At 41.4% G+C, this 254,587-nt stretch overlaps 1 protein-coding gene, 1 long non-coding RNA gene, 2 other non-coding genes and 1 pseudogene across 15 annotated transcripts; 4 read left to right on the forward strand and 1 right to left on the reverse strand.

Moving 5' to 3' along the window:
* The first annotated feature begins 31,961 nt into the window (after positions 1–31,961).
* Positions 31,962–149,766, forward strand: LOC103724120 (TRAF-type zinc finger-like protein). Of its 12 annotated transcripts, XR_016400230.1 has the most exons (9): positions 31,963–32,254; positions 32,384–32,427; positions 35,827–35,962; positions 71,874–72,011; positions 72,102–72,223; positions 79,672–79,839; positions 79,935–80,024; positions 81,999–112,320; positions 148,994–149,766. XR_016400230.1 is itself a non-coding variant. In XM_089930114.1 (7 exons), the coding sequence occupies exons 2-6, from the start codon at positions 32,384–32,386 to the stop codon at positions 79,829–79,831; spliced, it is 600 nt and encodes a 199-aa protein (XP_089786240.1). In that variant the 5' UTR covers positions 31,963–32,254; the 3' UTR covers positions 79,832–79,839; positions 79,935–80,038. The 12 variants fall into 12 exon arrangements, 3 of the variants coding, with proteins under 3 accessions (XP_089786239.1, XP_089786240.1, XP_038989794.3); XR_016400232.1 differs by lacking the exon at positions 81,999–112,320; XR_016400231.1 differs by lacking the exon at positions 81,999–112,320 and having other exon boundaries at positions 79,672–80,024.
* On the forward strand, positions 67,669–67,777 carry LOC113461073 (small nucleolar RNA R71). The gene has a single exon (XR_003383075.3). It is a non-coding gene; the product is annotated as a small nucleolar RNA R71 (small nucleolar RNA).
* Positions 149,767–165,527: 15,761 nt separating the features above from the next.
* LOC149753781 (uncharacterized) lies at positions 165,528–186,957 on the reverse strand. The gene is made up of 2 exons (XR_016400233.1): positions 186,582–186,957; positions 165,528–165,693 (listed from the first exon to the last, which is right to left on the reverse strand). It is a non-coding gene; the product is annotated as an uncharacterized LOC149753781 (long non-coding RNA).
* On the forward strand, positions 176,311–176,417 carry LOC149753782 (small nucleolar RNA R71). Its single transcript, XR_016409284.1, has one exon. It is a non-coding gene; the product is annotated as a small nucleolar RNA R71 (small nucleolar RNA).
* LOC149753783 (uncharacterized) lies at positions 185,033–185,702 on the forward strand (annotated as a pseudogene).
* Positions 186,958–254,587: the final 67,630 nt, after the last annotated feature.

Below are 254,587 nucleotides of genomic sequence, written 5' to 3' on the forward strand. Positions count from 1 at the left end.
GCGGCAAGTATTGATCCAGCACTTCCATGATACTCCTTTTGCTGGACACAAGGGATTTTTCAGGACCTACAAGAGGCTAAGCCAGAGCTGTACGTGGGTAGGCATGAAGGCAACGGTCAGAGCAACCTGCGGGTCTACTTCAGCCTTTACCAATTTTTGATCAGGTTTGGGAGGATGTGTCGATGGACTTCATTGAGGGGCTGCCATTAGTTCGAGGGTACTCAGTGATCATGGTCGTTGTGGACCGCCTCAACAAGTATGCCCACTTTTCGGCGCTCGCACATCCGTTTTCTGCTCGACGGGTGGCAAAGGTCTACATACGGGACACTACCTTGCGGCGGTTAAAGTTCCACATAACGACTGCGCAGAACAAGATGAAGCAGTTGCATGATCGGAAGCACAAAGATCCAGTATACGAGGTGGGTGACTGGGTATACGTTAAGGCGCAGCCTTATCAACAATTGACACTGCGTCTATGGCGAACCAAAAGCTCTCTCATCGCTTCTACGGGCCCTTTCAAATCTTGGAGCGCATTGGACCCGTGGCGTATTGCTTGGACTTGCCGACTACATCGAGAGTTTCATCCGGTATTCCACGTGTCGCTTCTGAGGGCCCGGCTTGGACCCAAGACATCTGTTGGCCCGATCATGCATGAGCCACCGGAGGATGAGGTAGTGGAGCCGGTTCGAGTGCTGGCGAAGCTCAGAATACGAGTAGATGGATGACTGGAAATCCAGATACTAGTGGAGTGGCTGGGGAGAGTAGCAGACCAGGCCATATGGGAGTTTGAGACTGAGATACTTGATCATTTCCCTGCTTCCAACCTTGAGGACAAGGTTAAGGAAAGCGTGGTGGAGTGATGCGGTTGGATCCACTAGACCGCCTCGGACTGAATCATTTGGTTATTTTTGCTTTTGAGTCCTTGATGTTAATTTTATTTCAGCATAGCCTTGCTCGGGCTAGCCGACTTGGACTTTATTAGAGTCGCTTTGGGTTAGTTGTTTCTTGAATTCAATTAGATCAAGTCAAGTTAAGGGGTCAGGTAGCCACCTATAAATAGATGTGGTGAGCACCTATTTCAGGGGGAAAGAATTAATTGAAAGGCTTTTGCTCTAGCTCTCCTTCCTTCTCTCCTCTCTTCTTGCGACGCCTTCTTCCTCTCCCTAGGCCGCCGTCCAAGGCCGCCGCCCCCTCCTTCGTCCGGCTGCACCACCTCTGTCCTGAGAGGCCAGCCACCTTCTCCCTCTTCTTCCTCTCCTCCTTGATCCCTACCAGCCTCTACCAACAACTCCATTCCGTCAGATTATCAGCCCGTCCTCCCCTACGCAGTCATCAGTTGGAGGCTGATATCTCAAGATCCCACGACCTACCGTTGGAAAGCTAACGCGGAGAACTACAATATATCCAAAATTGAGATCGATCGGACGGGCGGATCTTTAAAAATCGCATCCGCAAGCAGGTCAGAACCATCCTTCCAGAAATCAAGAAGAGTCAAGAATCTTGAGATACGGATCGAATTCTATCGGATCGCATCAGCCACAAGTATCCTAGCGAAGGCCAGTGTGGAACCAAGGCAGCAAGGGGATCCAAACTACAATGGGGATAGGCAGGGCAGCAAGGGACCACAAACTAACCTAGCTGGGGTCTAGCATAAAGCCGAGGCAGCAAGAGATTGAAGCTCTCCTCAAATGACACTGAATGCCAAGAAATCACATGAGGAGGTTGGGGATTAAACAAAAGATTCTAAAATTCAGTGGTGTACCCAACACATCAAGGAATAGGAGGGAAAAGGTAGTAGTAAATGGGGGTTGAAACTGTCATGCCCTGTAACAGACGCCTTATACCTGTAGGGTGGACCATACCAGCATGCAAGGCTACAAATCAAGTCATCACAAAATAATAATAATAATTCTTAGATCCTCAAAAACTGTTTAAATCAAGATCAATTATTCTCATAATCAATTATTCCAAAGTGACATAAGTCAAAATATGTTAATTAATTCAAATCAAATAAAATATTCTAACTAAACTACTCTAAACTGGAACTCCAATAATTTTGAATATATTCAGAAGATCTAGTACACTCCTCCAAGTAATCATGATTTAGGATCTAAAAAATAGAGAAGAAAAATAATAAGCTACACTAGTCCAGTAAGTAATATAATACCAAAAAGTGGGGTCGAAGCATGCTACATAAATAAGTAATTAAAGAGCATGGTACTAACTGGAAATAAATCAATTTTCAAATAATACATATATCTCTTTTTAAATTTATTATTATTTTAATAAACTGATACTAGAAATTCAACATCAGGTTATGGCCACATAACCTAATGGTATGGGTCAAATACAGAATACAAAAAGTGTCAAACACAATTATTCTAATTACCGGTGGTTCGGCGTCGAAACTAGTTTCTCATATTATAAGTCAACAAGGCTAATAAATAATCCTCATTGGTAGGGTCAGATCATAGCCGTGCTAAGAATATATACATCTAAAACAAATTTCATAATGCCTAGTCATATTTTTCAAATTTCATAACATAACACATAATATAATTTTAAATAATTACTATCATAACAATAATATGCTTGGCCTATTAAACCAAGTATAAAAAAATATCATAATAAATTTAATAAACTAATTATCATTTTACTAAAAATTTAGAAAATACACTTTGAAGCATTATGTTACTTACCTCTTCTCGCTTCAAAACTCCCACTTCAGTTAGACGTGTCAGGATTGCTTATTTTAATATCAGTAACATGTCATTAATTTTATTATTATCTTAGAAGCCAAACAAAGTTAAAAATTAAGATACCATTGGGGATACAACCTCATGCCCAAATCAAGTTGGATGAAAGGCAATATCAATCAAGTAGTGGTACCCAACTACATGGGTCAGTCTGAACAAGGTGAGCTAAACTGGTCAAAATGAGACATAATTTAAGTGACTCAATTAAGATCAATGGTAACTATATCTATGGATACTTAACAGGGTTGGGGTACCAAGCCGATAATACCGCCGGGTGCTGGGGTGATTCAGAGCCTCCTAACCAGAGCCAACTTGGACCCGAACAACGACAAGAAAGGGCTTCATGCTTGATAAGGATAAAGAAGGATAGGGCTAATCGAGCAGTAAGGTCCAACAATCCGATCGATCCGATCAAGTTCATTCTATCCAATCAAAGATCAAATCAAAATACAAAAAACTTATAGCGATCGAGGATGGCTAGATCTAGTGGGATCCAACAACGACCAGGATGCCAGTAAAAGCCAAATAAAAGTCAACATCTTGAAGGGTCACAACTAAGCCAGTCCCATACCTCCTATTTGGGACAAACCTGGAACCCTCTACTAAGCCCCAGATCATGTACAGAGAGATAAATAGAGAGAGAAAGGATGGAAAAGAGAGAGAAACAAGAGAGAGTAAGGAAGCTTCTCTCTTGAACTAAGGAAGATGAAGGAAGTGGGTGGCAACGGGTGGTGTTCGGGGTCAGGGACCCATAACCGAACAATAGGTGACCAACAGTTACTAGCGGTCAACAACCCCAAAATGGATCAAAACAAGGGTTTTGATAAAGATCAAGGGCGACCAATTCTAATAATGTCCGGGTGACTGCACTCCTATACAAAAGTAGGGCTGATAATGAAAATAGAATCGTATATGATGATATATGAGGCCGGCTAAATGGCAATGCTCAACTTTTCAAATCAGTCAGCACAAAATATCTCAATCCATCTGATCAAGAAACATATATCCAATCGAGAAGAAGATAATAATATTGATTAGGGATTATCAATTACGGATCTAATGGTACGTGATAATAGTCGGTGTGAAGGAAGGGCAGGGTCAATTAAATAGCAAGATCCGAAGTTTCAGGTTGGTCCACTCTAATTAATCAAACTAGTTAACTCATAAAACAAAAGCCAGAGTATGGTACGGATGGCTTAGTAAGGACTAGTGATAATAGTATCCAGTGGTGCCCGATCGCCCAAATTAGTGAAAATAGTATCTTCCAAATAATCAGATCAAGGAATTATCAAGTACAATTAGGGTAACATGCCAGGTTGCTGATGGTGGGGGTCTAAAGAGGGCTAACAAATGATTGAGTGAAGGCTAGCATGATGGGTGGTCACAATAATACTAGTTTAGAATCCTCTGTTGGGGTCAACTTGGGCACTTCTCCACTGACCTTGACATAAATTGGTTAAGAGCAGAATCTGACTTGTGAGGCATTGCATTTCCTTCGCTATCTTCCGAGGTGACATCTCTAGAATAGCTTGAATCTTTTCAAAGTTGGCCGCTATCCCGCTCTTGGTTAACATAAATCCCAAGAATTTTTCTTAGGTGACTTCAAAAATGCACTTGCTTGGATTGAGCTTCATGCGGTATCTCCTCAGGGTTCAAAATGCATCATCCAAGTCGGCTATATATTGTTTGGTGCTTAGGCTTTCACCAAAATATCATCCATGTACAACTCCATATTTTGGCCAATCTCATCTTTGAAAATTCTATTAACTAGCCTCTAGTAGGTTGCTTCTATATTCTTCAGTCTAAATAGCATCATTTTGTAGTAGTATAGCCCTCTTTCTATGATGACGGTCATTTTCTCCTTGCCCGCTGGGTGCATTTTGATTTGGTTGTACCTCAAGAATCCCCTCTGAAACTAAAGAATTGATGCCCTAATGTGGTGTTGATCAACTGATCTATCCTCGATAGGCTGGCTTTGCTCAAGTCGGTGAAATCAATGCAGACTCTCCACTTTTAATTTTCCTTTTTAAACTAGAACTACATTATCGAGCCACTCGGAGTAATCGACTTCCTAGATGAACCCGGCCTTGAGGAGTTTGTGCACCTCCTCGTTGATTGCCTGCTACCTCTCGAGGGCAAAGCTCTTCTTCTTCTATCTAACTGGTTAGTGCATAAAGTCCACATTCAACCTATGCATTATAACAGAGGAATCAATACCTAGCATGTCAGTGGCAAACCAGGCAAATACATCGATATGAGCCCGAAGGAAGCGGACGAGCTAAGCTGTAGTCTCCTTGTCCAGAAATGCCTTGATTTGCACAATATAAGGTCCTTGACTGATTCTCCTCTTTGCTTCTTCTACTCGTCCCATGCATCTAGGCCCTCTATAGGTAGCGTCACTATAGGCCTTGCTTTCCCCTTGAGGGTGGCCACATAGCACTGTGGGGCCATGGCTTGGTCGCTTTGGACGTCTCCAATATTGTTCTCAATAGAAAACCACATCAGCAAATAGTAGGTAGATACCACAACTCTCATAGTGTTCAAGCCAAGTCGTCCCCAGATTCCATGGTATGCAGATAGGACCTTGAAGACTAGGAAGTTAGGTATAATTATTACTTATTAAGGCTTCTGGCCTGCTGTAACTAGGAGATTGATAATTTCCTTAATAGGTACTGGCTCTACAAAAACTCTGATAAGAGGGAAGTCAATTCTCTTTAGCTGATCCAACATAATATTCATGTTTTGGAAAACATTATAGAAGAGGATGTTGGTCAAGCTTCCATTGTCAACTACTATCCACCGGACTTCGTAGTTAGCAATGGTTAGGGAGATGACCACTGCATCATCATGTGGAGTTTGGACTGCCTTCAAGTCGGCAGCTGGAAGACCGCTCTAAAGCGATCCTGCCCATTGCTTCTGAGTTGTATTTTCAGTGGATTTTTGTCCTACGCTTCAAGCGAGGCTATCAAGCTCATTTGAGAAGGAGATCATTTCACCAGCCCTCGGCCTCTTTGGGGTTGTTTCTCCAGCTTGGGCTACCCAGGCATAAGCCATCAAAGCTGAGGAACTAGATCCTGTGGCTACAGGTTCTCTAGTAATTGTGGTGACTACCCTCGCAGTTGGTCAATTGTTATCTTGCCTCACAGGTTCACCTGACTGATCAGCATGTCCTCATCCTCACTAATCGTCAACATATCGATGAAAGTGTCCTTATCAGATGAGGGCATGGCCATGATCTTTGTGGAACTAGCAGTAACAACTCATGTCCCTCTTATTGGCATGAGCCTTCATCTTCAGGGCCAGCACAGGTAATCCTGATCGCAAACCTCCATCAGGATTTGAGCTTTTGGAGTATTGAGAGGGGTATATGAGGATGATAGTGGTATTTTGATGATTAATACAATGATTAAGAGTATGTTACAAGTTAATTTGATACATCATTAATAAGTCCGTCACTCTCGATACATTAGTATAATGAGATTAAGATGTATTTCAATGATTACTAATGAGATAAAATTTGCGATAGGAAAGGGATAGTGAATTCTAAATTCTAATTCGGCAAAGTTTCAAGTGAAACATACTCTTAAGTGGACAATAGTAATTTTCATTGTTTGGAGTATGTAGCACTACCATGACATATATTCAAAATTGTTTAAAGTTTATTTCATTGATTATATGGATGAATCTAACTTTAAGTTGCAGCAAAGTGTGGATTGAGTCGACCCCAAGATTGATTGAGTCAACCCAAGCAAAGGATGAGTCGACCCAATCCTCAAGCCTCAAGAAAACAGTTCTCTGGAAACCCTGAGAGGGTCGACCCAAATGAAATTTGAGTCGACCCAAACTTGAGTCGACCCTAAGTTAACATGAGTCGACCCAAAGGCAATGACATTCAAAAATAGGTTCTCTGGAAACCCTGAGAGGGTCGACCCAAGTGGAAGTTGAGTCGACCCAAGTGGAAGTTGAGTCGACCCAACTGAACCTTGAGTCGACCCAAAAAGTGTTGAGTCAACCCAAGTGAAGGAAGGCTGAAATACAAGGTTCTGTGGTTACTGAGAGGGTCGACCCCAATGATGCTTGAGTCGACCCAAGTGAAAGTTGGGTCGACCCAAGTACGGGCAGAAGCATAACGACTAGTTCTGCAGAAGTACTTTTTGACCTTCCAACAGTGAGTAACGGCTAGTTTTTGAATTCTAACCATTGGGGCTTGTCCAATGGATGAAAGAAACTATTTAAAGTGACATTATTCATCAGAGAAAGAATCCTTTTGCAAAATATCAAAGCTTACACAAGAAAGACAAGTGCCCTAATCTTCTTCATCCAAGTGCTCCATTCAAGAGTTAAAAAGGAAGTGGTTGAGCAGACTCCAAGAGATATCAAAAGCTCTATCCACCCTTGAAGAGTGAAGCATTCTTGACAAAGAAGAGAGAAGTCTCATCAAGCGATAACTATTCTCTAAACTCTTCTTTGTAGCTTATAATTGTTATATTTGCTCATCTAGGAGCTTCAACTTTCTTCTTTCTTTTATTAATCACCTTGTAAAGGTTTGTTGGTAAGCCCGCAAAACCAACGGTGTAGGTTTATTGGTGAACCCGTAAAACCAATTGTGAAGGTTCGGTTGGTGAACCCGTAAAACCAACAAAGGTTATTGGTGATCCCGGAAAACCAAAGTGTAAAGATTTTTGGATTGTGAGCCCGAAAAACAATCCAACTGTAATCCGAGGGATTATAGTGAATTCCCAAGGGGTCGCTTGGGGAGTGGACGTAGGTGCTTAGGAGAGCACCGAACCACTATACTTCTTGTGTGTTTGTATTGTGCATTGTTCTAATTTCACTCACTCATCAATCAACTAAAGTAAGATAGCAATAACTTTGAAAAACCAATTCACCCCCCCCCCCCTCTCTTGGCTTGTCACCTTGGGCAACAAGTGGTATCAGAGCGAGGTGCTCATATAGTATTTATTGATCTCACAATCAAGAGACAAAGATCATGACAACCCAAGTGGGATGTTCTATGAGTGAGGGACAATCCACAAATAGACCTCCTCTATTTAATGGCACTAATTACACATACTGAAAAGCTAGGATGAGGATATTCATTCAAGAAGCTCTAGACTATGAATTGTGGTATATTATAACTAGAGGACCTCACACACCCACAATTAGTATAGAGGGCACTATCATTCCCAAACCAGAAATGGATTGGAATGAGAATGATAGAAGACTAGCACAATTAAATGCTAAAGGAATAAATATACTTTACTGTTCACTAGATGTAAGTGAATTCAATAGAATATCTGCATGCATCTCCGCAAAAGAAATTTGGGATAAACTTGAGGTCACACATGAAGGAATTAATCAAGTTAAGGAGTCAAAAATAAACATATTAGTACATAAGTATGAGTTGTTTAAAATGGAATCCACTGAGTCCATAACTGAAATGTTTACTCGTTTCACAAAAATCATAAATGGGCTAAAGAGTCTAGGAAAGTCTTATACTAACTCTGAATTGGTGCGAAAAATTCTCAGGTCTCTACCAAGAGTTTGGGAGGCCAAGTTAACCGCAATTCAGGAAGCAAAGAACCTCAATACACTGCAATTGGAGGAACTTCTAGGATCACTCATGACCCATGAGTTGACCATGAGGCAAAATTTAGAAGATGAGGTCAAGAGAAGAAAGACCATTGGCCTAAAGTCTACCACTCCAAAATAAGAAACTGAATCGGAAGAATCTGATGATGATGATGAATTTGATGAAGAAGGAATGGCTATGCTTGGAAGAAAATTCAGAAAATTTATGAGAGGTAAGAAGAGATTTCATAAAAAGAAACCCTTCTTCGAAGGTAGCTCAAGCAAATAAAAGGATAAGGACAAAGAGAAAGAAAAGAAAACACCAATTTGTTATGAGTGTAACAAGCCCGGGCATTTCAAGATAGATTGCCCGGAATTAAAGTGGATGGCAAGAAAACTTAAGAAGAAGAACTTCATGGCTGAATGGAGTGAAAGTGAGGAGTCAAGTTCGGAAGAGGAAGATCATCAAGAGACGGCCCAAATCTGCCATATGGCCAATGACGATGAGGTAGATTCTGAACTTGAATGTGATTTTACTGTTGATGAATTACATGATGCATTTTTAGAATTCATGGAAGAACACAAAAAACTGATCAATAAAAATAAAGTTCTAAAAGAAGAAAATCAATCTCTTATCAAAGATAAGCTGAAACTATCTAATAACTATGAAACATTAAGTAGGAGACTCACAAATAAAACCAAGAATCTAATTGCTGAAAATGTCAAGTTAAAAGAAGATGCTGAAAAATATAAATCCTTAATAGACAAGTTTACACTTAGCTCAACCAAATTAAATATGATTCTTGATAGTCAAAAAGCTGTATATGATAAAACTGAATTAGGATATAAAACAAATAGGAAACAAAAATACTTAAAGAACATATTTGTAAAAGCTAAAAATGAAAATATAACTTGTCATTGCTGCAATAAATTAGGACATAAAGCATTTGAATGTAACTATAGAAAGTCTAGCAACAACAAACTGAGTAATAATCATAAGCTTAAATTCAAGAAAGTTTGGGTTCCAAAAGGAACATCAAGTACTAACCCTAAAGGACCCAACATAGTTTGAGTACCTAAAGCTTATTCTTGATCTTGATTGCAGGGGTGTCTTGCAGCTAATAAGGTGGATAAACGATGGTATCTAGATAGTGGCTGTTCAAGACACATGACAGGTGACGTAGAACAATTTGTCACCTTGGAATCTAAGAAGGGTGGAGTAGTAACCTATGGAGACAATGGAAAAGGATATATCATTGGAAATGGTAAAATTTTCATTACTCCATCTATCTTTATAGAAAATCTCTTATTAGTTAATGGTTTGAAACATAACTTACTTAGCATAAGTCAATTTTGTGATAAAGGGTTTAAAGTCACATTTGAAGCCTCAGTTTGCTTAATCACAAATTCTAAAGATAATAGCATCGTACTTATAGGTCAAAGGCAAAGAAATATTTGCATGGTAGACCTTCATGAATTAGGCAAAAAAAATGAATTATGTTTAATTACTAATGAAGAAAAGAAAAATGAAACAAGCTGGCTTTGGCATCGTAGACTAGGACATGCTAGTATGGACTTAATATCAAAACTAGTCAAGAAGGAATTAATAAAAGATGTGCCAAAACTGATCTTTGAAAAGGACAAAATCTATGGACCATGCTCATTAGGAAAGCAACAAAATCATCCTTCAAATCAAAGAATATAGTATCGACCACTAGGCCCTTTAAACTCATACATATGGATCTATTTGGACCCACTAGAACCGCGAGTCTAGGAGGAAAGAAGTATGGACTAGTTATAGTAGATGATTTTTCAAGATATACATGGGTTTCATTTCTTGCACATAAAAATGAAGCAATTTCAGCATTCTTGAAATACTATAAAAACATCATAAATGAAAAGAAGCTCACCTTAATAGCAATTCGAAGTGATCATGGAACTGAATTTGAAAATCAACACTTTGAAGAATTTTGTAATGAAAATGGTATCTCACATCAATTTTCAGCACCTAGAACGCCTCAACAAAATGGGGTTGTTGAACAGAAAAATAGGACCTTGGCAGAAATGGCACGCACAATGTTGTGCGAGTCAAATCTTCCAAAGTACTTTTGGGCTGAAGCTATAACCACTGCTTGCCATATTCTAAATCGAGTTTTAATACGACCAATAACCAAGAAAACTCCTTATGAACTTTGGAAGAATAAGAAACCAACTGCTAAGTATCTTAGAGTATTTGGATGTAGATGTTTCATTTTAAACAATGGTAAGGAGGATCTAAGTAAATTTGATGCCAAGTCAGATGAAGGTATCTTCTTAGGATACTCTACATCTAGCAGGGCATATAGAGTATTCAATAAAAGAACTCTTGTAGTTGAAGAGTCAGTTAATATCATTTTTGATGAGTCTGATAGTGAGTCTCTTAGGAGAGAAAGTATTCTTGATGATGATGCATGAATTATTGACTTTGAAAAATTGAATCTTAATGACGTGCCAAATCAAGAGATGGAAAATGATTGCGTGCCACCACAATCTCAAGACTTAGCAAAGGAATGGAGGTATGCATATGGACATCCTAAAGACTTAATCATTGGTGATCCATCTCAAGGGATAAGAACTCGATCCTCTCTTAAAAATTTAAATGATTATCTTGCTTTTGTTTCACGGTTAGAACCTAAGACTTATGAAGAAGCTGAAAAAAATACTAATTGGATAAATGTTATGCAAGAAGAATTAAATCAATTCAAAAGAAGTAATGTATGGACATTAACTGAGAGACCAAAGCATAACTCTGTAATTGGAACAAAATGGATCTTTAGAAATAAATTAGATGAAAATTGGGTAGTTATAAGAAATAAAGCTAGACTTGTAGCTAAGGGATACAATCAAGAAGAAGGGATAGATTTTGAGGAAACATTTGCTCCCGTAGCTAGATTAGAGGCTATTAGATTACTTCTAGCTTTTGCATGTTTCATGGATTTCAAATTGTATCAAATGGATGTAAAAAGTGCCTTCTTAAACGGTTTTATAGAGGAAGAAGTATATGTAGAGCAACCTCCTGGTTTTGAAAATCATGAATTGCCAAATCATGTGTTTAGACTACATAAGGCATTATATGGATTGAAGCAAGCACCTAGGGCTTGGTATGATCGACTAAGCAAATTTCTACTAAATAATGACTTCAGTAGAGGAAATATAGATAAAACACTTTTTCTCAAAAGAAAAGACAAAAATCTGCTAGTGGTACAAATATATGTAGATGACATAATCTTTGGTGCCACTAATGATAATCTTTGCAAAGAGTTTGCTAATTTAATGCATGGAGAATTCGAGATGAGTTTGATGGGAGAACTAAGTTTCTTTCTCGGATTACAAATCAAGCAAACCAAAGAAGGTATTTTCATTCATCAAACTAAGTATACAAAGAAAATATTAAAGAAGTTTGGGAATGAAAATCACAAAGGAATAGGCACCCCAATGAATCCCACTAGTAAGCTAGACAAAGATGAGAAAGGAAAAAGTATAGATATGAAGCTTTATAGAGGCTTAATTGGATCTTTGCTCTACCTTACTGCTAGTAGACCAGACATAGTGTTTAGTGTGGGAATATGTGCTAGATACCAATCAGATCCTAAGGAGTCACATTTAAGTGCTGTTAAAAGAATTCTTAGATATTTAAGAGGAACTACAAACATAGGATTATGGTACTCAAGAGACTCCTGTCTAGATTTGCTTGCCTACTCATATGCAGATTTTGCTGGATGCAAATTAGATAGGAAGAGCACTAGTGGAACATGTCAATTTTTAGGAAATAACTTAGTATCATGGTTTAGCAAAAAGCAGAATTCAATAGCACTGTCAACGGCTGAAGCTGAATATATAGCTGTCGGGAGTTGTTGTGCTCAAGTACTATGGCTTAAGCAACAACTAGAGGACTATGGAGTTAAACTAGATAACATTCCTATAAAGTGTGACAATACTAGTGCCATCAACCTTACTAAAAATCCGGTTCAGCACTCTAAAGCCAAACACATTGAAATAAGATATCATTTTATTAGAGATCATGTGTAAAATGGAAACATATGTATTGAGCATGTATATACTGAGAAACAATTAGCTGACATATTCACAAAATCTTTGAGTGAAGATAGATTTTGCATGCTTAGGAAGAAATTAGGCATATGTGATTCTTTTGATTGAGGAGATATAAAAAAGAGCAAGCTGTCTCATGATACTCTCCTTCCATTTCTAAAAACCCATGAAACATTAGTCAAACTAGTTATCTATAGATTCCTTACTCATGTATCATTGTCCCAGTAAGAATTTGTAAGGATTGGAAGTAAGAAAAATTTTTAAAAGGAAAAAGAAAGAAAAATTTCTGAACTAGGGTCGACCCAACCCAGAATGGGGTCGACCCAACGTTGAGTCGACCCAAGAAAAATCTAGGGTCGACCCAACGACGAGATCCCACTGTTAAAAGGGGGACCCGTGAGCAATCTAGGGCACTATTTTCACTTTGTCCTCTTCCAAAAACCCTATTTCCCACTCTCAAATCTCTTCCAATCATCTCCAAATAGTAGAAGGAAGCTTTCCCAAGCCGTTAGATCAAGATCTTGAAGAAATGGGACCCAAGAAAGCCGTAGCCAAGCGATCCGGGAGGGTTTCACGGACCACCCGTGTTGAAAGAGATGCTACAGAGCCTTCTACAGTGTCTCCACAAGGTGAGACACGTGTAGAGCCTCCTCCTCCTTCCTCCCCTTCAGTCCAACTTGCGAAATTTGCGGGAAGACCGGTTACCACGGGAAGAAGGATCCACTCCGAGTTTTTAGATCAAGAAGGGTTTCGGTTGGGTGATTGGATCCGAAGGCAAGGATGGGAGTATTTTTGCTCCCTAGATGTGGTGATCTACCCAGGATTGGTTCGTGAGTTCTATGCCTTCCTGAAAACTGGAATGGGAGGGCTTATATCTGAAGTCTGAGGAGTAAGGGTTAGGATTTCCGAAGAGAGTTTGAGTGAGTTGCTTCATCTCCCCTGCGAAGGTGCAACTCCAGAGAAGCCCGAAAATAAGTTGAGAGCCTTGCAGTTGATTCTTGAGAATGAAGACTTTGATTATTCAGAAAATGTAATAGCAAGCTCTCTTTCAGCTGAAATGAGATTGTTGCACAACTTCATAGGTCGGATTTTGTTTCCTAAAAGCAGAAGATTTGATCTCATTTCTGAGCGAGACCTGGTCGTCATGGAGCACATTATTCAGAGCATTTCCCTGAACCTCCCAGCTATGATACTCAGGCAGATGAGAAAGGTCATATGCAATTCGAGAGTCTCCCTGCCTTATGGTATGATACTCACCCTGATCTTTCGACAGCATGACATATCAGTAGAGGGAGAGATCTCCAGGCATCTACTATTCACTGACACATACACTGCACGATCCCTTATTCGCATGGGTTATGAGAAGGTGAACTGGCAATGGGTACGTGCAGGAGCTGGAATTCAGGGTGATGCACCAGAGATTGGAGACCCCATCCCTGAGGATGAGGAGCCTACGGATCATCCTACAGCACCTTCAGAGGCTGGACCTTCGTCATCTGTTCCTGCGGGATACACAGATGAGTTTTGGAGTAGGATGACTGAGCTTATGTCAACTCAGGCGAGGACTATCACTGATGGACTGACGAGCAGATTGGATATTATGACTGCTGAGATTAGCGATCTTAGAGAGCAGGTAGGAGCTCTACGGAGAGAGAGAGGTTCATGGACCATCTGTGCCCCAGGCAGCTGAGTCAGAGATTTCGGCACAGAGTCATCCAGCTCACCGAGCTCCACGCCAGACTCAGTCCCATCAGGCTCGACCTCCCCTCGCCACTTATGCTAGGAGGATGAGGACTAGATCACAGCCATTAGATACCCCCTAGGCTGATATTAGCATTATGATTAGAGCCTATGATATGTATCTAGTTCTCATATGTATTTTGTGTTGATCATGTACTTTGTACTTTGATTGAAGAATATTGTATTTATTTTGTTTTGGCTTTATTGTACTACAATGTTCCATTTTGATCAATGAAACTGAAATGTTTGTTAATTATTGTGTCTACTTATCTATTTCCATGCACCTATTTGATGATAACAAAAAGGGGGAGAAGCAAGGAAAGAGAAATAAGTTGACAAACAAGTTGAAAATTATAATAGGAAAGGGTATACATTTAAGGGGGAGCAATTTGTAACAATGAAAATGTTAAAGTCTAACATTTAAATAGAATTTCAGAATTTGGCACATAGAATTTCAGAATTTGGCACATACTTCTCATACCTCGATACATAATTTGAAATTCTTTCGGTATCTCAAATTTTTGAAGTGTCATCTTTAATCAAGTATAAAAAAAAGGGGGAGAAGATCAAAAGTTCAAATTGGCAACATTTGGATGAAATAGGGAAAGACTTCACTCTCATATTTGAAAAGCTGAAATTCAGCAACTTAAGCCCTTCTAAAACTAATTTTAAGATAAGTATCAATTTGATCATACTCAATATTTTATAATCATCAAAAAGGGAGAGATTGAGGATGATAGTGGTATTTTGATAATTAATACAATGATTAAGAGTATGTTACAAGTTAATTCGATACATCATTAATAAGTCCGTCACTCTCGATACATTAGTATAATGAGATTAAGATGTATTTCAATGATTATTAATGAGATAAAATTTGCGATAGGAAAGGGATAGTGAATTCTAAATTCTAATTCGGCAAAGTTTCAAGTGAAACATACTCTTAAGTGGACAATAGTAATTTTCATTGTTTGGAGTATGTAGCACTACCATGACATATATTCAAAATTGTTTAAAGTTTATTTCATTGATTATATGGATGAATCTAACTTTAAGTTGCAGCAAAGTGTGGATTGAGTCGACCCCAAGATTGATTGAGTCGACCCAAGCAAAGGATGAGTCGACCCAATCCTCAAGCCTCAAGAAAACAGTTCTCTAAAAACCCTGAGAGGAAGTTAACATGAGTCGACCCAAAGGCAATGACATTCAAAAATAGGTTCTCCGGAAATCCTGAGAGGGTCGACCCAAGTGGAAGTTGAGTCGACCCAACTGAACCTTGAGTCGACCCAAAAGGTGTTGAGTCGACCCAAGTGAAGGAAGGCTGAAATACAAGGTTCTGTGGTTACTGAGAGGGTCGACCCCAATGATGCTTGAGTCGACCCAAGTGAAAGTTGGGTCGACCCCAGTAAAAGTTGAGTCGACCCAAGCACGGGCAGAAGCATAACGGCTAGTTCTGCAGAAGTACTTTTTGACCTCCCAACAGTGAGTAACGGCTAGTTTTTGAATTCTAACCATTGGGGCTTGTCCAATGGATGAAAAAAACTATTTAAAGTGATACTATTCATCAGAGAAAGAATCCTTTTGTAAAATATCAAAGCTTACACAAGAAAGACAAGTGTCCTAATCTTCTTCATCCAAGTGCTCCATTCAAGAGTTAAAAAGGAAGTGGTTGAGCAGACTCCAAGAGATATCAAAAGCTCTATCCATCCTTGAAGAGTGAAGCATTCTTGACAAAGAAGAGAGAAGTCTCATCAAGCGATAACTATTCTCTAAACTCTTCTTTGTAGCTTATAATTGTTATATTTGCTCATCTAAGAGCTTCAACTTTCTTCTTTCTTTTATTAATCACCTTGTAAAGGTTTGTTGGTAAGCCTGCAAAACCAACGGTGTAGGTTTATTGGTGAACCCGTAAAACCAATTGTGAAGGTTCGTTGGTGAGCCCGTAAAACCAACAAAGGTTATTGGTGATCCCGGAAAACCAAAGTGTAAAGGTTTTTGGATTGTGAGCCCGGAAAACAATCCAACTGTAATCCAAGGGATTATAGTGAATTCCTAAGGGGTCGCTTGGGGAGTGGACGTACGTGCTTAGGAGAGCACCGAACCACTATACTTCTTGTGTGTTTGTATTGTGCATTGTTCTAATTTCACTTACTCATCAATCAACTAAAGTAAGATAGCAATAACTTAGAAAAACCAATTCACCCCCCCCTCCCCTCTTGGCTTGTTACCTTGGGCAACAGTATACCTCTCGAATCTTCGAGGTGGGCTCCTTAGCCTTGGTTTTCTCCTTGAGGTCTTTCTCCTCTCAGCTTTTCCTCTTCCTGTCGTTTCTTCCTTGAGCTTCTCCCTCCATGCAGCCATAGCCTCTTTGGCATTGTTGTATTTGTCTGCTTGGATAATAGGTGGCTAGGTCTTCACCTCTTTTCAAAGGATAAGCTGAAGCATGAGCTCTTCAGCTCGTTCATGATCGCTGCTCTTGTGATGGAGTGCTCCAGTTCATGAACCTCCAATGCCTCGACTTTGAAGTAGTTGATGTAATATTGGAGGAATTCGTCCTCCTCTTCTTGATAGCCATCAAATACACCGAGTTTTTTTTGTGCTCCCCGTTGCTGATAAAATGACCATCAAAGTGACTGCTGAGCTAATCAAAAAAGCTGATCGAGCTAGGTCGGAGTCTCGAGTACTATAGCCAAGCAACTTTCCTAAAAGCAGCAGAGAAAACTTGTGACATTATTGCATCGGTAGCTCTTTGCAGCAACATGAGAACCTTGATGCTCTCCAGAGGTTCATCAAGTCTGAGGTATCATCATAGTGCTTGAACTAAGATATTTTAAATCTCTTCGATAATGGCTCCTCCATAATAGACTTGCAATCGAGCCAAACCAAGTTGAGTAGCTAGAGGCTCAAACTCGACTTGATTTAAAATACTCAAGCTCAAAATTCGACTTGAGATCGATTGAGCCTTAATATTCTAGCTCGAACTAGACTCGATAAAAAAAAAGGAATACTCGAAATTGACTCGATTCGACTCAAATATCAACCGAGCCATACTCGAGCTTGAGTTCGAGTCGTAGTAATAATTAAAAACTATGGTTAAAATAAAATATAACATAATATTATATTTAAAATATCAAATTAATATTATATATTATAAATAAATTATAATATATATATATATATATATATATATATATATATATATATATATATATATATATATATATATATATATTCGACTAGTCTCACGAGCTCTTGAACTAAGTATTTTGCTACTTGAGCTCGAGTCGAAAAATTGTTCGAGCTACTCGAGCTCAACTCAAGCTTGCTAATTGTCTAGTTGAGTTGAGCTTGGATCTAGGTCTAAATCGAGCAGCTCACGAGCTGCTCGGCTCATTTGTGCTCCTACTCCCTTATTTTTCTAGTTAAGGAAGGCTTGTTGGTCATCTCCAAGTCATTGCCTGCTTCGACATTTCTCCCCCTGAGTGTTTCAATTTTGTTGTTCATTTTCTTGATCTTACTATTGAGGTTGGTCTCCCTCCTAGAGAGCCTTTAAAGTTGGTTTGGAGAGGAGTCATTAGGGCTGGAGCCCGTCTCAAAATGGGAGTTGGAATGGCTGCATCTTTGACCTCGCCTGAGATTCTTGGGGCATGCTTTGTGTTAGGCTATCGTGGTAGCTCGACTTGTTGGCTAGAGGATTGGCCGTTTTTGCTATTGCAGATTATGCACCATTGCTCTAGGGGACTCCACTTGTTGAAAAGCAAGCTGAAATGCTTGGCTTTGACAGTTCTTGAGGTCGGCTGAGGATCCTAGGGAGGTTGAGACTTTAGAATGTTGTGCTAGAAGCCATTGGACTCCAATTGGGCTTCCAGTTGAGCTTGGTTAGCGACTTCTTGGTGATGATTTCTCTTAAATTTCATGGCTTCGTATCTCTTTTAACTTCATTCCTATAAATGGTGCCAATTAGTTGCCACCAAAATCTGACTTGAGAGAACTAGCGAGCTGAAGGATGGCGATAGGTCCGCTGAGAGTGTGAATCCGACTTGCAAGTGATGGAATGATTAGCCTTAATGAATCATAAATCATACCTTAGTGAAAACAGTATTTTCCAAATAATCAGATCAAGGAATTATCAAGTACAATGAGGGTAACATGCCAGATTGCTGATGGTGGGGGTCTAAAGAGGGCTAACAAATGATTGAGTGAAGGCTTGCATGATGGGTGGTCACAATAATACTAGTTTAGGATCCTCTATTGGGGTCAACCTGGGCACTTCTCCACTGACCTTGACATAAATTGGTTAAGAGCAGAATCTGACTTGTGAGGCATTGCACTTCCTTCACTATCTTTCGAGGTGACATCTCTAGAGCTCGAATCTTTTCAAAGTTGGCTGCTATCCCGCTCTTAGTTAACATAAATCCCAAGAATTTTTCTTAGGTGACTTCAAAAATGCACTTGCTTGGATTGAGCTTCATGCGGTATCTCCTCAGGGTTCAAAATGCATCATCCAAGTCGGCTATATATTGTTTGGCGCTTAGGCTTTTCACCAAAATATCATCCATGTACAACTCCATATTTTGGCCAATCTCATCTTTGAAAATTCTATTAACTAGCCTCTAGTAGGTTGCTTCTATATTCTTCAGTCTAAATAGCATCATTTTGTAGTAGTATAGCCCTCTTTCTATGATGATGGTCATTTTTCCTTGCCCGCTGGGTGCATTTTGATTTAGTTGTACCTCAAGAATCCCCTCTGAAACTAAAGAATTGATGCCCTAATGTGGTGTTGACCAACTGATCTATCCTTGATAGGCTGGCTTTGCTCAAGTCGGTGAAATCAATGCAGACTCTTTACTTTTTATTTGCCTTTTTTAACTAGAACTGCATTACCGAGCCACTCGGCGTAATCCATTTCCTAGATGAACCCCGCCTTGAGGAGTTTGTGCACCTCCTCGTTGATTGCCTGCTACCTCTCGAGGGAAAGCTCTTCTTCTTCTTCTATCTAACTGGTTAGTGCTTAAAGTCCACATTCAACCTATGCATTATAACAGAGGAATCAATACCTAGCATGTCAGTGGTGAACCAAGCAAATACATCAGTATGAGCTCGAAGGAAGCTGATGAGCTAAGCTGTAGTCCCCTTGTCCAGAAATGCCTTGATTTGCACAATATAAGGTCCTTGACTGATTCTCCTCTTTGCTTCTTCTACTCGTCCCATGCGTCTAGGCCTTCTATAAGTAGCGTCACTATAGGCCTTGCTTTCCCCTTGAGGGTGGCCACATAGCACTGTTGGGCCATGGCTTGGTCGCTTTGGACGTCTCCAATATTGTTCTCAATAGAAAACCACATCAGCAGATAGTTGGTAGATACCACAACTCTCATAGTGTTCAAGCCAAGTCGTCCCCAGATTCCATGGTATGCAGATAGGACCTTGAAGACTTGGAAGTTAGGTATAATTATTACTTATTAAGGCTTCTGGCCTGCTGTAACTAGGAGATGGATAATTCCCTTGATAGGTACTGGCTCTACAAAAAATCTGATAAGAGGAAAGTCAATTCTCTTTAGCTGATCCAACATAATATTCATGTTTTGGAAAACATTATAGAAGAGGATGTTGGTCAAGCTTCCATTGTCAACTACTATCCACCGGACTTTGTAGTTAGCGATGGTTAGGGAGATGACCATTGCATCATTATGTGGAGTTTGAACTGCCTTCAAGTCGGCAGCTGGAAGACCGCTCTAAAGCGATCCTGCCCATTGCTTCTGAGTTGTATTTCAGTGGATTTTTGTCCTACACTTCAAGCGAGGCTATCAAGCTCATTTGAGAAGGAGATCATTTCACCAGCCCTCGGCCTCTTTGGGGCTGTTTCTCTAGCTTGGGCTACCCAGGCATAAGCCATCAAAGCTGAGGAACTAGATCCTTTGGCTACAGGTTCTCCAGTAATTGTGGTGACTACCCTCGCAGTTGGTCAATTGTTATCTTGCCTCACAGGTTCACCTGACTGATCAGCATGTCCTCATCCTCACTAATCGTCAACATATCGATGAAAATGTCCTCATCAGATGAGGGCATGGCCATGATCTTTGTGGAACTAGCAGTAACAACTCATGTCCCTCTTATTGGCATGAGCCTTCATATTTGATGAGAGCTCAAAAGTGCGATCTAAAAAAAATACTGCTAACATATTACGATAAAATTACTAAGTTAATATTATATTTTTGTTGGGCACAGGTTAGTATAAATTAAAGTTTAAATGCGCATTTGGTAGGGTTTGGAGGGATGCATCATGGCCCCAAACCATCCAGGTCCAATTCTGCCATGATCTGATCGAGCACATTTGCACCCAAACATCCGAGCCCGCGTGCGATCTCCCAGTGATCCTCGCGTTTCCTCCTTTCCGGATTAGCACCTGCACTCTTCCGGAATAGAGATTCCCACTCTCACTTCATCACAAAGAAAAAGAACTTTTTAAATCCCATGAAGAATAGCTGAAAAGACTATTCCTGAAAATACTATTCATGCTGAAATCACTGTTCATATGAACAGTGTTCCGAGATGACACTGTTCATATGAATAGTGTTCCGTGAAAACACTGCTCATATGAACAGTGTTATGGAAATTTTTTTTTGAGTTCACTGTTCTTCTTCCTTCCAGCGGCTCTTTCGCCAGTTCCAGCCGCGTCCAAGCTTCAGCACCACGTCCGTGATCAACTCCCTCCCATCGATCATGCGACCCGGATGATCGGCTCCTCCCAACTTATTCCTCCCATCCCACGGAGTTCTCCCGGTATCCCACGCTGCAATTAAGCATCTGTTTCAGCCCGTGAGCCGTGCAAAAACAAGTGAGGAGCAACGCACACAGCCGTCCGCGTGCAACCTCCCGGCATTCCTAGATCGACGTCCGCCCCATTCCTCTTCTTCCGCGATCCATCCCGACATCCGTGCAACTCCTTTCATTTCCAGCGCCCCAGCAAAGCCGTGAGAGTCTTTCCGGATTCCCTCCACATCCCAACGTCTTCCGTCCGTTCCAAGCCGCATCAATTTCCTAGCAGCCCAAGATGCCATCCGTAATCACAAACGTCTGCAATCAAGGAGCCACTCCAGCCCGTGATCCCAGCCATCTCCACGATAGATCCACGTCTTCCTCCAAGCAATCCCGCGTCCATGATCCCCCTCCCGGATTTCAGTCGTCCGCGTGCGATCGCCTCCTCCCAGCAATCAGATCCCCAAGACCAGCGTCCGTTACCCCTCCATCAGGGGATCCATCGCTGGCCAAACAAGGACGGGCGACCTATAAAAGGAGAGGAAAGGCTCTATTTTGAAGGGGGGGGGGAGGAACAGGGGAGAGCTCTGTTTCTTTTAGAGAAGAAAGAAAGAAAAAAAAAAGAAAAAAAAGAAAGGAAGAAGAGCCTTGTTTTTCAAATAATATTTTATGTTATTTTTTTGGGAGCTCCACCGAGGGAGAGAAACAATGCAATTGTTTATTTTTCTTCCTTTATTTTTATGTTTTATTCTGTAGAAGGAGGAAGCATTAGGCTTCCAATCTTCACTTTATTTTTGTACTTGTCCTTTTAATGCAATCCATAAATCTCTTTTTATGCAATCTATATTCTAAGTTTCAGTTGCTGCAATTTATTTTATGTGTACTGAAAATCTTATTTAAATATTTTTCCTTGCTGTTTGATCGCTACTCTGCATTAGACTTCGATTCCAAGTATCTGTCTTTTCGTTATTTTCAAATAGAAAACATTCTCTGGTAGACTAGAGAATCATTCAATATCCCCGACGTAATGTTTTTCTTTTATTATTCAAGAATCGGCTTTGAATCCGAGTGAACGTTTTAATTGTTATGCAACTCCAATCACCTCCCTGTGGATCGACCTCTTACGACCACTATTCTTCGAGTAGAACAGGTAAGAGTAAAATTAATTTAAACTTTGTTTGTCGGTTCTAACAACGATCTGTTTAGAATATTTTTAGGTAAAAGGAATCGGAAAACAATCTTCAGGGCCAGCGCAGGTAATCCTGATCGCAAACCTCCATCAGGATTTGAGCTTTTGGAGTATTGAGAGGGGTATACCTCTCGAATCTTCGAGGTGGGCTCCTTAACCTTGGTTTTCTCCTTGAGGTCTTTCTCCTCTCAGCTTTTCCTCTTCCTGTCGTTCCTTCCTTGAGCTTCTCCCTCCATGCAGCCATAGCCTCTTCGGCATTGTTGTATTTGTCTGCTTGGGATAATAGGTGGCTAGGTCTTCACCTCTTTTCAAAGGAGAAGCTGAAGCATGAGCTCTTCAGCTCATTCATGATCGCTGCTATTGTGATGGAGTGCTCCAGTTCATGAACCTCCAATGCCTCGACTTTGAAGTAGTTGATGTAATATTGGAGGAATTCGTCCTCCTCTTCTTGATAGCCATCAAATACACCGAGTTTTTTTTGTGCTCCCCGTTGCTGATAAAATGACCATCAAAGTGACTGCTGAGCTAATCAAAAAAGCTGATCGAGCTAGGTCGGAGTCTCGAGTACTATAGCCAAGCAACTTTCCTAAGAGCAGCAGAGAAAACTTGTGACATTATTGCATCGGTAGCTCTTTGCAGCAACATGAGAACCTTGATGCTCTCCAGAGGTTCATCAAGTCTGAGGTATCATCATAGTGCTTGAACTAAGATATTTTAAATCTCTTCGATAATGGCTCCTCCATAATAGGCTTGCAATCAAGCCAAACCAAGTTGAGTAGCTAGAGACTCAAACTCGACTTGATTTAAAATACTCAGGCTCAAAATTCGACTTGAGATCGATTGAGCCTTAATATTCTAGCTCGAGCTAGACTCGATAAAAAAAAAAGGAATACTCGAAATTGACTCGATTCGACTCAAATATCAACCGAGCCATACTCGGGCTTGAGTTCGAGTCGTAGTAATAATTAAAAACTATGGTTAAAATAAAATATAACATAATATTATATTTAAAATATCAAATTAATATTATATATTATAAATAAATTATAATATATATATATATCTATATATTCGACTAGTCTCACGAGCTCTTGAACTGAATATTTTGCTACTTGAGCTCGAGTCGAAAAATTGTTCGAACTACTCGAGCTCAACTCAAGCTTGCTAATAGTCTAGTTGAGTTGAGCTTGGACCTAGGTCTAAATCGAGCGGCTCACGAGCTGCTCGGCTCATTTGTGCTCCTACTCCATTATTTTTCTAGTTAAGGAGGGCTTGTTGGTCATCTCCAAGTCATTGCCTGCTTCGACATTTCTCCCCCTGAGTGTTTCAATTTTGTTGTTCATTTTCTTGATCTTACTATTGAGGTTGGTCTCCCTCCTGGAGAGCCTTTAAAGTTGGCTTGGAGAGGAGTCATTAGGGCTGTAGCTCATCTCCAAATGGGAGTTGGAATGGCTGCATCTTTGACCTCGCCCAAGATTCTTGGGGCATGCTTTGTGTCAGGCTATCGTGGTAGCTCGACTTGTTGGCTAGAGGATTGGCCGTTTTTGCTATTGCAGATTATGCACCATTGCTCTAGGGGACTCCACTCGTTGAAAAGCAAGCTGAAATGCTTGGCTTTGACAATTCTTGAGGTCGGCTGAGGATCCTAGGGAGGTTGAGACTTTAGAATGTTGCGCTAGAAGCCACTGGACTCCAATTGGGCTTGCAACTGAGCTTGTTTAGCGACTTCTTGGTGATGATTTCTCTTAAATTTCATGGCTTCGTATCTCTTTTAACTTCATTCCTATAAATGGTGCCAATTAGTTGCCACCAAAATCTGACTTGAGAGAACTAGCGAGCTGAAGGATGGCGATAGGTCCGCTGAGAGTGTGAGTCAGACTTGCAAGTGATGGAATGATTAACCTTAATGAATCATAAATCATACCTTGATCGCTATATCCATCTTGAAATGAACTCTGAGATGCATGCAATCTGATCCGCAGCCGCGATCAACCGAGATTGCTCTAATTTGGATAGAGATTAGCGAGAGATCTTCTCTAGAGAGAGCTCTTAATGCGTGTAATAGAGAAGGGGTCTAACAGGCTATTTATAGCCCTCTCCAGGGACCAAACGCCGTGATTAGTTGCACCCATGAAGAGTCACCCCCCATCAAGGCAACCTTTCACTGCCGTGCAATTACCTCAATGCCCTTGTGATTATCAAGATTTACAAATGACACTAGTCAAGATGTGGGTTCTAATTAAATGGGATCAGGGTTTAATTAAACGGAATCCAACATTCTCCCACTTGGACCATATTGACGCCATTTGTCAATGTGGGCCATAACTTGATGGGATCCCAACATTCTTCCACTAGGATCATATTAACAAGTGAAATATCCTTAGCACTTGAATTTTATAATCTTTATACACGTGTTCTTTCTATTCTGATATCAATTTGGGCAAACTTTATATTTGACTACTTTGAGAATAATAATACGAACCATGGCGGAAATAACACCTATTTGATTGGCGTATAACCTTCCATGATCACTATATTACTAAACCATCATAACCAAACCCTTACGAATGAACTTCTCATGAAATCCATTTTTTGGTCACAATTTCTGCTACCATAGTATGCATAAACCATATGAAGTCATTAAAGTAGAAAATACAATAAATGTGATTTACAACCATCTGAAATGTGCACAATAATACATCAATTAATTTATACAGAAAAGATCCATTTGACCGATATGCTTCTTATGCAATTTTGGGGCTATTGCTTTGGTCAAATAATCTGCCAACATAAGCACAGTGTTGATGTATTGAATGGAAACTTTATGGTCATCACATTTTTCCTTTATAACAAGATATTTCACCTCCATGTGCTTATTTCCATTGGATATCTTGTTATTCTTTATTGAGAAAACTGCAGCTAAATTATCACAATATAACTTTATAGGCCTTGAAATAGTGTCCACGATCTGTAGGCCTGTGATAAAGTTCCTCAACCAAATAGCCTGTGTAACTGCATCATAGCATGCTAATAACTCAGCTTCCATTGTTGAAGCGCTGTCATCTTTTGCTTCGAACTCTTCCACGAGACTGCACCACTAGCTAGTAGAAAGATATAACCTAATGTTGACTTTCTACTATTTGGACATCTCGCAAAGTCTGAGTCTGAGTATCCAACTATCTCCAAGAGATCGAATTTGTTGTATGTGAGCATATGATCTTGAGTCCCTTGAAGATATCTCAATACTTTCTTTGCAACTATCCAATGTTCCATTCCTGGATTAGCTTGAAATCTCCCCAGTAATCCCACAACATATGCTATATCAGGTCTGGTACAGACTTGAGCATACATTAAAGTTCCAATTAGTGAAGCATATGGAAATGCTTTCATATGCTCCCTTTCAATTTCATTCCTCGGAGATTGTGATTGGCTCAACTTTTCACCTTTAGTAATAGGCACTGGGCTTGATTTGGAATTTTCCATACCAAATCTCTCCAACATTTTCTTAATGTAGGCTTTTTGAGAGAGACAAACTTTTTCCTTAGATCTATCTCTTTGAACTTCAATGCCGATGACATATGAGGCTTCACCCATATCCTTCATATCAAAATTACTGGAGAGAAATTGCTTAATCTCCCTAAGCAATGCCAAATCACTACTAGCAAGTAAAATATTATCTACATATAGGACTAGAAAAATAAATCGACTCCCACTGATCTTAAGATAAATACATCTATCAACAACATTTTCTACAAAGCCAAATGTAGAAATGACGTTATTGAACTTAAGATACTACTGTCGGGATGATTGCTTGAGTCCATATATAAACTTATTTAGCTTGCAAACTTTTTGACTCTGACCTTCTAAAACAAAACCTTCAGGTTGTTTCATGTAAACTTCTTCCTCTAAATCTCCATTAAAAAATGCAGTTCTCACATCCATTTGGTGCAGCTCTAAGTCAAAATGAGCCACCAAAGCCATAATTATCCTTAAAGAGTCCTTATTTGAAACTGGAGAAAAGGTCTCATGATAATCAATACCCTTCTTTTGAGTAAATCCTTTGGCAACAAGTCTGGCCTTATGTCGCTCTACCTTGCCCTTGGAGTCTCTTTTGATTTTAAAAACCCATTTGCAGCGTACTGCAGTAGCTCTAGGAGGTAGTTCAACTAGATTCCAAACATTATTTTTAGCCATAGAATCTATCTCATCTTTCATAGCATCTAGCAATTTGGAGGAATTTACTGAATTTATGGCTTGTGAGAAATTTATTGGATCATCTATATTTTCGATGTCATAATCGCTTTCTTGAAGGTATACTATATAATCTGGTGGAATTGGAGATCTCCTTACCCTTAATGACCTTCTTAAAGTTGTTTCTTGATCCACTGGTTCTATAGGTGGAGGAGCAACATTCTCAGTGATAACTGGCACAGATTCAAGTGGAATATTAATAGTAGACTCATCCTCCTCCAAATCATTATTAATGATAGGTGGAGGAATCATTGGCTGCTTATTTGAATCTTGCACATCATACGGAGTTTGCTTTTTCTCAAAATTAATTTCTTGAGGTTTTATACTCCTACTGATTTGGTCATTTTTAAGGAATCTAGCATTTCTTGTCTCCACAATCCTCAAAGTATGATTAGGACCATAAAATCTGTATCCCTTGGACTTTTCTGGATAACCAATAAAATAACAAATAATGGTTCTAAAGTCCAACTTTTTCTCTTGTGGGTTGTACACCCTTGCCTCAGCTTGACACCCCCAAATGTATAGATATCTTAAGCTAGGTTTCCTACCTGTCCAAACTTCGTAGAGTGTTTTTGGGACAGCTTTAGTAGGAACCCTATTTAGGATATACACAGCGGTTTTTAAGGCATCACCCCACAGAGAAATTAAGAGAGTTGAGTGACTAATCATACTTCTTACCATCTTCATTAATGTTCGGTTTCTTTTTTCCGCAACTCCATTTTGATCAGGAGTACCAGGCATAGTGTATTGTGCAACTATACCTTGCTCTTGAAGAAATCGAGCAAATGGACCTAAATGTTGTCCAGTTTTAGTATACCTACCGTAGTATTCACCATCTCTATCTGATCTCACAACTTTAATCTTTTTATTAAGTTGTAACTCTACCTCTGTTTTGAAAAGCTTAAAGGCATTTAATGCCTCAGCCTTGTCATACAACAAGTAGAGATACCCATAACGTGAGTAATCATCAATAAAGGTGATAAAATACTTATAACCAGTAAAACATGGGGTCGAAAAGGGCCCACATATATCTGTATGTATGATATCCAATAAATTTGTGCTTCTTATGGCACCTTTCTTAAACTTGTTAGTCTGCTTTCCCTTGATGCAGTCTAAACAAGTTTCAAAATCACCATAGTCAAGAGTTGGTAAAATTCCATCATTTACTAATCTCTTGATTCTTTTTATGGAGATATGGCCTAATCTTCGGTGCCATAACATAGAGGAATTTTTATTTATCATGCTACGTTTTAATCCATAATGTTCTTTATTTTGCAGAGATAAAAGGGATAGCTCAAAGGATGTATCAATGTCTAATTTGAATAAACCATCCTCTAACAAGCAATTACCAACAATAATATTATTCAAGGAAAGGTTTACAAATGACCGTCCAAATGAAACGGTATATCCAAAGGAAGTAAGTGTAGAAACAGATATCAAGTTTCTTGAAAATCCAGGTACATAGAAGGTATTTTCTAGATACAAAATATGGCAAGTCTTTAAGGTCAATTTGAACGTTCCAACAGCTTCCACATGTGAACGCATCTTATTTCCCATCATGATGCTTCGTTCACTTTCCGTTGGAATTCTTTTGTTCAACAATCCCTGCAAAATTTTACATATATGGACAGTAGCACCAGAGTCAATCCACCATGTGTTATGAGGTACATCAATAAAATTTGATTTATAACACACTAAGGAAAGAAAAGTACCTTTCTTTTCGAGCCATTTCTTGTACTTGGTGCAGTCCTTTTTCAAATATCCCTGTTTCCTACAAAAGAAGCACTTTATTTGCTTTTTGTTAGTCATTTTAGCTGACACTTTCATTTTCTTTTTCTTGACAGGAATATGATGACTGGTACCGCCGACCTCTTTATGTTCTTTTCCTTTATGAGAGGTGAGATAAACACTCTCTTGCCTCTCTTGTTTTATTCTCTGCTCCTCATCAACACACATGGCTAGAAGTTGATTCATAGTCTATTTTTCTGTATGTGTGTTGTATGAGATCTTAAATGATGCATACTCCATAGGTAGAGAATTAAGAACAAAGTGTACAAGAAAAGTCTCCGACATGTCTACTTCCAATGATTTTAATTGGGCAGCGATGTCACATAATTCCATAATGTGCTCGCGTATGCCACCATTATCATTATACTTTAAGGAAGCAAACCTTGATATTAAGGTGCTGGCTAGGGCTTTCTTTGAACTCACAAATTGCTCTTCTACTACTGTTAAGAATTTTTTTGCAGTTTTGCAATCAGGAATTGAACCCTTTATCTTTTTGGAGATATGATTTTGTATGAGTAAAAGACTTAAGCGGTTTGACCGCTCCCATCTCTCATACAATTTTTTCTCCTCTGGCGTAGTTTCCTCCGTGGGGACAGGTGACATATCCTCACGAAGTGCCAGATCAATATCCATACACCCTAAAGTAAATGTCAGTCTTTCTTTCCATTCCAAGAAATTTGAACCATTAAGTATTGAGATGCATGATGTAGATTATGAAAAAACTGTTGGAAACAAAGCTGCAAAACATATGCTTACTATTAATATGCGTGCTATAATTATGCTAAAATCTTATCTAAATCACTAACCCATATTAGCAATTTAGTGAGTAAATCAAAATTAACTTTACATGATTTACCCCTTTACGATAAAACTAATGCATTAAGTATGATATTTAATGAACTTTATATATCTAATTCGAAAAATCTAAATAATAACAGCCAGATCAGGTCCAGATCGGTGGTGGAGCACTAGGCTCATTTAAGTACCAGCCTTTCTTAGGCACGTATGCCTTTTTGACAAGCTTTTCTTAGACACCGTTATTCAATGAATAAATTTCACTAGATATTGTTCAATATTAATGAAGAATTCAAGGCCTTTGGGCAACAAAATTTCATCATAAATATTATACTAATAACATTATTTTATCCCATTATTAACTTTGTATAATGACTTCCCTTTGGGGCTGGTTCATTATATATGATGTAACTATTCAATTTCATGAGATGGTGATAAAAGACTTTTTTTGATTAAATTAAAATAAAACATTCTAAAATTTATGGGATGCTTTGGCTCGTCACCACAAATATGCAAAAATTTAATCATTTTTTATGTTTTTTCCTACATAAGATGCTTTGGCTCGTCTCATACATATATCACCCTTTTATCATGAAAATATGAATAATATAAACAATTATGTATCATCATGAGAAAGCATCTAAATTGATCATTTATGTAATAAATTCATTACAGGGACCAATATGTAATAATCGATGTACTATTCTATAATAAATCCTAAGTGCAGGGATCATATAAATATATTTTAGGACCTTTCTGTAACTCAACTTTCTTCTGGGGACTGTATACAAATTAATGTAATGAAATTTGAGTACAGGGACCACATAAATATATTTAGAGCACCTTTCTGTATTTTAACTTTCGTCTGGGGACCGTATATGAATTTTTGAAGACCCTTTTTCAAAATAACATATTGTCGGGGTTTAACTGTAAAAAGGCCCAATTTAAGCCAAAAGGATTCGGGTTTCGGGTTGTGGGTCGAAACCCAATAACTCGAAACCTGTTAATCCCTTCACCCTTTATATATATATATATATATATATATATATATATATATATATATATATATATATATATATATATATATATATATATATATATATCTTTAATGGATTCGGATTTCGGGTTGGAACCCCAAACCCGAAACCCAATCCACTTACTTCATCTTCCCCAAACGAGGCTGATCGAAAGAAGAGGAGGAGACGGCCAAAACCGGTGATCTCCTGCCATCCTTTCGGTGGTGCAACCGCCGTCGCCGGCCGCACGGAGGCTGGGAACACGGCGGCAGGCCGCGGGGACGGCCGCAAGGTGGGGTCGGAGGCCGGTCGGCTGCGGGGTTTGGCCGCAGCCCGTGGTTGCGGGCCGCAGGGGCGTCGGCCGTAGGCCTTGCTGCGGGCGCCGTGGAAGGCGCGGTTGGCGCCGCTGGCAGCGGCCATGGTCGCTTAGCGGCGGGTCCCAGGACATGGCGGCCGAGTCCTCCTTTCCCCTTTTTTTTATTTCCTTTTCTCCACCTACGGTGGCCATGGAGGCCACGGGGAGTCGCAGCCGCTGCGGGCGCGCCGGGGCAGCGGGCCGCAGTGGCTGCCGGGGAGTCAGGCCTTGGACGGTGGCCCTGTTGGCCACCAGTTGGACAGGGAGGGCTCTCCCTTCCTTTTCTTAAACAACAGTCGAAGGAAGTGAACCGTTTAGTCCCACATCGCCTAAATGAAAATACTTCATTTCTTTAAGTAAGATGGGCAAAAACGTTCCATCCCGAGATAGGAGTTTAGTCCCACATCGGTCAGATAAAAATCTTTCCGATGTTTCAATAACATCGGGTTCTTTTATTAATTTGTCCAACAGATTAAATTAGTATTATTTATTTTGGAATCCATCCGCTTTGATACCATTGATGGAATAATTAACCTTAATGAATTATAAATCATACCTTTATATCCATCTTGAAATGAATTCTGAGATGCGTGTAATCTCATCCGCAGCCACGATCAACCGAAATTGCTCTAATCTGGATAGAAATTAGCGAGAGATTTTCTGGAAAGAGAGAGCTCTTAATGCGTGTAATAGAGAAGGGGTCTAACAGGCTATTTATAGCCCTTATAGCCCTCTCCAGGGACCAAACGCCGTGGTTAGTTGCACCCGTGAAGAGTCACCCCTATCAAGGCAACCTTTCACTACCGTGCAATTACCTCAATGCCCTTGTAATTATCAAGATTTACAAGTGACACTTGTCAAGATATGGGTTCTAATTAAACGAGATCAGGGTTTAATTAAACGGGATCCAACAGCAAGCACAAAGACAATCAAAGGTCGTCGGAATTGATCTGGCAAGAGATCCACCGATGCTTAAGTTTGGCAGAGCTTTGGTGGCACAGGGTAGAAGAAAGAAGATCTAAAGAGTGGAAAGTATGAGTTGTGAGATTTGTGAGATCAAATTAGATCCATACCTTGGTCCTCGACCCTGTTTATATAGAGATGAGGATGTGGTTTTGTTATGCTCCGGCTTTGAAATCAGCGGCCGAGCTACAATTGTTTACTCTTATTTGCACACCTTTACTGCCCGGAGCTGTAGCCGCTCCTTTAGATTTGCCGAGTTGTAGATAGACTTGCTATATGTTGCATTGTCATTGACAGACAGTAGATCTGAAGGGTAATGGCAACTCAACATCGAATCCGGGCCAGATCATTATTGAGTCCCCGAAGTGGAAGATGATAATAATATTGCTTGATGGTATTTTAGGCAATTATGATGGATGGCCAGAAAAAAGCTTTGCATCTTTATGAGTATTATAGATAATATATTTATAATTATAGGGTACTTTATTTGATCACAATGCTTCCTTTAAGAATGATTCATATTAGATATTACCTTGCATCTATATTTTGATTGATGATTACACTCACACAATATCAATTTGCGCCAGGTAAAATTAAGGATTCCCTGCTTGATTTCTCACCTGCCACGGCATGAAAAAGAGCACTGCCCCCCAGTGGATCCAGGACAGACGCACGGGGACACCAGCATCGGTAGGTCGGTGCAGGGCCCGAGTTCCAGTGTTCCGCAGGAAGCACTATCAATCAGCTAGCGTCCTGCCACACACTGGGGTCCCTGCGCTTTTCAATGCCCATCGTTCATCAATAAATTTGATTGTCTGAACTAGCTGGGCACGTTAAGCAGGATCAAGAAGAGGACCACGGAGAGACCCCGACAGACTTTTTATGCGACTCAGCTCAAAAAAATAAAAAAAAACTCCCGGCGAACAGCCGCTACGGAAGAATCCTTCCCGTCCTGGATTTGGAATCCTCGCTACCGTGATCTGAGGTATTTGTTCCCGTCTTTTATTTTAATTCTATCATTTCGATTCTCGGTACTCTTTTCTCAATCGTTTCCGAGTAGTGATTATTTTTTTAAAATCGTGCAATATGGTTTGATTTTCCCCGTACGCCTTAGATGGAGATTTCATCGGAACCGACCACATCCACCTGCAGCCACTGGTAATCTCTTCTTTTGGTATTATTTTGTTGCTTTGATTTTCTAAAAATATGTTTGCAATTCCACAATTTATGGTTGTTAGTGGTGTTTCCAGTTATCTTGTTTTGATCTATTGTTCTTTTTAACCGCTGGTTAGAATACAAAGGCGTTCTTAGCTTCCCATCTTCGAAGTTATGTATCTTCTCAGGAATTTGTTATATGGGAGGGTATCTTTGTGATTAGAAGGAGAAAAGTTGATTTGTCTTTTATTATAAACTTGTTGGCCTTAGGATCGAGGTGGGGATGGATGAAAGGTAATGGAGAGTCTTTGAGTTTAACTTTTACGAGGATGTTCAATTATGTGTCAAGGCAGGCTAGAATAGTTGGATTTATCCTTAATGCACCTTATTCTTGAACGTATAAGAAAGTTGGATTGAATTTGGAAAAAAACTAATCCTCAGGAAATCTAAAATTGACAGCAGCAGAAGAAACTAGTCCTTTCTTTATAAATATGGGTTTGGCTATAGAGAGCAACGCAGGGCAAAAATGCTCCATCGAAGGACGTTGTAGATACGAAAGGCATTAATCAACCTGATCTCAACTTTCTCCAGACTTGTGCCAACATTCTAAGTTATGCTAGCATATGGGTTCAGGGAGCCACTGTAACGTGTACACTGCTTATACCTGGTTAAGGGCTGTTAGCATGTTCTTTGTATTACTGTTAAAAAGAATAGAAAAGTCAGGTTCAACTTGACCATTCAAACTAAATAGTAAGGGCTGCTTTGGTATTGCTTCTGTTTTCTGTTTTTGTTTTAAAAAAATCCAAGAAGAAATTTGAGCTAGACTGAACAAGTATATATGATGAAACTCTTTTGTTTGTAAATTGTTTGTAAAACCTTTAGAGCTTTTGGCAACAAAGATTTATGACTTCCAAAAAAAATGAAAATAGGAGCAAGAGACTGGCAGAAGTTCCTTGCCAATGCCATCTCCAAATCAATCTTCGTGCAGTATTAAACAAAAGTACAAAAACAAGAACCAAACAACCCCTAAATTTGCTGAAATCTTGGTAAATATAATACTTAATTCTGAACTATAAGTTGTAGATAAGGAAAGGCAATCCTTTTTGTCCCAAATTATATGAAGTGACACTGTACCATTGAATATCATGTCATGTAGAAAACTTACAGTACTGTACCATTGATTATCATGTCATGCAGAGAACTTATATTACTGTATGATTCAAGCTTTGCCGTACCGGTCGATATCGTACCATACTGGGTGTACTATACTGAATTGGTACGTAGTCTCGTACCATACCAACACTCGGTACGCCTTACCATCTCGTACCGTATCGTGTACCAACGCTATAATAATATGGTACAGGTATGGGGTTCGGTACCGAGACAGCGAACATTGGTGCCGTTGATTATCATGTCATGTAGATTACTTATACTAATCATTCCATTTGAAACAATCTGAATTTTAGATGTTATTGATTATTGGACTAAAACAAAAATTATCAAAGCTTAGATATGACAATTGAATTGAAATTTTGTATATGATCATCACCTAGAAAAGTATATTTTTCTTGTTTTTTCAAAGTTTAATGGGGATTTATATGTTACCGTCCCTATGGTGCATCCTAAGATTTGCAAATTCCTTATATCGAATTTAGGAAACTAGCTAATGCTGAAAATCAGATTTCTGAAACTTAGATCAGCCCCAGTCTGTTAAATCATGAAGTATAATGGTGCGGACATCAGCCCCAGATCATCGATCAGACACGTGTACAGTCCCAGGCACAGGAGGGCAACCCACCCAGTGACACTTTGGCTGGAAGATAGATTATGAGAGAGAGAGAGAGTCTTTATGTTTTATTTGTTGGGTACTTTGGTCTTTTCCTTTAGGGATATTTTGGTGTTTTTTTTTTTAGTTTTTGTCTATATAAAGGCTTGTAAGACTTTGTTAAAAGGAGGAATGATTATTAGTTTTGAGAGCTTCCTCATATTTTCTTTTGTTGGTAGATTCCAATACCCTGTTGGTGGATTTTGCGGGTTTAGTTACCATTGTTCGGTGAATTTCGAACGACCTATTGGTGGATTCCTAGGGTTTGCATTGTTTGGGACATTGTTATCAAATTGGTATTAGAGCCGAAGTGTCTACTACTCATCATTTGATCATCCTTCGCCGCTTCGTCGAAGATCCTAGTTTATGGACGGTCCACCTCCACTCCCATTTTCTCATGTGTACTATGCACTTTCTTACTTGTTCTTTGCTTAAACACTCGCACTGCGAACGCCGGATCATATCGAAATTCGTAGCGCATCAAGCACAACAAGTTTCGAACTTGAAGAAGACTTCGACGCCCTCGCCAAGCCCAAGGAGAGATCATTGCTATCGCCGAGCCACACAAAGAGATCATCGTCGTCGAACGACAAGAAGAACTCGTCGTCACCGCCGAACCACAGCGAGATTCGACGGCCTTCTTCTCGGGTTCCTCCGTCATCACTGTCTGTTGTTCTTGCATCATCCAATAGACGCCAGAAGCCAAGTCCTTCATCGTTTTCATTGTCGCCGTCATCTTAGTTGCAAAAAAAAAGAAGGGCAAACAGAGAGCGCAAAAAAAAAAAAAAAAAGACTAACAGATTTCAGTTTTTTTCCCTTAATCTTCTCTCCAAATCTCGAAATCCATCACCACTTTTTCCCTTTTCTTCCCTCCATGTGTCCCACCACCCAAGGAAAGTGTAATTAGTTTTTCTAACAGATTACAACTCATTTAGAATTGAAATATGGCTAACAAATTTCAGATTTGGCCTTTTCCCCAAATATCTTTGAAACTAAATTTGCTCCTCAAATTCCAACTATCCATAATCTTCTCTCCAAATCTCGAAATCCATCACCACTTCTTTTCTTTTCTTCCCTCCATGTGTCCCACCACCCAAGGAAAGTGTAATTAGTTTTTTTAACAGATTACAGCTTATCTAGAATTTGAATTTGGTTAACAAATTTCAGATTTGGCCTTTTTTTCTCCAAATATCTTTGAAACTAAATTTTCTCCTCAAATTCTAACTATCCATAACAATCCAAGCAACCCAAATCCACATGATTTTTGTTGCGAGATTTTTTTTTCACTCAATTAGCGTAATTTTTTTTTCTTCTCCCACCGCTCCTCTGCTGCCGCTACCCACCTCGGCGCCGCCACCCACCTCGACGCCGCCACCTACCTCGCCGCTGCCACATCCACATGCATTGAGAGGGCTAATAGCATAGACAAGACAGCTTTTCACCTTTTCTAGTCATTAATTGATGATTTAGACAAATCAGTTGTTTATTAAATCCACACACACACTTACCTAACAACATAGTCATTTTATGTTTTAAATTATTCAGTGATGGCCTTAATTATTTCTCTATGCATGTAGTGAGAGAGATATTCTAACTCCAAACATGGAACTTCACTATGCGCATTGTTCTCGCAATCTTCAAAAGTGTGAGATTTGTGGAGATATGGTTCCAAAAAAGCATGCCAATGAACATTACTATGAAACTCATGCTCCGGTACGGTGCTGATCATATCCTACATGTTGATTTTAATAAAAATTGCGATATGTTCTTGACAATTGGTTTCTATTTTATCAACCAGATAGTCTTTCCATGTTTCCAGTGCATAACTTTAGTTACTTTATGTGAATTTTATATAGTTGATAGTTGTATCTTATACTGTCCATCAACTTTTTCAATAATTGGAAAGACATCATTTCTATTTTTTTGCTTTTATACAATTCTAGTTATAACAAGTATTGAGAAATGAGAATAATGTATTAAGAATATTTTTATCAAAAAATAATTGGTATTGATTATGAAAAACTTAATGCCATATTCAATATATTATCATTATAAGGCTTTGGCTGAGACAAAAATCCTCGATAAATAAAGTTTATATTTGATCTATGAAAGATGATCCCCAAACATAGTATATAGGCCTAACTAAGTGGTGTCTTACAACAACAGTATGTTGTGTCTAGAACCACCAAGAATATGGAATGGTCAAAAGTCCAAACATGTTTCTACGATCTCAATCTGTATTTACTTGAATGATGCTATAAATCTCCATCAAAATGAGTCATTTCATAATTGAATAAAAACCGTTCACGACGGGCGGGGACTCAACAATGCTTTCCTGCGGAATGAAAGGCCATCACCATGCCTGAGTGCAAAAGGATGACTATTGCCTATTGGTTTATTTGTGCAAGGAGGAATTCTAGTTTTATGATGTTTAGCAAACTCAGAAGACTCATCTACGATGCTAGACATTTCATGACCACTAGAGGAAACATAATACAAAATAGAAAAAGATGGACATGCTGAGTGAAAATGCTAGTTATCTAGAGCCTCTTTATGTTCTACATTGTTGAAGAACTACCATTAGGATCAAGAAGATATATGCCTCCTTTCTCATGTTCACCAATTATCTTCCTCATATGGACATCTTGAAACTCAGTGTGAGATGGATAAAATGTTATATTGCAGTTCAAGGAATTAGTCAATTGACTCACAAAAAGTAATAGCGAAGTTTAGACACATCAAAATTAGATGTCAATAACTTGGTGGTGGAAGTCTGGTCTTCTGTTTGACTTGATAGGTGTGAAAAATGAGCAGTTTGGTGTGTACCACTTGGAAAATATCATATTAAGGCCTTCTCGATCCAAGAGAGACTCAATCCAAACAAAAACTGCATGAACCTCTCAAATAAAGGGCCGAATGAGTAGTTCGGCAGTATATTAGGGTCAAATGCGCCAAACCGATATCAAATCAATCTTGAACAAAGTGGTACCTGTGTACTGCTCGAGTTAAAAGGTGGTTTCCCACCATTTGAAGTTGGAAATGAGAGGAAGGAAAAGGGAACAAGCTGTTATATCAACCAATTTGCAACCTTTTTTCGAACTAGAAATTCATTCTAATTAGGTGTTTTTATTTCCTATACTTGTTTTAAATTTCATCAATGATTCAATTCACTAATTCATGACTAATTGGCGGAACTAAGGTGAGCTCTATTAAATTATATGTAAATCTTATGTGAGCATTGGACCCTAGAGCATGAATCCTAGATCAAAAAATGAACATTTTTGGGGATTTTAAGGTTGATTGCCAAAAACCTACATTAAAATTCAGGTAAATTCGAGAATAACCTGAGCAATTAACTTTTGTTCAAGATGATTTTTGAATAAGTTGCTAAGAGGGCCCTATCTACAGTCCCACAAGAATTTGTTATCTCACTATCACATCAAACTAGCTTGTAGCCCATTCTGACTTCCAATCAGGTGATTGTGGGTTTTGAGTCTCACCTCATGTGCTAGAATTATGCAATCATGCATTTATTCCAAAGATGGGTTTGAATGTCTCTAGAGAGAAAAGAGATGCACAATTAATTTTGTGGATTAATCTTGTCAAGTCCACCCTAGGGGAGTTTTTCTCTTTTGATAATGTGGGCGTTTTGGATAATGTAGCTCATGGCTTCCAATAGGCTCAAGAGCATGGTTGGCCGTACGAATTGGTAGTGAACCGGGGTGGCTCTCCCTGTCGGTTCTAAATAGATGCCGAACCTAACTCCTTGGTTAGAAGGATCTCCAGCTCAATTAACTTGGTTCAATCCCCTCACCTGGCTCAATTAAACTCCCCCCTCAGTCGGGCTTGCGATCACTTGAGCACTCAAGACTGCTCGTGAACATTCTGCGAACCTTGCTCAGGAGTCTATTGGTACCAGGGCACCTTTGATTTAGAGACCTTAAGAAAATGCTAAAGAAAATTGAAAGGATAATATTATGTAATTTTATTGCAATTCCATCAATTTTACATGGAGCCAGGGGTAGATTGTAGGGTACAACAAGAAAGAAAGAGAACTATATTGGTTAAGGGTCAAAAATATGATACTAGAAATAGGAATTTAGTGTAAAGACGAAGTTTTAATATTTATTGAAGTTGCCTTATTTAGGAACTTGGAGGTTTGTTTCGGAATTTACCCTGGTTGGAGTTTAGGAGGTCTATCTTGTCCGATTACAGACTTGGAGGTCTTATCTCAATTTTACCTTTAACCAATTTAGATACTAAGAGGTATTTCATGAACTTATCTAGTTTAGATAAAGAGGTCTGTCTAGATTTTGCCCTTGCCTAGTTTAGAAATGTAGAGGCTTTTATTAATCATGTCTTTGACTAATTTAGATAAGCAGAGGTCTTTCCTGAACCCATCCAATTTGGATGCTCAAAGAGTTTTTTCTTGACTTCCCCTTGTCTAAGTTAGAGATGCAGGTGTCTTGTTTAACCTTTTGCCTTTGTCTAATTTTGAGACTTAGAGTTTTTATTTGAACTTATCTAGTTTAGAAACATCAAGGTCTATCTTTGTCATAAGAGAGAAGCCATTCTTGAAGGTAATATTCATGGAATGCCGTACCGGTCCGGTCCTAGACCGGTACCGAAACCACTAAAAAATCGGTATTTTCCGGTTTTTTAGCCGAACCGGCCGGCTCGGAGCCCGTACCGGCCGGTTTGCACCGGTACGATTTTTTTTTTTTAAAGAACCACAGCGCCTCGCGCTGTGGTTTTTGAAACCACCGGTACCGGCTGGTATGTACCGGACCGGACCGGTACCGTACCGGTCCGGCCGGCCACCGGTACGCCGACCGGTACCGGTACGGCGGACCTTGGTAATATTTATATCCTGAAGGTTTTAAACTTTTCTTGAAAAACCTAAAATTCAAACTTAATCAACTTCAATGAAAATTGGTCTAAATATCATAAACATTTAATATCCTTAATAAAATCCATATGATCAAAGAAAGTAACTAAAAACATACTATGCCCATAATGTCTATCAAAAATCTATTTACAACCTTAAGCATTACAACTTGTCATACATAATATAATACCATCAAAGGTACTAGCGTAGACATTGCCAACATCACTTCAATGATCATTAGATCAAAATGTCAATTTCCAAAATATCAAATCCATTTGTCAAATAAGTATCCTAGAGCTTTCACCAACCACTTTAAAAAATTGCATAATAAATAAAGTGAGCTATGAAGCTTAGTAAACTCTTATCGTGAACTTAAGGGTCTGTAGGAAAATAAATGATTTTAAAGTAGCGCACATGATCAAATTATCAATGCTCTACGTCGTCGCCTTCTTTGTCCTCACTATTGACCACTGCAAGGGCTGGGTCCTCGATTCCTATGACCATTGTATGCAATTACGACTGTTTGATCGCGATTGAGTGGTTGTGATTTTTTTATTTTTCAGAAAACATAAATGATGGGGTTCTTGTGGCATGGCCCATGGGCCTTCGGGTCGGGTTTGGCCCTTGATTTTTTAAAATTTTCAAGCCCAAGCCTGGTCGGAAGCCCGAGTAAACAACTCAGTCAAGGCTTGGGTAAGGGCGTAGCCTAGCCTAATCCGGCCCTTTTCCAACCCTAATTTTAGGATTTGGGCAGGCTCAGATGTATGTAGCCTTACCGCTACTTGTAGGAGGCTGTTTTTGTATTTTGAACCTGATGCGTAATGCTCAACACTTCAGCCGTAACAAGAAGAATCTAAGAAGAAGAAGAAGGATAAATAGAGCTCACCACCAAGAGCATAAAGGCTACGCCACCAACTCAAGGATAAAGGGCTCACTTGCCTCACCACAAGCCTAAACTTGATAAAGAAAACAAGATTTTGGGTAGAAAACTCAGTTTTCTGAAAAGTACCACAAGGGGTTGCTTAAAATCATTCAAATCTGCCCAAAATACAAAGATTAGGCCTCCATATATAGAGGAGCCTCAAAAACAACGGGATTATACATAAATGGCCTAGGAAATGCAAGGGAATTCAAAATTATGCTCAGCAAACAAGAGCATTTAATGCATCAACTTCCAAGGCAGCAAAATTCAGCAATACACCCCCCGGCTGCTTGGGCATGCATGTCTTCTTTTCCAAGGTCCTCATTAATGCTCCAACTCCCCAAGCCAAGTTAGGAGAGTGCAACTAATCTGATTATTACCGAACATAGGAACGTGTGCGTATGCAAGTAAATTCAGAACGAACAACACCTCGTTTTTTTTGGCTAGACTCGGGTTGGGTTCAATCATGTTGCTCAGCTCAATTTCATTGCCATTTGCTCCTGCATCAACCTCCCGGGGTTCTTTTGGATTTGCCCTCAAATCCTCAAGGAATTCATCCTCCAAGTATGGTGAAAGATCACCAACGTTGAAAGTTGCTGAAACGGACATCTCTCCGGGGATTTCCAACTTGTAAGCATTATCACCAATGCGTTCGAGGACTTTGAATGGTCCTTCTGAAGGGGGCATGAGCTTGCTTTTCCTTTTGGAGGGAAATCTTTCCTTGCGAAAGTGGAGCCAAACCAGATCACCGGGCTTGAAAATGGTCTTCTTACGATGTTTGTTAGCCCGTTGCTTGTATATCTCATTCACCTTCTCAATTTTGGCTCGAACCTGCTCATGTAACTTCTTCATTTCCTTAGCTCGTTCCTCAGCTTCAAAGCTAACACGGGACTGTATTGGCAGAGGAATAAGATCAATGGGGGAGAGAGGATTCAGCCCATAGTTCACCTCAAATGGAGTCTTCCCTGTTGAATAGCATGGTGATCGGTTGTATGCAAACTCAGCGTGAGCTAACTTCAAATCCCACTCCTTGAGAGACTTCTTGATCAAGGTACGAAGAAGGGTGGTGAGAGTACGATTGCTAACCTTAGTTTGACCATCCGTTTGCGGATGATAGGAAGTGCTGAATAGGAGGCGAGTACCAAGCATTCTCCACAATGTCTTCCAAAAATAGCTCACGAACTTAGTATCCCGATCTGAAACAATGGTCTTTGGAACTCCATGAAGACGAATGATCTCCTTGAAATAGAGTTCAGCAATGTGAGATGCATCATCGGTCTTGTGGCATGGAATACAGTGTGCCATTTTTGAAAAGCGATCAACAACAACCATGATTGTATATTTGCCTCGCTGTGTTCTTGGAAGAGCCACAATGAAATCCATGCTAACATCCTCCCATGGACGGCTTGGAACAGGGAGAGGAGTGTACATGCCGTGATGAAACTGAGATTTGGCACGATGACAGGTAGCACACCTAGAGATAATGGCTTGAACATCACCATTCATGCGTGGCCAATAGAAATGCTCAGATAAGATTTTCAACGTCTTGTTGATACCAAAATGACCAGCTAAACCTCCTCCATGAGCTTCCCGAATAAGAAGATCTCTAATTGAACCCTTGGGAATACACAGCTTGTTTCCCTTGAAAAGAAAACCTTCTTGAATGTTGTAAGAACTCGGTAAGGTGTTGTCCTCCCTACCAAAGTATGGAGAGAAATCAGTATCCTCATAGTACAACTCCTTGATGAAGCTAAATCCCAGCACCTTTGCCTCAAGAACAGCAAGCAATGAGTATCTCCTTGAAAGAGCATCAGCTACAACATTGCATTTTCCCGCCTTGTGTTTGGACACAAAGGAGAAAGATTGGAGGAACTCCACCCATTTAGCATGCCGTGAACTCAACTTGTGCTGACCATTGATGTACTTCAATGCCTCATGATCAGAATGTAGCACAAACTGCTTAGGCTTCAAATAGTGACTCCAATGATCAAGAGCACGAACAATAGCATAGAACTCCTTGTCGTAGGTGCTGTAATTGAGCCTTGCTCCATTGAGTTTCTCACTGAAATAAGCAATGGGACGCTTATTTTGAACAAGAATAGCTCCAATTCCAACTCCACTTGCATCACACTCAACTTTGAAGACTTGATCAAAATCTGGCAAGGCAAGAATAGGTGCGGTGCAAAGCTTTTGTTTGATAGCCTCAAAAGCTCGTTGGGCAGATTGAGTCCATGCAAATGAACCATTCTTCAAGCACTCAGTAATAGGGGCCATATGTGAGCTGAAATTGTGAATAAACCTTCGGTAGAAAGAGGCTAACCCATGGAAGCTTCTCACATCAGAAATGGACTTAGGAGTTGGCCATGTGCGAATAGCCTCCACCTTGGACTGATCAACTGAAATTCCATCCTTGGACACGACATAGCCAAGGAACACAATGCTTGATGAAAAGAACTCACACTTCTCCATCTTTGCATAAAGATGTTGCTTGCGCAGAACTGAAAACACTTGTTCAAGATGCTCCAAGTGCTCCTTCTCATTCTTTGAATAGATGAGGATATCATCAAAATACACCACCACGAACTTTCCAATGAAGGACCTTAGCACCTCATTCATTAGCCTCATGAAGGTACTTGGAGCATTTGATAACCCAAATGGCATCACCATCCACTCATAGAGGCCTCCTTTAGTCTTGAATGCTGTTTTCCACTCATCTCCATCTCGGATTCTGATTTGGTGATAGCCACTTCGCAAATCAACCTTGGAAAAGACTTGTGCACCATGAAGCTCGTCCAACATATCGTCAAGTCTAGGAATGGGGTACCTATATTTGACGGTAATGTTGTTGATAGCACGGCTGTCTACACATATTCTCATAGTGCCATCCTTCTTAGGAACAAGCAAAGCTGGAACTGAACAAGGACTCATGCTCTCTCAGACATAGCCTTTGGTAATCAACTCATCAACTTGTCTTTGCATCTCCTTTGTTTCTTGTGGGCTACACCTATAGGCAGCCTTGTTAGGCAACATAGCTCCCGGAATCAAGTCAATATGGTGCTCAATACCACGAATTGGAGGTAAACCTGTGGGCAAATCATTAGGAAAAACATCTCCAAAACGAGTTAGTAAGGGTTGTACCATGGGATTTAAGGTCATCTCCTCCTTGCTTGTAGTTTGCTCAACAACAAGCAAGACGAAAAAGGGTCTCCCTCTCTGAATTTTTCTCTCAACCCGTGTTTCACTCAAGAATAGCTCCTTCTCTCTTGTGTTTCCCTTCCCAGGCTGGGTTTTGTGTTTTGGTGGGGGCAATGGGGTAAAGGTGATTTTCTTGTGATTGGTAATGAGAGAATAAGTGTTTTGGTGACCATTATGTAAAACTCGTTTATCAAACTGCCATGGCCTCCCTAGTAGCAAATGACAAGCATCCATAGGTATAACATCACATAGGATCTCATCATGATAAATATTACCAATGGAAAAAGAGATAAGGGCCTGTTTTGTTACCGAAACTTCATTGCCTTTGTTCAGCCATTGGAGCTTGTAAGGATGTGGGTGTTCAAGCGTAGGAAGCTCAAGTTTGCCAACCATTAATGTTGAAGCTACGTTGGTGCAACTCCCACTGTCTATAATCAAATCACACACCTTGCCCTTGATGGTGCAACGAGTGTGAAAGATCTGCTCACGTTGCTCCTTGTTCTCCTTGGGTGATTCAAGAACATGAAGAACACTCTTAATCATTAAGGATTCACCATGATCAGCAGCTACAAGGGTTTCTTCCTCTTCATCTCCTTCATCATCACCATCATTATCTATCTCGTGATTAATCTCGTCTACCTCCCTCAAGGTCATGACTCTTTTGTTTGGACATTCAGCTTGAAAATGACCAAAACCATGACATTTAAAGCACTTCTTGCCATCAAACTTCTTGGGAACCTCTTGAGCAGCTTCTTTGGCTTTGTTTTTCTCCTTATCATATCTTGGTTGCTGCTCAGAAACTGAAGATGAACTTGCTCTAAACGGTTTAGAGATGGATTTCTTACTTGAAAACTGTTTTTCCACCTTTAGGGCAATCTTGACAACATCATCAAATGACCAATAAGGCTGTAAATCCACCTTTTCAGCATAGATGGAGTTCATACCACCAATGTACCTAGCAATGGTTTGCTCGGGCTCCTCATTCACTCCCGTACGCAGCTTGAGTTGTTCAAACTCCCGTGTGTACTCCGCCATGCTGAGAACTCCTTGCTTCAAATGTGTCATTTGAAGGTACAACTCTTGCTTGTAAGTGGATGGAAGAAAACGCTTGTCCATGAGCTTCTGCAGCTTAGCCCATGAGCGAATACTCCTTTTGCCTTCTTGCATTCTTTGGTGCTTCATGTGCTCATACCAAAGGGATGCATACTTCTTGAGCTTAAGTACAGCCATCTTGAAGCTCTTCTCATTGGAATATCCCTTAGCTTCCAAGACTCTCTTGATGGATTGCACCCATTCAAGATAATCTTCCGGGTTCAAGCTTCCATCGAACTCAGGTGGTTCAACCTTCACATCTCAGAAATCGTCACGTACATGGTTTCTTCTCCCACGCCTTGGGCTGCTATGGTCAGAATCACTACTCCCATCACTTCCTCTACCATTCCCACCCCTTAAAAGGGTAAGGATTTCTCCCATTTGCTGCTGGAGCGTAACAATTTGTCGATCTCTCCGCTCATTGTGAGCTTGTTCAAGAGTCAATCCTCTTGGAACTTCTTCCATTGCTGGGTTCTTTTGTGGACTGAATAATGTGTTTTGGGGCTGGAGGTTCTTTGTGGACTTAGAGGGAACGTTTTTCTGGGTAAATAGATAAAGAAATGCAAAGGAAACGAACTGAAAACAACCTGGCTCTGATACCAATCTGATGCGTAATGCTCAACACTTCAGCTCGTAACAAGAAGAATCTGAGAAGAAGGATAAATAGAGCTCACCACCAAGAGCATAAAGGCTACGCCACCAACTCAAGGATAAAGGGCTCACTTGCCTCACCACAAGCCTAAACTTGATAAAGAAAACAAGATTTTGGGTAGAAAACTCAGTTTTCTGAAAAGTACCACAAGGGGTTGCTTAAAATCATTCAAATCTGCCCAAAATACAAAGATTAGGCCTCCATATATAGAGGAGCCTCAAAAACAACGGGATTATACATAAATGGCCTAGGAAATGCAAGGGAATTCAAAACTATGCTCAGCAAACAAGAGCATTTAATGCATCAACTTCCAAGGCAGCAAAATTCAGCAATACACCCCCCGGCTGCTTGTGCATGCATGTCTTCTTTTCCAAGGTCCTCATTAATGCTCCAACTCCCCAAGCCAAGTTAGGAGAGTGCAACTAATCTGATTATTACCGAACATAGGAACGTGTGCGTATGCAAGTAAATTCAGAACGAACAACACCTCGTCTTTTTTGGCTAGACTCGGGTCGGGTTCAATCGTGTTGCTCAGCTCAATTTCATTGCCATTTGCTCCTGCATCAGAACCTGTGACACTTAGGTCATAATGGAGCAACCCTATTGTTGTGTCTGGGCCCACTTTCTCCATATTTTCTTACAAAGTTCAACTTATCGATGCCCCATAAATCCTTGCTGCAGATGAGATGACATTAAATTCTTCCCATTAAACTGGATGAGGCCACATAATCCTCACCAATGAACCGGTAAACCGGATGAGGCCACATAAAATCCTTCTTGTTGATGCGAGTGAGAGCATAAATCCTCGAGATCCATATATACTGCTTGACCAAGGGTCCATATAACCTTATCGATAATTCAAGTGAGATAGAAATACCACTTCGCGACTAGGGGCCCAAAGAAAGTCTCATTGATAATCTATATGGGGCCAAAATACCACCTAGTGACTAGGTGTCCAAAAAAAATTCCCATGGTAATTCGAATGAGGCCACATGCACCACCTTGTTGGCGGTCCAAAAGTCTTTCAAATGAGGCCGATATACCACCTGACTAGGGGCCTACAAAAGTCTTTCACTTTTATTTTATTTTTTGTTTACCAAACATCCCAAGTTTCTCAAAAACACTTATAATATGTTTCAATGGAAACAAATTGATGTTGATGTTCAGAAACAGGCTGAAATTCAAGGCATAACACATATGTTCAAATTCTAAAATACCAATTCAAATTCTCTTATAAACTTCCAATTAACATGGTACCAAATTGTCAAAGAAAGGAGCAGTCAAAAGTGTTTGAATTTTGGAACAAGTGCTAGATTTCAATTTTGAAACAGCTTTAAAACCAAAGCTGATTGGAAGTCCAAAATTTTAATAGGAACATTAGGTTTGTAAATAGTTTTGAGGCTAAAATTACTTGAAACAACTGAAATTTCGGACAGATACCCGACTTGGAAATTTCAAAGGAAATCCTAAGCTATGGAAATTAATCAGGGTGCTTTAGAGTTACAAAACTATAGCTTGGTTTGTGAATTGAGTTCAAGGTAGAAATACATAATACTTAAATTCAATATGGTTGATAGAAGTACTTATATGAAAGCAATAAAATAAATCAATCAAAACTTAATTAATGGCAAGGAGGGAGTTACTTACCTAATGAAGAAATTGAAACAAGCAACTCAAGCTTGAAAAAACAACTGAAGCTTCTCTTTATCATCATCGTCGTCAACAATATTTTCTTCTTCTTCTTTCCTTCCTCTTGACGAAGCCACCCTTCCTCCCTTCCCGTGACTTGCCCTCCTTGCCTCCATTTATAGGCAAGGAGAGGTGGTTCAGAAATAGATGTGGTCCACTTCACGAGGTTAGTTCCCCTACCTCCTTGGTATGTCTGTCACAAGTCGGGCCCACAAGGTGGAGCACTTGCTTAGGTTTGTTGGTCAAGAGTCCAAAGAGAAGGTGACTCAGCAGGTAGATTATGACAAGGATGGGCAAACAGAGACTTATTTACATGTAATATTGTGTAAGTAAATTTACATGTAAATGAGGAAGTACCCTACTATTTGGATTCATTAAAAATACTTTAAAATTCCAATTGCGCGAGAATAAAAAATTAGTTTATGAATGTTAGTTGAAAAGCCCAATTTTTGTCTGAGTCAAAATTTTAACTTCCAAATGTTGAGGTATTTCTCCAATCTCAAGGTTTCGTAAATCCTATTGTACCTAAACATCACTGAAACTCAAAGTCTGGTTAGAAAAGTCTTATAGTCTTCAAACATGTCACCTAAAATGATGCTTGATAGCAGTTAGCATATTTCACAGATTGGTTCATTTTCATTGGTTACACACACAGATTTATGTACTTGTTTCCAGTTATTTGTTGGATTATGGCACCCTTTCTTCCTGACTTGATTTCTTGGTCTCAAACCACTTTGAAGAACATGGTTATGCACTCATGCTTCCTAATGCCAGTAATTCATTCTTGCACTTTGAAATTCCTGGAATAAACTATTTCGAGACATATAGCTATGGATTCAATTTTGAAATTTAAAAATTCTGGGCTTGGTTAACCTGAGGGTTATAACCATGGGCTTATTCTTGAAATTTATAGCTTTGAGCCTAGGTCACCCCAAAGGATATGTCCATGAATCCATTTTTGAAATTTGTTCCTTTTGAGCTAGGCCATCCAGAGGGATATGGTCATAGAACCACTCATGGAATTTGAATCTTTCAGGCTAGGCAATCCCAAAGGATATGGCTATGCACCCTTCTTGACTTGATGGCTTGGGCTTTAGACCATCTGTAAGGACATGGTCATGGTCCAGTTTTCTGCCTTGGCATTTGAAACCAACTGGGCGTATGTTCTTGATTAGGCATCTTTGCTAAACCACACGGAATGATGTGATTTGGACCTAATTTGCCCAAGCCCTTGGATTTAGCCTAAAGTCTCCACACCCAAGACTTAAACCTAGACATTGGTGTGACGCATGGACAAGGCTCCATAAGAAGAAAGCTTTGGATATTGAGACTCAAACTTATACCCACACCCATCACATCAATTGGAGTCCATGTAACATAGATTTGGACCGATTGTTCACATCTTCTCATTTTTGGGCTGTGTCGAAATTATGCTAATTGAGTTAAGATCAGGTTATTTGTAGGTCCATTTAATAATTGGGTTTTGGCTGCATATGTAGCACATTTTGAACAAATTGAAGAAATATATATGAGACTATTTTTGGGTTTAGGCCATGAATAATTTAATGCTTGACGCATTTCAACATCATAAAAGTTTACATTGGGCGATACCTATATAGGCTATCTTTTGATAGATATAGATTGCATATTGGATGCTTTTAGTATGTAAATGAAGGGCTGTTTTAAAAGCCATATGGAGACTTCTGGTTACAGAACTGTATATGTTTGGCAACATATTCTACAAGTTTGGATCTCTAAATGCACGACATAAACTTGAAACAAAAGGCTGTAATGTGCTCTATTTTTGTTATGGACTTGGACTGCACAAAGAACATGACTTGGTTGCCTCTAGTAGTGGTTACTAGTGTGATACACAAATAGGCTGTTTATGGCAAGGTGTTACATCTTGGTATCAAGCCTGCAATGTGCTCTATTTCCTTATGGACTTGGACTGCACAAAGAACATGACTTGGTTGCCTCTAGTAGTGGTTACTAGTGTGATACACAAATAGGCTGTTTATGGCAAGGTTTTACATCTCGGTATCAAGCCTGTAGTATTAACACTGGTGACATATGGCATGGCACGGTATGCCCCTATGTTGACACATGGTACAAGTGCTAAGGCGGTGATATGTTGGCATAGCAACCATACCATGTCTTGATATAGTATTATATCAAGTCTTGATACCATATTTCCTATGGTACAATATCGTATGTCCAGTATCAACTGATACATGTCGGTATAGAAAAAGAATGGTTCATGGGCTGTTCATGTAGGCTACAAGTTTGGAATTTTTTAAGTACATGATGGTACAAGTTAAATTTTAGAATACTTTTGATGGCATTCTTTCAAACAAGGTAGGCCGTCTCGGTACCAGGACCCATACCGGTGCCACTCTGTTATTGTGTCGGTATGCTCGATACAGAGGCCGATTTGGTATACCGAGTGTCGGTACTGATGCGTTCGCAAAATTGCTCTCCCAAGTGCAGGAGAATTGCATAAGTAGTAAAACTCGAAAGTCCGAGGTCGATTCCTCAGGGAGCGGACTATGTTATTAGCGTAATTTCAGATGTGATTTGAAATGGTTTCTAGAAATTGAAAGTAGAGAATAATAAGTAATTAAATAAAGATCAATAAATGGAGATGGTTAGGGATCCGGAATCCCCTTGACTATATTGCATCCAAGAAATAAACTCTACGGTTCTTGACTTAAAGATTCAAAAGTAGAATAGATCTAATTATGGAATAAATTTCATGAATACATGAACTCAACTTCTAAGCATTCATCATGCTTATTACGTCTACGACAAATCAAATACTAAAGCAATCCATATATTAATAGACATAAACCATTTAAAAACTATCTACAAAATAAATATGCAAGAATCCAGAAAATATCAACAGATATAAATCATTTAGAATAAAAGTTCTGAGTTTACTTCAAAGAAGCAATAAAGCAAGGTTCATTCATCACCCTTCACCAAAGAAATCAGCCTTTTATTACAAACATCAGCCTCTCTTTTTTTCTTTTTTTCGGAAGCAGAGCATCCTCTGTTTCCGAGTTTTTTCCTCTTTTTTTTTCGAAAGAGAGATCCCCCTTCTAGCCGAGAGAGAGCTCCTGATATAGATAGCGAGCTCTATATCCCAGGATGGATCTCTTGATTGCATGGGATAACGTGGAGAGGAGAGTGAACGGACGCACGGGATGCTCCTTCCGTGCTGGCTGCTGAGTATCCCAGATGCTAGGATGGAAGGATGGAAACGCGTGATAGCTGGATGCGGAAGGCTGGGACACGGATGCTTAAGATGCATCGCAGAAGGCTGAGGACGCGGAAGGATGGTTTTACATCTCAGTATCAAGCCTGTAGTATTAACATTGGTCACGTATGGCATGGCACGGTATGCCCTTATGTTGACGCATGGTACAGGTGCTAAGGCGGTGATATGTCGGCATACCAACCATACCATGTCTTGATATAGTATCATATCGAGTCCTGATACCATGTTCCCTATGGTACAATATCGTACGTCCAATATCAACCGATACAGGTTGGTATAGAAAAAGCATGGTTCATGGGCTGTTCATATAAGCTACAAGTTTGAAATTTTTTAAGTACATGATGGTACAAGTTAAATTTTAGAATACTCTTGATGGCATTCTTTCAAACAAGGTAGGCCGTCTTGGTACCAGGACCCATACCGGTGCCACCCTGTTATTGTGTCGGTATGCTCGATACAGAGGCCGATTTGGTATACCGAGTGTCGGTACTGATGCGTTCGCAAAATTGCTTTCCCAAGTGCAGGAGAATTGCATAAGTAGTAAAACTCGAAAGTCCGAGGTCGATTCCTCAGGGAGCAGACTATGTTATTAGCGTAATTTCAGATGTGATTTGAAATATGTTGCCCAAGGTGACAAGCCAAGAGGGGGGGTGAATTGGTTTCTTTTAATTTTAACTATCTTACTTGTGATAAATGATGAGTTAGTGAACTTAAACAAATCACAATACAAACAACAAGAAGTATAGTGGTTCGGTGCTTTCCTTAGCACCTACGTCCACTCCCCAAGCGATCCCTTGGGAATTCACTATAATCCCGCGGATTACAGTTGGATTGTTTTCCGGGCTCATAATCCAAAAACCTTTACACTTTGGTTTTCCGGGTTCACCAAAAACCTATGTTGGTTTTACGGGCTCACCAACGAACCTATACAATTGGTTTTACGGGTTCACCAACAACCTATGTTGGTTTTACGGGCTTACCAAAAATCTATGTTGGTTTTACGGGCTCACCAACGAACCTTTACAATTGGTTTTCCGGGTTCACCAATCAACCTATTCCGTTGGTTTTGCGGGCTAACCACCCAACCTTTACAAGTAGTTTAATAAACAAAGGAAGAAGATTTAAACTCCTAGATGAGCAAATATAACAATATAATCTACAAAGAAGAGTTTAGAGAATATTTATCGCTTGATGTGACTTCTCTCTTCTTTGTCAAGGATGCTTCACTCTTCAAGGGTGGATGGAGCTCTTGATGACTCTTTGAATCTGCTCAACCACTTTCTTTTGATTCTTGAATGAAGCACTTGGATGAAGCTTGCCTTGCTAGGGTTCTCTCTTGAATGCACTTGATGTATTTTCCAAAGCTTGCTTCCTCTGATGAATACTCCCTCTTAAATACTTCTCCAACCTCCAAATAGTCCTTCCTGACCGTTGGATTGAAGAAACTAGCCGTTTATAGCCGTTGGGAGTCCAAAAAGCACTTCTGCACAACTAGCCGTTATGCTTCTGCCCGTGCTTGGGTCGGCTCAACCTGTCCTTGGGTCGATCCAACTTTCACTTGGGTCGACTCAAACATTCCTTGGGTCGACCCTCTCAGAATCCACAGAAACTTGAAATTCAGCCTTCCTTCACTTGGGTCGACCCAACCTTTCTTTGGGTCGACTCAAGGTTCAGTTGGGTCGACTCAACTTCTTCTTGGGTCGACCCTAACAGGGTTTCCAGAGAACCTTTTCTGTCTTCTGTTCTGTCTTGCCTTTGGGTCGACCCTCTCAGGGTTTGGGTCGACTCAAGCTTGGGTCGACTCAACTATATCTTGGGTCGACCCTCTCAGTAAATTCAGAGAACCATTTTCTGTCTTCTGTTTGAGGATCTTGATGTTTGGGTCGACTCATGCTTTCCTTGGGTCGACCTAACACACTGTTCATCTATGCCATTTTTGCAGAAGTGTGCCAAATGATTTCTTGATGTGCCGGGGTCGACCCAATCATCCTTTGGGTCGACTCAATCCACACTTTGCTGCATCTCAAGGTTAGATTCATTCAAATAAACAATGAAATGTATCTATATCAATTTATACAAATATACTGAGAGTAACAGACTTATAAATGAAGTATCGTTTTAACTTATAACATACTCTTGTTAAATGCTTGTTAATCATCAAAATAACACTATCATCCTCAATCTCCCCCTTTTTGATGATTACAAAATAAAGAGTATGAGCCTATTGATACTTGTCTTTAAAATCAGTTTTTGAAAGGGCTTAACTTGCTGAATTTCAGCTTTTCATATATAAGAGTGAAGTCTCCCCCTATATCATTCAAATGTTGCCAATTTGACTTTTTGAATTACTCCCCCTTTCATTTATAATTCATTAAAGATGAAACTCCAAAAATTTGAGATAAAACATGAGTTTCAGGTTATGTATCGAGGTGTGAAAGGTGCGTGCCAAATTCTGAAATTATATGTGCCAAATTCTGAAATTTGATATAAATTTTTGACTTGATCATTTTCATTGTTGCAAATTGCTCCCCCTTGGATGTATATGCTTTCCTATATGATTTTCAATTTGTTTTACAAATTATTTCTCTTTCTTTACTTCTCCTCTTATTACTCTATCTTTACTTCTCCTCTATTACTCTTTCTTTACTTCTTTCCCTTTTTGTTACTCTATTTACTCTATCTTTACTTCTCCCCTATTATTCTTTCTTTACTTCTCCCCCTTTTTGTTATCATCAAATAGGTACATGGGAAAAGACACAATAAATAACAAACATTCAAACTTCATTGATCAAAATAGGAACATTTTAGTACAATCATGCCAAAAACAAAAGCAAATACAATGTTCCTCAATCAAGGTTCAAAATATATGATCAACACAAAATACATATGAGAACTAGATACATATCCTAGGCTCTAAACAAGATCGTGAGACTCTCCCGGATCGCTTGGCTACGGCTCTCTTGGGTTCCATTTCTCCAAAATATTGAAGTAATCTACTGTTTGGAGATGATTGGAGAAGATTTGAGAGTGGGAAATAGGGTTTTCGGAAGAGGACAAAGGGTAAACAGTGCCCTAGATAGCTCACGGGTCCCCCTTTTAACAGTGGGGTCCCAACGTTGGGTCGACTCAAGAATTTTCTTGGGTCGACTCAACGTTGGGTCGACCCTATTCTGGGTTGGGTCGACCCAAGTTCAGAAATTTTTTCTTTCTCTTCCTTTTCGCTTCTAAAAAAAAATTTTTCTTGCTTCCAATCCTTACAAATTCTTTCTGGGACAATGATACATGAGTAAGGAATCTATAGATTACAAGTTTGACTCATGTTTCATGGGTTTTTAGAAATGGGAGGAATGTATCATGAGACTGCTTGCTCCCTTTTATATCTCTTCAATAAAAAGGATCACATATGCCTAATTCCCTCCTTAGCGTGCAGAATCTATCTTCACTCAAGGGTTTTGTGAATATGTCGGCTAATTATTTTTCAGTGCATATATGCTCAATACATATGTTTCCATTTTGCACATGATCCTTAATAAAATGATATCTTATTTCTATGTGTTTGGCTTTAGGAATGAGATATTTAGGATGTAAGCCAAAAGAGATCTCTAACTGTAGATTCCAAAGATATTTTTCAAATCAAGTGTAGATGGAATCTTTTTCAAGTTATTTCAAGAAGTATCAAGAATAATATTCAAAGAAGGCACGAATGAAAATTCAACACCTTTATATATATATATATATATTAAGTATATAGCAAGATGAGAGCAATCTAATTAATTTTCAGAGTATAGTATAAGAGCAAATAAAGATCAAACCTTATATACTCGAAAAACATAAGATTATGTTGAATCCTTAATTCTTAATGACTTCAAAGTTCTTTCATGATATAAAAGTATTGGGGCATAGATACCAAAACATGAATTTATGCAGTGTAGGATACATAAAATTCAAGGCTTTGAAAGTTCTTTTAGAGCTTTCTTAAAGACTTTCTTTTACTCCTTTAAAGATCATAGCATCAAAATCAATTAAAATGAATTGGCTCAGGATTGAAATACTAAAGTGCAAGCCAATAAGAACTCATAAGTAGATTCCAAGATAAATTTTCGAAACTAAGACAGATGGAATCCTTTTCAATTAATTTTCAGAAATAAATGATTTACCGATGAATACAGATAGAAATCCAACTTTCAAAAGATATTCAATGAAGCACAAAGTTTAATACCACTTTACATTTAGTATTCTTTGTCTCATCTTTAGATGCGAATTTATACGATTAAGTTCTATATGATCTCTCACTCTGAAATTTTCTTTCTCTCCCTTAATTAATCATTCCATTTGAGAGTTTAGAGTTTGAAGATAATTTTCAATAAAGAGATTGAGTATTTAAAGCTCCCCCTCAAAAGATGCATTTTCTTTCAAACCTTTTTTTTTGTTCTTCTATAATATCATATGTTTAGAACCATTTATTTGCAATCAAGATCATTGAAAAACACATCATTTAGACCAATTTCAGTACACTTATAAGATAAAAAATGATATGTTTCAGATGCGTATCGGAGCCAACAACCAAGTATCCAAAGTAATTCTATTTTTCTTAAACCGTAGTTTTCATCTAGAAATCATATTGAGTTATTCCCCAAAATGATGCAATCATTGAAGTATATAATGAAAGTTACAAAAAATGCAATGATAGAAGCATTTTTAAATTAAGTTTAAGCTTTTATCCTTAAGGTGTGTTTTCAAGTGATCGAAACTTCATTTGGCTTTTCACAAGCTTTTTATACTTTCATTTATCTTGTCATTCATTTCCTCATTTTTGAATTTCTTCCTTTAACCACTCAGTGAATATTCTAATCTTCATTTCTTTTGGTTTTACTTTTCTATGCTCTATACTCTATTTGCTCCCTATCCGGTGGAGTTGGAAGGGGCACGAGGTACTACTACTAGCCTCCCTCGTGTGCCGTCCCTAATATGCCCTACATCGAATAGTTGGGTCAAATAGTGCCGGGTACTACCACTAGCCTCCCCATTGGCACCATCCCTATGATGAGCAATATAGAAGGGTTAAAATGTTCACTTCAAACTTTTTCTGTAATTAATTACGGATTTTATCTCTTTCACAAGTCTCACAAATGTGCCGAATGTATTATGCTTGTTTTTCTTTTCCTTAAGATTGAAGTATTTGCCTTTACTTAGATTTTACTTCTCTTGAATAAGATCCATTTACTTTTCTTTATCTCTCTCTCTTTTTGTTATTCTCAAGTAATTTACATGAAAGAGCAGAATAAAGAAATAATCTTATGTATCATACAGATGTATATCATGCAAACAACATTTTCATTATGCTCAAGAATTCATAGCTTCTCACAAGTCAATTCAAATCAGCATTTTAAGCATATACTTGTGTATTTGATGGTTATGATATAGGCAAAGGAACATTTTAGTTTGAGCAAACCATGAATCAATTTCTAAAAGCATAAGTCAATTAATACATATATAGACATGATATCAAGAAATTAATAATTAAAGATTTTAACCATGCCACAATAAGATTTAAGTTATAGACTTTGCTCAGCTAATTTATGAGAGAGGTACCTAAAATTACCGATTCATTCTATATTCTTCAAGTCAAACTAGATTTCTTATGTGTGAACGTTTGGCTGAAGAAGGTCCTCTTTCTTGTTTGCATATGAATGTTTATTGTATCTTATGTGGAGGTGTCCTTCAAGTTGAAATCTCTCATTTTCTTGCTCAACGATCCTGCATTATTAACAAACTTCTTTTCTTTCTTGAAAGAAAGTCATTAGTTGCTTCAAGATACAAAACATTCATACAACATATTTCTTAACTAGATGACTCAACATAAGATATGACAATAATTGAATGTTGAGTCACTTTACTCAAGAGATTGCCTAAATATAAGCAAGCACATGTCACTTGAACTAAAGAGATAGTTTCATTAACCAAGATGGTTCAAGAACAAGCATGTGAGGCAATAGGAAGATTCATCAAGGTCAAATCAATTTCTTGTTTTCAGAATCAATTTAGCTTAGATTCTATTTGCTTAAGATAACTATCAATAAGACGTGCTAGCTAAGTTTTAATCAAATTATCTTAAACAGTTGTTTCTATCAAAATTCAGATTGTTACATAGAATCAAAATGATAAACTATATTCTCAATAAAAGATCTAGTTTTAATAAGAATAATATAAATTGATATTTCTACAACTAGTATCTTTTCATTGAATATTCTATATGCATTGCTTAAAGAGTAATATCCAAAGAAACACTTGTTTTATTAGATTTGGCATATATTTCATTCTTGAGAATATAATATGTATAACTGAAAAACATGAAGGTATGCACCATTTGATTTTCAGTTTTTCATGAGTTCACATGGGGTTTTCTTTAAAAATAGATTTAATAGAAATCTTATAATATGACAAGCTGTGATGATAGTATTAATCAACTGCTATCACAAAGCATTGTTCTTACACAACAAATGTTCTATTTTTATATTTTTATAACCCCTATATGTAATAGTATTCTTGGTGCAAAAACAATTGTATTCAATACCGTTTTCTGTGCAAACCTTATTAACAAATTGGTTTTCAAAACTGTGCCATGATACTTTCACAGTTTGCAAACCTTTTTCATTTGAAACCTTTTGTAAGTTTGTGCCAAAGCAGAAAATATTTCAATTTAAGTGCCAAGAATAAAACCAACGTTAGCTTTGAAAAATCATCCATAATTACAAAGTCAAGAAGCTTATCTCCTAGGCTCACTATCCTAGAGATCCAAATAAGTTCTTATGGAGAATTTTCAAAGACTAAGAGGTGGAAACAATGTTTTCAGATTTCGAAATGATTCTAGTTTGTTTTTTTAGATGACATGCACAGACTTTGACCTAGTAGAAATTAATTTAAGTAAGCCAATGACAAGGTCTTTTGAGATTAAGTACATACTAGTATGAATTGATTTTATATGCCAAAAGTGGTTTCTTTAATCTTGGTATTCATAGTGCATATATTTAAAGTCATACCAAGTATACATTCTCATGTCTATGATCAATAAAAGATAATACCATTGATAAAAACTCTCAATCAAGCATATAGAGAATTCATAGAGTTATTCTTAATAAATTGATTAATCATTTAGCAACTTATCCAGCAGTAAGTAAAGCATACTATAAAATGAAGTGATTTGATTATGTTTTTAAAAATATTACCTATATCACAAAATTGATTAATACCTGCAATTTATGTTTTAATTAGATACTAAGGCAAAGAGAATGATGAGATGCAAGGATTACTAATTTCATTATTCTTTTCATTTCAATTACTTTTCTTAAGTATATTTTAAGTTTCATTCTCTAATATATGTCTAGAGCACCCAATGTCTAAATTAACATCTTTTGTTGGAGCCTTGAGTGCTAGACACACCTATAGAAAATATTCAGATTTTCAACTTAGGAACCCAAGCTCTTTTGGGTCCTTGTAGGTTAGCTATTATTGTTCCTTTTGGAACCCATATTTTCTTAATAGCTATTTTGTCCATAGGCTTGCAGATTTTAGGATTATAAGGAATGCATTTCTGCATACTCTTATTAAATTTAACAAACATCGATTTAATATAAGTAGATGATGGATTTTTAATTTTCTGTTTTTGTTCATTAGGTTCATCAGATAAATTAGAATCCGTTTTATGATAGATAGTGGAGGATTTAACACATATGTCATTAAGGAATTTTTGTGTGTACCAAGATTGATATCCTAATCCAGCCTTTTCAAATTCAGCTCTTTGATTATTTATCATTAAGTTCAGTTTTTCAGAGCTGATAGTAAATTTTTCAACTATAGGCTTAAATTTGTTAACTTCTTTAGTTAGCCTTTCATTGTCTTCTGAAAGTAATTTATTATTTTTCTGAGTTATATCATAGCTTTCAGCAAGAGATAGATTTTTCTGATTTAGCTTTTTATTCTTTAAACTAAGCTTCTTATATTCTAAGTATAGATCAGAAAAAGCATCATGAAGTTCATCAAATGTAAAATCAGATTGAGTTTCAGCATGTATTTTATCTTGGAATGAGAAATCACTTTGTGTTCCAATACATACCTTATCTTCATGTGCCATAAAGCAAGGATTTTTAATTTCAGTTTGCTGCTCTACTTCTTCGGAGCTAGTTTCAAATTCACTAGAAATGTTAGTGCATTCATATTTAACTTCAAGCATACTCCATATTTCCTTAGCAGTCATGCAAAAAGATATGTTATTAAGTTCACTATTATCCAATGCACAATATAGAATATTCATGGCTTTTGCATTTTGCTGAGCCATTTTCTTATCATGATTAGCATTTGTATGTAGCCCATTGACTATGATACTCCATAAATCGTAGTCATGTGCTTGAATGAAAATGCGCATGCGTGCTTTCCAATGTGTGTAGTTTATACCATTAAATAGTGGAGGTCTATCAATTAATTGTCCCTCACTCATAGAACATCCCACTTGGGTTGTCATGATCTTTAACTCTTGATTGTGAGATCAATAATTACTATTGGAGCACCTTGCTCTGATACCACTTGTTGCCCAAGGTGACAAGCCAAGAGGGGGGGTGAATTGGTTTCTTTTAATTTTAACTATCTTACTTGTGATAAATGATGAGTTAGTGAACTTAAACAAATCACAATACAAACAACAAGAAGTATAGTGGTTCGGTGCTCTCCTTAGCATCTACGTCCACTCCCCAAGCGACCCCTTGGGAATTCACTATAATTCCGCGGATTACAGTTGGATTGTTTTCCGGGCTCACAATCCAAAAACCTTTACACTTTGGTTTTCCGGGTTCACCAAAAACCTATGTTGGTTTTACGGGCTCACCAACGAACCTATACAATTGGTTTTACGGGTTCACCAACAACCTACGTTGGTTTTACGGGCTTACCAACAACCTATGTTGGTTTTACGGGCTCACCAACGAACCTTTACAATTGGTTTTCCGGGTTCACCAATCAACCTATTCCGTTGGTTTTGCGGGCTAACCAACCAACCTTTACAAGTAGTTTAATAAATAAAGGAAGAAGATTTAAACTCCTAGATGAGCAAATATAACAATATAATCTACAAAAAAGAGTTTAGAGAATATTTATCGCTTGATGTGACTTCTCTCTTCTTTGTTAAGGATGCTTCACTCTTCAAGGGTGGATGGAGCTCTTGATGACTCTTTGAATCTGCTCAACCACTTTCTTTTGATTTTTGAATGAAGCACTTGGATGAAGCTTGCCTTGCTAGGGTTCTCTCTTGAATGCACTTGATGTATTTTCCAAAGCTTGCTTCCTCTGATGAATACTCCCTCTTAAATACTTCTCCAACCTCCAAATAGTCCTTCCTGACCGTTTGATTGAAGAAATTAGCCGTTTATAGCCGTTGGGAGTCCAAAAAGCACTTCTGCACAACTAGCCGTTATGCTTCTGCCCGTGCTTGGGTCGGCTCAACCTGTCCTTGGGTCGACCCAACTTTCACTTGGGTCGACTCAAACATTCCTTGGGTCGACCCTCTCAGAATCCACAGAAACTTGAAATTCAGCCTTCCTTCACTTGGGTCGACCCAACCTTTCTTTGGGTCGACTCAAGGTTCAGTTGGGTCGACTCAACTTCTTCTTGGGTCGACCCTAACAGGGTTTCCAGAGAACCTTTTCTGTCTTCTGTTCTGTCTTGCCTTTGGGTCGACCCTCTCAGGGTTTGGGTCGACTCAAGCTTGGGTCGACTCAACTATATCTTGGGTCGACCCTCTCAGTAAATCCAGAGAACCATTTTCTGTCTTCTGTTTGAGGATCTTGATGTTTGGGTCGACTCATGCTTTCCTTGGGTCGACCCAACACACTGTTCATCTGTGCCATTTTTGCAGAAGTGTGCCAAATGATTTCTTGATGTGCCGGGGTCGACCCAATCATCCTTTGGGTCGACTCAATCCACACTTTGCTGCATCTCAAGGTTAGATTCATTCAAATAAACAATGAAATGTATCTATATCAATTTATACAAATATACTGAGAGTAACAGACTTATAAATGAAGTATTGTTTTAACTTATAACATACTCTTGTTAAATGCTTGTTAATCATCAAAATAACACTATCATCCTCAAAATAGTTTCTAGAAATTGAAAGTAGAGAATAATAAGTAATTAAACAAGATCAAGAAATAGAGATGGTTAGGGATCTGGAATCCCCTTGACTATATTGCATCCAAGAAATAAACTCTACGGTTCTTAACTTAAAGATTCAAAAGTAGAATAGATCTAATTATGGAATAAATTTCATGAATATATGAACTCAACATCTAAGCATTCATCGTGCTTATTACGTCTACGACAAATCAAATACTAAAGCAATCCATATATCAATAGACAAACCATTTAAGAACTATCTACAAAATAAATATGCAAGAATTCAGAAAATATCAATAGATATAAATCATTTAGAATAAAAGTTCAGAGTTTACTTCAAAGAAACAATAAAGCAAGGTTCATCCATCACCGTTCACCAAAGAAATCAGCCTCTCATTACAAACATCAGCCTCTTTTTTTTTTCTTTCTTTCGGAAGCAGAGCATCCTCTGTTTCTGAGTTTTTTTCTCTGTTTTTTTTTCTCGAAAGAGAGATCCCTTTTCCAGCCGAGGGAGAGCTCATGATATAGATAGCGAGCTCTGTATCCCGCGATGGATCTCTTGATTGCATGGGATAACGTGGAGAGGAGAGTGAACGGACGCACGGGATGCTCCTTCCGTGCTGGCTGCTGAGTATCCTGGTCGCTGGGATGGAAGGATGGAAATGTGTGACAGCTGGGTGTGGAAGGCTGGGATGCGGACGCTTGGGATGCATCGCGGAAGGTTGAGGATGCAGAAGGATGGATTGCTAGGATTGGTTGGCTGAAACGCGGATACTGGGAGATTGCGGATGGAAGCTGATTGCGGAAGGATACGGGGCCTTTGGCATGCATCGCGAGAGGACTGGACGCGGAGGATCGCATTCGGACGGATGGGAATGGAAGGACGCAGAGGATCGCAAATTCGGAAGCTGCTGAAACACTAGGATGTAGAGAACGGATGCGGATGCTAGGAGAAGTTGGGACGTGGGGCCTAGGAGATCTGATTGCAGATCTGCTTGGGGTGCATCGCAGAATACTCTCTTGTTTTTCTCTGCCTTCGTGGATGGCTGGGTGGAAGCTAGGACGCGGACGGACGCGGATCCGGAAGAATAGGAACGGAAGGACATGGAGGGTGCTGAAGATGGAAAGAAAGGATGGACGCGGGGATGCGCGGAAGAAGCGGATGGATGCGTGGGATGCTGAGAACGCTGTTGTGAACCTCACGGACCGTTGGATCCTCTCGGATGATGAATCTAGGCCCTTGGCTGCTGTTCCATGCAACTGAACTTAGTCTGCTAATGCAGTTAACAATTGTGAACTCCTGTGGCCTTCCTATTGTCATAAGTGCATGTGCGGGGATCTAATAATGATCAGTCGAAGTATACACATGTTCCTTGCCTTAACAGTTGCATGAACTTAATATAAAAATACATGTGCATTTGCTCGAAAAGATAATATCATAAATCGATTTTTTTTTTTTGGAATACGAAGTATTTCCAGCCCCCCAACTTGAACATTGCATGGTCCTTAATATAATGGATACAAGGAAACAATATATGAGAGACAAATAATATTAGGGAGTAGAGTATTATCTGGAGCTGTTGATAACCAGAAAAGATAGACCTACAAAATAAAAAAATGAAAAATACAAGAAAAAATAATCCTAACTAATATACGTGTACCTTGGCTGTCATGGCCGGTCATAAGAAGGCTCCTCCAAGGAAAAGGAATCCTCTTCATCTACAAAATTCTTAAGAAAAGGTTTTAACCTGTGTCCATTCACCTTAAAAATCTTACCATTCCGTGGATTCTCAATCTCAACTGTCCCATGTGGAAAAACAGTATTTATAATGAAAGAACTTGTCCATCTTAATCGTAACTTGCCAGAAAACAGATGTAAGTGAGAATCGTATACAAGAACTTTTTGCAAAGGTTCGAAAGACTTTTTCAAAATTGATTTATCATGTAAAATCTTTATCCGTTCTTTGCAAATTTTAGCATTATCATAGGCATCCCTGCGAATTTCATTGAGCTCGTTCAATTGCAACTTTCTGGCTAGACCGGCATCTTGCAATTCAAAATTCAATTTTCTAATCGCCTAATATGATTTGTGCTCTATTTCTACAGGTAGATGACACGCTTTTCCGTAGACTAGCCGGTAGGAAGACATGCCAAGAATGATTTTGTATGCTGTACGGTAAGCCCACAATGCATATGAAAGTTTCAAGAATCAATTTTTTCATGATGGATTCACCGTTTTCTCTAAAATACGCTTGATCTCTCTATTGGCTAACTCTACTTGGCCACTAGTTTGCGGATGATACGGGATAGCAACTCTGTGAGTGACACTATACTTTTCAATAAGGTCTTCAAAAATTTATTACAAAAGTGCTTTCCACCATCACTAATTATGACCTTAGGCATCCCAAATCGTGAAAAAATATTTTTTTTCAAAAACTTTAGGACAGGTTTGTGATCATTGGTCCTACAAGCGATGGCTTGTACCCATTTGGACACATAATCAATGCCAACCAAAATGTACTCGTATCCAAAAGACGGTGGGAATGGGCCCATGAAATCGATGTCCCAATAGTTGAAAATATCGATAACAGTAGTAGGTTGAAGAGGCATCATTTGCCTAGGAGTTGGACTTCCAATACATTGATATGGATCGCATGTCCTGCAGAACTCGTGGGCATCTTTGAACATAGTAGGCCAATAGAAACCACATTGCAAGACCTTTGCAGCGGTTTTCTTGGAGGCAAAGTGTCCACCACAAGCATCAGTGTGGCAGAGAGTATGCTTTGTATATTATGATTCGGTATGCATCATCTAAAGATTTGATCATTGCAATATTTAAACAAATAAGGTTCGTCATAGTAATAATTCCTCACTTCGCGTAAGAAATTTTTTCTATCTGTTGATCCCTAATGCTCCGGAATCCTGTTCGTAACAAGAAAATTTATATGTCAGTGTACCATGGCATAGTAGAAAGTGCAAACAACTGCTCTTCAGAAAATGAGTCCTTGATGGAAAACTGTAGCACCGAATCATGAAAAACTAGCCATGATAAATGGTCAGCGACCACATTCTCTACTCCTTTTTTATCTTTGATAGTGATGCCAAATTCTTAGAATAGAAATATCCATCGTATTAAGCGTGGTTTGGCCTCTTTCTTATCCAGCAAATATTTTAGTGCTGCATGGTCCGTGAAGATAACAATAGGACCGCCAAGGATATAAGGTCCTATTTGGGGGAGCTTTTGGAGGGCCAAAAGTACTTTCTGATCCTCCAAAAGTACTTTTAGATAAAAAATGGTGTTTGGTAAAATTTTCGGAAAGCTGTTTCAGCTTTTGCGGAAAGCTAAAAACAGCTTTTGGAGAGAAGCTCCAATTTGGAGCTTTCCGAAAACACTGTTTTCAGCTTTGTCGGGAAGTTGTTTTTTGAACCAAAATATCTTCATTTAAATCACACTTTTTTTTTCCAAAACCCTCATTCCGCCTCTTCCTCTCTCACCCATCCTCTCCCTCCCCCTCTCTATCTTCTTCTTCCTCTCAACGCCGTCGCCTCTGTTCCTTCTTCTTTTTTCTTTTTTTTGTTTTGGAAGCTCGTGGCTGCCTACGGTGGCAGCCACCATGCCGGCCACCACCTATGGCCGGCGTCCCTTCTATATTTCAATGAAATAAAATAATAAATAAATAAATAAAAATAAATATTAGTAATTAGTTAACCAATTTTATTACCTAGCTAGAAAATTTGTTAGAGAGATAAATAGTCATTAGAAGGATGAAAAATTAATTTACACTATAATTATAATATTTTATATATTTATTATTATATTATACTATAAATATAATATTATATTACATTATATCATAATACATTGATATGTTATGTTAAATAATTTAATATTATATTAAATTATTATTCTATAATACATAATGTTATAGTACTATATTATAATAATATTATATTACATTACATTAATTATACTATATCATATATTTATGTATTAATATATACTATATTTTATTATGCTCTGTTGTATAATACTGGTAATGTCCTTTATGGTCATTTTGTCATACAAAAGTACTTTCTCAGTTTATTTACCAAAGACATGTTAAAGTGCCACAGCACTTTAGAAATATAGTTACCAAACAGCAAATAGCTTTTTATAAACTCTCTGCTTCAGACAGCTCTACTTCCAACAGCTCTACTTCCAAAAGCTCTACTACTAACAGCTCCCTCAAACAGGGCCTAAGAACGAAATTTGTTTAATGCAAATACTATTGCAAGTAATTCCTTCTCGGTAGTGGTGTAATTCATTTGAGCATCGTTTAAGATTTTGCTCGCATAGTAAATGACATATGGCTTATTATTTTTACGCTGTCCTAGGACAGCTCCTACCGCATAGTTGCTAGCGTCGCACATGATCTCAAATCTGGTGGTTGCACGATGGGTGCGGCGATAAGCATAGATTTCAACTTGTCGAAGACAGAGATTAGTGAGCGGAAGTGATAGACCCAAGAAAAAGAGGAGGCGGAGGGCATACTCGAGAACACATCTTGACAGGTTTGAGTCCAATTGAACGGTGTATCAAGGGATAGGAGGTTGCACAATGGTCTAGCTATGATACTAAAGTCTTTGATGAACCTCCTATCGAATACGGCGTGATCCAAAAATGATCTAACATCTCTAACCGTCTTGGGTGCAGGTAGCTTGGCGATTAAATCGATCTTAGCTCTATCGACTTCTATGCCCTTCGATGAAACAATATGTCTTAAGACAATTTCCTTTGGTACCATGAAGTAACATTTCTCCCACTTCAGTATCAAATTCTTCTCCATACATCGAGCTAAGATCGCTTGTAAGTGTGACAAGCAATCATCGAATGAGTTGCCAAAAATGGAGAAGTCATCCATGAACACTTCCAAAAATTTCTCGTTCATGTCTTCAAAGATACCGAGCATCCATCTTTGGAATGTTGCAGGTGCATTGCACAACCCGAATAGCATCCGTCGGAAAGCAAATGTGCCAAAAGGACAAGTGAAGGTAGTCTTCTTTTGATCCTCTGGTGAAATCTCGATTTGGTAATATTCAGAATAGCCATCGAGAAAACAATAGAAATCGTATCTGGCCACTCTCTACAACACTTGGTCTAGGAAAGGTAGAGGGAAGTGATCATTCCTTGTGACCAAATTCAGCTTTCGGTAGTCGACACACATGCGCCAACCCGTCGAGACACGAGTTGGGACCAATTCACCTTGTTCGTTCTCAACTACCGTCAAATCCGACTTCTTAGGCACGACTTGAGTGGGGCTTACCCACTTACTGTTGGAAATTGGGTAAATAATACCCACATCAAGCAACTTGAGGACTTCCGTCTTAACCACATCTCTCATGGTAGGATTCAACCTGCGTTGCATTTGCCTCGTGGTTTTAGCATTGTCCTCCAAATATATCTGATTCTTGCAAATCAAGAGGCTAATCCCCTTTAAGTCGGCAATAGACCACCTTAGTGCTTCTTTATGATTCTTTAGAACAGCAAGTAATTTTTCTTCTTGGGCATGATCAAGCACAGACGAGATGATTACGGAAAAAGTATCCTCGGGTCTAAGAAAGGCATACTTGAGTTCCTTCGGTAAGGGTTTCAACTCGAGCTTAGGTGCTTGCTCATGGGATGGTACTATCTTCACCTCTTGAGGTGGCAGCTGCTCAAATTCTTCTACTTTTGATCTCCACCCATTGATCATCATGGCATTTGAACGGTCCACACTAGGTGTGACCAACAAATCATCACCATCGGTGTCATTAGAGCACCAATCAATTAAGTGATCGCCAGATGAGTCGTTAAATGCTGCAGCTTGCAAATACTCTTCCGCGATGGTTTCAACCTAATCAACCTCCTTACTCTCTTCGGAATCATTGGGTTGCTTGCACACATTAAAGATGTTCAGTTCCAAGGTCATGTTACCAAAGGAAAGCTTCATGACGCCATTCCTACAATTAATCAATGCATCAGAAGTTGCAAAAAATGGACGTCCTAAAATAACTGGAATCTGAGACTATGAGTTTGAAGCAGGATGTGTGTCCAATACGATAAAATCGATAAAAAAGTAGAAGTTGTCTACTTGGACCAACACATCCTTGATAATTCCTTTCCGAATCTTGACTGACCCGTCAGCTAATTGCAAAGTGACGGAGGTTGGCTTCAACTCACTTAAACCAAGTTGCTCATATACAGAATATGGTAACAAATTTACACTCGCCCCTAAATCTAACAATGCTCGCTCTATCCTAAAGTTGCCAATGATGCATGAGATGGTTGGGCAATCTGGATCCTTATATTTAGGAGAAATGTTGTGATGCAAAATAGCACTCATGTTTTCAGTCAAGAATGCCTTCTTCTTAACATTTCATCGATGCTTGACAGTATACAAGTCCTTCAAAAATTTGGCATATGAGGGCACTTGTTTGATTGCATCAAGAAGAGGTATGTTGATCTTGACTTGCTTAAAAAGCTCAAGAATTTCAGAATTTGGTTCGAGCTTTTGCAACGGTCTTAACCGTTGTGGAAAAGGTGGGGGATAAGGATATTTGACTTTCTCTGTAGAGGTTGGGACCTCAATTTCTTTTTTGTCCTTTTCATCAGTCTTAGGCAGATTAGAATTAGAAGCGACTTGCGGTCCCAACGAGATAGTCCGATCAATGACTTTCCCATGATGCAAAGTTATGATGCTCTTCACATGCTCTGGATGCGAACTAGGAGCCGTAACATTACTACCATGCACTTGTGGGTTAGGTTGGGGTTGAGCTGGAAGCTTACCCTTCTTCTGAGTACTTAAAATAGTAGTCAACATTGACAATTGATTTCTTATATCCTCAAAATTTCGAGTATTTTGAGCATTGATATCGGCTTGACCTTGTAGAAAAGATTGTATAGACTGCAAGATATCCTCGATACTCGGCTTTTGAGGGGGTGTTGGTGCATAAGTAGGACATGCAAGTAGAGGAGCAGGATCGTATGACGGATGAGGACGATCATTCCCACCTAAAATTTGGATGATTCTTCCAACTAAGGTTATAGGTATCTGAGAATGGATCATTATAAGGCTTATGGTAGGAGTTCATAGCGTTTGTCTGATCATGCAAGACTTCCTTGAATGTAGGTATGGTGGGGCAATCTGTGGTGGAATGACCAGACATGTCGCAAATCCCACAACATTCGTTTCTGAGCTCGATGGTCTTGACAGTCTCAACCTTCCTATGTTCAATTTTCTCTACCTTCCCAATGAGGGCTGCCATTTTAGCATGAAGATTATCCTCAGTTCTAAGGTTATAAAGGCCCCCATGTCCAGAGCTTGTAGGCTTGGGCAAAGGTTTATTATTTCTATCCCCGTTATCCCAAAGTTGGGCAGTCTCGGCAAGTAAATCAAAATATTCCCATGCCTTATCAGGTTGCTTTCCTAAAAATATACCATTGCACATGGTTTCTACAAACTATTTCATCTATGGAGACAAACCTTCATAGAAAAAGCTAATAGTTCTTCAAGTTTCGAACCCGTGATGAGGACATTAGAGAAGGAGGTCTTTAAATCTCTTCCAACATTCATAAAAGGTTTCATTATCTTTTTGTTGGAAATTGCTGATATGCCTTTTTAGAAAGTTGGTCCTTTGTGTGGGAAAGAATTTTTTCAAAAATTCTCTCTTCATCTCTTGCTAGGTTCCAATTGATTTAGGCCGCAAGGAGTTCAATCATGTTTTGGCCTTATCCTTCAGAGAAAAAGGGAACAACGTCAGCTTGAGGACATCCTCGGTGACGTTCGGCACCCTGAATGTGATGCTCAATTCTTCAAAATCCTTTAAATGAAGATAAGGACTCTCGGACTCTAACCCGTGAAACTTGGGCAGCAATTGAATTACCCCTGGTTTGATGTCAAAATATCCTACATTATCAGAAAAAATCATGCATGAAGGCTGACTAGTCCTAGTAGGTTGTAGGTATTGTCTCAAAGTCATAACAGGGAGTTCACGTTCTCGATCGTGGTGACTCCCCGCATCTTCATTTAAATTAGTCATTTCACAAGGTGTGAGACTCTGCGAAGGAATCTCAGGAATGTGTCCCAAAGGATTGTCAAAATTTGTACGACTTAATCAACCGGTGTCGTCCCTATTCCACTTTAGCATGCAAATTTTTTTTCTATTTTATTTATTTATTTATTTATTTTTATTTTTAAGAGCTGAAACTTACCTAAACTAAATCTCTAATTGGATCTGAAAATATACTAACAAATCAGACGCTCACAGGCAACGACGCCAAAAACTTGATGTGTTCGCAAAACTGCTCTTCGAAGTGCAGGAGAATCGCACAAGCAGTAAAACTCGGAAGTCCGAGGTCGATTCTTCAGAGAGCGGTCTAGGTGTTATTAACGTAATTTCAGATGTGATTTGAAATAGCTTCTAGAAATTGAAAGTAGAGAATAATAAATAATTAAACAAAGATCAATTAAATAGAGATGGTTAGGGATTCAAAATTCTCCTTGACTATATTGCATCCAAGAAATAAGCTCTACGGTTCTTGACTTAAAGATTCAAAAGTAGAATAGATCTAATCATGGAATAAATTTCATGAACACATAAACTCAACGTCTAAGCATTCATCGTGCTTATTACGTCTACGACAAACTAAATACTAAAGCAATCCATGTATCAATAGACATAAACCATTTAAGAACTATCTACAAAATAAATATGCAAGAATCCAAAAAATATCAATAGATATAAATCATATAGAATAAAAGTTCAGAGTTTACTTCAAAGAAGCAATAAAGCAAAGGTTCATCCATCACCCTTCATCAAAGAAATCAGCCTCTCATTACAAACATCAACCTCTCTTTTTATTCTTTAAATCGGAAGCAGAGCATCCTCTATTTCTGAGCTTTTCCCTCTGTTTTTTTTTCGAAAGAGAGATCCCCCTCCCAGCCGAGAGAGAGCTCTATATCCCACGATGGATCCCCTGATTGCACGGGATAACGTGGAGAGGAGAGTGAACGGACGCACGGGATGCTCCTTCCGTGCTGGCTGCCAAGTATCCTGGATGCTGGGATGGAAGGATGGAAATGCGTGAGAGCTGGATGCGGAAGGCTGGGACGCGGACGCTTGGAATGCATCGCGGAAGGCTGAGGATGCGGAAGGATGGATCGCTGGGATTGGTTGGCTGAAATGCGGACGCTGGGAGATTGTGGATAGAAGCTGATCGCGGAAGGACGTGGGACCTTTGGCATGCATCGCAGGAGGACTGGACGCGGAGGATCGCATGCGGACGGATGGGAGTGGAAGGACACAGAGGATCGCAAATCCGGAAGTTGTTGAAATGCTAGGACGCGGAGAACGGATACAGACGCTAATCCGTAAGCTGGAAAATCGGACGCGGAAGGCTGTGATGCATTGCGGGATGAAGCTGGGGCATGGGGCCTGGGAGATTTCATCGCGGATCCGCTTGGGGTGCATCACAGAATACTCTTCAATTTTTCTTTGCCTCCGCGGATGGCTAGGTGGAAGCTGGGACGCGGATGGACGTAGATCCGGAAAAATAGGAACGGAAGGACACGGAGGGTGCTGAAGATGGAAAGAAAGGATGGACATGGGGACGCGTGGGATGCTGAGAACGCTGCTGTGAACCCCATGGATCATTGGATCCTCTCGGATGATGAATCTAGGCCCTTGGTTGCTGTTCTATGCGGCTGAACTTAGTCTGCTATTGCTCCTTCTGGTGTGCAACTGGGGCTGACCCCATGCGCTTTGCTATTGGCCTGTGGTGATGCATCTTTTTGGACCCAATGCGCATTTTAGCTTTGATTTATGATAACCGGCTCCCAACAAAAATATAATATTAATTCAGCGATATTATCATCATCTTGTTAGCAATAATACTAATTTAAGTGGTATGTAGGTCGCACTTTTGTGCTCTCATTAGGTACACCCCCTATACCGCGTACCAATACTGAACCGGTATGGTACGGTACCCTCTGTACCGTCCGATTCGGCATGCTATGACATATCTTGCTGTCAAACTTGTGATAAGCATCCAATCAATCCATAATTGATGACTGAACTGTATAATCAGCACTCTAAGACATGCTACAAATAAATTTAATTGCTATTGTGATATTATACAAGTCATTAATTGATCACAAAAACAGATTTAAATTGAAAATAAAGCCTTTAGGAACACTAGTTGGGGTTCGAAATCTTAGGTTTGTTTTGCTTACCAAAAATCTCTTCCTTTTACCCCTTATCATTTATACTTAGTTTTCTTTTATTTGTTCTCTCGTCTCATTTTTCTTCTCCTAGGACTTTCTATCTTTGAAGGGATATTCGGAAGTAATGGGTAGTTAGACACAATGAAGATGTGTTCAAGGTTTGTTAGGGAGATGATTGGGGATAATGAGATAGTGGGGAATTATGGACTCATGGTAATGTGGATCTACTAGGTCTACTTTCAAAAGAGGTGTTGGGCTAACTTTAAGTCCATCCGAGAGCCACCTCTGTCCTTTTTTTTATTGCACCTCTAATAGGCTTACTCTTTGGCCCAAGTTTTTATATGGTCCTCATCCAACTCATCTAATTTTTTTTTTAACCTTTCTGCTTAAAATTTTAATGAGTTTATGGTTTTAAATCTTGTCAAACTTTATTTTTTTAAGAATATATATATATATTCGAAAAGTGCTCTCCATCCATAAGAATACAAAATAGGTGGGAGTGGTAATTAGTAAGCATGGTCTAATCTCATCTTGCTATTCTTCGAAGGTTTAAGGCTTTTAAAAAGATATACATTTTTATTTGTTCTCTCTCTATATTTTTAAATAGAGTAATATATAAGCCAATGAAAGCCTTTTGTGCTTTGAATGTTGTATGCTTCCATGCAAGAATGTGAATCTACTTGTTTTATGTACTTTCTTTTCTCTTTGATATTTGTTTCCTTTTTTTCGTTGTTACCCAATTTGTTTGCATTCGTGGCACTTTTGCACATCTTGGTTGTGCTAATGCCTGTTCGGAACAACTTTTCACTCACATTTAGTTAAGCTGAAAATGTACCTGATTTAGATGTTCATGCATAATTTGCCTAACAAGCAACTAACATTGTTAATGCTTTTCTTTTTAGCAACATGGTTGGAAGTGCTCCATTTTCACAATTAGTATTGTTGAGATCAAGATTCGCCGTCTGGGTACCGGACCCCATACCGGTACTATCTTATTACAATATTGGTACTCCTAGTACGGTACTTGGTTCAGCGTACCGAGTATCGGCACGCCTCCTGTACTATGTACCGGTTTAGTACAGTATGGTTGGTACGCACCGGTATTGACCGGTAAGGCAAACCATGGTTGAGATGGGTTACTTATCTTGAGACACACTATAGGCTAAGGTATATAATGCCTAGAAAATGATCATATTGTCCTAAATTTATATCCAACAATAGTATGTTTACTTATTTTGTGTTCTTCAATTACTTCAAAGTATGCTGCTTAATCAAGACTGACATTTTTGCATCAATTATATAAATTGTAATAAGAAAAAATGATATTAAGTTGGATCTAGCTTCCAATTAGTGTATTTTACGTCCTCCCAGTCCATGTAATCGTCTTTCAAATGCTTGCAGAATTTACACCATATATCATATTGATTACCGGTCTTTCACTTATGACAATAATGAACTTAATTATTTTCTGTTTGGTGGCTCTATATTTTTATGCAAGCAGGTAGTTTGCTCATTATGCAGTGAGACAGTGGAGCGTGAAGTCTGGTCTCTTCATAAAGGTGAACAATGCCCCCAGAGGATTGTTACATGTGAATATTGTGAGTTCCCGTTGCCTGCAGTTGATCTCTCAAAACATCAGGTAGCAATTGTTTATTATTGGGACAAAATGGTGTTGTTGAAAATATTTTGCAATCATGTCCTGATGCATTTGATTGGCTTGCAAATTCAGGAAATTTGTGGAAATCGGACAGAATATTGTCATATATGTAACAAGTATATTAGACTCCGTGAACAAATTGACCATGAAATCCAGTTTCATGGCAATTCGAATGGAACTGCAAAATCTTCCAGGTAGAGCTTTGACACGGTCTTTTTTAGTACTTGATGTCACATCTTTATTTTATAAACATCTCTTGTGTATAATTTTTATCTCTTCTACTTTTACGGCAATTTTTAGATAATGTTTCTCTGTCAGTAATGTTTGCGAACATTTTAAAGATGATTAAATGAATATTTATCAAGTATATTGAGTATCTATTTGCTGAGCTACAATTGTAGCTCCCTCAAAAGTTTAAAACTGCATTCATTTGAGTTCCTTTGTCATAAGGTCTCTAGCCCTAATTAATTGTTTGTTTCTATTTTGTCACAATCCCAACATAACCACTTCCTTTGGTCATGCATTAGCACATGAATAATTTGGTTGATTAGAAAAAGAATACAACATGATGAAAGGGATGTTGGGCCTATATTCAACTTTTACAGGAATAAACCATAGAACTAGAACTAAATGGGAACCTTGGAAGGCTAGCTGAGGCATCCCTGACTTTCTTAGGGATGAAAAGTTTTTCAAACTGCCATTAGGAAAATGTTGAAACTTGAGGCAAATGTGTTGAAGCAGTTATCTTATTAAATAGGGAATTTTGTAAAATTGACCTACTTTTATTTTCTTCCTGCAAATCTGGTCACTTTAATTTTTTTACTTTCATTCTTTTGCAAAATGGTGGAATTTTGAAGTTTTGGATGCTTTTGCTCCTAACCTCAGCAGATACACACCTGCTGTATGTTTAATTGGAGTTGAATGCACATGCCTTTTTACCAAGGACAACCAAACCATCCCGAATCATCTAGTTTGGGGCGGACCGACCCGAACCAGTCGGTTACCAGGATGAAACGACCCCTTGTTTCGATTCGGGGCTCTTTATAATTTGTTCGTTTGGTCTCCTCACAAGCTCATCTCTATTTTTGCCCTCTCTCGAAGCTTCTGGCTCTTCTCCTCACCATCCTCCTCTCTTGCCCTACCATCCTCTCTTCCAATGCTTCGACTACAACCGCCCAACCACTCATGATGATATTTTCGCTGCTTCACTCGCCGCTACCATCTTAGAACTAGGCCTCCTTGACGGTGATGCTCCTCCTATCCAGGGTTTGCTCGTTCATCCCCTCGAAGGCTCCCCTCATTGTCTGTTTGTTCCTGAAGGTCACGAATCCAAAGCCTTTCGACATCCTTGTCTTTCGATTGATGATGATCTGCACCAAAAAACAACCAAAAGCCACTAGATCTGAGATCAGGAATTACAAAAAGCTTGGATTTGAGGATCTTTCTATGTTGGATCGTGGGTTTAAGAACCCTGGGTTCGAGGATCTTGCCTCTCTCGAGGGAGGTGTCGTCCATAGCCCAGGCGAGCTAATCTACTTCCCCTCCCCCTCCTTTTTCCCTTGGTTCCTGTAAGTGTTGCTCATCGCCTGCTCGTTTTCCTAAAAGTCACGAATTCGAAGCCCCTTGACCTCTGTCTCTCGATCAATCAAGATGTGCACCAAAAAACAACAAAAAGCCATCAGATTTGAGAGCAAAAAACACAAAATCCTTGGATTTGAGGATCTTTCTAGGTTGGATTGAGGGACTGGGACCTTGGATTCAAGGATCTCTCTGATTGGCTGAAAGCCCTCTTGAGTGAGGCATTGTCCATGGCCTAGGCGAGCTGATCTCTCTCTCTCTCTCTCCCCTCCTCCTCCTCCTCCCTCTCCCCCTCTCCCTCACCCTCCCCTGGTTCCAATGTGCATTAGGTGGTATGGTACACTGGCATTATATCTAACTGATTGCTAAGTAGTATGATTCTTGGTATTAGTTCAGCAAATCTTGGTTTTTACAGTGTATGCACAATTTTTTTAGTAGATGTACATATATTTTATACTAAATACAAATACTTTTAGTACTGAATACCATATTGAGATGTATCCTATGGGGCTACGGGTAAAAGTGTCTCGAGAAATAGAAACCAGTTAAGAACTAGAAAACAAATTAAAAGTGGTCTAAATCTGTAAATCTGAAAAAATGCAAAAAGCTCATAATTTATGAAGTTGAAACATAACCGACTTGATGCATGTAAATTTTAGAGTCATCATTTTCGTTGTTTGGCACCAAATATGGGAAATTTGATTGTTAAAATTTGATTAGAGGCCTTGCTTGCTGCAAATTTTCCTTGTTAATTTGTTTCTCTTTGGAGGCTTTAGAGACTGCCTGACATATGATGGTGTTAAAAGATAAGAATTACAGGATTGGTAGATGAGGTGATGAACTAACTAAGCTTACATTGCCATTGTATTGCTATTCTAGTGAGGTACCTACTAGGGAGGCCAATCAAAGGAAACAAATTTGGGGGGAACGTGCGCGCATGGGGGAGAGAGAGAGGTGGGTGGTTGAATATGCTCCCTCTCCCTTATTGGGTTCTGTCTTTTTTTCCTCTCCACTAGCAACTTTTCAGGTTATCTGTTTTTGGAAGTAGACCTCCGATTTTCTTTTATGCATTCCATGCCATATAATTGGGAGCCTTGGAAGCTTAATAAAATGCTTTCATTCATCTGGGTACATGGTGGTGATTAGGGGTCACATGGTTCCAGGCCAACCCAATAACCAAACCGACCCAGCCTTACTTGGTTGACTTTGTTTGGATTTAATTATTGATGGTTCTGTTCTGGTCTCATTTTGAAAATCCTGATTAGACTGGTTTGTTTTCAGGCTTAGAGGATTTAGCTTGAAACAACCAACCTTATATGATATTATATGTATAAATATTGTAATATAATATTGTGGAATCATAGCTTGTGTTGACTTTTTATGAGTTTTCAAATTTTGGGTTTTTTTCGTTATTGTAACATGCTATCTCCACAATTTGTAGCTTTTTTCAAGATTTAATTATTGTCAAATAGAGTTTTTGGTGGTTTATATCGTTCAATACTTGTCTTTGATGGGGCCTTGAATAGAGCCAATAAATCATTATTTCATGGTCTGCCGTACCGGTCCGGCCTGGAACCGGTACCGGATCAGTATGAAATCCAGTACCGGTAGTTTATTGTTGAAGAACTGGTACGGGACTGGTTCGGACCGGTACGCCACCGGTTTCGTACCGGTACGGGACCGGTTTCGTACCGGTCCGGGCCGCCACCGGTATGCCGACTGGTACCGGTATGGCGGACCTTGCATTATTTATTGTTTTTCTGCTTTGGGTAACCTGAGAACCGACATGAACTAATCCGATATTGGTCAGGTTGGTTCAATTTGGTTCCCATATTCATTGGTTCAACTTTAGTTCAAAAATTAAGAAGTAATTGGGGATTGATTTTGTTTTGGGTTGACCACTTATTTGAACCAACCTGAACCATGTGCGACCTGGTGGTGACCAAGGATTAGAAAATCAATTGTGCTGATTCTGAACCAACACAATAGGAGTTGGTATACTATGGTTTTGACAAAACCAGGCCCAAACTGCCTGATGATTTGGTTGTGTTGACATGGTCTGTGCCAAAAATGGGCATGATACATGATATTTTAATCCTCAAGAACAGCAGTAAGTTGATTTTCCTAATGTCTGGACAATTATAAGCTGACTTCCAATTTGAGGAACAGTATTGTGCCAATTTTACAAACTCTTGACAGCTGTTAACTGAATTAGAAGTCATGGGCATAGCTGTTAGGATCTTATAGTGCATGGTTAGTTTGTAAAGTTTGGATCTAAATGACCTCTACCAATCCAGCTTGTTCCCCTAGATGAAGATCAATATTGAGTCATAAGATATAGAGCTAGACATCATGAATCTTTGCATCGTATATTTGAGATCCGGATCATTTTACTACACATTAAAGGAATTAGAACATCAATCTGTTGAGATCCATCTTTTTCTTTGACTTTTATATTAACTTATGCACCGCTTAGAAGTTTCCAAAACCTAAAATTAACAATTTCTGTAGGGTTGTTAATTCAAGAGAAAAGAAAAAGATTTTTAATTGTTTAGGAGATAAAACCTTAAATTAAATTTTCATCTCTCTTCCATTTTTAAAAAACCGATTTCTTTAAAAATTACATTCTTAGTTTGGTTCGTATTTGTTAGCATTGCATTACATTATTTTCATATTTGAGTGCTCATGGTTCTTTCGTCTTGTATTAACATCATTACCAGTGAGCAGATAGAGTTCCCTTTATGTTTGTCCTGTGTCATTACGAGCGTCATTTCACTTTGATAATGCAAAGTGGCGGTTCTATGAAGTTAGCCACCAATGACTTTGTTTGAAAAAGGGAACGAGCTAGAGTACTCTAACCATTCCTCAGAACTTGATTAAGGAAATAAAGACAAGCACAAGCAATGTTTTTGTTTTAAGTCTCGATGGGACAGGGTCATCTTGGCTGTCCTATCATATTTCAGTGAGAAAATGAGGCTAGGACTCTCAAATCTATCCACACAGGGAAAGAAAAGGAAATAGGAAAGAAAGGGAGGAAGGAAAGAAGAAGAACAAGGAAGGAAAGAAGGAAGAAGAAAAAGAAAGGAAGAAGAGAAAAATAAATTAAAGAAAGAAGGAAGAAAGGAAAGAAAGAAAAATGAAACAAACAAGAAAGAAACAAAAGAAAAAAGATGTGGAGAGAGATGGAGGGTACCTACTGGGTGCTTCACTAGGATAGCCACTGGGATGGGGCAGGACAGTGGGGCATCCTATTTTGTGGATAAACCAGGACTCCCTTGTCCCATAGGATTCAAAACCTTGAGTATAAGCATGGGATGAATTTTGAGGTTCTTTGTATAATTTGATGGAAAGGAGTGGTGCTAGATTTTGCATATGCAATAGTACCCTTTTTTGGCGGCAAAATTCGTCAATATGCCCCACAAAGAACATCATTCATCATGAAGGCAAACAATCACTTTGTGACTTCGTTCATTAAGAAGACAATGTGATGTTTGCACTTTATGAAAGCTAAGGTTTGTAAGGCAGATCCATATTCATGTTAGCCTAGAGTAGTTGACACAGTTGGAGTAGAAAATGTCACGCATGTGGCTCAAGGAGGATTTGAGTGTATTTTTTGTTTCTTGTATGTGAGGGGTTTAAATTTCATTTCAACAATGTTGCTTTTCTTATTAAATTTCATGTTTTATGATGAACAAGTGATTTAAGAATCCTTGCGGCTTAAAAAAAAAGAGAGAATTCCAAGCTTTAAGCTGCACAAAGGAGGCACTTAAGAGACAAGAAGAAAGGGTGCATGATTATAAGCGGATTATTTGCCCATGTGGTACTCACTTTTGGTGGATTAATTAAAGAACTAAAATCTCAAGTCAAGCTACGCCATATCGTACCAAACTGGGTGGTATGGGTGTACTGTATTGTATCAGTTCAGTACCAGTACATGGTATGGGGGATATATTGACACTCGGTATGCCAAACCGGCTTCTATACTGGGCATACCGGTATAGTGATAGAGTGGCACTGGTATAGAGATGGCGTACCTTGTCTCAAGTAGTGGTAACATTTTGATGTCTAGTGGCGTGGTAGGATTCTTGATATGGAGTACAAAAGGGGAAGAGAAAAAAAAAGTGTACAAGATAGGGTCCTTGCACCTTGATATGGGGGTGATACTAATGTCTTGATAAGCTTGAATTCAAGCATAATCGTCCTGATTCCAACCAATAATGGTGCCAGCATTGCATTGGCTTATGGTGGATATAGCACCTATGAACCAGTAGGCACCAGAATTCTACTCTTAGTTCAACCACATCTTCTCTATATATTTTTGACCACTGTTCTTTTATTGTTTTCTTTCCTTTCTTTACGAGGTTTTGAGATTAGTCTCACTTTAAGGAAGGGTTTAAAGGGAGGGAGGTAAAGGCTTTTGAGAAAGGGAATTGTCCTGTTCAGGGCCGGCCCGAGCGTTAGGCGACCGAGGCGGTCGCCTAAGGCCTCGGGCCAATGACCAAGGAAGCAAAGGCCCCGGGCCAATGACCAAAAGGAAGCAAAGGCCCCATATAAAACAGGAACAGGAGCTGGCTACGAGTCTTCCCCCTTGATGGAAGGGATGTGGAGAGAGTTTCCTGGCCTGCAGAGGGGCAATTTGGGAAGTTGGGGACAGTAGTTTTGTTTTGGGTGGAGAGAAAGAGAGAGGAGGGATTTGGTTGGCTTGATACACGTCTGAAGCCACTCGTATCTTTCATCCCTTCTCTTTTTTGGTTTTGGTCTTGGTTTTCCTTCCCTCACATTACTCCTGATCCAGCTGGGCCATCAGGAAGAAAGATAGGGGGATTGGAGATGGACTTCTTGGAGGGTGGAGATTCTTTTAATTTTCTCCTCTCGGTTTCTTCTCCCCTCTTGGTTGGTAGAGAGAGAAAAGGAGGGAGGTTGGAGATTGAATGGCTGCGGTGCGGTGAGGTTGCAGTTGCTGCTTGGGTACTCGCTTGAAGGGGAGATGGTGGGATGGGACTTTTATTAATTAGATGGAGTGAATTTCCCATAATGCCCCTACTTTCTCTTTTAGAGAGGTCCCTTTCTGGACAAATTCTTTCCATTACCTTGACCATGAAGTGCCATAGGATAACCTTTTCCTATTCTGCTCTTGCTTGACATGGTAAACATTACTGCCAAGCATCATCTCAGTTATTTAATCAGTTTTATGGGCTTTTCCTTAGTGTAATTACTTTTCCAAACCTCCATTTAAAAATTATATTAAACTGAAAAGACTTTTTATCGGTCTTTGTTGCATTCACGTATCTTCCTTGAAATAATGTGCTTGATAGCTATCTATTTTCATATCTTTTTTTAAAAATATTTTATATTTATTAAAAAAATTTATTATTAAAAAAAAAGGTCTCATTTACTGAATCCGCCTTAAGCCTCCAAATGTATTGGGCCGCCCCTGGTCCTGTTACAAAATTATACTATTAAAGCACAAAAAAATTCAGACCTTTCTATTTAATCTCCTTCCATGGAATTTCTCAGCATTGGACTGAATAATTGCCACTTTTTGTGTGTTGAAATGGCACATCACTAAAAGTTTGCAAACCTGAAATACATTTTCAATACTGTGACCAAAAATCTGCACAAAAATCAGATCTCTACTTTGGGAGTTTGCAATCAAACGCAAATTTGACCATTACAATCTGAAATTAAGTTTTGACTTGCATCAGGGCAATCACAAAGCATCAAGACTGTGCTGTCTAAAGCCCCTGCATTTGCCATACTTGAAAATTTATTCATATTCCCCTATATCCCACTGGTTATGAAAGGAATTACATTCTCAGGAACATCACTATTTTTCTGCCGTTACCACCATTTCATGTTACTTGCCTTTGAAAAGGTTGTCTGCATCACTCAGAAAGTCTGAATGCTTGTGTTGCATTAAAGTCCAAATGCTTGTGCTGCATTATCAGGTTTCCAGGAAGCACTTTAGTTTATGTTGTCTCACAACAAAATTGACTTTAAGGCCATAAGTTTACAGAATTTTTCTATATTTTAGTTTACTCATTAATTTTCACAAATTTTCAAGGGATAGGAGAACATCTGAGAGAGAAGAAGGTGCTCGGAGAAGGCAGGCCCGTGATTCATCACAAAGGCGTATTCTGTTTACTATTGCAGTAACAGGCATTGCAGTTCTAATTGGATCAATTTTCTTCCAAAGAAGAGCAGATCGTCATGAACAGCAGTAACCTTTCGAGTATACTCCTTACTGCTAAGAAATATTCTTAATTAATGGATGATTAAATGCACTTGAAACAGTATGCTTCAGTCTCATTTTTCATTTGTATACAGATATGTTAGAGATTTGTATGACAGTCTTCCCTGTGATTCTCATGACGCAAGATCCCACCAGTTGTAACTTCAGTATTTTCAAGGCTGCTGGTGAAACTTTTTTAGCCCTTTCCCTTTTTGTGTTCTTTTTTCTTCCCCTATTATTTCACTACATTTGACCTTGCTTCTCTCTGTGCTTGGGTACTAGCCATCTTATATCTCGGATGTGCTGCATAAGGCTTATATGAATATTTTATGGTGATCTTTTTTCTTTCAAGATAGACGTTTGAACATGAATTGAATACTCAATGACTCATCAGACTCATAGGCCTTTAAATTATATAAAATAAGTTAAATTTAAAGGATATAGTAAATTATAAAAAAGAAATAGGTAGGTAAAAAAATGAAAATTTAAAGCAATAGGGAATTTTAATTTCTTTTTATTGCGAGAATAAAATTTTAATTTTCTTGATAATGATTTAGAGAGCTAATGATTTGAGATGTCATCTTAAATACATGTTCAACTATTTAAATTGGTGGAGCATGTGGTTTCAATGATTAAACATAAGGTCAAAATAATATCCTCTTTCATAAACTAAGTTGGAAAGTTGGCCATTAATTGAAGCGATTTTGAGGGAAAAAAAGGTTGATATTACATTTTGCACTTTTGACCTTTGTTTCCCTTGTTACTGGATGTATAGGCCCTTGCCCTTTCATGATTGGACGGAAAAGCTCTAGTAGAAGCACTTGTGCGTTAGAAAGCCTTGTGAAGTATTCTCGTAGAACAACTGATTTGAATTCTGGAATCAGTTTTTTCGCAAATTTGTTCAACTGATCTTAAATGCTTGTACAACCCCTGTTATACGATTGTGCTAATGTACTAGAGGCAGAAATATTAGCATAACAGGTAAAAATTAAAGTCAACTCTTTTCTTTTTGAGACATTTTTCATTAACTAATACCTCTAAAATCAGCCCAGATGCTGTAATCGTATTCATAAAAGGGAGGGATAACCCGATACAATATTGTCACATACAAACATTCTCTCTTTTTTACGTGTGCGTTTTCTTTTTTTTTGTGTGTGTTTTTTTTTCTGATAAGTTATTAATCAGAAAATGAATTATTTCTTTTATGTAAAATTGCTATAATTTGGTAGATCCACGGTTGAGAAATTTAAGGAAGAGATACTAGTAAGGTTATATGTTGATTTTGTAAGTAGCTTGATATGATTGAACCACTGTTCCACTGAGAAGGGAGAAGCGGACCTAGACTGTTTGTTTGCTCTTTTTAGTAGAAGTGGTTCTTTTCTTCAGTCACCAAGTATTACAAATCATAGCAGACTCATAAGCTGCTCAAGTAGTTTATAAGATTTTCTTATGGACAAGTTAGGCATTTACTTTTAACAGAAAATATTGATGCCTGTAACAGCCAACAATAATAAGGTAACAAAGATTTTAATAATATAATGATGTTTATTAAACATTAGACATTTTCACAAAATTATCAGTTGGGAAAATGGATTGCTATCGCGTGCACCAAGTGTATGCAAATCTTTCTTGAAGCATACCGTAACAAACTCCTCCAGTTTAATTGTTGAATGGATGTTTGATTGCACATAGCAACAACAAAATGTTTTGTTGGTTGTAAATATTTTGAACCTTACAACAATAGAATTTATCTGACTTCAGCCGGAAAATGTGTTCATGCTCGGTTTATGAAGCATTTTATGAAGCATTTTATTGAACATGTGACAACAATGCATAAGCTATCTACCTAAACAAATCATAGAGGATGAATCATTCGGTCTAGCAAAATAATAATAATAATAATAATAATAATAATAAAAGGATAGAGTAATCACTAAATGTAGGAAGATACTTTGTGGAGCGCAGTAAATGCACAGCAAAAGATTCCCGGGGTCCGCTAATGGTGATTTGGCTATTTAATATTCAACGATGAGAGTTGTACATGAAATAGTTTATATGCTAAACATTGAAATGTTTTCTTTTTTCTTCCTGAAATCTACACTACTACATTACTATATTCTCATAATAACTGCTAATAGAGGGGAAAATGGATCGTCCAGTCCACAACCAAAAGGCCGCCCAATTTTGGCCCAGTAAATATCAACGACGATCGGCTGAATCTTCACTTCAACCCAGGGCCAGCTCGTCCTCGGAACTCCGCCGAAAGCTCCACCACCTTCAGACATTTGCCGGCTCCCCCGGCCAAGTTCGGGGCACCTCCAGACAATCGCTGATCCGCCCCGGCTAAGCTTGGGGCGCCGACCCCAGCAATACGCTCCGACCCTCGAGCTCGGGGCGCTCCTCCGAGCACATCTCGGAATCCGGAAAGCCGAGCTACTTTCAGCATCTGCCAAGCCGACCTCGTCAAACATATGACGCGACTGCTTAACGAGCTCGGCTTCGCCAACGACCACACCCATGTGCGGGCCTACGCCTACCTACGTGGCCGTACTTTACCACACTACCATGTCATGTCTCCATAACCGACCAACAGCAGTCAGACAACACCTTGACTACTCCAGCCATATCCTGCTGTGACTGCCAACACTCTACCGTTTTCAAGAATGGGTTGTACCGTACGTCACCAGCCAGCCTGAGCTGCGCGCCATCCGGCTCAGAGCCACGCCTCCTCATGATGAGGATTGACAGTATCTCCGCCACCTGAGCCTCTCCACCGAGGCTATAAATAGCTCGGTCAGGTAATTTCTAAGGGACCTTTGGCTGGACCAAATTTATCCATTCTAACTTGATCGTCGGAGGGTCCTCATCGGAAACACCGATGAGGCTTTGTGCAGGTCCGCGGCCGTCGCGCAGGAGGTGGCTCCCGTCTTCCTCTTTCCAGCACCGGCGGCTCCCTCAGCTCCACCGGTATGGTCACCCTCGGGCCAGATTCGAACTACAACACTTTTGGCGTTAGAGGAAGGGACTGAGTCATGATCATAGGGATAATGAGCCAAGGGGCCCCAAAGGCGTCGAGCAGCCGGGAGTCAGTGCCCGACTGCTCTCTCCAAGGTCCACCTCCTGCATCACATGTCCCTGCAGACCAAACCTCTCAAATCCAGCCAGAGCAGTTTTACCTGCTCGACCAGAAAGTCCAAACCCTGGTTGTGGTTATCCAGACCCTTCATCCGGCTGGAGTTTCGTCAACCACCGAACTCGACAAGAAGGTTGAAGAAGCGGGGCGACAAATCCAAATGCTTTGGGATCAGATCGCGGAACTCCGCGAGGAGTGGTATCGATCGAGGAGCAGGTCCCCTCAGAGGTCTGGGAGACATCTCTCCCATCGAAGTTTTGAGGAGTATACTCCTCTTACGTCTTCCCGAGCCGAGATCCTTACGGAAATTGAGGGTTTCGCCGAAGATGCGATCATCCAAGTCGCGGAAACGCTTAGGCAAGTACTGCCGCTTCCATAGGATTGCTATTAGCTCCGCGATAAGATCGAAGTGATCGTCCGCTAAGGCCATCTGAGCGAATTCGTCGGCGGGTCAACCAACAGAGCGGAGCTTGATGAGCAGACTTCGGGACCATCTAACGAACCCAACGATGGACGCCCCGGTGCAAGCACTACCAATACCCTGCCTATAAGTCTTACGTTGATGCTGCCCTGGCCCCAAGGGGCCGAGAAGAGGCCGCACTCACCGGCCCAAGGCTGGTGAACCCAGATGTAAATTACTCCCCCAAGGAAGGATCTTAGCCTCCTTCAGGTCAGGGTTTTCTCCCTTAGACCGTAATCTAATTAAGTTATCTTTCGGAATTCTCCCAAGGCATCTCTGAAGTACCCTAAGAAGCTCGGCGCATGCACGATAAGTGCGAGTAGGATGCCGACGACTTTATAAAATCGCCGCCGGAGCTTGCCTCGGGGCGCCCTGCAGGATTTAGCGAGGGCATGAGGGACTCACAACTGCAGGTGGCATCTACAAAGTCACCCTTTGAGCCTAGCTCGGGGTGCCCTGCGGCGTCAATGGGTAGTCGAGGAAGAGCACCCCCGTCCGCAAGATTCTATGAGTTCGCTCTTGATCTGAGTGGGGGGCATCTACAAAGTTACCCTTTGAGCCCGGCTCGAGGTGCCCTGCGGCTTCAACAGGGAGCCGAGGAAGAGCACCCCCTGTCTGCAGGATTCTACGAGTTCGACCCCGATCTGAGTGGGGGCATCTACAAAGTCATCCTTTGAGCTCGTCTCGGGGTGCCCTGCAGCGTCAACGGAGAGCCGAGGAAGAGCACCCTCGTCCGCAGGATTCTACGAGTTCGCCTCCGATCTGAGTGCATCTACAAAGTCACCCTTTGAGCCCAGCTCGGGGTGCCCTGCGGCGCCAACGGGGAGCCGAGGAAGAGCACCCCCGTCCGCAGGATTCTATGAGTTCGCCTCCGATCTGAGTGGGGGGCATCTACAAAGTTACCCTTTGAGCCCGGCTGGTGCCCTGCGGCGCCAACGGGGAGTCGAGGAAGAGCACCCCCGTCCGTAGGATTCTACGAGTTTGCCCCCGATCTGAGTGGGGGGCATCTATAAAGTCACCCTTTGAGCCCGGCTCGGGGTGCCCTGCAGCGCCAACGGGGAGCCGAGAAAGAGCACCCCCGTCCGCAGGATTCTACGAGTTCGCCCCCGATCTGAGTGGGGGGCATCTACAAAGTCACCCTTTGAGCCCGGCGCGGGGTGCCCTGCGGCGTCAATGGGGAGCCGAGGAAGAGCACTCCCGTCCGCAGGATTCTACAAGTTCGCCCCCGATCTGAGTCGGGGGCATCTACAAAGTCACCCTTTGAGCCCGGCTCGGGTTGCCCTGCGGCGTCAACGGGGAGAAGGAAGAGCACCCTCGTCCACAAGACACTCGGGTAGATGCTCATTCCCAAACTTATTATTTCCGAGGTAGCTTCGGCCCCTCGGGTGGATTTTTAAGTCTTGAGGTAGCTTCGGCCCCTCGAGTGGATTTCTACGCTCGGGTAGATGTTTATCCTCGAACTTATTATTTTCGAGGTGGCTTCGGCCCCTCGAGTGGATTTCTACACTCGGGTAGATGCTTACCCCCGAACTTATTATTTCCGAGGTGGCTTCGGCCCCTCGGGTGGATTTCTAAGTCTCGAGGTGGCTTAAGCCCATCGAGTGGATTTCTATGTTCGGGTAGATGCTTATCCCGAACTTATTATTCCCGAGGTGACTTCGGCCCCTCAGGTGGATTTCTAAGTCTCGAGATGGCTTCAGACCCTCGAGTGGATTTTTACGTTCGGGTAGATGCTTACTCCCGAACTTATTATTCCCGAGGTGGCTTATCCCCGAACTTATTATTCCCGAGGTGGCTTCGGCCCCTCGGGTGGATTTCTAAGTCTCGAGGTGGCTTCGGCCCTTCGAGTGGATTTCTACATTCGGGTAGATGCTTATTCCTGAACTTATTATTCCCGATATGACTTCGGCCCCTCGGGTGGATTTCTAAGTCTCGAGGTGGCTTCAGCCCCTCAAGTGGATTTCAACGCTAGGGTAGATGTTTATCCCCGAACTTATTATTTTTGAGGTGGCTTCGACCCCTCTGGTGGATTTCTAAGTCTCGAGTTGGCCTCGGCCCTCGAGTGGATTTCTAAGTCTCAAGGTGGCTTCGACCCCTCGAGTGGATTTCTACGCTCGGGTAGATGTTTATCCCCGAACTTATTATTTCCGAGGTAGCTTCGGCCCCTCTGATGGATTTCTAAGTCTCGAGTTGGCCTCGGCCCTCGAGCGGATTCCTGCTCATGGGAGGATTCTTGCCCCCGAACTCGCCTATGCTCCTGAATTAACAAGAGCCCCCCAGACGGGCTTCTATCGTTAAGATAATTTGCGATTGTTTGTCTTTCGCTCTCCTGGGCAAGGCTTAAAGCGGCCCGCGCTATTAAATGAAGAGCCACGAGCTCGCCTCACATGAGGTTTATTTTTAAATTAGGGGTATATCGAACCCGGAGATCCCTACAAGTACTAAGTGCAACCCCTGCTATGCGAGATGGCCCGGGTCTGGGTTACATAATTGGGATCTTAATATCCGAGCATGAAGCGGAACAAACTCAAAACACTTGTTGAAAGAAAAGGGATTTTACTGACAGAAAAGGCCGAAGGCTGAATACAAGAGTACCCGACCTCATGGTCAGGAGAATTACAAAGGGCCTAAACGGCCAGCCTTACAAGAATAAGAATAAAAATCAATCGACATGGTCAATCTCCGCATTAGTGTCGGCTACGGCCTCCAGCTCAGTTGCAACCTCGGGAGCACCGTCCCCGCCTGCTTCGATGGCTTCAGCTCCAGCGCCGACGTTAGGAACGACTGATGATTCCACCCTATTGGCAGCTTCGGGGGCAATCTCTGGCCTGGCCTTGCCAGCATCCTCTTCCTCTTCAGCAGCCCCATCCAGGTTCGGTTCAAGGCCGCTGAGGTCGACTCTAGGGCAAAACTGCTAGACTTGGAGACGACAATTGTCAAAACCTTGGACCATGGCAGCAGCAGCCCCTTCCGCCACTTCGGCGATATACTCCTCCAACTGACGAAATTTTTTGACGGCCTCGCGGGCGGACGATTCCACCAGGCCCTCGAGCCGCCCAATCTTTAGCTCCCGCTCTTCCGCCTCGTCTCGAAGGCAGGCTAGAGCAGCCTCGAGCTCAGAAATACGGCTCGCCGAAGAGGAGCAAGCCTGGGAATGCTCAGCCTCCATGGCTTGGATCTGAGCCAGTTTATCCTTTATTACGGCCTCGGAAGCACGCACCTTCTTCTTGGTCTTCCGAAGCCGTTGTGCAGCGGCAGTAGCTCTCTCTTCGGCTTCATGCTGCTGCTGCTTGACGGCTGTCGCCTGATCCTTGGCTTCCTGCTGATGCTGCGTAGCGGACGCCGCTCGGCCTTCAACCTCTTGTCCTTGAGCTCAGCACGCTCCGTTCTTAACCAGAGCACCTTCAGCTCCTCCCGGTCGGTGAGCATGTTGCACATCAACACGTCGATCACATAAAGAGACTGGCACATAAAGAAAAGTGTCGGCAAAATTTAAACATCCACAAAAGAAACAAACAAGGGACGGAAGGATGACATTACTTACCCGTATGCTCGCCGAGTAGACATGGTGGATGAGGTCGCCAAGATCTTCCTCCATCAATGCGCGGTCGTGCGGAAGCATGATGCTGCGCACGAGCCCGCGAGCAATCTATTCAGATCCGAGGGCCGAATCGCCCTCAGGTGCACGTCGTGATGGTTCCCCGCCAGACTCGGGAAGCATTGGCTCAATCCTCGTGTCAATCCTAAAGGATGAATTTTGATGATTACAAAATACTTGAGATCATGTTGTGTACTAATAACATTGGTCTAATTGTGAAGATTTATAAGTCAAGAAAAATCAGAAGGAATGAAGCAATGCAAAATCATAAGTTCTTCACAAATATCTCATTGGACATGTTCTAAAAGGAAATGATCTTAATCTAGTCCATGGAGATCAGAGAAGAAGTCTAAAGTTTTCTGTTTGAAAGACTTGAGTTAACTTCTAAGCAAAAAGGACAAGTTTAAGTTGATTCTGATAAGTTTTATTCAAGGAACACAGTCAAAGAGTCGACCCCCGCAAAACATGAGTCGACCCTTGTGTAGTTTAAAGCAAACAGAAAGTTTTTACCGCCTGAGAAAAGCTTGAAGAGTCGACCCTTATTAAAAATGAGTCGACCCCCGAAATTGAAGAGTCGACCCTTGCGTTTGAAGAGTCGACCCTTGTTCAGTCTCAGCGCCGGCTGAAAAACTAAAGATGAGCCGACTCTTGTGTTTAAAGAAGCGACTCCTAATGAAGATGAGTCGACCCTTGTATTTGAAGAGGCGACTCCTGATTAAGATGAGCCGACCCTTAAGAATTAAGAGTCGACCCTTTGAGGATGACACAGCAAAAGCCTTTTCGACTATTTGAAGTGTCGATCCAGAATGAACATGAGTCGACCCCTAAGCTACATGAGTCGACCCTTGTACTGCTGGGACCATAACGGAAAGCTGTGAACGACTTTTGTCTTCTTCTGTAACAGAAAAAGATTCTCATCAGAACGGGAAGAAAGGAATTCAAATCCCACCGAAGAATTTGTCTATAAATACGAGGGAAGCTCAGAATGGAAACAAAGAGGAAAGGAAAAAGATTATATAAGAAAACAAAAAGGTTTCCACTGAGAAAAAGAGAGTAGAAAAGCTTAACAGTTCATCATCCTCACCGGCACTGAATCTAAAACTTTCTCCTGTGAGGAAATCAGTCGAAACTTCTCACTACATTGTGAAGAGCTGCTGTTCGGACATTGAACATCCTTCCACAGCCAACTTCTTCATCAGCTTCAGCTTTTATTTTCATTGATTTACTCATTATATTCTGAAGCTTTGAGTTTTTTTAGTTACAACAGTCTTTTAGTTGGATTAATTGTTGCTGTAACAGTTTCATTGATTAGAAACTTGTAAAGGCTCTTCCAAGCCTCGATTGGAAGTTGCTGAATAGGGAATATTCAGTAAGGAAAAAGTTTCTAGTTGGTTTATCTGAAAACCAACTGGGTTGTTTGTGAGCCCGGAAAAACAAACGGTGTAAAGTTTTTGGTTGGCTTGTCTGAAAACCAACTGGATTGTTCGTGGTCACAGAAAACAAAAGGTTTTCGGTTGGTTGCCTGGGAAAACCAACTGGGTTTTAATTGTGAGCCCGGAAAACAATCAGGCTGTAATCTGCTGGGTTATAGTGAAATCTCAAGCTAGGCTTGAGGAGCGGACGTAGGTGCTGGGAGTGCACCGAACCACTATAAATATTGGTGTTTGTGATTGTGCTTCTTCTCTTCCTTTCCTCTGCATATTCCTGACAGTTCTCATAACTTTATTCACTGTCATATTTGTGCATTCTTATTTCTGCTGCTAAATTTTTAAGATAAAAGTAACTCATACTCTCTTCACGTTTTAACTTTAACTATTTTTTAAAGAGACCCAATTCACCCCCCCTCTTGGGCTGCACCTCTGGGCAACAAGTGGTATCAGAGCCTGGTACTCACAGAAACTTTTTGATTTAACAATCAAGAGTTAAAGGTCATAGCAGCCACTATGGGAACCTCTGTTGCCGAAGGGCAATCTACTAATAGACCACCTTTTTTCAATGGTATAAATTTTACTTATTGGAAAACTCGTATGAGAATTTTTATTCAAGCACTTGAGTATGATTTATGGACTGTTATTATTAATGGACTTCACACGCCAACTAAAATTGTTGATGGCATCACCTCATTCAAACCTGAGACTGAATGGAATGACCATGATAAAAGAATGGCTCAGCTGAATGCAAAAGCCATGAATGTTCTTTACTGTTATTTAGATGCAAATGAGTTTAATCGTATATCTATTTGCATGACTGCTAAAGAAATCTGGGATAGGCTGGAAGTTACACATGAAGGCACTAACCAGGTCAAAAAATCTAAAATCAGTATGCTAGTGCATAAGTATGAATTATTTAGAATGGAAAACAGTGAATCTATAACTGAAATGTTTACTAGATTCACTGATATTATAAACGGCCTAAAAAGCCTTGGTAGATCTTATTCTAACAGTGATCTTGTTCGGAAAATTCTTAGGTATCTTCCTAGAGCATGGGAAGCAAAGGTCAATGCCATTCAAGAAGCAAAAGATCTCAACTCTCTCCTGCTGGAAGAACTGCTGGGTTTCTTAATGACTCATGAGCTCTTAATGAAATAGAACCTTGAGGAGGATGAACCCAAGAAGCACAGAACCATCGCTCTTAAATCCACTCTGCATGAGGATGAGAATGAGGACTCTGAATCTGAATCGATGAAGAAATGGCCCTGATTACAAGAAGGTTCAGAAAATTCTTTAGAAGAAATAGAGAAAATTTTAAGAAAAGACCTATAATCAAGGGAGAGCAAAACAAAGAAAATAAGGAGCAATATGTCTGTTATAAGTGCAAAAAGCCTGGACACTTCAGAACATACTGTCCTCTAGTAAAAAAGGCTCTGAAAAGGTTGAGGAAGAAAGCTATGCTGGCTACTTGGAGTGACAGTGATAAATCCAGCTCTGGAGAAGAGAAACAGCAACAAGAGGCTGCAAATCTATGTTTAATGGCACACGAAAGTGAGGTATACTTAAATACTGAATATGATTTCACTTTCGATGAACCTCAAAATACTTTTTCTGAGCTTATGATTGAATATAAAAAACTTAGTTTAAAGAATAAGGAGCTAAAGATTAAAATCCAAACGTTGGAAAAAGAAAATGCTCTGCTTCTGGATAATAAGAAGGAACTGCATGAAGAAAAACAGAAGTTAGCTAAAGAACTTGAAAAATTGAGACCTATAGTAGATAGATTCACCCTAAGCTTAGAGAAATTAAATCTAATCCTAGAAAGTCAGAAAGCAGTTTATGATAAAGCCGGTTTAGGATATAATACTTTGAAGAAACAGAAATCATTGAAAAACATATTTGTAAAGCCAACTCATGTTCAACCAAAATCTACATTGTTTAAATTAGATAAATAGAAACAAGAATACACTGCTTGCAATCCTAAAAGCCAAAAACTTATAAGCAATGTTTTAATTAAGAAAATATGGGTTCCAAAGGGAACCATCATTGCTAACATTCAAGGATCCAAGAAAGCTTGGGTACCAAAGATAAAGAATTGAATTTCTGTTTTTGCAGGTGTGCCTAGCATCCCAAGCATCAAACAGAAAATGGTACTTGGACAATGGATGCTCTAGACACATGACAGGGGATGAATCTCAATTCATGTCTCTCAAAAAGAAAGATGGAGGAATGGTTACCTTTGGTGATAATGGAAAAGGTAAAATCATTAGTGTTGGTAACATTCGGATTACTCCAACCACTTTTATTGAAAATGTTTTATTGGTAGATGGATTAAAACATAACTTGCTAAGTATTAGCCAATTCTGTGATAAAGGATATATTGTGACTTTTGAATCATCATTATGCTTGGTTTTTAGAATTAATAACAGTGGTATAATATTTACTGGACATAGACATGGGAATGTGTATTTGGTTGATTTAGATCAAATACTCATGAAGAACATGGACTGTTTAGTAGCAATGAAAACCAAAAATAGTGAAGCTAGCTGGTTATGGCATCAAAAATTAGCTCATGCAAGCATGGACTTAATTTCAAAACTTATTCGAAAAGAACTTGTTTTCGGCTTGCCTAAATTGTCATTTGAAAAAGATAAAATCTGCTCTGCATGCCAACTAGAAAAACAGATCAGAACCTTTTTCAAATTCAAAAATGTTGTCTCCACAAATAGACCTCTAGAACTCCTGCATATGAATTTATTTGGACCAACTAGAACTGCAAGTCTAGGTAGAAAGCATTATGGCTTGTTATTGTGGATGATTTTTCTAGGTATACATAGGTTTTATTCTTGGCACACAAAAGTAAAGCATTTTTAGCTTTCACTAAACTGTATAAAAAGATTTCAAATGAATATGGATTAAAAACTATCAAGATTAGAAGTGATCATGGAACAGAATTTGAAAATCACGATTTTGAAAATTTCTGCACTGAAAATGGTATTGATCATAATTTTTCTGCACCAAGAACACCACAACAAAATGGTGTTGTAGAGAGAAAGAATAGAACTCTTACTGAAATGGCAAGAACAATGTTATGTGAGAGTGACTTACCTAAGTATTTTTAGGCTGAAGCCATAAATACAGCTTGTCATGTTCTTAATAGAGTTACTATTAGGTCAATACTAAAGAAAACTCCATATGAACTTTTGATAAATAAGAAACCAAATCTTTCATACTTTCATGTTTTTGGTTGCATCTGTTTTGTTCTAAATAATGGTAAGGACAATTTGGGAAAATTTGATTCAAAATCAGATAAAGCTATTTTTCTTTGATACTCTTCATCAAGCAAAGCATATAGAATATTTAATAAGAGAACTCTAGTCGTATAAGAGTCAATACATGTTATCTTTGATGAATCTAATGATCCTTCTTCAAGGAAGGATGTAGATCTCAATGATGATGCAGAAGAACTAAATGAGCAAGTCAAAGATTTAACCCTAAAGGATGTCTCTGCATCTGAAAATTCAGAGCATGATGAAAATCAAGAAGAAGAAGATCAAATACTCAAAGGTAAAACTACTCTACCAAAAGAATGGAGGTATGCATATAGTCATCCTAAAGAACTAATAATTGGGGATCCTTCACAAGGAATTAAGACTAGATCCTCCATTAGAGATGTTTGTAATCATCTTGCATTTATTTCTCAAATAGAACCAAAATCTTTTGAAGAAGCTGAAAAAGATAGTAATTGGTTAATGGCAATGCAAGAAGAACTGAATCAATTTGAAAGAAACAATATTTGGAATTTAGTTAGAAGGACTAAAAATATTTCTGTAATTGGAACAAAATGGGTTTTCAGAAACAAATTAAATGAAGATGAAATTGTAATTAGAAATAAAGCTAGATTAGTTGCAAAAGGATATAATCAAGAAGAAGGAATTGATTTTGATGAAACTTTTGCACCTGTAGCTAGACTTGAAGCCATTAGGCTATTACTTGCATTTGCATGCTACATGGATTTTAAATTATTTCAGATGGATGTTAAAATTGCATTTCTAAATGATTTCATAACAGAAAAAGTTTATGTAGGACAGCCACCTGTATTTGAAAATGATAAACTTCCAAATCATGTCTTTAAATTGAACAAAGCACTTTATGGAACGGGCTTCCCAAAAAGCCAGCCCCGGCCCGGGCTTTAAAGCAAACTCCTAGAGCTTGGTATGATAGACTAAACAACTTTTTTATAAAGAGTAATTTTTCAAGAGGAAATGCTGATAAAACTCTGTTTATTAAAAAGAAAAATGCTGATATTCTGATTGTTCAAATATATGTTGATGATATTATATTTGATGCTACTAATGAAAGTTTATGTGAAGAATTTGCTAAGCTCATGCAAAATGAGTTCGAGATGAGTTTGATGGGTGAACTCAACTTCTTCCTTGGACTCCAAATTAAGCAAATAAGAGATGGAATCTTCATCTGCCAAAGCAAGTACACAAAGAAAATCTTAAAGAAGTTTGGTATGGAAGACTCAAAATCAATAGGTACTCCTATGAGCTTCTCTTGTAAATTAGAAAAAGATGAGCATGGTAAATCCTTTGATTCAAAGCTGTATACAGGAATAATTGGATCTTTACTTTATCTTACAGCAAGTAGACCTGATATAATGCATAGTATTTGTGTGTGTGCAAGATATCAAGTAAATCCTAAAGAATCACACTTAATCGCTGTTAAAAGAGTATTAAGATACTTAAAAGGAACACAACACTTAGGTTTGTGGTATTCTAAGGCATCTACAATTAACTTGATTGGATATTCAGATGCTGATTTTGCTGGTTGTAGATTAAACAGAAAAAGTACAAGTGGAACTTGTCAATTTCTTGGAACAAATTTAATTTCTTGGTTTAGCAAGAAACAAAATTCCGTAGCATTATCTACAGCTGAGGCTGAATATATTGCTGCAGGAAGTTGCTGTGCTCAAATTCTATGTATTAAGCAACAGCTTGAGAACTATAGCATAAAACAAAATAAAATTTCTATAAGCTGTGACAACACTAGTGCCATAAATTTGACTAAAAATTCCATACAACACTCAAGATCTAAACATATAAAAATTAGACATCATTTCATAAGAGATCATGTTCAAAATAGAGATATAAAAATGGAATTTATAAATACTGATAAACAAATTGCAGATATATCCACTAAACCTCTTAATGAAGAAGTATTTTATAAATTTAGAGGTGAATTATGCATTTGTGATCCATTCTGATAATTGATTTTGACTGATAATTTGCATATTTTGATTGACTATCATTGGTTAAATTTTAGTTGATTTGATCCATAGTTTGCAATTAAGTTTTAAATGTTATTCAAAAAGATTTTGTCTCTTGAACAGTCTGAGGAGACGACTCATGTAGTAAGGGACGACTCTTAAGTTAAAAGAGTCGACTCCTAACTCACAAGAGATGACTCTTAAGTTAAAAGAGTCGACTCTTAAGTTAAAAGAGTCGACTCTTAGTTCATGGAGATGACTTATGAGTTAGATGAGTCGACTAAAGAGGAAACTATTTTAAACGGATTCTAAAAGGCTTTCTCTTTCTCTCACTGAAACGTTGAACCTGAAACGTTTCGTACTCCTTAGAGCGCCTTCTTGTCTTCAAACTCTTCTTCAAACCCAAAACCTCCAAAAACCCTAGAAAATTTTTCTGAGGTTTTGATTGATCTTCCAATGGTGAGAATCAAGCAAGTAACATTTGGGCCTAAAAGGAAGAATACTACTCCACACATAGAGAGGAGAACTAAGGTTAGGGTAGAGAATCCACAAAGGGAGGTAACACCACCGCCTCAACCCGTTACGACTCCTCTGTCACCTCTGTCCTCAGTATCCAGACAAGGACCTCTCTCCATAAGAAATGTATCGATAGGAAGGAGAGTGGATTTCAAATTTCTGGAGAAAGAAAATTTTCCCTTAGGGCAAAATCTCAAGGATATGGGTTGGGATTACCTCCGCTCTCTGAATGTGCCAACCTACCTAGACCTGGTACAAGAATTCTACAACAATGTCAGATATGGACAATGACAAATCTCGTCCAAGGTAAAAGATGTCCCTATTTTAATTACTGAAGAAATTCTTAGAGATACCCTTCGGATTTTAAATGATGGAGAAAATAGAGGTCATCTAGAAAATAGGAATGAAGGGATTAGTACCATTCTGAATAGGGAAGTCACAGGAGATTGGACTGAGATCAGTGCCAATCAATTGAATGCAGAGATGCATCTGCTGCATCACATGATAAACAAGATGTTCTTCCCGAAGACAGGGAACTTTGATCATGTTTCAAAAAGGGATATACTGGTAATGCATCATATCGTACAAAGACTCCCACTGAACCTACCATGTTTGATGATTAGATATATGGAAGCTCAAGGACAGAGAAAAGGAGCTTCACTTCCTTATGGTATGGTCTTAACTCAAGTCCTCTATAACTTCAATGTAAATCTAAAAGGGAAAACCAAGAAAGAATTACTGTCTTCTGATATCTACAATGACAAATCATTGAAAAGAATGGGATTTGTCAAATTTGAGGGCAAATGGACTCATAAAGGAAAAGAATCTCAAGATGAAAGTGATCAAGACACTACTACACCACTAAAAGGCAAAAAAATTCCTACACAAGCATCTCCAACAGAGCCTCAGGTCAGTCAGCCTCCCCCAATACAAAGGCCATCAGATCCACCACTCACACTTGAAAAATGGCAGTTAAAAGCTATTGGGGACAACATCATTACAGCACTACTTAATTCTGGAGTCAGTTTTAGCAAAGTCCATCATCTCACTAACATGACTCAAGAAGTGAGAGCTGAACTGCAAGGTCTAAGGCAACTTGCAGCTAATCAGCAAAGAAGAATGGCAGCAATTGAAGAGAGACTTAGGATTCAAAGAAATTCTGTTCAAGGATCTATTCAAGAATTGAGAGAAGAACAAAGTCAGCTCACTGGCTCCATCACTGCATTAAATAGTAAAATTGACAAGCTGATGGAAGAGCCAAAGGAAGATCAGTCTGGACCTTCATCTTCAAAACCTTCAACCTAGACTGACCTTAGACTAAACGTAACCTAAGTTTAGACTGAAACCCATGTTTTCAAAATATAATCTTGTACTAAGCTGAGTTTCATGATTATTTGGCACACTTGTAAGCTGACAGATACCAAATGATACCAATTGTAATTCTCTAATTTATCAAATGTGTTGCCCAAGGAGACAACCCAAGAGGGGGGTGAATTGGGTTTTAATTAATTATTGACCAATTAAAAATAAGGTAAGTGATTAACTAAGCCTACTGCAAGTGAATTAGTTAGATTACTAAATGCAATGAGTGAAGAGAGAGAAAGAAACACAGTCCAATACAAACACAGAAGGTTTTATAGTGGTTCGGAGCCAACCTTTGCTCCTACGTCCACTCCCCAAGCCGCACTTGGGAGTTCACTATAATCCCTAGGATTATAGCCGGTTGTTTTGCAAGCTCACAACCTAACTTGTTGTTTTCACGAGGTAACAACGAACTCGGTCAGTTTTGATAGGCTCACCGACTAGAACCACTCGATTGTTTTTTCGAGTTCACAATCAAACCCAGTTGGTTTTTTTCGGTTCACCAACCACAACCTTACACCGTTGATTTTATCTTTGGCTCACCAACAAACCTTACAACCCTTGATTCAATCCCCTGATTGAATCAAGTATACAAAATAAGAGTTTATAGTTCACAAGAAGAAGCTTATAAAAAAGCAAATAAGAAACAATATAAACAAGGTTGGGTTAGAAGCCCTCAAATAGATTTGAGATGAGGAAGTGGGGCTTCTCGATTTCTGAGTCTCCTCTTGAGTGAGCCGAAGGATGGAGAACAGTAGGTAGAGTCTTGAATGCAAAGGAAGCCTGTAGGGTTTGAGTTGAATGCACTTCTTCCTTCTTTTGCTTGGATTCACTCGATTGAAGCTCTTGGTGGTTGAAAACCTTTAATGCTCAAATGGAATAACTCTCTTATTGTCTACTACTGTTCACTCTAGCTATTTAAGTGATTTCTTTTGAAAAATAGCCGTTAGAGAGTGATTTGGAGCCGTTCTGATCCGTCTGCACAATCTGACAATGTATCCGTTGGGATCGGAGTCGACTCACGCGATCTGGAGTCGACTCCTTTGTTACTGAAGTCGACTTGCGCTTTTCTGGAGACGACTCCCCCACTATTCTAGATTTGAATTAAAGTGCATGCCTCGTCCTGGGGTCAACTCGGACCAAACTGGAGTCGACTCGCCAACAACTGGAGACGACTCGGGCACTTAGGGGTCGGCTCATTCTTAGGGTTTCAGAAACCCAACTTTCTATTTTTCTTCCTCGAGTCGACTCGGGTTTACTTGGAGTCGGCTCGGCTGACTTGAGAGGCGACTCGAGATTTTTGGGAGACGTCTTAGTCTCAGAGATCGGAAAATTGATTCTCTATCTTTTGAGCTGTTCTGCCTCGAAGTCGACTCGAGCCTTATTGGAGTCGACTCGGCTAACTTGAGGGTCGACTCTGAAACACTCGGAGTCGACTCGTTCACAGGGTCTCCGAAACTGAGTCTCTGCCTTTCAGACTGCTTTCCTCTGAGAGTCGACTCGGACAAACTTGGAGTCGACTCACCAAGCGTCGGAGTCGACTCACAACCTTCTGGAGTCGACTCGGTAATAGGGTCTAAAATCCATCATTCTGTCTTTCTGTTTGTTATCCTTTGGAGTCGACTCGCCAAGCATCGGAGTCGACTCGAAACCTTTTAGAGTCGACTCGCTAACAGGATCTAAAATTCATCGTTCTGTCTTTCTATCTGTTACCAGTCGGAGTCGACTCGGAGAGTCCCGGAGTCGACTCGAGCTTGTGCCAAAAACTTTAAGTGTCCCGGAGTCGACTCGTAAAGTTCCGGAGTCGACTCGTGATGCAGATTTTGGTTCAAATTGAGTTTAATACTTGGCCAAAATACTTTGAACCAAAGCTCGAGGCACTTAAACAGAAATTCATAAAGATTTGTCTGAAACACTAGATTGAATTCATTAGAACAACATAAGACATACTCATAATGCTTTGTGCTCATCAAAATCAATTAGGGAATACTCAATCACTCCACAATCTCTCTCTTTTTGATGATGACAAAACATTGAATATTTGTAAAGCGAATTACTCATTCAAAAAATGATTCAAGGTAAAGCTTTGAAATGAATTCAAATGTTTAGTTATTTAGTGTATCCAAAATTGAAAGGTATGAGTCAGTAAATTCTGAAAATTAAAGCTCCTCCTTTCATTTGAAATTATATAAGCATTCAAATCATATAATCAATTGTTTGACTTATATGTCTTTAATGAATTTGTTTTCTTAGAATTTCAGATTCTCCACCTCAACATGTGCATTCAATTTTGTTTGAACTTTGTTCAAGTTTTCTAAATTTTCTTTTAATGTTGTAAACTTGAGCTTAGGTTCTTAATTATAGAAGGAAAAATCTGACGATTTGTTCTTGAATATGATTCAACTATTCTCCGAATATCTCTTGAATAGATTCTGAAGATTACTCCTTGAGGAGCCCCAACGAAGGAATAATGAACCTCGAGGTATCGAATCCACTAAGAACAAATTACATTTTGCTTAAAAAAATTTTCTTGTTTAGTGATTCCCTTTACTTGCAATTATATCATATTTTCTTCCCCTTTTTGTCATCGTAGCAAAAAGGTGAAGTATCAAAGAGTCAAAAACATACAAGAGGCATAGTTAATGAGACAAAAAGATATGCTTTTCATTCATTGTAAGCTTGAATACATAAAAGATGTTCAGAAAGTACATAGTACTCAAAACATAAAAGGCACAAAATACACAAGTTCTTAGAAAAGATTTTTCAATTCATTACAAGTATTACACAATTGAGTATAATGATTGAAAGTCCAAAAGGACTTCATATGATTTTCAAGAAAAATACAAGTCTAGGAAGGTGGACATCTAGAGGAAGAAGATGAAGCTCCCAAATTTCTTCGCTGACACTCCATAAGCAAACGAACTCCTTCAGAGATATTCCCCAGTTGCGCAATAATTTCTAAAGTAGTCCTAGCTTGGGTTTGGGTCAGTTGGGTTACGCTGTCGATGATTGTATCAAGCTCATCTATGACAGCGTTTGCTACCCTTTCACTCGTTGATTTAGGCTCAGCAGCTCTGATCTGACTGAATCTTGCATCTGCTTTGTAGCTTCCTGAATGTCTGAGAATCTCATGTATTGACCCTGAATAAGACTTCTCATACTAGATAACTCCTTCACTTCAGCAATCATCATAGAAACAGCTGCAGTGGAGGGGGTCAGATCAGTAGAGGGTGTGCTTGTAGTACTCTTTAGTTCTCTCAAAATGTCATCCCTCAGTTCTCTAAGCTGCTCACTACTAATCCTAACCTCAAGGGGCTGCTGAGGTGGTGGCACAGTGGATGATGGACTAGCAGTAGATGAAGGGCCAGCAGTGGATGGGAAGGTGGAGGGATCTGCGGAGATATTCGGTTCAGGTTCAGAAGTGGGAGAGTGAGGAGCAGTGGGGTCAGATGGTATGGTAGAGGAACTCTTTCTAACCCAAATACCCTCAACCTTGTGGAAACCCATTCGGTAGAGAGTCCCCTCGCCCATATGGTTAGTGTATCAAAGTGAACGAGAGGGTTCCCCCTCAAGGATAGGAACCTCTAACTCCCTAAGGATCAAGGTGAAGAGCATACCATAGGGAAGACTCAGTCTAGGTTTATCTAAAGGTTCACAAATATAATTGTAAATAAGTTTAGGGAAGTTGAGAGGGACGTCATGTAGAATGTTGAACATGATAGCTAGGTCTCTCTCGGAAATAAAGTCAAACCTACCCGTTTTAGGGAAGAGGGTGCGAGAGATGATACTCAGTAGGAGGCGCATCTCAGCGGAGAGCTGATTTGTGAAAACCTCCTCAATGGGGGACTGGGGTGCTCTCCTTAGAATGGTCGTAAGGGTCTTAGACCTATCAGTAGGGTGAGTGGAAGCTATACCCTCATGGGAGAGGTGGAAGACTCAGGCAATGAGGTCCTCGGAGATACAGACAAGGACGTTGGCTACCCTCCCTTGTAGACCGCCGCCACCCCGTGTGACGGTGCCATAGAATTTTCGGACTAACCCAGGGTATGATGGAAGATCAAGGGAACAAAAGAATTCTATACCTTGAGCCCTAAGACGATGCCCTAAGGTAAACCCTTCTCGGGAGAGGAAGTCAAAATCGACCTTCCTTCCGGTAGAGACAACTCTCCTGGCGCACGAGCGCGAGGAAACCGATCGAGGCGGGGAGGGAATCGGAGAAGGTGGTCTCACGGGTTCATTCCTCGCCTTGGATCGTCTCTCGGCGCCGCTCGCAACGAGAGGCCTCTTCCGGCGAGAAATAATGGCTTTCCTATGCATCTTTGACGTACTAGAGGAGGGAGAGACGTGACATAGGAGGGAAATCGAAGGAAAAAAAATGAAGAAAGAGAGCGGAGACGACCGGGGGAGATGACTCGAGGGTTTTGGAACAGTGGCAGCCGAAAAGAATGATTTGGGAAAAATCATTTCATTTAGGGTTAAAAGATAGATTTCCGACCTCGAGTCGACTCCTGAAAATTCGCGAGTCGACTCGCGCACGAGTCGACTCTCAGAATCATCTGAGTCGACTCGAACTCTGGCACATAACCAAAATCTCAGTTAATACCTTGCCAAAAGAGAGATATGGTAATCTTTAGAGCTTGAGAAATGATTTGATGATCATAGATGTGGAATACTATATCAAACGTAAATTAATGATCAAAATCAATGAATGAGAGAAAAGAATCAAAGAAATGGATCAATCACTCCTAATCCTCTTCTAAGAGTACAAAATCGATCTTCACTCAAGAGTTTTGTGAAGATATCAGCAAGTTGATCATAAGTGCAAACAAATTTAAGCATCACATCACCATTTAACACATGATCTCTTATGAAGTGATTTCTTATCTCAATGTATTTAGTTCTTAAGTGATGAATTGGATTTTTAGTTAGATTTATAGTACTTGTATTATCACAGTTTATGGGAATCTTATCTTGCTTAATGCCATAATCTTCAAGTTATTGCTTGATCTACAAAATTTGAGCACAACAACTTCCGGCAGCAACATATTCGGCCTCTGCCGTAGATAGTGCAACCGAGTTTTGTTTCTTGCTAAACCATGAGATTAAGTTTTCTCCTAAGAACTGACATGACCCGCTGGTGCTTTTTCTATCAAGTTTACAACCAGCAAAGTCAGATTCAGTGTACCCTATTAAGTCTATGTTTGATTCTTTAGAGTACCATAACCCTATATCTTTTGTTCCTATTAAATACTTAAAAATTCTTTAACTGCAATTAGGTGTGATTCCTTAGAATTAGATTGATATCTAGCACACATGCATACACTAAACATGATATCAGGTCTACTTATTGTAAGATATAATAATGATCCGATCATACCTCTATACAGCTTTTGATCTACTGACTTACCTGATTCATCTTTATCTAGTTTGCATGATGAGCTCATGGGGGTGCTAATTGACTTGTTCCATCCATATCAAACTTCTTTAGCATTTTCTTGATGTACTTTGCTTGATTGATGAAAATTCCTTCATTAGATTGTTTGATTTGAAGTCCGAGGAAGTAGTTCAACTCTTCCATCATGCTCATCTCAAATTCACTCTGCATTAGTTCAGCAAACTCTTCGCAAATACGATTGTTAGTAGCACCGAAAATAATATCATCTACATAAATCTGCACTATTAACATATCTTTGTTTTTCTTTTTCAAAAACAATGTTGTATCAACATTCCCTCTAAAAAATTCATGATCTAATAAAAATTTGCTAAGTCTTTCATACCATGCTCTAGGGGCTTGTTTTAGACCATAAAGTGCTTTATTTAATTTGTAAACATGGTTAGGGTATTGATGATTTTCAAAATCAGAAGGTTGTTCTACATAAACCTCCTCATTAATATACCCATTTAAGAAAGCACTCTTTACATCCATTTGAAATAATTTGAAATCTTTAAAATATGCAAATGCTAATAACAGTCTAATTGCTTCGAGACTAGCCACAGGAGCAAGGGTCTCATCAAATTCTATACCTTCTTCTTGATTATAGCCCTTTGCTACTAGTCTAGCCTTGTTCCTAATCACAACTCCATTTTCATCAAGCTTATTTTTGTACATCCATTTGGTTCCAATTGTTGAGTATTCAGAGGGTTTTTCAACTAAGTTCCATACTTTGTTTCTTGTAAATTGGTTTAGTTCCTCTTGCATAGCAGTTATCCAATTTACATCATTTTCAGCTTCTTCAATGTTTTTAGGTTCTAAATGTGATACAAATACAAGATGATTATTTAAGTTTCTAAGAGAGGCTCTAGTTTTAACAGGTTGAGATGGATCATCTAAGATTAACTCTTTAGGGTGACCGTGAGCATAGCTCCAAGCCTTTGTAAGCCCATGTTCAGCAATTACCTCTTGGCTTGTTGAAGTCTTTTCAATTTGCTTCAGTTCATCCTCTTGCAAGGTCATGTCATTCATCTTTTCTTCAAGTATCCCTGCATCATCATCAAAAGCTACTCCCTTGCTAGAGGAAGCACCATTAGTCTCATCAAAAATAACATGAATAGATTCTTCAATAACGAGTGTTCTTTTGTTGAAGACTCTATATGCCCTACTTGATGTAGAGTATCCACAAAAGATACCTTCATCAAATTGGAATCAAATTTACCTAAGTTATCTTTACCATTATTATGAATGAAACATCTACAACCAAAAATATGAAAGTAGTTTACTTTGGGTTTTCTATCTCTCCAAAGTTCATAAGGTGTTTTCTTTATGATTGGTCTCAACAAAACTCTATTTAGAATATAAGATGATGTGTTAATAGCTTCAGCCCAAAAGTACTTTGAGATATCAGTTTCACACAACATGGTCCTAGCCATTTCTTCTAGGATTCTATTCTTTCTTTCTACCACTCCATTTTGTTGTGGAGTCCTAGGTGCAGAAAAATTATGAGTTATCCCCTTTTTACTACAAAACTCTTCAAAGAGATGGTTTTCAAATTCTGTTCCATGATCACTCCTAATAGCTATAACTGAAGTATCTTTTACATTAGTTACTTCTTTATAGAATTTCTTAAACACTGAAAATGCTTCATCTTTATGAGCTAAAAATATGACCCACGTGTATCTAGAAAAATCATCTATTATGACAAAACCATATTTCTTTCCACCAAGGCTTGTGGTCCTAGTTGATCCAAATAGGTCCATATGAAGTAGCTCAAGAGGTCTAGTAGTAGAAACATAGTTTATAGACTTAAAAGAGCTTCTAGATTGTTTGCCAAATTGACATGCTCTACAAATTTTATTTTTCTCAAATTTCAGCTTTGGCAAACCAATCACAGAATCTCTTTTAATTAATTTAGACAGCGTATACATGCTTGCGTGACCTAATTTACGATGCCATAACCAACTTGGTTCATTGAGCTTAGTATCGTTAGCTACTAAGCAGCGGCTGTTTTTAGCAAGATCATCAAGATCTACTACATAAATATTGCCACGTCTTAGTCCTTTGATGCATAAAGATGACTTAAACAAAATATCAAAACCTCTATCACATAACTAACTAACGCTAAGTAAATTATGCTTGAGACCATCTACAAACCGAACATTATCAAAAAGGGATGAAGGTGTGATTTGTATTTTACCGATACCAATGATGTGACATTGGTTATTGTCTCCAAAAGTCACTGCACCTCCTTTCTTAGATTCTAGGATGAAGAATTGCTCCTTGTCATCCATCATGTGTCTTGAGCAGCCACTATCCAAGTACCAACAGTGTTTATTGAGCTTGGCTGCAAGACACTCCTACACAAGGAAATCATACAGTCTTAGGTACCCAAGTTTTCTTGGATCCTTCGAGGTTAGCTATGTTAGTTCCTTTTGGAACTCAAACCTTTTTAATATTTCTTTTAGCTTCTGTTTTTCTATAGTTGCATACATTAGCTTTATGTTCTATTCTACTACAACAAAAACATGTTACATCTTTAGCTTTACTTTTACCGGCTTTTACAAAGAAGTTTTTAAGAAATTTCTGTTTATTCTTAGGCTTATATCTTAAACCGGCTCTATTAAATACAGCTCTTTGACTATTAAAAATTATCTCTAGTTTTTCAGAGCTATAAGTAAACTTCTCAACAATAGGTTTATATTTTTTAAGTTCTTTTGTTAAGTTCAGTTTTTCTGTTTTTAGTAAGTTTAAATCTTTTGTAAAGTTATCTTTTAGAGTTTGATTGGTATTTTTCAAAACAAAGATTTTCTTTGTTAATCCTTCCTTTTCTTTAATTAAGGTTTTCATTTTTAGTTTCAGTATTTTATTGTTAATTTCAAGCTCTAGGTTTTCCTTAGTTCGATTTTCTTTGTTCTTAACTAGCTTTAATTCTTTGTTTCTAATGGTTAGTGCTCTATATTCATCCATTAACTCATTAAAAGCATCATATAATTCTTCAAAAGTAAAATCTAAATGGTTTTCAGTACTTACCTCATCCTCGTTGGCCATGAAGCAGAAATTGGCATTCTCCTCTTGTTCCTCTTTGGATGATGATGATGACTTATCGGAGTCAGTCTAGGTGGTGACAAGAGCTTTCTTCTTTTTGTGCTTGTTGACCTTCTTCAGCAAGGGACAGTCAGCTCTGAAATGACCGGGCTTCTTGCATTCATAGTATCTGATTCCCTCACTTTTCTTTTTCTTACCTTTATCCTTATTGAAGGAACCGAAGGAAATCTCTTCTTATGGAAGGGCTTCTTCCGATTGATGAATCTTCTGAATTTTCGCACAAGGAGAGCCTCTTCTTCATCTTCCTTATTGTCTTCTTCTTCACTACTGCTACTGCAAGAAAGATCTTTGTTAGAAGAGGTAGACTTGAGGGCAATTACCTTTTTCTTATGGGAGGATTCTTCTTCGCTGCGTTGTTTCATTGTGAGCTCATGCGTCATTAGGGATCCAAGAAGCTCCTTGAGTGGCAGCGTGTTCAAGTCTTTTGCTTCTTGGATTGCCGTGACCTTGGCTTCCCATGACCTTGGTAAAGAGCGAAGAATTTTCCTGACAAGATCACTGTTAGTATAACTTTTGCCAAGGCTTTTTAAACCATTGACAATACCAGTAAATCTGGTGAACATGCAAGTAATGGTTTCATTAGATTCCACTTTAAATAACTCATATTTATGAACTAGCATGTTGATTTTGGATTCTTTGACTTGATTTGTATCCTCGTGGGTAACCTCAAGCCTATCCCATATTTCTTTGGCAAAATTACAGGTGGAGATCCTATTGAATTCATTAGGGTCCAAGGCACAGTAAAGAACATTCATTGCTTTGGCATTTAGTTGTGCCTTCCTTCTATCGTTATCATCCCAATCTTTTTCAAGCTTGGGTATAGCAATGTTATCAATATAAATAGAAGAAATATATGGTCCATTAACTATGATGCTCCAAACATCATAATCTTGGACTTGAATAAATATCCTCATTCTAGCCTTCCAATAGGTATAGTTAGCTCCATTGAACAATGGAGGCCTATTGGTGGATTGCCCCTCGCTAAGGAAAGATCCAAAAGGGGCTGTCATCTTAATCTTTTACTCTTTTTAAAGATTGGAACACCAATCAATATGAGAGCACCTGCTCTGATACCACTTGTTGCCTAAGGAGACAACCCAAGAGGGGGGTGAATTGAGTTTTAATTAATTATTGACCAATTAAAAATAAGGTGAGTGATTAACTAAGCCTACTGCAAGTGAATTAGTTTGATCACTAGATGCAATGAGTGAAGAGAGAGAAAGAAACACGGTCCAATACAAACACAGAAGGTTTTATAGTGGTTCGGGGCCAACCCTTGCTCCTACGTCCACTTCCCAAGCCGCACTTGGGAGTTCACTATAATCCCTAGGATTACAATCGGTTGTTTTGCAAGCTCACAACCTAACTTGTTGTTTTCACGAGGTAACAACGAACTTGGTCGGTTTTGACAGGCTCACCGACTAGAACCACTCGATTGTTTTTTCAGGTTCACAATCAAACCTAGTTGGTTTTTTCCGGTTCACCAATCACAACCTTACACCGTTGGTTTTATCTTTGGCTCACCAACAAACCTTACAACCTTTGATTCAATCTCCTGATTGAATCAAGTATACAAAATAAGAGTTTATAGTTCACAAGAAGAAGCTTCTAAAAAAGCAAATAAGAAACAATATAAGCAAGATTGGGTTAGAAGCCCTCAAATAGATTTGAGATGAGGAAGTGGGGCTTCTCGATTTCTGAGTCTCCTCTTGAGTGAGCCGAAGGATGGAGAACAGTAGGCAGAGCCTTGAATGCAAAGGAAGCCTGTTGGGTTTGAGTTGAATGCATTTCTTCCTTTTTTTGCTTGGATTCACTTGATTGAAGCTCTTGGTGGTTGAAAACCTTTAATGCTCAAATGGAATAACTCTTTTGTTGTCTACTACTGTTCACTCTAGCTATTTAAGCGATTTCTTTTGAAAAATAGCCGTTAGAGAGTGATTTGGAGCCGTTCTGACCCGTCTGCACAATCTGACAATGTATCCGTTGGGATCGGAGTCGACTCACGCAATCTAGAGTCGACTCCTTTGTTATTAGAGTCGACTCGCGCTTTTCTAGAGACGACTCCCCCACTATTTCAGATTTGAATTAAAGTGCATGCCTCGTCCTGGGGTCGACTCGGACCAAACTGGAGTCGACTCGCCAACAGCTGGAGGTAACTCGGGCACTTAGGGGTCGACTCGTTCTTAGGGTTCCAGAAACTCAACTTTCTGTTTTTCTTTCTCGAGTTGACTCGGGTTTACTTGGAGTCGACTCGGCTGACTTGAGAGGCGACTCGAGATTTTTGGGAGACGTCTCATTCTCAGAGACCGGAAAATTGATTCTTTGTCTTTTGAGCTGTTCTGCCTCGGAGTCGACTCGGCTAACTTGAGGGTCGACTCTGAAACACTCGTAGTCGACTCGTTCACAGGATCTCCAAAACTGAGTCTCTGCCTTTCAGACTATTTTTCTCTGGGAGTCGACTTGGACAAACTTGGAGTCGACTCGCCAAGCGTTGGAGTCGACTCGCAACATTCTGGAGTCGACTCGGTAATAGGGTCTAAAATCTATCGTTCTGTCTTTCTGTCTGTTACCCTTTGGAGTCGATCCAGGACCATCTGGAATCGACTCGCCAAGCATCGGAGTCGACTCGCTAACAGGGTCTAAAATTTATCGTTCTGTCTTTCTGTCTGTTACCAGTCGGAGTCGACTCGGAGTGTTCCGGAGTCGACTCGAGCTTGTGCCAGAAACTTTAAGTGTCCCGGAGTCGACTCGTGATGCAGACTTTGGTTCAAATTGAGTTTAATACTTAGCCAAAATACTTTGAACCAAAGCTCGAGGCACTTAAACAGAAATTCATAAAGATTTGCCTGAAACACTAGATTGAATTCATTAGAACAACATAAGACATACTCATAATGCTTTGTGCCTATCAAAATCAATTAGGAAATACTCAATCACTCCACAAAATGTACTTTATGCAATAAATGATTACCTTTCTTGAAACATATGTCTTCATTGGTTTATATACTGCTATGATACATATTGCATCTAATACAAATCAAAATCTGTAATAGTATCAAAATTCTCAATGTTGGTATCAGATATTATTTTTAACTTCCTTCCTTTTGTTGATGACAAAAAAGGGAAGAAATATGAAAAGAATTCTAATCTGAGAAATGAGAAATATGAAAAGAATTCTAATCTAAGAAATGAGAAATATGAAAAGAATTCTAATCTGAGAAATGAGAAATATATGAAAAAGAATACAAATCTCTGCACTAAAGCTAATATATAGGGGGAGATTTAAATTATGATAAAGAACAAGAACTCTGCATAATTCGAATGTTTGTAATTGATAGGGGGAGACATTTCTCCTTAATCTGTTGAAATTATGCATATATCTCTGAATGTCATATTTGCTCTGAACTGCATTATAAAATTCTGATAATTGCAGTGAAATTTATTGCAATTTTTTTTTTTTTAACTTAATGGTTTTGTCATCATCAAAAAGGGAAAGATTGTCAATCCTAAAGAATGAATTTTGATGATTACAAAATACTTGAGATCATGTTGTGTACTAATGACATTGGTCTAATTGTGAAGATTTATAAGTCAAAAAAAATCAGAAGGAATGAAGCAATGCAAAATCATAAGTTCTTCGCAAATATCTCATTGGACATGTTCTAAAAGGAAATGATCTTAATCTAGTCTATGGAGATCAGAGAAGAAGTCTAAAGTTTTCTGTTTGAAAGACTTGAGTCAACTTCTAAGCAAAAAGGACAAGTTTAAGTTGATTCTGATAAGTTTTATTCAAGGAACACAATCAAAGAGTCGACCCCCGCAAAACATGAGTCGACCCTTGGGTAGTTTAAAGCAAACAGAAAGTTTTTACCGCCTGAAAAAAGCTTGAAGAGTCAACCCTTGTTAAAAATGAGTCGATTTCCAAAATTGAAGAGTCGACCCTTGCGTTTGAAGAGTCGACCCCTGCTCAGTCTCAGCACCGGCCGAAAAACTAAAGATGAGCCGACTCTTGTGTTTAAAGAAGCGACTCCTAATGAAGATTAGTCGACCCTTGTATTTGAAGAAGCGACTCCTGATTAAGATGAGCCGACCTTTAAGAATTAAGAGCCGACCCTTTGAGGATGACACAGCAAAAGCCTTCTCGACTATTTGAAGTGCCGATCCAGAATGAACATGAGTCGACCCCTGAGCTACAAGAGTCGACCCTTGTACTGCTGGGACCACAACGGAAAGCTGTGAACGACTTTTGTTTTCTTTTGTAACAGAAAAAGATTCTCATTAGAACGGAAAGAAAGGAATTCAAATCCCACCGAAGAATTTGTCTATAAATACGAGGGAACCTGAGAATGGAAACAAAGAGGAAAGGAAAAAGATTCTATAAGAAAACAAAAAGGTTTCCACTGAGAAAAAGAGAGAAGAAAAGCTTAACAGTTCATCATCCTCACCGGCACTGAATCTAAAACTTTCTCCTGTGAGGAAATCAGTCGAAGCTTCTCCCTGCATTGTGAAGAGCTGTTGTTCGGACATTGGAACATCCTTCCATAGCCAACTTCTTCATCGGCTTCAGCTTTTATTTTCATTGATTTACTCATTATATTCTGAAGCTTTGAGTTTTCTAGTTACAACATTCTTTTAGTTGGATTAATTGTTGCTGTAACAGTTTCATTGATTAGAAACTTGTAAAGGCTCTTCCAAGCCTCGATTGGAAGTTGCTGAATAGGGAATATTCAGCAAGGGAAAAGTTTCTGGTTGGTTTATCTGAAAACCAACTGGGTTGTTTGTGAGCTCGGAAAAACAAACAGTGTAAAATTTTTGGTTGGTTTGTCTGAAAACTAAATGGGTTGTTTGTGATCCCAAAAAATAAAAGGTTTTCGGTTGGTTGCCTGAAAAAACCAACTGGGTTTTGATTGAGCCCGGAAAAGAATCAGGCTGTAATCTGCTGGGTTATAGTGAAATCTCAAGCTAGGCTTGAGAAGTGGACGTAGGTGCTGGGAGTGCACCGAACCACTATAAATATTGGTGTTTGTGATTGTGTTTCTTCTCTTCCTTTCCTCTGCATATTTCTGACAGTTCTCATAACTTTATTCACTGTCATATTTGTGCATTCTTATTTCCACTGCTGAATTTTTAAGATAAAAGTAACTCATACTCTCTTCACGTTTTAACTTTAACTATTTTTTAAAGAGACCCAATTCAAACCCCCCCCCCCTCTTTGGCTGCACCTTTGGGCAACACCTCACCAAGGCCGGAGCTTCGGAGAAGGTCGCAGCCTCGGCGCATAACGAGACCATGGAGGGGACTGAGGTCCCGGGCCCACGCCTCAGCTCGGAATCCGGCCCGGGTGGCTGGATTATCACGGCGATCTTGGGGACTTGGTTGGTAGGTGCGACCATCGCTCGGATGGGAGGATCTTCCCCAGTCATCGACTGGGGTACCTCGGCCTCTTCTGTGGGCCCCCGGCTAGGTCCGACCAGAAAAGGGGTAGCAACCTCGGGCTCTTCCTACTCGGCCTCGAGGCTGGAAGTGACTCTTGCCTTCTTCGGCCTCCCCTCAAGACGGACCCCTTTGGGGGCGGCCCTCTTCCTCCTGTATGTGGCCATCAACGTCTTGGTGTTAAAAATCATCCCTGCGATATTTGAAGACAAAAAGTCTTGTCAGCATCCTCAACATAAAAAGGAAAGAAGGAAAAGTCAAATTACTCTTACTCGCGGGATGAGCCAGGCTCAAGCCAAGATTCACCAAGGCCTCCTCACTGAGCAGGTCGGGGAGACGAGGAGTCTCTTTCAGTCCGAGCAAACTATCTAAGGTTTTCTGCTCGGACTGCGACAACTGCGGGAGCCTATTATTCACCAAGGCCAATGGAAAGCTCTAGGTCGGATTAAATCCCCACGACCGTTCGGAGGAAATGTAGAAAAAATTATCCTTCCATCCATGGATGGAAGTGGGCAGGCCCCCAAACAACTTGCGACCTCCTCGAGGGGAGAAGTACCACCACCCTTTATCTACAGGGTTGCCTTTAATATAAAGCAACTCCTGAAGACATTTACTAAGGGGGAGAAGCAGTGTGCCAGGCAGAGGGTGAGAAAGCCGATGATTAGCCTCTATGAATTCGGGGCAAACTGCGCAAGCACCAGGCCATACGCCGTCAAAAGCTCACCCACAAACCCATGAAGAGGAAATCTCAGCCCTACTTGGAGTGTATCTACGTACACCCCGACCCAACCGTTGGGTGGGTTGGTGACTCGGCCTTCGAGATCCGGAAGTTCAAGCACGAACTCCGGAGGAATGAAGAATCGGGCTCGAACCGAGCCTAGATCCTCGTCGGTCATGAGCGAGCCCATTCCATATGGGCTCGGGCCCACCTCAAGTTCAACCTCTTCCATCTTGGAAGATGCTGGAGCTCGCAATGGACCTACATCGAACATCGATGCCCTCGTTGGAGAGTCCATTGCCCTGGTTTTAAGATTAAAGGAAAAAGGAGGAGGAAGACGAAAGACTCTCCGAGTGACCAAAAGAAGGGATAAAATGCCTACCCAAAAGCTCGTCGGAAAGAGGCGGACGGGCGAAGAAAGAGAATGACTTCCGGAAGAGGAAATCAACAGGTGGCGCAAAAGCTAGCCGAGAGCTCCCAAGAATGCCCGGAAGAAAGCTCCAACACCCCGGCAACGACGACTGAGGAAAGAAGATCAGGAACAGGGGGAGGGTCAAGCAACGACCCTATGACCCCTTCTTCAGGCCTTATATAGGCCTCTGCAGCGGCTCCGATCGGACAACCTAAATAATCATACGGCCTGGGATTCGCTATGTGGCGAGCTCTAAGACGACCTCAACAAATCTCTCCGAATCGCCTCACTAAATGCTGATCATTATGGAGGGCGCTCCAGAGCTCGAAATATTGATGATTGACCTCCCGCCTTCCACCGAATGATACGCTTTGGAGAACGGAGCATTAATGGCCGACTCCTCATGTTCCGCCAGACGAAACGCTTCGGGGAACGGAGAATTAATGGTTGAAACCCTTCTCGTCCCGATCCAACAACTCTCCAGAAAGGAACACCCACGTGGAACCCTGAAAAATTTCTATGGAAAATTCCATCCCAAAAAATTTAGTAGCTCGGATGTCCCAAGTCCGACGTCAAGCTCTCGGCCAAGATGTGCGCTGAAGCATATCCAGTTCGGTACGTGCCTCTTTTTGTTTATGTAACAGAAGCGCTGGACGATTAGGAGTCTGACTACTTCCATCGTCCGAGCTACCAGGTAGCTCGGCCTCGGAAGTGGGGGGCAAATGATAGAGGAAAAAATGGATCGTCCAGCCCGCAACTAAAAGACCGTCCAGTTTCGGCCCAGTAAACATCAACGACGATCGGTTGAATCTTCACTTTGGCCCAGGGCCAGCTTGTCCTTGGAACTCCGCCGAAAGCTCCACCACCTCCAGACATTCGTCGGTTCCTCTGACCAAGTTCGAGGTACCATCAGACAATCGCCGACCCGCCCCGGCTAAGCTCAGGGCGCCGACCCCAGCGATATGCTCCGACCCTCAAGCTCGGGGTGCTCCTCCGAGCACATTTCGGAATCCGGGAAGCCGAGCTACTCCCAGCCGACCTCGTCAAACGCATTACGCGACTACTTAACGAGCTCGATTTCACCAACGACCACACCCATGTGCAGGCCTACGCCCACCTACGTGGCTGTACTCCTCGACACTACCGTGTCATATCTCCATAACCGGCCAACAGCAGTCAAACGGTACTTTGACTACTCCGGCCATACCCTGCTGTGACTGTCAACACCCTACCGTTCTCAAGAACAGGCTATACCGTACGTCACCAGCCAGCCTGAGCTGCGCGCCATCCGGCTCAGAGCCACGCCCCCTCATGATGAGGACTGACAGTCCTCTACCACCTGGGCCTCTTCATCGAGGCTATAAATAGCTCGGTCATGTAATTTCTAAGGGATCTTTGGCTGGACTAAATTTACCCATTCTAACTTGATCGTCGGAGGACCCTCACTGGAAACACCGAGAGGCTTTGTGCAGGTCCGCGGCCGTTGTGCAGGAGGTGGCTCTCGTCTTCCCCTTTTCAGCACCAGCAGTTCCCTCGGCTTCACCAGCGTGGTCACCCCCGGGCCATATTCGAACCACAACAACTGCAATGGAATTTCAAACTCTATCGGTAAAGTTGCATTTATTTATTTTGACAACAAAATAAGAGTTTTCAAATAAATGCCCGTACAACATTTTATCTGGTGCCTAATAATAGTTCTATTCATCATTGGCACAGTTTGATTTATGGATTAAACTAAAAAATAATTGTTGTAAATGGCACAGCTGATTTTAGAATAAAATGGGATAAAATAGTGTTCTTTTTTCTTTTGGGTACAACAATGCAGCTCCGGTGTGGTTGCCAAGACATTATATTATGCTCATACCAAAAGATATTACACAATGCAATGAATACACTAAATTGACCAAAATCTCTTTGGTTTATTTATGCTATATATAAAAATAATGGTTTTAAAATCAAAAAATATTTTCTTCTGATCTAGTCAGTCAATATTTTGTATGGAGCCTGCCCTAACCCCCCGGCGACTCGCATATATTTAAAAAATACATTTATTATCTCATGGGCTTTTTTATTATTAACTATGATAAGTACAATTTTTGGACCTTTTTCATTAAGCTTCTGAATAAATTCAGTTATATCTTTCGCCCTAATTTAACTCTCAAACTGGACTCCTCAATAAAAATTGAACCCTATTACTCGGTTTTCTTTTCTCTTCTTTCCTCAAATATGCATTGCTCTAATTTGATTATAAAAAGGTCGTTTGGTACCAAGCATGTTAACCAGACGAAAAAAATTGATTATGAAAGGATTGCTTGGTGCCAAGCATGATAACCAGACAGAAATTCCTTTGATCAATCACACAACGCAATATAATGTAGGCTATTGACATGTCTCAAGGTAGGTAGCCTGATAGGCCCCTCGCTTGTAGTAGGTAGTATATGGTTTTTTGCTGACGTTCTGGTAGGTGCCTTCGAAGACCAGTGAGTTCATCTAATCATATGTGAAGATGGTGGGTCTGCGGGTGCCACTACTTAGTCCTTGTCTAAGGCTACGAATGGACCAAGTCGGACATGGGCATTGCCTAATTTTGGACTTGAATCTGACGTATTGGTTGATTGGGTCAAGTTGGGTCCTATTCATGAAAAATTTAGACTCAAAAAGTCACTTAGGGCTTGGTTCCAGGTCAAGCATAACCAAGATGGTACTCAAAATGTTCAACTCAAGGTTGGGTTTGCAATTCTGGTCAAGCATATAGCTATCCTTTTGTTACTATATAGTAATTGATAATCAAATAGAATCATTAAGACTGCTTTAGCAAGATTAAAGGAATTTCAAATTAAACATAGATTTTCATTTTTAGTTTGATCCAACAAAATGATCATTCTTAAGGTACAAGTTTGCAAATTACAATTTTATTTTTATACTTGAGAATATTGTATATAGAAATCCAAATAAACAAACAATAAGTTTTTAAGTATATTGAGAGTAGCAAAGGAGGTGGGGTTGTTCCTTCACCTCACTAACTATTTCCCTTCTTGTCCCGTCCAGGTGCCAAGTAGCCAGATGGCAAAAGGTCTAATAGGTGCATGAGAGTGTTGGGCATTAATACAACCGGAAAGAGGGTGATCGAGGGACTGTCATGCTCCGAATTCGGATCATGACAAGGCAGTGCTATTGCAAACCTTTGCCCACAATAACAAGCAGCCACTCAAAACTTCAAATCAATTATGAACAATTTCATTCACGAATGTAATCAAATGTTTCATCATTAAGGATTAATACAGAGCTTCTAAAAATATCAACATTTAATATTCCATTTTTTATAACCCTAAATGTTGCCCTAGGTGACAATCCAGGAGGGGGGGGGGGGGGGTGAATTGGTTTCTTCTAAATTTTGGTGTTTTAAAAGCTTTCTTAATTAAGTGCGGTGGTTGCTTTCTTAGATTATTTGAATGAGTTAAACTAGAACAACGATGGAAGATAATGCAAGAATAAATGTAACCACAAGCACAATACAAACACAACAATATATAGTGGTTCGGTGCTCTCCTTAGCACCTACGTCCACTCCCCAAGCGACCCCTTGGGAATTCACTATAATCTCGCGGATTACAGTTGGATTGTTTTTCGGGCTCACAATCCAAAAACCTTTGTTGGTTTTTCGGGCTCACCAACGAACCTATACACTTTGGTTTTCCGGGTTCACCAAAAACCTTTGTTGGTTTTACGGGCTCACCAACGAACCTATACACTTTGGTTTTCCGGGTTCACCAAAAACCTTTGTTGGTTTTACGGGCTCACCAACGAACCTTTACAAATAGTTTGATAAACAAAAAGGAAAGATTCAAACTCCTAAATGAGCAAATGAAACAATATTAACTACAAAGAAGAGTTAGAAAGTATTTATCGCTTTGAAGTGGCTTTGCTCTTCTTTGTCAAGGATGCTTCACTCTTCAAGGGAGGATGGAGCTCTTGATGACTCTTTGAATCTGGTCAACCCCTTTCTTTGATTCTTGAATGAAGCACTTGAATGAAGAAGATTAGGGCACTTTTGTTTTCTTGTGTACTCTTTGATATCTCTTTCAAAAGTTGTTCTATCTGATGAATAGTGCCCCTTTAAATAGCTTCCCACATCCTTTGGACAAGCCCCAATGGTTAGATTTGAAAAACTAGCCGTTACTGACCTTGGGAAGGACAAAAAGTACATCTGCAGAACTAGCCGTTATGCTTCAGCCCGTGTTTGGGTCGGCTCAACCTGTCCTTGGGTCGACCCAACATTCACTTGGGTCGACTCAAACATTCCTTGGGTCGACCCTCTCAGAAAACACAGAAACTTGAAATTTCAGCCTTCCTTCCCATGGGTCGACCCAACCATTCTTTGGGTCGACTCAAAGTTCACTTGGGTCGACTCAACTTCTTCTTGGGTCGACCCTCTCAGTAATTCCAGAGAACCATTTTCTGTCTGCCTTTCTGTCTTGCCTTTGGGTCGACCCTCTCAGGGTTTGGGTCGACTCAAGCTTGGGTCGACTCAACCACTGTTTGGGTCGACCCTCTCAGTAAATCCAGAGAACATATTTCTTTCATGTTTTGAGGTTCTTGAAGTTTGGATCGACTCATGCTTACCTTGGGTCGACCCAACTCACTGTTCATCTGTGCCAATTTTGCAGAAGTGTGCCAAATGACTTCTTGATGTGCCGAGGTCGACCCAATCAACCTTTGGGTCGACTCAATCTACACTTTGCTGCATCTCAAGGTTAGATTCATTCAAATGAACAAAGACATGTATCTATATCAATTCATACAAATATACTGAGAGTAATGAACTTATAAATGAAGTATCAATTTAACTTATAATATACTCTAGATAATTGCTTGTTAATCATCAAAATAACACTATCATCCTCAATCTCCCCCTTTTTGATGATTACAAAATAAAGAGTATAAGCCTATTGATACTTGTCTTTAAAAATAGTTTATAAAAGGGTTTAAATTGCTGAATTTCAGCTTTTCATATATAAGAGTGAAATCTCCCCCTATATTATTTAAATGTTGCCAATTTGACTCTTTGAATTGCTCCCCCTTTCATTTATAATTCATTAGCGATGAAACTTCAAAAATTTGAGATAAAATATGAGTTTCAGGTTATGTATCGGGGTGCCAGAGGTGCGTGCCAAATTCTGAATTTATATGTGCCAAATTCTGAAATTTGATAGAAATTTTTGATTTAATCAATTTCATTGTTACAAATTGCTCCCCCTTAGATGTATAAGCTTTCTTATATGATTTTTAATTTGTTTGCCCAATTATTTCTCTTTTCTTGCATAAATTCTTATTTCTTTTTCTCTACTTCTCCTTTCTTTAACTTTCTTTACTTTTGCTCTTATTATTCTTTCTTTACTTACTCTAAAGATATCTTTACTTCTCCCCTTTTTGTTGCTTTATCTAATCTACACAAAATCTTTACTTCTCACCTAAGATCTTTACTTCTCCTCGAATAAATACTCTTTCTTTACTTCCTAAAATAAATAAATACTCTTTCTTTACTTCTCCCCCTTTTTGTTATCATCAAAAAGATACATGGGAAAGATGCAATAAACAACAAACTTCAAACTTCATTGATCAAAATAGGAACATTTTCATACATTCATGTCCAAAAACAAAAAAACAGATACAATGTTCCTTAATCAAGATTTAAAGATACATGATAAAAGCAAGATACATATGAGAATTAGATATCTAGCCTAGGCTCTAAACATAGATGCTAAGATCAGCCTAGGGAGACTCTAACGGCTGGGATCTAGTCCTCATCCTCCTAGTGTACATGGCGAGGGGAGGTCGAGCCTGGTGAGACTGTGTCTGGCGTGGAGCACGACGAGCTGGATGACTCTGTGCCGAAATCTCTGACTCAGCAGCCTGTGGCACAGATGGTCCATGGGTCTCTCTCTCTCCGGAGTGCTCCTATCTGCTGCCTCAGATCACTGATCTCAGCAGACATGACATCCAACCGGGCGTCCAATCGGCTCGTCAGCCCGTCAGTGATAGTCCTCGCCTGAGCTGACATGAGCTCAGTCATCCTGCTCCAGAACTCATCCGTATCTGTCGGAGGAACGGATGACGATGGTCCAGCCTCTGAGGGTGCAGTAGGATGATCCATATGCTCCTCATCCTCATCCTCTGGTGCATCTCCCTCTGGCGCCTCACCCTGAATGCCTGCTCCAGTGTGAATCCACTGCCCGTTCACTTTCTCATATCCCATGCGTATAAGTGTCCGTGCAGTGTATGTATCAGTATGATGCAGACTCTTGGATGCCTCCTCCTCGAGAGGTAAACCGTGCTGACGGAAAATCAAGGTGAGTATCATACCATAAGGTAGTGATACCCTGTTGCTGCACATTACCTTCCTCATCTGTCTCAGTATCATAGCCGGAAGATTTAGGGGAATCCCCCGAATCATACACTCCATCACAGCTAGATCTCGCTCTATGATGAGATCGAATCTCCCGGTCTTTGGAAATAAAATCCTATTGATCATATTGAGCAGTAATCTCATTTCAGCGGAAAGAGAACTAGCTATTACCTTCGTGGAAAAGTCGAAGTTCTCATTTTCCATGATCAACTGTAGAGCTCTCATTTTGTTTTCTGGCTTTTCCGGAGTGGCTCCTATGCAGGGTAGATGAAGTAGCTCACTCAAGCTCTCCTCGGAAACTCGAATTCGAACCCCTCGAACTTCCGAAACAAGCCCTTCCATACCAGTTTTGAGGAAGGCATAGAACTCTTGTACCAATCCGGGGTAGATAACCACATCTAGGGAGCAAAGATACTCCCAACCTTGCCTTTGGATCCATTCCCAAATCCGAAACCCTTCTTGATTGAAGAACTCGGAATGGATCCTTCTCCCCGTTGTAACCGGCCTCCCCGCAAATCTTGCAAGTATCACTGAGGGGGAAGGAGGAGGAGGGCCCTCCGCACGTGCCTCACATCGTGGAGACACGGGAGATGGCTCGGTAGGTTGCCTTTCCTCCCGTTGGATCCGTGTCACTCTTCCGGATCTCTTGGCTACGGCTCTTTTGGGTCTCATTTCTCTAAGATCTCAAGGAAATCTACTGTTTGGAGATGATTGGAGAAGATTTGAGAGTGGGAAAAAGGTTTTTCGGAAGAAGACAAAGGGCAAACAGTGCCCTAGAAATGCTCTCGGGTCCCCTTTTAACAGTGGGGTCCCGACGTTGGGTCGACTCAACGTTGGGTCGACCCTATTCTGGGTTGGGTCGACCCAAGTGCAGACTTTTTCTTTTCTCTTCCTTTTTGCTTCTAAAAAGTTTTCCTTGCTTCCAGTCCTTATAAACTCTTTATGGGACAATCATACATGAGTAAGGAATCTATGGATAACAAATTTGACTCATGTTTCATGGGATTTTTGAAATTAGAGGAGTGTATCATGAGACTTCTAGCTCCCTTTTATATTTCTTCAATAAAAAGGATCACATATGCCTAATTCCCTCCTTAGCATGCAGAATCTATCTTCACTCAATGGTTTCGTAAATATGTCGGCTAATTGTTTTTCCGTGCATATATGCTCAATACATACATTTCCATTTTGCACATGATCCCTAATAAAATGGTACCTTATTTCTATGTGTTTGGCTTTGGAGTGCTGAACTGGATTTTTAGTAAGATTGATAGCACTAGTATTATCACACTTAATAGGAATATTATCTAGTTTAACTCCATAGTCCTCTAGTTGTTGCTTGAGCCATAATACTTGAGCACAACAACTACCAGCAGCTATGTATTCAGCTTCAGCTGTGGACAGTGCCACTGAATTCTGCTTTTTACTAAACCATGATACTAAGTAATTTCCTAAGAATTGACATGTGTCACTTGTGCTCTTTCTATCTAATTTGCATCCGGCAAAATCAGCATCTGAATATGCAAGCAAATCTAGACAGGAGTCTCTCGAGTACCATAATCCTATATTGGTAGTTCCTCTTAAATATCTAAGGATTCTCTTAACAGCACTTAAATGTGACTCCTTAGGATCCGATTGGTATCTAGCACATATCCCTACACTAAATACAATGTCGGGTCTACTAGCAGTAAGATAGAGCAAGGATCCAATTAGTCCTCTATAGAGCTTAATATCAACACTCTTTCCTTTTTCATCTTTGTCTAGCTTACTAGTAGGATTCATTGGAGTGCCAATTCCCTTATGATTTTCATTCCCAAACTTCTTTAGTATTTTCTTTGTATACTTAGTTTGATGAATAAAAATGCCTTCTTTAGTTTGTTTGATTTGTAAACCTAGAAAGAAGCTTAGTTCTCCCATTAGACTCATTTCAAATTCTCCATGCATTAAATCAGCAAATTCTTTGCACAGAGTATCATTAGTGGCACCAAAGATTATGTCATCTACATATATTTGTACCACTAATAGATTTTTGTCCTTTCTTTTGAGAAATAGATTTTTATCTACATTTCCTCTACTAAAGTTATTATCAAGCAGAAATTTACTTAAACGATCATACCAAGCCCTAGGTGCTTGCTTTAATCCATATAATGCCTTATGTAGTTTAAACACATGATTTGGCAATTCATGATTCTCAAATCCTGGAGGTTGTTCTACATATACTTCCTCCTCAATAATACCATTTAAGAATGCACTCTTCACATCCATTTGATATAATTTGAAATCCATGAAACATGCAAATGCTAGAAGTAATCTAATAGCCTCTAATCTAGCTACAGGAGCAAATGTCTCATCAAAATCTATTCCTTCTTCTTGATTGTATCCCTTAGCTACAAGTCTAGCCTTATTTCTTATAACTAATACATTTTCATCTAATTTATTTCTAAATATCCATTTTGTTCCAATTACTGAATTATGCTTTGGTCTTTCAGTTAATGTCCATACATTACTTCTTTTGAATTGATTTAATTCTTCTTGCATGGCATTTATCCAATTAGTATCTTTTTCAGCTTCTTCATAAGTCTTAGGTTCTAATTGTGAAACAAAAGCAAGATAATCATTTAAATTTCTAAGAGATGATCGAGTTCTTACCCCTTGTGATGGATCACCAATGATTAAGTCTTTAGGGTGTCCATATGCATACCTCCATTCCTTTGGCAAATTTTGGGGTTGTGGTGGCACGCAATCATCTCCCTTATCTTGATTTGGCACGTCATCAATATTCAACTTTTCAAAGTCGATAATTCCTATATCATCATCAACAATATTTTCTTTCCTAGCAGACTCACTATCAGACTCATCAAATATAATATTGACTGACTCTTCTACTACTAAGGTTCTTTTATTGAATACTCTGTATGCCCTGCTAGATGTGGAGTATCCTAAAAAGATACCTTCATCTGACTTGGCATCAAATTTACTTAGATCCTCCTTGCCATTATTTAAGATGAAACATCTACATCCAAACACTTTAAAATATTTAGCAGTTGGTTTCTTATTCTTCCAGAGTTCATAAGGAGTTTTCTTGGTTATAGGTCGTATTAAAACTCGATTTAGAATATGGCAAGAAGTGTTTATAGCTTCAGCCCAAAAGTACTTTGGAAGATTTGACTCACACAACATTGTGCGTGCCATTTCTGCCAATGTCCTATTTTTCCTTTCAACAACCCCATTTTGTTAAGGCGTTCTAGGTGCTGAAAATTGATGTGATATTCCATTTTTAGTGCAAAATTCTTCAAAGTGTTGATTTTCAAATTCCGTACCATGATCACTTCGAATTGCTACTAAGGTGAGTTTCTTTTCATTTATGATATTATTATATAGTTTCAAAAATTCTGAGAATGCTTCATTCTTATGTGCCAAAAATGAAACCCATGTATACCTTGAGAAATCATCAACAATAACTAGTCCATATTTCTTCCCTCCTAGACTTGTAGTTCTAGTAGGTCCAAATAAATCCATGTGTATAAGTTCAAATGGTCTAGTTGTTGATACTACATTCTTCGATTTGAAAGATGATTTAGTTTGTTTTCCCAATGAACATGGTCCACATATTTTGTCCTTTTCAAAGATCAATTTTGGCACGTCTTTTATTAATTCCTTCTTAACTAGTTTTAATATTAATTCCATACTTGCATGTCCTAATCTTCGATGCCAAAGCCAACTAGTTTCATTTTTCTTTTCTTCATTAGTAATTAAGCATAATCCATTTTTCTTGCCTAACTCATGAAGGTCTACTAAGTAAATATTTCTTTGCCTTTGTCCTACAAGTACAATGCTATTATCTTTAGGATTAGTGATTATGCATACAGATGCTTCAAATGTAACTTTAAACCCTTTATCACAAAATTGACTTATGCTAAGAAGGTTATGTTTCAAACCCTTAACTAATAAGAGATTTTCTACAAAAATAGATGGAGCAATGAAAATTTTACCCTTTCCAATGATATGTCCTTTACCATTGTTTCTGTTGCTGGTGGTCCAAACCGAGAACGATTGGCACAGCGGTGTGAACGGGGTTCCGTTTGAGTTGCCTTGGTTGGTGTTGATCGCGCTCCACCTTCCACTGGGAAACCTGCAAGCAAGCCTCGCACCACCACTGGGGTAGTGGGGGCCCTCCGACGATCAAGTCAGAGGAGATTGGAGGAGAGGGAGAGATAATAGTAGCAAGTAAGAGAATGCTCTGGAAGTTCTTGCTTACCCTCCCCCTTCTCCCCCCAGCCGCATATATACCAGGCTGGGGGGCCCTTTTGGGGGGTTGGTCATCGTGTAGCACGATGGAGCTACCACTGACATGGCCGTTACAGGGCGTCGTGGGGCAGCGCTGGGTACGGCCATGACAGGGCGTAGTGGAGCTCCGCTTTGTACGGCTGTTACAGGGGATCGTGGAGCAGCGCCGGATACGACCGTTGCAGGGAGTAGTGGAGCAGAGGGCCGCGGCGTGCCTCTGGGAAATAGCCTGTCGTTGTCGAGAGATGTCCGACTCGGGGTCGGGCTGCGGAGACGAAGATGTCCGACTCGGGGTCGGATTGCTGGATCAAGGGGCAGCCGACTCGGGGTCGGGCTGCGGAGCCGAAGATGTCCGACTCGGGGTCGGATTGCTGGATCAAGGGGCAGCCGACTCGGGGTCGGGCTGCGGAGCTGAAGATGTCCGACTCGGGGTCGGATTGCTGGATCAAGGGGCTGCCGTAGTCTCCCTGGGCGCGCGTGCCGGTCACGTGGGGCATGGTGGCTAAGTTCCCCCGTAACAGTAGCCCCCCACTTCCGAGCCTGAAACCAGAAGGGGAACGGGTGAAGGGAGTGATGCTTCGAGATTGCCGCCATCCCTCGGAGAGGCGCGCGCGCTTCGAGCTCCCCGCCTTCTTTATGGCGTACGGCGGTTGTTGCTGACCTGGCAGTCTGAGGATTTCGGCGGACATCCCTCCTTAATGGCGTCGATTCGCCTTTGGGGCGCGAGCGACCCTTCGGCAGCCAGGCGTCCTCTGGCGTCACCGAGGCGTCACCCACCTTTCCGCCTATTTAACCGGGGGCCCTCCTCCGTCCGCCTTTCTCTTTACAGACATCTTCGAGTTTCTCCTTTGCGCTGCCGCCATTGCCGTCGGACTGTTCGCTTGCTCCTCCTTTGATGCTCTCGGAGCCGTTCTTCCTTTTCTTCCGGTGAGTTGCCCCATTCTTCAATTTAAGGCTCTCCATACTTTCTCCTTTTGTATTAGGGTACTCCAGTCGTTCCGGTCCTTTCCCCCTTCTTGACCCCGTCCTGACCGTAGATTCACTGGCCATTAGGGATGGGCGAAGTGAGAGCAGACCACATTAAGACGGAGCTGGTCGCTGAAGACCTAGATAGGTTCGTGGCTCGATACCACCTTTCCGAGGCCTGCAATGTTACGCTCCCGGGGCCTGAGGAGAGGATGTCCCATCCTCCTCCAGGGAAGGTCGCCATCAATGAGGGCATTCTTCAGGCTGGGTTTCGCTTTCCCCCCTCGGACTTAGTTGTGCAGGTGCTTCGGGGTTTAAGAGTGGCGCCGACGCAACTGGTGCCGAACTCATGGCGCGCCCTGACGGCCTTCCAGGTTCTCTGCCGCATGCACGAGGTTCCCGCCACCCTGAATGTCTTTTGGGAATGCTACGGCCTGAGCGGCCACCCCCAGGACAAAGGGTGGTGGTGCTTTGCGGCGCGGCGAGGGTGCGGCCTCGTCAAGGAGGCTCCTTCCTCCATTCACGGCTGGAAGGAGCGTTTCTTTTTCATTGACGTAGATCCCTCTTGGGGAATCAGGGCAACCTGGGAGACGCCGATGAAGTCCCCGATTGGCCTATCGAGGTTGTCGAGGAAGGAATCCGATGGCGTCGCCGTCTTGAAGGGGTTGGTTGCCGAGGGCCGGCTCCCCTCGGTGGCTTGCCTTATTTCCGAGGATACCTTGGTGAACGTTGGTCTGAGCTCGATCCCCACTGACCGTGAGCCCGCCACCCTTTCTTTTTTAGCTCTTTTCTCCTCTTTCGTCTCGTTCTTTCCTTCAGTTTCTCAACCTCCGACCACCTCGTCCTTTTTGCAGAGATCGACGACGTCATGCGGTCGGACAAGGCAACGGCTGTTGGTAGGACGTCCCTACTGGAAGCAGTCCGGAGGAAGAAACGAGCTCCTCCGAGCGGGGCCCCACCGGCGAAGAAGTCCCGCCGGCAGGCGACTCCGACGCCGACAGACGGGTCCGGACCCACCGATCAGGGGGACGCCGCGGGCGCGGACCGGGAGTTGACGCTGTATCAGCCCTCCGATGCCGAGACTACCGTTTCTCCGGAGGCATCACCCGGGCGCGGCCGAGATGGACGGGTCGGACGTGATCGGTCCCCAGCCCAGCCTTTGACTCGGTCGGCTCCGGATGATACGAGGAGGGACGCGCCGAGGCCCCGGCCGAGCGGGACCCTGTCAATTCCAGGGGCGGTCCCCGCCCCGAGCATGGTCAGCATGACTCTTCCCCAAGCGATGGGTAAGGGTAAGGCTGCAGAACCACCGTCCGACTCCGGAGAGAAGTCGGGGTCGGCCTTCACTTTCGCCGGCGCCCGAAACCTCATCGAGACGGTGCTGCTGGAGAAGGACCGCAGGCAGGTCCGGGAGATGAGGGTCCCTGACATTGGGGCTGCCAGCTGCGTCTGTCTCATGTCGGTGAGTGTTCTTTTGGTCGCTTTCATCATTTATAGGCTCTGTTGATCCCCGCCTGACGCCCTCGTTTTTCCTATCTCTTAGCTCGCCCAGTACATGATCCGCCTGGAGGAGTGCTACGAGGAACAGGCGAGGCTTCTGGCGAGGGCCGAGAGCTAACTGAAGGCAGTAGAGGAGGGAGGTCAGGCTGCGGCGGGGAGGACGACCAGGGACCTCGAGATGAGGCTCCAGGTGGCCGAAGAGCGGGCACTCGGCTTCGTCACCCTCGAGAAGCAACTGTTGGAGGCTCAGGAGCAACTCAAGGTTGCCTCGGGTCTCGAGGGCGAGATCAAGAAGGCGGAGGAGCGGGCCGAGAAGCAGTCCCGGAAGGCTGCCGACTACCGGGAGAGGTGGGAGAAGGCCCAGCGGTCAGCCGACAACGCCCGCAACCGAACCCGGTCTCTTGAAGCCAAGCTGGGCGAATTGGAGTCGGCCTTGGAGAAGTCCCGCGCGAGCGACCAGGAGCTTCAGTCGCGCCTGGAGGAGGCTGAGGCTGCTCGCATTGCTGCCGAGGCGAAGCATAAGGAGGCTCAGGCTGATCTGCTGAGGATCTCCTCCGAGGCGGACGACCGGATTGTGGCGAAGGTCTTGGAGGCGAAGGCTCAGATTATGGAGCGGGCAGAGGCGGCGCTGGCCGAGAAGAGTGCGGAGATCGGGCGTCAGGCGGTACAGGCTTATCGTCAGTTCGCCGAGTTCACCCGTGATATGTCGGAGGCGGTACAGGCCTATCGTCAGTCTGACGAGTTCGTCCGCGACATGTCGGACGCGGGGTCCGACTCCTTTGTCTTAGGCTTCGAGGAAGGCCTGGCAAGGGTGTCGGCTAAGTACCCCGAAATTGACCTGAGTGGGATCTCCCTTCTCGACTCCCCTCCGGCGCCATTGCCTGCTGCTTCTCCAACCGTCTCCCTACCCCCTGCGGACGTGGCCGGCGTTCCCGACCCGGGGGTTCCTCCAAGCTGACCTTCTGTATTTTCGTTCTTTTCTTTGTGTGTTGGCGTTTTGCCAAGTTGTATGGGTCTCGGCCCTGAAACAATGAAAGTTAATGCAAATAGAGTTTCTTCATTTCACTTTCGTCCTTCTTCTTTTTAACTCTTGGTAGCGTCTCGCTGACTCCCGACTCTTGAAATTCTTCTGGCGCTAAGCCAGGCATCCGAGGGTTAGGCCTCAGGAACTTCTTCCGGCGCTAAGCCAGGCATCCAAGGGTTCGGCCTCAGGAACTTCTTCCGGCGCTAAGCCAGGCATCCGAGGGTTAGGCCTCAGGAACTTCTTCCGGCGCTAAGCCAGGCATCCGAGGGTTAGGCCTCAGGAACTTCTTCCGGCGCTAAGCCAGGCATCCGAGGGTTAGGTCTCAGGAACTTCTTCCGGCGCTAAGCCAGGCATCCGAGGGTTAGGCCTCAGGAACTTCCGCTCGTTGGTCGGCCAAGGCTGGCGCAAGCCGAGGCGACCGGTCGGGGCTTCAGGCTAGTCTGCTCCCGGGACGATCATCGGGTTAGCCTGGCATCCGAGGGCCGTGCCTCGGGAGATTCCGCTCGTTGGTCGGCCAAGGCTGGCGCAAGCCGAGGCGACCGGTCGGGGCTTCAGGCTAGTCTGCTCCCGGGATGACCATCGGGTTAGCCTGGCATCCGAGGGCCGAGCCTCGGGAAATTCCGCTCGTTGGTCGGCCAAGGCTGGCGCAAGCCGAGGCGACCGGTCGGGGCTTCAGGCTAGTCTGCTCCCGGGATGATCATCGGGTTAGCCTGGCATCCGAGGGCCGAGCCTCGGGAAATTCCGCTCGTTGGTCGGCCAAGGCTGGCGCAAGCCGAGGCGACCGGTCGGGGCTTCAGGCTAGTCTGCTCCCGGGATGACCATCGGGTTAGCCTGGCATCCGAGGGCCGAGCCTCGGGAAATTCCGCTCGTTGGTCGGCCAAGGCTGGCGCAAGCCGAGGCGACCGGTCGGGGCTTCAGGCTAGTCTGCTCCCGGGATGATCATCGGGTTAGCCTGGCATCCGAGGGCCGAGCCTCGGGAAATTCCGCTCGTTGGTCGGCCAAGGCTGGCGCAAGCCGAGGCGACCGGTCGGGGCTTCAGGCTAGTCTGCTCCCGGGATGATCATCGGGTTAGCCTGGCATCCGAGGGCCGAGCCTCGGGAAATTCCGCTCGTTGGTCGGCCAAGGCTGGCGCAAGCCGAGGCGACCGGTCGGGGCTTCAGGCTAGTCTGCTCCCGGGATGATCATCGGGTTAGCCTGGCATCCGAGGGCCGAGCCTCGGGAAATTCCGTTCGCTGGTCGTGCGCCTGGCGCTTGCCGCCCGACGGGATTTCTCCGTGGCCAGCTGCGATCGTGTTTCTCCTCCTCTCCAAGCGTCGCCTGGGGAACACCAGATGAGCATTAAATGCTAATTGAGGGGTTACCTGGGAAATCGGATCGCCAGTTGCTGCTTGCGAGGAGTGTCAGTTAAGCGGCCGCGATACGCGCGTTCTTCGAGGCGGATGCGGCCTGGGCGCGAGCGGAGATATGTGGACCTAGGGGTACAGGCCACCCGGAGTGTCTTGCACAAAGAATGCGATTAAGGAGAATAACGCTTAGAAAATCGCGGGAAGATACTTCTCGAGAGCCGAATCGGCTCCGGATTCAATGCGCCCGCATTTATTGGAGCCACCCGCAGCGGAATGACCGGGGGGCCGCAGTTTGGCTATAAATATAGGTGCAGGTGCGATGGAGCCTGCCAAGCCGGTGCTGTTCAGGTTGCCATGGATCGTGGGCCTCCTCTCCGGCGCATGGTTGAGAGACCCCTATCGAAGGAACGGGAGGCGCGCCCTTCGCGACTTCCGCCAACTAGCCGTTTCATCTGGGATCAACAAGGAGGTTCTCCCCGGCGGAACTCCGCTCTAGGCGTTTCATCCGGGATCACGTCTCCCCTCCTTGAAGTTCGGCCTCCCGATTGAGCTCCGCACCAGGCGCTTGATCCGGGACCGCGCCTCCATATGCTCTTCTCCCTTGTATTCCTTCTCTCCCCTAACACTGGGGAGGACCGGAATATCCCTTGGAGGTGGCGTTCCCCTGGAGGCAGCGGGAGCTTCGTCTGCGGCGGCTCCTCATCTTTTTCGTGAGGCATGGATGGCGCCTCTGGGTAGGAGCAGTGTGGACTTCTCCTTCGTCCAGTTCTTCTTCATCCGCGCCGGCTCTTCGTCTACTTCGTGAGACGCCGATGGCGCCTCCGGTTGGAAGCACCCACTTCCGGCGGGATCGCAGCCGCTTCAGATGGAGGTTTCGGGATCCCAGATCTTCAGCTCCTCGGAGTCTCCACCTCTTCTTTACTTTCTTTACACCCTAATTCCCCTCTGGGAATTCCTTGTAATCACACGAGCACGCCATTGTAACCAGAAATTATTGAAATGAAAAGTGTTACACATTTTCAAACTGTCTTTCTGGCATTGTCGTTCTACTGGTAATACATCCGCAGGTTAGCGGAATTCCAGCTCCTTGGAATTTCTCGACCATCTAGGGCCTCCAACTGGTAGGAGCCAGGTCGGTTTACCCAGTGAACCCTATACGGGCCTTCCCAATTTGGCGCTAGCTTCCCACCTTCCGCAGGTTGAGATGCTTTAGCTCGCCTTAGCACCAGATCTCCGATTCTGAAAAGCTTCGATCGGACCTTGGAGTTGTAATATCGGGCTACCCTCCGCTGATACATCGCCATCCGAACCTGCGCCATTTCCCTCGCTTCTTCCAAGAGATCCAGGTTCCCTCGGAGTTGCTCCGAATTGGCCTTGGGTCGGTGCGCGGCCACCCGAGGTGAGGGGAGTCCGAGCTCCACGGGGTCAACGGCTTCCGTGCCATAGGTTAGGCTGAAAGGCGTCTCCCCGGTAGGGGTCCGATGCGTGGTCCGATACGCCCAAAGGACATTCTCGAGTTCTTCGACCCAAGCTTGCCCCGTCCGACCGATTCGCACTTTGATTCCTTGGAGGATTATCCGATTTGTGACCTCGGCCTCGCCGTTGGTTTGGGGATGCGACACAGATGTGAACCGATGCTCGATCCCGAACTCCTCGCAGAAGTCACGGAAATGCTTGTTGTCGAACTGTCGGCCATTATCCGAGATGAGGACTCGAGGTACCCCAAATCGGACAATGATGTTCTTCTTCACGAACTTCCGGACTTGCACCTCCGTGATAGTGGCCAGCGGCTCTGCCTCCACCCACTTGGTGAAGTAGTCGATTGCAACAATCAAAAATTTCCGCTGAGCTGAAGCGACGGAAAATGGTCCGAGGATATCCATTCCCCACTGGGCGCAGTGATTGGTGCCAAGGGGACAGAAGGGACTCTCTGGACGTTGGCGCGGCGCTGGCAGGCGTCGCATTTCCGTACATGATCCTTTGAGTCCTCCAACAAGGTAGGCCAATAATAGCCTTGCCTCATGATCTTGTGCGCCAAGGACCTAGCCCCCAAGTGTGATCCGCAAACGCCTTCGTGGACTTCGCCGAGGACGTAGGCCGCTTCCGAGGGGCGGAGGCACTTTAAGAGGGGGGCGGTGAACGAGGTCCGATACAGCCTCCCTTCATAGAGTACGTAGTGGGCGGACTTCATAACAAGTCGCCGAGCTTGATCTTCGTCTTCAGGGAGGATCCCTTCGGCGAGGTAGGCGACAAGCGGGTCCATCCAAGACGGCTCCGGATCAATCGCCATCACCGCTCCAGCCTCGCCGATGCTCGGGGTATCCAGGGTCTCCAGGTAGATCGCCCTCGACAAGTTGTGCGCGTCTGCGCTCACTAAGCGGGACAACCTGTCGGCCCTGGCATTTTCACTTCTTGGGACCTGCTGGATGTCGACACTGCCGAGGTCGGGAATGAGTGCTTGCACCTTCCGGACGTAATTCTGCATGGTCGGGTTCCGGGCCTCGAACTCCCCACGGACCTGCCCGACCACCAGCTGGGAGTCGGTGAAGACCTTCAGGCGCCGGATGCCGAGCTCCTTGGTGAGTTTGAGTCCCGTGACTAGGGCCTCGTACTCCGCCTCGTTGTTGGTCACTGGAAATTCGAACCTCAAGGCATACTCGGCTATCACTCCATCTGGACTGGTAAGGACCAGCCCGGCCCCTCCACCTTCGGGGTTCGACGACCCATCGATGTGAAGCGTCCAAATCGGGAGGTCGAGGATGGGTGTTTCCGGCGACCTAGGTTCCGCCTCCTGCACCGTGCACTCAGCGAGGAAATCCGCGAGCGCCTGGGCCTTGATGGCGGGTCGGGGCTGGTAGCGGATGTCGAACTCACCAAGTTCTATTGCCCACTTCACCAGCCGTCCCGCATTCTCTGGATTGCTGAGGATCTGCCGCAGCGGTTGATCGGTCAAGAGGGTGACAGAATGGGCCTGGAAATAGGGGCGAAGCCTCCTGGTCGCGGTCAGCAGCGCGAAGGCGATCTTTTCAGCCTTCGTATACCGCGTCTCGGCATCCCGTAGGACCCGGCTGATGTAGTACACAGGCTTCTGGAGCTTTGCCTCTTCCCGAACCAGTACCGCACTGACTGCAGTTGGGGAGACCGCCAGATAGAGGTAGAGCATCTCCCCTTCTTGCGGCTTGGACAGCAGGGGAGGAGACGCCAAGTATTCCTTGAGCTGGTCGAATGCTGCTTGACATTCGGCCGTCCAGCGGAAGTCTTTCGGGCGTTTCAACACCTTGAAGAAAGGTTGGCAGCGTTCGGCCGATTTTGCCACAAATCGTCCGAGCACGGCGACCCTCCCAGCGAGCTCCTGAACCTCCTTCACTTTGGTCGGAGGGGACATATCTTGGATGGCCTTGATTTTGTCCGGGTTGGCTTCGATCCCCCGCTGGTTGACAATGAAACCGAGGAACCTCCCGGCCGAAGCGCTAAAGGCGCACTTCGCTGGGTTCAGCTTCATGTGAAACTTCCGCAAGGTGGCGAAAGTCTCCTCCAGATCCGCGATGTGCTGGTCTGCATGGCGGCTCTTCACCAGCATATCGTCCACGTACACCTCCATGTTCCGGCCGATTTGCTCTTTGAAGATTTTGTTAACGAGGCGCTGGTAAGTGGCGCCAGCATTCTTCAGACCGAAGGGCATTACCTTGTAACAGTACAGCCCCCGGTCTGTTATAAAGGCAGTTTTCTCCTCGTCCTGTGGAGCCATCATTATCTGGTTGTAGCCGGATAAGGCGTCCATGAAAGATAGCAGCTGATATCCGGAAGTCGCGTCGACCAGTTGGTCTATCCGCGGAAGCGGAAAGCTATCCTTGGGGCATGCCTTGTTCAGGTCGGTGTAGTCGACGCACATCCTCCACTTTCCGCTCGCCTTCCGGACAAGTACGACATTTGCCAGCCATTCGGGGTAGCTGACCTCCCTTATGAATCCTGCCTCCAAGAGTTTGTCTACCTCCTGGTCGACCACTCGGATCCGATCCGGGGCACAGTGTCTCTTCTTCTGTTTTACCGGTCGGTGGGTCGGGTCGACATTGAGGGCGTGAGAAATGACCTCCGGGTCGATCCCAGGTACCTCGGCCGCCGACCAGGCAAACACATCGACATTGGCTCGGAGGAATTCCATCAACCGGGCCCGAGCTCCCAGGTCGAGATTGGCGCCGACCCGGATTGTCTTGTCCGGGTGACCTTCCTCGAGGGGAACTTCGATCACACCCTCGGCCGGCTCCCCGTGCCGCAAGGCCACCTCGTCTCTGGCGTCGAGGGACTCGACACTTAAGGCTTCTACGGGCTTCTTCCCTTTGAGAGTTGCTAGGAAACATTGCCTTGCGGTCGGTTGGTCACCTCGGACCTCTCCAATCCCGGCCGCCGTGGGGAACCGCATGAGCAAGTGGTACGTAGAGACCACCGCGCGAAGGGCGTTCAGTCCGGGTCGTCCGAGGATAGCGTTGTAGGCCGAGGGAACACGGACGACCAAGAACCCGAGCCGCACCGTGGCTTCTGCGGGTGCAACGCCCGCAGTCACAGGCAGCTCAACGACACCTTCGGCCGAGATAGCGTCACCAGTGAATCCTATGAGGGGGGTGGATGTTTTGTGCAACAATTGTCTGGACAAGCTCATCTTTTGGAAGGCCTCGTAAAACGCTGAGCTTCCACTATCCACAAGAACACGCCTTACATCATAGTTTGCCATAGTGAGGGAGATCACCATGGCGTCATCGTGGGGGGTCTGAACCCCCTTTACATCTTCATCACAAAAAGTGATTACATTACCGACCCTCTGCCTCTTTGCGACGGCTGCCCCTGACGCTTCAGTCGAGCCCCCTGCATTCCTCTCGGGCCGGGGGCAGCCCCCAGTGATAGTGTGGATCACGCCCGCGACGGGTCGATTCTGCTCCCGAGGCTCCTGAGGGGCCGGATCGGCCGGACGCGGGTCTGCGGGGGGACGTCAGTCGTTCACATATCGACCGAGACGCCCTCGGCGGATGAGAGCCTCGATCTCGTCCCGAAGCTGGAAGCAGTCTTCGGTGTCGTGGCCGTGGTCCCGGTGGTACTCACAGTACGCCCGAGAGGGCCTCCTCCCAGGAATCTTCTTCATCTGTCTCGGGACCGGGAGGTCCTCCCGCCCCTTGATTTCCATGAGGATCTGAGCCCGGGGAGTCAGGAGAGGAGTGTACCGGTTGAAACGTCGGGGCGGAGAACGAGGGCGTAGGGCGCCGTGGTTCCTCGCCGGCGACGGGCTCCTGCGCCGACGTTGAGGCGTCGGGCTCCTCCTCTGGCGTGCCTCTTTTCGCCTTTTCTTCCCGAGCTTTGGAGGGATCTCGGCGGCCTCCTTGCTCCGGTGGGCGGCCGCCTCCTCGGCGTCCGCATACTGGTTCGCCTGGGACAACAGCTCCGGGAAGCTCCGCGGCAGGCGTTTGTCCAGGGAGAAGGTGAGTCTGCCCTTTCGGAAGCCACGCTTCAGGGCTGAAAGAGCCACTTCCTGGCTCAGGTTCCGGACTTCCAGCGTAGCCTTGTTGAAGCGGGTAAGATAATCCCGCAAGCTTTCTCCCTCGTTTTGCCGGACATCAAAGAGGGAGTCGGAGACCAGTCGCCGCCGGCTACTGACGGCGAAATGGGTGATGAAGAGGCGAGTAAACTGGTCGAAGGACTGGATTGAGTTAGCCTCCAAGCCGGCGAACCACGCCCTTGCCGGGCCACGGAGGGTCGCCGGGAAGGCCTTGCAGAGGAGAGGATCTGATGCTCCGTGGAGGAGCATAAGGGTCCTGAAACTCTCGACGTGATCCCGCGGGTCCGCCGCCCCGTCATAAGGCTCGATCGCCGGCATTTTAAACCCCGGCGGATTCGGGGTCCGCAGGATCCTCGAGGCAAGCGCCGGCTGGGAGGAGATCTCCAAGTCGGCGAAGGGATCTTTGGAGTGGCCCTTCAGGACCTGGAGTTGTCGGTGGAGATCGTCCACCCGCCGGTCCAGGGAGCGCGACCGGTGGGTGGGAGACAAGGAGCACCGAGAGGGGGACCGACTGGAGCGCGGGTTCCTTGAGGACTGGGAGGTCTGGGAACGCGCCCGGGCCCGCCTCTCGTACCCCGCGCAGCTCCGATGGGAAGGTCCCAGCAGAATGGACCGTGCTCGAGAATCTTCCTCGCGCCGGTGCTCCTCCCCATGGGAGAGGAAGGAGCGCGGTTTGAGGAGGACAGGTGAGCGCTCAGGGAGCGGCGGCTCCTGGGCCCGCTGCGGCGCCCGAGACATCACACCCTGCAGGTTCTGCACTGCCTCCGCGAGGGTGCGAACCTGCTGGGCTAACTGGTCGAACTGAGCAGCTTCGACCATCTGAATGGGGGGTGGAACGGTGGAGTGTTGCTGAGAATGTGTTGGAGACGCAGCGGCCTCCCGGCCGGAGGCGCGAGAGGCCCCGCGACCGGAGGCATTGGAAGCTCCACGACCACCTCGCCGTGCCATTACGATCGCTCTGAGATTCGGGCCCTTCCTCTAGCGCCAACTGTTGCTGGTGGTCCAAACCGAGAACGATTGGCACAGCGGTGTGAACGGGGCTCCGTTTGAGTTGCCTTGGTTGGTGTTGATCGCGCTCCACCTTCCACTGGGAAACCTGCAAGCAAGCCTCGCACCACCACTGGGGTAGTGGGGGCCCTCCGACGATCAAGTCAGAGGAGATTGGAGGAGAGGGAGAGATAATAGTAGCAAGTAAGAGAATGCTCTGAAAGTTCTTGCTTACCCTCCCCCTTCTCCCCCCAGCCGCATATATACCAGGCTGGGGGGCCCTTTTGGGGGGTTGGTCATCGTGTAGCACGATGGAGCTACCACTGACATGGCCGTTACAGGGCGTCGTGGGGCAGCGCTGGGTACGGCCATGACAGGGCGTAGTGGAGCTCCGCTTTGTATGGCTGTTACAGGGGATCGTGGAGCAGCGCCGGATACGACCGTTGCAGGGAGTAGTGGAGCAGAGGGCCGCGGCGTGCCTCTGGGAAATAGCCTGTCGTTGTCGAGAGATGTCCGACTCGGGGTCGGGCTGCGGAGACGAAGATGTCCGACTCGGGGTCGGATTGCTGGATCAAGGGGTAGCCGACTCGGGGTCGGGCTGCGGAGCCGAAGATGTCCGACTCGGGGTCGGATTGCTGGATCAAGGGGCAGCCGACTCGGGGTCGGGCTGCGGAGCTGAAGATGTCCGACTCGGGGTCGGATTGCTGGATCAAGGGGCTGCCGTAGTCTCCCTGGGCGCGCGTGCCGGTCACGTGGGGCATGGTGGCTAAGTTCCCCCGTAACAGTTTCCATAGGTTACTACTCCACCCTTCTTTGATTCCAAGGTGACAAATTGATCTTCGTCACCGGTCATGTGTCTTGAACAGCCGCTATCTAGATACCATCGTTTTTCCACTTTGTCAGCTGCAAGACACACCTGCAATCAAGATCAAGAAGAAACTTTAGGTACCCAAACTAAGTTGGGTCCTTTAGGGTTAGTACTCCATGTTCCTTTTGGAACCCAAACTTTCTTGAATTTAATCTTTTGATTATAACTTAATTTGTTTTGACTGGATTTTCTAAAGTTACATTCATATGCTCTATGTCCTAACTTATTGCAGCAATAACAAGTAATATTTTCACTTTTAGCTTTTACAAAAATGTTCTTTAAGAATTTTTGTTTCCTATTTGTTTTATATCCTAAACCGGCCTTATCATATACAGCTTTTTGGCTATCAAGAATCAAATTTAATTTGGTCGAACTAAGAGTAAATTTATCTACCAAAGTTTTATATTTTTCAGCCTCTTCTTTTAGCTTAATATTTTCAGCAATTAGATTCTTGGTTTCATTTGCAAGTTTCCTACTTAATGTTTCACAGTTATGAGACAGTTTTAGCTTATCTTTGACAAGAGATTGATTTTCTTCTTTTAAAGCTTTATTTTTATTAATTAGTTTCTTATGTTCTTCCATGAGTTCTAAGAAAGCATCATGTAATTCATCAACAGTAAAATCACACTCAAGTTCAGAATCTACCTCATCGTCATTGGCCATATGACACATTTGGGCCGTCTCTTGATGATCTTCCTCCTCCGAACTTGATTCCTCACTTTCACTCCAATCAGCCATGAAATTCTTCTTTTTCAACTTTCTTGCCATCCACTTCAAATCTGGGCAATCTATCTTATAATGCCCGGGTTTGTTACACTCATAGCAAATGGGAGTTTCTTTTTCCTTTTCTTTGTCCTTACCCTTTTCTTTGCTTGAGTTACCTTTAAGGAAGGTTTTCTTTTTATGGAACCTATTCTTACCTCTCATGAATTTTCTGAATCTTCTCCCAAGCACAGCCATCCCTTCTTCATCGATTTCTTCATCATCATCTGAATCTTCCGATTCAGTTAGTTGTTTAGGGGTGGTAGTCTTTAGGGCAATGGGCTTTCTTCTCTTGACCTTATCTTCTGAATTTTGCCTCATTGTCAACTCATGGGTCATGAGAGATCCTAGAAGCTCCTCTAACTGCAGTGTGTTGAGGTTCTTTGCTTCTTGAATAGCGGTTACCTTGGCCTCCCAATTTCTTGGTAGAGACCTGAGAATTTTTCGCACCAAATCAGAGTTAGAGTAAGATTTTCCTAAACTCTTAAGCCCATTTATAATGTCAGTAAAACGAGTAAACATATCAGTTATGGACTCAGTCGATTCCATTTTAAACAATTCATATTTGTGTACTAATATGTTTATCTTAGACTCCTTAACTTGATTGGTCCCTTCATGTGTGACCTCAAGTCTGTCCCAAATTTCTTTGGCGGTAGTGCAAGTAGATATTCTATTAAATTCATTTACATCTAATGAGCAGTAAAGTACATTTATAGCTTTTGCATTTAACTGTGCTAATCTTCTATCACTCTCATTCCAATCCATTTCTGGTTTGGGTATGATAGTGCCCTCTATGTTAAGTGTGGGTGTGTGAGGTCCTCTAGTGATGATTTGCCATAGTTCATAATCTGAAGCTTGAATGAATATCCTCATTCTAGCTTTCCAATATGTGTAGTTTGTGCCATTAAATAGAGGTGGTCTATTTGTGGATTGCCCCTCACTCATTGCACATCCCACTTGGGTTGTCATGATCTTTAACTTTTGATTGTGAGATCAATGAGTACTATTAGAGCACCTTGCTCTGATACCACTTGTTGCCCTAGGTGACAATCCAAGAGGGGGGGGGGGTGAATTGGTTTCTTCTAAATTTTGGTGTTTTAAAAGCTTTCTTAATTAAGTGCGGTGGTTGCTTTCTTAGATTATTTGAATGAGTTAAACTAGAACAACGATGGAAGATAATGCAAGAATAAATGTAACCACAAGCACAATACAAACACAACAATATATAGTGGTTCGGTGCTCTCCTTAGCACCTACGTCCACTCCCCAAGCGACCCCTTGGAAATTCACTATAATCTCGCGGATTACAGTTGGATTGTTTTCCGGGCTCACAATCCAAAAACCTTTGTTGGTTTTACGGGCTCACCAACGAACCTATACACTTTGGTTTTCCGGGTTCACCAAAAACTTTTGTTGGTTTTACGGGCTCACCAACGAACCTATACACTTTGGTTTTTCGGGTTCACCAAAAACCTTTGTTGGTTTTACGGGCTCACCAACGAACCTTTACAAATAGTTTGATAAACAAAAAGAAAAGATTCAAACTTCTAAATGAGCAAATGAAACAATATTAACTACAAAGAAGAGTTAGAAAGTATTTATCGCTTTGAAGTGGCTTTGCTCTTCTTTGTCAAGGATGCTTCACTCTTCAAGGGAGGATGGAGCTCTTGATGACTCTTTGAATCTGGTCAACCCCTTTCTTTGATTCTTGAATGAAGCACTTGAATGAAGAAGATTAGGGCACTTTTGTTTTCTTGTGTACTCTTTGATATCTCTTTCAAAAGTTGTTCTATCTGATGAATAGTGCCCCTTTAAATAGCTTCCCACATCCTTTGGACAAGCCCCAATGGTTAGATTTGAAAAACTAGCCGTTACTGACCTTGGGAAGGACAAAAAGTACATCTGCAGAACTAGCCGTTATGCTTCAGCCCGTGTTTGGGTCGGCTCAACCTGTCCTTGGGTCGACCCAACATTCACTTGGGTCGACTCAAACATTCCTTGGGTCGACCCTCTCAGAAAACACAGAAACTTGAAATTTCAGCCTTCCTTCCCATGGGTCGACCCAACCATTCTTTGGGTCGACTCAAAGTTCACTTGAGTCGACTCAACTTCTTCTTGGGTCGACCCTCTCAGTAATTCCAGAGAACCATTTTCTGTCTGCCTTTCTGTCTTGCCTTTGGGTCGACCCTCTCAGGGTTTGGGTCGACTCAAGCTTGGGTCGACTCAACCACTGTTTGGGTCGACCCTCTCAGTAAATCCAGAGAACATATTTCTTTCATGTTTTGAGGTTCTTGAAGTTTGGGTCGACTCATGCTTACCTTGGGTCGACCCAACTCACTGTTCATCTGTGCCAATTTTGCAGAAGTGTGCCAAATGACTTCTTGATGTGCCGAGGTCGACCCAATCAACCTTTGGGTCGACTCAATCTACACTTTGCTGCATCTCAAGGTTAGATTCATTCAAATGAACAAAGACATGTATCTATATCAATTCATACAAATATACTGAGAGTAATGAACTTATAAATGAAGTATCAATTTAACTTATAATATACTCTAGATAATTGCTTGTTAATCATCAAAATAACACTATCATCCTCACTAAAGCATGTCACGATTCTTGCTCCTAGCAATCCTATTTATCTGTAAGAATATAAATGAATGGGTGTGAGCTATAAAAGCTCAGTAAGTAACCATACATAATCTTATCAGATCAAGCATAATATTTTGCATGCCAGTGCATTATTTTAAGAAACTATCAGTTGTAACAAAATAAGTATTTCATATAACATATAATCAAACCAGTCATAAAACAATGCATATCCAATGATGCAAGTTCACAAATATGATTTTGCATCATAAAACCTTTGCTATTATTCCATACTTTGAAATTTATATTCTCAGATGGTAGTGTAACTATGGCCGCTCTTATTCTCACGGCAAAGCCTTTACCACTACAAGGTCTATCTTTTAATTACTATTACCCACTGACGGGGGTCATAAAACCAAGTTACTTTACCCACTGACGGGGGTCGTATGCCGAGTTACTATTACCCACTGGTGGAGGTTGTATATAACAATCTGAGAATTCTTAAAACATATCATGCTTCTCATAAATCTTATCTCACGGATACGTTGGAAAGTGAATAATGGCATCATAATGTACAAAGTTCATAATCATGTTGAAAACTTTAATTTTCGTGCAACTTCTATATCATCATAAATTTATGTACATAGCATGATAATCATGATGAATGTCATCTATTTAAAATCATGCAACATTTGCTAACACATGCTTGATCCTAATTTGCAAAAACATAAATAATCACATACAATTTCATAATCAAATAGTCACATGTATTTGATAAAAACATAAGATTATATCAGGGTCACTTACCTTAATCTGCTCACCAAGTCTTATGCTTAGATACTAATTCTCCAATACCTAGCCATATCATTAAATTACATATTACTTACACATTTAATTTCTATTTATTGATAATCTTAAAATCATTTACAGCCCATCTATAGGACTCAATTTTATTTTCGGGTCCATAGTCTAATTCAATTTCTGATTCAGGCTCATGGCCTAATTTTATTTTTGGTTCAGGTCTAATCTAACTTCTAGTTCGGATTTAATTTAATTTATGGTTCAGGTTTGGTTCACCTTCTGGTCTGGGTCTGATCCAATTTTTGGTTCTGGTCTAATCAATTTTCTAGCTCAGATTTGATTCAATTACTAGTTCAGGTCTGGTTCACCTTCTGGTTCGGGTCTGAACCAATTTCTAGTTCATGTCTAATCATTTTTTGGCTCAAATTTGATTCAATTACAGGTTCAGGTTTGATTCAGCTTCTAGTTCAGACCTGATTCAACCTCTAATTCAAGTCTGATCCAGCTTCTGGTTCAAGTCTGAGCCAATTCCACTTCTGGTTTAGACCTAATTGCTCTCTGGTTCAGGTCATGCCCATTTGCATTCAAGCCCGAAGTTTAGTTAGGTTCTTATCATGCCCTTAGCTTGATTCAGTTACTGGCCCCATTTGTACTCAGGCCCAGTAACATAATTAATTAATTTATAATTAAATCCTATTAGTCCTAGTTAATTTAAAGAAAAATTTATGCTCTTCAGGCCCAGTTAATTTTAGATTTAAGAATACTAAGCTCGGACCAGGGCTCGCCCAGCCTCAGGCCTTTAAAGCTCAGATCATTTGAAGCCAACACCGGGATCAGGCCGATACCAACCCAAAGATTTTTTTTTTTCTTTCTTCTTTTCTTTTCTTATTTTTCTTTTTTTTCTTTTCTTCTTTCCTTTTCCTTCCCGAACCCTCTTCTCTCTTCTTTCTTTTCTTCTTCTCTTCTCCTTTCTTCTTCCCTTCCCGATCTCTTCCTCTTCTCCTCTTCTCCCATGAAGCAAGGAGGTGAGCTTGGAAGGGGCCAGCCCGAATCCGGCGGCGTTGCAGCCGACCGGCAGCGCCTGCAGCGGCCACGGTCTGACCTGCAGCAGCCGCAGCCCGGCTAGTCACTCTCCTCCATCGGAGGTGGAGGAGATGGGAGCTCGGGGCACCCACCGAGAAGGAGGAACCAGCTGAAGCCGGTGGTGCCCGCATAACGTGCGGCCGACGCCCGCGGTCGGCCCGGTGGTGTCCATGGTGGCATCCACGGCCCCGAGCTGGCAGCGTCCACGGCCAGAGGATAGAGATCCTCTTCCTCTCCTTCTTCTCCGATTACCTTCGGCTGAGATCAAACCAGTTCCACCCATAGAAACCAGATTTTGCTCAAGCCCCCGAGGACCCTTCTATGAATCAGAAGGTAGGTATGCATTTTAGGATTTTTAGATCTAGGTTTTGATGGGAGGAAAAGCCATAATCGAGTGGAAGGGAAGGCTCTTCTAAAAGGATCTACAAAAGGCTCCATGCTGAAAATTAAAAAATTTTCAAAAATCCGTGGCGGCACCTATTCAGGTTGCCTATGTACCCCTTCAAAAAAGGGATCAAGCCATACGTAGTTCTTATATTTTGAAAATACAGCGAAAAGATCGAATTAAATATTTTAATTTCAGCATGCAAGAGAGATCATATCTCAAATACGAGGACTGTTTAAACAATTATGCAAAAAACAACTATGCATGATTAATATAAGATCTGAAAATGAACAACCCCAGTTAAGTTCTAAACTTAACTAAGTTAGATTCAACTAATCTCTGAATGTATTAATCAATCTCCGAATACCCATTGCATAAGTTCTGGAGATTACTCCGTGAGGAGCCCCTATAAAGGTTTGAACCTCGGGAGATTGCACCCTATCAAATACTAGTATACCATTACCTCCATATTCATACCTTTATGAAAAACAGAGACAAATGGATCTGATGCTCGAGCTTCACTGCCACACAATTGTCTGGCCTCTACGAATGATCCATGTGAAACTCCGGATTGATCTTGTTTCTGCGGGAGTGATAGCTAGCGCAGAACACTGTTTTTGGCTAGAGATCTTCCTTGTTCTTGAAGTCACCAACACTTGAAGTTTCAAGGAGGAAGAAGATGGAGGATTTTGAGGAGAAGAAGAAGATTTCACCACCTCTGAAAATAGCAAGGGATGCGCCACCAAAAACACTTCTCAAGGGACCCAAAAACTTAGGCCGAAATGGAATGCTTGCTGCCTTTTTTTTTTCTTGTGTCTTCGACATCCCCATGAAAGTCGCTTCTTATTGTCGCCCCATCTCCTCACTCCACTCCTCTTCACACGCCAACCATCAGATTTGTTGGAGGATTGTGTAGAGTTTGGTAGAGTTTGAATTCAAAATTCAAACTCAAAAGGAAATGGGTGAATGGAACGCATGACATGTGTCATGGCGCCATGAAGTGAGAGGATTTGATCTTATCCAAAAATTTTCATGATTTCATCTCTTCATGTCGCCCCATCAGATGAAGCTCCTTGATGTTTGCCACGTGTCCCCATGCGCCATTAGTTTGCATTTAAATTTTAATCTCATTAAGATTAGTTCAATCATGGCGCCATGCTTGACATAGTGACATGTGGACTTTGTGATCCGAACGATTCGGATCAAACCCAATCCAAATGGGTTAAGTCCCATCAATAAGGCAAACTCAATCTCCTTGGGTTGAACCTAATCCAATCAGGTCAAACCTTGATTAAGCACAATCCTTTTTGGGTTGAACCTAATCCAATTAGGTCATATCCTGATGAAGCCCAAATTGAATCCAATTCAATTTGGCTCTTTCCGATTCCAATTACTTAATCAAATTGAGTTCATTAGCAATCTAATTGTTAATTAATCCTCCAATAATTCATTAATTATTTTATAGCAATATTATACTTAGGATAATTTGTCAATCGAATTGACCAAATTACCCCTAGATGATTCTTAATCGTCCATCAGTCTTTATGATCAATGTAGAAAACTTCTATGCGTGTGACCCCATAGATTCGAACATAAGCTGGTAGCACAGGAACAACTTTCTGTACTAATCGATGTGACCATCTAGTAATGCTACCTGACATCCGGATAGGCCAAATATATGCGAAGCAATATTCTGGAATCCTGGACTATGGTTACCGTATAATTAATCCCTATGACTCCTAATGCCAGGATGACATCAAAGTTCTGTCAACTCTGTAAAAGTACATCCATTCTGTGATTCAATTTTAGAAATTCTGTGATTCCTCACAAGGATTACCTTAGCCAAGGTTTTACTAAATTGAATACAAAAGCATTATCTCCTGTCACCAAAAGGGGTCAATTCCATCTTGACTCACACACCGACTTCACAAGTACTTGACTACACGCAGTGACCTTCCATCTCTGAATTAGAAATTCAGCTGGTCCGATACCAAAGTACAGTGAGTTACTTGCTAATCACTATGGTGCTCTCAAGTCTGAGGGATATATATACCCATATCCACTCGGAACATCTCTCGATAGCAGAGCGTTCCGGAATGGTCACGTTCAGTGAAGTGTACTCCTATACTTCACCTGTGTGGCATATCAGTGTCTCTACACTCCTTGGTTAAGAGAACAACCAACATATATGGCATACAACGACCTAATCTTGATAATGCTGTTGTCCTAGTAACAGCACATCATTTGGTCGCGAACTATTTTAAGGACTCGTAGATAAATCCCCCTTTATCATAAAAGAGTCCTAAGGACTTCATCACATAACAAGAGTTCATCTGAAGATGTATAAATAAAATGATGAATAATGCCAAATAACATTTTATTAATTAATCAATTCATATACAAATTCAATCATCAACAGGCTGACAATTGACTCTTAGGATACAATTCCCAACATCTTCGGCATGGGCCGGTCATGGCCTTCGATTGACCAAGCCAATGTTGGATCACAGCCGCCCACGGGTGAGATCTTCCCCCTCCTTCCACTACATCTTATGTCTTCCCTTCTTCTTTTATTTCCATTTTGATTATTACACTAGATTGATTGAATGTAATTCATGAGCAAGGGTGATCAGAAATTTATCTAGCTCTGAGGAATTGCGAGGCTTTTCCGGTGAAGTGTTGTGTCTGCTCCGACAGCTCAGTGCGGTGACGAGCTAGGGGTGTCTCCTCCTCCTCCTGCACCGCCGCTCGCGATCCGTCTCCTTTGCAAAGAAGGAAGAGAGGGTAAGAGGTAGTGAGAGGGTGGTCGATGGAGTCCCTCACTAAGGAATCAATGGGCTTTTATAGCCCTCGATCCAGCTCGGAGGGGTGGTGATCATGGCTGTTAGGCGGTTATAACCGCCTTAACAACTGTCGATCTCCACTGCCATTCCTTCCGAATTTTTCAAATGGACTGTCGACTATGGTCCAGGTCGGTCCATCTAGCCTGGTGTTTACAGGGACAATACGAAAATAGCATAGATCCAGATGTCTTGACCTTCAAAGACTTTCACCATCATTGTACTACTATTCGAAAGAAATAGATTTAGATAGAGCTAGGGTAGCTTAGGCTAGAGTAGTAGTAATCTAACTTAACATCACTCCTAAGATAGAGTGCTATTGATAAATGAAGTTAAGCTAAGATAAAATAAGATGCATTGATATATTGGATGCCGAAAGATTTTCCTTCTTTTTGGGCTACTTTTCTCTATTTATAAATTAAGCTACTCAAAACCACCTATGTCTTGTCATTCACATTTAGCCTCCACTCCCCAAATGGTTTGGATACCATTAATAATTGTTGATCCAAAAGATTTGATTTTGATGATGCAAAATATTTGAGTAAAAGGTTTACTAATCAATTACTTGGAGTATACTTGAATATTTGCGGAAAGCCAAGAAAAAATCTTTCAGTAACTCTCAACATGGAGAAATGAGGTCTAATTACCTAAAGTTCTGCACAAAGAGATTCGACTCCAATAATATCTTGAAGTGTCTCTTCAATGCTCACATGCAATAATAGTGAATTTCAACAAGAGTTATCTCAAGAGTTCACTCCGGCACACTGATGTAGACTGATATGCATTCATAAGTTAACCCAAAAGAACATGAGCTGACCCTTGAATAGTCTTAGACAAAAGACAGAGAGCTATAAAATTCATTATATTGGCTAGTCAACTTATAAAGATCACAAGTCAACTCCAGTCAGACAAGAGTCGACCCAAAAGCAAATGAGTTGACCCCGAATGGCTACAAACAAAAGATAAAGAACAGCAAAAATTCAGTTTGTTGGAGAGTTGATCCATAAAGATAACGAGTCGACCCTTGTTAATAAACAAATCGACCCTTAAAATAAAGGAGTCGATCGCATAATGTCACAAATGAAAGATAAAGCGCAGAAAAAATAACATCTAGTTTGAGTCGACTCCTAAAAATTATGAATTGACTCTTGAGAGTTACAAGTCAACCCTTAAAAATGACGAATCAACTCGTCTGCATCTCACAATAGTAACGACTAGTTTTCTATAAATCAAAACAACTGTTTTTGCTTTACAAGGGCTTTTTTGACCTGTCTAACAACTAGAAGTGTCTCTCATCCATTCTTTAGTGGGATAAATGCAAGGGAATGCCAAAAGAAAGAAAAAGAAGTGAAATGACAAGGAAATAAATGAGGAAAAATTGAATAGCCAAAGAAAAAAAAGAAGTTTAAAAGGGAGAACATTCAAGTGCATTCATTAAGAGCTGAAAGATCACATCTTTCACTATTGAGAGAGTTGGTGAAGAGCATTCAAGTCTAATCAAGAGAAACCAATCAATTCAGAGCTTCATTTATGTTTGTGCACTTAAATTTTTGGAGTTGTGATTTATTTACTTTGTATTTATCTTATACTTTTCTGAGATAAGTTTCAGGATTTGAAACTTGGAGAAAGGTCCATCCAAATCTTGAATTAGATTGTATTGAGCCTGAGGAAAGGCTCGGGTGTGGTTTTGGTTAATGGCCAGCAAAAATCAACTGGGTTGATTATGAGTCCGGTCAAAACAATTAGAATGTAATCTTGGAGAGATGATAGTGGAAATTTCTAAGAAAAAATGTCTTGGAGAGTGGACGTAGGTGCAAGGTTGGTGCCGAGCCACTATAAATTTGTTGTGTTTATAGTCCATGACTTTTGTGGTTTGATCTCCTACATATTTACTTTTGCTAGTTACTCGTTGCAACTTACACATATTCATTAAGTTTTATTCCGCTCCATTTTACTTAAAGTTTTTTTGAGAAGCCTAATTTACCCCCCTTTTGGGCTGCATGGCTGGACAACAAGCGGTATCAGAGCTTTGATACTGAAGCCCTTCATTGACCTAACAGTCAAAGAATTATAGATCCATGGCGGCCCCAATTGGAACTTCTATGGCCGAAGGACAGTCAAAAAACAGACCTCTTTTTTTCAATGGCACACTTATTGGAAAGTACGCATGCAAATTTTTATTCAAACACTGGATTATGACAAATGGAATATTATAATTAATGGTCCTCACACACCTACAAAAGTCATTGATGGTGTGAAAGCTCTTCCCAAATCAGAAGGAGAATAGGATGAGTATGATGAGAAAATGGCACGACTAAATACTAAGGCCATGGATGTTTTATATTGCTCTTAGATGCTAATAAATTTAATTGTATTTCAACTTATATTTCTACTAAAGAGATTTGGATAGATTGGAAGTAACTCATAAAAGCACTAACCAAGTCAAAGAATCTAAAATTAATATGCTTGTATATAAATATGAATTATTTAAAATAGAATCAAATAAGCCCATCACTTAAATATTTACTTATTTTACTAGTATTATAAATGGTCTTAAAAGTCTTGGCAATTCTTGTTGACCCTAAAGGGTTTATTCTGATGATGCAAAATAATTGAGTAAAAGGATCACTAATCTATTGCCTTGAGTATGCTTGATTGATTTCAGAAAGCTAAGAAGAAAGCCTTTAGTAACTTTTTTTTCGGTACAACGGCTGCTCACCCCATTTTGATGTAGGTGCAGCCAGCAGAATCAAGGGCTACAGTTTGACACAAAGGCAAGGGGGTGCCCCCTGATGTGGCCAAAGGACCTCTCCGGAGTGCTGTGCAATATAGGAAGCAATCTAGTCTGCCATCTTGTTCGCCTTCTGATACATGTGCACAACCTGAAAGGCATTATAGTCTCTCAACATCAATCGAATGTCACATAGTAAGGGACTCCCATCCTCCGTCCATCTCTCTTCTTGTATCCAGTCAATCACCATGGCCGAGTCTCTCTCAAGGATGATACTCTCAGCCTCCAGCGTCCGTCTCACATAGGAGATGCCCTTCCATGCTGCCCTAAGCTCCGCCTCTATAACTGACAACCCATTGGTGCTCTCCCGCCTGCAGCGATCATTTATGAGTCATGACCTTTGATCACAAACCCCACACCAACCCTGTCGCCATCTTCAGGACCACTACCATCGAAGTTCACTTTTGGATAGCCGAGGGGTGGGGGCTCCCAAGAAATAAGAGAGAACCTAGGTGCTAATGCAGCCGAGCGGGGTCCCCAGATGTCCCTGGCCATCCTAGATGAATTTGTTGTAGTAGTCCTGATGATCTCCACCACCTAGATGCAAGCTCTCTTGACGACGCACCTCGGAGACTCCTGCCTGTCATCGAAAATCTGGGTGTTCCTATCCAACCATATATGGTACGCCATATAGGCCACTCGAATCCCCTACGCCCCCACCCTCTGGCTCCGCATAGTCTCCCTCAGCTAGTGTAGTAGGTCATCTGTAGATCAGGTGGACTGGAGCTAGAGAAGGCCACTGCATCCCCAGATCTATGCTGCCCACTCACACCCAAGCAACACGTGACTAATTGATTCCTCCACATCCGGGCACTAGGCACAACACAAAGTGATCCGACCACCTCTCCCCGCCAACATGCCCCTCATGGGAAGACAGCCCCATGCTACTTTCCATAGAAATAGGGCAACACGTGGATGAACCCCCAGCCTCCAAATCCACCTACCCTCCATCTACCTGACATCCTCTCCACCTATGGACTCCTGGACATCCGTGGTACGTACTCTGGACCTACCTGTAGCCGCCCAGACCAACCTGTCTGTCATCTCCACTGCGAGTAGCAGAATAGCCAGGATCAGCTCGGCCAACTTCGCCCCAACGACATCCCGAACCAGTGGCTCGTCCCACCTACTCCAACTCGGGACTATCAAATCACTAACTCGACGACCTTCCCGCCTTGAAGGATCGAAAAAGTTCAGCAAACCCAATTGTTCTCTAGGGCATCGATAGAGCGCTCATCACTAACAGCCCACCTGACCGCAGCCCTCACCATTAGTGCGTAAGAGCAAATCTCCCTCCATATAAAGGAGCACTGCCTCCTAACATGGAACTCCCTCATCACCATGGATACTCCATACTTAGCCCTCAGTAGGGCACTCCATAAGCAGTCGGGGTCCAGCATAAATCTGGTTGCATGTCGCATTGCTAGTACCTCTCGTCTTGTCACTAAAGACTGGATCCCTAAGCTGCCCTGACATACCGGCTGACAAACTGCCTTCCATGCCATCAGATTTATACCCTTTCTCTCTCCCTAGCTACCCCAAATGAAATTTCTGAATAACTGCTCCAATGACCTCAGAAGGGACACAGGCACTATAGTATTTGACAACAGAAATACTGATATAGCGCTAACGACCGAACGCACCAAGGTGATCCTGCCCATCATCGACAATGCTTCGGACTGCCACCCTTCCATTTTGCATCTGATACATAGCTCCACATCTGCACAGTCCCCCCTCCGTAGCCGACGGCCTGTAATAGGGATCTCCAAGTACCTCATGGTACCCTCCAGCTCCCCCACTCTTAGTATCTCCTTGATAGATGTCTTCACCTGTGGCTTAGTTTGGCGGCTAAAGCTAATCGCCAACTTAGCCAGGTTGACCCATTGGCCATGAAGTTCATTTATTTGATTTTGATGATAAAATATTTGAATAAAAAGTTCACTAATCGGTTGCTTGGAGTATACTTGAATGTTTGTAGAAATTCCAAAAGAAATCTTTCAGTAACTCTCAATATGAAGAAATGAAGTTTAATTTTCTAAAGCTCTACATAAAGAGATTCAATTCTAAAAATACGTAGAATTGTCTCTTGAATGCTCACCTGCAATAACAACAAATTTCAAATTAGGCTATCTCAAGAGTCGACCCATGAATTATAACAAATTGACCCCGACACATAGATACAGACTGATACGCTTTGCCGGCTGACCCATAAGAATAAAATTCGACCCCAGAATAGTCACAGACAAAAAAACAGAAAGCTGTAAAATTTATTAAATTGGCGAGTCGATCCATGAAGATCATGAGCCAACTCCAGTCAAATAAGAGTCGACACCATAAACAAATGAGTCGACCCTTGAATGGCCATAAACAAAAGACATAAAGTAGTAAAATTATGTTTATTAGAGAGTCGACCCACGAAGATAACAAGCCGACCTCTGTTTGTTGGACATATTCTGCCGCTGTGCGGGCCATACCTTGCGGGGTCCCTGAGCAGCACAGGGAGGGTCACTGTCAGCATGTCCTGCCGCCTGCCAACGGTGATGGCTTGGTTAGTAGGTGGGTTATACCCGAGGGTCCCTGAACCCATGGCGAGGCCAGGTCAGAGTCCGGGGTGGGCGAGGCCTGGTCGGGGTCGACTCGTGGCGCTGCCTTTGGTGGGGTTTAAGGAAATAGAGTTGCACCTTCACTAACACCGGTCGGTTTTGGTGTAATGGTAGCGCTTGATCCTGACAACTGGTATCAGAGCCAGAGGTTTCAAGTTCGAAACCCAGGCATCACGTTGGGGGGGGGGGATGTTGGACATATTCTGCCGCTGTGCGAGCCATACCTTGCGGGGTTCCTGAGCAGCACAGGAAGGGTCACTGTCAGCATGTCCTGCCGCATGCCAACGGCGATGGCTGAATTAGTAGGTGGGTTATACCCGAGGGTCCCTGAACCCATGGCGAGGCCAGGTCGGAGTCCGGGATGGGCGAGGCATGGTCGGAGTCGACTCGTGGCGCTGCCTTTGGTGGGGTTTAAGGAAATAGAGTTGCGCCTTCACTAACACCGATCGGTTTTGGTGCAATGGTAGCTCTTGATCCTGACAACACTGTTAATGAACAAGTCAATCCCTAAACCAAAAGCGGCGACCCTACAATGGTTACAAATGAAAGGCAAAGCTCAACAAAAATAACAGCCAGTTTGAGTTGACCCCTAAAGTTTACGAGTCAACTTCTAAAAATAATGAGTCGACCTCTGAAAACGATGAGTCAACCCGTCTATACCTGACAACAATAACGGCTAGTTTTTCCATAAATTAGAACGACTATTTTTAATTCACAATGGCTCTTTTGACCTATCTAACTACTAGAAGTGTCTCCCAACCATTTCTTTGTGGTATAAACGCATGAAAACTCCAAAAGAAAGAAAGAGAAGTGAATGAGAAGGAAATAAATGAGGAAAAATTTAATAGCTAAAGAAAAGAAAAGGAGTTCAAAAGGGAGAACATTCAACGGCATTCATTAAGAATTGAAAGATCACATCCTCCACTACTGAGAGAGTTGGTGAAGAGCATTCAAGTCTAATTAGGAGCCAACTAATTTAGGTCTTCATTATTTTTGCATACTTAAATTTTAGGAGCTGTGATTCGTTTATTTTATATTTGTCTTATACTTTGCTGAGGTAAGTTTCAGGATTTGAAACTTGGAAGAAGGTCCATCCAAATCTTGAATTGGATTGTATTAAGCTTGAAAAAAAAGCTCGAGTGTGGTTTTGGTTGATTATTAGTGAAATCAATTAGGTTAATTATGAGCCCGGTCAAACAATCGGATTGTAATTTTGGAGAGATTATAGTGAAAATTTTCAAAAAAATATATCTTGGGGAATAGATGTAGGTGCATGGTTAGCCCCAAATTATTATAAATTTGTTGTTTTTGTGGCACTTGATTTATGTGATTTGATCTCTTGTATATATACTTTTGTTAGTTACTCATTGCAATGCACACATATTAATCAAATTTTATTCTTATATATTTTATTTAATTTTTTTAATAGAAACGTAGTTTATCTCATTTTTAGACTGGATAGCTGGACAATAATAACCTCTTCTCATGTCCTATGTCTAGATAAGTGCCTCATCATCAACTATGAGAGGAGTTATATGCCACGCGACCACTAGCACCATGGCCTCTAAAGGGCTCCCATGCTACCATATGTCGCCTCCTTTTTGCGTTTCTAGCAACAGACATGTTGACCACAAGGCCCCGGAGATAGCGCCCTTTCAGCTATATTCACCTCCAACCTGATGGAGGACGAAGATGGCATGTGGGTCATCTCTTTCTTGGCCCATTTTTATTGCCAAGCGGCTCTGGTGATGTATCAGCCAACTCACTTGTCCTTTGCCTCCAACTGACCTTCGACAACATCAGTGCTACTGTGCTCGGAACGCCGGTGTTAATCTTGATCGTCCTGCCTTTGCTTTCTTTCGCGGTGGCGCTGGCTTTGATCGGCCTACTACCTGCATCTTTGGCAGCTTTTCGGGATCAAGCGGCAGCCGACCAAGCTGAGGCATCATCCTTGAAGTGGTCGGGGCCTCCTCGGGATTAGGGGCAGCAAGCCAGGCTGAGGGGAAGTAGCTGTTCTTCTCCTTTGGCACATAATCACCGGCGAACTTGAGAGGTCGCCCACTTGACGTTCAACTTAAAGCCAAAAATGGGGCCGCATCTGCAGATGACAAGGATGACACTGTTGTTGGATCCATTTGCCCATCCATGATGGAGCCCGAAGTGGCACGGCCTCCATAAGGCTCCGTTTGAAAACTTGAAATTGAGAAGAAAGAAATGGAATGGAAGGAAAAGTTAAAAATTTTGATGTTTGAAAGTTTTTTAGTGAAAGGAAAGGAAAAAAAAAGGAGGAAATAGGAGGGAAAATTTTGGTCTCCAATTCTCTCTTTTCTTTCCTCCCATAAGTGGGAGGATTTGGAGAGAAAGAAATTGGAACTTAATAAATTTTTTATAATCCCTATTTTACCCTCAACTTATAAGAATGCCCCTTTTATAATAAGAATATTTTAGTAAAAGTGTTAAAAAGGTATGTTTTCTTTTCTTTTCTCTCCAAACTCCGAAACAAGAGGAAAGAAAGTACTTTCTTTTTTCTTCTAAAACTTCCAAACAAGAGGAGAGGAAAGTCTATTCTATTTCATTCTTTTCTTTTCCCTTCTCATTAAAGTTTTTCTTTCTTTTCCTTTCCTTTCCTTTCATTTCATTAGGGTCAAGGCTTTAGCCATAACTCTAGCCATGGGCTTTGACGAAGAAGATAGGGTCAGCAAAAAGAATTAACCAAAATGGCCTCCATTCTTCTGATCTAGGAATGCGGCAAAATTGAACATGACATTAAAGGCCTTGATGATGCGGTGGATGATCATGTGATTATACACAATGGTGGGATAGTGGGTGGAGGCAATGCAAGTATGGATATTATACCAATGTTCCTGGCTTGGAAGTAACTGGCTGGGACGTCTGTGGAGGTGTTGGCTTAAACTACCATCAGGCATAACCCATACTAAGAGTAACACTTATTATTCCTATACATCGTCTTCGGACATTTGCCCTTGCTAATGTGTCATGTAGGTGTCAAGATCTGATGATGAGACTCATTGACATAGATTGAGATGATCTAAATGGTAACTGATGAGACTTCTTAGAAGACATGACTAATAAAAGGGCAAATGCTTATTTCCATGAACTGCAAATAATATATAGAAATAAGTTGATGAATAATATTTGACAATGAATGATTGAGACGAGGATCCCAAACATCCACTGGTGTACAATCATGAAGAAAGGCTTGAATAAATTGACTTGATTTATTGACTGAAGAGAAAATCGAGAGCTTGCCCATTAGGAGAGGTGTCCACATAAGATAATCCATTGAGAATATAAAAAGATGGGTGAGACTAAAAATTACGTTATTACATTGGTAAACATAAGAAGATTTTTAGTAAGTGAAGGAACATGTAAAATATTTTTAATATGTCATGGTTTTGGAGAATTTGAAATAATGGAAGAACAAATGTGTTGAGTATGAAAAATTGAATTCTTGTCGACTCTTACTTGATCTTTGCCATTTTACTCCTATTTGTTGAGAGATTGTGGCGCTCAGCTGTGATGCGATTGGTGAAAGCATCATATACAAAAAAAAATGTAGCATAAAGAGATCTACCATGCCCCAGAATTGATACAGTGCATGCAAAATTTTGATCCTAAATAATCATATAAAAGTAAAGAATATATCTTACATGGACAGTTGAATTTTGCATATTAGTGGGATAGATTCTATTTGCACTCCAAATTGATTTCGAGATACAACATCAAATCTTTTGTAACTGTGTTGAGCCTCGCCTGGATCTACTTTGATCACCAAAAGAAACTCGAGAGTTTCTTCAAACTCTTAACTGTCACACGAACCTAAGAGAGAATTCAAAAGATTTCAAGAAAGGAACAAAACCTACTTTCAGTGTCATGCCTCGAACCCATGATGCGGTTGGATCCACTAGACCGCCTCGGACTTAATCATTTGGTTATTTTTGCTTTTGAGTTCTTGATGTTAATTTTATTTCAGCATAGCCTTGCTCGGGCTAGCCGACTTGGCCTTTATTAGAGTCGCTTTGGGTTTAGTTGTTTCTTGAATTCAATTAGATCAAGTCAAGTTAAGGGGTCAGGTAGCCACCTATAAATAGAAGTGGTGAGCACCTATTTCAGCATGCAAAAATTAATTGAAAGGCTTTTGCCCTAGCTCTCTTCCCTTCTCTCTTCTCTTCTTGCGACGCCTTCCCCCTCTCCCTAGGCCGCCGTCCAAGGCCGCCGCCCCCTCCTTCATCCGGCTGCACCACCTCTGTCCCGAGAGGCCAGCCACCTTCTCCCTCTTCTTCCTCTCCTCCTTGATCCCTTCCAGCCTCTACAAACAACTCCATCCCGTCGGATTATCAGCCCGTCCTTCCCTACGCAGTCATCAGTCAGAGGCTGATATCTCAAGATCCCGATGTCTTCTCTAGACCCACGACCTACCGCTGGAAAGCTAACGCAGAGATCTACAATATATCCAAAATTGAGATCGATCTGACGGATGGATCTTCGGAAATTGTGTCTGCAATCAGGTCAGAACCACCCTTCCAGAAATCAAGAAGAGTCAAGAATCTTGAGATACGGATCAAATTCTATCGGATCGCATCAATTTGGTATCAGAGCAGTTCAATCCTTGGCCTTGGAAGATGGTGAACACCCGCTCTACAACCTCGAAGCAGCAAGAAGCGGCATCTTCAAGGGGCGTCGACCCACATCAAGAAGGCTCGCGATCACCCGCGGCCTCGGCGGACCTGAGACCCGATCTTGATTCCACCGACCGTCTCTTGGAGTTCTTGCGTAGGAATCAAACAACTATGCAGAAGAGCCAACAATAATTGATGGAGAATATGGATACCACGCAACACCATATCGAGATGATGTTGCAACTATTGCTAAATCAGCGGCAAGAAACTCCACCGAGGGGAGCTCCGCGTCGAACCCGGGTGGAATCTCCGGCCCCTACCCGTGGACGACCAGGACGGAGGGGACCCCCTCCTCGTGAGCCTCTCCTTCCCAACCCACCAGAGGAGATGCGGCTGGACCAAGGAGAAGATCGACCTAGACCTCGACCCGAGCTCATACCGATTGGCGCACGCGCTAGGGCTCGGGGGATGAGCCCGATTGGCATCGACGACGGGTCGGATATGGAGGATGATCCCATCCAGAATTTTCAGATGAGGAACCAGTGTGTGGGGGAGTACCCACGCCGAGGATATGAACGAGATCGGGACCGTAATGGAGATCGAGAGGGAGGAAATCGCGGACTGACTCTTAGGCTGAAATTTCCCAAGTTTAAAGATGGCGATCCTCTCGATTGGGTGTATCGGGCTGAGCGGTTCTTTCACTACCATGGCACAGCGGAGGACCAAAAGGTATTGATCTCATCTTTTCACCTAGAAGAGACCGCCCTGCGATGGTTTCAAACCGCCGACCGAGCTCGACCTTTCAACGGTTGGGAGGATTTTTCTGCAGCAATTTGTCGGCGTTTCGGCCCTACCGAGTATGATGACTTCCAGTCTATGCTATCAAGGGTCACCCAAAAGACTACTGTTAGAACCTTTCAAGAGGAGTTTGAGAGGATCAGCAACCGAGTGGTGGGGTGGAGCGACTCCGCGCTGAAAAGCATATACCTCGGAGGACTTCGTGTCGGCGACATTCAAGCCGAGGTGAGGACTTTGCGGCCACAATCTCTGGAGGATGCCTTTGCCTTGGCACTGATGGTAGAAGAGAAGATCAAGACCACTCGATCAGCGGCACGGGGCAGCTGGACCAACCTCCGGGCCGGCCAAACCGCAGGGGGCTCCATCGGCCAGCCAAGAGCGACGACGGCTGCAGCAGCTAACACAGGGCCGAGGACCCCTCTTCGCTTGTCAGGTGACGTCAAGAGGGTTGAGCGTCCACCCGGGAGGACCTTGACACCAGCACAAGTGGAGGAACGTCGAGCAAAAGGCCTATATTTTCGCTGCGACGAGAAATTTACACCGGGACACCGGTGTGCGCGGCCCGTCGGAGCGGTGATGTTGATCGACGGATTGGAGGACGAGGCCGTGGCTGAAGATGGTGATGAGGTTGCCGAGGATGAGCCCCAAGATTTAGAGGCCGAGGAAGAGGACGTGCCACCTCAGATTTCATTGCATGCCTACTCCGGATCGGCGACACCGAAAACGCTACGCGTGGACGGCATGATCAAAAGACGTGTGGTGCGTATCCTCATAGATACGGGCAGCACCCACAATTTTTTGGATGAAAGGCTCGTCAAACAGATCGGTCTCATAGCAGAGCCGACATTGGGCTTCGACGTGGCATTGGGTGACGGAGCCACGTTGAGGGCAGAGGGCATATGCCGAGGCATCACTTTGACGATCCAGGGCAGCCAATTCAAGCTCGATCTCTATCCGTTGGCATTACGAGGAGTGTTGGGAACCCGCCCATGCCGCAGAAAATTCAAAAAAATTCAAATGGCAGCGGAATCGGCATAAGCGGGATCGACGTTCATCGCATGAACGTGTTTCGAGAAACCGTTCGTAGATAAATAAGAATTAAAACTTTTAGAAACTTTAGGAAGATCAGATCTGCACCTTGTGCGGGTAGATGATCACCGCAAACTGATGATCGTGGTTTTTGGATGAAGGTTCGCTTGAAGCCGTTCAAGTGCCCGGCCTCTACGGGTATCCACACGAAGCAGGAACCGATCCAAGCTTTCTATCTCCCCGGGGTGCTAGCTCCCTTGCAGAGAAAACTTGGTGGCTGATGTCCTCCCTTTTAATCAACCCTTGATTGTACTTGGGAGGAGGAAGAAGAAGGAGCAACCATGGAAGAAGATCACCAAGCCTTGCAGCCCCTTTTTCCTTTGCCTGCGTTGGAAGAAGGAAAGGAGGAAGAGGATGCCGCCAAGACTCCTCTTGGCTTTTCCCTTTGCTTGCGGCTGAAACAAGAGGAGGAGAGGGGCTCACGGGTGGAGAAGGAAGAGGGCTTAAATTATTAGCCCTAGGGTGCCGCCCACATCCCCTTTTAAGCATGAAGGGCTCCTACAAGTTAGGAGCCCTTGATTGTTTTCCAAGAGGGGCGCCGGCCCCTCTTGTGTTGCCGCACCAACAAGGGAAAAGAGGAGGGGCGTGCGCCCCTCCCTCTTGGCTAACCCTAGTCCTCCTCTAAGGAGGATTAGGAGGTCTTCTAGTGGCTAAGTCCTAATCTAATTAGGCTTAGTCCAAGGTTCAACCAATTTGGGTTTTATACAAGTCCTAATCCAATTAGAACTTGAATGAACCATGAAATTAACTTGAACTCTTCAATTCTAACCCAATTAGGAGTCATCTTGATTCATTAGGTTGATGATTAATTAGGGCTTAGGAGATCCTAATCCAATTAAGACTTATTTAATTTTAGTCCTAATCCAATTAGGACTCTAATTTGAATCCGAAGTCCTAATCCGATTAGGACTCTAGGAATCCTACTCCAAGTAGGAATCCAATTTTAATTCAAAACTCCTAATCTAATTAGGATTGTAGGAATCCTACTCCAAGTAGGAATTTCAGTCCTACTCCAATTAGGATTTCCAGTCCTATTCCAATTAGGACTCTAGGAATCTTACTCGAAGTAGGATTTGTGTTTAAGTCCAATTAATTAATTCCATTGTTCCTTCTTCAACTTAATATCAATCGAATTGATTACTTGTGATTTCTAATCACGATTCAACCATCGGATCGGTTAATACTTCTAGTGTGTGTGACCCCATAGGTTCTATTCTGATTGGTAGTGAGATATATTGTGATCTCTATCACAATATCATTGAAAACTCCTTTCAATGGATTGGAACGATTCCAACTCTACTCATTAGGGTTAATCGATCATCGAGATAATCCCTGTGAGTCCCACCATCCACTAGTGACACCTAGCAGCATGTAGTGGCTACCCAGCAGAATAGAATGATGAACCTCTAGGTGCAGTTATCATGTGATACCGTCCTACTATCGTGGATCCCTATAGGACGGAGGTCATGGACAACTCGTCAAACCCCATCGCCTGTCACATGTCAAGATTTATTCGACTTAAGTTCGAGAGCGGAGAACTCTTTCTCCACTGTGCAATCTGCCCCGGCCGAGGTCTTACGAACTCAGTTTTATAAATCACATAGGATCTCTCCTTATCTATCAAGGTCGATAGATTCTTTATAGGTGCATACCCTACTCCTACAGTGAACTTAATGCAGCCAATCTACACCGCATGGACCCATATGGTTAGAGACTATGTATGTATGCAGTCAAACTACAATAACCTCACTGTGAGTAGCCGAAGCATCGCAGGTCAAAGGACCAGTCACACTACTGCAACATCAAGCAAGCCACTCACGAGTGGATAGACATCCAAGTGACTTCTTGTATTGGTCACGCTCAGTACCCTTGTTCTCTAATAAGCACCTGCACTATTACTTCAGTGTCCCTACACCGTGGACTCGAGTCTCGTCCATCCATAGGGAAAGTAATGTGTGCACTGATCTCATCGGATCGATCACCGTCCTCGTGATGATCCATCGATCAGGAGCGTTTAGAAATTAATCACTAATGATACATGGCTCAAATTCTCAACTCTTGAGAATATGCATCATCATCTTATTAATTCCTTGGACGATTCATAGACACAGTAATAATATGAATGAAAAAGATGCCTTTCATTTATTCAGTAATAATAAAGTCAAGTACAAATTATGTCCTAGAATTAATAATGTGTCAGCCAAAATTGGCTTCTAGGGCATACATCTAACAATCTCCCACTTGCACTAAAGCCAATTAGTCATATATCTTAGTCCCATCATCTCAAGGTGGGCTTCAGTCTTTTGTTGACTTAGCTGCTTAGTGAATGGGTCTGCCACGTTGTCCGCGGAGTCTACTCTCTGCACTTCGACATACTTCTTCTCAACATAGTCGCGTATGAGGTGTAAGCGCCGCTCTATGTGCTTGGACTTCTGATGAGACCTTGGCTCCTTAGCTAGAGCTATGGCGCCATTATTATCGCAGTAGAGTGTTATGGCATCTGATGTCATCACATCTAATTCTGCAATGAATTTCTTGAACCAGAAGCCTTCCTTAGCAGCTTTAGATGCGGCGATGTATTCAGCTTCCATAGTAGAGTCAGCAATGATCGGTTGTTTAGAACTCTTCCAATTCACCGTACCACCATTGCACAAGAACACATATCCAGATGTTGACTTTCTATCATCGACGTCAGTCATGAAGTCTGAATCTGTGTACCCTTCTACCTTTAACTCTGATGATCCTCCAAAGACCAAGAATAAATCTTTAGTTATTCTCAAGTACTTAAGAATATTCTTCACAGTTGTCCAGTGTTCTTCACCTGGATTCGACTGATATCTGCTTGTGACACTCACAGCTAGGGCTATATCAGGTCGTGTACATAGCATGGCATACATGAGGCTCCCTATTGCCGATGCATAAGGGATCTTGCTCATGCGTTGAATCTCTTCAGATGTGTTGGGGCACATCTTCTTGGAGAGATGAATTCCATGTCTTAGGGGTAAGAGACCCCTTTTGGAGTTTTCCATGCTGAACCTTTTCAGCACTTCCTCTATACACATTTTCTGTGATAGGCCAAGCATCCTTTTAGATCTATCTCTATAGACTTTTATTCCCAAAATATAGGATGCTTCCTCAAGGTCTTTCATGGAGAACTCTTTTGACAACCAAACCTTGACCGAGGTTAGCATGGGAATATCATTCCCTATCAGGAGGATGTCGTCCATGTATAGTACGAGAAATACGACAGCACTCCCACTAACCTTTTTGTAAACACACGGTTCCTCTTCATTTTTGATGAAATCAAACATTTTGATTGCGTCATCGAAACGAGTGTTCCAACTCCGAGATGCTTGCTTTAGTCCATAAATGGACCTTTGCAGCTTGCAGACCTTGTGATCTCCATTACTGGAAGTGAAACCCAAAGGCTGTTCCATATAGATATCTTCTTCAAGATATCCATTTAGGAAAGCAGTTTTCACATCCATCTGCCAGATTTCATAATCATGAAATGCTGCAATGGCAAGCAATGTTCGGATGGATTTCAGCATGGCTACAGGTGAAAAAGGTCTCCTGATAGTCAATGCCTTCGCGTTGACTATACCCTTTCGCCACCAGCCTTGCTTTATAGGTCTCTACCTTTCCATCCGAACCTATCTTTCTTTTGTAGATCCATTTACATCCAATAGGTACAATACCTTCTTGTGGATTTACTAAGGTCCAGACTTGGTTGGAACGCATGGAGTCTAACTCTGATTTCATGGCTTCCAACCATTTCTCGGAATCGATATCAGATATCGCCTCGTTGTAGGTTTTGGGATCCTGTATGTGATCCCTATCTCCCACTAGGAACATTTCCTCGGTATCCTCTTCTAGTATACCTAAGTATCTATCGGGAGGATGGGAGACCCTACTTGATCTGCGAGGTGGTTGAGGGACATCGTGTACTGGCTCTGTATTAATGGGTTCGATAGGATCCATGACTCGTTGCTTTTCAGAGACTTTCTCTTCAAGCTCAATTTTCCTCCCACTGCCTCTATCAAGGATAAACTGGTTTTCCAAGAAGATAGCATGACGGCTCACAAACACATTGTGCTCCTCTAAAACGTAAAAATTGTATCCTAATGACTCTTTAGGATATCCTATAAAATGAGCACTTATGGTCCTAGCCTCTAGTTTGTCCGCCTGTAATCTTTTGACGTGGGCCGGACATCCCCAAATCTTGAGATGACCAAGACTTGGTTTCTTACCATGCCATATCTCATACGGTATGGTAGGAACGGATTTAGAGGAAACTCTATTAAGTAGATATACTGCGGTAAGTAAGGCATTTCCTCAAAGAAACATCGGTAGATCAGTGAAGCTCATCATGGACCGGACCATATCCAATAGAGTCCGATTTCTCCTCTCTGACACCCCGTTGAGTTGAGGTGTACCCGGAGGAGTCCATTGTGAGACTATGCCATTGTCCTTGAGATAGTCCCGGAATTCTCCACTAAGGTATTCTCCTCCTCGATCTGATCGAAGAGCCTTAAGGGGTTTTCCAGTTTGTTTTTCTACTTCATTTTTGAACTCTTTGAACTTTTCGAAAGATTCAGATTTGTGTCTCATAAGATACACATACCCATACCGTGAATAATCATCGGTAAAGGTAATGAAGTACGAATAACGTCCCCTGGCTTGCACATCGAATGGGCCACACACATCTGAGTGTATCAGGGTAAGTATTTTAGTGGTCCTCTCCCCATGTCCTACAAAGGGCAATCTGGCCATTTTTTCTTGAAGACAGGACTCGCAAACTGGATATGACTCGGAAGTCAATGAGCCGAGAGGCCCATCTTTATCCATTTTATTCATTCTGTCCTCTCCAATATGGCCAAGCCTGAGGTGCCACAAATATTTTTAGTTTATCTCATCCCTGGATCTCTTGGATCCTTTGGCACTCACTTCTTGCTCAGACACATTTACAGATACATCCATATGCAAATGATAGAGACTGTCAATCATAAAACCACGTGCAACTATTTTATTTCTGAAATAAATAGAACAGCAGTCTTTGTCAAATGTAAAAACATGACCTTCTTGTGTTAGACATGAAACAGAAATCAAATTTCTGCTAGCAGCAGGTACATAATAGCAGGCTCTAAGTAATAAACTAAAACCAGATGGTAGTCGCAGATGGTAGGTGCCCACAGCCACAGCAGCAACTTTTGCCCCGTTGCCAACCCGAAGGGTTACCGCACCTTCCGCCAGCCTTCTACTTTCCTTTAGACCCTGCATGGTAGTGCACAGATGAGCACTAGAACCAGAATCTATAACCCAACTAGAAGTAGAAGAAACCGTTAAATTAGTTTCAATTATGAACAAGTCTATACCTTCTGAAGGTGTGTCACCTTTCTTGTTCTTCAGGCTCTCGAGGTATGAAGGACAGTTCCTCTTCCAGTGGCCGTCGACATTGCAGTGGAAACATTTTTCTTTGTCATTGGCCTTTTTCTTTTGAACTTCCTTCTTTGGCTTCTTGTCTTTCTTCTGCTTCTTCGCAGGCTTCTTTTTCTTCCAAGTAGACTTTCTCTTGGAACCAGAAGTCAACTCAGCAACAAGGACATTGCCCCTTGAACCTTTCAAGGCTCCCTCAGCAGTTACCAACATATTTATTAGTTCAGTCTTAGTGCATTCGATCTTATTCATGTGGTAGTTTACTATAAACTGTCCAAATGAATCAGGAAGGGATTGAAGGATCAGATCTACTTGCAATTCCTTGTGCATGTTCATACCGAGCTTCTCAAGCTCCTCTAGGTCCTTGATCATAGTCAGACCGTGACCATGGACAGACTGCCCCTCGCGCATCTTTGCTTTGAAGAGCCTCTTGGATACTTCAAAACGAGCTGTGCGACTCTGCTCACCATACAACTCTTGCAGGTGTGTTAGTATGTCCCTAGCAGTCTTCATATTTTCATGCTGGCATTGTAGTTCATTGGATATGGATGCCATGATATAGCACTTGACTCTGATGTCATCATCCGTCCACTTTTGATGCGTCACACGCTGATCATCAGTAGGACGTGCTGGTAGTCTAGGGATATCATTTTCGAGTATGTAGCCCAGTTTCTCACAGTTCAAAATAATTTTGAGGTTTCTTAGCCAGTCCTTGTAATTGGTTCCAGTCAATTTGTTGGTCTCAAGAATACGGGTCAAAGGGTTTGAGGCTGACATTATGATCTGCAGAGAGTAAAGATTCTAGTTAGACTTTTGTACTTGATCCTTAATCTGTTCTAAGGTCTTTTAGAACAAATGTATCTCCCACTATTTTCTCGAATTCCTCACACTCCCCTGGTAGAAAAACGGAAATCCTATACGACTAGGGTTTCTAGTGGGTACTGCGGTCTCACCGATTTACATGCCACCTCACCTAACAGTTATTGGTGACACATAAACAGATGAGTGTACAACTCTTGTACAATGCTTCTCAAGCATGTTGCAGTGCTTCTTGGTCTCTAAGCCATGAAGACCTCACCTAACAGTTATTGGTCCCATTTCTTAGTTAAGTCAGACCCACCGTATAACCGTAGGAATAAAGTCGTCATTGGGTCCTCACCTAACAGTTATTGGTGCCCAACCCCATCTTTACCCTACAACATCTCATGTCTATAGAGAGGTCCAGCCCCCCGATGCAACTTGACCACTGTATCCAGCCGAGACAAATCAACATCAGAAAGACCTTAGCAGCTCTACTACAGTGGAAGACCTATTGACTTAATATTGGTTAATCAGGTCTTAGTGTTTGCAACTTGAGCTCTTCATAAGAGGTAATCGAACAATTGGCCAGGTAAGCAGGTGGGAGGCTCCCCTTACTCAGAGAATAAGGTCCTAATTAAGTAACCACCTTTCATGCTTTCCTAGACACCAATTAGATCAATTAATCTAATATGACTTGCTCATGTCGGTTCACTCTCGACTTGATTGAGAAGGTTTTAGTTTAGGTCTCATTGGGTTTGCTACATCACATGTAAACCTATCTACCCGACTCTCATTCACATCACATGCAAACGGCACATTGCAGGCAGTTATAATATCGCAGCATTAAGTAAAACTAAACTTTAAATAGGTGATGATCATGGATTCTAATTAGGTCATATTACAAGCACATGCATGTCAATCGATCAACTGGTCTTCAACTCTTGAATTGGTTCCAAGCCTCCTTGATTCGATCCTTGACCAACTCTTGATCCAATCGCCATCAACCGCTTAGACCCCTGTTCATCTCATGCCTTGTCTTCAACTTGATCGTTGACGTACATCACATCACAGAAATACAACCAGATGTAAAATAAAAATAATAATAAATTACATCTTCTTTTAGGAGGCACGCAGGCCTCTCAAAACATCAAATAAGATGCATGCAAGCATCTGAAAAATTACATGACATTGCAGATCACATCGCAGGTCTTTACATTTAGTACCAAAAGGGTTTGAATCCTATGATCATCACCAAATGCAGCAATTATAATTTTCAGATCTGATAATTAATTGATTATGTTATGACATAGGTTGCTGATCATGCTAATCATGATTCTAAACTTTGTAATCTCATTAACAATGCAATTAGAATCATCATCTTATCACATAAAAATCAGCATGCAAAAATTCAGCAACCCTGAAAAATCTGCATGCAGAAATTTTCAGCACACATAATCCTTCAATTTTCAGATCTAATATGCCTTTAGATAATTAATACTTACCTTAATCTACGAAGCCTAGGCTCTGATACCACTGTTGGGAACCCGCCCATGCCGCAGAAAATTCAAAAAAATTCAGATGGCAGCGGAATCGGCATAAGCGGGATCGACGTTCATCGCATGAGCGTATTTCAAGAAACCGTTCGTAGATAGATAAGAATTAAAACTTTTAGAAACTTTAGGAAGATCAGATCTTCACCTTGTGCGGGTAGATGATCACCGCAAACTGATGATCGTGGTTTTTGGATGAAGGTTCGCTTGAAGCCGTTCAAGTGCCCGGCCTCTACGGGTATCCACACGAAGCAGGAACCGATCCAAGCTTTCTATCTCCTCGGGGTGCTAGCTCCCTTGCAGAGAAAACTTGGTGGCTGATGTCCTCCCTTTTAATCAACCCTTGATTGTACTTGGGAGGAGGAAGAAGAAGGAGCAACCATGGAAGAAGATCACCAAGCCTTGCAGCCCCTTTTTCCTTTGCCTGCGTTGGAAGAAGGAAAGGAGGAAGAGGATGCTGCCAAGACTCCTTTTGGCTTTTCCCTTTGCTTGCGGCTGAAACAAGAGGAGGAGAGGGGGCTCACGGGTGGAGAAGGAAGTGGGCTTAAATTATTAGCCCTAGGGTGCCGCCCACATCCCCTTTTAAGCATGAAGGGCTCCTACAAGTTAGGAGCCTTTGATTGTTTTCCAAGAGGGGCGCCGGCCCCTCTTGTGTTGCCGCACCAACAAGGGAAAAGAGGAGGGGCGTGCGCCCCTCCCTCTTGGCTAACCCTAGTCCTCCTCTAAGGAGGATTAGGAGGTCTTCTAGTGGCTAAGTCCTAATCTAATTAGGCTTAGTCCAAGGTTCAACCAATTTGGGTTTTATACAAGTCCTAATCCAATTAGAACTTGAATGAACCATGACTTAACTTGAACTCTTCAATCCTAATCCAATTAGGAGTCATCTTGATTCATTAGGTTGATGATTAATTAGGGCTTAGGAGATCCTAATCCAATTAGGACTTATTTAATTTTAGTCCTAATCCAATTAGGACTCTAATTTGAATCCGAAGTCCTAATCCGATTAGGACTCTAGGAATCCTACTCCAAGTAGGAATCCAATTTTAATTCAAAACTCCTAATCTAATTAGGATTGTAGGAATCCTACTCCAAGTAGGAATCCCAGTTCTACTCCAATTAGGACTCCCAGTCCTAATCCAATTAGAACTCTAGGAATCTTACTCGAAGTAGGATTTGTGTTTAAGTCCAATTAATTAATTTCATTGTTCCTTCTTCAACTTAATATCAATCGAATTGATTACTTATGATTTCTAATCACGATTCAACCATCGGATCGGTTAACACTTCTAGTGTGTGTGACCCCATAGGTTCTATTCTGATTGGTAGTGAGATATATTGTGATCTCTATCACAATATCATTGAAAACTCCTTTCAATGGATTGGAACGATTCCAACTCTACTCATTAGGGTTAATCGATCATCGAGATAATCCCTGTGAGTCCCACCATCCACCAGTGATACCTAGCAGCATGTAGTGGCTACCCAGCAGAATAGAATGATGAACCTCTAGGTGCAGTTATCATGTGATACAGTCCTACTATCGTGGATCCCTACAGGACGGAGGTCATGGACAACTCGTCAAACCCCATCGCCTGTCATATGTTAAGATTTATTTGACTTAAGTTCGAGAGCGGAGAACTCTTTCTCCACTGGCAATCTGCCCCAGCCGAGGTCTTACGAACTCAGTTTTATAAATCATATAGGATCTCTCCTTATCTATCAAGGTCGATAGATTCCTTATAGGTGCATACCCTACTCCTACAGTGAACTTACTGTAGCCAATCTACACTGCATGGACCCATATGGCTAGAGACCATGTATGTGTGCAGTCAAACTACAATAACCTCACTGTGAGTAGCCGAAGCATCGCAGGTCAAAGAACCAGTCACACTACTGCAACATCAAGCAAGTCACTGACGAGTGGATAGACATCCAAGTGACTTCTTGTATTGGTCACGCTCAGTACCCTTGTTCTCTAACAAGCACCTGCACTATTACTTCAGTGTCCCTACACCGTGGACTCGAGTCTCGTCCATCTATAGGAAAAGTAATGTGTGCACTGATCTCATCGGATCGATCACCGTCCTCGTGATGATCCATCGATCAGGAGCGTTTAGAAATTAATCACTAATGATACATGGCTCAAATTCTCAACTCTTGAGAATATGCATCATCATCTTATTAATTTCTTGGACGATTCATAGACACAGTAATAATATGAATGAAAAAGATGCCTTTCATTTTTATTCAATAATAATAAAGTCAAGTACAAATTATGTCCTAGAATTAATAATGTGTCAGCCAAAATTGGCTTCTAGGGCATACATCTAACAAGGAGCTGATTTGGTCCTTGGTACGCAGTGGCTGCAGAGGCTGTTGGGAATTATGTCCTAAATCCAATCAATTGTTGATTGTAAATGTATTTGAATCAATTATAAATAACATGGTATTTATTCATCACCAGAATATCTTCACAAACTCCGATGTGATGAAGTCCTTAGGACTGCTTTGTGTAATGAAATATGATTTTGTCACACAGGTCCTTAAAAGTTCATGACCGTATGATATACTATTAATAGGACGATAGTATTATCGGGCGTAGGTCATTATGTATCATATTTGTTGGTTGTCTTCCAAACCAAAGAGTATAGAGATACTAGTATAGTATACAGGTGAATGGTAGTGTACGTTCACTGAACGTGACCAATTGACGGACTCTCTCTTATCAAGAGTTGTTCCGAGTGGATATGGGTATATGTATCCTTTAGACCTAAGATTGCAACCGGTGGCTTGCAAGCAACTCACTGTACTTTGGTGCCGGACTACCTGGATTTCTAATCCAGCGACGGAAGGTTTCTGGGTCCAGTCAAATACTTGTGGTAGTCAGTTGCAAATCAAGATGGGATTGACCTCCCTTAGGAATAAGGGTGAATGCCTTATGTTTTCAATTAAGTAGTACCCTGGCCAGAAAAAGTCAAATCTCTATCACTTGACTTATTGAATTGAAACATATTTCCGGATGGATCGTTTCAGGGTAGACAGACTCTGAATCCACCCTGGGCATTTTCTGGTCAAGAGGATGAATTATGCGGTAACCATGGTCCATAGGTTCTAGAATGTTGCTTTGCATCTATTCGGCCTATCCGGTCGTCGGGTCCCATTGCTAGATGGTTACTTCGATTAGTGCAGGAAGTGTTCTTGTACTACCGGCTTAGGCTCGAACCTGTGAGGTCACATGCTTAGAAGTTTCTGGATTGATCAAATAGCTGATTGATGATTGAGAATCGTCTAGAGGTAAAATAGTCAATGTGATTGATTGATTGCCCTAAGCAATTGTTGCTTGGAAAAGTTAATTGGTGATTGGACCACTGATTAGACTCAATTTGCCCCCAACCAAATTAGATTTGGCTTGAGTCAAATCGGACTTGGACTTCTTGCCCATGTGGGACCCACATACTGTATGTGGGACCCACGTCCTGCCTATGTGGGACCCACATACTGTATGTGGGACCCACGTCCTGCATATGTGGGACCCACATACTGTATGTGGGACCCACGCCTGCTTAAGGTGGGACCTGCATACTGTATGTGGGACCCACATCCCGATCGCCCTCCAGGCCACGTCATCCTTTTGCATGAGTGACACGTGGCGGAGCAGGACACCTCTTTTGCTTGCATGTGTGACATGTGGCGGGCCTGGACACCTCACACTCCTCCTGATGTCATCCATGACCTCATCTGCCTCATGAGGTCATGCATGACATCGCCCTCCAGGCCACCTCACCCCTTTGCATGCGTGACACGTGGCGGAGCAGGACACATCTTTTTCTTGCATGTGTGACATGTGTCCTGGCAGGACACCTCACAGGACACCTCATAGGGACACCTCACCTTCTTCTTGGCCTATAAATAGGCCACCCCTCTTCCTTCTTCTCTACACAAAAAAAAAAAGGATCAAGAGCACCAGAGAAAGAGAGTGAGAGGAGAGAGTAGCTTTGAAGGTGAAAGCCCAAGAAGGAGTTCTTGAGCTGTGAAGGTCCATCTTCTTCCTTCTCCATTTCAGCCAACCTTCTGCCTCCCTGCGAGCTAGCACTCCCCGGGAAGTTGATCATTCCGGAGCTTCGCGTGGACGAGTCATCGAGGCCGGACGCTTGTGCGGCTGCGAAGCATCCTTGAAGGAACCCCCTTCTAAAGGTAAGAGACCTGATCTCTTTTACGGTTGAGATATGATCTCAATCTTCAAATCACAAGAAGTTGTGATTTATGCATATTTATTCGAATCACACAATCCTCGGGATCTGAGGGCTTTGTGATATTTGGTGTCAAAGCAAAGGATTAGTGGAGACTATCCGATTCCCGGAAACTCTCACGCGTGACCGTGTGACGAAGCGTGGCTCTCCACCCGGGGGCTCATATGATGAGTGCTTTGATAGGCACGTGCGGGTGTCACCCTATGTATTGGGACTGAGCCCATGCCACATGTGATGTGCAGTTGAAGATTGTCTTCGACTGGTATCAGAGTTAAAATATGTAAAATATCAAGCATGTTATGGGTTAAAATGTTTAACCCGTTCTTTCCGCATAAAATTTTCTGAAATTCATGCTTAGCCCTCTGCACGCATACTATCAGTGGTATCAGAGCTCGTCCAGGTTCTTTGTGATATCAAATATCTATGCAAAATGTGATCTTTTACATATGATGTAAACTGATTATATTATTTTATGATGTTATTCATATGATGAATAGACATGTTTGTATGCATGTGGAAACCATTTAACTTGAACATTAAAAGGGGTTTTAATGATTCAAAGTTGTAATGCATGCAAAACCAAGATAAGACATGAATAATGCAATACACTTAATTGTGAATTAAGTATTGATGTAGATCTTAGATTTTAAATGTGATTTAAACATCTAAGACATTGCATAAATCATGGGGATAATGGGTTATCTAATCAAATCTGGTTGGGTTAGACCCAATGGTCAAAATCAAAATATAGAACAATAACTGGTCAAATCTAATTTAAAATGTTTACTTCGGATTCGATCAAGGTAACTCTTGATCTTTGCAATAGTTGTAGTTGATCAAGTTCATGTCTCTTGATAAGACCAAATGGATGTTGATTTGGGCTCCGCGGTTGAGCACTGAGTTTTGATATTGATTGAATTGAAATTGATGAACCAGTTGGTGTCTAAGGCAACTGTTATCAGTAGATTTTTAATTGGGAGCTACTTGCTGGGTTTCGGTCCAGTCAAGTTAATGGCATACCCTTCTGCTGATCTCACTTACCTGGCCATCTTGGTGAATCTCTTTTGATCAGATCTCTGATTGACTCTAATTGACCCATGCCTGTAAGAAAATCGGTCGGACCGATTTAGGTGCACTGACTCAAACCTGTTCTTATTAACCTCTGATTTGAAGAAGTCAGTGGGAGGATCAAGGTTAGTCAGCTTTTCGTGTTTCATACAAATCCTCTAAATTATCAAGTTCTTAAAAATGGTGCGGTTAATGGAAGATGACCGTGTCATAGCCTCCCATTGCGTTGAAATGATAATGAGTCCAATATGTTTATGATCATTGGAGGCGATACACGCCTGGTGCTCATCGGCTATTGGGATTGTTACTCAATTAATGTTGAATCGGTTGCATCCATTAAATAGGTGGTCAGGTGAGCCGAGACACACTCGGGCTTGGTCATCTATTAATGTGATAAACTTATTGCAGCAAGTTGATGGTTGAACCTGACCAGGTTTTTCAGTGGAGGTGACACACACCTGCTGAAGTGGCCTGTGGCAAAAGGATAATACTGGGAGTTGTTTGGTGAAGCAATTGGTTATGAACCTACCCTTAGAAACATATGGGTTAGCCGAGACACACTCAGGCCCATCTGTAGTCTATGTGGATTCCGGTACCCACTAAAGAATTAGGAGTAATTCTTCGGATTAAAGTAGAGGCTATTGATTCGTACAAAATGGTGGGAGGATCTTTGGACTAAAATCCAAATTTCTTGATTATATTGATTCATTTACTGATTAGGCTTTGTTGTCATTCTTTGCAGAAATGGCCACTCAATTGTCACTTAGGTCATTGTTAGATAATGATAAGTTGACCGGTCCCAACTTTTCAATCTGGCTTAGAAAGCTTAAGATCGTCCTAGAACACGAGAGGACCATGTATATAATTACTAATCCGGCACCTGAATTGCCTCCTGCTAATGCACGGGTAGCAGCCCGTGACGCTTACCAGAAATGGACGAGTGATCGGATCACTGTCCGGTTGCTACGATTTTAATCTTGCTCTTTTTTAAAAGAGAAATTAAACGTAGGATATCCCAAGTATAGGGTGTAGCAAAGTAATATTCTCGGTGAGTCCGAGATCGAATCCACAGGGATTTGACAGTGAACAAAAAACTAAAGGCTAAATAATATTAGAATTAACAAGAATATAACTAAGGCATCAGGATTCAGCCTAGCACTTCATCATGCTTTTCTTAAAATCATCATAATAAAATAGATTTAGTTTTATGGGCAGCTTTACAGTAATTCTATTTTAAACTACAGGGATCTCTAAGCATCTGTTATACCCGAGGAAAATAACAAATCAAAAAAATATATGAGTTTGGAATAATTTCTATAGATTTACTGCACCATAAATCAAATCAAAAACATTAAAACCCCATTGATGATTAATTGAAATACATGAATAAAATGCTAGGCTTTTCCTTAGCCTTAGCTAAAAGATATTTAGCTACTCATATGAGATGGAAGCAATTTTATAAAAAAGATTAGCAACGAATAAGTTAAAATAAACATAAACCCTTTTTCCTTTTTATTCAGAAACAGAGCACTCTGTTTCTTGCTTCTTCCCTTTCTTCCACCGGATGACCTCTCCTCCTCCCAAGCCCGACTGCTTCCTCCCCTCCGTGGCTTCTTCTCCTCCACCGGAATGGCCTCCCTGGATCTTCCGTCGCACGCTGGCCTCCTCTTCTTCTGTCGGATCCTTTGGTCTCCACCGGAATGGAAGACCCCCGATCCCTTGGCCGGCTGGGAAAATCGGAAGAAGAGGTGCAGATGTGCTTCGGTGCTTCCCTCCTGCCTCCTCCGGCTTGTTCCGTGGATCAACCCCCTTGCTCCGTGTCCTCCTCTTGCCTCCACCGGATGCCGCTCAGACTTGGATGGATCCAGCCGGCTGGTAAGATCCTCTCTTTTCTTCCCCCCTCCCGTCGGCTGGTTCTACCTCCACCAGATGGCCCTTGCTCCTCTCTCTTGAGTTCCTTTTATAGACACCTTCAGCAGTGTGGCTGGGAAGACCGAAGGATGCGTTGTGGACGCTTAGGAACTGGGAGCGAAAGAGACATGGCTTGGGACTCCTCGGCTGGGAACGTTGCAGAATTTGAGCAACTGTAGACATTGATGTTAGATTTGAATGCAAGACTTCGTGGCTTGGAAATGATCCGTGGTTGCTTGAGATACGGGATGAAGGAAGTCGAATCGCTAAGGATTTGTCTGCTGGAACGCGTGGATGAGCTGGGAGGAAACAGGGGAAACGTCTTGGTTTCATGCTGCCATGGACGTTCACGGATGCGTGCTCGAGCGGATGGGGGATTGCTGAAGTGGAATGCAAACGGTTTGGCTTCTTTCCTTTGCTGCCGTTGATGTTTTGAGTATAGATGAATGATGGGAAGAAAGGAATGCAGCTGAATATTCTTGAAACAGGGGAATCCGAAACCATGAATGAGATGTGGCTTGAATTGAAGAGCCGGTTTGGCTTAGGTCCCTTGGGTTTGATTTAGGTTCCATGGGTTTGATTTAGGTTCCATGGAGGAGATGCCATGATGCTTGGAAAGCCACATGGATGGTTTTGATGATGCTAGGAAGCTCCACGATGGGGGCATTTGTGCTAGCTGAAACATGTGGTTACAGTGATATGGATTGCATGCGGATGACGGGCGACATGAGGCTCAGATGAGACGCTAAGGATTTGTTGAGCTCGAACTACCGGGCATTGGGCTAAAATCCAGCATTATAGGGTCTTTTGAATTACATGCACTCAGACACAGATAAAGCATTAATTAATTAATTTTATTAATAAAGATTAGCTATAATACTCATTAAGATAATATGAAAATTTTACTTTTGTACTCTCATCACACCCCCCAACTAGCTTATTGCTAGTCTCTAGCAATTTAGTGTGAAAATGATAAAATGAGGGTGCAAAAGTATTGTTTATTTTATTAATATATATATATATATCAATATGCATGAATTAAAATAAAGACTCACTTTCGTAGAGCATTACGATTGCACTTAGCACGTGCAACAAGCCGTTAAACCCCTAGGTTACCCTAGTGGACGAGTGTTGTCTCGTGAGGGTTTGCAGTGATGTTACCCACAAACATCATTTTTAAGTTAGAAGATACTTTAAAACATAGCAACTCTTAAGGCAAATGTAAATGTGACGTCTCAGAATACCTATACCTCCACCACAATTGGGTACCCTTTGAGTTCTAGGTGCACTACTCAAATTCACAAGTATTAACTACCATTTGTTAGCTCCCGATCCACAAAATTTTCCGAATATCACATGTTATTTATCCAGAATGGTTCGCATATAAAAATGAAGCTATCAATCCCAACTAGACATCCCAGGTACACAGAGTTCTAAAACAATGGAGTCAAACCAGTCATCCACACATCACTTGGGTTAAGTTTAACTAACTTACTCATGTTTAATTTATTTTTATTTTTTATTTTTTATTTTTATATTTTTTTTCACATAGTGACTACAACAGTCCAACTCCATTAGGCTCTAGTAAGGTCCATGTAACGAGCTTTGGGTCAATGACTCTTGATCCAGTTGGCTCAAGGCATTAGGTGAAACACCCCTCGGACTTAATTACTCGAACCAGACTACGCCACGAGGCCAGACTAGTCACTTATTTCAGTCATTTTCACCTTTTTACGCGAACACTCGCTGCTTTGTAGGCAAGAGGCCCGGTTACTCAATGAAGACAAACTGTATTATTTCTCTCTCTTTTTATATATATATATATATATATATATATATATACACATATGTAACGTGACTGTATTGTGACTATAGGTCAACCAAGGTCAGAACATAAGGCACCCAGGTGATTTAGCCGGGAATTTCAAACTCTATCTTTATGTGAAAACCAAAACATGGACTTTAAGACAAGGACACTCGTACTTCTTTTGCGAATAAGGTCAACAAATAAATAGGTAACACAAGTGAACTCCTGAGGCTTTCCTATTATCATTGAATACTTGTGTGGGGATCTAATAATAGGTCTCTGATAAGTCATAATATGCTCCTTGCCTTAATAGCTGCATATGTTTATTTCTTTGAAAAATATAGTGGTAATTAAATGCAACAAAATATATGTTTGTTATTATTATTACTATTATTATTATATTTTTGTATTATTATATATATATATATTTTTTTATTTTTTTTATTATTATTTTTTTTTATTTTTTTTTTGAAATTTGAAATATATGACAATTGGTATGATATATAAAAAAAATATAGCAATCTCTCCCCCCAACTTAAATTCAACATTGTCCCCAATGTTTCAACATGAATGCATTAAATATGATAGTATGAAGGATAATAAGGCTGAAGGTTAGAATTTACCTGATAGAATGACTGCACACTGTTGTTGCTCACCAATTGTCATATGAAAGAAAGAAAAATTATGTACAAACAAAGGATCTCTAGCAGATATAGAGATCAATCCTGATAAACAGGATCTCCCAGATTGGTCGATTCAATTTCTGGGGTAAAGTTGTCCAAAAATAACTTCAAACGTTGGCCATTTACTTTAAAAATATTACCGGTGTTTGGATTCTCTATCTCAACGGTTCCATACGGATAAACAGTTTTAACTATAAATGGGCCAGTCCACCTAGATCTCAATTTTTCTGGAAATAAATGAAGTCTTGAATTATACAATAGAACTTTCTGGGAAGGCTCAAATATTTTTCTCATAATATTTCTATCATGAAAGACTTTCATTTTATTCTTATAAATTCGAGCATTCTCATATGCTTCATTCCTGATTTCCTCTAGTTCATTAAGTTGAAGTTTGCGTAGTGAACTAGCCTTATCCATATCAAAATTAAATCTCTTAATAGCCCAGTATGCCCTATGCTCCAATTCCACAGGCAAGTGACACGGTTTACCAAAAATAAGACGGTACGGAGACATTCCAATTGGACTTTTAAAAGCAGTACGATAAGCCCAAAGTGCATCAGTTAAACGCAAAGACCAGTCTTTGCGATTTGGGTTAACCGTTTTTTCCAGAATATTCTTAATTGATCGATTGGATACTTCAACTTATCCACTTGTCTGTGGATGATAAGGGGTGGCGACTTTATGGGTGATCCCATATTTTCGCATTAAAGCCTCAAAAGGCTTATTACAGAAGTGTGAACCCCCATCACTGATGATGGCTCGAGGCATTCCAAATCTGGAAAGAATGTTTTTCTTTAAAAATTTTAGAACAGTTTTGTAGTCATTATGTTTGCAAGGAATTGCCTCAATCCATTTGGAGACATAATCCACAGCTACTAAGATGTACAAATTTCCGAATGAAGGAGGAAATGGGCCCATAAAATCTATTCCCCAACAATCAAATATTTCGATAATTAAAATTGGGTTGAGAGGCATCATATTCCTACGAGTTATCCCACCTAACTTTTGACAACGCTCGCAAGCTTTGCAAAAGTTATGGGAATCTTTAAACAAGGTGGGCCAATAGAAACTGCACTGTAAAATTTTTGCAGCCGTTTTCTTACCAGAGAAATGACCACCGCAAGCTTCAGAATGACAAAAGGAAATGACACTAATAAATTCGTCATTAGGTACACATCTCTTAATAATTTGGTCTGGGCAGTATTTGAAAAGATAAGGATCATCCCAGAAAAATTTTTTTATTTCAGTCAAAAATTTTCTTTTGTCTTGTTTATTCCAATGACTTGGTAGTTCACCTGTGACTAAAAAATTTGCAATGTCTGCAAACCAGGGTGAAGATGTGATCTCAAACAGTTGCTCATCAGGGAAAGTGTCTTTTATGGGTGAATTGTCTAAGGAATCTAAAAGAGTCAGACGGGACAAGTGATCAGCTACTACATTTTCTACCCCCTTTTTATCTCTTATTTCTAGAAAAAATTCTTGGAGCAGAAGGATCCACCTAAGCAAACGCGCCTTAGCATCCTTTTTTGAAAGAAGGTACTTAAGGGCAGCGTGGTCAGTGTAGATAATGATTTTGGATCCAATCAAGTAAGACCTAAATTTGTCTAGTGCAAATACTACGGCAAGTAGTTCATTTTCCGTAGTGGTGTAATTCTTTTGTGCACTATTTAAAGTCTTACTTGCATAGTAGATAACATAAGGCTTTCTTTCTTTTCTTTGCCCTAGAACTACCCCAACTGCATATTCACTGGCATCACACATAATTTCAAAAGGAAGTGACCAGTCAGGTGGTTGCATGATGGGAGCAGAGGTCAGCAAGCTTTTGAGTTTATCAAAAGCTTTTTGACATTCTTCAGACCATACAAATTGGGTTTCCTTTTGAAGGAGATTACATAAGGGTTTAGATATTGAGCTAAAATCTTTACTGAATCTCCTATAAAATCCTGCATGACCCAAAAATGAGCGTATATCTTTGATAGTTTTTGGGTTGGGTAAGTTAGCAATTAAGTCAATTTTAGCCTTGTCTACTTCAATTCCTTCAGATGAAATGACATGCCCGAGAACAATTCCCCTAGTTACCATGAAATGGCACTTTTTCCAGTTTAAGATTAGATTCTTCTCCTCACACCGAATGAAGACTAGTCTTAAATGGTCCACACAATTTTCAAAAGATGAGCCAAAAACTGAAAAATCATCCATGAAGACTTCCAAAAAGCGCTCAACCATGTCGGAGAAAATACTGAGCATGCATCTTTGGAAGGTTGCAGGAGCATTACATAATCCAAAAGGCATTCTCTTGTAAGCAAATGTGCCAAAAGGACATGTAAAAGTGGTCTTTTCCTGATCTTCAGGATCAATTGCAATTTGGTTGTAACCTGAATAGCCATCTAGAAAGCAATAATATTTATGACCTGCTAACCTTTCTAAAATTTGATCAATAAAAGGTAGAGGAAAATGATCCTTCCTAGTGACAGAATTAAGTTTCCTATAGTCAATGCATACACGCCAACTAGTGGGGACCCTAGTTGGAACTAATTCATTGTTAGCATTTTTGACTACAGTAACACCAGATTTTTTCGGGACCACTTGGGTTGGACTTACCCATTTACTATCTGAAATTGGCTAGATCATACCCGCATCCAGAAGTTTCAGAACTTCTGCTCTAACCACATCCTTCATGTTTGGGTTTAATCGACGTTGAGGTTGACGAGAAGGTTTGGCATCAGCTTCTAAGTGGATTCTATGAGTGCAAATTGAGGGACTAATTCCCTTGATATCAGCAATTGTCCACCCTATTGCTCCCTTATGCTCTTTGAGAATTTCCAATAATTTTAGTTCTTGACTTTGTTCGAGTTGGGATGATATGATCACAGGAAAAGTCTCTTCTTGACCAAGGTATGCGTACTTGAGCTCAAATGGCAAAGGCTTTAGCTCAAGTTTAGGTGCTTGAACACTAGATGGTAGAGGACTATTGTTGCGTGTGGGCAATTCTTCAAAACGAGATTTCCACCTATCTGTATCCAACAAAGGAGCTGAATCTAATATAGCACTGATTTCTCTAAGTTTTGGTTGATATCTGTATTTCCGAAATGAGTTAGGCATGTTTCTAAAGGATCAGAAGAAAGAGATGGGACAAGAGCATCCTCTACAATGGAGTCGATCAGATTAACTCCATGAATTTCATCATTTTTGTTATCATTATCGGGTTGTTTACAAATGTTAAATATATTAAAATCATAGTCATATTCCCGAATGACATTTTTATTATTCCATTTCGACAGTTAATCAAAGCATTGGAAGTAGCTAGAAATGGGCGGCCTAGAATGACAGGTATTGGAGTGGTACAGTTCATGACAGGCTGGGTATCTAATACTATGAAGTCGACTGGAAAGTAGAATTTATCAATTTGGACAAGTACATCCTCGACTATTTCTCTTGGTATCTTTATAGATCGATCGGCAAGTTGGAGAGTAACCTTGGTGGGTTTTAATTCACCAAGTCCTAACTGTTCATAAACTGAATAAGGCAGTAAGTTAACACTTGCATCTAAATCAAGAAGGGCTCGTTGTATCCTGAAGTTTCCTATGATACAAGATATGGTAGGACAACCAGGATCTTTATACTTAGGTGGGGTGTTGTGTTTGAGAATAGCACTCACCTGTTCAGTTAGAAAAGCTTTCTTTTGTACATAAAGCTTTCGCTTTATGGTACAAAGATCTTTTAAAAATTTGGCATAAGATGGGATCTGCTTAATGGCATCTAATAGAGGAATATTAATCTTTACTTGTTTAAAGATATCCAAAATTTCTTGATCAGGTACTCCTTTTTTAGCTGCAAGCAAACGCTGAGGGAATGGAGCATCTATTTTATGATGAGGTATTGGATCATCTTGTTCAGTATTATTTTCATCCCTTTTCTCAATGGATTTTTCAGGTCTGTCATCCTTCGTTGGAATTTCTTTGTTAATTATTTTTCCGCTCCGAAGGGTTGTGACAGACTTAACTTGCTCAAATTTAGGTTGGGATGAACTTGCTTCATGGACCTCATGTTGACCCTTTGGGTTAGATTGAGGTTGGGCTGGAAATGTCCCTCTTTCCCTAACATTAAGTTGAGCCTCAATTCTACCTATAGAATTTTTAAGTTCTTGGAGTGATTGCATTGTATTCTGATTTATTTGAGTCTGCCCTTGCATGAAGGTTTGCAAAGTATCTTCAAGGAATTTCCTATGTGGTGGCACATAAGGAGTAGGAACAGAATTCCCTTGAGATTCATTGGCAGTGGGTCCATGTCTCCAGCTAAAATTAGGATGGTTTCGCCAACTAGGATTATATATTTCTGGAAATGGTCTTTTATAAGTATTGGTGAAATTTGCTTGATCATGCAACACTTCTTGAAAAGCAGGGATTGTAGGACAATCCTTGGTTACATGTGCATTACTCTCGCAAATTCCACATATACTTTCAACAATAGTTTGTGCTTTTCCTATATTGGCTTTGCTTAATTCCATGGCTTCAACCTTCCTAGTCAAATTAGCAATTTTTACATTGACATCATTATCATCTTTAATAAGATATATTCCTCCTTTTGCATTAGGTGCTATTTTTGATTTTTCATTTTTATCTGTTGTATCCCAAGCTTGTGCATTTTCTGCTAAAAGATCAAAATAATCCCAGGCTTCATTTGGTTCCTTACTCATGAATTCACCATTACACATCATTTCTACAAATTGTCTCATATTGGAGGACAAACCATCATAAAAGAAACTAATGACCCTCCAAATTTCATATCCATGATGTGGGCAAGCAAGTAGAAGGTCCTTGAATCTTTCCCAACAATGAAAAAATGTTTCTCCATCTTTTTGTGCAAAGTTCATGATATTTCTTCTAAGTGTGTTTGTTTTATGTGTTAGGAAGAATTTCTTTAAAAATTCTCTTGTCATTTCTTGCCAAGTAGCTATGGTCCTAGGCCTTAAGGAGTGTAACCATGATTTAGCTTTTTCTTTTAAAGAAAAAGGAAATAACTTAAGCTTAACTACCTCTTCAGTGACATCATTGAAATGAAGTGTTGAACATACTTCATCAAATTCTTTAAGATGCAAATAGGGACTTTCAGAATCAAGTCCGTGAAACTTTGGGAGTAATTGGATTATTCCTGGTTTCATGTCAAAAACTCCCGCAGCAGTAGGAATGACCATACAAGATGGGGTACTGGTCCTAGTGGGTTGTAGATAATCATGAAGCGTTCTAGTAGGTAAATCATCTTGAAATTCATTATCTCCCTGATTACTACCATTATCTTCCATTTGATTATTTGAATTTTGAATAATTAAATTTTTATCTTTTGATTCAACTCGAAATAATCTATTCGTTTTATCTCTCTCCCACAACAGCATATACTAAATTTTTTTTAAATTTTATTATTATTTTTTTTATTATTATTATTATTTTTATTTATTATTATTATTATTTTTTTTTTTTTTTACACAAACACCCTAATACAGTAAAACAAAAGTTTAATTAGAACATGCATCACTCAACAATTTCTAAGGTTTTCCTAAAAATTCTAGACAGCTCCTAACTGGGTTGAAGAGGACACCTAAGCCTCCAATCCGGTCTATTAACCTTAGTCGACCAGGTAAGCTCCCAGGTAAGTGGAGGGGTCACGATGCATGTAGCAAAGGTCCCACTTAAAACCCACTTTCCTCGAACAGAAACTGTCTCCCTTTAATCACTTAAAGGGACAAAGCTTGCCTAGACATCGACCAGATAACAGAGCGAAATTGGTGCAACTTTCGGTGGTCTTCGTCCTATTGAGCTCGAATATCCTTAGGAGCCAACGTCTAGTTGATTTTAATTAGGCTTAGGATATTTATGCACTTGGATGATTTTTGGGCTAAGGACGAGTGATGAAATTCCGACCTTATCTTTTTAATGGGTTCAGCCCTTAGATTATTTTATGCAAATGCTTTATACTATATGCAACAATCAAGAAGATTTTTATCACTTTATGTCATGACATTAAATTGCAGTTGAATAGTTGATCAAGCAAACTAGCTAAATTTTTTTTCTTCTTTTTATTTATTTATTTATTTTTTTTTAACAAGAATAAAATTCTAATCTAGGAAAAATAGGACTAGTATGAACAAAACAGGAAAATTAATTTAAATACTCACGGCCGGAGTTCGTTCACTCCGGAAATCCAAAAATGTGATCTTAATCTTCCTCGTTATTGGTCCTGCTTGTGTCACCCTTGAATTTGAAAAGATTTGAAATTTCAACTGTGTTAAAAATAAAGAAAAATTGAAGAACTAGAAATAAAGAATTGAAAATTTCAGCCTTGTTCTCGTTCGCACGTTGCAAATCCCCGGCAACGGCGCCAAAAACTTGCTACGATTTTAATCTTGCTCTTTTTTAAAAGAGAAATTAAACGTAGGATATCTCAAGTATAGGGTGTAGCAAAGTAATATTCTCGGTGAGTCCGAGATCGAATCCACAGGGATTTGACAATGAACAAAAAACTAAAGGCTAAATAATATTAGAATTAACAAGAATATAACTAAGGCATCAGGATTCAGCCTAGCACTTCATCATGCTTTTCTTAAAATCATCATAATAAAATAGATTTAGTTTTATGGGCAGCTTTACAATAATTCTATTTTAAACTACAGGGATCTCTAAGCATCTGTTATACCCGAGGAAAATAACAAATCAAAAAAATATATGAGTTTGGAATAATTTCTATAGATTTACTGCACCATAAATCAAATCAAAAACATTAAAAACCCATTGATGATTAATTGAAATACATGAATAAAATGCTAGGCTTTTCCTTAGCCTTAGCTAAAAGATATTTAGCTACTCATATGAGATGGAAGCAATTTTATAAAAAAGATTAGCAACGAATAAGTTAAAATAAACATAAACCCTTTTTCCTTTTTATTCAGAAACAGAGCACTCTGTTTCTTGCTTCTTCCCTTTCTTCCACCGGATGACCTCTCCTCCTCCCAAGCCCGACTGCTTCCTCCCCTCCGTGGCTTCTTCTCCTCCACCGGAATGGCCTCCCTGGATCTTCCGTCGCACGCTGGCCTCCTCTTCTTCTGTCGGATCCTTTGGTCTCCACCGGAATGGAAGACCCTCGATCCCTTGGCCGGCTGGGAAAATCGAAAGAAGAGGTGCAGATGTGCTTCGGTGCTTCCCTCCTGCCTCCTCCGGCTTGTTCCGTGGATCAACCCCCTTGCTCCGTGTCCTCCTCTTGCCTCCACCGGATGCCGCTCAGACTTGGATGGATCCGGCCGGCTGGTAAGATCCTCTCTTTTCTTCCCCCCTCCCGTCGGCTGGTTCTACCTCCACCAGATGGCCCTTGCTCCTCTCTCTTGAGTTCCTTTTATAGACACCTTCAGCAGTGTGGCTGGGAAGACCGAAGGATGCGTTGTGGACGCTTAGGAACTGGGAGCGAAAGAGACATGGCTTGGGACTCCTCGGCTGGGAACGTTGCAGAATTTGAGCAACTGTAGACATTGATGTTAGATTTGAATGCAAGACTTCGTGGCTTGGAAACGATCCGTGGTTGCTTGAGATACGGGATGAAAGAAGTCGAATCGCTAAGGATTTGTCTGCTGGAACGCGTGGATGAGCTGGGAGGAAACAGGGGAAACGTCTTGGTTTCATGCTGCCATGGACGTTCACGGATGCGTGCTCGAGCGGATGGGGGATTGCTGAAGTGGAATGCAAACGGTTTGGCTTCTTTCCTTTGCTGCCGTTGATGTTTTGAGTATAGATGAATGATGGGAAGAAAGGAATGCAGCTGAATATTCTTGAAACAGGGGAATCCGAAACCATGAATGAGATGTGGCTTGAATTGAAGAGCCGGTTTGGCTTAGGTCCCTTGGGTTTGATTTAGGTTCCATGGGTTTGATTTAGGTTCCATGGAGGAGATGCCATGATGCTTGGAAAGCCACATGGATGGTTTTGATGATGCTAGGAAGCTCCACGATGCGGGCATTTGTGCTAGCTGAAACATGTGGTTACAGTGATATGGATTGCATGCGGATGACGGGCGACGTGAGGCTCAGATGAGACGCTAAGGATTTGTTGAGCTCGAACTACCGGGCATTGGGCTAAAATCCAGCATTATAGGGTCTTTTGAATTACATGCACTCAGACACAGATAAAGCATTAATTAATTAATTTTATTAATAAAGATTAGCTATAATACTAATTAAGATAATATGAAAATTTCACTTTTGTACTCTCATCACCGGTGCATTATGCTAGCGGCAATGAGCGACGAATTCTCGCGGAGATTCGAGAGTGCTCAGCCGAACGAGATCATTCAAGTGTTGAATGAATCGTTTGGCGTCCCTGATGACGATAAAAGGTATAGTACCAGTTGCTGTATCTTCAACGCCAAACTCAGGGAAGGGGCCTCTGTTACGGACCATGTACTGTACATGATCGAGTTGATAGAGCGCCTGAGCAAACTCGGCTTTTTCCTGCATGAACAATTGGGAAAGGACGCGATTTTGAATTCCCTGCCTGATTCCTACCGACCATTCCTCACTCATTATAGAATGACAAAGCCTGTACTCAACTTCCATGGTCTTTTGGGGTTGTTGCAGAACTTTGAGAAGGATAACCAGCTCAGGAAAGGGCCGGTTAATGTGGTTGGTGGTGGGGCAGGACGTCGTCCCTTTGGGAAAGGGAAAAACAAAAATAAAATTAAAAATAAAAATAAAAGGAAGAGAAAGGTGCTAAGTGTCGGGACATCTTGTCAGATGATAAGAAAGTGGGCTGACCCTAGAAAGGCGGTGTGCTACCACTGTCAGAAACTGGGACACTGGAAAAGGAACTGTCCTCTGTATGTAGCCACCCTTGATCCAAACAGGCCTAGGAGAAATGAGCAAACAGTTGCTGGGCAAGGTACTTATATGATAACTCCTTGTAATTTCTCCATATGTGATAAATTGATTTGGGTATTGGATACCGGAAGTCCTTATAATATTTGCAATTCATTACAGGGACTGCATGTCAATAAGAGATTTGAGGATAATGAGAGGTTCCTGAATGTTGGAGATGGAAGGACTGTTCCAGTTCTAGCATTGGGAGATCTTAAGTTAGTTTTCAATTCTCAAGTAATCGCCTTAAGTGACTGTCACTTTTGTCCGTCGTTCTTAATGAACATCATTTCTATAGGGCTTTTAGCCCAAAACGGTTATGAAATATCAATAAAGAATCGTTCTTGTAATATCATTATGAATGGTGTTATTATGGTTGATGGACAATTAATAAATGGCATTTACACAATATCACATCCTGTTAGTGTAATGTACACATCAAGTAAGCGACCCAGGATAGATAATGTCTCTGATACCTACCTATGGCATTGCCGGCTAGGACATATTAACAAGAACAGGATCAACAAGTTGGCCAAGTTGGGTATTCTGAATATTAATGATCTTGAATCATTTTCAACTTGTGAGTCTTGTCTTCTTGGTAAAATGACCAAATCACCCTTTACTGGAAAAGGTGAGAGAGTCATAGATATTCTAGAACTCGTACATACGGATGTATGTGGACCTATGAGTACAAGTGCCAGAGGAGGGTACAGCTATTTCATTATGTTTATAGACGACCTGTCTAGGTACGGGCATGTGTTTCTTATGAGGCATAAGTCCGAGTCTTTTGAAATGTTCAAATTATACCGTAATGAAGTAGAGAAACAAACTGGAAAGTATATTAAAATTCTTCGATCTGATCGAGGAGGGGAATATCTCTCCAGTGATTTCTTGACTTATCTGGAAGAGAATGGGATTCTGTCTCAGTGGACCGCTCCTGGAACACCTCAACATAACGGTGTATCTGAAAGGAGGAACATGACTCTGTTAGACATGGTCCGGTCCATGATGGGTTTCGCTAGCCTGCCTTTATCCTTTTGGGGATATGCTCTAGAATCTGCCTGCTATATCTTAAATAAGGTTCCTAGTAAATCTGTAATTAAAACACCACATGAGATGTGGACTGGGCGTAAGCCAGTGATCACTCACCTAAGAGTTTGGGGGTGTAAGGCCTATGTCAAACGTTTGAAAGCAGATAAGCTGGAATCCAAATCTGATAATTGTTTCTTCGTCGGATATCCAAAAGAAACCTTAGGGTATTACTTCTATAATACTGATACGCAAAAGTTGTTTGTCTGTAATAGGGCTGTTTTCCTTGAGAAGGAGTTCCTTGGTGAAGGAGCGAACAACTCTGATGTTGCACTTAAGGAAGTTCAACATATAGAAGAACCAGTACAGACTACAGAATCGGATTTGATTAGATCAGATCCAGAATCCATTATAGAAACATCCGTGAGGCGATCCGGTAGAGTACCGCATCAGCCGGACAGATACTATGGTTTTCTGGTCCAGGACGGCGAACCGGTTGGTCTCGATGAGAACACAGAGGATCCCGTCACATACATGGATGCTATGCAAAGGTCTGATTCTGAGAAATGGTTTAATGCCATGAAATCCGAATTGGAGTCCATTGAGGTCAATGATGTATGGACATTGGTTGACCCACCTGAAGGAATCAAACCCATTGGGTGTAAATGGATTTTCAAGAGGAAGAGAGGCGCAGACGGAAATGTGGAAACCTACAAAGCCCGTCTGGTTGCCAAGGAATTTCGCCAACGTTATGGCATAGACTATGACGAGACATTTTTTCCTGTGGCAATGCTGAAATCCATTCGGATCATGCTTGCGATAGCTGCACATCTGGACTTAGAGATTTGGCAGATGGATGTTAAAACCGCTTTTCTGAATGGAGATTTAGAGGAGCAGGTGTATATGATACAGCCTGAAGATTTTATTTCTGCAGATAAATCTAAGGTATGCAAGCTTCAGAAGTCCTTATACGGACTGAAGCAGGCTTCTCAGAATTGGAACATACGCTTTGATACGGTGATCAAGACGTATGGCTTCGTTAGGAACGGAGAGGAACCTTGCATATATAAGTGGGTAAATAGTTCAGTAGTGATGTTTCTTGTACTGTATGTGGATGATATTCTTTTAATAGGGAATGACATTCCTGCACTACAGGGAATAAAGATCTGGCTGTCATCACAGTTCTCCATGAAAGATCTGGGAGATGCATCCTACATCCTAGGGATGAAGATCTATAGGGATAGGTCTAAAAGGTTGCTTAGGTTATCCCAGTCCACGTACATAAATACTGTGCTGAAACGATTCAGCATGGAAAATTCCAAGAAAGGCTATCTTCCGATAGGTCATGGAATCACTCTTTCTAAAGGAGATTGCCCGACAACTCCCCAAGAAAGAGAGCGTATGAGTAGAATTCCATATGCCTCTGCTGTGGGATCTATTATGTATGCTATGACATGTACTAGACCAGATGTGGCGTATTCACTAGGAGTAGTGAGTAGGTACCAATCTGACCCAGGAGAGAGCCACTGGAAAGTTGTAAAGACTATCCTCAAGTATTTGAGAAATACTAAGGATAAGTGGCTTGTTTATGGAGATACTGAGTTGAGACTTGTCGGTTATACCGATTCAAGTTTTCAATCAGACCGAGATGATAGCAAGTCTGTGTCTGGTTATGTGTTTACCCTGTTAGGTGGGGCCGTGTGCTGGAAAAGTTCCAAGCAGCATACCGTGGCAGACTCTGTATGCGAGGCTGAATACATTGCTGCATCTGATGCCGCCAAAGAAGCTGTCTGGTTACGAAAGTTCATTGCTAAGCTCGGAGTTGCACCCTCCGCTGATGGACCAGTCCCACTATACTGTGATAGCACCGGGGCCATCGCTCAAGCTAAAGAACCAAAGGCACACCAACACACCAAGCACATTCTGTGCCGGTATCACCTTGTTCGTGAGATAGTAGAACGAGGTGACGTTGATCTTCCAAAGATTAACGGAAAGGATAACTTAGCCGACCCCTTCACTAAGGCCCTCAGTGTAAAGGAGTTTGACCATCATTACTTGAAGATGGGTATACGATACTGTACTGATTGGCTTTAGGTCAAGTGGGAGTTGTTGGGAATTATGTTCTAAATCCAATCAATTGTTGATTGTAAATGTATTTGAATCAATTATAAATAACATGGTATTTATTCATCACCAGAACATCTTCACAAACTCCGATGTGATGAAGTCCTTAGGACTGCTTTGTGTAATGAAATATGATTTTGTCACACAGGTCCTTAAAAGTTCAAGACCGTATGATATACTATTAATAGGACGATAGTATTATCGGGCGTAAGTCATTGTGTATCATATTTGTTGGTTGTCTTCCAAACCAAAGAGTATAGAGATACTAGTATGGTATACAGGTGAATGGTAGTGTACGTTCACTGAACGTGACCAATTGACGGACTCTCTCTTATCAAGAGTTGTTCCGAGTGGATATGGGTATATGTATCCTTTAGACCTAAGATTGCAACCGGTGGCTTGCAAGCAACTCACTGTACTTTGGTGCCAGACTACCTGGATTTCTAATCCAGCGACGGAAGGTTTCTAGGTCCAGTCAAGTACTTGTGGTAGTCAATTGCAAATCAAGATGGGATTGACCTCCCTTAGGAATAAGAGTGAATGCCTTGTGTTTTCAATTAAGTAGTACCCTGGCCAGGAAAAGTCAAATCTCTATCACTTGACTTATTGAATTGAAACATATTTCCGGATGGATCGTTTCAGGGTAGACAGACTCTGAACCCACCCTGGGCATTTTCTGGTCAAGAGGATGAATTATGCGGTAACCATGGTCCATAGGTTCTAGAATGTTGCTTTGCATCTATTCGGCCTATCCGGTCGTCGGGTCCCATTGCTAGATGGTTACTTCGATTAGTGCAGGAAGTGTTCTTGTACTACCGGCTTAGGCTCGAACCTGTGAGCACTACAGGAAAATGGTGATTTCCCGACGCTTTTTTCCCGACGCTAGGGAGAAGCGTCGGGAAATCCCCCTCCACCGCCGAACCTTGCCGACGCTTTTAAAAAGCGTCGGTAAAGCTTGGAAATCAACGACGCTTAAAAAGCGTCGTTAATGGTTGGGCCTACGACGACGCTTATAAGCATCGTCGGAGGCCAAATTCCCTCAAATATCAGCCTCCCATCGAGATGCCCTAGCTGTTATAACCCTCTCCTCTCCTCTCCTCCTCCATACGGCGCCGACAATCCACCGCCTCCCCCCCTCTCTCACCTCCATCTCGAACCCCAATCTGGAGGAAAGATGACTCCAGGTGAAGAGGAGGAAAAGTAGGAGGGAAGATGGTGAGGGGGAAGACGAAGATGAAGCTCTACGAGTTCGGCATCACCTCTCCCTTCTTTTCTAGCTCTTATAACCCTCTCGATCCTCTCCTCTCCTCCCTACAGCGCCGACAATCCATCGCGTTCAGATGACTCCAGGCAAGCGAGGAGGAGGAAAGATGACTCCAGGTTAGGGTTCTCTCTCGATCTGCCTTTCTCCCTCTTCCTCGGGCTTCCGAGGTTCCATACTTCATGACTGTAGCCAAATATTTAGGATTTCTAGGGTTTATACGTTTTCTTGGCCAAGAGACCATGGATCCAGAGACCGACGAGTACATCCGTGAATCCATTGAGAACTCGCTCGGCCTCCCAATCTCTGACAAGAACCTCCGCCTCAAGGTCCTTGCTTCCAAAGACGCCCGCCGCCGCCTCCAAGATCAGATCTTCGTCCTTGAGGAGCGCCTCAAGGAGGCCGAGAAGCGTGTAGAGCAATATAAGGTGCAGGTTCTTTGATCTTTTGCGGCTTCTTCTTGTTCCTGGGTTTCTAGGGTTTGGTTTTTTATGGGGAAGTTTTGATTTTGATGTGGGTAGGCAGAGGCGACCATGAATGCCCAGGGGTTGAGGAGGTGCATCGAGGAGTAGGAGATGGTGGCGTCGGGATATGCTGATTTGGTGAATCACTGCGCCAAATTGGAGAAGGAGTGCTCTCTGTATGAACGGGATCTTGAGAGAGCCATGGAGTCTTGCGATGAATTAGCCAAGGAGAATGACGAGCTTCAATTCCGGCTGCAGGACAACTCTTATGTAAGTATTAGATTCTATTTGTTTCTTTTTCTTTAATTCCTCTTCTTGCTTTCGATAAAGTCTAGAATTCCTGATTCCATTTCAGGGCATTTTTTCGCTGCTCAATCTGGTGGTCTTCCCTCTCGCCTACACTCGGTCCCCAGTGAAGAAAATAATTTTTTTTAATAATTGAAGGCTAAAGCCGACGCTTATAAGCATCGGCTTTGAAGCTTTTAGCGACGCTTTTAAGCATCGCTAGAAAGCGTCGCTAAAAACCTACCTTTCACAACGCTTTCCCAAAGCGTCGGGAAAAACTTTTTCCACGCAGGTATCACCAATGCTTTGGTGACGCTTTTAGAAGCGTCGGCTGAACTTTAGCCAACGCTTATAAGCGTCGCTAAAGGTCGAAAAATGCGTCGGGATAGGTTGGTTTTCCTGTAGTGGAGGTCACACGCTTAGAAGTTTCTGGAATGATCAAATAGCTGATTGACGATTGAGAATCGTCTAGAGGTAAAATAGTCAATGTGATTGATTGATTGCCCTAAGCAATTGTTGCTTGGAAAAGTTAATTGGTGATTGGACCACTGATTAGACTCAATTTGCCTCCAACCAAATTAGATTTGGCTTGAGTCAAATCGGACTTGGACTTCTTGCCCATGTGGGACCCACATACTGTATGTGGGACCCACGTCCTGCATATGTGGGACCCACATACTGTATGTGGGACCCACGCCTGCTTAAGGTGGGACCCGCATACTGTATGTGGGACCCACATCCCGATCGCCCTCCAGGCCACGTCATCCTTTTGCATGAGTGACACGTGGCGGAGCAGGACACCTCTTTTACTTGCATGTGTGACATGTGGCGGGCCTGGACACCTCACACTCCTCCTGATGTCATCCATGACCTCATCTGCCTCATGAGGTCATGCATGACATCGCCCTCCAGGCCACCTCACCCCTTTGCATGCGTGACACGTGGCGGAGCAGGACACATCTTTTTCTTGCATGTGTGACATGTGTCCTGGCAGGACACCTCACAGGACACCTCATAGGGACACCTCACCTTCTTCTTGGCCTATAAATAGGCCACCCATCTTCCTTCTTCTCTACACAAAAAAAAAAGGATCAAGAGCACCAGAGAAAGAGAGTGAGAGGAGAGAGTAGCTTTGAAGGTGAAAGCCCAAGAAGGAGTTCTTGAGCTGTGAAGGTCCATCTTCTTCCTTCTCCATTTCAGCCAACCTTCTGCCTCCCTGCGAGCTAGCACTTCCCAAGAAGTTGATCATTCCGGAGCATCGCGTGGACGAGTCATCGAGGCCGGACGCTTGTGCGGCTGCGAAGCATCCTTGAAGGAACCCCCTTCTAAAGGTAAGAGACCTGATCTCTTTTACGGTTGACATATGATCTCAATCTTCAAATCACAAGAAGTTGTGATTTATGCATATTTATTCGAATCACACAATCCTCAGGATCTAAGGGCTTTGTGATATTTGGTGTCAAAGCAAAGGATTAGTGGAGACTATCTGATTCCCGGGAACTCTCACGTGTGATCGTGTGACGAAGCGTGGCTCTCCACTCGGGGGCTCATATGATGAGTGCTTTGATAGGCACGTGCGGGTGTCACCCTATGTATTGGGACTGAGCCCGTGCCACATGTGATGTGCAGTTGAAGATTGTCTTCGACTGGTATCAGAGTTAAAATATCTAAAATATCAAGCATGTTATGGGTTAAAATGTTTAACCCGTTCTTTCCGCATAAAATTTTCTGAAATTCATGCTTAGCCCTCTGCACGCATACTATCAGAGGCTTGGCCCGGTTACATTCGACTTCACCGAGATGTGGATGACTTTCAGATGGAGCGGACGGCGAGTTAGATTGGATGGCATTCGGCCAAGCCCAAGGGCTGCACTTCAGCCCCTAGTCGGCTTGCCCGGATCCGGCGCGCATAGCTACTTGATGCAGCTCTTACCTATGTCGACGGAGACCACGACGGAGGCAGGTATACCTACTGATTTGGCTGCTCTAGGGGTTCGCAGATTTATTTGAGGAGCCTTATGGTCTTCCACCCGAGAGGGAGCACAATCATCACATAGAGATTGTACCGGGAGCAGAACCGGCGAATGTGAGGCCTTACCGCTACCCGCATGTTCAGAAGGAGGAGATCTCAAAGATGGTACGAGAGATGTTGGAGAGCGGCATCATTCAGCCCAGTAGAAGCTCATATTCGTCGCCGGTGCTGCTGGTACATAAGAAGGATGGGACGTGGCGATTCTGCGTCGACTACCGGGCACTTAACGCGATCACCGTTAAGGATCGGTATCCGATTCCAGTCATAGAGGAGCTGTTGGATGAGCTTGCTGGTGCGGACTACTTCAGCAAACTTGATCTCCGTGCCGGATACCACCAGATCCGTGTCAGGCCCGAAGATGTGCACAAGATGGCGTTTCGGACACACGATGGCCATTATGAGTTCTGGGTGATGCCGTTCGGCCTCACCAATGCACCAGCGACGTTTCAGGGGCTCATGAATGACATATTCAGACCATTACTACGACGGTATGTCCTTATATTCTTCGATACATACTGGTTTACAGTCGTTCATGGCAGGAGCACCTAGAGCACTTGGAGGAAGTGCTGAAAATTCTGCGCAGAAATCAATTGAAGGTAAAGCGATCCAAGTGCCTATGGGCCGAGCCGAAGGTCGAGTACCTAGGCCATGTCATCTCTGCTGCAGGTGTGGAGCCGGACCAAGCAAAGATACATTGCATGACCGAGTGGCCGCTATCATCAGTGATGGGGGGAAACATTTTTGCAATAGAATTTTTAAAGCCCTTGCTAGGAAGTACAACATCACCCACAAGGACGGTACACCATATCATCCACAAACGAGTGGACAAGTTGAGATTTCCAATAGAGAAATCAAGACCATCCTTGAAAAAACTGTCAACCCATCTCGAAAGGACTGGTCCCTTAGGTTAACAGATGCACTGTGGGCATATCGGACGGCTTACAAAATACCAATTGGAATGTCTCCATATAGAACTGTCTATGGCAAGGCCTGCCATTTACCTGTCGAGTTAGAGCACAAGGCCTATTGGGCGATTAAAAATTTAAATTTCGATCTTGACAAGGCGGGAGAACATAGGAAGCTTCAACTCAATGAGCTTGAAGAAATTAGAAACGATGCTTATGAGTGTGCCAAGAAGTACAAAGATCGCATGAAGATCATGCATGATAAAATGATCATTCGTAAAGAGTTTTACCAAGAACAAAAAGTTCTCTTATATAATTCTCGATTACATCTATTCCCTGAGAAACTTAAATCTCGCTGGACTGGGCCCATACACAGTAGAGAAAGTGCACCCGCATGGTGCAGTAGTAATATGCAATACCAAGGATGGTAGGTCCTTTCAAGTCAATGGACATCGTTTAAAACCATACCTTGAGTATCTGAGTCCAGAAGTCGAGGAGACACTTCTGACCGACCCTGTCTATTATGAGTAAATCAGAATTGTCTGGCTGAAGATAAAACTTAGCGCTCTTGGGAGGCAACCCAACATGTAAATATCTTCTATAAAAAAAATTTTCAATAAATTACTAACATGCAGATTTGGGGGATTTTGCCCTAACTTTCAATTTACCCACCCATATCAGGTACTTCTCCTCTGTCCTCTTACTGCTTTAAATTTTCTTTAACATTGAGGACAATGTTAGATTTAGGTTTGGGGGTATTTTTACGCATTTGAAATTTTATTTAAAAAAAAATTAGTTAAAATTTTTGAAAAAAAATAAATATACAACACACAAGGTATATAAAATCTAAGAGCCCAATGACTAGTTGGAAGTAGTTCAAAGTGAGTTCTTATTATTAAGTTCCTTTTAGTGAGTTGTATGCTAATTAGTGCTTTGAATTTCACAACACATCTGGCCTCCATTTTCTAAGGTATAGGTTCGACATTGTGTTGAGAATATGGTAGCAACCTCGAATCCTGATGAACCATCTTTTTCTGATCCAAAAAAAAAAAAAAACTATTTGGTGGATTTAGTCAGGTACATCGAAAAGGGCTACCTATTGTCAAAAGGTCAGCGGGTTTGTGATGAGGAACCCGAGCATAGGTCCGTAGGGGAGTCTTAATGCCCGACACCTCATGCCAACTGGTGTGAGAATTGTCAACTAATTGCTCGCTACATGGAGGAATCATCACAGGAGTAAAAGTGCACAATATATACATTATCATTTCTCTTTCATGCAAAAAAAAAACAAAAAAAACAAAAATTGAATAAAAAAATATGTATATTGACCTTAAGAAAGACAATAGTGTGAAAGCCGTCGTTGTAAAAATTCGAGTAAACTAGAATATTACAGATAAAGCCCATGAGGTATTAAAGTAAACATCCACAGCTCTCGAAATCCTGCAGATAAGATGATTTTGAATCAGCAAATAGGTCTTGTCCGACCAATTCTTGGAAACTACTAATATTAGCGATATTTTGGAGATCTGAAACCTTAACTGGTGCATAGTCTAGACTTCACTAAGCACTCAAGTATAAATAAGTATTACAACTCCCTAACGGAAAACTTAATGACTTCAACTTAAATTGCATACTAACCTAGAAATTGGGCTACTTAGTAATTAAAACCTTGTGTGCTTTTGAAATTCTTATCAGTTATTTACTTGAAATTAGACTTTCATTTCATAAATCAAATTTTATTTTGGGATTGAAGTTTGTGGGTAACTTCACTGCAAACCTTCACGAGACAACACTCGTCCACTTGGGTAACCTAGGGGTTTAACGGCTTGTTGCACGTGCTAAGTGCAATCGTAATGCTCTACGAAAGTGAGTATTTATCTTAGTTCATGTATATTTATATATATAATAAATAAAACTTTTGTACTCTCATTTTATCATTGTCGCACTAAATTGCTAGAATAGCAATAAGCTGGTTAGGGGGTGTGATGAGAGCACAAAAGTGCAATTGTCAGACCATTTTAATTAGCATTATAATTAATCATTAATAATAAAATTAACTAATTAATGTTGTATTTGTGTTTGAGTACAAGTAATCCAAGAGACCCAATAACATTGGGTTTGAGCCCAATGCCCGGCAGCCCGAGCTCAACAAATTCTCCAGCTGCCATGCAAGCATAAAATCCCGCGCCGTCCATCAGATCACCTTCCAAAACAGTCCCGCATAAAGGCCCCGCGATCGTTCCCATCACAGCCGTCCATCTTTTCAGCTCCAAGTCGTGATCGGATCAACCTCCCACTCCCGTGAAAGATCCCATTCTTCACGCGGCGGCTTCCCCGCGATCCCGTCTTTCGAATGCCAGCACCTCAGCCCGCGTATCACCCTTCCAGATTCGGCCATTCAAGACGTGACCCCGTGATCCACGACTCCTCCCAGCAAAGATCTCGGATGACTCCCCTCTTCCGTGATGCCATCAACGCCACAGCATCCCCATTACCTCCTCTTCCAGCCACAGCAACGGATTCCCAGCATCCACGCGCGCCTCCTTCCTTCTGCGACAGCATCCCGCGTCCGTCCTCCCCCTTGATCCCGCTTCCGTGATCCAAGCATCGCGTCCGGCACATCCAAAGAAGGAATCCTGAGCCGGAATCCCAGCATCCCTCCTCTTCCGCGATCGATCCCGCACCGCGTCTCCCTCTGCATTGCGATTCCAGCATCCCGGATGACACGCAGCCCGTCCAATTCAGCAGCCACGCGTCCGTGATCAACATCCCGGCCTCTTCCATTTTTAGCCATCAAGGAGCCCGTGAAGCCAGCCTTGATCTTCTTCAACCTTCCGCGCATCCCTCACGCGATCAGCGGTCGTCCTCTTCTTTCCCCATTTCAAAAATCCTCCCGAGATCTCGCACCCGTTCCATGCTCGGGTGATCTATAAAAAGGGGGAGGAAACAGAGTAGGGGGGAGGTGTGCTCGGTTGGGGTCGGTTCCAAAGAACAGAGGAGGGAGGAGAAGACGAGCGAGAGGGGAAAAGACTGTCGGTTTGGGAGAGAAGAGGGGTGCTCGGTGGAGTCCAAGAAACAGAGGAGGGAGGAGAGGTTCCCGGTTTGGTTTGGGAGAGAGGGCTCGGTTCGGTGGGGAGAGAAGAAGAAACAGAGCATTGCTCTGTTCTTGGGAAGAAGAAAGAAATAAAAAAATATATTTTATGTTGAAAGTCCACCGTGGGAGGGAAAGGGAGAGGAAATAAAGTTTCTTATTTTTATTTTTTTTACTTGTAGAAGAAAGAAGCATTAGGCTTCATCTTCAATCTTTTTACTTTTTGTAATTATTTCTTTTTATGAAATCAATTAATTTTCTTTCATGCAATCCATGTTCTAGGTTCAAGTTAATTTCTGTTTTTTTTTAATGCAATCTTTTAATTCTTCTTTGATGCAATACATTAAATTTTCTTTGATGCAATTTATGTTCTAGGCTTTTGATCTTCTTAGCACTTGTCTTCATCCATTTTAATTTATGAAACAATTTCCTTTGAATAGTTAAACATTTCATGAATTCATAAATACTCTTTGATTTCTAAGTACTTGTCTTTTTATTATTTTTAAATAAAAAAATATTCTCCGGTAAACTAGAGAATCCATCAACATCCTCAAAATAATATTTTTCTTTTATCATTCAAAAATCGATTTCAAATCCGAGTGAACGTTCTAATTTTTATGCAACTCCAATCGCCTCCCTGTGGATCGATCTCTTACAACCACTATTCTCCAAGTAGAAAGGGTAAGAGCAGAATTAAATTAAACTTTGTTTGTCGGCTCTAACAACGATCTGTTTAGCGTATTTTTAAGTAAACAGGAATTGGAAGAACAGAATTTTGGCGCCGTTGCCGGGGAGGCAAATCGAGAAGCAAGAACGATCACGAAGATCAAATCGAATTTTGGATGGCCGGAGTGAACGCACTCTGGTAGTAAGTTTTTATTAATTTTTCTTATTTTGATTATTTTTAGTTAGTAATTTCGTAGTTATTAAATTCTGAAATTTGAAATTCGAAATTAAAGTTTTCTAAAAAAAGTAAAAAAAAAATTTGAAAAAAATTTCAAAAAAAAAATTCAAGAATTCAAAATTTTAAATTCAAAATTTGAATTCTGTGATTCAAAATTTGAAATTTAAATTCTAAAAAAAAAGTAAAAAAGAAATAATTAAATTAAAAAAAATTCAAAAAATATTAATTTTGCTAGTAATTGATAGGGTGCAATCTCCCGAGGTGATCATACCTCTATTGGGGCTCCTCACGGAGTAGTCTCCAGAGCTTATTCAACGGGCATTCGGAGATTGACTGACGCATAAGGAGTAGTTATTAAATTCTGAAATTTGAAATTCGAAATTAAAGTTTTCTAAAAAAAGTAAAAAAAAAATTTTGAAAAAAATTTCAAAAAAAAATTCAAGAATTCAAAAATTTAAATTCAAAATTTGAATTCTGTGATTCGAAATTTGAAATTTAAATTCTAAAAAAAAAAGTAAAAAAGAAATAATTAAATTAAAAAAAATTCAAAAAAATATTATTTTTGCTAGTAATTGATAGGGTGCAATTTTCCGAGGTGATCATACCTCTATTGGGGCTCCTCACGGAGTAATCTCCAGAGCTTATTCAACGGGCATTCGGAGATTGACTGACGCATAAGGATTAGTTTTAGTTTACATTCAAGTTATTCCTATATAAAAATTAAAAAAAAACAACATAAAATTTAAAAAAAATAAGAAAAATAAAAAAATTTGCTTGCTCATTTAATCAGTACAACCTAATGACATTGTATAAACTTTAAAAAATCATTGATTATTTGCTGCATTTAGTATTAAGCATTTGAATAAAAGAATTTAAGGGCAAAACCCATTAAAAAGATAAGGTCGGAAAGTCATTACCTGTCCTTAGCCCAAAAATCACCATCTTGCATACTTATCCTAAGCCAAATTAAATTAGGGTTTTCAAGCTCAATTAGGCTCTTGGAAAGAAGCGGCTGAAAGCCACTCCAGTGAGAATTTAGTAATTGGTGATGTCTAGGAAAGTTTTACAATAGTGAGAACTGTTACGAGTATTGTCGTATCGGTGTATCCCTTCTGGCACTACCACACACCCCGGGACTTTCCTGGTCACTCGTTACTGGATTGCTTAACTGGTAAGCTCAAGCTTAATCTGAAAGGGAGATTAGGAGCTATCTAATCTAGAGAGAATTTCAGAAACTTTTTAACCTGATACATCTCTGTGCAACTAGATTTAAGAAGCTACTAAACCTCACTTAGTTCTAAGACTAATAGGGTCAAATTGTTGTGTGGTGTTGGTTGTGGTCATCTGTGTCTAGCCCTTCTCTTCTTTTAGGATTTCGTTCATTGTAGGAGTCAAATCTAATGAACTGTTGATAATGTATGCATGGTAGAAGGTCATTAAGGGATAAGTTAACCCCATTTGATCCTGAGATTGACAGAACTTTTCATCACAACTTGCGAGCTGTAAACCAACTGTCAATCTCTACAATGGGTGAACACATTAGAACTTTGAATGAGTTGTTCGCACCCGCATCCGCTAGTCCCCCTACTTGCATAGTATTACCAATTAATAATGCAGCCCAATTCGAGATTCGGGCTGCAACAATAAACATGTTACCCAAGTTTCATGGGTTCGAGAGTGAACAACCCTACATCCATCTAAACAAATTTTTGACAATCTGTCAGACGTTTAGAAATCAAAACTTAGATGAAGAGGGTATTAAATTAAGATTGTTTCCCATGACTTTAGAGGATCGTGCCGCTGCATGGCTGTATTCCCTTGCTTCAAATTCCATCACATCATGGGAACAACTATCTAGGAAGTTCATGGCTAAGTTCTATCCCATGGTAAAAAATGAAAAAATTAAGGATGCCATAAGAACTTTTAGAGAAAAATCTGAGGAGGAATTTTCCCAACTTTGGAAAAGATTCCATGATCTTTTGGTCAAGTGCCCGCACCATGGGCTTGACAAGGCTGATCTAGTACATTTCTTTTACAAAGGACTAACTCTGGCACATGGAAACATGATTGAGTCCATGCACAAGGGTAGGTTCATGGACCAAACCCCGGATCAAGCCTATGAATTTCTTGTTGACTTAGCCGAGAACGCCCAAAATTGGAGTAGCTATGGTGAGGAAGTAAATAGAGATGAGTTCGGGTCTAGAAAACCAGGTAATTATGAAATGAAAGCAGACCTAGAACTCAAAAATGTCATGTCCAATCTGGTGACTGGAATGAACAACTTAAGCAAAACGTTTGATGCTTTCACTGTTTCCACTAGCTCGAGTTCATACAAAGAGTTAAATCCCATCATGAAAGTGGATCACGAGTCACATAGTTTATGTATCTTGTGTAATAGTTCTGAGCATCTAGTGGAGTGTTGTCCTAGTTTACCCAACATTAAGGCTGAGCAGGCAAATGCTCTAAACTCATATAGTGCCTTCAAGAAGCCCACTCCCAATTCATTCAGCCCAGTCTACCACCCTGATAATAGGTTCCACCCAAATTTCTCATACAAACAGAATGAACCTATTCAGCATCAAGGTGGTCCACCAGGTTTTCAGAAGAATTTTCCCAGGATAGGTCCATCACAAATAAACCAATCATTGGCTCCACCTATTCCTACTTATAGTGCCCCTATTCCTCAGCAAACTACATCATTGGAAGCCATGATGGCTAACATGATGAAGTAGCAACAAGACTTCATCCAGCAGCAACAAGACTTCATCCATTAGCAACAACAGACCAACATGGCTCAAACCCAGACTAACCAATTCCATGCGCAAGCGATTGCAAAACTTGAGGTTAGTCTGAGCCAAATAGCCAACTCTCTAGGGGATAGGAAGAAAGGTGAATTGCCCAGTCAGCCAGTACCTAACCCTAGTAGACAACAGAATCAAGGGCCGAGAGGCCAGTTTCAGATTGATTCTAATGAAAACCCTACCCATGAAGTCCAGGCAATTACCACTTTACGGTCTGGCAAGTGGACAACAAAGTCCAACTTCCTGTGCAAGAAAAAGAAGAAAAGCATAAACCAAACCCCACCCAGAAAAAGGCACAAGAATAGGGAACACAAGGAATAGAGGAGAAACCAATAGAGACGTACACACCCAAGGCTCCCTTTCCTAGTAGACTACAAGACTCAAAGAAAAAATCTCAGTACAATGAAATCATGGAAGTCTTTAAAAATGTCCAAATAAATGTACCCTTCCTAGATGCCATCAGACAGATTCCCTCCTATACAAAATTCTTAAAAGACTTAACCACGGTGAAAAGAAAAACCAGTATTCCTAGGCAAGCTGTGATGGCGGCACAAGCCTCATCTCTTATTCAACAACAAATTGCCCCAAAATACAAGGACCCTGGTTGCCCCACTGTTGAAATTAAAATAGGAGAAACCATCATTCGAAGAGACCTCTTAGACTTAGGAGCAAGTGTAAACCTATTACCCTATTCTGTCTACACCGAACTAGGTTTGGAGGAATTAAAGCCCACAAACATTACTTTGTCATTAGCAGATAGGACTGTAAAGTATCCTAAGGAAATTATAGAGGATGTAATTGTAAAGGTAAATGAGTTTTACTATCCTGTGGATTTTGTAGTCCTCGAAACTGAACCAGTGAAAAATCCAGGTAGTCACATCCCGGTAATCCTTGGTAGACCATTTTTGGCCACTTCAAATGCTGTGATCAGTTGCCGAAATGGGATAATGACCTTAGCATTTGGAAACTTGACCGTCCAACTCAATGTCTTTCACAGTAGTAATCAACCATCTGAGATGGACGATTTAGAAGAAATTCACATGATTGAAAACATAATCAGCAAGTCCTTCGAGGAATCAAGTTATTCTGATCCACTAGAAAGATGTTTGGCCCAATTCAGTCAAGATTGTGAGGAAAGAGAGTCGAATCAGGAGGTTAATGCATTGCTAGATTCCATTCCTGTAATGGATACTAGCAGATGGGCTACTAAATTTGAATCATTACCTATACCTGAATCCCAGCTAGTACCTTCAAGTGTCAAACCTCCCCAGCTTGAACTTAAAGATCTGCCTAAAAACCTAAAATATGCATTTCTAGGGGACAACAACACCTTACCTGTTATTATTGCATCAAATTTAACTGAAGAACAGGAAGAGAAGTTGCTAAATATCCTTCAGAAAAATCAAGAAACGATCAGCTGGTCTATAGCTGATATTAAGGGGATTAGCCCTTCTATGGTCCAACATAAAATTCATCTAGAAGAGGATGCAAAAACCTCTAGAGAACCACAAAGGCGACTTAACTCGGTCATGAAGGATGTGGTTCTAGCTGAAATCATTAAACTCTTAGATGCAGGGATTATATACCCTATTTCTGATAGCCAGTGGGTGAGCCCAGTTCAAGTCGTACCCAAGAAATCTGGAATTACTGTGATCAAGAATGACCAAAATGAGTTAGTTCCAACTCGAATCCAAACTGGATGGCGAGTGTGCATCGACTACAGAAAGCTGAACGCCATGACCAGGAAAGACCACTTCCCACTACCCTTTATTGACCAAATGTTAGAACGTCTAGCTGGCCACTCTCATTACTGTTTTCTTGATGGTTATTCTAGATATAACCAAGTTCCAATTGCACGTGAGGATCAAGAGAAAACCACATTCACCTGTCCTTATGGCACTTTTGCCTATCGTCGCATGCCTTTTGGGTTATGCAATGCACCGGCTACATTCCAGCGGTGTATGATGAGCATTTTCTCCGACATGGTGGAGAAATTTTTAGAAGTTTTTATGGATGACTTTTCTGCATTCGGATCTAATTTTAATGAATGACTTCATCACTTGACCCTTGTTGTAGAACAATGCAAAGAGAAAAATTTAGTTCTTAACTGGGAAAAATGTCATTTTATGGTCCAATCAGGTATTGTTTTGGGACACATTGTGTCACAAATGGGAATCGAGGTGGATAAAGCCAAAGTAGAATTAATTGCCAAGTTACCACCTTCCAAAACTATTAGGGAAGTCAGATCCTTTTTAGGGCATGCGGGTTTTTACCGCCGCTTTATCAAGGATTTCAGTAAATTGTCGAAACCCTTATGCGATCTGTTGGCGAAAGATGCTATTTTTAATTTTTCGCCGATTTGTATAACTGCTTTCGAAAGACTGAAGTCTGAACTAACCTCAGCACCCATCATAAGGTCCCCGATTGGAATCTGCCATTTGAAATCATGTGTGATGCATCTGATTATGCAATAGGTGTCGTCCTAGGTCAGCGAGTGGGGAAGCTTCCCCATGTGATTCATTATGCGAGCAAAACTCTGAATGACGCCCAACTTAACTATTCTACCACTGAAAAAGAATTGTTGGCAGTTGTTTTTGCCCTAGATAAATTTTGCCCCTACCTGATAGGATCTAAGGTTCTTGTTTATTCCGATCATGCCGCCCTTAAGTACCTTCTCACAAAGAAGGATGCTAAGGCAAGGCTCATTCGTTGGATCCTATTGCTCCAGGAATTTGATCTCGAAATTCGAGACAAAAAGGGATCTGAAAATGTAGTAGCTGACCACTTGTCCAGACTGATTGTTGAGTCATCTGCAGAATCATTACCTGTATCCAAAACTTTTCCGGATGAACAACTAATGATGATTTCCCATACCAATGTTCCATGGTATGCTGACATAGTCAACTACCTCGTTACTGAACAAATGCCTAGCTCTTGGACCAAACAGGAGCAATTTCGCTTCCTAGCTCGTGTGAAGTGGTATTTTTGGGATGAACCAAACCTATTTAAATATTATCCTGATCAGATCATCCGACGGTGTATTCCTGAATACGAAGAAAGGAAAGTCCTTTCCTTTTGTCATGACCACGCTTGTGGTGGTCATTTCAGTGGTAAAAAGACGGCTGCAAAGGTTTTGCAGTGCGGATTCTATTGGCCCACACTATTTCATGACTCACACGAGTATTGCAAAGCATGTGACCGATGTCAAAGACTAGGAAAAATTTCAAGAAAAAATGAGATGCCCCTGAACCCAATCTTAATTGTAGAAATCTTTGATGTTTGGGCTATTGATTTTATGGGTCCTTTTCCTATGTCATTTGGGCACCAGTACATACTCCTAGCTGTTGACTATGTGTCCAAGTGGATTGAGGCTATCGCATGTAAGACCAATGATCACAAAGTAGTGATCAAGTTTCTTAAGGAGTCTGTCTTCGCTCGCTTTGGCACCCCTCGTGCTATCATCAGTGATGGGGGGAAACATTTTTGCAATAGAATTTTTAAAGCCCTTGCTAGGAAGTACAACATCACCCACAAGGTCGGTACACCATATCATCCATAAACGAGTGGACAAGTTGAGATTTCCAATAGAGAAATCAAGACCATCCTTGAAAAAACTATCAACCCATCTTGAAAGGACTGGTCCCTTAGGTTAACAGATGCACTGTGGGCATATCGGACGGCTTACAAAACACCAATTGGAATGTCTCCATATAGAACTGTCTATGGCAAGGCCTGCCATTTACCTGTCGAGTTAGAGCACAAGGCCTATTGGGCGATTAAAAATTTAAATTTCGATCTTGACAAGGGGGGAGAATATAGGAAGCTTCAACTCGATGAGCTTGAAAAAATTAGAAACGATGCTTATGAGTGTGCCAAGAAGTACAAAGATCGCATGAAGATCATGCATGATAAAATGATCATTCGTAAAGAGTTTTACCAAGGACAAAAAGTTCTCTTATATGATTCTTGATTACATCTATTTCCTGGGAAACTTAAATCTCGCTGGACTGGCCCATACACAGTAGAGAAAGTGCACCCGCATGGTGCAGTAGTAATTTGCAATACCAAGAATGGTAGGTCCTTTCAAGTCAATGGACATCGTTTAAAACCATACCTTAAGTATCTGAGTCCAGAAGTCAAGGAGACACTTCTGACCGACCCTGTCTATTATGAGTAAATCGGAATTGTCTGAAAAACTTAGCGCTCTTGGGAGGCAACCCATGTAAATATCTTCTATAAAAAAAAAATTCAATAAATTACTAACATGCAGGTTTGGGGGATTTTGCCCCAACTTTCAATTTACCCACCCATATCAGGTACTTCTCCTCTGTCCTCTTACTGTTTTAAATTTTCTTTAACATTGAGGACAATATTAGATTTAGGTTTGGGGGTATTTTTACGCATTTGAAATTTTATTTTTAAAAAAAAAATAGTTAAAATTTTTGAAAAAAAATAAATATACAACACACAAGGTATATAAAATCTAAGAGCCCAATAACTAGTTGGAAGTAGTGCAAAGTGAGTTCTTTTTATTAAGTTTCTTTTAGTGAGTTGTAAGCTAATTAGTGCTTTGAATTTCACAACACATCTGGCCTGCATTTTCTAAGGTATAGGTTCGACATTGTGTTGAGAATATGGTAGCAACCTCGAATCCTGATGAACCATCTTTTTCTGATCCAAAAAAAAAAACTATTTGGTGGATTTAGTCAGGTACATCGAAAAGGGCTACCTATTGTCAAAAGGTCAGCGGGTTTGTGATGAGGAACCCGAGCATAGGTCCGTAGGGGAGTCTTAATGCCCGACACCTCATGCCAACTGGTGTGAGAATTGTCGACTAATTGCTCGCTGCATGGAGGAATCATCACAGGAGTAAAAGTGCACAATATATACATTATCATTTCTCTTTCATGCAAAAAAAACAAAAAAAAACAAAAATTGAATAAAAAAAATATGTATATTGACCTTAAGAAAGACAATAGTGTGAAAGCCGTCGTTGTAAAAATTCGAGTAAACTGAAATATTACATATAAAGCCCATGAGGTATTAAAGTAAACATCCACAGCTCTCGAAATCCTGCAGATAAGATGATTTTGAATCAGCAAATAGGTCTTGTCCGACCAATTCTTGGAAACTACTAATATTAGCGATATTTTGGAGATCCGAAACCTTAGCTGGTGCATGGTCTAGACTTCACTAAGCACTCAAGTATAAATAAGTATTACGACTCCCTAACGGAAAACTTAATGACTTCAACTTAAATTGCATACTAACCTAGAAATTGGGTTACTTAGTAATTAAAATCTTGTGTGCTTTTGAAATTCTTATCAGTTATTTACTTGAAATTAGACTTTCATTTCATAAACCAAATTTTATTTTGGGATTGAAGTTTGTGGGTAACTTAACTGCAAACCCTCACGAGACAACACTCGTCCACTAGGGTAACCTAGGGGTTTAACGGCTTGTTGCACGTGCTAAGTGCAATCGTAATGCTCTACGAAAGTGAGTATTTATCCTAGTTCATGTATATTTATATATATAATAAATAAAACTTTTGCACTCTCATTTTATCATTGTCGCACTAAATTGCTAGAGACTAGCAATAAACTGGTTGGGGGGTGTGATGAGAGCACAAAAGTGCAATCGTCAGACCATTTTAATTAGCATTATAATTAATCATTAATAATAAAATTAACTAATTAATGTTGTATTTGTGTTTGAGTACAAGTAATCCAAGAGACCCAATAACATTGGGTTTGAGCCCAATGCCCGGCAGCCCGAGCTCAACAAATTCTCTAGCTGCCATGCAAGCATAAAATCCCACGCCGTCCATCAGATCACCTTCCAAAACAGTCTCGCATCAAGGCCCTGCGATCGTTCCCATCACAGTCTTTTCAGCTCCAAGTCGTGATCGGATCAACCTCCCACTCCCGTGAAAGATCCCATTCTTCATGCGGCGGCTTCCCCGCGATCCCGTCTTTCGAATGCCAGCACCTCAGCCCGCGTATCACCCTTTCGGATCCGACCATTCGAGACGTGACCCCGTGATCCACGACTCCTCCCAGCAAAGATCTCGGATGACTCCCCTCTTCCGTGATGCCATCAACGCCACAGCATCCCCATTTCCTCCTCTTCCGGCCACAGCAACGGATTCCCAGCATCCACGCGCGCCTCCTTCCTTCTACGACAGCATCCCGCTTCCGTGATCCAAGCATCGCGTCCGGCACATCCAAAGAAGGAAACTCGAGCCGGAATCCCAGCATCCCTCCTCTTCCGCGATCGATCTCGCACCGCGTCTCCCTCTGCATCGCGATTTCCAGCATCCCGGATGACACGCAGCCCGTCCAATTCAGCAGCCACGCGTCCGTGATCAACATCCCGGCCTCTTCCATTTTTAGCCATCAAGGAGCCCGTGAAGCCAGCCTTGATCTTCTTCAACCTTCCGCGCATCCCTCACGCGATCAGCGGCCGTCCTCTTCTTTCCCCATTTCAAAAATCCTCCCGAGATCTCGCACCCGTTCCATGCTCGGGTGATCTATAAAAAGGGGGAGGAAACAGAGTAGGGGGGAGGTGTGCTCGGTTGGGGTCGGTTCCAAAGAACAGAGGAGGGAGGAGAAGACGAGCGAGAGGGGAAAAGACTGTCGGTTTGGGAGAGAAGAGGGGTGCTCGGTGGAGTCCAAGAAACAGAGGAGGGAGGAGAGGTTCCCGGTTTGGTTTGGGAGAGAGGGCTCGGTTTGGTGGGGAGAGAAGAAGAAACAGAGCATTGCTCTATTCTTGGGAAGAAGAAAGAAATAAAAAAATATATTTTATGTTGAAAGTCCACCGTGGGAGGGAAAGGGAGAGGAAATAAAGTTTCTTATTTTTATTTTTTTTTTACTTGTAGAAGAAAGAAGCATTAGGCTTCATCTTCAATCTTTTTACTTTTTGTAATTATTTCTTTTTATGAAATCAATTAATTTTCTTTCATGCAATCCATGTTCTAGGTTCAAGTTAATTTCTGTTTTTTTTTTAATGTAATCTTTTAATTCTTCTTTGATGCAATACATTAAATTTTTTTTGATGCAATTTATGTTCTAGGCTTTTGATCTTCTTAGCACTTGTCTTCATCCATTTTAATTTATGAAAAAATTTTCCTTTGAATAGTTAAACATTTCATGAATTCATAAATACTCTTTGATTTCTAAGTACTTGTCTTTTTATTATTTTTAAATAAAAAAATATTCTCCGGTAGACTAGAGATTCCATCAACATCCTCAAAATAATGTTTTTCTTTTATCATTCAAAAATCGATTTCAAATCCGAGTGAACGTTCTAATTTTTATGCAACTCCAATCGCCTCCCTGTGGACCGACCTCTTACAACCACTATTCTCCAACTAGAAAGGGTAAGAGCAGAATTAAATTAAACTTTGTTTGTCGGTTCTAACAACGATCTATTTAGCGTATTTTTAAGTAAACAGGAATCGGACGAACAGAATTTTGGCGCCGTTGCCGGGGAGGCAAATCGAGAAGCAAGAACGATCACGAAGATCAAATCGAATTTTGGATGCCCGGAGTGAACGCACTCCGGTAGTAAGTTTTTATTAATTTTCCTTATTTTGATTATTTTTAGTTAGTAATTTCGTAGTTATTAAATTCTGAAATTTGAAATTCGAAATTAAAGTTTTCTAAAAAAAGTAAAAAAAAAAATTGAAAAAAATTTCAAAAAAAAATTCAAGAATTCAAAATTTTAAATTCAAAATTTGAATTCTGTTATTCGAAATTTGAAATTTAAATTCTAAAAAAAAGTAAAAAAGAAATAATTAAATTAAAAAAAATTCAAAAAAATATTATTTTTGCTAGTAATTGATAGGGTGCAATCCCTCAAGGTGATCATACCTCTATTGGGGCTCCTCACGGAGTAATCTCCAGAGCTTATTCAACAGGCATTCGGAGATTGACTGACGCATAAGGATTAGTTTTAGTTTACATTCAAGTTATTCCTATATAAAAATTAAAAAAAAACAACATAAAATTTAAAAAAATAAGAAAAATAAAAAAAATTGCTTGCTCATTTAATCAGTACAACCTAATGACATTGCATAAACTTTAAAAAATCATTGATTATTTGCTGCATTTAATATTAAGCATTTGCATAAAAGAATTTAAGGGCAAAACCCACTAAAAAGATAAGGTCGGGAAGTCATTACCTGTCCTTAGCCCAAAAATCACCATCTTGCATACTTATCCTAAGCCAAATTAAATTAAAATCAAATTAGACATTGGCCTTAGGGTTTTCGAGCTCAATTAGGCTCTTGGAAAGAAGCGGCTGAAAGCCACTCCAGTGAGAATTTAGTAATTGGTAATGTCTAGGAAAGTTTTACAATAGTGAGAACTGTTACGGGTATTGTGGTATCGGTGTATCCCTTCTAGCACCACCACACACCCCGGGACTTTCCTGGTTACTGGTTACTGGATTGCTTAACTGGTAAGCTCAAGCTTAATCTGAAAGGGAGATTAGGAGCTGTCTAATCTAGAGAGAATTTCAGAAACTTTTTAACCGATACATCTCTGTGCAACTAGATTTAAGAAGCTACTAAACCTCACTTAGTTCTAAGACTAATAGGGTCAAATTGTTGTGTGGTGTTGGTTGTGGTCATCTGTGTCTAGCCCTTCTCTTCTTTTAGGATTTCGTTCATTGTAGGAGTCAAATCTAATGAAGTGTTGATAATGTATGCATGGTAGAAGGTCATTAAGGGATAAGTTAACCCCATTTGATCCTGAGATTGACAGAACTTTTCATCACAACTTGCGAACTGTAAACCAACTGTCAATCTCTACAATGGGTGAACACATTAGAACTTTGAATGAGTTGTTCGCACCCGCATCCGCTAGTCTCCCTACTTGCATAGTATTACCAATTAATAATGCAGCCCAATTCGAGATTCGGGCTGCAACAATAAACATGTTACCCAAGTTTCATGGGTTCGAGAGTGAACAACCCTACATCCATCTAAACAAATTTTTGACAATCTGTCAGACGTTTAGAAATCAAAACTTAGATGAAGAAGGTATTAAATTAAGATTGTTTTCCATGACTTTAGAGGATCGTGCCGCTGCATGGCTGTATTCCCTCGTTTCAAATTCCATCACATCATAGGAACAACTATCTAGGAAGTTCATGGCTAAGTTCTATCCCATGGTAAAAAATGAAAAAATTAAGGATGCCATAAGAACTTTTAGAGGAAAATCGGAGGAGGAATTTTCCCAACTTTGGAAAAGATTCCATGATCTTTTGGTCAAGTGCCCGCACCATGGGCTTGACAAGGCTGATCTAGTACATTTCTTTTACAAAGGACTAACTCCGGCACATAGAAACATGATTGAGTCCATGCACAAGGGTAGGTTCATGGACCAAACCTCGGATCAAGCCTATGAATTTCTTGTTGACTTAGCCGAGAACGCCCAAAATTAGAGTAGCTATGGTGAGGAAGTAAATAGAGATGAGTTCGGGTCTAGAAAACCAGGTAATTATGAAATGAAAGCAGACCCAGAACTCAAAAATATCATGTCCAATCTGGTGACTGGAATGAACAACTTAAGCAAAAAGTTTGATGCTTTCACTGTTTCCACTAGCTCGAGTTCATACAAAGAGTTAAATCCCATCATGAAAGTGGATCACGAGTCACATAGTTTATGTATCTTGTGTAATAGTTCTGAGCATCTAGTGGAGTGTTGTCCTAGTTTACCCAACATTAAGGCTGAGCAGGCAAATGCTCTAAACTCATATAGTGCCTTCAAGAAGCCCACTCCCAATTCATTCAGCCCAGTCTACCACCCTGATAATAGGTTCCACCCAAATTTCTCATACAAGCAGAATGAACCTATTCAGCATCAAGGTGGTCCACCAGGTTTTCAGAAGAATTTTCCCAAGATAGGTCCATCACAAATAAACCAATCATTGGTTCCACCTATTCCTACTTATAGTGCCCCTATCCCTCAGCAAACTACATCATTGGAAGCCATGATGGCTAACATGATGAAGCAGCAACAAGACTTCATCCAGCAGCAACAAGACTTCATCCATTAGCAACAACAGACCAACATGGCTCAAACCCAGACTAACCAATTCCATGCGCAAGCGATTGCAAAACTTGAGGTTAGTCTGAGCCAAATAGCCAACTCTCTAGGGGATAGGAAGAAAGGTGAATTGCCTAGTCAGCCAGTACCTAACCCTAGTAGACAACAGAATCAAGGGCCGAGAGGCCAGTTTCAGATTGATTCTAATGGAAACCCTACCCATGAAGTCCAGGCAATTACCACTTTACGGTCTGGCAAGCAAGTGGACAACAAAGTCCAACTTCCTGTGCAAGAAAAAGAAGAAAAGCATAAACCAAACCCCACCCAGAAAAAGGCACAAGAATAGGGAACACAAGGAATAGAGGAGAAACCAATAGAGACGTACACACCCAAGGCTCCCTTTCCTAGTAGACTACAAGACTCAAAGAAAAAATCTCAGTATAATGAAATCATGGAAGTCTTTAAAAATGTCTAAATAAATGTACCCTTCCTAGATGCCATCAGACAGATTCCCTCCTATACAAAATTCTTAAAAGACTTAACCATGGTGAAAAGGAAAATCAGTATTCCTAGGCAAGCTGTGATGGCGGCACAAGCCTCATCTCTTATTCAACAACAAATTGCCCCAAAATACAAGGACCCTGGTTGCCCCACTGTTGAAATTAAAATAGGAGAAACCATCATTCGAAGAGCCCTCTTAGACTTAGGAGCAAGTGTAAACCTATTACCCTATTCTGTCTACACCGAACTAGGTTTGAGGGAATTAAAGCCCACAAACATTACTTTGTCATTAGCAGATAGGACTGTAAAGTATCCTAAGAAAATTATAGAGGATGTAATTGTAAAGGTAAATGAGTTTTACTGCCCTGTGGATTTTGTAGTCCTCGAAACTGAACCAGTGAAAAATCCAGGTAGTCACATCCCGGTAATCCTTGGTAGACCATTTTTGGCCACTTCAAATGCTGTGATCAGTTGCCGAAATGGGATAATGACCTTAGCATTTGGAAACTTGACCGTCCAACTCAATGTCTTTCACAGTAGTAATCAACCATCTGAGATGGACGATTTAGAAGAAATTCACATGATTGAAAACATAATCAGCAAGTCCTTCGAGGAATCAAGTTATTCTGATCCACTAGAAAGATGTTTGGCCCAATTCAGTCAAGATTGTGAGGAAAGAGAGTCGAATCAGGAGGTTAATGCATTGCTAGATTCCATTCCTGTAATGCATACTAGCAGATGGGCTACTAAATTTGAATCATTACCTATACCTGAATCCCAGCTAGTACCTTCAAGTGTCAAACCTCCCCAGCTTGAACTTAAAGATCTGCCTAAAAACCTAAAATATGCATTTCTAGGGGACAACAACACCTTACCTGTTATTGTTGCATCAAATTTAACTGAAGAACAGGAAGAGAAGTTGCTAAATATCCTTCAGAAAAATCAAGAAGCGATCGGCTGGTCTATAGCTGATATTAAGGGGATTAGCCCTTCTGTGGTCCAACATAAAATTCATCTAGAAGAGGATGCAAAAACCTCTAGAGAACCACAAAGGCGACTTAACCCGGTCATGAAGGATGTGGTTCTAGCTGAAATCATTAAACTCTTAGATGCAGGGATTATATACCCTATTTCTGATAGCTAGTGGGTGAGCCCAGTTCAAGTCGTACCCAAGAAATCTGAAATTACTGTGATCAAGAATGACCAAAATGAGTTAGTTCCAACTCGAATCCAAACTGGATGGCGAGTGTGCATCGACTACAGAAAGCTGAACGCCATGACCAGGAAAGACCACTTCCCACTACCCTTTATTGACCAAATGTTAGAACGTCTAGCTGGCCACTCTCATTACTGTTTTCTTGATGGTTATTCTGGATATAACCAAGTTCCAATTGCACGTGAGGATCAAGAGAAAACCACATTCACCTGTCCTTATGGCACTTTTGCCTATCGTCGCATGCCTTTTGGGTTGTGCAATGCACCGGCTACATTCCAGCGGTGTATGATGAGCATTTTCTCCGACATGGTGAAGAAATTTTTAGAAGTTTTTATGGGTGACTTTTCTGTATTCGGATCTAATTTTAATGAATGTCTTCATCACTTGACCCTTGTTGTAGAACAATGCAAAGAGAAAAATTTAGTTCTTAACTGGAAAAAATGTCATTTTATGGTCCAATCAGGTATTATTTTGGGACACATTGTGTCACAAAGGAGAATCGAGGTGGATAAAGCCAAAGTAGAATTAATTGCCAAGTTACCACCTCCCAAAACTATTAGGGAAGTCAGATCCTTTTTAGGGCATGCGGGTTTTTACCGCCGCTTTATCAAGGATTTCAGTAAATTGTCGAAACCCTTATGCGATCTGTTGGCGAAAGATGCTATTTTTAATTTTTCGCCGATTTGTATAACTGCTTTCGAAAGACTGAAGTCTGAACTAACCTCAGCACCCATCATAAGGTCCCCGATTGGAATCTGCCATTTGAAATCATGTGTGATGCATCTGATTATGCAATAGGTGCCGTCCTAGGTCAGCGAGTGGGGAAGCTTCCCCATGTGATTCATTATGCGAGCAAAACTCTGAATGATGCCCAACTTAACTATTCTACCACTAAAAAAGAATTGTTGGCAGTTGTTTTTGCCCTAGATAAATGCCGCCCTTAAGTACCTTCTCACAAAGAAGGATGCTAAGGCAAGGCTCATTCGTTGGATCCTATTGCTCCAGAAATTTGATCTCGAAATTTGAGACGAAAAGGGATCTGAAAATGTAGTAGCTGACCACTTGTCCAGATTGATTGTTGAGTCATCTGCAGAATCATTACCTGTATCCGAAACTTTTCCGGATGAACAACTAATGATGATTTTCCATACCAATGTTCCATGGTATGCTGACATAGTCAACTACCTCGTTACTGAACAAATGCCTAGCTCTTGGACCAAACAAGAGCAATTTCGCTTCCTAGCTCGTGTGAAGTGGTATTTTTGGGATGAACCATACCTATTTAAATATTGTCCTGATCAGATCATCCGACGGTGTATTCCTGAATACAAAGAAAGGAAAGTCCTTTCCTTTTGTCATGACCACACTTGTGGTGGTCATTTCAGTGGTAAAAAGACGGCTGCAAAGGTTTTGCAGTGCGGATTCTATTGGCCCACACTATTTCATGACTCACACGAGTATTGCAAAGCATGTGACCGATGTCAAAGACTAGGAAAAATTTCAAGAAAAAATGAGATGCCCCTGAACCCAATCTTAATTGTAGAAATCTTTGATGTTTGGGGCATTGATTTTATGGGTCCTTTTCCTATGTCATTTGGGCACCAGTACATACTCCTAGCTGTTGACTATGTGTCCAAGTGGATTGAGGCTATCGCATGTAAGACCAATGATCACAAAGTAGTGATCAAGTTTCTTAAGGAGTCTATCTTCGCTCGCTTTGGCACCCCTCATGCTATCATCAGTGATGGGGGGAAACATTTTTGCAATAGAATTTTTAAAGCCCTTGCTAGGAAGTACAACATCACCCACAAGGTCGGTACACCATATCATCCACAAACGAGTGGACAAGTTGAGATTTCCAATAGAAAAATCAAGACCATCCTTGAAAAAACTATCAACCCATCTCGAAAGGACTGGTCCCTTAGGTTAACAGATGCACTGTGGGCATATCGGACGGCTTACAAAACACCAATTGGAATGTCTCCATATAGAACTGTCTATGGCAAGGCCTGCCATTTACCTGTCGAGTTAGAGCACAAGGCCTATTGGGCGATTAAAAATTTAAATTTCGATCTTGACAAGACGGGAGAACATAGGAAGCTTCAACTCGATGAGCTTGAAGAAATTAGAAACGATGCTTATGAGTGTGCCAAGAAGTACAAAGATCACATGAAGATCATGCATGATAAAATGATCATTCGTAAAGAGTTTTACCAAGGACAAAAAGTTCTCTTATATGATTCTCGATTACATCTATTCCCTGGGAAACTTAAATCTCGCTGGACTGGCCCATACACAGTAGAGAAAGTGCACCCGCATGGTGCAGTAGTAATATGCAATACCAAGGATGGTAGGTCCTTTCAAGTCAATGGACATCGTTTAAAACCGTACCTTGAGTATCTGAGTCCAGAAGTCAAGGAGACACTTCTGACCGATCCTGTCTATTATGAGTAAATCGGAATTGTCTGGAAAACTTAGCGCTCTTTGGAGGCAACCCAACATGTAAATATCTTCTATAAAAAAAAATCAATAAATTACTAACATGCAGGTTTGGGGGATTTTGCCCCAACTTTCAATTTACCCACCCATATCAGGTACTTCTCCTCTGTCCTCTTACTGCTTTAAATTTTCTTTAACATTGAGGACAATGTTAGATTTAGGTTTGGAGGTATTTTTACGCATTTGAAATTTTATTTAAAAAAAAATTTAGTTAAAATTTTTGAAAAAAAAATAAATATACAACACACAAGGTATATAAAATCTAAGAGCCCAATGACTAGTTGGAAGTAGTGCAAAGTGAGTTCTTTTTATTAAGTTCCTTTTAGTAAGTTGTAAGCTAATTAGTGCTTTGAATTTCACAACACATCTGGCCTGCATTTTCTAAGGTATAGGTTCGACATTGTGTTGAGAATATGGTAGCAACCTCGAATCCTGATGAACCATCTTTTTCTGATCCAAAAAAAAAAACTATTTGGTGGATTTAGTCAGGTACATCGAAAAGGGCTACCTATTGTCAAAAGGTCAGCGGGTTTGTGATGAGGAACTCGAGCATAGGTCCGTAGGGGAGTCTTAATGCCCGACACCTCATGCCAACTGGTGTGAGAATTGTCGACTAATTGCTCGCTACATGGAGGAATCATCACAGGAGTAAAAGTGCACAATATATACATTATCATTTCTCTTTCATGCAAAAAAAAAAACAAAAAACAAAAATTGAATAAAAAAATATGTATATTGACCTTAAGAAAGACAATAGTGTGAAAGCCGTCGTTGTAAAAATTCGAGTAAACTGGAATATTACAGATAAAGCCCATGAGGTATTAAAGTAAACATCCACAGCTCTCGAAATCCTGCAGATAAGATGATTTTGAATAAGCAAATAGGTCTTGTCCGACCAATTCTTGGAAACTACTAATATTAGCGATATTTTGGAGATCCGAAACCTTAGCTGGTGCATGGTCTAGACTTCACTAAGCACTCAAGTATAAATAAGTATTACGACTCCCTAACGGAAAACTTAATGACTTCAACTTAAATTGCATACTAACCTAGAAATTGGGCTACTTAGTAATTAAAATCTTGTGTGCTTTTGAAATTCTTATCAGTTATTTACTTGAAATTAGACTTTCATTTCATAAACCAAATTTTATTTTGAGATTGAAGTTTGTGGGTAACTTCACTGCAAACCCTCACGAGACAACACTCGTCCACTTGGGTAACCTAGGGGTTTAATGGCTTGTTGCATGTGCTAAGTGCAATCGTAATGCTCTACGAAAGTGAGTATTTATCTTAGTTCATGTATATTTATATATATAATAAATAAAACTTTTGCAGTCTCATTTTATCATTGTCGCACTAAATTGCTAGAGACTAGCAATAAGCTGGTTGGGGGGTGTGATGAGAGCACAAAAGTGCAATCGTCAGACCATTTTAATTAGCATTATAATTAATCATTAATAATAAAATTAACTAATTAATGTTGTATTTGTGTTTGAGTACAAGTAATCCAAGAGACCCATTAACATTGGGTTTGAGCCCAATGCCCGGCAGCCCGAGCTCAACAAATTCTCTAGCTGCCATGCAAGCATAAAATCCCACGCCGTCCATCAGATCACCTTCCAAAACAGTCCCGCATCAAGGCCCTGCGATCGTTCCCATCACAGCCGTCCATCTTTTCAGCTCCAAGTCGTGATCGGATCAACCTCCCACTCCCGTGAAAGATCCCATTCTTCATGCGGCGGCTTCCCCGCGATCCCGTCTTTCGAATGCCAGCACCTCAGCCCGCGTATCACCCTTTCGGATCCGACCATTCGAGACGTGACCCCGTGATCCACGACTCCTCCCAGCAAAGATCTCGGATGACTCCCCTCTTCCGTGATTGCATCAACGCCACAGCATCCCCATTTCCTCCTCTTCCGGCCACAGCAACGGATTCCCAGCATCCACGCGCGCCTCCTTCCTTCCGCGATAGCATCCCGCGTCCGTCCTCCCCCTCGATCCCGCTTCCGTGATCCAAGCATCGCGTCCGGCACATCCAAAGAAGGAATCCCGAGCCGGAATCCCAGCATCCCTCCTCTTCCGCGATTGATCCCGCACCGCGTCTCCCTCTGCATCGTGATTTCCAGCATCCCGGATGACACGCAGCCCGTCCAATTCAGCAGCCACGCGTCCGTGATCAACATCCCGGCCTCTTCCATTTTTAGCCATCAAGGAGCCCGTGAAGCCAGCCTTGATCTTCTTCAACCTTCCGCGCATCCCTCACGCGATCAGCGGCCGTCCTCTTCTTTCCCCATTTCAAAAATCCTCCCGAGATCTCGCACCCGTTCCATGCTCGGGTGATCTATAAAAAGGGGGAGGAAACAGAGTAGGGGGGTGTTAGAAAACCCCGATCATGCCGCTGAAATTTAGAAAAATTCAGATGCAGCGGAAGAGGCATGCGCGGGATCAACCGTTCATCGCATGAACATTGTTCAAAAACCGTTCGTAGATAGATAAGGATTAAAAACTTTTAAAATCTTCAGAAGATCAGATCTTCACCTTGTGCGGGTAGATGATCACCGCAAACTGAAGTTCGTGGTTTTGAAAGAAGGTTCGCTTGAAGCCGCACACGCGTCCGGCCTCTACGGGTATCCACATGAAGCAGAGGACCAATCCAAACACTCTAATCTCCCCGGGGTGCTAGCTCCCTTGCAGAGATTTGTTTTTGATGGCTGATCACCTCCTTCTCAATCAACTCTTGAATGTCAGAGGGAGGATGAAGAAGAAGAAGACTCCAGGGAGAAGAATCAAAAGGCTAGTTGCAGCCTTTTGATTTCCCTGCGTTGGAACCAAGGATGAAGGCCAAGAGGAGGCACACGGCTCCTCTTCTTTTTCCTTTGCTGATGGCGGCTAAAAACCCAAGAGAAAAGGGTGGCTCACGGCTGGAAGGAGGGGGAAAAGAATTCACCTAGGGTTTGTTCCTTTACCTCCTTATAAAGACACATGAAGCTCCTACTCTTTAGGAGCTTTATGTTTTTCCTTTTGGAGCCAAGAAGAGGGACGCACGCCCCTCTTCTCTTCTCTTTGATTTCGGCCAAGGAGGAGGTTCTCCTCATCACGCATGCCCTACTTGATCCAATCAAGTGGGGCGTGGGGTCTAATGCAAGGTGGTCTAGTCCTCTTCCAAAGAGGATTAGGTGCACCTATTTGTTTTTCCTTCAATTCCTAATCCAATTAGGATTTGATTGAACCATGACTCAATTGAACCTTTCAATCCTAATCAAATTAGGAGTCATCATAATTCATTAAATTAATAATTAATTAGGACTTAAGAAATCCTAATCCAATTAGGACTTATTTAATTTTAGTCCTAATCCAATTAGGACTCTACTTTGAATCCGAAGTCCTAATCCAATTAGGACTTCTTAGGAATCCTATTCTAAGTAGGAATCCAAATTGAATTCAAAATCCTAATCTAATTTGGATTGTAGGAATCCTACTCCAAGTAGGACTCCCAGTCCTAGTCCAAGTAGGATTCCCAGTCCTAATCCAATTAGGACTCTGGGAATCCTACTCCAAGTAGGATTCGTATTTTAAGTTCAATTAATTAATTCCCAGTGTTCCTTCTTCAACTGATTATCAATCGAATTGATTACTCGTGATTCATAATCACTATTCAACCATCGGATCGGTCAATACTTCTAGTGTGTGTGACCCCATAGGTTCTATTCTGACTGGTAGTGAGATATATTGTGATCTCTATCACAATATCATTGAAAACTCCTTTCAATGGGTTGGAACGATTCCAACTCAACTCATTAGGGTTTATCGATCATCGAGAGAATCCCTATGAGTCCCACCATCCACCAGTGACACCTAGCAGCATGTAGTGGCCACCCAGCAGAATGGAATGATGAACCTCTAGGTGCAGTTGTCGTGTGATACAGTCCTTCTATCGTAGATCCCTACAGACCGGAGGTCATGGATAACTCGTCAAACCCCTTCGTCTGTCATATGTCAAGATTTATTCGACTCGAGTTCGTTAGTGGAAAACTCTTTCTCCACTTTATATTACTGTCCTGACCAAGGTCTTAGAACTCAGTCTAACAAATTATATAGGATCACTCCTCTTCTATCAAGGTCGATAGATTCCATGTAAGTGCATACCCTACTCCTACAGTGAACTTACTGCAGCCAATCTACACTACAAGGACCCATATGACTAGAGACCATGTATACGTGTAGTCAAACTACAATAACCTCACTGTGAGTAGCTGAAGCACCGCAGGTCAAAGGACCAGTCATACTACTGCAACATCAAGCAAGTCACTGACGAGTGGATAGACATCCAAGTGACTTCTTGTCTTGGTCACGCTCAGTACCCTTGTTCTCTAACAAGCACCTGCACTATCACTTCAGTGTCCCTACACTGTACACTCAAGTCTCGTCCATCCAGAAGGAAAGTGATCTGTGCACTGATCGGATCGTTCACCGTCCTCATGATGATCCATTGATCAGGAGCATTTAGAAATTAATCACCAATGATACATGGCTCATGTTGCCCAAGGTGACAACCCAAGAGGGGGGGTGAATTGGGTTTTCTAAAAATTATGTTCCCTAATTTTTACTATGAATTGAATGCAGCGGAATGATAAGATGTTTTTTACTTAAGCTCTAGGCAATTACAAGTAAAGTAGTGAAAAATTAAGCTAGAGCAATTATACTATGGCTTTAGGGTGCAATTGATCTAAAATTAACTTATAGTTGTATGATCAATTTTAATCTATGTGTATGGTAAGAATGGAGAGGAAGCTAAGCAAATTCTAAACTATCACTTATAACTCTATAAAAAACAAAGCTAAAGATATTACATAATCAAGTATGAATGTAAGGCATGAAATACAAGAGATAAGGCATCACAAACACAAAGATGTATAGTGGTTCGGTGCACCCCAGCACCTACATCCACTCCCCAAGACCTCTTGGGAATTTCACTATAATCCCTCAGATTACAGCCGGTTGTTTTACAAGCTCACAACCCAACTTGTTGTTTTGCGAGATCACAACGAACTCGGTCGGTTTTCACAGGCTCACCGACTAGAACCAACCGATTGTTTTCCCGGGTTCACATTCAAATCCAGTTGGTTTTTCCAAAGGCTCACCAACCACAACCTTACAACGATTGTTTTCCGGGTTCACAATCAACCCAGTTGGTTTTCCCAAAGGCTCACCAACCACAACCTTACAACGTTGGTTTTCCCTTTGGCTCACCAACAAACCTTAACCCCTTGATTCAATCCCTTGATTGAATCAAGTTACAAGATATTAGAACAAGAGTTTAAATCAAATACAAGCTTCTCAAATAAGCAAATATAGCAAATATAAACAAGTAAAGTAAAGAGAAGAAGCCCTCAACCAAATTTGTAGATGAAGGAACTCGGCTTCTTCTTTACTTGACCCTCTTCTGATTTTGTACGAAGTAGAGGATCACCGAGGCAGCACACAGTTGGAGAGGAAGCTTTGGGATTCACTCGGACGCTCTTCTTCTCTCTATTTTGCTTTGAATGGCCCTTTTGTGCTTTTGGAAGATTTTTCTTTGAGATCTCTTTCCTAAGTGTTCTCTCCCACTTCCATACCTTCTTCCCTAGCTCTCCTCTTGATTTTATAGCTTTAGAAGAAGTGGAAACAAAAATCTAGCCGTTAGAGACAAAAATAGAGCCGTTGGAATCAAGAAAAAACAAGCCGTTATGCCTCCCAGCGTGCTGGAGTCGACGTGGCTGAAGTAGGAGTCGACTCGACTGAAACAGGAGTCACTTGTGAATAGTAGTCTGTCGGCACTGTAGCTGGGAGTCGACTCCGCACTGTAGCGCTAAAGTAGGAGTCGACTCGAGCACTGTAGCACTGAAGTAGGAGTCGACTCGAGCACTGTAGCGCTGAAGTAGGAGTCGACTCGAGCACTGTAGCGCTGAAAATCAACTCTCTGTCTTTTTGTTTGTTCTCAGTCGGAGTCGACTCGTAGAGTATCGGAGTCGACTCAAGCACTGTTTCTTGAAACTCCAGAGTGCCAGAGTCGACTCTAAACTTTCAGGAGTCGACTCGAGGACTAATCTTTTGAATCTTTCTTTGAATTTGCTCCTCTAACTTGAATCATTTGAACATGAAACTTGGGTCAATAAAGTGTCGCTTTCTTCCAACTTTTCTTGAGAGCTTTTGAGGCCTTGTTGTATTTTTCCAACTTGCTATGTTCCTTGCAAAACAAATTATCTTTCTTCTTGCAACACAAATATTAGTATTTATACTTCAAGGTTTTGTGATCATCAAAATCAATCTTTAAATCAATCTTTGGGTCATCAGCTCAAATTCTCAACTCTTGAGAATATGCATCATCATCTTATTAATTTCTTGGACGATTCATAGACACATAAATAATATGAATGAAAAGATGCCTTTTATTTATTCAATAATAAATAGTCAAGTACAAAATTATGTCCCTAGAATTAACAATGTGTCAGCCAGATTGGCTTCTAGGGCATACATCTAACAATCTCCCACTTGCACTAAAGCAATTGGTCATATATCTTAGGCCCATCTTCTCAAGGTGGGCTTCAGTCTTCTGCTGACTCAGCTACTTAGTGAACGGGTCTGCCACGTTATCCGTGGAGTCTACTCTCTGCACCTCTACATATTTCTTCTCAATATAGTCGCGTATGAAGTGGAAGCGCCGCTCTATGTGCTTGGACTTCTAATGAGACCTTGGCTCCATAGCTTGTGCTATGGTGACAATGTTATCGCAGTAAAGTGTTATGGCATCTAATGACATTACACCTAACTCTGCAATGGACTTTTAATACAGAAGGTTTCCACTGCACCCTTAGATACGGCTTAACATTCAGCTTCTAAGGTAGAATCTATAATGATCGGTTGTTTGGAACTCTTCCAATTTACTGAACCACCATTGCACATATTCTGATGTAGACTTTCTATCATCAATATGTGTGCATCCTTCTACCTTCAACTCTGATCTTCTCCCAAAGACCAAGAACATGTCCTTAGTTCTTCTCAAGTACTTAAGATTGTTCTTCACAGCTATCCAGTGCTTTTTGCCTGGATCTGATTGACATATGCTCGTGACATTCACAGCATGTACTATATCAAGTCATGTACATAGCATGGCATACATGAGGCTCCCTATTGCTGATGCATAGGGGATCTTGCTCATGCGTTGAATCTCTTCAGATGTGTTGGGGCACATCTTCTTGGAGAGATTAATTCCATGCCTTAGGGGTAAGAGACCCCTTTTAGAGTTTTCCATGCTGAACCTTTTCAGCACTTCCTCTATGTACATCTTCTGTGATAGGCCAAGCATCCTTTTAGATCTATCTCTATAGACCTTTATTCCCAAAATATAGGATGCTTCCCCAAGGTCTTTCATGGAGAACCTTTTTGACAACCTGACCTTGACCGAGGTTAGCATGGGAATATCATTCCCTATCAGGAGGATGTTGTCCACGTACAGTACGAGAAATACAACAGCACTCCCACTAACCCTTTTGTAAACACATGGTTCCTCTTCGTTTTTGATGAAATCAAACGTTTTGATTGCGTCATCGAAATGAGTGTCCAACTCCGAGATGCTTGCTTTAGTCCATAGATGGACCTTTGCAGCTTGCAGACCTTGTGATCTCCAACACTGGAAGTGAAACCTAAAGGTTGTTCCATATAGATGTCTTCATCAAGATATCCATTCAGGAAAGCTGTTTTCACATCCATCTGCCATATTTCATAATCATGAAATGCTGCAATGGCAAGCAATGTTCGGATGAATTTCAGCATGGCTACAGGTGAAAAGGTCTCCTGATAGTCAATGCCCTCGCGCTGACTATACCCTTTCGCCACAAGCTTTGCCTTATAGGTCTCTACCTCTCCATCCAAACCTATCTTTCTTTTGTAGATCCATTTGCATCCAATAGGTACAATACCTTTTGGTGGATCTACTAAGGTCCAGACTTGGTTGGAATGCATAGAGTCTAACTCTGACTTCATAGCTTCCAACCATTTCTCGGAATCAGATATCGCCTCGTCGTAGGTTTTGGGATCCTGCGCGTGATCCCTATCTCCCACTAGGAACATTTCCTCGGTATCCTCTTCTAGTATACCTAAGTATCTATCGGGAGGATGGGAGACCCTACTAGATCTGTGAGGTGGTTGAGGGACATCGTGTACTGGCTTTGTATGAATGGGTTCGATAGGATCCATGACTCGTTGCTTTTCAGAGACTTTCTCTTCAAGCTCAATTTTCCTCCCACTGCCTCTATCAAGGATAAACTGGTTTTTCCAAGAAGATGGCATGACGGCTCACAAACACATTGTGCTCCTCTGAGACGAAAAAATTGTATCCTAATGACTCTTTAGGATATCCTATAAAACGAACACTTATGGTCCTAGCCTCTAGTTTGTCCGCCTGTAGTCTCTTGACGTGGGCCGGACATCCCCAAATCTTGAGATGACCAAGACTTGGTTTCTTACCATGCTATATCTCATACGGTGTGGTAGGAAGGGATTTAGAGGGAACTCTATTCAACAAGTAAATAGCTGAAAATAGGGCATCTATCTAAAGAAACAAAGGTAAATCAGTGAAGCTCATCATGGACTGGACCATATCAATAGAGTCCGATTTCTCCTCTCTGACACTCCATTGAGCTGAGGTGTACCAGGAGGAGTCCATTATGAAACTATACCATTCTCCTTGAGATAATCACGGAACTCTCCATTAAGGTATTCACTTTCTCGATCTGATCGAAAAACCTTAATGAGTTTTTGTGCTTATTTTTCTACTTCATATCTAAGCTTTTTGAACCTTTCAAAAGTTTCATATTTGTGTCTCATACACATATCCATACCGTGAGTAATCATCGGTAAAATGAAGTAAAAAAATTACAACCCCTAGCCTGCACATCGAATGGGCCACACACATCAGTGTGTACTAGGGTAAGTATTTCAGTGGACCTCCCTGTGTCCTACAAAGGATAATTTGGCCATCTTTCCTTGAAGGCAGAATTCACAAATCAAATATGACTCGAAAGTCAATGAGCCCAAAAGCTCATGTTTCTCCAATTTGTTTATTCTGTCTTCCCCTATATGGCCAAGCCTGAGATGCCATAAATACTTTAGATTTATCTCATTTTTGGATCTATTAGATCCTATGGTATTCACTGTTTGCTCAGATATATTCACAGATACATCCATATGTATGTGATAGAGACTGTCAATTATAAAACCATGTTGAATCAATTTATTTTTAAATAAAAATCTTTCTGTGCTAAATAAAATACAGAAATCAAATTTTTGCTAGCAATAGGTAACAGTCCCTAAGTATCCTGAGCATATCTGACATACCTTCTGAAGGTCTGTCACCCTTCATGTTCTTTATGCTTCCCATGTATGTAGGACAGTTCCTCTTTCAATGGCCGTTCATGATGCAATGGAAACACTTTTCCTTGGAATTGGCCTTTTTCTTGGAACTTCCTTACTTGGTGTTTTCTTAGTCTTCTGCTTCTTCGCAGGCTTCTTCTTCTTCCAAATAGACTCTCTCTTGAAAGTAGAAACCAACTTGACAGCGAAAATGATGCCCCTTGAACTTCTTCAAGGTCCCTAAGTTAGTTACCAATTTATTTAACAATTCTATTTTAGTGCATACAACCTTGTTCATATGGTAGTTTACTATAAACTATTCATATGAAGCTGGAAGGGATTGCGGATTCAAATCCGTTTGCAATTCCTTGTGCATGGTCATGCCAAGCTTCTCAAGCTTCTCTAAGTCCTTTATCATGGTCAAACCATGATCATGGACAGACTGTCCATCGCGCATCTTTTGCCTTGAAGAGCCTCTTGGACACTTCAAAACATGCTGCGCGACTCTGATCGCCATACAACTCTTGCCGGTGATTTAATATGTTCCTGGCAGTCTTCATGTTCTCATGCTGGCATTGTAATTCATTGGACATGGATGCCATTGTGCAGCACCTAACCTTATTGTCATTGTTCGTCCACTTTAGCATGCGTCTTACGCTGATCAGTGATCGGACAGATTGGTAACATGGGGATTCCATGGTCTAGCACATACCCTAATTTCATAATTCAAAATTATTTTTGAAATTTGCTGAGCCAGTCTTTATAATTGGGTTTGGTCAAACGGTTGTTCTATAGGATATGAGTTAAAAGTCTAGAAGCTGACTTTATAATCCTCAGAGAGTAAAGATTCTAGTTAGAATTTTGTACTTGATCCTAATTTGTTCTAGGGTCTTTTAGAACAAATGTTTCTCCCACTATTTTCTCAAATCCCTCATACTCCTCCGGTAGGAAAACGGAAATTCTACGCGACTAGGGTTTCTAGTGGGTACTGCGGTCCCACCGATTTACATGCCACCTCACCTAACAGTTATTGGTGACACATAAATTGATAAATGTACAACTCTTATACAATACTTCTCAAGCATGTTGCAGTGCTACTTGGTCTCTAAGCCATGAAGACCTCACCTAACAGTTATTGGTCCCATTTCTTAGTTAAGTCAGACCCACCGTATAACCGTAGAAATAAAGTCGTCATTGGATCCTCACCTAACAGTTATTGGTGCCCAACCCCACCTTTACCCTACAACATCTCATGTCTATAGAGAGGTCCAGCCCCCCGATGCAACTTGACCACTGTGTCCAGCCGAGACAAATCAACATCAGAAAGACCTTAGCAGCTCTACTACAGTGGAAGACCTATTGACTTAATATTGGTTAATCAGGTCTTAGTGTTTGCAACTTGAGCTCTTCATAAGAGGTAATCGAACAATTAGCCAGGTAAGCAGGTGGGAGGCTCCCCTTACTCAAAGAGTAAGGTCCTAATTAAGTAACCACCTTTCATGCTTTTCTAGACACCAATTAGATCAATTAATCTAATATGACCCGCTCATGTTGGTTCACTCTCGACTTGATTGAGGAGGTTTTAGTTTAGGTCTCTCTCGATTGGCAACTCGCATCTTATGCACACTTCCATCTACCCGCTATGCATAGGCATAAACATTAAACATCCAGGCATATATATAAGAAAGTAAATGTAACTGGTGATGATCATGGATCCAGGATGGGTCATAGTACAAGCACATGCATGTCAATTGGTTTGATCGTCTTCAACTCTTGACTCGATCTTGATCCCTTAGGTTCAATTGTAATCAACTCCTTGATCCATCTTCAATCAACCTATGATCTGAATCCGTGCAAGGCTTGCTTGTAGGAGGCATACATCGATCAACCATCAACGTGCAACATACATCACAGATTACATCCCAGATAAAATTCAAAAATAAAAGAATAATTACAACCCTTTTTCGATGAGACACGCAGGTCTCTAATACATGAATTTAAGATGCTCGCAGGCATCTGAAAAAATGATTTACATGTTATCACATAACATCACAGAACATTTCAGGCATTGCAGAACATTTCAGCACATTCACAAAAGGGTCATCCATGATCATCACCATTCACATCACATGCATAATTTTAATTTACAGATCTGAAACTTAATTGATTACCTCATCTCATGAGTCGCTGATCATGCAAGGGATGATTCTTAAATAATTGTAATCATATTAATTACATAACAGAATCATTAATCAATGCATACCAAAATTCAGCATGCAGAAAAATTCTGCAGCCTGAAATTCTGCATGCATAAAAATCAGCAGGCATAATCTATTAATTTTCAGATCTAATATGCCTTGATCCTTTTAATCCTAATCGTAATCTACGAAGCCTAGGCTCTGATACTACTGTTAGAAAACCCCGATCATGCCGCTGAAATTTAAAAAAATTCAGATGCAGCGGAAGAGGCATGCGCGGGATCAACCGTTCATCGCATGAACGTTGTTCAAAAACCGTTCGTAGATAGATAAGGATTAAAAACTTTTAAAACCTTTAGAAGATCAGATCTTCACCTTGTGCGGGTAAATGATCACCGCAAACTGAAGTTCGTGGTTTTGAAAGAAGGTTCGCTTGAAGCCGCACACGCGTCCGGCCTCTACGGGTATCCACACGAAGCAGAGGACCAATCCAAACACTCTAATCTCCCCGGGGTGCTAGCTCCCTTGCAGAGATTTGTTTTTGATGGCTGATCACCTCCTTCTCAATCAACTCTTGAATGTCAGAGGGAGGATGAAGAAGAAGAAGACTCCAGGGAGAAGAATCAAAAGGCTAGTTGCAGCCTTTTGATTTCCCTGCGTTGGAACCAAGGATGAAGGCCAAGAGGAGGCACACGGCTCCTCTTCTTTTTCCTTTGCTGATGGCGGCTAAAAACCCAAGAGAAAAGGGTGGCTCACGGCTGGAAGGAGGGGGAAAAGAATTCACCTAGGGTTTGTTCCTTTACCTCCTTATAAAGACACATGAAGCTCCTACTCTTTAGGAGCTTTATGTTTTTCCTTTTGGAGCCAAGAAGAGGGGCGCATGCCCCTCTTCTCTTCTCTTTGATTTCGGCCAAGGAGGAGGTTCTTCTCATCACGCATGCCCTACTTGATCCAATCAAGTGGGGCGTGGGGTCTAATGCAAGGTGGTCTAGTCCTCTTCCAAAGAGGATTAGGTGCACCTATTTGTTTTCCCTTCAATTCCTAATCCAATTAGGATTTGATTGAACCATGACTCAATTGAACCTTTCAATCCTAATCAAATTAGGAGTCACATAATTCATTAGATTAATAATTAATTAGAACTTAAGAAATCCTAATCCAATTAGGACTTATTTAATTTTAGTCCTAATCCAATTAGGACTCTACTTTGAATCCGAAGTCCTAATCCAATTAGGACTTCTTAGGAATCCTATTCTAAGTAGGAATCCAAATTGAATTCAAAATCCTAATCTAATTTGGATTGTAGGAATCCTACTCCAAGTAGGACTCCCAGTCCTAGTCCAAGTAGGATTCCCAGTCCTAATCCAATTAGGACTCTAGGAATCCTACTCCAAGTAGGATTCGTATTTTAAGTCCAATTAATTAATTCCCAGTGTTCCTTCTTCAACTGATTATCAATCGAATTGATTACTCGTGATTCATAATCACTATTCAACCATCGGATCGGTCAATACTTGTAGTGTGTGTGACCCCATAGGTTCTATTCTGACTAGTAGTGAGATATATTGTGATCTCTATCACAATATCATTGAAAACTCCTTTCAATGGGTTGGAACGATTCCAACTCAACTCATTAGGGTTTATCGATCATCAGGAGAATCCCTATGAGTCCCACCATCCACCAGTGACACCTAGCAGCATGTAGTGGCCACCCAGCAGAATGGAATGATGAACCTCTAGGTGCAGTTGTCGTGTGATACAGTCCTTCTATCGTGGATCCCTACAGACCGGAGGTCATGGATAACTCGTCAAACCCCTTCGTCTATCATATGTCAAGATTTATTCGACTCGAGTTCGTTAGTGGAAAACTCTTTCTCCACTTTATATTACTGCCCTGGCCAAGGTCTTAGAACTCAGTCTAACAAATCATATAGGATCACTCCTCTTCTATCAAGGTCGATAGATTCCATGTAAGTGCATACCCTACTCCTACAGTGAACTTACTGCAGCCAATCTACACTACAAGGACCCATATGACTAGAGACCATGTATACGTGTAGTCAAACTACAATAACCTCACTGTGAGTAGCTGAAGCACCGCAGGTCAAAGGACCAGTCATACTACTGCAACATCAAGCAAGTCACTGACGAGTGGATAGACATCCAAGTGACTTCTTGTCGTGGTCACGCTCAGTACCCTTATTCTCTAACAAGCACCTGCACTATCACTTCAGTGTCCCTACACTGTGGACTCAAGTCTCGTCCATCCAGAAGAAAAGTGATCTGTGCACTGATCGGATCGTTCACCGTCCTCGTGATGATCCATTGATCAGGAGCATTTAGAAATTAATCACCAATGATACATGGCTCAAATTCTCAACTCTTGAGAATATGCATCATCTTATTAATTTCTTGGACGATTCATAGACACATAAATAATATGAATGAAAAGATGCCTTTTATTTATTCAATAATAAATAGTCAAGTACAAAATTATGTCCCTAGAATTAACAATGTGTCAGCCAGATTGGCTTCTAAGGCATACATCTAACAGGGGGAGGTGTGCTCGGTTGGGATCGGTTCCAAAGAACAGAGGAGGGAGGAGAAGACGAGCGAGAGGGGAAAAGACTGTCGGTTTGGGAGAGAAGAGGGGTGCTCGGTGGAGTCCAAGAAACAGAGGAGGGAGGAGAGGTTCCCGGTTTGGTTTGGGAGAGAGGGCTCGGTTCGGTAGGGAGAGAAGAAGAAACAGAGCATTACTCTGTTCTTGGGAAGAAGAAAGAAATAAAAAAATATATTTTATGTTGAAAGTCCACCGTGCGAGGGAAAGGGAGAGGAAATAAAGTTTCTTATTTTTATTTTTTTTTACTTGTAGAAGAAAGAAGCATTAGGCTTCATCTTCAATCTTTTTACTTTTTGTAATTATTTCTTTTTATGAAATCAATTAATTTTCTTTCATGCAATCCATGTTCTAGGTTCAAGTTAATTTCTGTTTTTTTTTTAATGCAATCTTTTAATTCTTCTTTGATGCAATACATTAAATTTTCTTTGATGCAATTTATGTTCTAGGCTTTTGATCTTCTTAGCACTTGTCTTCATCCATTTTAATTTATGCAAAAAATTTTCTTTGAATAGTTAAACATTTCATAAATTCATAAATACTCTTTGATTTCTAAGTACTTGTCTTTTTATTATTTTTAAATAAAAAAATATTCTTCGGTAGACTAGAGAATCCATCAACATCCTCAAAATAATGTTTTTCTTTTATCATTCAAAAATCGATTGCAAATCCGAGTGAACGTTCTAATTTTTATGCAACTCCAATCGCCTCCCTGTGGATCGACCTCTTACAACCACAATTCTCCAAGTAGAGAGGGTAAGAGCAGAATTAAATTAAACTTTGTTTGTCGGTTCTAACAACGATCTGTTTAGCGTATTTTTAAGTAAACAGGAATCGGACGAACACGCCTCAGCAAGTATGCCCACTTTTCGGCGCTCGCACATCCATTTTCTGCTCGACGGGTGGCAGAGGTCTACATGTTGGGAACCCACCCATGCCGCTGATATTTCAAAAATAAATCAGATGGCAGCGGAAAGGGGGCATGTGCGGGATCGACGTTCATCGCATGAACGTTGTTTCGAGACCTTTCGTAATTAGGTAAGAATTAAAACTTTTAAAACTAATAGGAAGATCAAATCTTCACCTTGCGCGGGTAGATGATCACCGCAAATCTGAATTCGTGGTTTTGGAAGAGGGTTCGCTTGAAGCCGTTCAAACGTCCGGCCTCTACGGGTATCCACACGAAGTAGGATCCGATCCAAGCTCTCTATCTCACCGGGGTGCTAGCTCCCTTGCAGAGATAGCTTTGATGGCTGATCTCCTCTCTTTCTTTCAACTCTTGAAAGTGCTTGAGAGGAGGAAGAAGAAGAAGGAAGAAGAGGAAGAAGATGAGCCCCTACGCAGCCTTCTTCTGTTGCTTGCGCTGGATGAAGGAAGGGAAGGGGAGGAGGCCGCCAACACTTGGAGAGCTTCTACCCTTGCTTGCGGCTGCAACTAAGAGAGGAAGAGGGTGGCCACGGCACAAGAGGAAGAGGATTCCAATGCTCTAGGGCGTTGGCCTCATGGTCCTTTTTATAAGCATCAAGGGCTCCTCCAAAGTAGGAGCCCTAGATGATTTTCCAAAGAGGGAGGGCGTCGGCCCTTCTTCATGCCGCACACAAGGAGAGGAGGAGGGGCGTGATCCCTCCTTCTTGTGATGCCCTAATCCTCTTCTAAAGAGGATTGGGTGCCTCTCTTTTGGTTTGATCCCAATCCAATTAGGATTAGCCAAATTGGGTTCAATCTATGCTAGTCCTAATCCAATTAGGACTTGAATGAACCATGACTCAATTGAACTCTTCAATCCTAATCCAATTAGGAGTCATGTTGATTCATTAGATTATTAATTAATTTAGACTTAAGGAATCCTAATCCAATTAGGATTTGTTTAATTCTAGTCCTATCCAATTAGGACTCTAATTTGAATCCAAAGTCCTAATCCAATTAGGATTTCTAGGAATCCTACTCCAAGTAGGAATCCAATTTTGATTCAAAACTCCTAATCTCATTAGGATTGAGGAATCCTATTCCAAGTAGGAATCCCAGTCCTACTCCAACTAGGATTCCCAGTCCTAATCCAATTAGGACTCTAGGAATCCTACCCGAAGTAGGATTTGTGTTTAAGTCCAATTAATTAATTCCCTTTGTTCCTTCTTCAACTTCTTATCAATCAAATTGATTTCTTGTGATTCCTAATCACGATTTCAACCATCGGATCGGTCAATACTTCTATTGTGTGTGACCCCATAGGTTCTATTCTGACTGGTAGTGAGATATATTGTGATCTCTATCACTATATCATTGAAAACTCCTTTCAATGGGTTGGAACGATTCCAACTCTACTCATTAGGGTTTATCGATCATCAAGATAATCCCTATGAGTCCCACCATCCACCAGTGACACCTAGCAGCATGTAGTGGCTACCCAGCAGAATGGAATGATGAACCTCTAGGTGCAGTTAACGTGTGATACAATCCTACTATCGTGGATCCCTACAGGACGAAGGTCATGGACAACTCGTCAAACCCCATCGTCTGTCATATGTCAAGATTTATTCGACTTGAGTTCGATAGTGGAAAACTCTTTTTCCACTTTATATCACTGCCCTGGCCAAGGTCTTAGAACTCAGTCTAACAAATCACATAGGATCACTCCTCTCCTATCAAGGTCGATAGATTCCTTATAGGTGCATACCCTACTCCTACAGTGAACCTACTGCAGCCAATCTACACTGCATGGACCCATATGGCTAGAGACCATGTATGTGTGCAGTCAAACTACAATAACCTCACTGTGAGTAGCCGAAGCACCGCAGGTCAAAGGACCAGTCACACTACTGCAACATCAAGCAAGTCACTGACGAGTGGATAGACATCCAAGTGACTTCTTGTCTTGATCACGCTCAGTACCCTTGTTCTCTAACAAGCACCTGCACTATCACTTCAGTGTCCCTACACTGTGGACTCAAGTCTCGTCCATCCAGAAGGAAAGTGATCTGTGCACTGATCGGATCGATCACCATCCTCGTGATGATCCATTGATCAGGAGCATTTAGAAATTAATCACCAATGATACATGACTCAAATTCTCAACTCTTGAGAATATGTATCATCATCTTATTAATTCCTTGGACGATTCATAGACACATAAACAATATGAATGAGAAGATGCCTTTTATTTATTCAATAATAAATAGTCAAGTACAAAATTATGTCCCCAGAATTAATAATGTGTCAGCCAGATTGGCTTCTAGGGCATACATCTAACAATCTCCCACTTGCACTAAAGCCAATCGGTCATATATCTAAGCCCCATCTTCTCAAGGTGGGCTTCAGTCTTTTGCTGATTTAGCTGCTTAGTGAACGGGTCTGCCACGTTATCCGCGGAGTCTACTCTCTGCACCTCTACATATTTCTTCTCAACATAGTCGCGTATGAGATGGAAGCGCCGCTCTATATGCTTAGACTTCTGATGAGACCTTGGCTCCTTAGCAAGGGCTATGGCGCCATTATTATCGCAGTACAGTGTTATGGCATCTGATGTCATCACGTCTAACTCTGCAATGAATTTCTTGAACCAGAAGCCTTCCTTAGCAGCTTCAGAGGCGGCGATGTATTCGGCTTCCATTGTAGAATCAGCAATGATCGGTTGTTTAGAACTCTTTCAATTTACCGCACCACCATTGCACAAGAACACATATCCAGATGTTGACTTTCTGTCATCGACATCAGTCATGAAGTCTGAATCTGTGTATCCTTCTACCTTTAACTCTGATGATCCTCCAAAAATCAAGAATAAATCTTTAGTTCTTCTCAAGTACTTAAGAATATTCTTCACAGCTGTCCAGTGTTCTTCACCTGGATTCGACTGATATCTGCTTGTGACACTCACAGCAAGAGCTATATCAGGTCGTGTACACAGCATGGCATACATGAGGCTTCCTATTGCCGATGCATAGGGAATCTTGCTCATGCGTTGAATCTCTTCAGATGTGTTGGGGCACATCTTCTTGGAGAGATGAATTCCATGCCTTAGGGGTAAGAGACCCCTCTTGGAGTTTTCCATGCTGAACCTCTTCAGCACCTCCTCTATGTACATCTTCTGTGATAGGCCAAGCATCCTTTTAGATCTATCTCTATAGACCTTTATTCCCAAAATATAGGATGCTTCTCCAAGGTCTTTCATGGAGAATTCTTTTGACAACCAGACCTTGACCGAGGTTAGCATGGGAATATCATTCCCAATCAGGAGAATGTCATCTACGTACAATACGAGAAAAACGACAGCACTCCCACTAACCTTTTTGTAAACACACGGTTCCTCTTCGTTTTTGATGAAATCAAACGTTTTGATTGCCTTATCAAAACGAGTGTTCCAACTCCGAGATGCTTGCTTTAGTCCATAGATGGACCTTTGCAGCTTGCAGACCTTGTGATCTCCATCACTGGAAGTGAAACCCAAAGGCTGTTCCATATAGATATCTTCATCAAGATATCCATTCAGGAAAGCAGTTTTCATATCCATCTGCCAGATTTCATAATCATGAAATGCTGCAATGGCAAGCAATGTTCGGATGGATTTTAGCATGGCTACAGGTGAAAAGGTCTCCTGATAGTCAATGCCTTCGCGCTGACTATACCCTTTCGCCACAAGCCTTGCCTTATAGGTCTCTACCTCTCCATCCGAACCTATCTTCCTCTTGTAGATCCATTTGCATCCAATAGGTACAATACCTTCTGGTGGGTCTACTAAGGTCCAGACTTGGTTGGAACGCATGGAGTCTAACTCTGACTTCATTGCTTCCAGCAATTTCTCGGAATCGATATCAGATATCGCCTCGTTGTAGGTTTTGGGATCCTGTATGTGATCCCTATCTCCCACTAGGAACATTTCCTCGGTATCCTCTTCTAGTATACCTAAGTATCTATCGGGAGGATGGGAGACCCTACTAGATCTACGAGGTGGTCGAGGGACATCGTGTACTGGCTCTGTATGAATGGGTTCAATAGGATCCATGACTCGTTGCTTTTCAGAGACTTTCTCTTCAAGCTCAATTTTCCTCCCACTGCCTCTATCAAGGATAAACTGATTTTCCAAGAAGATGGCATGACGGCTCACAAACACATTGTGATCCTCTGAGACGTAAAAATTGTATCCTAATGACTCTTTAGGATATCCTATAAAACGAGCACTTATGGTCCTAGCCTCTAGTTTGTCCGCCTGTAGTCGCTTGACGTGGGCCGGACATCCCCAAATCTTGAGATGACCAAGACTTGGTTTCTTACCATGCCATATCTCATACGGTGTGGTAGGAACGGATTTAGAGGGAACTCTATTCAACAAATAAATCGCTGTGAGTAAGGCATCTCCCCAAAGGAACATAGGTAAATCAGTGAAGCTCATCATGGACCTGACCATATCCAATAGGGTTCGATTCCTCCTTTCTGACACCCCGTTGAGTTGAGGTGTACCCGGAGGTGTCCATTGTGAGACTATGCCGTTTTCTTTGAGATAGTCCCGGAATTCCCCACTAAGGTATTCTCCTCCTCGATCTGATCGAAGAGCCTTAAGAGGTTTTCCAGTTTGTTTTTCTACTTCATTCTTGAACTCTTTGAACTTTTCAAAAGATTCAGACTTGTGTCTCATAAGATACACATACCCATACCGTGAATAATCATCGATAAAGGTAATGAAGTAAGAATAACGTCCCATGGCTAGCACATCGAATGGGCCACATACATCTGTATGTACTAGGGTAAGTATTTCAGTGGTCCTCTCCCCATGTCCTACAAAGGGCAGTCTAGCCATTTTTCCTTGAAGACAGGACTCGCAAACTGGATATGACTCGGAAGTCAATGAGCCTAAAAGCCCATCTTTATCCATTTTGTTCATTCTGTCCTCTCCAATATGGCCAAGCCTGAGGTGCCACAAATATCTTTGGTTTATCTCATCTCTGGATCTTTTGGATCCTTTGGCACTCACTTCTTGCTCGGTAACATTCACAGATACATCCATATGTAAATGATAGAGACTGTCAATCATGAAACCACGTGCGACTATTTTATTTCTTAAATAAATAGAACAGCAGTCTTTGTCAAATGTAAAAACATGACCTTCCTGTGCTAGACATGAAACAGAAATCAAATTTCTGCTAGCAGCAGGTATATAATAGCAGTCTCTAAGTAATAAACTAAATCCAGACGGTAGTCGCAGATGGTAGGTGCCCACAGCCACAGCAGCAACTTTTGCCCCGTTGCCAATCCGAAGGGTTACCGCACCTTCCGCCAGCCTTCTACTTTCCTTTAGACCCTGCATGGTAGTGCACAAATGAGCACTAGAACCAGAATCTATAACCCAACTAGAAGTAGAAGAAACCGTTAGATTAGTTTCAATTATGAGCAAGTCTATACCTTCTGAAGGTGTGTCACCTTTCTTGTTCTTCAGGCTCTCGAGGTATGAAGGACAGTTCCTTTTCCAGTGGCCTTCGACATTGCAGTGGAAACATTTTCCTTTGTCGTTAGCCTTTTTCTTTTGAACTTCCTTCTTTGGCTTCTTGTCTTTCCTCTGCTTCTTAGCAGGCTTCTTTTTCTTCCAAGTAGACTTTCTCTTGGAACCAGAAGTCAACTCAGCAGCAAGGACATTGCCCCTTGAACCTTTCAAGGCTCCCTCAGCAGTTACCAACATGTTGATTAGTTCAGTCTTAGTGCATTCAATTTTATTCATGTGGTAGTTTACTATAAACTGACCAAATGAATCAGGAAGTGAGTGTAGGATCAAATCCACTTGTAATTCCTTATGCATGTCCATACCGAGCTTCTCAAGCTCCTCTAGGTCCTTGATCATGGTCAGACCGTGATCATGGACAGACTGCCCTTCGCGCATCTTCGCTTTGAAAAGCCTCTTGGACACTTCAAAACGAGCTGTGCGACTTTGCTCACCATACAACTCTTGCAGGTGTGCCAGTATTTCCCTAGCAGTCTTCATACTTTCATGCTGGCATTGGAGTTCATTAGACATGGATGCCATCATATAGCATTTTACTCTAATATCATCATCCAACCACTTTTTATGCAACTCACGCTGAACATCTGTGGGACGTGCTGGTAGTGTGGGGATATCTGAATCGAGTATGTAGCCTATCTTCTCACAGTCCAAAACTATTTTGAGATTTCTAAGCCAGTCTTTGTAATTGGTTCCGGTCAGTCGGTTGGTCTCAAGAATACGGGTCAGAGGGTTTGAAGCCGACATTGTATCTGCAGAGAGTAAAGATTCTAGTTAGACTTTTGTACTTGATCCTAATCTGTTCTAAGGTCTTTTAGAACAAATGTAACTCCCACTATTTTCTCGAATCCCTCACACTCCCCTGGTAGGAAAACGGAAATCCCACACGACTAGGGTTTCTAGTGGGTACTGCGATCCCACCGATTTACATGCCACCTCACCTAACAGTTATTGGTGACACATAGATGGATGAGTGTACAACTCTTGTACAATGCTTCTCAAGCATGTTGCAGTACAACTTGGTCTCTAAGCCATGAAGACCTCACCTAACAGTTATTGGTCCCATTTCTTAGTTAAGTCAGACCCACCGTATAACCGTAGGAATAAAGTCGTCATTGGGTCCTCACCTAACAGTTATTGGTGCCCAACCCCACCTTTATCCTACAACATCTCATGTCTATAGAGAGGTCCAGCCCCCCGATGCAACTTGACCACTGTGTCCAGCCGAGACAAATCAACATCAGAAAGGCCTTAGCAGCTCTACTACAGTGGAAGACCTATTGACTTAATATTGGTTAATCAGGTCTTAGTGTTTGCAACTTGAGCCCTTCATAAGAGGTAATCGAACAATTGGCCAGGTAAGCAGGTGGGAGGCTCCCCTTACTCAGAGAGTAAGGTCCTAATTAAGTAACCACCTTTCATGCTTTCCTAGACACCAATTAGATCAATTAATCTAATATGACTTGCTCATGTCGGTTCACTCTCGACTTGATTGAGGAGGTTTTGATTTAGGTCTCAATTGGGTTTGCTACATCACATGTAAATCTATCTACCCGACTCGCATTCACATCACATGCAAACGGTACATCACAGGCAGTTATAATCGCAGCATCAAATTAAAGCTAAACTTTAACTAGGTGATGATCATGGATTCTAATTAGGTCGTATTACAAGCACATGCACATCAATCGATCAAGTGGTCTTCAACTCTTGAATTGGTTCCAAGCCTCCTTGATTCGATCCTTGATCAACCCTTGATCCCATCGCCATCAACCGCTTGGATCACCTTTCATCTCATGCTTTTGCTTCAGCTTGATCGTTGATGTACATCACATCACAGAAATACAACCAGATGTAAAATAAAAATAAAAATAAATTACATCTCCTTTTAGGAGGCACGCAGGCCTCTCAAAACATCAAATAAGATGCATGCAAGCATCTGAAAAATTACATGACATCGCAGATCACATCGCAGGTCATTACATTTGATACCAAAAGGGGTTGAATCCTATGATCATCACCGTATGCAACAATTATAATTTTCAGATCTGAAAAATAACTGATTATATCATGACATAGGTCGCTGATCATGCTAATCATGATTCTAAACTTTGTAATCCCATTAACAATGCAATTAGAATCATCTTTTTATCACATAAAAATCAGCATATAAAAAATCAGCACCCCTGAAAAATCTGCATGCAGAATTTTTCAGCATGCATGATCAATCAATTTTCAGATCTAATAAGCCTTTAGATATTTAATTCTTACCTTAATCTACGAAGCCTAGGCTCTGATACCACTGTTGGGAACCCGCCCATGCCGCTGATATTTCAAAAATAAATCAGATGGCAGCGGAAAGGGGGCATGTGCGGGATCGACGTTCATCGCATGAACGTTGTTTCGAGACCTTTCGTAATTAAGTAAGAATTAAAACTTTTAAAACTAATAGGAAGATCAAATCTTCACCTTGCGCGGGTAGATGATCACCGCAAATCTGAATTCGTGGTTTTGGAAGAGGGGTCGCTTGAAGCCGTTCAAACGTCCGGCCTCTACGGGTATCCACACGAAGTAGGATCCGATCCAAGCTCTCTATCTCACCGGGGTGCTAGCTCCCTTGCAGAGATAGCTTTGATGGCTGATCTCCTCTCTTTCTTTCAACTCTTGAAAGTGCTTGAGAGGAGGAAGAAGAAGAAGGAAGAAGAGGAAGAAGATGAGCCCCTACGCAGCCTTCTTCTGTTGCTTGCGCTGGATGAAGGAAGGGAAGGGGAGGAGGCCGCCAACACTTGGAGAGCTTCTACCCTTGCTTGCGGCTGCAACTAAGAGAGGAAGAGGGTGGCCACGGCACAAGAGGAAGAGGATTCCAATGCTCTAGGGCGTCGGCCTCATGGTCCTTTTTATAAGCATCAAGGGCTCCTCCAAAGTAGGAGCCCTAGATGATTTTCCAAAGAGGGAGGGCGCCGGCCCTTCTTCATGCCGCACACAAGGAGAGGAGGAGGGGCGTGATCCCTCCTTCTTGTGATGCCCTAATCCTCTTCTAAAGAGGATTGGGTGCCTCTCTTTTGGTTTGATCCCAATCCAATTAGGATTAGCCAAATTGGGTTCAATCTATGCTAGTCCTAATCCAATTAGGACTTGAATGAACCATGACTCAATTGAACTCTTCAATCCTAATCCAATTAGGAGTCATGTTGATTCATTAGATTATTAATTAATTTAGACTTAAGGAATCCTAATCCAATTAGGATTTGTTTAATTCTAGTCCTATCCAATTAGGACTCTAATTTGAATCCAAAGTCCTAATCCAATTAGGATTTCTAGGAATCCTACTCCAAGTAGGAATCCAATTTTGATTCAAAACTCCTAATCTCATTAGGATTGAGGAATCCTATTCCAAGTAGGAATCCCAGTCCTACTCCAACTAGGATTCCCAGTCCTAATCTAATTAGGACTCTAGGAATCCTACCCGAAGTAGGATTTGTGTTTAAGTCCAATTAATTAATTCCCTTTGTTCCTTCTTCAACTTCTTATCAATCAAATTGATTTCTTGTGATTCCTAATCACGATTTCAACCATCGGATCGGTCAATACTTCTATTGTGTGTGACCCCATAGGTTCTATTCTGACTGGTAGTGAGATATATTGTGATCTCTATCACTATATCATTGAAAACTCCTTTCAATGGGTTGGAACGATTTCAACTCTACTCATTAGGGTTTATCGATCATCAAGATAATCCCTATGAGTCCCACCATCCACCAGTGACACCTAGCAGCATGTAGTGGCTACCCAGCAGAATGGAATGATGAACCTCTAGGTGCAGTTAACGTGTGATACAATCCTACTATCGTGGATCCCTACAGGACGGAGGTCATGGACAACTCGTCAAACCCCATCGTCTGTCATATGTCAAGATTTATTCGACTTGAGTTCGATAGTGGAAAACTCTTTTTCCACTTTATATCACTGCCCTGGCCAAGGTCTTAGAACTCAGTCTAACAAATCACATAGGATCACTCCTCTCCTATCAAGGTCGATAGATTCCTTATAGGTGCATACCCTACTCCTACAGTGAACCTACTGCAGCCAATCTACACTGCATGGACCCATATGGCTAGAGACCATGTATGTGTGCAGTCAAACTACAATAACCTCACTGTGAGTAGCCGAAGCACCGCAGGTCAAAGGACCAGTCACACTACTGCAACATCAAGCAAGTCACTAACGAGTGGATAGACATCCAAGTGACTTCTTGTCTTGATCACGCTCAGTACCCTTGTTCTCTAACAAGCACCTGCACTATCACTTCAGTGTCCCTACACTGTGGACTCAAGTCTCGTCCATCCAGAAGAAAAGTGATCTGTGCACTGATCGGATCGATCACCATCCTCGTGATGATCCATTGATCAGGAGCATTTAGAAATTAATCACCAATGATACATGACTCAAATTCTCAACTCTTGAGAATATGTATCATCATCTTATTAATTCCTTGGACGATTCATAGACACATAAACAATATGAATGAGAAGATGCCTTTTATTTATTCAATAATAAATAGTCAAGTACAAAATTATGTCCCCAGAATTAATAATGTGTCAGCCAGATTGGCTTCTAGGGCATACATCTAACACTACATACGGGACATTGCTCGATTACATGGTATGCCTCGGACTATTGTTTCTGATCGTGACCACATTTTTGTTAGCGCATTCTGGCAGGCTTACTTCAAACAGCAAGGGACGAAGCTTGCCATGAGCTCGGCTTACCACCCTCAGACCGATGGGCAGACGGAGGTGGTAAACTGCTGCATCGAGCAGTACTTGCGCTGTATGATTGGTGATCGGCCCCGAGAGTGGCTTTCTTATTTACCTTGGGCCGAGTATTCGTACAACACCGCTTTCCACTCAGCCACAGGGATGACACCCTTTGAGGCGGTGTATGGACGAGTACCACCGACGCTGTGAGTTTATGATCCACTGTCACATGCGGACCGGACAGAGGCAGATTTTGAGCTCTTAGACCGCGATGCTACCTTACGGCGGTTAAAGTTCTACATAACGACTGCACAGAACAGGATGAAGCAGCTGCATGATCGGAAGCACAGAGATCCAGTATACGAGGTGGGCGACTGGGTATACGTCAACGTGCAGCCTTATCGACAGTTGACATTGCGGCCTATGGCGAACCAGAAGCTCTCTCATCGCTTCTACGGGCCCTTTCAGATATTGGAGCGCATTGGACCCGTGGCGTATCGCTTGGACTTGCCGACTATATCGAGAGTTCATCTGGTATTCCACGTGTCGCTTCTGAGGGCCCGGCTTGGACCCAAGACATCTGTCGGCCCAATCATACATGAGCCACCGGAGGACGAGGTAGTGGAGCCGGTTCGAGTGCTGGCGAAGCGCAGAATACGAGTAGAAGGACGACTGGAAACCCAGATACTAGTGGAGTGGCTGGGGAGAGCAGCAGACCAGGCCACATGGGAGTTTGAGACTGAGATACTTGATCGTTTCCCTGACTTCCGACCTTGAGGACAAGGTTAAGGGAAGCGTGGTGGAGTGATGCGGTTGGATCCAATAGACCGCCTCGGACTTAATCATTTGGTTATTTTTGCTTTTGAGTCCTTGATGTTAATTTTATTTCAGCATAGCCTTGCTCGGGCTAGCCGACTTGGCCTTTATTAGAGTCGCTTTGGGTTTAGTTGTTTCTTGAATTCAATTAGATCAAGTCAAGTTAAGGGGTCAGGTAGCCACCTATAAATAGATGTGGTGAGCACCTATTTCAGCATGCAAAAATTAATTGAAAGGCTTTTGCCCTAGCTCTCTTCTCTTCTTGCGACGCCTTCCCCCTCTCCCTAGGCCGCCGTCCAAGGCCGCCGCCCCCTCCTTCATCCGGCTGCACCACCTCTGTCCCGAGAGGCCAGCCACCTTCTCCCTCTTCTTCCTCTCTTCCTTGATCCCTTCCAGCCTCTATAAACAACTCCATCCCGTCGGATTATCAGCTCGTCCTCCCCTACGCAGTCATCAGTCGGAGGCTGATATCTCAAGATCCTGATGTCCTCTCTAGACCCACGAACTACCGCTGGAAAGCTAACGCGGAGATCTACAACATATCCAAAATTGAGATCGATCTGACGGACGGATCTTCGGAAATTATGTCTGCAATCAGGTCGGAACCACCCTTTCAGAAATCAAGAAGAGTCAAGAATCTTGAGATACGGATCAAATTCTATCGGATCGCATCAACCCAGTGCGTAATAGACGTTGCATCCCTATATGGCGGACTATACACGCATACAAGGCTACAGATCATATCAAATCAGTAATAATTCTTAAAAATTTATTTAATCAAAAACTTATTCATATAATTCTTACAATAGCTCCAAAGTGACATAAGTCAACATATGGTAACTATTAACATAAATCAAATAAAATATTCTAACGAGTCTAAATAGTATGACTAGAACTCTAATAACTAAAAATATTTTCAGAAGATCTAGTATACTCCCCAAGCCCCAAGAAATTATGCATCTAGATCTAAAAAAAATAGAGGAAGTATATTAATGAGCTACACTAGCCCAGTAAGCAACATAATACCCCAAAGTAAGGTCTAAGCATGCCAAATAATTAGTTAAAGAACAAAATATTGACTGAAAAATAAATCAATTCTTGAATAATATATATTTCTCTTTTAAATTTTTTCTTTACTTTCATAAACTGATGCTAGAAATCCAACATCAAGCTATGGCCACATAACCCAATGGTATGAGTTAGAATACACAAAGTGCCAAACACTACTATTCTTAACCACCGGTGGTATGGTGTCCAAATACCACTATTCTAATCATTAGTGGTGCAATGTTGAAAACAGTTTCTCAGATTACAAGTCGATAGGGCCAACGAATAATCTCTATTAGCAGGGCTATATCATAGCTATGCTGAGATATATGCATATACAATAAATTTTTCATAATTTGCCCAGTCACATTTTTCATATTTCATAACATAGTACATAATATATGTTGACCCCCTAATGGATTTTGATGAATACAAAACACTAGAGTATAATTCCATTTATCTTAACAATTTAATTGAGAAATTCATATGTTTTATTAAGAATATTGTTAAGAAATGTCTAGGCAAGTTCCCATAATTTTTATGAATTTATTGAAGAATTTTTTGAGATGAAAGAAAAAGTTCAGGGACAGCCGAGACGTCTCCTGATAGTCTCAGAGACGTCTCTGGCACAAACAGGAAGAACTGGCACGTCTGGAGACGTCCCCGGCACCTGCCGAGTCGTCCCCGCGATAGCGGAGTCGACTCTCTCAGTAGCGGAGTCGACTCTCTCAGTGGCGGCAGAAAGGCAGTTTTCAAGAGACATGCGCGAGACGTCCCCACCATACGCGGAGTCGTCCCCGCAAGTAAAAAGCAGATCTCCGGAGTCGTCCCCTAGATAGCGGAGACGGCTCTCTCAGGATTTTTCAGAGAATGATTTTTTCGGTGATAAGGCAGCGGAGACGTCCCCTGAAAGAGCGGAGTCGACTCTCTCAGGGAATTCCAGAAGACATGTTTTTTTGAGATAAAGAAGCGGAGTCGTCCCTGAGGGAGCGGAGTCGACTCTCTCAGGGAATTCCAGAAGACATGTTTTTCTGAGATAAAGAAGCGGAGTCGTCCCCGAGGGAGCGGAGTCGTCCCCATTCAAAAAGTGCAAACAAGCCGAGACATCCCCGTAAAGTGCAGAGACGACCCTCTCAGCAAATCAGAAAGGCAAGGATTCAAACGGTACAATTCCAGAGTCATCCCCGTAAAGAGCCGAGTCGTCCCCAGACAACGTAAAAAGTAAAATCTTGTAGCCGAGACGTCTCTCGTTGAAGCGGAGACGTCCCCGGAACGCCTGGGACGCGACTGACAACTTTTCAGGTTTGGTTTGAATTTCAAATCTCCTTCACTTTATCTCTAACGGCTATATTTGCTTTTTGGGCTATAAAAGGGACCTCTTAAGTGCTTCTAAACAACTCTTCACCAACCCAAAGCAAAATCATTCAAGAGAGAAGAAAGAAAAAGAGGTTCAAGGGAGTTAGTGCATTCAAGTGAAGAAATCAAGTGCTTTCAAGCTTCCCAAGTAATTTCAAGCTCAACTACTCTCTTCCGCTCGTGCATTCAAAGCTCACACTCAAACCTACGCGATCCACATCGGAAGAATCACCATTCCCACGCTTCCAACGGCAAAAGGATTCTTCCGGGTTCTATTGTTTATCATTGTCATATTTGCTTATTTAGAGCTTTCCAATTGTTTGTAAAACTCTTTTAACATTGTGCTTGTTCCAGTCAAGGGACTTGAAACAAGGAAAAGGCGTCCCAAGCCTAGGTTAAATTGGGGGTTTTAGGGTTTGTTGTGAGCCCGGTGTAAAACAACGAGTTGGGTAGTGAACTCGCAAAACTACCGTACTGTAATCGTGGATTATAGTGGAAATTTCCAAAGGTGCTTTGGGGAGTAGATGTAGGAGCAGTGGAGGCTCCGAACCACTATAAAAGCCTGTGTTTGCGATTGGTTGTCTTCATTGCTTTATTCTTGCTTTAGCTCTTATATTTGTGTGTTTTACTTTTAGATAGTCAAAAAGTTTTTTAAAACACCCAATTCACCCCCCTCTTGGGTGACCATCTCTGGGCAACAAGTAGTATCAGAGCGGGTGCTCTGTGTATTTCTTGAAAGACCTAACCGTCTTAGCCAAAGATCTAGATGGCAACACCCTTTAACAATGTTCCTGCCGAGGGGCAAGCAACCAATAGACCTCCACTCTTCAATGGGATAAATTATACCTATTGGAAGACTAGAATGAGAATCTTCATTCAAGCACAAGACTATGCCTTGTGGAGGGTTATAGTCAAGGGACCACAAGAACCATCACACATGGTTAATGACATTCGAGTTCCCAAACCTGAAGAGGATTGGGATGAGAATGATGATAGGATGGCTCAACTCAATTCTAGAGCCATGAACTCATTATTTTGTTCTTTAGATGCAAATGAGTTTAATAGAGTCTCCACATGTAGTTCCGCTAAGGAAATATGGGATAGGCTTGAAGTTACCCACGAGGGTACAAATCAAGTCAAGGAGTCCAAAGTGAACATTCTAGTTCACAAATATGAGTTGTTTAAGATGGAACCCAATGAAACCATCACATGCATGTTTACACGCTTTACCGATATAATTAATGGTCTAAAAAGTTTGGGTAAATCTTATACTAACCCGGAACTTGTGAGTAAAATTCTCAGGTCTTTGCCAAAAGCATGGGAAGCAAAGGTCACGGCGATCGTAGAAGCCAAAGACCTCAACACCTTGGGGTAGAACAACTTTTGGGCTCATTAATGACGCATGAGCTCACGATGAAGCAACATGAAGATGATTTGCCAAAGAAGAAGACAATTGCACTCAAGGCTACTTCGAGTGTGTGTGAAGAAGAAAGTAGTGAGAGTGAGGAAGAAAGTGAGGACGAGGACTTGGGTTTGATAGTTAGGAAGTTTAAAAAATTCATGAGGAGAAAGAAACCCTTTCCTAGGAAAAAGTTTGGAGGGAGAAATGATTGGGAAAAGAAAAAAGAAAAAGAAAGAGACCCAATCATATGCTATGATTGCAAGAGACCGGGACACATTCGTTCCGAATGCCCTCAACAAAAGAAGTACTTTGGAAAGAAGAAGAAGAAGGCATTGAAGGCAACATGGGATGATAGTGACACATCATCCTCCGAGGAAGAGAAGGAAGAGACCGCCAATTTATGCTTCATGGCGTTCGAAGACGACGAGGTATGTCAAAACCCAACTATAAATTTTACTTTAGAAGAATTGTATGAAGCTTTTCAAGAACTTATGGGTGATTGTAGTATGTTAGGAGCAAAGAATAAAGAATTAAAAGTCTCCAATCAAAAACTAAAGGAAGATATTGAGAACCTATTAATTGAAAAAGAGAGCATTAAAAATATTAACACTATTGACCTAGAAATCAAAAATTCAAAACTTAGCATTGAAAATGAAAAGGCAAAAACACTAATTAAGGAATTAAATCTAAAAATAAAATCCCTACTCAATAATAATACCTCACTTGCACAAAATATTGAATCTCTTAAACAGGATAAGGAAGAACTAGTTAAAGAAAATTTGAATCTTAAGAACGAGGTACATAAGTACAAACCAATTGTTGAAAAATTTACACAAAGTTCTGAAAAACTAAATCTTATTCTTTCAAATCAAAGAGTTGTTTTCAATAAAGCCGGATTAGGATATAAAACTAACAAACAACAAAAGTATCTAAAGAATTTCTTCATAAAAGCACAAGAAATACACAGAGCAACCAATAGACCTCCACCCTTTAACAAAATACCCTTGGCTCAGATACCCACAAACTGTTGTCGAAAGAATTTATTTTATTGTTTTATAAAATCTAATTACAAATGCATAAGTGCCAATAATTTCAAAAGCACACAAAGTTTTAATTACTAAGTCAACCCAAATCCTAGGTCAGTATGCAACTTAAGTTGAAATCATTAAGTTTCCGTTAGAGAGTTGTAAGATTTATTTATACTTGGGTGCTTGGTGATATCTGGACCGTACACAAGCTAAGGCTTTAGATCCTCCAAAATACTGCTAAAGCTAGTAGTTTCCAAGAATTGATCAGATAAGACCTAATCACTGATTCAAAATCATCCTATCTTGCAGGATTTCGAGAATTGTGGATGTTTACTTCAATACCTCATGGGCTTTATCTGTAATATTCCAGTTTACTCGAATTTTTACAACGACGGCTTTCACACTATCGTCTTTTTCAAGATCAATATTATTTTCTCTTTCGTTGTTTTTTTTTGTATTTATAAATAATTATGCACTTTTACTCTTGTAATGATTCCTCCGTATAGCGAGCATTTAGTCAACACTCCCACACCAGATGGCATAAGGTGTTAGGCATCAAGACTCCCCTACGGACCTATGCTCGGGTTCCTCATACAAGCCCGCTGACCTTTGACAATAGGTAGCCCTTTTCGATGTACCTAACTAAATTCACTTTTTTTAAAATAAATATGGGATAATAGTGAATTAGATAGGAATGATTCATCAAGACTCAAGGTTGCTACTAGACTTAATAACATAATGTTGAACCTAACCCTTAGAAGTGCACGTCATGTGTCTTGTGAAATTCCAAAGTAAAAATTATCTTACAACTCACTAAAAGAACTTTTAATAAAAAGAACTCAAATTGACTTACTCCTGACTAGTTATTGGGCTTTTTTAGAGTTTATATACTTTGTATGTTTATCATTTCAGCACTAAAGCATAGAAATTAGTTTTTTTTTAAAAATATTCGAAAAATTTATTCACAAATCAAAAATTTGAAAAATTTCTTCAAAAATTCCAATCCTATACCCCCAACCTAGATTAGACATTGTCCTCAATATTTTTTTAATATTTTTTTTTATTATTTTTTTTGTTATTATTTTTTTATTTAATTTTTTTGAATATTATATTTTTATTTTTATTTTTTTATATTTTATATTTTTTTATATGATGCAGATAGAGGATAGAAGCATTTTACTGTAATTGCATCAGTAATATGAGGGATCCTGTTAAGAAAATAAAAAAAAAATGCGACAAGAAAATATATAAAAATAACCTACAAGAATTGGGTTGCCTTCCAACAAGTGCTAAGTTTAACGTCTTCAGCCAGATGCAGCGCATCCTTATCAAATCATACCGGGTTCATGCCGAGTTCTCCAAGGAAGAAAATTTGTGGAAAACTGATTGTCGGGCAAGAAGTTGACTGCTTCTATGGCCTTGTCTATATCAAAGTCAAAATGGGCCAAGCATGTTTTCAGAGGATCATCTGCCAAAATATAGGGAAGTGCTTCTTCTACAAGATCATCCATTTTGTCTATTAGGAGCCCTCAACTTTTCTTGCGGGTTGGTCGGTCGTATTGAACACATTTAATTTTACCTTCATGTTTCCAAATGATATGTTCATTACCCCCATCCTACAATTGATGCACGCATTGGCTGTTGCTAAAAAAGGGCGCCCAAAGATCACGGGGATTTGTTTCTTAGGATTAGACTCATGTTCCATATCAAGGACGATGAAATCTACTGAAAAATAGAATTTGTCTATCTTGACAAAAACATCTTCAATTATCCCACGTGGTGTTTTTACAGATCGATCAGCCAATTGAAGGAATACCGAGGTTGGTTTTAACTCACCTAACCCAAGTTTCTCATAAACTGAGTAAGGTAAAAGGTTGACACTTGCTCCTAGATCTAAGAGTGCTCGATCAATGAAATTATTTTCTAAGACACAGGAGATGGTGGGAGCACCAGGATCTTTGAATTTCGGAGGGGTGTTGTGTTGGAGAATAGAACTCACTTGCTCAGTTAGGAAGACCTTTTTAGGCACATGTGTCCTAGATTTTCGTTTTTGGGTACAAAGATCTTTGAGAAATTTGGCATAGGAGGGAACTTGTCTAATAGCATCAAGAAGCGGGAGGTTGATTTTGACTTGTTTGAAAACCTCCATCATCTCCTCTAGTGAAGTTCCCTTTTTGCCAAAGGGAGAGGGTAAATTAAGAGCTTCAGGAAAGGGAGCCTTTGGGATGTGAGTTTTGGCAGAAGGTGGACTAGCTGAAGAAGAAGAAGAAGGTTTTAGATTTTCATTTGACTTATTTCTATCCTCTTCTTCACCTTCCTTATTGCTATCCTCCCCAATCTTATTGTCTACTACACGTCCACTCCTTAGGATAGTCAATGCATTGGCTTGTTCATGATGAATTGTATTTAGTTGATTTTCTTGAGCTATGTATTGTCCCCTAGGATTACTCACTGGTTGGCTTGGAAGCTTTCCTTCCTCTCGCTTGTTCGGTGCATTAGCTAGTTGCCCCATTTGGGATTCTAGCTTGGCGATAGATTGCGTGTGAGAGTGCACCAATTGTGTAATGGTTTCCAAACCTTGAAGGGAGGTCAACACTTTCTCCTCAAAGGCTGTGTTTCTATAGGGTGGAGGAGGAGTGTGTTGAAATTGAGTCGAAGGACGGTAGGGATAAATATTTTATGGAGTTTGAAAATTCTGAAGATTTTGAAAATTGTGGAAGTAAGGTTGGGCAGTATTCGATGCTTGCTGCTTCCAAGAAAAGTTTGGATGATTCCGCCATCCCGGGTTATATGTAGTAGAATATGGATCATTACCGGGTCGGGATTGCGTTTGGGCAGCATTTACTTGTTCTTGCACAAATTCAGGAAATTGTGCTGCCGAAGGGCACTCAAAAACAGTATGAGACGGACTAGAACAGAGAGCACACACTTGTGCTTGGGGAAAGTTTGGAAGCTGTTCTTTAGACATTAGCTGGTCCAACTTGCGGGATAGTGCATCTACTTTGTCAGATAGACCTATGGACTGGCTAACTTCATATATGGTTCCTTTTCTTTGAGAACTCGGGGGTGCTTGACGAGCAGAGGAGGCATGGTGGAGAGAATTTTCATTAAGATTTTCAAACATCTGCCAGGCCTCATGCTCACTCTTAAGCATGAAAGTTCCCTCACACGAAGCATCAACCATCTGACGGTTTCGTTTAGATAACCCGTCATAAAAGCATTGCACTAATTGCCACTTGGGTATTTGATGATGCGGGCATTTTCGGATTAGGTCCCGAAATCTCTCCCAGGTTTCATGAAATTCTTCTCCCTCAGTTTGGGAGAAGGTTGTGATGGCACGTCTAAACTGGTTCGTTCTTCCTATAGAAAAGTATTTTTTAAGGAATTCTTGTTGCATTTGATCCCAGGAACGAATCGAATCGGCTTCTAAAGAATTCAGCCATTGCTTGGCTCTATCTTTAAGGGAGAAGGGGAATAATCTAAATTTTAGAGCATCATCAGTGAAGTTCTGAATCTTGACAGTGGTGCAGATTTCAAGGAATTCATCTAAGTGTTTATATGGGTCTTCGTTGGTGAGCCCATAAAAAGATGGGAGCATTTGGATCACACTAGACTTTATTTCATATTGTACAGCTACTTCAGGTAATCGAATGCAAGATGGAGAAGTGTAAATGGTGGGAGTAAAGTACTCCTTCAAGAGTTTGGGTTGTTTTTCAGCCATCTCGACAAGTGGAGCAGATTCTATGGTTCTATAGGTGCGGATTTCAGCTCGAAGGGTCCTAATAGAACGCTCTATCTCAGAATCAAAAGGTACTAATTCAGGAGATCTGGAACGACGCCCTAGCATACACTAATACTCTTCTAATCAGTCAAGTGCGGTCAAGCATGTATTAAAAGTAAAACACATCAATTCCTTATGTTTACCCTAAAATCACTAGACAGCTCCTAACTGGTTTAAAGAGGGCACCTAAGCCTCCAATCTGATCTAATGAACTAAGTTGACCAGGTAAGCTTCCAGGTAAGTGGGGGGTCACGATGCGTTGCAAAGGTCCCACTTAAAAATCATTTGCCTCGAACAGATGAACTGTCTCCCTTGGGATAAAGTTTGCCTAGACATCAACTGAGCCACAGAGCGAAATTGGTGCATCTTTCGGTGATCTTCGTCCTATTTTAATTGCATTTTTTTATTAAATTCCTTAGTTTGATCGTCCCAAATTTCTTCTTCGATTCCTGATCAAATAATACCAAAAGAAAAATCAAAAATTAGTAAGAGAGAGAAAGGAGATACGGAAAGTAACAAAAATAGAAAATATTTTTATTTTATTTTAGATATATATATATATTATTATTATTATATATATTTTTTTGAAAAAAAAATTTATGAAAAGAAAAACAACTATGCTAGCAATCCCCGGCAACGGTGCCAAAAATTGATAGTCAATTTTAAAGACCATGCAATAGCACGTGTCTGGTAGGATAGTGATTACGGGTATCGATCCACAGGGATTGAGGTACAGTTATTTTTTAAAAAATAAAAATATTTAAAAGGAAGAGTTTGTGAAAAAATCAAACTAAGGAATTTAATAAAAAAATGCAATTAAAATGATATCAGTTTGGGGGAACCTAGGGCAAGGAATTCACCATTAACATCGGAACAAGGGTTATTTGTATTTTAATTTATTCTTGGATTAACATGCAAATTGGCTACAAGCCTAATAAGCATTCGAATAAAATTTCACAAAAGTAATTTAGGCATAATCCATCTTTAGTTAGCATGAAATGTCTATCCTAATCTAAGGTGGCAGCACATCGCATCTTCCTTAAGCATGAACTATCTTATTTTTACTTCAATGATCATGAAGAACAGTTGTATAAACTTCATATTTAAAATCACAGAAATTAAATATGCGATGAAATAAAATATTCATTAAAAATAAAATAAGGTTTATATAACTCCAAGAATATAAAATTAAAATATAAAACCCTTGGCCCTTTGTTAGGGCTGCATCCAGCCTTAGTGAGGAGATCAGCCTTCCATGGAGTCGTGGGCGACAGCAGCAGCGATGTAGAAGGCCTTCATCACAACTGGGTTCTCCCTCTTTTCTCCCATCGGCTTCCTCTCCCTCTTGAACTTCATTATTTTTTTCTTTGGGAAATCATTCCCAAAATACCCAAAGTCTCCTCTCCCTCTTATTTTTGTGGGAACTTGGTCTGGGAACCCAAGCTTCTCCAGCCAAGAGATGCTCCACCAAGAAGGGAAGTCTCCTCCTTTTATAAGCTCGGCATCCTCTCTCTCTCTTCCTCTGTGCTGATTCGAATGGGATGATGAACTCGTGGAGGCTTTATCTCTTCCGCGGATGATGATAAACTTTGTTCATAGGGGATCCGGAGGTTGATTTGAGCTGCACTTATCCGTGGGTGATGGAAGGAATCGGCGCTTCTTCACTGCGAAGAGGATCTTGGATGCGTGCGGAGGATTGAACTCGGTCATATCCCGGAATGAACGCAACTGCAGCTGGATTGGAGCTTATCCCGTGGGTGGTTGAAGGTTATCGCGAACGGGAGGAAGAGCTCACGGGATGAAGATGAACATGAGATGCTCATCCGGCTGGGATGCGGCTGGGAGTTGCTTTGGGATAGGGATGGTTAAGAACGGTTTGAATGTGAAACAGGGGAGAGAACTCATCCATGGATGGAGTTGAACCTGGAATGGATGTGCACGACTGAGAGGATGATGATGCTGGGTTTGTGGATAAAGATCACAACAGCAAGATCTAGGAATAAAGTTGATGAAGTTGGTGTTCACGGCTGAGAGGAACATTGCTATTGTTGATGTTTCGAAATAGGGGAGGATGCGGTTGAATCTTGGGATCAGTGGATATGGCTGTTGCGAATGGATGTAGCTGGGATCAAACGTGGATGTTGGGATGAACTTGGATGAAGATGGATCACAACAAAATGTAAGCTAGATTCATGGGATGCTGGAAAGAAATCTGGGAGTTCGGAAGGCTCATCCTCGCTGTGATCTAGCGGAAGAAGTTGGGATCTGGTTCTATGCCGTGAAGCTTGGGACCAATCCGAACGGGATGATGTTCCCGGTTGGGAGAAACTCGTGGATAAGAGCTGGACGCAGGGGAATATGCGTGAGCTTCGTCCGTGGAGCAGGATGGCCGAGAGTTGATCCGGAAGGGGCCTTGAATCACGGATGGTTGTTTCCTTTGTTTCGGAACAGGGGAAGAGGATGCAAGGGATTCGCTAGGAGGAATAGAGGTGAAGATACGGGAGGATGAGGATGAATACGGTTGCTGGGTTCATGCGGACGGAAGGGAAGATGAGCTGGGACATTTGTGGGAAGAGGGAACGGTTGGAAGATGATGATCCATGGGAGATTGGCTCTGTTTTGAATCTAAAATAGGGGAGGAAAGGATGAGAGCTGGAGTTGGTTGGGAGATGGGATAAAGATGCTTTGGATATAGCTGGGAGTGGTTCCGAAATAGGGGAAGAGATGGCTTTGTTCGTGGACATGGAAGGAATCCGAAGGAGGTTGGCTTGATTCGATGGGATCTGGGATGCAGGGGATGCGGATTTGAACGGGATGAAGCTGGGAGATACGTGGGGTGCTGGATCGCGTTCACGGATTGGGGAAGGGTGATATGAAGTTGGGATTAGAGTTGGGCAATGGGCCGTGCCGGGCCGGCCCGGCCCAGGCCCATCGGGCCTAAGGACTAAACGGGCCGTGCCTGACACGGCCCGCTTATGAAGCTGGCCGTGCCTGGCACGGCCCGTCCAGCACGGAACACCAGCCCGGCCCGGCCCCAGGCCCCTCTATTGGTGGGCCGGGCCGGGCACGGCACGCCACGGGCGATAACGGGCCGTGTGGCACGGCCCGCAACGGCTTCAAACGGGCCGTGCCTGGCACGGCCCGTAACGGCTCCAGACGGGCCGTGCCAGACACGGCCCGTCTGGAGAGGGGGGAGGAAAATAGCCGTTTTCAACGGCTATTTTCGTGAAAATAACCCTTTTACCCCTCCCAACAGTCCAATAACAGCTGAATTGAGGGGTATTTTGGGAAAAAAATTTTGGGCTTCTATAAATAGCCCATTCCTCCCTCATTCTCACCACACCAAACCTCTCATTCTTTCCTTCTCTACTGCTATTATTTCTCTCTTCTAAAGTGCTCTTTTAGCAATTTAATTTTTAGTTTGTTCAAGTGCTACACAAGAGGAGGTTCCTGTTGAGAAGAGAAGGTCGCTTCTGTTGAGAGCACAAGAGGAAGCTCGGAATCTCGGCTCTGCCTCTGCCCTCCGACCCTCTACTCAATTCCTCCTTGCGGTTAGTTTTTATTTTTTGAATTAATCATAGATATGTCATCTTTTGAGGAAAGTCAGTTTGGCATTCCTCCTGTTTCTGAGGGAGAAGAAACTAATCCCCAACCCTATGTTCCTAGTTCCTCTAGAACTGGTGAACCGAGTGAAGGTCAAACCTCTTCTCGTAAGAGGACTAGTGCTGTATGGAATGAATTTGATAGAGTTATGGTTGAGGGAGTCTGGAAAGCTAAATGTAAAAAATGTGCCAAACTTTATAGTTGTAGTAGTAGTGGGGGAACAGGGCATTTAAAAAGACATCAAGAGAGTCATAGGATGCATGATTCTCATGCTCAAACTCAAAGTACCCTTAATATACAAGGGGGATTACTTGTAGGTAATTTTGCATATAATCATGAAAATCAAAGAAAAGCACTTGTAAAATGGATAGTTAAGAATGAATTACCTTTTAGTTTATGTGAATCTTTTAATTTTGAAGAATATGTTCAATTAAACCTACAACCTGCTTACAAAAGAACTAGTAGGCGTACATTTAGAAGAGTAGCTATGACCAACTTTTTAGCAATGAAACAAAATTTAATTGAAACACTTTCTACTTTAAATGTAAAAATTTCATTAACTTCTGATATTTGGTCGGCATCTGTAGGTAGTAATTGTTTTATTGCCATTACTGCTCATTATATTGATAATGATTGGCAATTAAATAAACGTATTCTTGCTTTTCGTACTTTTGATTTTCCACATTCTGGCCAACAAATTTCAAATATAATTTATCAAACTGCATGTTCATATAATATTAATGATAAAATTATGTCTATTACTTTTGATAATGCATCTAATAATAATTCTGCTGTTGCATTATTAAAAGACTCATTGCATCCCATATTAGATGGAAATTTACTGCATATTAGATGTGCATGTCATATCTTAAATCTTTCTGTTCAAGCTGGCATGGGCATGATTCAAGATGTGATTTCAAAAATTAGAAATGCAGTTTCTTTTATTCATGCTTCAAGATCAAGACTTCAAGAATTTAAGGAATTATGCGTAAATCATGGTAAACGTTTTAAAAAATTTAAACTTGATGTAATTACTCGTTGGAACTCCACATATAGCATGATACATGATGCATACCCATATAAGAACTTATTAAGTGCATATATTAATGATCGTGGATTAGGCTTTACATTGTCTGAAACTGATTGGAATAAAGGAAAAATTTTGGAAGATTTTTTGCTTAGTTTTTATAATGCTACCAATGTTCTTTCTGGTATTTATTACCCTACTTCATGTTCATTTTTACAACAAGCATATATAATTAGTCAAAAATTTGCAGAACATAGATATGATGATGTTTTAATGCCTATTATTGACCTAATGGAATCTAAATGGAATGAGTATTGGGACAAGATATGTCCTATGCATAACTTAGCTGCTGTATTTGATCCTAGAGTTAAATTAAATGGCGTGCTAATTTTACTTGATGCATACTCTGAAAATATGAATCAAGATTCTGAATCTGCTAAAAATGAGGTAAAACAACTTCTTTATGATATTTATGCTATATATGATGAAAAAATTCGTGGATCTAGAACACAAATACAAACCTCTATTTCTCCTTCTAGTAGTTATCGTTCGTCATCTATTTTTCATTCATTGCACAGAGAAGACACACACATGCTTCAAGTTCCTCTTCATCTTCTTCATCTTTAAGTAGTGAACTAGAATTTTATTTACGAAATGATCTTCAGTCTGCATATGATGAAAATCAAATAGAGAATCTAGATGTATTATCTTGGTGGAAGAGTGTTAGAAATCAATATCCTGTTATGTCTGCAATTGCACGCGATATTTTAGCTGTGCCGATGTCCACGGTAGCATCGGAATCCGCTTTTAGTGCAGGTCGGCGTGTTCTTGACGAAAAGAGAAGTAGGATGACGGTCGAAACGGTGGAGATGCTTCTCTGCTTCAAGGATTGGCTGGATGCTGAGGCAAGACTTCAAGATAAAGGTGGACATAATACAACATCCTCTGATGATGATGATATAAACACTACTGAAGACTGAAGACTGAAGACTGAAGAGTGAAGACTGAAGAGTGAATACTGATTCACTGAATCACTGATGATTAGTAAGATTTCTTAATTTTTTATAATTGTACATTTTTATTGTATTCTGGAGGTCAGACCAAGGTCCAAACCTCGGCCCTTTCTTATTGTATTCTGGAGGTCAGACCAAGGTCCAAACCTCCCTTCATGTACCATTTTGATTTAAATTAATAAACTGGTAGGGGTCTATGCCAAACCCCCCACCATTAAGGTGGCTTTATATTCATAAATCCTTAGTGTTCAATATTTATTAATTTATTAAAAAAATTTATGAAGCATTAATTTTTATCGGGCCGAGCCGGGCCCAGGCCCGGACCGTGCCAGGCCCGCGTGCCAGCCCGGCCCAGGCCCTTATGGGCCGTGCCGTGCTGGCCCGCGGGCCGTGCCGTGCTTGGCCCGCGGGCCTAGACCGGGCCGTGCCGGCCCAGGCCCGAAGCGGGCCGTGCCAGGCACGGCCCACGGGCCAGTACCCTGTGACCCAGCACGGCCCTATCAAATGGGCCGTGCCAGGCACGGCACGGCACTGTAGCTGGCGGGCCGTGCCAGGCACGGCCCGCTTCGTGCCGTGCCGTGGGCGGCCCGGCCCAGTGCCCATCTCTAGTTGGGATGAAGTTTGGTAACGAACATGATCCGGAGGGAGGCTGGGACGGGCTCTGGATTTGGTTTGGAAGGAGGTTACGGCTGTGATGTGGAGCATTGGTTGTGGGAAGGAAGCAGGGGAGGCTTGTCCGTGGAGTTAGTCTGAGCGGGATGTGAGGAAGAACACTCGAGATGAGCATGGGACGTTGGGATATATGATCCGGAAATTTGGGGATAATCGTCGTTGGCTGGATGTGGCTGAGATGCTGGAATTAATCCCGAAACAGGGGAATGTTGGTTGGATGTGTAAGATAACATGAAGTTGGCTGTAGATGCTGGATAAGAAAACGAACTGGGATGCATGGGTTGTATCACGGAGAAGTGGAAATGCTGGATCATGATTGGATGCATGTTTGTTTGCAAAGTAATCCCGCCATCCAGGCGTTCATGATTCTTCTTACTTTTGAAATCCCATGTACTTTGGCATGTGTCATTCGAGATGGCTGCCCCGTGTGCTCTAGCGTGATCAGGCTTCATGGTTATGTGTCAGATGATGGGTTTGACCCGACCTGCATACGTTGAATTCGACCCAAAATAATTAAATCAAACTCGAATTACCAAATAATTTATTAAAATGCAATGATGAAGGTAACACATTTTTTTTAGTTGAATTTACAAAATATGTGAATTAAAATAATGATAAGTGCTATGAATAAGATATTAATTCATGCGTTATTTAGCACTTATCAGCCCACAGAATCCACAGTAGCCATGGTTGTTGGGGTTTATCTGCTTAACGGAAGGGGCTAAGAAGAAGCAGAGGATCACGATCACGATCCTATCGCAATCCTCTCTTTCATTTGTTCTCCTCATTGATGTTTATTGGGCCTGCCAACTTCAGCCCAAAATAGCCCATTCTGGGCCGAATTTTACATTCCCCCCCCCCCCCCCTCCTAAAAAAAATAATCCTCGAAATTTGAGGAAAAAATCTAGACCTTTTAAACTTAAAGGTGCATAGACCAAAACTCGGCATCTCTAAGCCAACGTTAGAGTTTTGCCACTTAAGTAATACACAATCCAAGATCTTGTCTTTTCTCGATCAAAATTAGTGCCATAATTGTCACGCCCTGAGCTCGACGTGCGATAGACTCCACATGCCTGTAGGGCAGACCGTACAGGCATGCAAGACAATGGATCATATCAAAGCAATGACAAATCCTTAAAATTTATTTAAGCATTAATTTATTTAAATAGTTCTTACAATAGTTTCAAAATAACATATGCTAACATAAATCAAATAATCTAACTAGTCTAACTAAAATGCCAATAACCAAAGAATCTTCATGAATCTAGCGTACACCCTAATCCCATGCGATCATGCCTCTGGATCTGAAAAATAGAGAAATATGATAATGAGCTACACTAGCCTAGTAAGCAATATAAGACCCCAGAGTGGGGTCAAAGCATGTCAGATATTTAATTAAAATACAAAATAATAACTAAATAATAAATCATAAATAACCATATTTTTTTTGAAATTTATTAAATATTTTCATAAAAAAACTGATACTAGGATCCCAACATCAATAAGCTATTGCCACATAACCCAGTGGCTTGGGTCGCACAAAGTGTCAAACACCACTATTATTAATCACCGATGGTACGATGTCCAAATAGAACTATTCTAATCACTGGTGGTGTGGTGTTGAAATCGATTCCTCATAGATTACAAGTCGACAGAGCCAACGAGTAATCTCCATTAGCGAAGCCAGATCATATCTATGTTGAGAATACATACATACAAAATAGATAACTTGCCTAGTCAAATTTTTCAGATTTCATAACACATACATAATTTTAAACTGATTATTAATATGTGTGACCCATTTTACTAAGTATAAAACAAAATATCGAAATTTAATGAACTAATTATTAATTTTACCAAAAATTTGAAAATACACTTTGAAGCATTAAGTTACTTATCTCTTCTCTCTTAAATCTCACTTCAAACAAATAGATCAGGTGCACCTGTTTAATATCATTAAAATATAATTAATTTTTAACATAATTTTAGAAGTCAAAAATTAAACACTATGGACTCATGTTCCCAAATTAGGTTGGTCGGGTGACAGTGCTCGACTGTTTAGGTTGGTCCAAGCCAGGAGGATTCAATGAGTTAGATAAAGATCAAAAGTGGTCAAATCTAGCTAGGGCTGAAGTAATGGCCGGTCTACCGCCCAGTACCAGGGCGGTTCAAGACTATAAACTGAGTTAACTTAGATCCGAGCAACAAGAAGAATAGGGCTTACACTAGGATCTCCAAGCATGTCTAGAGAGAGAAAAAGAAGGAGAGAGAATCTTAGCTCGAGTTTGGGTTTGGTTTGATCCTGATCTTGAGCTCGGTCCGAGTGGTTTGGGTTGACCCTAAGGAAAATTCTAAGCCCAATTAAATAAAAGGAGTCAGAGGCTAGGTTTTTTTCTTTTTTTTGTGCCTTAAATGAACTGGCTCGACCCACATGGACAACTAGAGCCCAACAAGGTGAACAGGGCTGGAACTCGGCCCATAATGGGTATGGCCCAATAAGGCCCAAATTTGGCCCACAAACACTACTAGAAAACATGCGTATAGTGACGAAAAATTAGTGACGACCCATTATTAGTTACTATTTATGACGGATTAGTGACAGACAGAAATTTGGTTACCGTGGCGTAAACTTAGTGACAGATTAGTAACCGACCGATCACAAAATACACAGGTAGGGTGAGCGCCAAAACTTAGTGACCACCGTAGTGACGGGATATCTGTCACAAAACTGGTAACCGAAATTGCAACGAGACAGTGACAAATTCACCCATCACAAAAATCGTAACCCAAATGTTTATAAATTTTTAAAAGATTATTTTTGATAGTGACGGATTATTGACAAAAATTTCCGTCACCAAATTTAATTTCTAATTCCAAAAATATTAAAAATAATATTTTTGAGTAATTATAAATAAAAAAGATAAAAAGATAAAAGGAGGAAATCTAAAATGAACTAAGTGTGCCACGCTTAATTTCTAATTCCCCCCCGACTCGCCTGCCCGCCTGGCGCCAACACCAAAATTCTAATCCTCCTAAACCCTAGCCCCTGCAGCCGCCCCTCAACCCCCCCACACCACACCCACACCCCCCCCCGGCGATCCCTAACCCCTCCTCCTCCCCCCCAACCCAAATCCAACAAATCCCTAACCGGAAGGCCGTCCACGGCAGGGATGACCGTCCGCGGCAGGGATGACCGTCCGGATTTCCTAACCCCATCTCCTCCTCCCTATGCCGACGAGAGCTACCTGATCTCCTTCGAGTCTCCTCAAATACGGATTCCCTCTTCGAGAGCTCACGTCCGAGGCCAACATCGCGGGATTTCGTTCTGTATCTCTCGTGAAATGCTCGAGATCAGGGCGGTCTTTCTAATAAGATCTCTTCGCCTCGGATTTTTGATGAAATGCTTGTAATATTGCTTGAGGTACCCATGCTTGTCCCTTTGTTACTATTTTTATATTTTTTTTCTAGGTGATTTTGGTGTCTGGTTCATATAAAATGGTGGAACATAAGCTTAATTTATTGGGTTTTTTTTCTTGTGATGCGATTTGTGGATATACAGCAGAGATTTGGATGATTCTGTGGTTTTTGATGTAATGGGGTAATTTTTTGGTTGAAGAAAAAGGTCTCCGCCGCTTCCAGGAGGCTGCAATTTGTGGATATACAGCAGAGATTTTTGTTTAGCGCTATAGTTCATATTCTTTTTTGGTTGAGACGGCCTCCGCCGCTCCCAGGAGGCTGAGGGATCGAGCTCCGGCTCGTCTTCATTTTCGTCTGCGAAACATTTCTCTAAGAAAATTTCATAGTGCATTTCCC

The sequence above is a fragment of the Phoenix dactylifera genome, chromosome 4, assembly GCF_051530095.1.
Source record: "Phoenix dactylifera cultivar Ajwa chromosome 4, Ajwa_hap1_PhDact_Kaust_v1.1, whole genome shotgun sequence".
Classification (NCBI taxonomy): Eukaryota; Viridiplantae; Streptophyta; class Magnoliopsida; order Arecales; family Arecaceae; genus Phoenix; species Phoenix dactylifera.

Excerpts from the sequence above, each read along its gene's own strand:
- LOC103724120 (XM_089930113.1), top strand. The coding sequence starts at position 32,384 with ATGGAGATTTCATCGGAACCGACCACATCCACCTGCAGCCACTG. Across the intron at positions 32,428-35,826 it reads ACATCCACCTGCAGCCACTG|TGAGAGAGATATTCTAACTC; the intron begins GTAATCTCTTCT and ends CTATGCATGTAG. Across the intron at positions 72,012-72,101 it reads TTGATCTCTCAAAACATCAG|GAAATTTGTGGAAATCGGAC; the intron begins GTAGCAATTGTT and ends TTGCAAATTCAG.